Source organism: Rhinolophus hipposideros (assembly GCF_964194185.1).
Source record: "Rhinolophus hipposideros genome assembly, chromosome: 9".
Taxonomy (NCBI): domain Eukaryota; kingdom Metazoa; phylum Chordata; class Mammalia; order Chiroptera; family Rhinolophidae; genus Rhinolophus; species Rhinolophus hipposideros.
Genome location: NC_138055.1, coordinates 253344 through 525368, shown reverse-complemented (window position 1 = coordinate 525368; position 272025 = coordinate 253344). Strand labels below are relative to the sequence as shown.

General features: G+C 57.3%; 13 protein-coding genes, 2 long non-coding RNA genes and 1 pseudogene across 72 annotated transcripts; 8 read left to right on the top strand and 8 right to left on the bottom strand.

The window, feature by feature from the left end:
• The first annotated feature begins 16894 nt into the window (after positions 1-16894).
• PANX2 (pannexin 2) lies at positions 16895-24595 on the top strand. The gene is made up of 3 exons (XM_081061399.1): positions 16895-17312; positions 21408-22862; positions 23314-24595. The coding sequence occupies exons 1-3, from the start codon at positions 17087-17089 to the stop codon at positions 23655-23657; spliced, it is 2025 nt and encodes a 674-aa protein (XP_080917525.1). The 5' UTR covers positions 16895-17086; the 3' UTR covers positions 23658-24595.
• A 3844-nt stretch (positions 24596-28439) lies between these two features.
• Positions 28440-37838, top strand: TRABD (TraB domain containing). 2 transcript variants are annotated; one of them, XM_081058197.1, is made up of 10 exons: positions 28440-28551; positions 33630-33690; positions 34024-34102; positions 34522-34688; positions 34904-35044; positions 35516-35626; positions 35713-35852; positions 36118-36290; positions 36367-36478; positions 36599-37838. In XM_081058197.1, the coding sequence occupies exons 2-10, from the start codon at positions 33658-33660 to the stop codon at positions 36774-36776; spliced, it is 1134 nt and encodes a 377-aa protein (XP_080914323.1). In that variant the 5' UTR covers positions 28440-28551; positions 33630-33657; the 3' UTR covers positions 36777-37838. The 2 variants fall into 2 exon arrangements, with proteins under 2 accessions (XP_080914323.1, XP_080914324.1); XM_081058198.1 differs by having other exon boundaries at positions 28492-28551; positions 34024-34062.
• A 1651-nt stretch (positions 37839-39489) lies between these two features.
• LOC308501767 lies at positions 39490-42003 on the bottom strand. The gene is made up of 3 exons (XR_013993962.1): positions 41364-42003; positions 40090-40435; positions 39490-39862 (listed from the first exon to the last, which is right to left on the bottom strand). It is a non-coding gene; the product is annotated as an uncharacterized lncRNA (long non-coding RNA).
• A 167-nt stretch (positions 42004-42170) lies between these two features.
• On the top strand, positions 42171-59383 carry SELENOO (selenoprotein O; the record flags this gene model as incomplete). 3 transcript variants are annotated; one of them, XM_081058745.1, is made up of 10 exons in its annotated part: positions 42198-42807; positions 51104-51245; positions 51557-51720; positions 52488-52668; positions 53306-53436; positions 53825-54105; positions 57264-57414; positions 58385-58570; positions 58682-58838; positions 58923-59380. In XM_081058745.1, the coding sequence occupies exons 1-10, from the start codon at positions 42230-42232 to the stop codon at positions 59085-59087; spliced, it is 2136 nt and encodes a 711-aa protein (XP_080914871.1). In that variant the 5' UTR covers positions 42198-42229. The 3 variants fall into 3 exon arrangements, with proteins under 3 accessions (XP_080914872.1, XP_080914873.1, XP_080914871.1); XM_081058746.1 differs by lacking the exon at positions 51557-51720 and having other exon boundaries at positions 42171-42807; positions 51100-51303; positions 58923-59383; XM_081058747.1 differs by lacking the exon at positions 51557-51720 and having other exon boundaries at positions 42177-42807; positions 51100-51303; positions 58682-59087.
• TUBGCP6 (tubulin gamma complex component 6) lies at positions 57819-80378 on the bottom strand. 3 transcript variants are annotated; one of them, XM_081058744.1, is made up of 25 exons: positions 79488-80378; positions 78411-78574; positions 75435-75645; positions 69597-69770; positions 68274-68395; positions 67420-67483; positions 67173-67282; positions 66912-67003; positions 66679-66818; positions 65517-65666; positions 65112-65193; positions 64938-65026; positions 64732-64847; positions 63446-63584; positions 63083-63154; positions 61641-62898; positions 61420-61478; positions 61119-61260; positions 60852-61029; positions 60633-60774; positions 60349-60543; positions 60150-60282; positions 59854-60067; positions 59604-59785; positions 57819-59515 (listed from the first exon to the last, which is right to left on the bottom strand). In XM_081058744.1, exons 1-25 carry the CDS (start codon positions 80226-80228, stop codon positions 59424-59426), a joined length of 5061 nt encoding a protein of 1686 aa, XP_080914870.1. In that variant the 5' UTR covers positions 80229-80378; the 3' UTR covers positions 57819-59423. The 3 variants fall into 3 exon arrangements, 2 of the variants coding, with proteins under 2 accessions (XP_080914870.1, XP_080914869.1); XR_013993961.1 differs by having other exon boundaries at positions 59375-59515; positions 60356-60543; XM_081058743.1 differs by having other exon boundaries at positions 59375-59515; positions 60150-60543.
• Positions 80379-80914: 536 nt separating this feature from the next.
• Positions 80915-87040, bottom strand: HDAC10 (histone deacetylase 10). Of its 5 annotated transcripts, XM_081059209.1 has the most exons (21): positions 86429-87040; positions 85963-86146; positions 85759-85893; positions 85423-85519; positions 85073-85170; positions 84884-84988; positions 84670-84738; positions 84380-84506; positions 84122-84187; positions 83907-83966; positions 83738-83827; positions 83515-83621; positions 83374-83441; positions 83032-83296; positions 82830-82914; positions 82365-82456; positions 82165-82221; positions 81880-81958; positions 81512-81694; positions 81271-81430; positions 80915-81144 (listed from the first exon to the last, which is right to left on the bottom strand). In XM_081059209.1, the coding sequence occupies exons 2-21, from the start codon at positions 86019-86021 to the stop codon at positions 81125-81127; spliced, it is 2022 nt and encodes a 673-aa protein (XP_080915335.1). In that variant the 5' UTR covers positions 86022-86146; positions 86429-87040; the 3' UTR covers positions 80915-81124. The 5 variants fall into 5 exon arrangements, with proteins under 5 accessions (XP_080915335.1, XP_080915334.1, XP_080915336.1 ...); XM_081059208.1 differs by lacking the exon at positions 86429-87040 and having other exon boundaries at positions 85963-86287; XM_081059210.1 differs by lacking the exon at positions 83907-83966 and having other exon boundaries at positions 80916-81144; positions 85963-86348; positions 86429-86663.
• An 894-nt stretch (positions 87041-87934) lies between these two features.
• MAPK12 (mitogen-activated protein kinase 12) lies at positions 87935-97356 on the bottom strand. Of its 7 annotated transcripts, none has more exons than XM_081058602.1 (13): positions 96948-97356; positions 96129-96227; positions 95898-96027; positions 93327-93385; positions 92445-92556; positions 92329-92358; positions 92039-92086; positions 91392-91506; positions 91084-91155; positions 90888-90967; positions 90732-90810; positions 90492-90665; positions 87941-88493 (listed from the first exon to the last, which is right to left on the bottom strand). In XM_081058602.1, the coding sequence occupies exons 3-13, from the start codon at positions 95910-95912 to the stop codon at positions 88414-88416; spliced, it is 864 nt and encodes a 287-aa protein (XP_080914728.1). In that variant the 5' UTR covers positions 95913-96027; positions 96129-96227; positions 96948-97356; the 3' UTR covers positions 87941-88413. The 7 variants fall into 7 exon arrangements, with proteins under 7 accessions (XP_080914731.1, XP_080914732.1, XP_080914728.1 ...); XM_081058603.1 differs by lacking the exon at positions 96948-97356 and adding an exon at positions 96604-96771; XM_081058604.1 differs by lacking the exon at positions 96948-97356 and adding an exon at positions 96429-96458.
• A 951-nt stretch (positions 97357-98307) lies between these two features.
• Positions 98308-105306, bottom strand: MAPK11 (mitogen-activated protein kinase 11). Of its 12 annotated transcripts, none has more exons than XM_081058590.1 (12): positions 104370-104600; positions 102045-102174; positions 101913-101971; positions 101731-101842; positions 101631-101660; positions 101503-101550; positions 101324-101438; positions 100922-100996; positions 100623-100702; positions 100191-100269; positions 99923-100096; positions 98308-99607 (listed from the first exon to the last, which is right to left on the bottom strand). In XM_081058590.1, the coding sequence occupies exons 1-12, from the start codon at positions 104483-104485 to the stop codon at positions 99525-99527; spliced, it is 1101 nt and encodes a 366-aa protein (XP_080914716.1). In that variant the 5' UTR covers positions 104486-104600; the 3' UTR covers positions 98308-99524. The 12 variants fall into 12 exon arrangements, with proteins under 12 accessions (XP_080914716.1, XP_080914717.1, XP_080914715.1 ...); XM_081058591.1 differs by having other exon boundaries at positions 100922-100993; XM_081058589.1 differs by lacking the exon at positions 104370-104600 and adding an exon at positions 102557-102971 and having other exon boundaries at positions 100922-100993.
• Positions 105307-108965: 3659 nt separating this feature from the next.
• Positions 108966-137584, bottom strand: PLXNB2 (plexin B2). 18 transcript variants are annotated; one of them, XM_081059447.1, is made up of 41 exons: positions 130099-130159; positions 126670-126723; positions 126461-126582; positions 126210-126262; positions 125438-125512; positions 121556-122645; positions 121039-121221; positions 120805-120933; positions 120131-120231; positions 119917-120043; positions 119373-119526; positions 118449-118563; positions 118261-118369; positions 118079-118180; positions 117577-117669; positions 117193-117274; positions 116939-117099; positions 116673-116821; positions 116369-116477; positions 116031-116167; positions 115686-115856; positions 115180-115309; positions 114873-115100; positions 114603-114779; positions 114315-114454; positions 114063-114163; positions 113723-113952; positions 113457-113638; positions 113158-113224; positions 112882-113028; positions 112291-112447; positions 112074-112174; positions 111906-111990; positions 111619-111773; positions 111370-111530; positions 111146-111293; positions 110576-110640; positions 110345-110420; positions 109890-109964; positions 109678-109817; positions 108966-109597 (listed from the first exon to the last, which is right to left on the bottom strand). In XM_081059447.1, exons 5-40 carry the CDS (start codon positions 125473-125475, stop codon positions 109713-109715), a joined length of 5580 nt encoding a protein of 1859 aa, XP_080915573.1. In that variant the 5' UTR covers positions 125476-125512; positions 126210-126262; positions 126461-126582; positions 126670-126723; positions 130099-130159; the 3' UTR covers positions 108966-109597; positions 109678-109712. The 18 variants fall into 18 exon arrangements, with proteins under 18 accessions (XP_080915573.1, XP_080915567.1, XP_080915574.1 ...); XM_081059441.1 differs by lacking the exons at positions 125438-125512; positions 130099-130159 and adding an exon at positions 137491-137583; XM_081059448.1 differs by lacking the exons at positions 126461-126582; positions 130099-130159 and adding an exon at positions 137491-137582 and having other exon boundaries at positions 108966-109594; positions 126645-126723.
• A 1041-nt stretch (positions 137585-138625) lies between these two features.
• DENND6B (DENN domain containing 6B) lies at positions 138626-150188 on the bottom strand. 3 transcript variants are annotated; one of them, XM_081059516.1, is made up of 19 exons: positions 149474-149988; positions 145992-146030; positions 145875-145917; positions 145177-145289; positions 144717-144797; positions 144040-144145; positions 143870-143949; positions 143724-143786; positions 143401-143456; positions 142811-142933; positions 142634-142729; positions 142455-142549; positions 142262-142327; positions 141991-142145; positions 141872-141925; positions 141469-141578; positions 141249-141351; positions 141095-141169; positions 138626-141014 (listed from the first exon to the last, which is right to left on the bottom strand). In XM_081059516.1, the coding sequence occupies exons 1-19, from the start codon at positions 149879-149881 to the stop codon at positions 140892-140894; spliced, it is 1989 nt and encodes a 662-aa protein (XP_080915642.1). In that variant the 5' UTR covers positions 149882-149988; the 3' UTR covers positions 138626-140891. The 3 variants fall into 3 exon arrangements, with proteins under 3 accessions (XP_080915642.1, XP_080915643.1, XP_080915641.1); XM_081059517.1 differs by having other exon boundaries at positions 141872-141892; XM_081059515.1 differs by having other exon boundaries at positions 141872-141892; positions 145875-146030; positions 149474-150188.
• Positions 150189-159792: 9604 nt separating this feature from the next.
• On the top strand, positions 159793-225390 carry PPP6R2 (protein phosphatase 6 regulatory subunit 2). 2 transcript variants are annotated; one of them, XM_081058106.1, is made up of 24 exons: positions 159793-160025; positions 178912-179041; positions 192238-192480; positions 197158-197344; positions 205015-205152; positions 206470-206535; positions 208071-208183; positions 208523-208636; positions 210452-210578; positions 211466-211618; positions 216600-216803; positions 217340-217404; positions 218834-218949; positions 219812-219897; positions 220023-220103; positions 220396-220493; positions 221192-221249; positions 221388-221467; positions 221546-221688; positions 221991-222150; positions 222235-222323; positions 222772-222934; positions 224342-224599; positions 224684-225390. In XM_081058106.1, the coding sequence occupies exons 3-24, from the start codon at positions 192254-192256 to the stop codon at positions 224733-224735; spliced, it is 2778 nt and encodes a 925-aa protein (XP_080914232.1). In that variant the 5' UTR covers positions 159793-160025; positions 178912-179041; positions 192238-192253; the 3' UTR covers positions 224736-225390. The 2 variants fall into 2 exon arrangements, with proteins under 2 accessions (XP_080914232.1, XP_080914231.1); XM_081058105.1 differs by having other exon boundaries at positions 221343-221467.
• On the top strand, positions 177168-177816 carry LOC308501580 (nascent polypeptide-associated complex subunit alpha-like; annotated as a pseudogene). Its single transcript has one exon. The product of its transcript is annotated as a nascent polypeptide-associated complex subunit alpha-like (transcript).
• Positions 225385-252137, bottom strand: SBF1 (SET binding factor 1). 8 transcript variants are annotated; one of them, XM_081058098.1, is made up of 42 exons: positions 251919-252119; positions 245959-246044; positions 245564-245701; positions 245193-245351; positions 245001-245111; positions 244631-244654; positions 244274-244379; positions 244036-244168; positions 243844-243952; positions 243645-243758; positions 243477-243554; positions 243038-243151; positions 242821-242949; positions 242641-242739; positions 242357-242561; positions 242165-242277; positions 241205-241354; positions 240755-240823; positions 240523-240681; positions 240188-240453; positions 239912-240084; positions 239756-239829; positions 239474-239669; positions 239152-239279; positions 238347-238525; positions 238111-238247; positions 237805-238012; positions 237495-237691; positions 237233-237370; positions 234138-234215; positions 233699-233880; positions 233450-233626; positions 232947-233048; positions 232690-232875; positions 232486-232612; positions 232278-232408; positions 231978-232208; positions 228131-228238; positions 227836-228047; positions 227270-227357; positions 227064-227195; positions 225385-226980 (listed from the first exon to the last, which is right to left on the bottom strand). In XM_081058098.1, the coding sequence occupies exons 1-42, from the start codon at positions 251971-251973 to the stop codon at positions 226882-226884; spliced, it is 5700 nt and encodes a 1899-aa protein (XP_080914224.1). In that variant the 5' UTR covers positions 251974-252119; the 3' UTR covers positions 225385-226881. The 8 variants fall into 8 exon arrangements, with proteins under 8 accessions (XP_080914224.1, XP_080914225.1, XP_080914227.1 ...); XM_081058099.1 differs by having other exon boundaries at positions 240188-240450; XM_081058101.1 differs by lacking the exon at positions 244631-244654 and having other exon boundaries at positions 240188-240450; positions 251919-252137.
• A 205-nt stretch (positions 252138-252342) lies between these two features.
• Positions 252343-255132, top strand: LOC308502177. Its single transcript, XR_013994003.1, has 3 exons — positions 252343-252605; positions 254397-254543; positions 254915-255132. It is a non-coding gene; the product is annotated as an uncharacterized lncRNA (long non-coding RNA).
• Positions 255133-255141: 9 nt separating this feature from the next.
• Positions 255142-257450, top strand: ADM2 (adrenomedullin 2; the record flags this gene model as incomplete). The annotated part of the gene is made up of 2 exons (XM_081060500.1): positions 255142-255317; positions 257108-257450. 2 exons carry the CDS (start codon positions 255142-255144, stop codon positions 257424-257426), a joined length of 495 nt encoding a protein of 164 aa, XP_080916626.1. The 3' UTR covers positions 257427-257450.
• A 106-nt stretch (positions 257451-257556) lies between these two features.
• MIOX (myo-inositol oxygenase) lies at positions 257557-271797 on the top strand. 4 transcript variants are annotated; one of them, XM_081059572.1, is made up of 10 exons: positions 257557-257642; positions 269699-269779; positions 270051-270131; positions 270267-270429; positions 270630-270697; positions 270836-270945; positions 271019-271086; positions 271179-271228; positions 271313-271425; positions 271515-271794. In XM_081059572.1, exons 1-10 carry the CDS (start codon positions 257637-257639, stop codon positions 271621-271623), a joined length of 849 nt encoding a protein of 282 aa, XP_080915698.1. In that variant the 5' UTR covers positions 257557-257636; the 3' UTR covers positions 271624-271794. The 4 variants fall into 4 exon arrangements, with proteins under 4 accessions (XP_080915698.1, XP_080915697.1, XP_080915700.1 ...); XM_081059571.1 differs by lacking the exon at positions 257557-257642 and adding an exon at positions 269060-269222 and having other exon boundaries at positions 271515-271797; XM_081059574.1 differs by lacking the exon at positions 257557-257642 and adding an exon at positions 269060-269579.
• Positions 271798-272025: the final 228 nt, after the last annotated feature.

Sequence of the window (272025 nt, the reverse complement as noted above, 5' to 3'; positions counted from 1 at the left end):
CAATTCCCTCGTCCTGCATAGGGAGGGATCAATCAGTGGGTGACACTGGCCAAGTGAGACCTTGAGATTGACAAGTTCAGCCAGCGATTAAACAGCAAACTCACTGCCCACGGAAAGAGCCAGGCAGGTCCCGCACGGTCCCAAGCACCACGGAAGCAGGTGCCCCCACTGCCTCCAACGTGGGGCCTCCGGCTCACAGGGGTGGGAGACCCCAGGGTTCGCCTCCGCCCAGGGCTCATCCTAGCGCAACGTCGCTGCTCCCAGTCTCCTCCGGCATTACCGTGGGGCGATGCAGGGCACGGTGAGGGCGCCGGCCCCCGCAAGCCGGCACCATCTCCCAGTCCCCAGCTGAGAGCGTGAGTTACCAGGCAGAAGTAGGTGGAGGCAGCAGCCCCCAGTGGGAGCGCTGCCCAGTGCCCATCTAGACCGGCTCTCCCCGTTCTCACTCAGCCACATTGGAGAAACCAAGGCACAGAGCCCGAGGTCACACAGCTCCGCCCAGTGGAGTCAGGACTCCAGGCATCAGTTCCCAGCCCCATCCACGTCAAGGTGTCAGGAGCACACACGACCGTGTGAGCCCCATGTGGCCATGCTCCCGGCAGCCCCGCGCTGCTCGCCCCCCCCCCCACGTCCCTCTGAGTCTTTGCAGAGTTGGGGCGATGGGCCTGCCCTGGGGCCAACTATCTGGGCTGGCCTGTCAGGCCCCAGAGAAGACCTGGCCGGAGTGACTGCTGACAACCCCTTTGGCTCTAGAGTCGGACACTTCACGCATGTGTTTGTGGACGAAGCAGGGCAGGCCAGTGAGCCCGAGTGCCTCATCCCTCTGGGGCTGGTTTCGGACGTCAGTGGCCAGGTGAGGCCACTTGCTCTGCCTGCTGGCTCTTACCCTGCTTTCCTGCAGTGCTGGTGGGGGGAGGGGGTGGCTTCCGCTGTCACTCACTTACAACAGCCCACAGCCACACAGTGACTTTGGTGAGCTCGCCCTGGCTCCCGCCCACAGTCTGACCACTCTGCCCCCCACCCCAGGCTGAGTTCTTGGCTGCTTTCCTGCACCCACTGCTTTTGCTGGCCCACACGCTGTGATAGTAAGCTGGGGGTGCTCTTGAACTCCCCTCACACACTTGCTCAAGGAGGGACGTTGGGGTCCCACCTCTTGCCACCCTGATGGCCTTATCCAGAAGCAGAGTAGAGTAGGGGGCCAGGGAAAGGCTGATGGGAGGAGCTGAGGGCTGCAGGGAGGTGCTCGAGTCCAGGCCCATCGAGTCTTCTCCATTCCCGCTGGCCTTGTCCAAGCCATCTTCATGCAGGGCACCCCTAGCCTGTCCTGCCTGCCCGCAGCCTGCACCCACAGCCCGTGGCGGCCGTCCCGCCCACGCTGAGCTGAGTGCCCACTGGGAGCCGCTTTGTCCCAGATCATCCTGGCCGGAGACCCCATGCAGCTCGGCCCCGTCATCAAGTCCAGACTTGCCATGGCCTATGGGCTGAATGTGTCCATGCTGGAGAGACTGATGTCCCGGCCAGTGTACCTGAGAGACGAGGATGCCTTCGGCGCTTGTGGTGCCTACAACCCCTTGCTGGTGAGTTCAGACCCCCAGGCGGCAGGTGTGTCCACGCAGGGAGTGCCCAGGGTGCCCGAGCACAGACAGGGTTCACAGCCCACCCCGCACCACTGGAGGGATGGCCTTGGAACTGCACGTTAGGGCCCAGCGTGCTGGAGCCCAAACCTCGATCTGTGGGGTCCCTGGTCCAGGCGAGCCCAGTGGCTGTTGTCCTCTGAACCCCTGCAGGGCAGACACAGCGGAGCTTTACCATTAGACAGGAAACAAGGAGCAGTGACAGGCAGACCAGGCCTGGAGATCAGAGACGGCATGTCGGGGTGGGGGGCACTGCAAGAGAGGCGCCAGGTCAGAGGGGCTGCCCTGGGCTCTGGGAAGGAGGCCTTGTGCCAGGGGCCAGCCAACCAGCTGTGGGACGGGCAGGCTGGGCCTGAAGTTGCAGCGAGGCCCTGAGGTGAGTCCCCTGCAGGCCGCAGGCTGAGCGGGCCTGTGGCACTGAATTGGGTTTGGGGCTTTGATTAGCACCTTGGGGCTGGACACGTAGTTACTGAGTTGGAGTTGGTCACCGAGTCAGCAGGACAGGGCTGGGGCTCCCGCGTCCTTACCAAGGGACTGGGAGGCAGCTTGAGCCGCGTATGAACGTCCAGGGCCAGTGGCTGCTTCCCCTCCCTGGTGACGTCATCACCAGCAGTTCTCAGCAAGGTTCCAGCCAGGCCCTGGGGGCTGCGGGGCCAAGGTGGCCTGTGCCTTTGCTGTGCCCTTAGCCGTCCTGGCCGCAGGGCCAGCCCACGCCGCCAGCAACTGAGCTGCACCCAGGCTCCATGGGCGTCCTCTCAAGGCTGGGTCCCAAGACCGAGCCCAGAGCGCAGCCCGAAGCCAGACACGGCCAGCCCACCAGGGAGGCTCCACGAGGCAGCCTCTTTCTTTTCTTGGTGTTCACCTGTTCTGTCCAAATGGATCCTTTGTTCACAGAGTCGCCTGAGCTGCTGAGGTCACTTTCTGCTCAGGTGGCATGGGGGCTAAGACAGGGGGTCTCTCAGCATCGTCTCCCTTGACACAGACGCTGCTGCTGTCTGGCGTGGTGTGCTGTCCTTGGCCTCGCACCTGCTGCCTGCCCTCTCCCTGTAGGTCACGAAGCTCGTGAAGAACTACAGGTCCCACGCAGCCCTGCTGGCGCTGCCCTCCAGACTGTTCTACCACAGAGAGCTCGAGGTCTGTGCGGACCCCAAGGTCACCACCTCCTTGCTGGGCTGGGAGAAGCTGCCAAAGAAATCCTTCCCCCTCCTCTTCCACGGCATGAGGGTGAGTCGTGCCCGGTCACCCACTTCCATGGCTCAGCTCGGGCCACTGGCCACGGGTAGCTGACCCCTCGTGCTGGCTACAGTCCTGCGCTTGTTCAGTCATTGCCACAGCATAAGACCAGCCGTCAGGCACGCGGGCGATCACACAGAAAGCAGTCAGAGGTGCTGGCCCAGAGTGGGCGTTGGGGGCCTCCCAGATCCTCATGGGAAACACACTGAGGAGCTCCTGGGTTTGACCAGAAGGCTAGGGGGACAGACGGGCCCCACCGAGAGAGGCTGGGCAGTGGGAGCTCAGTGCCCCTGGAGAGGTGCCCGCCTCCATGGGTCAGGGTCACCTGAGAGCCGGCCTAGGGTCATGCCTCCCTGGTCGGCGTCCCCAGGGAGGGAGCGGTTAGGTGTTCGATAGCCAGAGACAGTCCAGCTGTTCATTAAAATCAGTGTTTGAACTGGGAATTTGGCTGTTGGAACCCAGAGTCTGGTTTGTCGTTAACACCCCCCAAGCTCTCATCCAGAATGAGGGCTGCTCCCCAACTCCAAGATGGGAGAAGCTGGTGCTGGGTGCCCCTGGAGTGGTGCTGGTCTTCTGGGTGCTGTTCCCGGCTGACCGTGCCCCTGGGGGTGCACCCTGTGTCGGGTGCTGTTGTGGATGTGGGCGTAGCTGTGGGGTGCTTCAGAGGTGGGCCCGACCCTGACAACATGGTCCCTGGAATAAGGCCTGCTCCCTCAGCCGCCTGCCCGTGTGTCAGAAGAAAGTCGAAAGGGTCACCATGGGGTGGGAGACGCCTCGAGTGTCCACAGAAGTCAGCTGAGGGAGGTGACGTGAGTGGGTGGCTGCAGAAAGAGCCCAGAGCTTCGCTGAAGAGCGTGAACCATGGGCACACGGAGAGACCCAGGCAGTCAGGAGGTCATGCCACCCAGAGGAGCCACACATTTCGTGTAGCTTGAGGGGGTCTCAGTGGGCTTTTCATGAGAAGTGGCAAGTGGGCAGAGGTTCTGTGAGGGGAAAAGGAGCTGCGGCCCCCATGCAGCGTGCTGGGGGCCCAGGAGCCCCGTCCAACCTCTGGGTCTTCGTCCAGGGCCTGGACTGCGCCAGGCTCCACTCTGGTCCCTGAGGACAAACTGTGGGGGTGGGGGGCCCTCCACGCTGGGACCACAGCTCGTGGCCACTCCGGCTGTTGGAGCAGAAAGGGTTTTATCACGGTTAACTGCCTACAGCATTGCAGTCCTGGCCTGGCCCTCACTATCCCCTGCATGCCCACCCTTGGCTCCTGGGTGCCACTCCAGTTCCCAGGATACGAAGGCAAATGCCCTGTCACCTCGCTGGCAGCCCTTGCCCCAGGAAGCTCCGAAGGCTCTCTGACTCACGGCTCTGCCTCCATGCCTAGCACGGGAAGGTGCTCCAGGACACCATGGGGCAGACCCGGCCCGAGGAGGCCCGACGTGGCAGTAGCCTGTCGTCCCGGAGAAGCAGCGGCGGGAGCCTGGCCAGGCCCAGCCCATGCATGCTTGTCTGGCTTCTTTCTGCTCCGTAGCTCGCTGGCTGGCATGGCCCTGTCAAAGCAGGAGGTAGGGGCTGTCTGGCCCTTTACAGGATGTAAAGCCAACCTCTGGGCTCGGTGGAAAACCAACTTTGGACTCATTCTTAGTTTCTTCTGTTAGCTTTCTGCTTCATTAATTCTAGCTTTGTCATCAGTCATTGCCCCATTCCAACTTACTTATTTTGTTTTCATTCTGTAAGATGGTCTCTTACTTGCTGTCCTCCTCTTACTTCCTGTTTTCTTCGTCGTCTTCACAGGGAGACACTGGTGACAGCAGCTTCCCTCAGGTGTCACCTCGCATTTCCACGTGTCTTCTGAGGGACCTTTCCTTCATGGCTTGCTAGACACTTGTGACTTATTTTTTTGATCCAAGGGGTCTAGAGACGTAGCTTCCTTAATTTCCAAGTGGCTAAGAATGTTCTGGTCACCTCTATTTTATTTGTTTTTTATGTTCTGATCAAGAACTATGACCTGTAAACTCTCAGCTTTTAAAAATGTGTGGCCCCATCAGTATCAATTTTGGTAAATGTTCTAAGAACATACCAAAAAAATTTATATTCTCTATTTGGAGCTTGTAAGTTCTGTATACATTTTTAAAGAAATTTATGGAATCTATCTTTTAGCTCTTCTGTTTTCTGACCCAGATTTTGCATAGTAGGTACTCTCACAAGTGGGAGAAGAGTGGTGAATTGTTAATTGCCTTTTTATCAAATTCTCTTTGAATTTCTAATAGTTCTTGCCTTATGTATTTAACTGCTGTGTTGTTTTGTGCATACAGGTTCACGGTTCTTTCATCCTCCTCATTATATGATGTCCTTGTCCACTGTTTCATGTTTTTTGCTTTAAATTCCACCTTGTAATAACAACTAATGTTGGCATACCCCTTTTGTCTTATTATCTGGTATGTCTTTGCCCTCTGTTTTTATTCATTCTTTATCATTTCACTTTAGGTGTATTTCTTAGAAGCAGTGAATTTTTATGTTTAATCTCATTTAAGAGTCTCTGCTTTTAATGAGATAAATGAATCAAATCTACAGTCACCTAACTTCATACCTTCTTCTTTCCCTCTATTACTTGTTTCTTCTTCCTTATTTTTTGTGGTGGTTTGGTTTATAATCTTCAGTATGGACATTCGGCTATAAGCTTCCATTGTGTTAATCTTCTTGTTAGTTATCTCAACCTTTTATTGTAAATCCAAGGGATAGTTACATATGGCTTAACAGCAAAAATGTGACCTGAAAATTAATGCGTTCTTATTGTTTTATCTGGTACGCACTTTTTAAATTATAGTGAAATACACGTAATATAAAATTTACTATGTTAGCTGTTTTAGGAATACAGTCAGTAGTGTTGAATATGTTCACATTGTTTTTCAACGAATCTTGAGAACTTTCCATCTTCCCAAACTGAGACTCTGTCTCCATTCAATGCTAACTCCCTTCCCCCAGCACCACTGTCCACTCTCTGTCTTTGTGACTCTGACGACTCCGGGGACCTCACTAAGGGGGCTCACCCAATGTTAGTCCTGTGACTGGCTTACCTCACTGGGCAGAACGTCCTCCAGGCCCGTCTGTGTTGCAGCGCATGTCAGAATTCCCTTCCTTTTAAGGCTGAATGACAGCCCATGCACAGACGGACCACGTTTCCTTATCCGCCTCCCATGCCTGGACACTTGGGGTGCCCCCACCCTTTAGTTATTGCAGACAACGCTGTTCTGCACCTGGCTGTGCATGTATTTGTCTGTGCCCCTGCATTCAGGCTTGTGGGTCTATAGCCAGAAGTCAGTTGCTGGGTAACGTGATTCTGCCTTTAATTTTTGGAGGAACCGTCATGCCGTTGTACAGTTTCTCCACGTCCTGGCCAACACTCGTTATTTCCTGGGGTTGCTGGTCGTAGCCCTCCTGATGGGTGGGAGGCAGGCTCCCAGGCTGGTCTGGACTTGCAGACCCCTGATGGTCAGTGATGCTGAGCCCTTGCCACGCGCTCACCGGTCGTCTGCATGTCTTCTCTGCTGATTGGACAGAGAGAAGGCCCACGCTGGCGTGTGGGGGAAGTGGGAGCCTGAGTGAGTGGCCGGACCACCAAGCCTCTGCTGCGGCCTCCTGGACTGACCACAGCTGGCCGGCCACCTCCCTTGGCCGTGTGGTCCGCTCTTGCATGCCCCCAGCCTCGGCCTTCTCTTTCTCCTAATAGCATGCGCTGACGCTTCTGCGTTGAGCCCTGCCCGTGTGTCAGTGGGCTCGGTCCCCGCTGCCCTCACACTCCATAGCAGCCCTTGCACCCTCAGCGCTTACCGCAGTGGTGATGGTTTCGAGTGCGGCCTGCCCTGCTACACTGGGCTGTGTGCACGCAGCTTTGCCCCACTCCGGCCGCGTCCCTAGCACCTCCTTCTGCTTGTCCATCAGCCCTAGACCAGTGTTGGCTGAATAAATGCAGGTTTGTGATGGACGTGCCATTCTTTTGTCTCCCAACTAACTCAGGGCAGCGAAGCTCGTGAAGGGAGAAGCCCATCGTGGTTCAACCCAGCTGAAGCCGTGCAGGTCATGCGTTACTGCTGCCTCCTGGCCAGGAGCGCCTCGAGCCAGGTGTCTGCCAGTGACATTGGCGTGATCACGCCCTACCGGAAGCAGGTGTGCCCTGCCCCAGCGAGTTCCCGGTGCTTCTGGTTCACGGGGCCACAGGAGGGGGACAGGTACCCACTGGTCATGTAGCACCAGGTCCCTCTGTCACTCCCTTATCTGCACCCACTGCTCCTACACCGCGTCCCCCACACCCGGGCCCTGGGCTGGGAGCTCCGTCTCCCCGTCTGTCCTGTCCTCGGCATGAGATGTCACCTCCCCTGGGTGTGAGGGCAGCGAGCGGGCTGTGTCCTCATCGTGGCTTGTATCCCTCTCCCCTGTGGTGGGCTGGCCAGTGTCGTCCCATCTCCTGTGTCTGCAGACACCTGCTCATGCCCACACCTGGCCGTGTCCTGTGACACGGGGGAGGGCATGCGAGTCCACACAGTTGTCAGGGACTTGAGAGATTTCATACGTTTACCGGCCATTTCTTCATGTTTTCCTTACAATTCCTATTCAGATCTAGTGTCCACCTTAAATTGATCCCAACTGTGTTTTTTCTCAGCAGTTTGTGCCTTTGCAGTTTACTCTCTGTATCCCAGGCCCTTGGTGGCTGAGTGTGTTTCAGACATTCTGTCACCTGGGTGACCGTCTGGTTTCCTTGACACGTGTGAGTCTCACCTCAGTATAGTTAGATACAGGTATAACACCGATCGTTTCCCTTAGGGTTCGTGCTTTTGTTTCTAAGGTATCTGTCCCCAGCTTGATGTCATGAACTGTTTCCCCACTTTTTCTGGAAGTTTCGAGTATCCACTTCTGACCATGAGATGTGACCCACCTGGTTTGCTCTCAATGTGGGTGGAGTGTGTGTAACCAGCTGTTACTGTCATCTGTGCTGTGTGTGCCCCGCCACACGCACATGCTCCAAGCACATGGGCTCCACACATGGGCTCCGCACACACGCGGTGCTAACCTCTATGCACATGCTCCACGCACACACTCCACACACACGGACTCCACACGTGCAGTGCTGGGCTCCATGCACACACTCCCAAGTACACGCTCCACGCACACGGGCTCCATGCACGCACGGTACTGGGCTCGGCTCTGCTCAGCTGCTTCCCCGCAGGACTCTGGCTGGCCAGTGCCGCTCGGGCTGAGGTGACACCTGGGATGAGTTGTCAGACCTGCCTCTGATTTTGACTTTGTGTTCGCTCTTGTGAATGTTAGGAATTCCACCTTTTACCCAAAAACATGTTTTTCTCCTTGGCAAGTTTCTCAATGTGTCCTAACTGTGGTTTTAGTTTTGGCTCTGCTTCCTGAGCTTCTGGGTTAGTTTCTCCTGAGATTTATCCCTTAGTATTTATTTCAGCAAAGACCTGTGAGTGGCAGATCAGATGCACTCATTTAACCACCTCGATCTTGAATTTACGTCTGAATTCCGTTTGCCCCTGGCACTTCCTCCCCTTCTGTGCTGAGAAACCTCCTCTCTGCCTGAGCAGCCTTGTTTTTTAAGTGATGCTCTCATAGTGTTAATGTCTCCCATTTACCATTCACCACAAAGCGTGGCTGTGACTTCTCTGCCCAGCTGGCACCTCCTGACGGGTCTGTATGGATGCCCCCATCCTGCCCGCCCGGAACTGCTGGCCGACGTGTTCCCGCTGTCCCTGGACCTCCGGTGTGTGGCAGTGTCTGGGCACCTCCACCAGCGTTCCCCCCCCTACACCCCAGGCCTTCTGCTGAGGAGTCCCCATGGCTCCAGTGCGGCCTGTTCCTTCCGACGCTGGGTGCTTTTTCCGAGACTTCACGTTGGTTCTTTTCTACCAGCATCTCCTGGAGACATTTGTGTGCACACAGCTGGGACACGCATCGTCTCGCGTCCTCCATGACTCAGTGGCCCCATTCCTTCTGGCTCCGTGGCCGTTTTTCACAAGTCCACACTCCTGGCTGCCTATTGTGACCGCCACTTGGGGTGCACGGCTGCTTCCAGGCCGCTTTTGTGTGAAGGCTCAGGCCCCTGGGGAGTGGGGTCCCCTGGAGTGGCCTGTGTCCCCCCACAAGGGAGGTGCCCTGGGGCCTGTCGTCTCACTTCTTTACACCGTGTGTGTCCCTCATCCTCACCCCTCTCCTCAGCTGATCTACCTGAAATCACGATTTGTGTTCTGATCAGCTGAGACTGATGAAGTGGGATTTGGAATTGAAAAGCGATATATTGCACATTGGTCAGTATTCACTTAAGCTGTAATATGAAAGAAACGATCAGATTTGTAAAGCTACCTTTCATCTTTTTATCTGCTTCAAGGTAGAGAAAATCAAAATTCTTCTGAGAAATGTGGATCTGATGGACATAAAGGTCGGGTCGGTGGAGGAATTCCAAGGACAAGAATACCTGGTCATCGTCATCTCCACCGTGGGTGTTTCCGGTGGGGCCACCGGAGCTTTAGTGGGTTCTGGGCACACTCAGGTAGAAGACGCCAGACTGGTGGTGACACAGAAAGCAGATGCAGGGTGGGGACCGGCCCGCACCCCAGGACTCACCTCAAGCAGTAACTAGGGAGCTCTTTTCAAAATCAGCCCCAGGTCAGCAGACAAAAAGGAAAGGAGAGGGACCCAGGAAGAAATGCGCTGGAGAAGGAAGGGCAGGATGTGGGGCCGGAGGCGCAGAGTGGGAGGCGGGGCCAGAAGGTGCCACATGGGAAACTAAGTTCCACCTCAAAACCCACTTCTCGTCTTTAAATTATCTTTATTGAGCAGAATGTTAATTGCAGATGAGTTTTGAAAATTCAGACAGGAAAAGAAAGTAAGAACCACCTCTAACCCTGCCTGCGCCCAGGGACAGCCGGGTGGGTGTGTGAAGAGCAGTGAGGCCTGCCCCCCAACCCCCACCCCAACCCCCTGCTGCTTTGGTTTTTAACTGACAGTGGGGTCCTGCTGATGCTTAATATGCTTTTATATATCGAGTTTCTTTCCGTGCCAAAAAAACGAAGTTTGAAGTCCCACATTTATTCGTCTTTGTGGTTTTTAGGTGCGGTCAAATGAAGACAGATTTGAAGATGACAGATACTTTTTGGGTTTCTTGTCCAACTCGAAAAGATTTAATGTGGCCATCACCAGGCCCAAAGCCCTGCTGATAGTGGTGGGGAACCCTCACGTTCTCGTCAGAGTGAGCTGCCCCCTGAGGAGGGCGGGGCCTGGGTACTGGCTCGCTGGCCGGCTGGTGGTGGCTTAAAGGCTCCTTGTGTTTCCACAGGACCCCTGCTTAGGTGCATTGCTGGAGCACAGCATCACGAATGGCGTGTACACCGGGTGTGACCTGCCACCCGAGCTGCAGGGCCTGCAGGGGTGAGCCCCACCCCCGCCTCCCCCGGGCTGCAGTGGCCACTCCATCCAGTCCTGGATGTGGTGGTGGCCAGTGTCACCCTTCCCTACACCACTTAAAAGGCACGCTGTGAAGAGGGCACACGCCCAGCCCTGCTGCAGTGCTCCTCGGGGACCCCGGGGGGACCCCAGCTCACTGTCCCCTCGCCCGTCCCCTTCTGCAGCTGTGGCTAGAACTGCGGTCTGCCCTCTCTGCCCAGCGGAGCTAGGATCCAAGGCACCAAGGCAGATCTTGTCTGGACCTCCATGTTGACAAGGGACAGCGGGAAGGCAGCACAGCAGACCCCCAGGAGCTGCCCTCAGCCCCGGCGGCTGCGCTGGTGGCACCTGCTCACCCTGCCACCAGCTCTGCACCCAGCGTGTTCCTGCCCTGTAGTTACAGCCCATCACCAAAATAAATGCAATTATGCTTCACGTGGCCTCTGACTCCTGCTGGCCCCACACCGTCCTCTCCGGGTCCTTGAGGTTGCATTCACTTTAGCACGGGCTGTGCAGACCCCAGGGACTCAGTCTGGGCTGGGTGGCTGGGCAGAGTGGGGGTTGGCCTGTGTCACAGCCCCACCTGTCCTCTCTGACCAAGAGCTGGCCCTTTTGTGCAGACCCTCAGGGACTGGTTTGTAGGAAAGGCTGGAAATTTTACATATTCACTGTGTGCTTTTATGAACAGCACCAACCTTGGGGACCACACCCCAGGCACCCAGGAAGGGTGTCTAGATGAAGCCTCCGGTCACGTCTCGGTGAGGCAGGGTGGCCACAGAGGGACTAGCATGGGCAGGGACAAACCGTGCAGTGCAGTCTCAGGAAAGGGCAGCAGTGGGGGCAGGGGCAGGGCCAAGTGCCAGGTTGGGAGACCAGCAGATGACACCCTTGCCGTCCATGTGACCAGAGACAGAGCCTGGGACAGTGATGTTCAGGACCCTCAGCCCCTCACAGCCGCAGCCACAGGTGGGCAGGCTCTGGGTCTCTGGCCTGGACCTTCCCCATGGTGGAGGGACCCCTGCTGCAGACAGGGCCCCCCCTGACTTCCTTCCGGGGTCGTCAGACTGCTCTCCATCTGGATGCAAGGGGCCGCCTGAGAAGCACAGGTGACTGTTGTCTGAATGACCGGGAACACCCAAAACCTCAGCTTCCCGCTGGAGACCTGTGAGGCGTTTCAAGCCCCTGTGGGCGCTTCCTCCAGGGAGGCCCCTGGGGTAGTGGGGTGAGCCGGGAGGCCCCAGCAGGCCCTGCAGCTGCTGAGGCCAAGCGCTCCTGTGAGGATTTGGACGTGGCCAGGGGGAAACACGAGAGCCTTCCAGAGACCGCAGGTGGCCCTGAGACCTTGCTGTGGGTCGTGAGAAGGGTGAGGGCGTGGCAGAGAGGGACAAGGCAGTACCCACACCGGGCCCCCAGGTGCCCTCACCCTCGTGCTGCTCTGACACAGGAGACCCTCCATCGACTGCTGTGACTAGAAATACCACCTTCCTGGTTTGCAGGAGGGGAACCTGAGGCCATGGTGGCCCAGCCCAGAGCCCACACTGGCCCTCACACCTCAGGATTGGGGAGCTCTGACTGCAGATACCCCACAAGTGGCTGTTGTGGGTCGGCTGACAGTGGAGGGGCAGTACCCAGAAACAGCTGGTGTTCTTCAGGACGTGCCATGTGCCCCTGGAAACGCTCACCCTTGGCCCCACATGGGCTGTCCCTGTCCCTGAATATGCCTAGTTGACAGGCCGTCTCAGTGCAATCAGGAGGGATGGTCACAGCACCAAGTGGCACAGCCTCCATGCGTGACTTGGGACCCCGGCCCAGAGCTGCTCCAGACAGAAGGGGCTGCTCCCCCATGGGCAGCTGCACAGGGCGGAGCTGCCTGGAGGTGCAATGGGACCTGGACGTGCTCTCCCAGAGTGGGGGCTCCTGGGCTCTCATGGGGAGCGCTTGGCCATCTGCGGGGCAGGAGATGGCATCAGGGCACCACTCCTGGGTGCTGCAGGAGTGGTCTGCAGGTCCAGAACCCCCGACGGCCCACAGCCAGCCTGCCTTGGGGACAGGCTCATGCCTCAGCATCCAGCGGGAGGCACAGCAAGGGGGGGCTGCTGTGAGGGTCCTGGGCCCTGGCAGGTTTCCAGAAACTTCTCCAAAGTCGTCCAAGGTGGCCTCCCAACCCAGCTGGTAGTGCAGGAAGAGCAGCCCCTCCCTGGACAAGTGGCCACGCTCTGTCCCCTCACCCTGCCTACCAGGTGTCACAGAGTTTCTCCTGACACCTTGGAATGGCTGCACGAGGATGGGGGTGCTGCACGGGGATGGGGGTGCTGCACAGGCCCAGCGAGCCCTGCCCTGGGCTGTGTCCCTGAATGTGGAGGAGGGGCAGCAGGTGTGGGGCCACACCTCAGAAAGCACATTGCCAATTCCAGGGCAATGGGCTGGGCTGCAGTCCATGGTGGGTGGCTGTCCCAGGACGGTGATCTGGAGGTGTGTTGGGGCAGTGGGACACCAGGTGGGTGGTTCTGTGAAGGACTCGGCACCTATGCTCTGGGGCAGGAGCAGGTGACACTGCAGCCCTTGGAGCTGCTGCATGACTGCAGCTGAGAGGGAGGGAGAGAAGGCCCCTGCTCACCCTGGGGGAGCCACACCCTCCAAGGTCTGCCATCAGCCAGAGGCCAAACCGCCCAGAGCTCCGACACCTGGGAAGCAGAGGTAAGAGGCCCTGCAGGCAGGTGTGGCCCACACAGGGGTAGCTTTTGTGCTTGGACATCCCCAAAATGAACCTTGGAAATGGTGTTCAAGTGAAAACCATCACTTGTTTGTAAGTTGTCTAAAATCTCCCGTCCTGTGTATAGCTTGGCTCATGCATAGACTGAAGTGTCTGTAAAGCAGATGGGAGCAGCCAGTGGACTCGCTGTGCCACCCCAGTGTGACCCTCACCCTGGCCCCCTTAGAGGAGCCAGCCAGCCACACACAGCTGGAAAGCTGGAAACCTCAGCACTCCCTCCTGCCCTCAGCCTCCCCCAGAATCGCAGCCCAGGGCAAGTGTGTCAGGTTGGAAGACGAGGTAGACAGTGGGTGTACGCGCCTCCCCTGCCTACAGCTGCGCCAGCTCTAAGAGCAGAGTGTGGCCACTGCTCAGTCCCTACACCAAAGTGATGGGATGCGGGGGGACAGAGCTCTCAGCCAACCCAGAATGGATGCGGGGTGGGGGGGTGTGAAATAATCCTTGACTGTTTTAAGTCATTGAAAAGGGGTGGCTGGTTCCTGTGGCGCCACCTGGGCTGTCTTCCCGCTCACTGCTCCAGACAAACATGCACAGCATTGAGGCATTGAGGTCACTCGTTCTAATCTGTGAAACCACGTGGTGGAATCTGGGGACCGTGCCATCACCTGGGGTGTTACTCTGACGTTCATTGTAAGTACTCAACCAAAATGATACACATAATTGCAGGTTTTCATGAAGAACTAAACGGGGAAGTGAATTTGAGTGGGAAATGTATCAATTAATGAGCTGTCCATCTTCGCGGGCAAGTATTATTTAGGGCTGGGATGAGACAGAGTTCCTCATTACTTTTTTTTCTATTTTTCAATTCCATAGATGTAAGAGCTGATAAAATGTGTTCATCTAAATAAAGAGATGGGAATAAAAGTTTTGCTGTAACGGTCACACTTTTGAAATCGTTCCCTTGTGTCAAAAGCCACCTGTTAATGTCAGATAAGCTGCTCCACCAGTGCGGCCTGCCCTCTGAGACAGAATTTGGGAAATGTCCCTCCAGTCTGAGGACACATTGTTCTCTGACCTCCCACCCCCATACATGATGATCTGAGGACACAGGACAAAGGGCTTGGCTCTGGGCTTTGCAGGATTCGGGCCTGTCCAAGGTGTCATCACCACTGTGCTCTGGTCCCCACCCATGTCCCTCCCCAGGAATGGGGACATTCAAGATGGCTGCTGCAATGGGGGTGGCAAGGCTGCAGGATACGGGGTCCAGTCCTCAGCTCTGCCAGGAGTCCCTTCTGTTAAGCTCTGCTGCCCCGTTAGGTGGGAGGACAACTGCCTTGCAGTCCCCAGAGCAAGTGGCACTGCATGCATCATCAGCTGGCACCTAGTGCCCAGCATGTTCCAGTGGCAGTTCCACACTTGCTGATGCCCACAGGCCAACTCTGAGTGACCACGTCAAGGCTACCAGTGTTCCTCTACCAGAATCACCAACTAAAACATGTCATAGAAATAGGCAGCCATTTACAGAGGAACGAAAACTGTGTATCTAGGAGATAGCCTCACAAACCGATGCAACAGGACTGTTACAAAGAGATCATTACAATTCCATTACAGGGTGTGAAGAAGACGGAAGTCTATGAAGAGGTATACTATACTCATGGATGGGGTGACAACAGTACATACTTCAACGTTCCCCAAGTTCATATACATTCAAGGCAATCGCAACATTCCAGCTAGATTTGTTTTTCAGAAACTTGACCAAGTCCTTCTAAAACGTATATGGAAAAGGAAAGGCCATGAATACCTAGGTCATTATTGAAAAGGAATATACATATTTTGTATACGGCAAAGCCACGATTTTGAAGAACTGGCAAAGGGACAGACCTATTGCAGAGGTGGTGAGGACACCTGGTGGTCTTGGAAGGGATGTGTCCTTAGTCTACAGTGAGGGAAGACCAACTCGCTTTATGGAGAAAAACAGCTGCATTCCTACCTCCCTCCACGCACGGTCTTGCTGAAAGTGAATGTGCTCAAAGAGAGAATTATCTACAGACCATTAAAAAAATGGTTTTTGACTACTCAAAACTAAAGATTTCTATTCAGCCCCCAAGGATGAACCTGAGAGTACTCACGAGGGCTCACAGCTGGTTGTCGAAGGGGCCATCTCAGAACTGCTGCAAACCAACCAGAGAAAGAGGTTCTTGAGTGGTGCAGGTCTGAGCCAGAGCCACCAGGCCCACAAAGCCCTGGGAGTCAGAAGGAGCACACGGAACTGGGAGGCCACACTACAACCTCAGGATGACAGACACTAGAGCACAGGTAATGCGGAGAGCTGGCAGTATTATGGGAACACACTTCTTTCATGGAGGGAGTGTAGCCTAGCCCTTCTGGAAAGCAAAGAAGCAGTCCCAGCAGCACCACTTGAGGGTTCTTGGGGGGCGTTAAGGATGTCTGTGCCAAGCTATCTGGGGAGAAGATGGGTTATCTGGAGGGTGTCTGGTTATCTCTGGGTGTCTGTTTATGGGGGGCCTGGTTATCTGAGGGTGTCTGGGTTAACGGGGATATCTGCTTGTCTGGGGGGTGGTGTCTGGGTATCTGGGTGTGTCTGGGTAATGTGGGATGGGGAAAGTCAGTAAATACAGACAAGTGAAATGTGGTAGCAGCCAGGGGTTGGCATCACTGGGAAACAAGCATGAATCCTAAAAGCATAGAGAACCTTAAGAACAGTAACAATACAGTTTGAAGCCTGCTCCCGCACAGGCCACCCCAATCCCAGCCCCCAGGGCACGAGTGGGGCTCAGTTGCCCCCAGCAGCGACCACTGCAAATATTGGTGATCAGACATATTTGTTGGATGAATTATTGAATGAAGTTAAAACTCTAACCGCACTCAATATTTTACAAACGAAGCATGTGCAAATCCTATTACAGTGGGAAGGGGACTAGCATGAAGGAGGAAAAACGAAAAAACTGAAACCACAGCGGCAGCCAGCAGAAGGCTGGCAGCTGCGCTCTGCTGAGACCTAACCCAGAAGTGTTGTCGCAATTGTTCTGAGGGCGACAGAGGGAATGGATGGGTATTGGGTGTGGGAATGGGGGAATGAAGGTCAGGGAGGCAGTCGGAAGCCGGGACCAGGAGCACCAGGCCCCCAGAGCCTCCGCCATGGGCTGGCACCGGCCTCACGACGGGGGTGCACGGCTGGGGTGATCAGCAGGTCAGGGCCGGAGACGGGCAGGTGATGTGGGGACCCGAGTGCGCGGCGGGCACCAGTGGGGTCAGTGAGGAAAGACGCCCCGCAGTGTCCGCGCGCCGCCGCCCGAGCGGGAGAGGGGGTGCCCAGTCCCCCGTCTGTGTCCCCAACGCCCCAGAGTGAGTGGGCGCCTCCGCGTCCACAGTGCGGCCAGGCTTTGGGTAGGGGAGTGGCGACACTGCCGGAGGCAGGACGAGGAACCCTCTTCCCAGGGCTGGGCGGGGGCCCGTGCGGCTGGTCCGACCCCAGCCCACCCCTGCCCCCACCTCCACCGCGTGTGCGCCCCCCGCGGGTAGCCCCCCTGCTCAGCCTCTCCCGCACTCCCCCGTCCTGAGGAAGAGGAGGGACCAGTCCTTGTTAATTCATTTTATTGAATTTAAATATTTTTTGCAAAGTCATCACGGGCGCCGCATCTGCGTGGCGGGGGTGGGGGGGCGGGGGGCGGAGCCACGCCGCGAGTTGCCGCAGGTAAACAGCCCCCTCCCCGCGGCGGGAGCGGGGCCGCGGCCCCAGCCAGGGACACCGCCGCCCCCGCCGGAAGGACGCGCCAGGCCGGGCCGCGCTGCAGCCGAGCGGGGGCGGCGGGGCCCGGCGGCCCGACCCCTGCCCGCCCGGGCGGCGGAGCGCCCCCCACGCGCACCCGGCCGCGGGCTCCGCGCCCCTCCCGCCCCGCGCCCCCCAATACCTCCCGCCTCCCTGCCCCCCCGAAACCCCCTCCCACCCCGCGCTGCCCGCCCCCGTCCGCCCCGCGCCCCTGCCCCTCCCTGCGCCCCCGCCCGCCCCGCGCCCCCCGGCCGTCCCCGCGCCCCGCCCCCCATGCACCACCTCCTGGAGCAGCCCGCGGACATGGCGACGGCGCTGCTGGCCGGCGAGAAGCTGCGCGAGCTCATCCTGCCCAGCGCGCAGGACGACAAGGCGGGCGCGTTGGCCGCGCTGCTGCTGCAGCTCAAGCTCGAGCTGCCGTTCGACCGCGTGGTCACGATCGGCACCGTGCTCGTCCCCATCCTGCTGGTCACCCTGGTCTTCACCAAGAACTTCGCAGGTGAGGCCGCCGGGCGCGGGCGGGAGGGGCGCGTCTGCAGGTGTCGCGCTGCTGCAAGCGCCGCTGGCCACACGCTGGGCCTGGCAGTGTTGGCAGCGCCCAGGGGTCTCCCAACACCCTCACCACCACCCATCCATGCAGTAGCACCAGCCTCAGGATGGCTCCAGACCCCTCTTCTCCATGTATTGTTTCTACTTTCCACCAGCGCGGGATGGACGGGTCCTGGACCTCGTGGTCCAGGCAGAAATGAGACACGCCAGGGGCTCTGGCATGAGAAGGGGACCCCAGGAGGGGGGTGGGCAGGGTCTGAGGGAAGGAGGAGCCTCCAGGTGAGGACCAGAAAAGGACTTACAGGTGGTGCGCAGGTTGAGGAGGATAGCAGAGGCAGCACTGCGTGAGGTACGAGCCTGGAAGCCCGTGAAGGTCCCCAGGAAGCAGGCAGGGTCCTTCAGCTCCAGGGTGAGGCCTCCCTGAGGTGGGCAGCCAGGGAGGAAAATGCCCCCCCAGGGTCTGGCCGGCAAGCGTTCTCAGGGCCCAGGTATCCAGGGAGGCCCCTGCCCAGTCCATCGGCGGCCACGCCTGAGCACCAGAGGTGGCAGTCCGTGTCAGGGGTCAGGGTTCCCGGAGGAGGGAGGAGGGACAAGCTGCTGTCCCAGGTGACACAGGCTTAGGTTCTGGCACAAAGTTCTTGTCTTTTAGGGTCCCCGTGACCTTGGGGACGTTAGACTGGAGGGTGGATGTTGTCCAGGCCGCCTAATCTCACCCCAGGGCTGGGGCGCCCCAGTGGCCAGATGTTCAGACAGCCTGGGATTAAGACACACACGCGCCAGGAGGCGCGGCCCAGCCCGGTGTGGGCACCACCCACGCATGTGCACCAGCTGCACAGTGGGGCCTCGGTGTCCCTCAGGGGGGTCCCTGGGGCTGCTGCAGCAAATCAGCACAGACCTGGTGCTCAAAGCCCGAGAACTTGGTTCTCAGCCCAGAATCCAAGCTCCACAGTGTGGGCAGGGTCCCCCCTGCCTCCAGCTTCTGGTGGTCCCAGGGTCCTTGGCTTCACTGGGGCTGTGTCACCCAGTTTGGGTCCCTGTCTTCTCACGGGCACCTACTCCCTGGGTATCTGTAGCAAAACTTCCCCGACACCAGTCACTGGATGGGGGCCCATCCACTGTGATCTCAGCTTAACTTGATTGCACCTGCAGACACCCTATTTCCAAGGAAGGTCACAGTCACAGATACCAGCTGGGGTTGGGTGTCGAACATCATTGGGGGACCCAACTCTACCCACTACAGCTGCACCCCGGGGGGGAAGCAGGCTCAGGACTGTTACCCTCAGATGACCTCCTGGCATGGGACCCCACTCTGATGTTCTATGTGAGTCCAGCTTTCCCAGGTGGGGCCTCAGCACCCTTCTGCATCCAGCCCAGCCTGGGCTGCTGGGGTCTCCCTGAGTGCGTCCTAATCCTGGCGGGCTGCCCCTTGATACCCACCTGCATTTGCACACGAACATGTGTGTGCCCACCTGGGCTCGGGGCCTCCCCAGTGTGGCCAGGGCAGGCCTCCTGAGCAGTGGCAGGTGGGTACTGCTGCCTGGTGTCTGGGACACAGGACCCGTCCCACGGTGGGTTCTCAAATCCCTTTTGAGTCTGGCACTGTGCTTGTCAGCGCCCCCTGCAGCTTGGGGATGTCAGTGGCCTCTCTTGCTCACCTGATCAGTCCCCGGCAGGACAGTGGCCCATCTCCTGTCCCACTCATGCTCCTTAGTCATGAGAACTTGGAAGCATGCCAGGGTCCCTTCCCCAGACACGAGGACAATAGGGGTGCAGGGGAAGGGGGCCTTGCAGGTGGAAACCCCATGTCACAGGGTGGGTTGATTAGATGGGGGGTGCAAGAGGAAGGCGAGGTCAGAAGCGGTCATTCCGCCCTACTCCCCCTGGACAGGAGCCCGCCTGGGGACGCCCTCCCCTCAGCGCTGTCTCAGGGTGCATCTGTGAGGATCTGAGCCCAGGGTGTGGGTGCAGGGTGCATTCTGCTGCTGCAGACGGATCCACGTCCCAGCTCCTGGGAGCCCCGCCTGAGCCAGGGCCCCAGCGCTCACCCCACTGACCCTGCCTGGTGGCTGCCCTGGAGCAGGGGACAGCGGCCTCTCTGCACCCTGGCTTACTCGTCAGGGACGTGAGGGGACCTCCTGCAGGTTCTGTCATGGTTGTGGTGAAAGGCCAACCAGCACTGCTGGCCCCCAGGCTCGGAGGGCGGCAAACGGCAGAAGACCCCCACTGCTCCTGGCCAGGGCTACTGTGAACACATGCCCCACTAGTGGGCAGAGGGATTGGACGGGCATGGGACCGAGACGGGGAGAGGCCAGAGGTGAAGGGTTACCAGGGTCCTTGGACATTATGTGGCTGGGGTGGGGGACCCACATACACTTTTTCCTGAAACAGCCAAATAATCAGGTCCCAGCGTAACCAGGTGCACCTCTCCAACCACAGTGGTGCAGGTGTCCCCGAGGCCACTCGTCCCAGCGCAGTCCTCTGCTTTCCTTTTCAAAAAGGAAAAGAGACAAGTGTTTTGCCCCCTGAGGACCAAGCAGCATGTGCCTGTGGGTTCCCAAGAGCCCCCACAGTCTCCAGGGCGGGCCTATGAGAGGTGAGACCCTCCAACCCAGCCAGCTCAAGGAGACCAGGGAGGCCCACTCCTGGGTCACTCTAGGGGTCCCACCCCCAGTGGCCCAGCACCCTGAGAGCATGGTCGCTGGGAAGGCTCGGGGTGGGAAGGGTCTTGGTGGAGGGAGGCAGCTGGCCAGTGGCCGCCACCACCTGTCCTGCTGCTGCTCCAACAAATGAGCACAAACTTAGTGGTTTAAGGACAGGAACTCGCTGTCTTACCACGGGTCTGCAGCTCAGGCGTCTGAACTGAGTCGAGTGGGGCCAAGTCACGGTGTCAGCAGGGCCACGTTCCTTCAGGAGGCTCCCGGAGAGCCCAGCTCCTGGGGGCACCCACATCCCGTGGCTCCTGGCCCTTCCTCCACCCTCAAGGCCAGCAGAGCCGTGTCTTCTCTTTTCTCCGACCTCCGTCTCCATCCTCACATCTCTCTCTGACTCTGACCGCCCTGCCTCCCTCTTACAAGAACCCCTGTGGTTACACCAGGCCCACCCAGATAATCGGGACTCATCGCCCCAACACGAGCCCTAACCTAATCCCACCTGCACAGTCTGTGCAAAGTAGCCTGGTCGCAGGGTCTGGGGAGCCCACTGCAGCACGCGACCTGGAGGTCTGTAAGGGCTGCGGATTCTGGGAAGGGTCTGGACCTCCCCTGGGGTGAGGGGAGCTGACAGAAGAGGGTGGGGGCCATGAACCAGATCTGGGGGTGGCTGGGGTAGGGTCCTGCCAGCCAGAAGAGCCACCTCCGTGGAGTAGGGGCCCAGGAGGGGCAGGAAGGTGCTGGCAGCAGGGAGCAATTCAGCTTCACCTCTGGAAGGGCACTCAGGGCTCTGCCCAGACAGGGACCCCAACTTGGAGGGGGTGGGAGTGTGTACATACGCGGGCGCCAACTGATTCCTCCCTGAAACTGCAGACAGAGCAGCCGGCTCTTCTGTGGCAAAACTTTTCTGAGAGCACAGTCGCTGGCCCTGGGAGCTCAGCGTGTGTACCAGGGGGTAAGGTGCCCCCTCAGGATAGCCAGGGACACCTAGGGCAGTGCAAGACCACGGGCTGGCCCAGCTGTGGCCCTGGAAGAGGGACCTTGGTTGAGTGGCATGGCCTGTGCTGCTCCCCTCTGGAACTCAGTTTCCCCCTGTGCACGCAGGCTCTACGGCATTTGGAGAGGGCCTCAGGTTGGAAGAGCAGGTTGGGCCCCTGGGACGGGGTGGGCGCGACTGTAACCCCCAGCTGTGCGGCAGCCCACCCCTGGGAGGGGGTACCTAGAGTGAGACGCCCCCACACCAGCACGGTTGGGACGTGGGGGAGGCGAAGCCAGCAGACTGGGTGGGTTGTTGGGGAACACACAGCGGTCCCCGCCGGCAGCAGTGTGGGAGGGGAGGAGGGGCGCGGCGTCCGGGGGTCTGAAGCCCCCAGCCCGCATCTCCTCTCTGCCCCCAGAGGAGCCCATTTACTGCTACACCCCTCACAACTTCACCCGCGACCAGGCGCTGTACGCCCGCGGCTACTGCTGGACGGAGCTGCGGGACGCGCTGCCCGGCGTGGACGCCAGCCTGTGGCCGTCGCTGTTTGAGCACAAGCTGCTGCCCTACTCGCTGCTGGCCTTCGCGGCCATCATGTACGTGCCGGCGCTGGGCTGGGAGTTCCTGGCCTCCACCCGCCTCACGTCGGAGCTCAACTTCCTGCTGCAGGAGATCGACAACTGCTACCACCGCGCGGCCGAGGGCCGCGCCCCCAAGATCGAGAAGCAGATCCAGTCCAAGGGGCCCGGCATCACGGAGCGCGAGAAGCGCGAGATCATCGAGAACGCCGAGAAGGAAAAGAGCCCGGAGCAGAACCTGTTCGAGAAGTACCTGGAGCGCCGCGGCCGCAGCAACTTCCTGGCCAAGCTGTACCTGGCGCGCCACCTGCTCATCCTGCTGCTCAGCGTGGCGCCCATCTCCTACCTGTGCACCTACTACGCCACGCAGAAGCAGAACGAGTTCACGTGCGCGCTGGGCGCGGCCCCGGACGGGCCCGCGGGCGGCGGGGGCGCGGCCGTGCGCGTGAGCTGCAAGCTGCCGTCGGTGCAGCTGCAGCGCCTGGTGGCGGGCGTGGACATCGTGCTGCTCTGCTCCATGAACCTCATCATCCTCGTCAATCTCATCCACCTCTTCATCTTCCGCAAGAGCAACTTCATCTTCGACAAGCTGCACAAGGTGGGCATCAAGACGCGGCGGCAGTGGCGCCGCTCCCAGTTCTGCGACATCAACATCCTCGCCATGTTCTGCAACGAGAACCGCGACCACATCAAGTCGCTCAACCGGCTGGACTTCATCACGAACGAGAGCGACCTCATGTATGACAACGTGGTGCGCCAGCTGCTGGCCGCGCTGGCGCAGTCCAACCACGACGCCACGCCCACCGTGCGCGACGCGGGGGTGCAGACCGTGGACCCCAGCGCCAACCCCGCCGAGCCCGAGGGCGCCGCCGAGCCGCCGGTCGTGAAGAGGCCCCGCAAGAAGATGAAGTGGATCCCCACCAGCAACCCGCTGCCCCAGCCTTTCAAGGAGCCGCTGGCCATCATGCGCGTGGAGAACAGCAAGGCCGACAAGCCCAAGCCCGTGCGCCGCAAGACGGCCACGGACACGCTGATCGCGCCGCTGCTGGACGCGGGCGCGCGGGCGGCGCACCACTACAAGGGCGGCGGCGACGCGGCGCCCGGCCCGCCCGCGGCCTCCGACAAGAAGCACACCCGCCACTTCTCCCTGGACGTGCACCCCTACATCCTGGGCACCAAGAAGGCCAAGCCCGAGGCCGTTCCCGCCGCCCTGCCCGCCTCCCGCAGCCAGGAAGGGGGCTTCCTGTCCCAGGCAGAGGAGTGCGGGCTGGGTCTGGCCGCAGCACCCACCAAAGGTAGGCCACTGGCAAGACCTTGGCGTCTGGGGTCCCAGGGAGGGGAGGGACCCGCCCACCACCCTCCCCAAATGGGGCACCCGGGTACCCCGTGAAAGAGACTCAGGAATGAACCCACAGAAGTGAGGGTGGGCTAATTGCGGGGGTGAGTGCCGGGGAGGTCCCTGGGATGGAACAGGAAGAACGATGGGCCGAGGATTAGAGGGCGTGTGGCAGTGAGGTTACTCAGGGCTTTGAGAAGGTTCTGGAAATGGCACTGCTGCTCTGGGGCTGCTGTGTGCAGATGGCCTTGCTGGCGCCTGCTTGGCTGAGGAGGCCGAGGGAGGGTCCACCCCACCCAGGACACTTCAGCACCACAAGCCCCAGCTGGCCCTCCGTGGCCAGCCTGCCCTGGTGGGGACTTTGGTGGTCTGCAGGGGTGTGACACGCCTCTGTTCTCGGTTGTTCGCAGACGCTCCACTCCCTGAGAAGGAAATCCTGTACCCAGCAGAGCCCACCCGGGCCACACTTCCCTCAGGAGGCCCATTTCATGTCTGCTCGCCCCCCGCTGGCCCTGCTACGGCCCCCCTGTCACCAGCCAGCCTGGGCAAGACTGAGCCCCTCAGCATCCTGAGCCGCAATGCCACCCACCCGCTGCTGCACATCAGCACGCTGTACGAGGCCCGGGAGGAGGAGGACGGGGGACCCCGGGCGCCCCCGGATGTGGGCAGCCTCATCACCATCCCCCCACCCCAGCAGATTCTCATTGCCACCTTCGACGAGCCCAGGACAGTGGTGAGCACTGTGGAGTTCTGAGGGGACGGCTGCCTGGGCCACCGCAGGCCCCTCTGCATGAGCGCAGGACACCAGCCCCCAGCCCTGTGTGGATGCGGCCTCTGCTTTGCCAGTACCGCCAGCCCCTCGCCTCCCACCCGCATGCCTTGGGCTCACGCCTCCCCCACATGCCCCATGGCGTCGTTGGGCGCTGATTGGGCCGGGGGCTGGCTGCGACCCCAGGGAGCCTCCTCCCCCCTGCGTCAGGCGCTTGGCTGTGAGATGAAGAGTTTATTTTTTTAGTCAATTTTCTCTTTGGCCCAGGATGCTGGCCTGTGAGGGAATGGATGGTCTGTGGGGTGACAGCGTGGGTCCCAGGCCTTGAAGGAAACTGGGGACGGTGACACGCTGGGCCTGGGTACGCCCAAGAGGGCATGCTCATGGCTCGCCCCAGGCAGGGGCCGGGGGCCACCTTGGGTCACAGATCTACACGCACTTTCTCCTTGTACCCCGACATACCTGTACTTTATTTTACTATGGTTACTGTAACTAGCGAGTATATTTATTATCAGGAGATTTAGGGTGCATTTAAAACAATGGATGGTGTGTGTGTGTGTGTGTGAGTGTGCGCGCACGCGTGCAAGTGGCACGAGGGGGAGGGCACCAGTGTGCGAGTGGATGTGTGTGTGAGCGTGCAAGCATGTGAGTGTGCACCCATGTGTGTGTGTGAGCAGGCCCAGGGGTGAGCGAGTGCGTGTGAGACTAGGCGTGGGCACTGGCGTGTGAGCGAGGAAGGAGTCCAACGCAATAACCACGTCCCCCACCCGGGCCACCAGCCCCCTGGCCCCAGGGCCCACGCTGCATCCCGTGGGAGCCCAGGGCCAGTGTCGGCGGGCCTGTCCCTATTACCTCAGCCACGGCGACAACGTGACAGTATTAACAAGGTAGCACCGAGCATATCAATAAATATTATTCTGATACCGCCTGAGTCCTGCGTGGTCCATCCTGCAGGAGGCCGTTGCTGTGGCCAAGGCTGCCTGGGTTCGGACGCCCCCACCCAGTGGCAGGCCCAGCCCTGACCTGCCATCATCTCAGGGGAGCTGGGGAAAGGTGGGGCCACGGGAGGCGCCCTGCTGCCCTCTAGGTCGCCCCAGGAGGCCTGCTGTGCCCACAGTGAGACAGGAGCACACGGTTGTCACTCCTGGTTGACGTGTTGTGGCCTCTGGCTAATGGAGAATTCCAGTGGGCCTTCCAGGGCTTCCGGGCTCAGCAGGGATGAAAATACAAGCCCCAGGAAGCTGTCCCCTCTATCAGGTGCTTGGGGACAGGGCTATCGGGTACACTCAGCAGAACACAGATTGCTGGCGGGACCTAGGAAGCCATCCCAGAAGAGGGGTTTCCTCGATGTGTTCTGGACGTACCCCTCTGTAGTATCATGGGGCTCCAAGTCAGGGGTCCCCAGCAGCAGGCCCAGGACTCGGGTGGGGATCAAGCCAGTCTTGTGGGTGCACCATGGAGACACATTCCCTGCAGGCCCCCACGGGTGACGCTGAAGGTCTGAATGGACGCTCTCCAGTCAGGTAGCTAGAGCAGCAAGCCGGAGACTCGGGGCTAAAGCGGGCAGGTACAGGCCTGGAATCGCAGGGGGGGCTCAGCTGAGATCAGAGGCCACTGCGGTGCTCTGTGGGGACCTGCCTGGCCTGGCTGGGAAGCCCTCTGCAGGCCCCTGCCGGAGCAGCCAGGAGCTGGGCAGGCTGACCTGGGAGTGGACAGTCGGATAGTCGTCCAGAGGACCGGGCAGGGGCTCCATCCCACGTGTTTGAAATGTAGGTTGTGCTGCTGTTCAGGTGTGGTGAGGCCAGCAGGTCAGGACACACCGGCCATTGAAAAGACAGCTTGTGAATCTCAGTCCTCAAGAAGAGGGGGCCACGCTGCGGGTCAGGAGGCTGCCAGGGAAAGCAGGAGCGGCAGCCTCTGCTGTGGTTTCTGCAGAAAGGAGCGTGAGGCAGGAGGGCAGCCTGAGGACCGAGGACGGGCTGTGTGAATGATGTCACGGGCTCCGGGCACAGGTGCTGTCCCTAGTTGTTGGGTACCTGGTGGCCCCACGTAGGGGCCTCACCAAGGGGACAGGCTCTGGACTGGCTGGTTTGCACTTGAACTTGTTTGCTCTCTCTAGGAACCGGCTAGCCTGGGAGAAGGGGTCTCTCCCATCAAGAGGCCCCAGGTGCCAGAACATGAGGAAATGAAAAGGCACCATTGTGCACCCTGCTCCCTCACGTGAGTCAGGACACTCACGGCCCAGCACCCCAGGCCACGCAGCCCACTGCCCCTTGGGGAATGGTGAACCATTTCCAGTGGTGAAGCATCCATGGGAGGGAACCCATGTGCCCACAGGACTTGAGCAGGCGGGTGCAGTCCTTCAGGGCGAGGTGAACTCCTGGCCCCTGGCAGCATCCTTCTTGGTCCCAGAGTGGCACCTGGTGCCATCGAGATGGTATAGGCCTACGTGACCCACCCAGGGAACCCAAGTCATGCCGGCCTCAAGTGGACACACTTGCCACGGGCCCCGCCACTCGCTGAGTGGGGCTGGAGTCACGCTTGGCCTGCCTGACCCTCCCACCCCCACCCATCTGTACGTTGAGCCCAGCTGGGCCCTGAATGGCCATCCCTGCCCCATTGTGGCCTCCAACTCATCCTGCGTACACTGGTGGCTCCACAGAGAATGGAGACGGCTCCAGAGTCCTGCGGGGTGTGTGCTGCCCCCGCACTGCGGACAGCCCCTCTCCTGCACGCTCCTCCCGTGCTGCGGGCTGCACTAGTTCACACAGATCCCGGCGGGATCTCCGGGATCTGCCGCTGAGTCTCCGGTCTGTCCAGTGGAATCACTGCCAGGCTGCCACCTGCCTGTCCCCAGGGCCAAGGCCTATCCAGAAGAAGTATGTGCCTTTGAGTAAACACAATGCCCTTGGTGTGAGCTGATCCTTGGTTTGCTGACGAAAAGGAGAGCCTGAGTCAGCCTCCGGCAGAAGCAAACACCTTGCTGTGAAGTGCCTGGGAATGCCACTTTGCCCCCGGCCAGTGCAGGGGGGCGCCCATGTGCGCTAATGCTCCTTTGAAACCCTCTACCCATCATTTCCTCACCCGTCTCTAGCCCCCAGCAGGGTGGATGGAGGGGGCGCTCCATCCCTCTCTCGGAACAGGAGAGGCTTGGAGAACACCTTGCACCATCCTCACAGCCAGGACTGGAGCCCAGGCTTCTTCCCAGCCCAGCGTGGGCCTCTCATCTTGCTCCAGACCCCGTGCAAGGGCCCCACCGTGGACCGTGACACACTACCTGGTGAATGCCACTGCTGTCCTGTGAAGGTGGCCAAGGTGGTCAGGAGGGCAGAAATGATGACACAAAAAGAGTGAACGGTGAGAGCCAGACAGAGGGCATGGACCAGAGGCCCACGCACCAGAAGTGCCCCTCCTTCGCCAAGGAGAACGGAGACCACCCTGAGGCCAGCCAGCCCCCTCGGGGACCAGGCTGCTGTATGAGGGAGGTGGTGGCCAGGAGGAATTATCTCCATCAGCCAGACCCCAGGTCCACCCTGACTCAGACCCTGGGAACCTGTGACCCCCAAAAGGCACCAGTGCCAGCCTGGCTCCTCAGAAACCCAGGCTGTCTTCCTGGAACCCGACTGCTGGTGGGCTGGGCTACCCCTTCACAGCCAGGCCTGGCAGGTGGTCCAGGCTCGGAGGAGGGCCTTGGAGAGCTGTCATTACTGAGGCCCCAGAGGGGCTCATCCGAGAGCACAGAAGTAGAGCCCCCCCCTCCTCCCTTTTCTAAGGGGAGCCCCTCCCGCTGCCAGGGACCAGTGACAGCGCAGGACACAGCAGCTTTTCTGCAGAGCCTGGAGTCCTGACCCCTGACCAGGAGTAGCCCAGACGGAAGTCAGAGGAGACCTGGGCCAGGGGCTGTGTCCAGGAAGTGGACAGGAGCTTCTGGGGAGCTGGCTGGAGGAAGCCATCACCACACTCACCGTCTGCCCAGCCCCCGAGCCGCCGCCGCTAGGTTGACCGGCCGTGACTTTCCACGGAGGTGGTGTGCATCCTCTCCCACGCACGCCCCCGCGCCCGCCCCGCGTCCCGAGGCCACCAGCCGTCGCCCGCTCGGCCCAATGGGGACGAGGATCAGCGTGGTGGGGTGGCCGCTCCAGCTCGAGCGCCGCGTGGGACGGGGCCCTTCCGCTGGCAGCGGGCGGAGGGCTCCAGCTCGCCGGGGTTCGCCCGTCCCGAGGCCCCGAAGCTTGCGGCCCCTGTGAGCCCGGCAGCCACGCCGAGGGCTGGCCGGGGCGCCGGCGTGCGGAAGTCCTGGCGCCCCCCTCACTGCGCAGCTGGCCGCGCGCCCCCAGGGAGGGTCGGTCCAGCCCACGTGGGCGCGCTCTACGACCCGAGGTCTGCCCCTCGCATCCCACTCTGGGCTGTCCCTTTCGTGCAGGATTGACAGTTCTGTATCGTTGGACGTAAAGCCACCCTGTGAACACCGTACTAACATCCTCCCCATTTTACCGACTGGGAGTTGTGGTTAAGAGAATAAAGAGCGCTTCGCAAGGACGCCCCTCGCAGGCAGCCGGCCGAGGACTCCAACTCGCTTTTCCGTAGCCACCGCCGGCGTCCTAGGATTGGAGTCTCTGGGGCGGGGCGGGGCTTCTCGCGCACGGCCCTCTGGGAAATGTAGTCCGCGGGTGCTCGCGCGCATCCCCCTGGGAAGTGTAGTCCGCGGGAGCGCCGCCAGGACCGGCTGACGGCACGCGGAACTGCGCTTCCCGGCATGCCGCGCGCTCCGGGCCCGGCCGCTGGCCCGTCCGGCTGCCCCGCCCCGCGGCTCCGGCCCGCCCCGTCCGGTGGGGCGACGAGCCGCATGGAGGCCGGTTGAGGATCGCCACCCGCCTCGGTACGCCGCGCGGCACGGGCCTGGGGCGGGGACGGTGCGCGGGGACGCAGGGTCGGGGGTCAGGGTCGGGGCCCTCCAGCCCCAGTGCGGGCCTGGGGCCGGAAGGGCGCGCGGGGCGGGGGCCGGTGGACAGGGTCGCCAGGGCCCAGGGGCCCAGGCCGCGGAGGGGGCGGGGTCCCCAGCCGGGGAGCGGCGGGACGGGGTCGCGCGGGGACCCGGCCCCTGTCGGCGGGCGGCGACCTCGCCCGCGGGCGGGCGGAGCGAGGCTGCCATATGGCGGAGGAGCCCCGAGGACTCGTGCCTGTCGCGGCCAACTTCAGAGGCCGGTGACAGCCTGGACTCACCTCGTTTCTAGAAAGCAGCCTGTCGAGATGTAACTCAGGGGCCGCACAGGGCCACCAAGTTCGCGTCTGCGTCTTGCTGGGAACCACCCCAAGAGAAGGAGTCGAGGCTGCGCTGGCCGGGGCGCTCCGAACTGCTCGGAAGTCGCCCAGCAGTGCTCGCTGGCTTTGGGGTGTCAGGACGGGCTCCGTGGGGAAGGGCTGGTTTCCAGGTGGTCCTCTTGGCTTCCGGGGTCCCCTGGACAGGGTGCTGTGCAGGCGCCCGGCTCACTGCGCCCCTGTGCTGCTCGGCTCTCCGGGCCTCTCTCCCTTTTGCTGCCGCCGCCCCCCTTGCGGGGTGACGGGGAGGGAGCCCTGACCCCGTGCCCGGGCAGCCTTGTAGGATGGCCGTAATGACGTGTGTCTGAGGTGGCTGGGCAGGGTGGGCAGCGGGCCCCTACACAGCGCCTGCGATGGTGGTCAGTGTGGGGACCAGCAATGGGCAGTGTCGGGGTTCCAGGAGGGTCAGCCAGGTGTGCTGGACACGGAGCCATTCAGGCCTCCAGCTCAGATGCGAGTTGGCATGTGTCCTCCACAGGGTCCCATACTTTGCCACACCTCCCTAAAGCAGGTCCTGGCAGAGCCAGGGGGGTCTCCAGGGGCCAACGGTGTGGGGGCCCAGGGTAGGGCAGGGCTTTGGGCAACACCTTGCTGCCTCCCAGCCAGTCTTTTCTGCAGCCCGCAGGTCTGTCCAGTTTGGGGCCCTTGGCTTTCTGACCAGGCCTAGTAGGTTGATTGGGAGATGAGGTTTTTCTGGAAGCCATTCAGTGCTGGTCAGCCCTTGGCCAGCACTGGGACGCCAGGCTGGCGTCTGGAAGGCAGTTTCTGGACTGCCAATTTGTAGAGGGGTGAGAGGGAGAGGATGGCTGTCTCAGTCTACTCTGGGGCCATAGCAGGTGGCAGCTTAAACTGTTTCTTGCGGTTCTGGAGGCTGGAAGTCCACGTTTGAGGTGCCAGCTTATTTAGTTGCTGGTAGACCTGCATCCTGCCTTGCAGGCGGAAGCCTTCTCACCGCGTCCTCACAGGGCCAGCTCACTGGTTTCTCCTCTCATAGGGGCACGTTCCCATCGTGGGCCTCACCCTCCTGACCTCACCTGAAGCTGATGACCTTCCCGAGGCCCCACCTCCTAACACCGGCACACTGGGGTCAGGTGTTCACACATGAATTTGGGGGACATGATTCAGTCCATAGCACTGGGACCCAGGAGAGGGGACAGCTGCCTGGGCTGGACACGTGGAAACCTAGGGCCTTCCACTCACACTAAACGGATGTCCTCAGGTTCTGTCCTGTAACAGACACTCAGCAAAGCATGTTCAAATGCTCATAACATCACTGACACAGGACAGCTTAATTCTGCTCTGTGTCCCAGAGCTACACACCTGGCCGGGGCAGGGGGAAGGGTGTCCCTAACGCAAGTGGGGTTCTTCCTGCCTTTTGAGCTGTGCCCTCTCTGGGTTATGTGATGAGACCGGTCCTCTCAGGCTATTGGGAAATCCTACAGACTTGGAGTTTCTTTTCCTGGAAGTACATGGGTGATTCTGCTGCTGTCATCTGTATGGAGGATTACAATTTCTGAAGCAGATAATGGTGTTGTCCCTGTAGAGACGAGGAGAACTCGTGTGTCAAGGTCTCCTGAAATGCGGCCGCTGGTTCTCGTGCCTGCAGGTTCTGCCCCTGCCTTCCCTCCTGGGGACAGGAGAGCATGTCTCAGCAGCCGAGCCCAGAGAGGTCTAGCGGTCATGGGCCCAAGTGCTATAAGTGAGGCATGCATTTTGCAGCCTGGAGAGGGCCTGCTGTGTGTGGCCAGGCGGATGGCTGGCTGCTTTAACCTGGGCCCTGGAGGCAGGAGCTAAGAGTCCTCGTAGGTGCAGGTGTCCTGCCAAGGCCACGTAGTGCTAAGTGGCTGGTAGGAGATCTGGCAACCCCGTGGCCGTCTCCCGCAGCATGGTTGCTGGCAGCTGGCAAGCAGCTGTCCTGTTTGCCAGACAGACTGGCTGCAGGTGGCCTTGCTCGGGAGGGATCACCCACAGCTGTACCAGCACCTACCCCAGGTCGTGCCCCGTGGACAGTGCTGCTTGGCAGTGAGAGCTGGTTGGAGGGGTGTGAGGACAGGGTTCTGGCAGAAGCGTTCTCCTGCTCTGTCCCGGGCTCCGCAGCCTCAGTTTAGGAGGGGCATGTTTATCCCGCCTGGAGGGTGCCAGCCAGGGCTCTCGGGGCACCACACTGCAGTGGTGTGAACTGCTGGGACGGTCAGTGCAGACATTTGTGTGGCAGGAAACTGGGAAGGACATGGACGCTCCACGGGCAGCGCCTGCTGGTGTGGAGGCCGGCCCAGCGGTCTGTGGGGTCAGGCCCTGGCTGCAGGTGGCCTTGCTCGGGAGGCATGGGACCCAGCCACAAATATTTGACAACGCGTACGTGTGAGCGGGGAGTGGAGATTAAGAACCCACTGAAGTGACATCCTACAAGGGTATCGCCAGGGCCCTGCCCACAGGTGAGGGAACCAGAGTATTAGAGGGCATTAGTGGATGTGATGACCTGGTCACATCAGAAAGAAAGCGGCCTTCCTGCGTGACCCCTCAGGCCAGTGCCTGCCTCGGGGAGGGGCTGCAGAGGGCTCAGGGCTCAGGGCCTGGCTGTGGGCAAGACAGTTTGTCTGCCCCACCCAGAGGAGCCAGGACCCGGAAAAGCAGGCACAGGCTCCCTCCTGGGTTTCAGAGGGTGGCCAGGCTCAGTGCCCCAAGGCCAAGGGAGGCAGGCCCAGCCCTGTGGCTAGCACCTCCCCGGTCAGCACGGCATGTTTCCTTCAGTTTTTCTTGCCCTTTGGCAGTCTGTGCTGCTCAGAAGTGGGAATCGTTTGCTTCCGTGTGAGGTGAACTAGGGTCCTCTCCAGCTGCACCTTCTGGGCCAGCACAGGAACCTGAGAGGTGGGCCAGTTCCCCAGCTGTGACCCCTGGGCCCCGCCCGCCCTGTGGCTCTGGGCACAGCTTCCTGTTTGTGTTTCCGGGGCTGCCTTGCATCACCTGTAACCGGAAGGAGCTGGGTATGAGGCTCAGGTGTGCTGGTCCAGCTTAGACCAGGTGCCAGTAGTGCTGCTGCTACTTCCTGGGCAGGGGACACCTGTCGGAGGACTGTAGCACCGCCCAGGCCAGGCCCAGACCCCAGGGCCACGCTGCCCTTCGGCTGGCTGACCTCCCACCCAGAGCCCAGTGCTTCCTGTGGCCCCAAGCCAGTTCCTCTTCCTGAGTCTCCCTCATTTCTTCCTGAAGTCCTGTCCGGCCTCGGGATGGAGGGCTGCCCCCTTCTCGGTCAGCTCCAGGGCTCGTCCGTGGCCCTGGATAGCAGGCCAGGCGTTTGGGCACACCAGAGGGAAAGCCTGCCCTAGACGGTTCCTCCCGGCTGCAGGCGAGGAAACCGCAGCTCAGACGGGCAGTGAGTTGGGTCGGTGGCCACGCCGGGCATGGAGGGGACAGTGCAGCCCTGTGACCACAGCGCAGAGAGGAGGAAGGGCCCTGTGATGGTATCAGGCTTATCACTTGTGTCCCTTGTTAGCGTGAAAGCTTTGGAGAATATGCAGCACTAGTGAGCCTGGGCATGCAGTGCGGCCCCTGTGGGGTCCAGTCTGAGTGTCCCCCACAGCGGCTGCTGCTCCCAGGGGTCGCATCAGTTCATCTGTCAGTTCATGTGTGACGGAGACAGACTCTGAAACAACCACCGCACCGCACGCAACTAAAACTAAGTGAGAACCATCCCTGTGTGACAACTTCCAGTCACTTGTCCAGTTTCTCTGGTGGGCACATGGTTCTGGAGCCAGGCCTTCCCCGCTGCCCGTTGTGTGGCAGCGGGACCCCGGTCCTCTGACTGAACTCAGACGTGGACCCAAGGCTCTGACAGACGCCGGCACTCCATGGCAGTGACGCGCCTCACACCAGGGTCTGGAATACCATGTCCTGACTTGTGAGCCTCGCCCGCTGGCCCTGGTGGCCTCGACGACACCGTGGTCTGTGGCGGTTTTCTTTCTTGGGGGAGAAGAGCTCCTTTCTGAGGGGAGAGTGTGAGAAGCTGGCCTTGTCACGGTGCCTACGCTTCACGTTCGCGTCTCTTCCCATAAGCTGGGCTTGGAATGGCGCGGGCAGCCGTCCCCCGCGCCTCCACGTCACCCACCCTGACTCCTGCAGGTCCAAAGACGCCCGGAATGATCCCGGGGTCCAGCGCCCACTTGATACACAGACTCACTTCTACCATTTGGTTCTCTTTTTAGGGAGTTTTGTAAGTTTTGTTTTGTTCCAGAATCAGAAAGGAACTGTGCTGGACTGCCTGGCCGCCCCCTTCCTCTGTTGGGTAACCGGGACGTGGGGGCGGCAAGTCCGACTTGCGGACGACCCGAGGCTCACGGCTACGGCCGAGCGGGTGCCCCAGCACTGCTCTGGACCTGTGTGGCAGAGCTGGCCTGTCACCCATGGCCAGAGTCGCACCCCTGCCACACCAGGCCCTGGGGACCCTGGACCTCAGCTGCCCACAGCTGGCAGGCGGCTCACGTAGGACCGTGGGAGCTGGTGATGTCGGGGGCAGGGAGGCTGTGGTCCCACCCAGGGGTCACTCAGGATGACCGAGCAAACTTTCTGACGGAGTCCCTCGCACCCTGGCCCTGTGCATGGCCTGGGGCTCCCGGTCAGGACAGACTTGTGTTTCCTTAGGCTTCACTCAGCGGTGCCGGGAGCCACCATGGAGGGAGAGGAGGAGCAGCCACCTCGGGAGGTGAGAGGCCCGGCCTGGGCTGGGGTGGGGGCCGAGGGGATGGGCCAGCTGCTCTGAGGCATGAGGGGGTGCAGACGATGTTCCCCTCAGGGTGGCTTCTGTGGGTCACTAGCTGATTCGCGTGGTTTTCCTGTGGTATTCCTGGGTTGGCGGAGGGTTCCCCGGGGTGGGGGGCCCCCTACAGATGATTATCACACAGAGGGTTGTAGTCCTGGGGGTGAGTGGCCCACAGGGCCTGCAAGTTCCTGGAGCAGCCGCAGGAACGGGGGGAGGGCCTGTGAGGACAAGAGGGTGCCCTGCACCCCAACTCAGACAGTCCCCTCCCCTCCACAGGCCGACACGGAACCTGTTGTGACATCGGGAGCTTCGGAGGTGGTGCCCAGGGTGCTTTCAGGAGAACCCCAGAGCCTGTGTTCGTCTCCCCAAGATTGCTTGGTGCTGGGCGGGAGGGCCGGGCTGCGGGGTCTCAGACTGGGTGACCTCCTGAGTTTGAAGGGGGCCCTGGCCACCCTGGGACATTGTGGGGGGCTGTTGAACACAGTGGGGTGAACAACACCCCTTGTCCCAGGTGCTCCCTCAGGGAAGGGTCTGGTCAGTCACGTCATAGTGACTGGAGACCCGTGGCTTTGAGTGTACGTGGCAGCGTGTCGAGGCTGGGAGGGACCCCCTGTGTGCAGTGCACTTGTTGGGGATCATGTGCCCCCGTGCACGTCCGGGTTCCACAGTGTGGCACGGCCCCCACCTGGCACCTAGAAGCCCGAGAACCTAGAGGCTCCACGTGCCCAGCTGCCAGCACAAGCGGCATCCCCAAGCTGGGCTTTGTCCTTGCAGCCGACGTGGATGCTTTCAACCTGCTTCTGGAGATGAAGCTGAAGAGGCGGCGAGAACGGCCCAACCTGCCACGCACAGTGACCGAGTTAGTGGCCGAGGACGGGAGCAGGGTATACGTGGTGGGCACAGCCCACTTCAGCGACGACAGCAAGAGGGACGTTGTGAAGGTGAGCTGTCACCCGAGCCCTGGTAGGACCACGGCCTCCGGACGCAGTGCCATGCGGGAGGGTTCCAGGTCCCTCCTGTGCACCCTGCCTCTTCAAGGACAGGCCAGCCTGTGCCAGACGTTCTCTGTCAGTCACTAAAGGAACTGTGTTGGTGCTGGGGTGGCCCCGGGGACTGGGCCAGGCACGGGCACAGGGTGACCGCGGGCCCATTGCAGACAATCCGGGCCGTGCAGCCCGACGTGGTGGTGGTGGAGCTCTGCCAGTACCGCGTGTCCATGCTGAAGATGGATGAGCGTACGCTGCTGCGTGAGGCCAAGGAGATCAGCTTGGAGAAGTTGCAGCAGGCTGTGAGGCAGGTGCGGCGCCCAAGCCCCGAGAGCGTCCAGCCCTTGTCACAGGCCTCTGGTCAGGGCAGCCATGCCCGGCACACCCTGGCCACGGGAGAGGGGAGGCCCTCATTTCTCAGCTCCCAGAGTAGGGAAATACGGATGGCGAAGGACCCCGGGTTTGCTGAGCAGGTCACTGGGGGTGGGGGTGGTCTCAGTGGCCGGCCTGCCAGCTTGGAGCGGTACCCCACTGTGTCAGGGCCCGAGCCCACCACACCAACAGGCGCCCCGATGAGACGTGAGCTAAAGAGTTGGGTCTGGGTGAAGGGGCGAGGGGAGGAAGGGCGTCCACAGGGGAGGGGCCAGGCAGCCGGTCCCCGACTGGGGCCCTGAAGAGGTCGGGGGTGTGCACAGGGCCAGGCGGGGCCTTGCAGTGTCTCTGGGTGTGGGGTCCCCGCAAGCCCTTGCTGGCAGCCGACTGAGTCAGGCCCCTCCCTGCAGAACGGGGTCATGTCTGGCCTCATGCAGATGCTCCTGCTGAAAGTGTCGGCGCACATCACCGAGCAGTTGGGCATGGCCCCCGGCGGCGAGTTCAGGGAGGCCTTCAAGGAGGTGGGCCTGCGGGGGGGGGGAGCTGCCCTGGGGGGGGGCTGCCCTGGGGGCGGTGGTGCCCCCAGCCAACCTTGCCTCTGCCATAGGCCAGCAAGGTGCCTTTCTGCAAGTTCCACCTGGGCGACCGGCCCATCCCCGTCACCTTCAAGAGGGCCATCGCAGCGCTCTCCTTTTGGCAGAAGGTCAAGCTGGCCTGGGGCTTGTGTTTCCTGTCGGACCCTATCAGGTAGGGCTCTGTTAGCCTCCTGGGAGGCAGCCCCAGCCCAGGAGTGGTGGCCAGTTGCCCCGGGCGGACCCGCAGAGTGCCGGCCCACACGTGGCTGAGGCCCACCGTGCGGCACGTCCCTCCTGTCCTTGGGCTGGGCCTTCCCATACCGTCCGTCCGCCATGATCCCACACAAGGGGTGCCAAGGCCCTGTCTGAGTCCGCAGCACCAGGCTGCTGCTGGCGGCCATCCCTGCGGGGCTGGCAGCATACCCTTGTGCCCCCAGCAAGGATGACGTGGAGCGCTGCAAGCAGAAGGATCTGCTGGAGCAGATGATGGCGGAGATGATCGGCGAGTTCCCCGACCTGCATCGCACCATCGTCTCGGAGCGCGACGTCTACCTGACCTACATGCTGCGGCAGGCCGCCCGGCGCCTGGAGCTGCCACGCTCCTCTGACGGTGACTGCCGGCTGGGTGGGGCTCCCTGGGAACCTGTGGCCGCTGGGTGGGTGCTGATGGGTTGCTCCCCCCACAGCCGAGCCCAGGAAGTGCGTCCCCTCCGTGGTGGTGGGCGTCGTGGGTATGGGCCACGTCCCTGGCATTGAGAAGAACTGGACCACCGACCTCAATATCCAGGAGATCATGACGTGAGTGCCGCCTGTCCCTCAAATCCCCCAAACACAGAGCTAGGCGCAGGGAGGGGGTGACCATGCCTGGCTGGGGGAGCACGTCCCCGAGCCAGGCCCAGCTCTCCCTCCCTTCCCCAGCGTCCCCCCGCCGTCCATCTCCGGCAGAGTGTCCCGGCTGGCCGTGAAGGTTGTCTTCTTGGGCCTGCTGGGTTATGGCCTCTACTGGATGGGGCGCCGCACCGCTAGCCTGGTCCTGTCGCTGCCTGCCGCCCAGTACTGCCTGCAGAGGGCGTCCTCCGCCAGGCCACACAAGTAGGAAGGACACGGAGCCACCGCATCTGAGGGCCACGTGTGGCTGCTCCCGCGTAGCAGCTGAGGGGCGCGGGGCGGCCCCCGTGGGGATCCAGGCCTGGTCTCGCCTGCCCTCCCCCAACCCACCCAAATAAAAAATTATTTAACTGCTCTGAGCTCAGGCTTCCCAGTCCCCACCAGCCCCAGGGGCTATTCCTGGAGTCCACAGGCAGCAGTGACTGGAGGTGTACGCTGCCCCTCCGGCCTCCAGCGGGGAGGCCCCTAGGAGGTGCAGAATGGTGGGCCACAGCCAGCCATCCTCTCCCTCTCTGTGCCTTCCGGCAGGAGCACCCAGCCACAGCCGCTCACGGCTTGGGAGGGCCGGAACGCCCCATGGCCAAGCTTGGGGCCCCGGATGTGTGCCAGCACCGCTCTGCCTGCAGAGATTGTGTTTTTGGCTTTTAAAAATATTTGAAATTTTTTACTCAGGTAATTTTAACTTTAGCAAACTGAAGCAAATGTCAGGAAATACTAGCCTTAAATCTGGTTGGATGTCTTTTCCTGGGGGTCACGGTCCCAAGAAGGTGAGCGTGTGGGCAGGTTTAGCCTTGGCAGTGGGACCCCCTCCAGCTGCTCCCTCAGTCTGCCTCCAGCCAGTAGAGGGTCAAACCTGCTTCCTGTGCGTCTGCGGGGGAGACCTGGGGCTCTCCCTGACCCTCGGTGGACAGAGGGCATGTGTCTGCCAAGGCCCGCCAGTTTGCACGTGTGCCAGCAGGCGCCTACCACCCTCCCGCGTGCCCACTTTGGGGTGGTAGACAGGCGCCCGAAGTCGGGCCAGCCCCACAGAGCACTTCCGCCTCAGTAGTGCCCTGTGCACAGTCAGCTGACCTGGTCGTCCGTTTACGACGCGTCCGTGCAGCCCGTCTGGGCCACATTTGCTTGTCTGTGTTGACTCGGTGTCTGATCAAATCAGGTGAAACCCATGGCCGTGAGCTGGGCCGCGGAGCCTCGGGCTGGACTGTGTCCTTCCTGTCATTCATGTACCTGTTCCTTAGAAACTGAAATAAAAGCTAATTTTGGAAACTCCTGTTTTGTGAAATATGTGAAAATGAAAGTCAAGTGACCAGGGAGGGGGTGCTCCCCTGGGCCACGGTGGGGAAGGGCAACTGGGGCCTGGGCTGGGGGTAGGATGCTGGTGGCAATGCCTTCAGTCCTGGGTGACTTACTGCCACCAGCTGCCTCTCAGGAGACGATACAGGTCGCTGGCACCAGCCCATCCCAGGTGTGGAACCCAGCCCAGTGATGGCACCAGCCAAAGGGAAGTGTGTTCCGGGGACACACCCCCTGGTCCACACCCTCGGGCTGCCTCGCCCCGCTCAGACTCTGCACCCTGCCATGTGGGAAGGGAGGAGGCGGGAGGAGCCCAGCTACCTAGACAAAAGGCTTGTGGGGGACCCGCAGCTCAGATTGGCCTAGAAAGACCACAGAGAGCACCAAGGGTGGCATAGCTATTCGCAGACAGGTATGGAGAAAGCTGAGGAGAGCTTGGCTGGTGGGGATATGGGGTGGCCTCTTCCCTCATGATGCCTGTCCCCAAGGAAGCATGGCTGCCCGCTCTGAGCTGGGTCTTGCGGCTCTCCTCTGCTCTCTGGGCCCTGGCCCAGCTGCCTGGTATAACTCTGAAAGCAGCTAATGGTGCCTGGCATGCCGATGGAGCTCATTAGCCCGAGGTGGGCTGGGGGCTCTCAAGGCTTCTGAGCCCACCCCTGACCAGGGTCTTCTATCCACAGGTCCCAGCGGTGCCATGGGAACCTTGAAGTCGGGCTGGACAGGGTGGGTGCAGGACGGGCAGCCCCGACTGGTCCCACAGGTCTGTACCCCACAGGCCTCACTTCCCATGAGGACCCATGAATGGGAGAGAGTAAGCACAAGGAAGCACCCACCTCTGGTCCTGTGAGGAGGGGCCCACCGGGCTTGGGACAGCCCCTGCACCACTCCCAGGTTTGGAGGAAGGCAGGGAAGGCAAGCCATGGGCGGTCGGTGAGGTCCACGTTGGACCCACGGAGGAGAGGTGGTGTTTCGGGCAGTGGGAAGAACTGAGGGTCTGGCTGTGGGCCAGGGCCCAGCAAACACGAGGAGTCCAAGAGGAAGGCCTGAGGCAGGTGTGTCCCAAGGTGATGGATGGTGGCTGCTCGTCTGCCAGCACCGTGGCTGTAAATGCTCTACTGGATTATCGCGGGACCCTGCAGGGCTCTGGTTCCCATCACCCAGAGAGACCTGCTGCGTCCCAGGCCCTGACCCCTCCTGACACACCTCTCATACAGGAAGGGACTGCTCTCTCATCCGCGGGCACAACCACAGAGCCCCTGGTGCCGTGTCCACTGCCCAGGGGAGCAGCCAGCAGAGTGAGGGGCGAGGATGTATTTTGTGTGTCACTTTGGTAAAAGCAAGAGGTTACCGCTCAGGGTTGGCAGGGAAGGGCCAGGCCTGGCACTCGCCTTGGAGAGCACAGCCTCAGACCTCACACCTGGGCACAGAGGTATTCACGGAGTGTTGTTCACGGTCAGGAGAGGCTGGCAGAAACCTAAACATCCATTCAGGCAATGAACAAACACAGGTGCCAGGATCCAATGTTAAGTGAGAAAAGGAGACCACAAAGTGGGGTGTAAAACAACATACACTGAACTGTGGGCGGCAGCCGTGGGCCTGGGGAATTACTGGGAGTGTTCACCCTATTTCTGAGAATTTGAATTTATTACAATGCAAATTTGTGTTACATTGACCAGCAGGAAAACAATAAGGTTTCGGTTTTTCTGCTCAATACAAAGTGCTTCAGGGACAGTAGCCCTGCTCTAGAACAGGAGGGGCAGGCCCGTGTGGACCGGTCCAGGCGCGGTGAGTGCGGGAGGTAGCTGGCGTGACGGCCGCTGCACGGCGATTCAGCAGAGATGGGGCAGGTGCAGTGAGGCGCACAGGCCTTGTCCTTGAGGCTGCAGCTTTGATCCCCTGCAGGGATGGGGGTGGGGGTGCCAGGGGGCGCCCCACCCCTGTAAGTGAGCACTGTCTGGGGCCTGAACCCCCAGCCCAGCCTTCACCAAACTGACGGTGGACCTGGGGGACAGACAACCCCACGCTGTGGACCCACTGTGACAGGTTCCACGAGGACAAGCAGCTGAGGCTTGGCCTGTACTCAGGGAACACAGGTGAGCACCTGGGGAGCTAGGGCTCTCCTGGCCACCTCCCTGCCCACCCTCCCCCCCACATCCTGCTTTGCTGATATGTCCAAGCTAGGAAGGGGGTAAGGTGGGTACCCGACACCTCGATTTCCTGGCCCATACCTGTCAGCCTCCACTCTCTGGGAAAGGCTGCTCCTCCCCAAGTGCCGTTCCTGGGAGTCCCAGATGTCGAGGCCCAGCGCAGCCTCCGTGGGGGCAAGGGGCTGTGGGGCATACCGCCCACACCCGTAGGGGACACGTCTGGCCTTGGGCTGCATGGATGACCAGGAGGGCTGTGGCTTCAGCACGCTGGACTGTGACCATGACGGCTGCAGGCCCTGCGAGGACGGTGCCCACACTTTCACCAGCTGTAGCCCAGATCGCTCAGGCACCAGTTGGTGGCACAGAGACTGCAGCCAGGCTGACTTCAGGCTGCCTAGAGCACACGGGCCCTCGGGTATGTGCTGGGCTGCGGAGAACCATGTGCAAGCCAGGTCACATCAGCGCCGTGAGCCCATTACATGTTCAAACCCAGCTGTCTGCGTCTCCTTATGGGTCAGGACAGGGGAAGGACCTAGCTCCTGCTCAGCCTGCCCGGACCCTGTGCCATCAAGGACAGGCACAAGGAAGCCCAGGAGGCCATGCAGCCCAACAGTGAGGCCAGAGGCAAGGTCACCAGGGCTGGGAGGCCCGGCTGACCTGCAGGAACCTTTGGCACCCACCAGGTATCCCCTCCGGCTATGAGCTCAGAGAGGGCAGCCAGCAGGACACAGAGCCTGGCACCCACCAGCCCTCCAGATTCAAAACGTGGGTAAGACAGTGGGGTGAGGGAGCAAAGAGATGGATCAGGAGGGCCAGGGACAGGTGACACCAGCCCCAAGCCGGGGCTCCTAGGCAGTTACGAAGGAGGCTGTGAACAGGGGCTCCGCCAGCAGGCCAGCTGGAAGCGAAGCTGTCAGGCTGCAGGGGTTCCAGGCTGCCAAAGGGACCTCACTACATTGTCCCCCTCATTTGGGTGACCCCCCCTTCCCACACAGAAGGTAGTGTCATTGTCCATCTCACAGATGAGGACCCTGAGCTGGAGAGGGGTGGAGGGGTTCCCTGAGGTCACACAGCTAGCAGGCGCGGAGCTCGTTCACAGGAAGTCGCCAAAGCCCACGCTGGGGCCCAAGAGGTGACTCCCTCAGGTTAAGTGTAGAATCCAGCCAGGAGGGACCTCACGTTTGCCTGGGGTCTCTGGCCCAGCGCCCAGTCTCTGGTTTTACTTTGGGGCCAGTGGCAGGGGAAGGACCCCAGGACGGACCATGTGCTCCAAGCACGCACCAGTGAGGTCAACTCATGGTGGCTCGTTTGGACCCAACCCGAGTCATCTGGCAACAGTGGCGCCAACTCCTCACCTGGAGGCGGGCCCTCCGAGGCCAGGCAAGGCAGCCACTCTGCGCCGGCCCCAGTCCCGGGCACCTGTGGGGAGGTCTCTGGGCAGGTGCTGGTCTCAGCACGGTAAGGAGAGGCACACAAGAAATAGGGGGGAGCGCCTTTCAGAGAGAAGTGCTGTGCCGGGAGACACAGGTGACACGGTACATGCGACAGGTGGGCACCGGCCCTCGCCCACAGAAGGAGCGGGAGGCCCTGGCTGGCTCTCCAGGGTGGCTTCGCCCGGGGGCTCTCCCCAGCTCAGAAACACCCCCACCGACCCTCCAGGGTCAGATCTAGACAAACGCTGTCCGCCTTCCCTCCTGACCTGAGGCACAACCACGGTCAGAGCCTCAGCACAGAGTGGGCCGTGGCTCACCGGCCTTGGCTTCACCCTGGAGCTGGGGGCAGCCCGGGTGGCCCACTGGGACGACACTCCACACAGCCACCCCACTCGGAGCGCTCAGCGTGCACTGCCAGGTGTCTCCCGGGTCGGACCTCCAGGACCTGCCGGCTGTTAGGCAGGCGGTCATTCTGGACAGCCCGAGCCCCCCCGCCCGCTCCAGCCCTCAGCCGCAGCCCCGCGGACCAGAGCTGGAGCTCACGGTGCTGCAGACCGGACCTGACGCAGGCGCCCAACTCTCCCCGCACCACCGCGGGGGCCAAACCGCAGAGGCGGACAGACGAGCGACACAGCCAATCGGAGCAAAGCTTTCGCGGGCTCGGCCCGCGCAGGCGCAGCGGCGGACACCGCCCCCTTACTCCCCGGCGATTGGGCAGCGAGGCACGTAGGGCGTAGGGCGGGGTGTCCGGTCGGGGCGGAGGGGTTTCCGTCGCAGCGGCCTCGCTTATGGCCTCTCTCAGGACCGGGCTCGGGACCTCGCTCGCGACTGCCCGTGCTCTGTCGTTTCTCGGTTGCCGCCCGCCGCCCGCCACCTGCTCCACCTCGGCGGCCGCCAGCGGCACCGCCATGGAGCCGGCGCCCCGCTGGCTGGCGGGGCTGCGCTTTGACAACCGCGCTCTGCGCGCGCTGCCGGTGGAGACCCCGCCGCCGGGCCCCGAGGGCGCGCCGTCCGAGCCGCGGCCTGTGCCCGGGGCCTGCTTCACCCGCGTGCGCCCCACGCCCCTGCAGCACCCGCGCCTCGTGGCGCTGTCGGAGCCCGCGCTGGCGCTGCTGGGCCTGGGCGCGCCGCCCGCCGACGACGCCTCCCGCGAAGCGCGCGAGGCCGAGGCCGCGCTCTTCTTCAGCGGCAACGCGCTGCTGCCCGGCGCGGAGCCCGCCGCGCACTGCTACTGCGGCCACCAGTTCGGCCAGTTCGCCGGGCAGCTGGGCGACGGCGCTGCCATGTACCTGGGCGAGGTGTGCACGGCGTCCGGCGAGCGCTGGGAGCTGCAGCTCAAGGGCACCGGCCCCACACCCTTCTCCAGGTGGGCGCCCTTCCGCAGGCGGGCGGGGCGGAGCTCCGGGCCGCGGTGTCTGACGCCGGGAGGCCCACCCCACTCTCCGGGTGTGTGTTGGGGGGGTGCGTGCGCTTGCCCACAGCTTTGCCCCCAGATGGGGGTGGGGGTAACTCCGGAAAGTTTGGTCTAGGGACGGAGGACAGGGTGGGTAGCAGCGTCCTGGCGGAGGGGACAGCTGGTGGGAAGGCCCGGAGGCCAGGAAAGGCCCCGGCCTCCTTCCCTGGGGGCCTGCTGCTCGCCTAGTGCCCCTGCCCCCTCTGGCCTCCGTAGCTCGGGGATCCTGCTGACTGTCGTGTCAGGCGGAGTCTGTGACGATCCCACGGCACTGGCAGCTGTCCGGTGCTCTGTTCTCACAAACCATAGAAGGACTTTGGACGTGTGACACACTCGTGTTTACCGCGTGTGCAGCCCAGCCACTACTGCTCAGGGGAGCCAGGGTGACTTGTCAGGCAGACTCACACACAGCACAAGGCTTCCTCAAATGCTACTTGGGCAGTCTGCTTCCCTCCACTGTTCTCAGCACGTGTGTGTCCACTCCCAGATGTCTGCTGAGCCTGGGTCCGGTGCCCTGGGTAGGGACAAGACCCCCTCTGATCTGCCCTCCCAGTGGACGCTCTCCCAGACACAGGCTCCCAGGCACTGCAGGCCAGCCCTGTTCTGACAAGCAGTGAGGTGGGCAGTGTCAGAAACCTGTGCAGGAGCCCGCGGTCATCCAGAGCCTGGGTCGACCCAGCAGGATGCTCTTCCCACAGCTGCCTTCCCCTCAGGCACAGACAGAGCCGACAGTCTGCTCTTTTCCATCAAGAAGTTCATATATTTAGTTCATATCGTTGAATGCTTATTGAATGGCTAAAAAAGTACCAACGTTGGCATTTTACACTTAACAAAATCCTTAGGGTGTGTCTGTAGTGCAGCCACTCCTCTGCTCTCACCTCCCCTCCTTCCAGGGACAGGACATGGCACCCCACCCCAACTCCAGCAGCTTTTTCTCAGCTCCTCAGGATAGCTGGTTCTTTCTCATCGCCCAGTCTGCACACTTCTGTCTATAAAGTTTCCTTGTTCCTCCTGGCACCCCCACCACCCACCTCAAACACCCTGCCCAGAGCAGTCTGCACCAGTGGTCAGAGAAGTTTCTGCCCCTTGGCATGATATGTAAATGCTTTTCCCCCTGGGGCCTGCTCATTCTGTGCACATCTTTAAACTTGATGTGTACATTTTGATAATTTATTTTTGCTAGTTAGAAAGACAAACATTTTTGTGAGAGGAAATCAGCTACTGGAAGTCACTTTCTATTTTGAACACTTGAGTTTTAAGTCAGTGTTTCCAGACCTGAGGTCTGTTAGAATATTTTTTTTTCCTTTAAAAGAAAGGAATCCTTTGGCCCTACTTAGCCACAGATGCTGGGGTCCCCAACCCCAGTAACACTTGGGCTGAAGTCCAGAGTGGCTGTGAGTGGCTTAAGGCCAGCTGCTGCTGGAATCCCCGGGTGTGGGTTTTGAGGGGTGGGCTGGTAGCTTTTTCTGCCTCCTGCCTGTAGCAGGTGCAGAGCTCATCCTCAGCCAGGTCCATCCCAACAGCTTGGCTGAAGACAGACATGGGCATGCAGGACAAGGGACTTGTCACGTGTCCCATCAGTCATGTGGGGCCGGGCACCCTCTGAGGCCCTTCACCCTTGCTCTGTGATCATAGTTCAGTTCTGGCTTCTGTTTGGGGAACCTCACTCTGGGTAAGAAGACAGGCTTGTTTTCAGGTCATTTTTATCAGATTCGAGATGAGTGGGCTGTGGTGGCTCCTGCCAGTCAACATGGGATCTAGTTGGGCTGAGACGTGACTCCCAGGCCAGGGAGGGGTGGAGTGACATTTGAGGATGGATTTTCCTGGCATAGTTCCTTGCACAGACCAGAAGGAGGTGAGTGGAATACAGCTGTGGACTAAGAGTCACACTGGCCAGGAGCAAGCAGTCACCCTGCAGAGAGTCCTGGGATGGCTTCCAGGCCCATTTCCAGAGGTGTTGCTCATACCTGGGATAGCTCCCAGGTAAGGGCAAGCCGGAGGCCTGCTCTGCGGGTTGCAGAGCGCTGGTCTGTGCATGATCTCTGCTTACCTCTGGCTTCTCTGACCCCACTCAGCAGGCCCAGACCCCAGCACCCCCAACCTCATGCTGGGCCCAGGTCTGGCTCCTTCCAGCAGAGGATATGGGCAGCAGGTACACCCCAGGTGCCCTCACTCAGCAGTAGTGCTCTGCCAGGTGAGACAGAAGTTGTGCTGCTTGTCTTCCCACATATCTCTGTTCTTAGAGAACTTTCTACATCATTGCAGATGCCTTCCTGCCGAGGACAGTGCTGGCATACTGTCCTGCGCCAGGCCTCACTCCCACGTGCAAAGATCCAAACTCACTTTGTTGGTGTGTGTTGCTAGATGGGGGCCCTCGGAGGTCAGAGTGTCCAGCCCCCTGATCTTCCATGGAGGGACATAGCTCATGACATGGCCCTGCAGGCCAGCCCTTCTCGTGTGCTGCTACCACTTTCCTTTTTTAGTTAAAAAAAGAATTTCCAACCTGGCATGTAAGAAGCTTGGAAGTCACCGGTCCATTCTAACAGGTAAAAAACTGAACAAACTGAAAAATGAGCACCTCTTCTTAGCTCTGTAAGAGAAGAAAGGTCACAAAGCAAACCTCTGTTCCCCAGATTGGAGGGACCGACGGGTAGACACAGAAAACCACAACTTCCCAGAGCAGGAATCTCCACTGTAAGTGACAAACTGCTGGAGGCTCAGTGTGGACAACTCAGAAACTCCAGGGGCCCCACTTCTGTGAGTTTTATCTCCTGGAGCTCTATTAGGTTTGTACGGTAAATAGTGGAGAAAACTCTGCTTGTACTTCTCAAAGGGAGAGAGGAAAAGGAAACCTTTGAAACACACCAGAGCACTGTGCTGTGCAGGCCTGACCTGCTGGGGCTTCATCAGCGCCTGACTCACCCTGCTGAGCCAGCTATGGCCATCCTGTCCCACCTAAAGGGGAATAGGGGACCGTGAAACATCCATGAAAGTCCACAGTCCAGAGCACAGGTTCAGTAAAAGATATAATTGTAGGACTGTGAACACTAACCCCTGACCTATGCTCATCACCACAACACTAATGTTCCTTTCATGCAGGATGTCAGGCCTGGTTAGCAACAGAAAATGACAAGGGACACCAAAAGGCGAGAACACAGTGGGAAGAGACAGGACAGCAGCAGAACCAGACTTATATGGCAGTGATACTGGAATTAGCAGACTGGGAATTCAAAGCAACTGACTAACGTGGTAGGGCCCTATGGACAAAGTAGACAGCATGCAAAACGGGTGGGAAGTGGATGCAGAGAGGTGAAGACTCAAAACAGAACCAGGAGAAATGCTAGAGATTTGTAGCAAAAACAAACACAAATGGAGAATGCTTCTGATGAGCATGTTAATGGACTGAACATGGAAGAGGAAGGAATCTCTGTGCTAGAGGATATCTCAATAGACACCTCCAAAGATGGAAAGCAAGGAGAAAAAAGACTGAAAACAGAACAGACTGTCCAAGTACTGTGGGGATCTACACATCAGTAACGTGTGACGGGAATGCCAGGACAGAAAGAATATCGGAAACAGTTATGACTGAGAGTTTTCGTAAATGAATGTCATACCAAATAGATCCGGGAAGCTCAGAGAACACCAGGCAGGATTAATGCCCCTGAAAACTATACCTTGGCTTATCATTCTCAAACTACAGAAAAGGAAAGATAAAAATAACAACAGCAAGAGGCAGAAGTCTGACCTGCAGAGCACCAGGAACGAGTCACAGCTGCGTCCTCAGACACCATGTGAGTGAGGAGAGCGGGGTGAAATAGACTCAGCAGCCTGTACTCTAACCTGTAAAATGAAGTGATGGGGTGGCCGGTTAGCTCAGTTGGTTAGAGCATGGTGCTGATAACACAAAGGTTGATGGGTCATTCGCCGCATGGGCCACTGTGAGCTGCGCCCTCCTTAAAAAAAAAAAAAAAAGTGAATGGGAAATAGACTTTCTCAGACACACAAAGACTGAGGGAATTTGTTGCCAGTAGACCTCCCTTGCAAGAAATATTCAGAGAAGTTCTTAGAAGGGAAATTATGTGGGTCAGAAACTCGGATCCACTTAAAGAACATCAGAGAAAAAAGTGAAGGAAAAATAAAAACGTGTTTTTGTTTTTCATCTAACAGATAATAGTTTGTTCCAAATACTACGCTGTATTTGAATGAATATATATATATGTTTACATATGCTTATGTGTAAGTGAAATTGATGACAGTAATAATATAGGGGTGGGAGGGAGATATTAGGATTATAAGGTACTCACACTACCCATGAGGTGGTATAGTGTTATTCGAAAGTAGACTTGGATTAGTTCTAAAATCTAGGGCAACCACTTAAAACAAGTAAAAAAGAAAAAGTATAACTAATATGCTAGCAGAGAACTAATGAAAGGGGAGAAAATAGAATCACAAAATGCTCAATTAACACTACAAAAGGCAGAAAAGGAGTGGAAGACAAAAATAAAAAACAATAAGGAACAAATAGAAAATAGTCACAAATATGGTAAAATCTAATGCAACTAAATCAACATCACTTTGAACATCAGTAATCTAAATGCACTAATTAAAAAAAAGAGACTGTTAAAGTGGATCAAAAAATACGACCTAACTGTGTGTTGTCTACAAGAAACCTACATTAAATATGAAGACATGGATTGAAAAGTAAAGGGATGGAGACAGACATGCCACACAAACAGTAATCAGAACAAGGGAAGTCGTCAGGGATAAAGAGGGCATCACGTAAAGATGAAGGGGTTGGTGCTCCAGGAAGAAATAACAACCCTTAATTTGTAGGTGCCTCACAACAGAGCAACGAAATACATGAGGCAAAAGCTGACAGAACTGTGAGAAGCAGATGAAGCCACTGCCACAGCTGGAGGCTTCAACAACCTTATCAGAAATGGTCAGATCCAGTGGACGGAGAACCAGAATGGACTTGGTTGAACTCAACAGCACCGTCAATCAACTGGATAGAATGGACATGTGTAGACGGCTTCATCCAGCCACAGCGGAACCCACATTCTTCACAAGGTCACGTGGTACATTCACCCAGACAGACCACATTCTGGGCCATAAACACTCCTAAGGCATTTAAAAGAATAGAAACCACGCAGTGCGTGTTCTCAGAACACAATGGAACCAAGCTAGAAGTCCACAAGAGAAAGATGGCTGAAAAACCCCAGACACTTGGAGATTAAAATACAAACTTCTAAGTAACATGTGGGTCAAAGAAGAAATATCAAGAGAAACTTTAAAATATCTTGAACTAAATGAAAGTGAAAACACATCTTAAAATGTGTGGGGTGCAAGGAAAGCAGTGATTAGAGAGGAATTTACAGCGTGAATACAAATGTTAGTAAATAAATACCAAAAACCGATCATCTAAGCTTCTAGAGTAGGAAACTAAGAAAAAAAAGAGCAAAGCAAATCCAAAGTAAGCAGAAGTAAATAAGAGAAATTAGAGCAGAAGTCAATGAAATAGGAAATAGAGAAAATCAATTAAACCAAAAGCTGATTCTTTGAAAAGATCAGTAAAATCAGTAATACTCTAGCCAGACTAAGAAAGAAATTACTAATACCAGAAATGAAAGAAGGGACGTCACTATAAACCTTATGGACATTAAAAGGATAATAAAGGAATATTATGAACAACTCTGTGCTTACATATTTGATAACAGATAAAATGGTCCAGTTCCTTGAAAGATGTAATCTGCCAAAGCACATAAGAAGAAATAGATATTCTGAGTAGGCCTGTTTCTATTAAAGATATTGAATCAACAGTTAATAACCTTCCAAAACAGAGCAGCAGGCCCAGATGGGCTCCCTGCTGAATTCTCCCATTTAAGGAAGATACTATTTTATTAATTCTCTACAACCTCTTTCAGAGGACAGAAGCAGAGGGAATACTTCCTAACTCATCCTCTGAGGCCATCAGTCCCCAAAACCAAAATCAGACAAATACAATACCAAAGGAAAAAAACATAGACTGGTATCTCTCACGAGCATAGATGCAAAAATGCTCAACAGAATATTAGCAAAGCAAATCCAACAATGTATGAGAAGAATTATACACCATGACCAAATGGGATTTATTCCAGGTAAGCAAGCCTGATTCAACATTAGAAAATCAATCAGTGCAATCCATCAGATCAACAGGCGATGGAAGAAACATCACAGATCATGTCAATAGATGCAGAAAAAGCATCTGATGAAACCCAGCACCCGCTCATGATAAAAACTCTACACTAGGAATGGAGGGGACTTCCTCAAATTGATAAAGAACACCTCCAGCTAACATCTACTTAAGGATGAGAACCTCAGTGCTTTCCCACTAAGATCAGAAACAAGGCAGGGTGTCCCGTCACCACTGCTTTTCAACATCACACTAGAAGGCCTAGCAGAAGCAATAAGACACAAAAGGAAATCAAAAGTGTAGAGATTGAGGGGCAGTTGGGTGGCTCAGTTGGTTAGAGCATGAGCTCTGGGGAACTGGGCTACCAATTTGATTCCCACATGGGCCAGTGATCTGCGCCCTCCGCAATCAGAATGAAATCTATGAGCTGCCGTTCAGCTCCCGGGTGGCCAGATGGCTCAGTTGGAACGCGGGCTCTCAGCCATAAGGTTGCTGGTTCGACTCCTAGACTCCCACAAGGGATGGTGGGCTCTGCCCCCCGCGACTAAGATTGAACATGTCACCTTGAGCTGAGCTGCCGCTGAGCTCCAGGATGGCTGTTGGTTGGAGCGTGTCCTCTCAACCACAAGGTTGCTGGTTCAACTCCCACAAAGGATGGTGGGCTGCGCCCCCTGCAACTAACAACGGCAACTGGACCTGGAGCTTAGCTGCGTCCTCCACAACTAAGACTGAAATGACAACAACTTACTTCACTTGGAAAAGTCCTGGAAGTACACACTGTTCCCCAATAAAGTCTGTTCCTCTTCCCCAATAAAAAATAATAATAAAAAAGTACAGAGATTGAGATGGACCATCCATGTAGAAAATCTCAAAGAACTGACAAAAAATGAGCTAATAAGCTATTATAGCAAGGTTGCAGGATACAAAGTTACCATAAAAGTCAGTTACTATATTCTAGCAATGAACAATTGAAATTTGAAATAAAAACAATAATACAGAAATAAAAGCTTGCACACAGGTGTTTACAGCAGCTTTATTCGTAATTGCCAAAACTTGGAAACAGCCAAGACACCCTTCAGTAGGTGATGGACAAAATGGTCCAGCCAGACAGTACAGTGTTATTCAGCACTAAAAAGAAATGAGCTAACAGCCACGAAATGCATGTTACTATGCATGTTAAATGCATGTCACTAAGTGAAAGAAGACAGTCTGAACAGGCCACACACTGTGTGATTCCAACATTCTGGAAAAGGCAGAACTATGGGGATGGCCAAGGGGTCAGGGGTTACAGGGGAGGGATGAGTAGGGGGAGCACAGAGCACTTAAAGGGGTGGAGTACTCTGCATGACACTAAATTGGTGGCTACACGTCATGCATTTTCCAAACCCGTAGAATGTCCACCAGTGTACACTATCGACTCTGGGTGACAATGTACGTGCAGGTTCATCAGCTGTAACAAATATCCCATCTGGTAGGGGTGCCGATACTGGGGGAGGCTGTGCATGTGCGGGGGGCAGGGGGATATGGGAACTCTGCGCCTTCCGATCAGTTTTGCTGTGAACCTGAAACTGCTCTGAAAAATAGTCCATTAAAAAATAATAATAATAGAAGCTTAGTGTGAAAACAAACAGTTGAAGTCATCTGAGCCTGTCAGGGTCCTTCCCCGCACTACAAACAATGCTATTGTGTGTGTGTTACTGTAAGTGCTTTTGTAAAATAAACTCATAACAACATAACTGCAGTGTGTGTGATACGAGGAGCGGGCTGGGTCCCGTCAGGAGGCCTGGCGTGGCCTTCGCCGTCCTGGGCATTCGTTTAGCCGTAGGCCAGGCCCTTAGACTGTGGCTCCAGACCCAGGACAACACGGGCTTGTCATTGTCTCATGGACAGTGAATTTTTGAGTGATGTCAGAGCTGCTTGTGAATCGTTTTTAAGCACCTTTGGCAGGCGTTCAGTTCCTTCCCTGAGCTGCCTGAGCCACGGTGCTGTGTGACAGCTGCCGGAGCGGCAGTGACCTCTGTGTTTGATTCCAGACAGGCTGACGGTCGCAAGGTGCTGCGGTCCAGCATCCGGGAGTTCCTGTGCAGCGAGGCCATGTTCCACCTTGGGGTCCCCACCACACGGGCCGGGGCCTGCATCACGTCGCAGTCCACAGTCGTGCGCGACATATTCTATGATGGTAATCCCAAGCGTGAACCCTGCGCGGTCGTGTTGCGTATAGCTCCCACCTTCCTCAGGTAATGCACCCACAGGCCTGTGCGCGCTCGGTTAGCAGTTTGAGGCCACGTGCTTACGCACCTGGAATGCCCCTTGATGACGCTTTCAGGACCCTGGCCCGTCCCTGGGGCAGCAGAAGCAGAGTGTCCAGGAAGGAGACGCTTTGCACCACGGGAGGGACTTAGGGGCCAGAGGCACTGGGCGTGTTCTGGGTTGGGAGTGCCGTCCTGTGTGTGCACAGCTGGGCTGAGCCCTTGCACGCTGCCTATCCAGGCCCTGGTCACCGTGAGAAGAGATGGCGTGGTGGCCAGAGGACAGCTGGCCCGGGCAGTCGGGCTTTCCAAATGTGGGGTTCTTGGAAGGGGCACGTACAGAGCTGTTTCCTTGGAGTTTATGACAACGAACTTCATCAAGCAAATGGCTCTGAGTCATGATGAGTAAGCGCTGTTCCACGCCTGCCATGCCGTCTTCTTGACCCGTTCATTAAACAGTCCTTTCTGCCCTCATCATCCATGGCACCCTCCTCTCTGGTATCGAACCCAGAGTTGTCAGGAGGGGGCTATGGCAACCTCGTGGCTATCCCGTCCTGTGGGGCCAAGCTGACCCTGTACATGTCAGGACACCCAAGACACCTCAGCTGTCAGCAGACCAGTCCTCTGGGGGATGGGAGGAGCCAGGGCAGACCCAGGGGCTCTCGCCACAGCAGCAGCACCAGCGTTCTGGCCAGCCCTTCTCAGCTGTGGGCCGTTCTGGAACAGGTGGGCTGGCGGGTAGCCTACTCCCACTAACTACTGGCTGTAACCCCAGTCATGACAAGCAAAAATGCCTCCAGACATTGCTTCGCATCCCCTAGGGGACAGGGGACTGAATGGAGAGCCACTGCTGACCACTCACAGGCAGTGTCCACAGTAGACAGTTGACCCTGCTTGTCACTGCGCTGCAGGACGCCCCTAGGTGTGGGAGCATGAGCACACAGCCCACTCGTGCTTGTGGAGGCAGGGGCCAGGCAGCCATGGTCCCTGGGCTGCGTGGAAAGGGACCCAAAGTGAAGTATGTCCGTACTCGCGTCATTGAAAGACTAGCCCTCTCTAGTTTTGTTTGCTCGCAGTGTTCTTTCCTCTGGAGGCTCCAGGCTCTGGCGGCCACACTTCTCCTTGTGGGGCGGGGTCACCGCTAACCGCTCAAAAACTTGGTCCCCCTCCAGGTTCGGGTCCTTTGAGATTTTTAAGTCCACAGACGAGCACACGGGGCGCGCAGGCCCCAGCGTGGGGAGGAATGACATTCGCATACAGATGCTGGACTATGTGATCGGCACTTTTTACCCTGAAATCCAGGCCGCTCACGTGGGCGACAGTGTGCAGAGGAACGCTGCCTTCTTCCGCGAGGTAGGCGGGCCGCGGCCTCCTGCAGGCGCGTAGGTGCTCAGTCTGTCTGGCTGGGGGTTGGGGGCGCTGGGTCAGCACCCTTGCCACCGGAAGTGGGCCCCTGTCACCCCCGAGTCCCCTGAGCTGGGCTCCCTTCCTGTCTGCTGAGGCGAGCGCCTGCACCAAGGGATGCTATCCAGTGGCACTCAGCTCCCACCTGCAGTGGGTAATCTGGGCGGGTCGCTCTGCCTCTCGCGACTCCATCTCTCCGTCAGCAGATGAGAGGAAGGTGCTGCCCGGTTCCTGGAGCGCCCTCAGCTTCACGATGCGTGGCACATGTGGGGCCAGTGTCTGGGTGCTGGGTGGGTAGGCCATATGAGCCCCTTGCTGCAGCCCAGAGGGTGAGGCCAGGCCCCGGGCCTGGACCTAGGGCAGGTTTTGCCTGACGTTGTGGTCTCTTCCTCCTTTGCACGTGGTCGTCCGCTGGGCCTCAGCCATGGGAATGTCAAGGTTTTATGGTTTTTCTGGTGCTCCTTCCTAAGCGCTCCCCTAAACGGTTGGGTGCTGGCCCAGATGCAGCGTGCTGGGATGGAACCGTCAGAAGGCACAGCTCGCTTAGGGGAGGGACAGGGGAGCAACCAGGTCCGTCCTGCCACAGGTGACCCGTCGTACGGCCCGGATGGTGGCTGAGTGGCAGTGTGTCGGCTTCTGCCATGGCGTGCTCAACACAGACAACATGAGCGTGATGGGGCTCACCATCGACTACGGGCCCTTTGGCTTCCTGGACAGGTGAGCGGCCGAGAAGGCCCACTCATGGCTGGGCAGGAGAGGACTGTGCCCACGTGTGCAGCTGATTTCCTTAACGCCTGTTAAGGTTGCTGTTCCCAGCAGCAAAGTCCCCTGGAGTGTTGGGTTTCAAGCAGAGAAGTGTTTTTAAAGGGTGGCTGTGCTCCCAGGGAGAGGTGAACCGAAGGGGCAGGGACAGGGGCAGGAAGAGAGTGCACTTGGCCAGGGGTGGTGTGCGGGTGCCACTTCCCTGCCCTTGAGGTGGGGCCGTCGGGGCTGCTGGCCAGTTGTGTGGGCAGGACAGGGTCCTTGACCTTGGCACTTTGGGTGCCCCCAAGGGCCTGCACTGTCCCCTCTGGGCAGCACCACAGTTCCCTCACCCGTGTGGCAGGTACGACCCCGACCACGTGTGCAATGCCTCTGACAATGCTGGACGCTACGCATACAACAAACAGCCTGAGGTGTGCAAATGGAACCTGCAGAAGCTGGCCGAGGCCCTGGAGCCTGAGCTGCCCCTGGCACTGGCCGAGGCCATCCTGGCTGAGGAGTACGACGCTGAGTTCCGCAGGCACTACCTGCACAAGATGCGCAGGAAGCTGGGCCTCGTGCGGGCTGCCTGCGAGGAGGACGCGGCCCTGGTGGCCCGGCTGCTGGAGACCATGCAGCAGACCGGTGAGTGCTGGCAGCCACGCCACGTGGGGCTGTCCCCACTGTTCCCTTTGAGCCACTTCTCAGCACACCGACTAGTGGCACTAGGTGCAGTCACACTGTTGTGCAGCCATCCCCACCATCATCTCCAGAAGTTTCCATCTTCTCCAATTGAAACTCCGTCCCCATTAAACACTAGCTCCCCATGTGCCCTCCAGACCTACATTTCTCCTCTGTCTCTGTAAATGTGACAACTGTAGGTCCCTCACAGAAGTGAAGTCAGTGTTTGCCCTGATTTCACTCCACATCATGTCCTAAGGTCCATCCATGTTAAGGCGGAATAATGTCCCTTCCACGCGTGGGCCATGCGTTGTTCATCCGTCACCATCAACGGACACTGGTTGTGTTCACCCGCTAGCTGCTGTGAACACAGATGAACAAATGTCAGTCCCTGTCCTTGGCTCTCCGTTACACCTGAGGTGTGTTTCATTCACCGAGTTGCTCTGGCAACGTGGGACAGCTGCTGCGCGGCACCCTGGTGGGTCCTGATCTCAGGGGAAGAGCTCGGTCCCTCACCTCTGAGGACGGCCTCTCCTGTGGGCCTTTTCATACGTGTCCTTTGTCAGGTTGAGGAAGTTTCCTTCTATTTCTAGTTTGAATTTTCACCATTTTGCCTCTGTTGAGATGATCACGTGGTTTTACTCCTTCAGTCATAATTGTCTTAGTTACTTTGACTAAGTGCTACAATAAAGGGCCACCAATCGGGCCGTAAACAATAGACATTTGTTCCTCTCAGTTCTGGAGGCTGCAAGTCCTAGGTCACGGTGCCAGCAGATTCTGTCCGGTGAGGCCTCTTCCTCGTTCACAGGGGGCCGTCTTCTTGCTGTGTCCCTTCCTACAAGGGCACGTGAGGCCCCACCCGCAGCACCTGACTGCCTCCCAAAGGCCCCACCTCCTCCAACATCACTGGGGGATGGGGCTTCCATGTGTCAATGTGGAGGGACCCCAACATTCAGTCCGTGGAATGTCCCCTGCATGCCTAGCGTGAATACTCCTTTGTCGTGGTGTCCTACCCTTTTAATAGACTGACTGCTTTGCTAACAGTCTGCTATTGAGGGTTTTTGCATCCCTGTTCCTCAGGGGTGTTGGTCTGTAGTTTTCTTATACTTCCTTTGGCTTTGTGTCAAGCCAGTGCCAGTCTCATAGAGCAAATTAGAAAGTGTTCCCTCCTTTTTGTTAGAGTTTGAGACAGGTTGATGTTAATTCTTCCTTAAACGTTTGCTAGAATTCCCCAGTGAAGCCATCAGGGCCAGAGCTGACTCAGTCAACTTACTGACTCAATCTCCTTACTGGTGATAAGACTACACAGGTTTCTACTTCTTCCTGAGGCAATTTTGGAAATTTGTGTTTCTAGGAATTTGTCTATGTCATCTAAGTAAACCAATTTATTGGTATACAATTGTTTGTCGTATTCTCTTGTAGTCTTGTTTCTGTATGGGCAATAGTTATGTTCTCACTTTGATTTCTGATTTTAGTTATTTGTGTCTAGTGTAGCTAAGTTTGTCGATTTTGGTGATCTTTTCAAAGAACCAACTCAGTTTCATTCATTTTTCTCTTATTGTTTTTCTGTTCACTATTCCATTTACCTCTGCTCTAATCTTTATTTCCTTTCTTTCTGCTAACTCTGGTCTTATTTTGTTGTCTAGTTCATTAGGTATAAGATGAAGTTATTGATTTGAGATCTTTTCTTAACTGATGTAATTGACATATAACATCATGTTCACTTCAGATGTACAACATGACTCAATATTCGCATATATCGCAAAACAGTTACCACACATTTGCAAACTATTTTTTCTTGTGATGAGACTTGCTCTTTTAACGTCGCATTTACACCTGTGCCACCCTCCCCACCCACCCCCACCTCTGAACACTGCTTCTTCAGTGTGTTGTCTCTGAGCGTTTCCTAATTTCCCTTGTGATTTCTTTTTTGGATCCATTGGTTGTGTTAGTTTTCACTTTATGTGTGAATTTTCATTTTTATTCTGTGATTTTAGTTTCATTCCATTGATTGGAGAAAATACCAGTCTTTTAAAACGTATGGAAACTTGTTCATGGCCTAACATGGTCTGTCGTGGAGCATGTGCTGCTCTAGTTGGACAGAATGTTTCATCTAGTTGGTTCACGGCACCGTTCAAGTTCTCTAGACCTTTCGGCTACATGTTCCATTTATTATTGGAAGTGGGGTGTTGACGTCTCATTATAGGATTTTTCTCTTTCTCCCCCTTCAATTCTACTGTTTGCTTTATATATTTTGGAACCCATTTGGTGCATGTAAGTCCTTAATAGTTATATCTTGATGAATTGACTCGTCAATAGACAATGCTTTCGTAAATTTTTTACTTAAAGCATACTTTGATAGTAGAGCCACCCAGCTCTCTTTAGGTTACTATTTGCTTGGGACACTTTTTTCATCTTTTCTACTTAGTTTAGTCTAAAGTGAGTATCCTAGAGACAGGATGTAGTTGGATCTGTCTGCTATTCATCTGTCCCGCCAATCTCTGCTTCTTGATTGGAGAAGAATCCATTTATTTTTTAAGTAATTACTGGTAAGGAAAGGCTTCTGCCATTTTGCTACTTGTTTTCTGTGCCTTATACCATTTTTGTCCCTCATTTTCTCCACTACTGCTTTCATGTTTGACTTTTTGGTAGCATGCTGTATTGACTCCCTTCTCATTTCCTTTTGTGTGTATTTTTTGGATGTTTTCTTTGGGGTTATGTGACTCTTTTAACAAGTCAGGCTGAGGATCGCATAGTATCTGTCATGTGTTGAGCCCTGTGTTGCACGTTTCTGTCAGTGGCTTCTCCTAGACACTACAGCTCCTGACGCAGGCACTGGTGATTGCAGTGACAGCGCTGAGGGCCAAAGGCCAGCCTCAGGGCCTTCACTACTGTACCCATTTTACAGATAAAAAACCGGGGCTGCAGGCCTTGAGAGATTGAAGGGACTTGCCAGGTTGAGTGGTGGCTGAACGGGGTAGGGCAGAGGGCTCAGGAGTCCTGGACCTGATGCCGAGTCAGGCTCCCCCATGTGCATGGACGTGGGGGTCAGTCTGTGAGTGGGCACTGCAGGCAGGAAGCGCAAGGTGCTGGGAGCAGCGCCCTGAGCAGCTCTGTTTCAGGTGCTGACTTCACCAACACCTTCTACCTGCTGAGCTCCTTCCCAGTGGAGCCGGGCTCCCTGGGCCTGGCCGACTTCCTGACGGCGCTGACCACACAGTGTGCCTCCCTAGAGGAGCTGAGGCTTGCCTTCCGGCCCCAGATGGATCCCCGGTGGGTAGTTGGGTCTTGCTTCCATGGAGTTTGCTTCCGGAAAGGAACATTCAGAACAGAGCATATGGGGGGGATGTGCCCTCGGGGAATGTTGGACAGTTAGCAGGGCACCTGGGGGCCCACACAGCCGCTCCACTCCCAAGACTGGTGGCTGGTCCTGTCCCTTCTCCGTGGCAGAGACCCACTGGTCAGAGGACAGCGATATGGCCACTGGTATAGGGAGGCCAGACGGCACAGGCAGGGAGCCCGCGGGCTGCTCTGGGGCAGCGTCCCAGACCAGCTCTCGGGCCTGCCCAGGAAAAGCCTGTGGGCCCTCAGGCTCCCACCAGGTTGTGCTTTCTGCACCATCGCCCAGTGGGAAAAGCACGCATGTCCCGAGGGTGCAGCCCACATTCAAGATAAGACCTGGGAGGTATGTTTTAATAAACAAGCCAACAGACTGGGTCCGAGAGGAATTTAGTGCAGCAGCGTGGGGAGCGGGCTGAGGCTCTCAGGACCTACCGAATGAAGCCAGTGTGAGGGGGCAGGGGTGTCAGTGGCTGCCCCTGACCCCCAGGTCCTTTTGGAAGTGGGGAAAGATCCAGCCCTGTGGTTATCGTGGGAGGTGACAGCAGTGACCTCCTCCCAAAGGAAGTTGGTGCTGGGTTGGGATGTAGACGAGTGCCAAGCAGCAGAGACGGAGCCCCACTGCTGGTCTTTCCTTTGGGGTCCGGGTAGTCCCCCACCCCCTCCCCCTCCCCTGGGGTCTGCCAGAGCAGCAGTAGCCTCTGCTTCTCGGGTACAGCTGTGTCCCGTCAAGTGAGGGGCTGCTGGTAGGCGCCTGTGTGCAACGAGGCAGCTGAGGCCATTGCCGCCGCCTCCTCCCTGCCGGGCCGTCGTCACTGCAGTGTCCACAGTCCCAGGCCACGGTCCACATCAGTGGTGGGACGCTGCAGCCTCACGGGCGCACTGACGCTGCCCCTCTGCGCAGGCAGCTTTCAATGATGCTGATGCTGGCCCAGTCGAACCCGCAGCTCTTGGCACTCATTGGCACCCAGGCCAACGTCACGAAGGAGCTGGAGCGCATGGAGCAGCAGTCACGGCTGGAGCAGCTGAGCCCGGCCGAGCTGCTGAGCAGAAACAGGGGCCAGTGGGCCGACTGGCTGCAGGGGTACAGGTGAGGCCAGCCTACCACCCGAGAGGGGGCTGCGGACCCCCATCCAGGGAACCCGTGGAGGCGGGGTGGGGGCTGCAGCTACTGGAGAGTGGGGCTTGGATGTGATTCCAGAGCCCGGCTGGAGAAGGACAGGGAGGGTGCCGGTGACGCTGCCGCCTGGCAGGCTGAGCGCGTGCGTGTCATGCACGCCAGCAACCCTAAGTACATCCTGCGGAACTACATCGCGCAGGACGCCATCGCGGCTGCAGAGAATGGAGACTTCTCAGAGGCAAGGACACTCTCCATCCTGTCCCTCAGCCCCGCCTACAGCAGGGGGCGGCCCCCCCAACCTGTCGTGCTCCTTCCTCTCCAGGTGCGCCGGGTGTTAAAGTTGCTGGAGGCCCCATACTGCATGGAGGGCGAGGCCACCGAGACCCTGGAGGCCACCGAGCCCGAGGGGACCAGTGGGGCAGCGGGCAGGCGGCGCTCCTACAGCAGCAAGCCCCCACTCTGGGCGGCGGAACTCTGTGTCACATGATCCTCGTAGTTGCCTTGGAGGCCTCCAGCCGGAGGCTCCCAAGGCCCCACGTCCAGCCGAGTCCAGGAGGCGGTGCCCAGCCAGGGCGCAACCCTGCAGCCCGACTCTCCATGACGGCAGAAACATCCAGTCAGGACCTGACCTGTCTCTGCCTGACGCTCACTCGGCAGCCCAGCGCCACGCTCAGCAGAAGGGGCCAGGCGGCAGCCACCGTGCCTGCCCAGGGGGGTGGCATTGCGTGGCTCCCGTTCCTGGGGTGAAGGCCCTGAATAAAATGAGCAGCAGCGTCCGTCCTGGCCCGAGTCTGTGTGGTCACTGGCCCGGCTTGGCGCCAGCTCAGGCGTCCTGGTAGTAGCTGTTGAAGTTGATACGCAGTAGGAAGTCCTCCAGGTGGGGCTGGTAGCCGCGGTTCACCAGCTTTGTCACCACTGGGGGGTGGGCAGAGGACAGGAGACCGGGTGAGCCAGCGGCTTGAAGGGCGTCCTGTGGGCCACCCAGCCCGTGGGGACAGCTCACCTTTGAAGAGGAAATGGGAGTAATACTTGAAGGTGCTGTAGGACTGCTGCATGAGGGCGAAGTTGGGGTGCTCGGCCGGGCCCCAGGGCTGGGAGATGAGCTGGCTGCGAAACTTGAGGATGAGGCTGAAGACACTGTGAATGATGTTCATGACCGGCGCCGCCTTCTCTGTCAGCAGGCCCCTGGGGAGCAAGGGCACTGGTGGGGGTGCCTGGCCACCCCCCAGCTCCCCACTGTGCCCAAACCTCACCTGAACACAGCCTTGTGCAGGTACTCGGCGTGGGCCCGTCGCAGCCCCTCCAGGTCGCCCACTGACGCCAGCCTGGCCCGGAACTCACACCAGCTGACGTGCAGGATCTGGTTGGCGATGTAGCCCTGGGTGACCTTCACGAAGTGCTGCATCTCATGCTTGAACAGCTGCAGCTGGCGGAGCTGCACGGAGCCGGCCGCGGGGCTCAGCAGGGCTGTGGGGTGAGGGGGAGGTGAGGCGGGGGAAGCCACTGCACGGGGGCAGGGCAGCTGCCAGAGCCAGGCCGCGGGCCTCACCTGTGCGCTTCAGGTGGAAGCAGATGTCCTTGAGCGTCCACATCATGAGCTTCAGCTGCAGCAGGAACGAGAAGATGCCGCCGTACCTGCTCAGGCAGCTCTCCGTGATGACGATGTTGAGAGGCCAGCCCACCTGTGGGGAAAGGCTCAGGCCGTGTGCCGACCAGCACCCACCAGCCCAGCCTCGGGCCCTGCTGACCTTGTACCTGAGCTCCAGGCAGCTCAGTACATCGGGGGCGTTGGGCGCAAAGGCCTCAGGCAGGAACTTGAGGGCGAAGGACAGGTTGGCTGCGTGCGGGGAGTCGCCGTGCAGGCTGTACTGCAGCGCCTTGCTCAGCACCGTGTTCAGCGCCAGGGGGCTCAGCAGCTCCCCGGGTGTCTGGCCGGCCCCGAGCTGAGGTGGAGAGGGCATGGGGTCCCAAGGCATCCAGCCACCCCACCCCGCGCAGCCCCGCGTAGCGCCCCCTCCACACCTGGGCTCACCTTCTCGAAGAGCAGGTCGCTGAGGGACTGGGCAAACTCGCCATCCTCCATGAGCAGGAAGTGGCGCAAAGCCTGGAAGTGGGACTCCAGGTGCAGCTCCACGAAGAAGTAGTCCACAGCGGCCTTGTTCACCAAAGAAACGCTGGTGGGAGGAGCCTAGAGTCAGGGGCCAGCCAGGCGGCGTGGCCGGGCGGGCCTGGCGGGGAGGCAGACACTCACTGGGCGGCCAGCGGGGCGGTAACCGAGTGCTTCATGAGAACGGGCAGCGGTAGCAGCTCACTCAGCTGCACGGCAGTGTCATCTGTGTCCGGGTGGTGGTGGGGGTCCTCGGGGAGGCTAGTGGGGGTCCTCAGGTAGGGCAGCCCATGGTGTAGGAGGCGAGCGACCGGAGGCTCTGCTGCGGGGACAGTGCAGCCCGTGGTCAGTCACACAGCGGGGACACGCCGGCCAAGCGCCCTCCCTCCCACCCGTGGCCAGCCCACTCACACATGGCCTCGTAGCTGTCCGGGTACTGCTCCAGGCGGTACCGCCTCACCAGGCCTGCCAGGTAGGCCTGCTCCCCATCCCCGCACGGCGCTGCTGCTGCCTCCTCCCTGAGGCCCACACTGCTCTCGGCGGCTGCACCTTCCTAAGATGACACAGCCTCAAGACCCCTGCCTCTTCCCCAGGGGCCAGAGAGGCAGGAAAGGGCGCAGGGCCCACGCGCTGCCCGACCCTGCAGGCACAGGCCCTGACTGCCCAGCAAGGCCAGGCGGGGCGGCCAGCACTGAGCTCCCCTGGCCCTGACCTGTGAGCTGGAAGGCCGACTTGAAGAGCAGTCGTCAGTGTCCCCACTCCTCCCTGGGCCTGAGTGGCACAAATGGGATAGGGGGGTCAGGGCCGAGGGCCTGCTGTGGGGCAGCACCTCCCACGTCCCCAGGACAACAGACTTCTCGCCCTTCCTCCCTCCCCGCCCCCTCCGGGCCCCAGGCACCACCAGTGACAGGACAGTTCTGGGGTCCCACTGACCTGGCTCCTCGGAAATGCTGTCTCCCAGATCACGAGGCGTGTCCATGGCAGCTGGTGAGGCCTGCAGGCCACTCTCTTCCCCGGAGTCAGAGCAGGAGCTGTGTGAGGCCAGCTCTGCAGGGGGCTGGGGCTCATGTTCCCAGGCCAGGCTCTGTGCTCCCAGGCTGATGCCAGACTGGGACACGTGGGCAGGGGGGCTTTGGTGGGGCCTGGGCATATCAGGCTGGGATTCCTCTGGGAGCACCCCCAGTATCACCTGGGACTGAGATACATGCCCGTGGACGTTCCACCGTGGCCGGGAAGGTGCCACGTCACACACATTCTCTCCCACCCTGATGCTGGCATCAGACACGTGCCCGTGGACGTTCCACCGTGGCCGGGAAGGTGCCACATCACACACGTTCTCCCCCACCCTGATGCTAGCATCAGATATGTGCCCGTGGACGTTCCATCGTGGCCGGGAGGGTGCCTCGTCACACATGTTCTGCCCTACCCTGATGCTGGCATCAGACACATGCCCGTGGACATTCCACCGTGGCCGGGAGGGTGCCACGTCACACACGTTCTGCCCTACCCTGATGCTGGCATCAGACACGTGCCCGTGGATGTTCCACTGTGGCCGGGAGGGCGCCATTCTGGAAGCATAACCCCCCGTGAGAACACCAGCCTCTGACACATGCCCAAAGAGCTGCCTGACGGCCGGGCTGCTCCCCTCCTGGCGGGGGCTGTTCCTGGGTGGGAGTGGGTGAGGCAGAGCCACCTGCCCCTCCGGGACACAAGTGTCCAGCTGCACATGAGCATTCCCACACAGCTGCAGCCCCTCACAGCCCAAGCCGCCTTCTACAGTCTGGAGGGACCCTGTTGGGGCTGAGGTGACCACAGCTGGCCTCAGGATGGTTCCGAAATCGTACTCCTGCAGCCCAGAGGGCCCTGTGCCCGCTGCTGCGGATGGAGCTGAGGCGGGCAGGGCTGAACCGATGATGTGTAATGCCTCCCCCAGGTCAGGGGCCACGCCAGAGAGTACAGGCTGCTCAGGTCCCTGCCCCATGGGCAGGACGTCTTGGATGCCGAGGCCTGCAGAGAACGGCTCCGACCCCTCCGCCTGCCCTGAGCTGCAGGCCCCCACTGGAGGCTCCAGGGGCTGTGGTGCCCACACGCCCGACCGGCTCAGGCCATCCCAGGAAGCCACCTGCTGCTCTGCACAGCCAGAATCACAGCTGCCGCCTCCATCGGGGCACTCGGGGCCTGGAGACAGGGCCTGAAACAGTGCACGTTGGTCCCTCAGTTACCTGACTGTGTCCCCAAGTTCAGTTCTACAACCAGCACGAAAACCCATTGAGCAGACAGGCCAGGGCTGGCGCCCGCAGTGCTCCCTAGGCAATACAGGCCTGGGCACCCACCTCAGCCCCACACTCATACCCTGGGTGCTGCCCCAGCCCCACCTGGGAACGTGCGCTCGGGAGGATGGCCAGCGGCTCCAAGGGCTTCCCCTGCGACACATCCTGCAGCATGGCCTGAAATGCAATGAGCAGAGCTCGCAGCCAGCCCGTGCAACCAGACCACAGCCTCCATGCCCCACCGCCCAACCACAGCGGTGAGGTGAGGCGAGGCGAGGCAAGGCTCACGCTTTGCCGGCAGCCCGGGCCTCCCAGCACTCAGCACTGTGGTCTGAGGGCGCCAGCCGCTTCCCAGCCAGGACACCTCGGAACAACTGCTGAGTTACCAACGGTCCCCTAGAGGGACGCACAGGTCTGCATGCAGTGTCTGGGGTTCTGAGTGCCCGCAGCCCAGAACCACAGCGGTACCTGAACGCGCTCCTGATCTTCTAAGAGAAAGCGGAGCCGTGCACCCGCCAGTCTGTGCCTCTGGATTTTCCACAGCGCCTTCTGCTCGCGACGAGCTGCCTCTGCAGACAACTTGCTATAACGGTCAACCAGCGCCTGCCTGAAGCCACACCCAGAGAACCAGTCACCAGGCACCCCCACACTGTCCAGCTGGCTCCCTACGGGCTGCGATGGCCCTCCATGGCAGAGGCCCCCACGGGCAGTCTGCACAGCCCAGCACTTTCCCCAGGCCATGAGCTGGTCCAGAGGGATCCCCACAGCCCCTGCAGGGGCCTCGCCAGGCAGGTCATTCTGCCCATCTGACTGGGATCCCCTGAGGAGCAGGTACCCAGCTGGACCTTAGCACACGTCTTCTGAATGACCGCCAGCGTAAGCCTCTACACAGCCTGAGGCAAAGGGCCTGGCAGGCGCCGGGAACCCAGGCTACATGGGAGGCACCTCCCTATCCTGAGGAAAGCTCAGAAAACTGAAGAGTCACACAAATGTTTTATTTGCTTAGTTCAAAGCCAGTCCAGCATGTTTCTCCCACTGACTTTGATCCACTCGCTAGCAGGGAACTGGGTTCAAACCTGCACTGGCCATTTCCAGTCTGGCCTCGACAGGGCAGGACACCGCCTCCATGTGGGAAATAAAAGCTACCCACACGCACGTGTGCTATACACATGCAGACATGTATGAAGGTAGCACGACGCTCACACAGACACACACAGACGTGCACACATCACTCTAGCTCCAGGTCACAGCTCCAGAAACAGCATCTGAAGGCGGGACAACTGAAACCCCAAGGCCATGAGCAGGAAGGGACAGCCCCTCCCACAAAGGCCCCTGAGACGCCAGCTCTGCTCCCAGCTTAAGGGAGACACGGGAGGGCGGCACAAGCTCGGCACCACAGGGAGACCAATGTCGGACGCTGTGTGGGACAAACGCCTGTCTCCGGCGGTAACGGGTTTAAAATTAAGTCAACAGGAGCTGTTTCACTTAAAGAACACACAGCGGTGGGACAGGCCGTGTGTGGACCTGCCTGGACTCCAGGCCACACCCCCCAAACACACGCAGACACTGAGGGCAGCTTAGGAGAGCTAAATGCGCCAATGTCCAGAAGCACTGAGGCCCGCAGGATGCTGGGAGCCAAGATGATGACTTGAAAATTTCCCAAGTAAAAAGTGCAGTGACGATCACTAAGGTCAACCCCTTTGGCCACCCTGAGGGGTCAGCCCGAGTGACCGCTCTGCCCACAGCTGCACTACCTCGCCTTCCGCTCCAGCTGCTCCTCCAGGGCTCTCAGCCTCTGCTCCCTGTCGCGAAGTTCACGGGCGTAGCTGAAGTCGTCGTCCAGCTCCTGCTGCCTGGCCGCCCGGCGTCGCTGCACAACACACCCCACACGCAGCCTGGCTGCTTAGACGGACCCCACGAGCGGCCGCGCCCCACCAGGACCCGCAGCCCCCCCACCCACCTCCTGGTGCTTCACAAACTGCTCCTTCAGCCTCTGAAACTGCTCTCGCTTCTGGGCATCCACGAGCATCCGCTCAGACATCTGCCGATCTGCACACAGGGACAAGGCACCGTGGGGAGGGGCCCACAGGTGGCCCCAGAGTCACAGTCACTGGGAGGGCTGAGCCCCACGCACCAGTCAGCGCACTCAGCACTCGGGACGCCGCTTCGCGGGCATGGACGATTAACTCTTGTTTCGCAATTTCCATTCGCAATTCCTGGAAAAGACCATCCGTCAGTTAGACCATTCTAACTGTCGCCTGGGGTTGGTGGGGGTGGCTGTTCAGACCCCAGCGAACTTCTCGGGACAAGCCATGCGGGCGCAGCACCTCGGCCTCAGCACTGACGGGGACTCGCCAGGCAGGAGCTTGGGCTCTGACGGACGTCCACGTGTGGAGCGCCAGGACAGGACAGGAGGACAGAGCCCCAGCCCTGGGCACTCCCACTAGATACTGCCCAGGGCAGGGGCTGCGCCGGGGCACACCCAGCACCCCTTGAGGGGCAGGGGTGCGAGGGAAGCCCTGGGCTGCGGGCTTCACACCTTCTCCTCCTTGCTGATGGAGCTGTGACGCGCCACCCTCTCCATGCGCCCCACGTAGATGGCACAGTCCTTCTCTATCTCCTTCAGCTCCTCGAGGGAGAAAATCACTGAGATCCGGGGCACGGGGATGTCGGACCAGCAGAGGTAATGCTGCCAAAGAGGGAGAGACCGCATGAGCCTGGGACACGCGGCCCTACATCCAAGCGGCTTCCATGCTTCTGGGGACCTGTGTGGACATCCTCCACGGCTCCACCGACACCAGGCAGGCTGCGTGGGGTCTCACCCAGGCCAAGGCTCCCTGCAGCAGGGACCAGGCCTGACTCCAGAAGGGTCTTCAGAAGAGGCTGCGAAGACCTGCTGAGCCTTTTGTCCCGAGGAGCGCCAGCCTCACTGAAGCCAACCCAGAGCAGACAGACTGGATACCTGCTCCACACTGCCCTGGGCACCTGGCCCCTGGCAATCCCTGTGCCCCAGCCAGTCTCCGGGCAGCTCTCACCTGCACAGGCCTATGCCTGTCCTGGCCACTCCAGGCTGTCCCCAGCACAGCACTGGAGGGACCGTTAGCTGCAAGCTGAGACTGGCCCCTTCTCAGCCCTGACTCGCTGGCCAGCTGGGCCCCTGCTCAGGCCTCCGCCCACTGTTCCTGCTGCTGGGAAACCCCAGGTCTACACAGCCATCCCACCGGCCTCTCTGCTCGGAATGAGACAGCACCTCCTTGCAGAGGCTGCCCATCTGTCCACACCCCACGGCTGCTGCCCGGGCATGGGCCACATGGACGCCAGTGCAGAGCTCTGCCTAGGCATCCACTCCAGAGCCCGGCAAGCCCTGAGGGCTGGGGACACCACCCCCTAAACCAGCCTGGGTCCACCTTCCTGCAGATGCAGCACAGGCCCATCCCCGTGGGGTGTTTCCCGCACAGAGGAGGCAGAAAGGGACCCACTGCTCCTCGGCCCCAGAAACACCTTTGAACGGGTGCCCAGAAACAGGAGCCTGTCATGAAACTCTCAGGTCACCATGATCCCTGTTCCAATGCGGCTGACCCAGAACTAAGGACAGAAGGCAGGCCTCGGGGACGGGGCATGACAGATCTGGACCTTGGCTCCCAGGGGCCAGCAGGGACAAGGGACAGCGCGCGGGGACTGCGGCAGTGGGGGCTGCTCACCCGGGGACAGCAGAGCTTCAGCAGGTTGACAGTTTTGCCGCAGACGTACACGTCCTGAGCGACATGCTTCAAGAAGGCAGGCACACAATCCTCCACCTCCTTGGAGAGGAGCACATAGCCATGGGTCCAGTACGCCTTATCTAATGGAGAACAGGGCACACGCTGGCTGTGTCCAGCAACCAGCCTGACCAGCCAGTGGCGCCCAGCCCAGCCCAGCAGCCAGCTGCACCTACCTCTGAAGCCCAGGTACTCTTGGTTCACCTGGATCATGAACTCGCCGTACACGTCTCGGAAGACCCCACTGTACACCCAGTCGTGGATGAACCTGCCAGGGTGGCGGGCCAGCAGTGAGGTGGGCATGGAGGGCACCAGGGTAGGCAGGTCTGTGCTGAGGGCCCACCATCCAAGCCCCCGTTTTGCCCCCCCCCATCTATGATTCCTGCTGGCTGCAGAGGTGCTCACACAGCCGTGGGACTGCGTGCAGCCCCCCCTACCTCATGTAGGGCTCGCAGCTGGTCTGCAGCAAAGACAGCAGCACAGGATAGTGTTCATTGCTGCAGTTGCCCAGGGCCTCCTGGTACAGGTAGGAGAGCAGCTTCACCCCCTGGAGACAGCCAGCAGAGGGCTCAAGTACGCACCAGTACGCACCACGCACGGCAGCCCCAACCCCGCAGCCACGCCCAGTGCTGCCCCTTTCCTGGAGCCTGCCAGGCCAGCACTCATCAAGGAAGCAGGACTCACAGTGGGGAATGCAGTCCTGGGCTCTCCTCCGCAGGTGCCCACACCACACAGCTCAGCCAGGTACCTAGACACAGAGGTCAGGTGCGAGCAGGTGAGCAGGTACTCAGAGCCCGCAGGCCAGGACGAGGGCAGGGGAGCAGAACATGTCCCAGGCCCTTCCCTACCTATCTGTGTGCTCCGGCTTTCAAACCACCTGCACCTCCAGGGTCTCAGACTTCATTCACCTTCCTGCTGGACCCCTCCCGGGGCGCCCCGTGCACCCCACCTTCCCAGGCTCAGCCAAGACTCCAGGTCGCTGGGAGTACATGACCCTTCCCCATACCGGCGGCTTTACCTTGAGACCCCTGCTGTACCCCCACCGTCTCACCCAGGTGGCCACCACCTCTGACCGGGATGACAGCCAAGCCTCCTCTTGGGGGCGTGCCCTCCCACCCTGCTGTGTGTCCCGCACAGCAGCCCAGCACCTGCCCCCGCACCATCTGGAGTTCCCCGAGATCCCCAGGCTCCACCTCCCTCACTGTGCCCCATCTGCAGCCCTTGGGGCCCCTCTGGCTGGATGGCCTCCTCTCCCACTGAACTCACCTCCCAGGGCCCCCAGCACCTCACTCTCCCTTCTCTAGAAGGCACCTGCGTATCAGGGGCCAGGTCTGTGGGGACCTTCAGGTGGGAGCCCCCGACCCTAGCCAGGGCCTGCTAAGGTAGGCCGCCCACAGACTCGGGCACAGCACCCAGCATCTGGTGAGCTCAGGTGGAGCAGAGGCCGTCCAGACACCTACCAGGAGTGCTGTTCTCACAGGCCCCCCATGCCGGCCCCCACACAACCCCCCACACTTGGCCACCATGCTGTGGCTCACCTGAGCTGCCGGCCCAGCTTCTTGAAGAGGAAACCAATGGTAAGGAGGCTTAGGGTGGACGGAGTGGCGAGGACGCAAGCCCGGTAATACTGTAGGTACCTCCTCAGGCCGCTGGTGAAGGCCTGTTGGGCAAGGGGGCTGAGAGGAGGGCGGCTGGGCACACAGACACGCTGCCAAGCTCAGGACCTGACAGGTGCTGTGGAAAAGGGCTTAGCTTCCACCCCCAACCCTGGGACTCCATTCTCCTGGGAATGGGCATCACAGACACCCCAGCCAACTGGAAGCAAGGAACCGGGCCCACAGCAAATCCTGTCCTGCAGCCAGGGCCAGAGGCTCCAGGAAACTGGCACCAGTGGGTCGCAGGTGGGCTTCTGGAAAGGGTGGCCAGGCACTGCACACGATCTTTCAGAGCAGGGCTCTGAAAGGGTCCCTGCTGCTCGGACCCTGGGGTCTGTGACACACGCATCCTGGACGGCGTCACAGCAGTGTGGCCGCAGCTCAACTCACATCTTTATAGGGCGTCTGCAGGAAAAGCCCCAGAACCAACGTCTGTCCACCCACCAGCAAGGACACGGCTGTCCTGCCCTCACGTCCCAGACAACCGACAGCACAGTCCTGCTGTCATCAGTTTTCTCGTGCCCTTCCCGGCCCACTCTGACCCAGCTCCACGGGCCCAGTCTACACCGTCTAAAACCTGCACGTCATCGGGTCCACTGGGCTACAGTGCCAAACCGTGCAGGGACCCACACAGCCCAACAGCCCCCACTGAGCCTGGCACCCTGCGTCCTCCACCCACCCCCCGACGCCCTTCTGTCAGCGCTCCCAGAACGTCCTGCTCAGCGTGGATGCCGTACCCCCCCATCGCCATGCGGCTGCACCTGAAGGGCACCCACGTCCAGGGGACTGTGCTGAGCATGGGGCCAGCTGTAACGCTTTCAAGGAAGATCTGCCTCAGCCCAGCTGCAGGAACTTCAACTCGCCAAACAAGGGAGACCCACTGTTGGTCGCCGCTGGGGACCCAGTGGGGAACCAGTGTGCACCCAGCCCACAGCACCGGGCCTTCCCCCAGGGGCCCACCTGTGGGCCACACCTGCCTCCCACTATCCCCCGGCCCCAGCGTGTCTGCCCAGGTTCCCAGGGAAGTGGCGATGAGGTAAAACATCCCGTCCCTGAAGAGCAGCCATCAGTTTGAGACGTTACAAGGCAACAAGGGTGTCAGTGCCAGGACCTGCGGGGGGGAGGGGGGGTCAAGGAAGCACCTCCCCAGATGTGTGTACAGTTCTCAGGAAGGTCTGCCAGCCTGCAAGAGGCTGTGGGCCCCACCTGGAACACGAGGCCCTTGCTGCACGAGGAGTCCAGCACCGGCTGCAGAGAGAAGTGACTCAGGCGTGTGTAGTACGTCCCGCATTCGGCCACGTCCGAAAGCAGGCTGCTGATGCTCTCGGGGGAAGTTCCCGACACGTGGACGCCCCGCTTCACCACAAAGGCCTGAGTCGCCTGGACAGGGCGGAGGAGAGGTCACGGAGGCTGGGTATCCTGAACCTCCCCCGCGCACCACCACCCCACCCCCCGCCCCATGGCACTGCCCAGAGTGCCCAACCCAAGACACAGAGACCAGAAGTTCCAAAAGCTAAAAGCAGATGGCCACAAAGCACACCCAGCTGTCCCACCCACCCCTAGTACTAAAAACATACAGAAACGAGGTGTGGTTTTTCACTGACCACACTGAAGAATCCATGCTTAAAATGTCAAGCCATCTGTGGAAAAGGATGCCGAAGCCAGGAAGCCTTCCGCTCTCCATGAGATGTGCACACGGAACAGCTTCTTGGGGGCAGAAGCTTTAAACAAGTGTCATCGGGTCTGATAACCCGAGGACCCAATGGAGGGTGCACACAGGTATCCGCCACGATACTGTTTACAACCACAGAGAACGAGGACAATCTGATGGCTGGCAGCAACCCAAACTTGGGGGACACAGAGAAAGCAGTGTTCACAGGAAAATTTATAGCTGTAAGTGCCAACATTAAGAAGAAGAAAGGTCTCCAATCGATATCTGCACTGCACACCCTAAGGAACTAGAAAAAGAAGTGAACTAAATCCAAAGAAGGAAAAAGGAAATAACAAAAATGAAAGCAGAGAGGAGCGGCTGGATGGCTCAGTTGGTTAGAGCACAAGTTCTGAACAACAGGGTTGCTGGTTCGATCCCCACATGGGCCAGTGAGCTGCGCCCTCCACAACTAGATTGAAGACAACAAGCTGCTGCTGAGCTGCCGGAGGGGCGGCCGGATGGCTCAGTTGGTTAAGAGCGCGAGCTCTCAACAACAAGGTTGCCCGTTCAAGTCCCGCATGGGATGGTGGGCTGTGCCCCCTGCAACTAAGATTGAAAATGGCGACTGGACTTGGAGCTGAGCTCCACAACTTGGACGACAACTTGGAGCTGATGAACCCTGGAAAAACACACTGTTCTCCAATATTCCCCAATAAAAATATTTTTAAAAATGAAGTAAAATCTCATTAATTTTTAAAAAATCAAAGCAGATATAAACAAAATAGAGACTAGAAATAAAGAGAATCATGAAACCAAAAGTTGGTTCTTTGACAAACCTTTAGCAGGACTAAGAAAAAATAAAAGCTAAAAACAACAACAACAACAAAAAAAAGAGAAGACTCAAAGTACTAAATCAGAAATAAATGTGGGCATCACTACCAGCTTTAGAGAAATAAAAAGGACTGTAAAAAAATACCAAGAACAATGGTTTACCAACCAATTAGATAACCTAGATGAAATGGACAAATTCCTGGGAACATACAAAGTCGCAAAACTGACTCAAGAAGAAACAGAAAATCTAAATAGACCTGTAACAGGACACCGACAGGGTAACCAAAGCCCTACTGGGGGGTAAGTGCCTGACAGTAAGCTTCTGATCGACATGCATCCACTTCAGAAACATCCATTCGAACATTCCAGCTGCACAACAAAACTGCTAGTAAAACACCAAGACGAGGAACCAGCTGCCCCACCCTGGACGTTCCCCTTTTAGGAACCCCAGGGTAACCTAGATAACTGACCCTTTAGGGACCCCAATTCTCCCTTCCTGTGCCCTAATTCCCACCCTTATGTTTTAAATCCACCAACAGCGAACCCATGAAACCCTAGGCACCCAAACCCTTGACCCCAATAAAGGCAGAGCCCCAGGTCTCCTCCCCAATCCCTCTCCCCAAGACCTCGCTGGGTGGTCCCGCTTGTGCTGTGTACCTTCCAACACCTGTGAGAAATGAATTTTGTTCTTCAAAGTTCCCTGATGGTTTCTTACTGAGGAGTGTCCTGCAATCACAAGTGCCGGTGGGGGGCATGTCTGGAGGCACTCACCACAAGTAAATATGGCTGAGTGACAGCCTCAGGCACTCCCAGCCAATAGGACCACTATCGAAGGCCGGGACCGACACAACACCTCCCAACAGGTTAACATGATACCGTGTTACCCCGAAAAGAAGCCCTAACCGGGAAATAAGCCCGAGCATGATTTTTCAGGATACCATCCTCTGAACATAAGCCCTAATGCGTCTTTTGGAGCACAACTTATTATAAGACCCAGTCTTATTTTCAGGGAAACACAGTAAATGTTGTGTATTTTGCCATGATTTAAAGAAAACGAAAGTAACAAAGGGCCCTCTCAACAAATAAAACCCCAGAATCAGATGGCTTCACTGGTGAATTCTACCAAACAATTAAAGAACTAACACTGATTGTTCTCAAACTCTTCCAAAAATTGAAAAGGAGGAGGACGCAATTCCTAATTCTAAGACACATGTATTGTTCTAATTCCAAAGAAGACAAATACATCACAGGAAAGAAAACTACAGGCCAGTATCCCTTATGAACATAGAAAATCCTCTATAAACTACTAACAAGCCAAATCCAGTAGCATATTAATATGATTACACACCACAACCAAGTAGGTTTAATCTCAGGAATGCAAGGCTGGTTCAACATATGAAAACCAATCAATGTAATAAACCACATTAATAGAATGAAGGAAAACGTCATTACCTCAAGTGATGCCCCAAACATGCACTTGACAAAATCCAACACCCTTGCAGGATAAGATGCTCCATAAACTTGGAATAGAAGGGAACCTCCTCAACATGATAAAGGCCACATATGAAACACCAGCAGCTAAGGTCAGTCAATGGTGACAGACTGAAAGCCCCTCCCCAGGATCAGGAACAAGACCAGGAAGTCTCTTTCACCACTTCTGTCCAAACAGTCCTGGAAGTCTCCGCCAGAGCAATGAGGCAAGAAAAAGAACTAAAAGGCACCCAATCTGGAAGGAAGAAGTAAACTTATATACAGAAAGCCCCAAAGAAGCCACAAAAACACTATCAGAATTAATAAGCAAATGCTGCAAAGTTGCAGGCTGCAAAATCAACACACAAAAATCAGTTGTATTCTTATACACTACCAATAAAAAATCTGAAAAGGAAATTAAGAAAACAATTCCCTTTACAACACCAACATAAGAATAAAATACTTAGAGATAAGTTTAACTAACAAGGCAAAAGGCTGCTAGAGTGAACACTATAAAACATTGCTGAAACAAATTAAAATCCTAAATAAATGGAAAGACATCCCATGTTTGTCAACTGGCAAAAATAACTCTCCAGAAAATCCACCAAAAGAGCAGTTTATTCGGGAAAAGAAAAAGAAACAAAAACCACCACCACAGTGCGGGAAGGCACACCTCCAACCCGGGGCTCCAGCCGGCTGTTCAGGTGAAGAAAAAGTTAGCAACCCTGGTTCCAAGATGTCTATTGTATATACCAGCACCCCTCCCCAGGTAGTTACCACATGTCCAACAGGAAGCCAGGAGCAGAGAGCCAACAAGGGGCCCGGCTCCATCCACAGTCCTCCCAGCTCTATGGTTAAGCATTTTAAGATGCCAGTTCATTGTTACCATGTTCATGGACTGAAATATTTACTATTCTTAAGATGACAATACTACCTAACACAAAGCGGTCCACAGATTCAGTGCATCCCCATCAATATCCCAGTAGTGTTTTCTGCAGAAATAAACCTATTCTAAAACTCATGTGGAAATGCAAGAGGCCTGAATAACCAAAACAATCTTGAAAAAGAAGAAAAAAGCTGGGGAATTCACACTTTCTGGTTTCAGAACTTACTATAAAGCTACAGTAATCAAAACTCTGTGGTACTGCATGAGGACAGACATACAGATCAATGGAACAAAATAAAAAACTGAGAACTGAGAAATAAACACTCACATACATGAACAATCCATTTCCAACAAGGGCACCAAGACCATTCAATGGGAAGTCTTTTCAACAAATGCTGCTGGGAAAACTGCATACCTAATGCAAAAGAATGAAGTTGAACCCTTTCCTTATACTATATACAAAAATTAACTCAAAATAGATCAAACACCTAAACTTAAGAGCTAAAATTATTAAAGTCTTAGAAGAAAACAGACAAATCATGACCTTGGAGTTGGCGATTTCTTAAACAGGACACCAAAGGCAAGGGCAACAAAAAATAAGACTTTTTGTGCTTTGAAGGAAACTATCAAGAGAGTGAAAAAACAACCTACAGAATCGGAGAAGATATTTGTGAATCCTAAATCAGACAAGAAATTAATATGCAAAATGTCTAAAGAACTCCCACAACTCAACAACCCAACTCCACACTGTGCAAAGGCCTAAGACACACATTTCTCCGAAGGAGATACTCAGCCAGCCAATGAGTCCATGACAGAACAGTCAGTACCATTAGTCATTAGGGAAATGCAAACCGAAGCTACAATGGGACAGCACTTCACCCCCACTGGGGTATTTGTTATTTACCCCAAACCCTGAAAACAACAAGTGTTAGTGAGGGTGTGGAACCCTGCTATGTTGCTGGAGAGAATGTAAAATGGTACAGCTGCTGTGAAACCAAGTTTCTTGGTTCCTCAAAAAGTTAAACACAGAGCTACCACAGGGCCCTGCAATCCACTCCTGGTTTTCACTCCAAGGAACTTAAAGCAGGACTCAAACAGCTTCTTGTCCACCCACATTCACAGAACACGGTTCACAGCAGCCGAAAGGTGACACGACCCAGTGCCCACCAACAGATGGATGGGTGGCCACACAAACTGTGGTCTCTACATATGTGGAGTATCTACCCTCAAATGCAGGAGGTGCTACACCTGCTACAACACGGTGGGCCTGGAGGATGTCATGCTCAGTGAGGTAAGCCGGTCACAGAAGGACAAATACTGTAGGTTCCACTGACAGCAGGTCCCTGGAGGAGTCACACGCATAGAGACAGGAAGTAGATGGTGGTGCCAGGGACTGGGGGAGGGGCAGGCGAGTGAGTGTTTCATGGGGACAGAGTTTGTTTGGGGACATGGAAAATTTTGGAAATAGACAGCAGTGACGGTTGCACACAGTGTGAATGTAATTAATGCCCCTGAACTGTGCACTTCACCTGGCTGAGGTGCACGTTTTGAGTTGTGTGACAACAAAACACTATAAGGCCATGAAATGGTGTTCTAGAACAAGCTTCAGAGGAGCAAGGCTGTGCTCCCAGCATACTCAGATACGAGAACAGCCCCTGCACAGGGTCACTTAAGACAGGGAGATAGGCTGGGCACACACGTGAAAGAAGGCAGCCGGAGATGTACCAAAGGCTTCATTTTGTGCACAGATCCTTTCAGGAGCGCCCAGAGAAATGCAAAGGCTGGATCAGCTGCAGCTCTGGCCACAATGAGCAGGCCCCCCCCCCCAGCTCACTGTCCAGGGGACATGTCCTCGGCAGTGAGAAAAGCCAGCAACAGTGAGGTAAGCCGGCCACAGAAGTACAGCGGCCCTTCCAGCGGCGGTGCTCCTGCAAGCGGTGTGCCCTGTCCTTGCACAGGACATGGCAGGGGAAGGGCACGGATAGGGTGGGCCTGTTTCTACTGTTCCGCTGATAGAAGCAAACATCTTACATTCGTTGAGTTTGTCAAAGGGCGTTAATAAATTAATAGTTTTTAGAGCCAAAATGAGACCATTGCTGTACTCCCCGGCGGGCCTCACACCGTCTGCACTGGGGCTCACAGCTAAGGCCACGCACTCCCTGCCCTGGGCCGTGCTTGCCTGTGCAGTGAGCACCCTTGTTCTTACCTGGCAGAGGGGAAACGTGGAGGACACGACCCCAATCAGCACGTTCAGGGCGTCCTTCACCAGCTCATGCTCCTTCACCAGGAGGGGCCGCGAGGCCTGTGGGAGGGCCCCGCCCATCACCTGCAGCTCCCCCAGGCGGAGCCTGTAGAACCTGTCGAAGGCCTCCCTTCCCGCCTCGGTGAGGTAGGGCTCCTCTCTGTGGCCGGGGGCGCTGTGTGGGGGACAAAGTCACAGGCATCTGAGCTACAGAACACCGGCAGGAGGAAATGACTCAACACAATAACGCCTCTGAAATGTGATCAGGCATGAATCTCAAGCAAGCAGAAAGTATCTGACAGGCTCTTGCTGACTACAGCCAGCCTTCAGGACAAGTCCCAGCAGAAGCTGACGTCCCCGGCACCCAGAATGCACACTGCGGGCCTCAGTAGGACCACTCCCCACAATGTGCCTTCATGTTAGAAACAAGTACAAGGTTTGCACGCCCACGAGCATAGCATATTCACAACTGCCTAAAGGTGGAGCACCCCAAGTGTGGGTTAGAAAGCCATGCTCCAACCCTGCATGAATGTCATTCAGCCTTCAAAGGAAGGACATTCGGACACATGCCACACACAGATGGACCTGGAGGACGTCACGCTCAGTGACATTAGCCAGTTGCAGAGGACAAATACTGTGAGATCACACTTATGTGAGGTCCCTACACTAATCAAATGCAGAGGCAGAAAGTAGGAGATGGTGCCCAGGGCCGGGGGGAGGGGTGGGGAGAGAGGGAGTGTTTGATGGGGATGGAGTCTCATTGGGGAAGATGAGCAAGTTCTGGAGATGGTGGTGGTGAGAGCTGCACAAGAGTGTGAATGCACTTAATGCCACTGAAACGGTGTACCTAAAAATGGATAAAATGGTAAATTTTATGTGAGTATATTTTACCCTGTGATTCAGAGCCAAGAAAGAAAAGCCCATGAAGGAAAATACCAAATTCACACCCACCGTGGGGACACTGAGGACATTAAGTGTCCCAACAGAGAACTCAGCCCTTCATGTAATGAAACTGCTTCCCCCAGAATGCGTGACAGACCTGGAGCAACAGCTGATGGCACCCTGTACCCCAGCGCTGGCTCTCGGGGGATGCACAGGGAAGGGGTCCTGCAGAGGTCTGAGCAAGGGAGGCCCGCCATCCTGGGAGTGGACCGACAGAGCTCTGCTTCTGGCAGGAAAGCAGCTTCCTTACCTGCCCGCTGGCCAGCACTCCCGGCAGGAACCTAGCAGGAGGCTGGGATCGAAACTGACCCAGTTCAAAAACTTCACCAAGTGAGCTTGAGCTTCAGAGGGCAAGGGCAGTGGGTGCGGCTGAGACCAGAACAGGTAGAGGAGGAGCCCCGGGGGTAAGCCTGCAGAAGCCGCCTATGCTTATGTTGCCAGGTACAGTCCTCACAGGAAACACCCACTGTGGGGACACTGAGGACATTAAGTGCCTTGAGAACAGAGGTGAAGAGAGACTGGGGAGCAGTCATGTCTTCTGAACAGTGGCCTGAAAAACTGAGCTTAGAAAAGTAATGTCAGCTAAAGATCGTCACTGACAGCTCAAAGCCAACAGGAGTCCCCAACTTGGGGTGCGGGTGGGAAGAGACTTAACAGTTCAATGGTTAAACAGCTGGGCTGTGGGCCATTGAGAGACAGTGGCCCAGCCCAGTGTTGCTTCTCCACTCCAGCCCACCAGACAGCTCAGCTCTGCTCCACTCTGTCCTGCCTGCCCCCACGCTGGCCGGGGTTTGGCCAGGTTTATAACATACTCTGTCTTTGGCAGAAAGGGAAAGTGTGCTCTCCCAGCCAGGGGGAGCTGACTCATATAGACGGAAGTCCCCGCCCCTGGTCCGACTGCTCCGTCCTCATGCAAATGAGACTCTAAACCCTGTTTGACTGGTGTAAAAAACACTGTCCTGACTGATCAAATAGAGTCGCTCTGATTGGTCAGTGAAGATACTAAGAGAAAGGGGTAACTTGTTGGGCCACATTTTAGACATGTGAGGGCTCAACAGAAAGCCAGATGGTTAGATTGGCTTTGTACACAGAAGACAGGACTGAGACCTCACAGGGTTACAGGGCACAGACAGCGCTCGAAGACAAGACAGCTGACCACACCGACAGTGCTTAGGGAGCTGCCGTGTGGGGAGGAGTGCACGTGGGGAGGGTGACCACGCCAGGAAAGCTACCCCAGCAGGCCAGTACACCCACACACACCTATGAAATGTCTGCCCCTGAGCAGGTGCTCAGGTGTGGGAAACCCTGCAAGAGCCCATGGCTGCATCAGGTGGCACTCAGCTCCCTGCTAATCCGAGTTCTTTTATTCAGTGTTCCCTATGTTGGTATTTCATGGACCTACCCGCAGATGACATGTGACAAGAGGGTGCCATGACCAAACATTGAAAATCTGTGTCCTCTATCCCCATTCTGGAAGTTTCAAGAGACAGAAGCACTGTACAGACTCTGAGAGGTCCTGAGTGGACAGGCCTCTGGCCCTGGATGAGCCCCAGGAGCGAGCTGCTAGCAGCAGTCAGGGAAACTCTGCTGACGTGGTCACCAGCCAGAGCGCTCCTAGCCCTTCTAGATGCAAGGAACGGTGGGCAGGAAGAAAACACCTCTGGCAGCACCCCATGCCTGGGACTGACCACACAGCCTGCCAGGCCGCCCCCATGGTAACAATGTTAACTCAGTTGCCAACTGACTGCTCTAACTGGAAAGTGTGATTTGTGGAAGTTGCTGGCACATTGGGAACCTCCATGAAGCCTGGGAGTCCTTTCTCCCAGGGCTTCCTCTCAAGTGCCAGAACAAAGACAACTCTGTGCACTAGTGTGACCAAGCTTCCAGGCTCCTAATCCCATCACAACTGCTTCTACAAAGAACTCCCTGGGCTCTCTGAGGAAAGCCACATTCACAGAGGGGAGGAGAGAAGTGATTTCAGGGCAAACGCTCACGTACCAGCCAACTTGCTCCCAGCACCTCCGCTTGCTGGCCTCGTAGGTGAGCACGGCCTCCCACAGGTCCATGTCGGGGGTCATGCCTGGTTCAGACTGGGAATCAGGAGTCAAGTTGGATGCTGACTGGAACCCTTCATCTTCGGACTGATCCACACTCTGAGGAACCTGGACACCAGAGGAAAGAAAGAAACACCACATGTATCTTTGGGTCCACCTTCACCCAAGTGTGATCAGAATTCCAGGATTCCCCACACATTTTCACTTACTCATATGGAAAAGACCTAGCAGAATGTTTCTATTTTTCTGGAACACATGTGTACTACATAGTGCTTTTGCCTCCATTAAACCACTAAAAGTAATTAAACAAATTAATTTACTAGCGTATCAATTCCAATTTCACATAATGCATAAGCCTCCATAGAACTTACAACGAAATTTTTCATGAGATGCCTCCAATCTGGAAATTCCACTTGGGGGTGCAGCATAAAAATCATACCAGAGACAGAAACATTTACATAGACCAAGATGTTCACTACAGCATCACCTTTGTCTGGGAATAACCTTAACACCCCATAAGGAAGTGACTGACGACAGCACATCCTTTCATCAGTACGTATAAAACCACCACATCCAAAGTCCAGTGATTTACGTGCCAATGTAGGAAAACCGCACGTTACAGGTGCAAAAGTATATAAAACTGCATGCAGAGTCTGAACAAATATTTTCTGCCACATGTGGCTACTGAACACTTGAAATGTGGCCTATGCAACTGAGGAACTAAATGTCTCATTTTAATTAAGTTTAGATGGCAATTCTAGAGGGCAGAGGAAGTGACGTAACAACACGTCGTGTCAAATGCAAGACGAAAAGCAGCATGTTGGTTTGCCTTACTGGTGGGCAGCAGTGTCCTCGCCCAGGAAGGTGGGTGCCAGCAAGCCCACTGCGGCTGCCTCGGCGCAGCTCAGCCACCAGGTGAGCTGGACTCTAGCGCTACCCTACCTTTACCGTGACAGAAGGAAGATCAAAAGAGGCATTTCCCAACGCCTGCACGGCTACAGGCAGGAGAGGGGCACTCTACCTTAATACACAGTCCAGACAGGTCCACACTGCCTGGCACCAGGGGCAAGTCCAGTCTGACATCCATGTCGTACGTGCGGCTGTGCACCAGGGCTCCGAAGAACGAGGCCCGGGTGTCTCTCTCAAACCTGTCACCACAAGGGTCACCGTACGAGAAGAGCCCGACAGAGGGCAGGCCGGTGCCCGGGGCGGCCTCCATCACCTGAAGCGCTTTCTGGACCGTGTCCTGACATAAATACTCCTCTCCGGAGATCAGAGACTGAACGTCCATCTCAAACACACTCAGATCATAGCAGTCGTAGCCGCTGTAGGGCACGTTTCTCCCAACGTGCTTGTTGTTGAAGAAGTAGTCCCGTTTGGGTGGCAGCACTTGCGGGGGCCCAGTCCCCGCCAGCTGGACCAGGAGGTCCAAAACGGCGCGCACCTCCACGAGCGGACAGCAGGGGGCGGCGTCGAGTCTGTCCACCAGCTCCTCCAAACGGTCAGCCTCGGGGCCCAGGCCACCGACTCTTAGGTCAAAGGACAGCATGAGCATCTTGTTTTTCACTGGGACTTTCCAGAGGTCAGGCTGCAGCTTATGAGTCTCATCTCGAAAAAGCTTCGTGAAAAGAGCGTTGTAGGCCACCCTCTTGAGGCTCTGCTTGGCCTCCTTTCGGCTCACGCTGCGCTGGCCCAGGTGAGCCTTCGCCGCGGGCAGAAGGGCCTCGCACAGGTCGTCGAACAGCTGGGTGATGCTGGCCATGCCCACCCCGTCTCAGCTCCGGGCCCTCAGCGCGCGGCACAGCGTCTCTCCCGGCTGCACGTCGGCCTCGGAGAGCCAGGCAGCGGACCGCACAGGGCCGGCTGGCAAGCGGCCTCCTTAACCGGCGTCTGGAGGCGCGGAGCTCGCGTCTTAACGGCGGTGTCGCGGTGGTCCTGCCCTCCCCGGCCCGGCCCAGGCCCACCGGCACCCCGCGGCCCGCCCCAGCCTGCAGAGCGCCAGCTGGGCACCTCTCCAATTCCGTGGCCCTCAACCTTCCGGGGTCACAGAACCGTGACAAACCCAAGGAGACGCGCGGGCAGTACGCAGTGGACGGACCCGGCTCTGCACGCCTGCGCGGGGCCGCCCGAGGAGCGAGCGGGGTGCCCGGCAGGGGGCGTGGGCTCAGGCCGGCTCAGCCGCCGCCTCACCAGGCCGGGTCCAAAAAGAGCGCGCCGCATCAGCTCCCGCCGCGGGGGCGTCACCGCCACGCGACCCGCAAAACCCCTGGCGCTGGCGCGCCGGAAGTGCGTCACCGGGGAGGCGGGCGGCCCGTGCGGAGGGAGCGGGGCGGGGCCTGGCGGCCGCCCCCCCCCCCCACAGCACTTCCGGCGTCCGCTTTGGGGCCGCGTTCCCGCAGGTGGGGAAACCGAGATCCGACGCCGCGGGCTCAGAGACGGAGGCGGAGTCAGACTTTCGCTTGACCCTTTACTGAAGGGAGCGGAGGGGACTGGGGGGCCTTCGGCGAAGAGGCGGGTGGGCGGCGCAGCTTCCGGTCCAGGGCCCTGGGCGGCGAGGCCTGGACGTCAGGAAGGCTCAACAACCGGCTGTCGGGGCACCGGTTGGCGGTGTCGCTCCCGGGTGTCAGTCCTGCCACCGAGCTGATTCCAGCACCCGGGTCACCGCGCTCCAACGGGAGCTGGGAAGGCGCCCACAGTCAGCCGGGCGCTGCTCCCCGAGACCTGTGCCCCGCTCGCCGCCGAGCCCCACGGCAGAACTGTCCCCCTCGGCCGCAGGCACTCGGCCTGACGTGCCCCAGCCTCACCGGCCACCTGCAGCATCTTCCAGTGTGGCTCCAGCTGCCCCCTCAGGTGCGTCAGGGCCTGCGTGTCCTCCGGGGAGGCCACGGAGAAGGGACCGAGGCTGGGGGGCGCCTCCCCGCACAGCGCCCGGGCCAGGCCCCCCGCCAGCGAAGCTGTGGACTCCTGGGGCGGGCAGACATGACAGGGAATCACCGGTCTGGCCCCACCTCCCACGCCGCAGCACGTCCGCCCTGCCTAACTCACCGCATCCGCGAGCGCCAAGACCCGGCCCCCTGCCGGCACCCGCAGCAGCGCGGCCAGCAGTGCAGCCTGGCGGTCCTGCAGGCCATGAGCCGGCCCCAGGGCCAGCAGCACCAGGTCAGGCTGGAAGCCATAGGCCAGGGGCAGCAGCAAGGCCAGGACACAGTTCAGGAGTCCACCAGTTGTCTGTGGGAGGGACAGAAGCACAGCCCAGCCCCTCACCCAGGGGTACCCCTCCTGCCAGTCTTGGGTGGGCAGCCACACCACCAGTCCCATCAGGAGGCCAAGAGGGCAGGTGAAGGCCAGGGGCCTGGCCCTCATGATGATGCCAGTGAGCAGCCACTGCCCGGCCCTGGGACACCATCACTCACCGCTGGCAGTGGCACTGACACGTGGTACGTGGACAGGGCAGCTGCCTCCTTGCCCCTGATGTTCAGCCACAGATTCCTCCTTCCGGGGCAGAGTGAGCACATGGACACGTGTCCACTCACCCGCCAGAGCCCACAGTAGAGGGAGCTCAGGGGTAGGGGTGCTGGGAGTGCTGACTGTGCCAGAGACCCTCCTGGCACTGCTCCCAACAACCCGTCAGCCCACCCACCCATCACCTCTGGGAACCCAGAGCAGAACTGGACATACACGTGACCCAAGAGTCATACCCATCATCAGCAAGGTCTGAGGGCCGGTCCAGCTGCCCCACGGCCACACACAGCAGCCTAGAGGAAGAGTCGGCCCCAGGACAGGCTGCATGCACCCCCCGCCGGAGTCCATTCGCAGAGCCCTCCCCACGTGGCCAGCCAGGGCAGCGGTGCCCATGGGCCATGCCCTCGGAGGCTCAGGCCGGCCAGCCTAAGCTTACCTCTGGGCTCCCTGGGACAGTCCGCGCCGAATGGCCACATCCAGGGTGGCAGCTGCAGCAGGGGCTGGAGTGGCTGCGATGCCACTGCTCACCTGAGGAGTGATAAGAGCAGTGGAGGGCAACGCCCAAACCAGGGAAACACCCATCAGTCCCTTCTTTTGGTCCCTGTCTCAGTGACTGTCATCCATACACTCTGAGGTCAAATTGCTCCACTTCTGAAAATAAGATGCTCACAGTTTCCCACTCTCTGCCAAAGAGCATTTAGTTGAGGGGCCTGATGGGTGCTCATGACCCTGTCCCTGGGGCTGTTGTGGAAAAGGTCTTGGGCACAAGGCAGCACTCATGTCCACAGGTTCTGTACCTCTCAGCATTCCCCTGGACAGGCCACCGGTCCTGGGCAGGTCCTGGGCCCTGGGCCCCGCCCCCAGCTCCACAGCCACCCCAGCCCCTCCCAGGTGTCCCTACCTGCCCATCCAGGATCCCATCCAAGAGGTACAGGACCTTCCCAAGTGCAGTGAGGGCCTCGTCTTTGGCCAAGGCCTCATGTAGCCTGTGGCAGGCAAACCAGAGGGACACATCACCACGGGGTGACACAGACCACAGGTGAGTCACACAAGGGTGCGTGGTGGACACAGTCCCATCCCATTCCCCAGCCCATTCTGCCCACCTGGCCCAGGCCTGGGTCTCCTCCTGCGGGGCTGACCTCTCCTCACAGAGGACATCAGGGGGCAGGACCAGGCCAGCACCCAGCGAAGTCAGGGCAACAGCCGTGCGGACAGGAGGCGTAGGCTGGAGGCACAGCTGGTCTAGGGGGGAGCTCAGTGCTGCCGTGGCCTGGGCTGCTGCAGTCTTGAATTCAGAACCCCCAGGCAGCAGAGTCGAGGGTCTCCCCTCTGGGGAGTGGTTACTGGGACTCTGGACGGGGACCGGGCCTAGGAGTGGTTCAGAGTCACAGCCACTGGGTAGAAGCCCAAGGTGCAACCCCCCCACCCGGCCCACCCACACCGACCTTCCTGCTGGAGGCTTGTCCAGTAAGGGGCCTGTGCTGCCCGGACACTCTGGATGGACTCCAAGGCGCTGCAGGGAGAACCAGGAATGGTGAGGCCTGGCCTGGCAGCCACAGCCCTTCCCACCCTCCTGCCCCTCGCACCTGTGATGTGGCACCATGGGCCCCGACAGGGGTGGGGCAGGGTCACCCAGCAGGGCCTGCACCATCATGCACACTGACTGGGAGAGCGACTCCAGGTGGTAGCCACCCTGGGAGGGGGAGGAGGGCAGAGGTGTGAATGGGGCAGGGGTATTATTGGGTGGCAGACCCTTCAGGCAGCACCTCAGCCTCTGGTCTGTGGGCCCTCCCTGCTGGCTATAGTCACCTCCAGCACAGCGCAGACCCGGCCACCAGCCAGCACCTGCAGCAGCTGTGTGAGGTGGGCGAAGCACTCTGGCGTGGCCTGCATCTGCCCCTGGAAGCAGAGCAGGTATGACGGAGCCTGGCTGCAGGACCCCAGAAGAGAAGCCCTCCCAGCCAGGCCGGGCCCTCACCTCGGGGTCCCCGATCGCTGAGTCAAATCCTGCTGCGATTAGCACCAGCTCAGGGTCAAACTGTGGGCAGGGCCAGGTGGGGTGGGGTGAAGCGGAGGCCCCTCCAAAAAGACCCTCCCCACCCCAGGACTCAGCTCTGCTCCAGTGGAGTGGGGGAGAACTCTGGGCATTGAGTCCCCCTCCCACCCTCCTGCCCCTGTCCCCCACACGGTCACCTCAAAGGCCACAGGGAGAAGCACATGCAGGAAGGCGGCCACGTAGTCAGCATTTCCCATTCCGACCTGCAGCCACAGGCGTCAGTGGTGGGCCCCGTCAGGTGGGCCCCCCTCCAGGGCCCACCCCTGGAGCCCGGGCTCTGGGGGTGACCCTGGCAGGATGCCCTGGACTACACTCAGGAGGCTTGGAGCCGTGGGGTGGGGGATGTGGGCTGGGTGGGGGATCTGGGGAGTAGGGTGGGTGGTGAAAGGTGGCACCTGGTTCCAAGGCAAGTTGACAGTGAAGCCTCGGCCCTGTCCCTGCCCGACAGTGTCTGCATCAGACTCTCGCAGGTAGGGCCAGAAGCGCCCATGCTCATAGCGGTGCCAGGAGAAGTAAAGGATGCTAGAGATAACCGGCCATGGTCAGAGGTCAGAGGTCAGGACCCTCAGCCCCATGGCTCCTCTCAGAACCCTGACCCTGGAGCAAACCACCATGTCTTCCCACTTGGATTTTCCCAGGCCAGGCTATATGCCCCGGAAGAGTGGGGTCCCCGCCCCCAGGTCACCTGGGGTCGTCCTCAAAGGTATACTGGATGCCCTGGCCATGGTGGACATCCCAGTCAACGATGAGGATCCTGGGGACAGAGAGCATGGAGCTCGCAAGGGGAGTGGCCATCCGCCTCCATGCCAGAGCCTAGTCCAGGATGCGAGGGGCTGGGTGGGGTGTCAGCAGCGGCCCTTCCATCTGGCCCCGCCCCCTGCAGCTGGCCCAGCACACACCTGTGCAGCCCATGCTTCTCCTGGGCATGTTTGGCCGCTAAGGCCACATTATTGAACACGCAGAATCCATTGGCGGCAGCCCTCTGGCTGTGGTGCCCAGGAGGCCTGCAGGTGAGAGCGGGGCATGGGGCATGGCAGGGTCACCCTGTGCCCACATGGGGGCAGCTGTGGTAAGGGGACAGCTCTCACCTCACCAGGGCAAGCCCGTTGTGCACAGCTCCTGTCAGTACTGCATCCACCAGCTGCAGCCCGGCCCCTGCAGCCAGCCGGGCACAGTGGAAGGTACTCTGTGGGGGGAGGGGTGAAGATGAGCCCCTCACCACTACACCTCAGACTCTGCCCAGGCCTGTGCCAGGCTGCAGGGCTCCAAGTGCTGAATGGAATGGGCCAGGATCGTCCCAGGTGTAAGCAGTGGCAGCCAGCAGGTGTGCAGGGTGTTGGCATGTCCACGAACTTGGGGACTTTGGCCAGGTCTGGCGGCCATGGCCGTGAACAAGCATGTGTGTCTGGATGGGTGGGTGTGTCCCCAGGGCACGCACCGGATGGAAGTAGATGGCATCATACTGTCTAGACAGTGCCTGGAGTTCCCTCGTGCCCAAGGCCTGGGTCCCCCGCAACAGGGCCACGTACTCTGGGCTGCAGAGGAGCAGGCAGGCAAGGCAGGGTCACTAACATGAACGGGGAGAAGAGGAAAAGACGGGCAAACCACAGATGGGACTGCCCACCTCATTGCTCCCTCCCCCACCCACCCGATGGTGAAACTGAGGCACATGGAGGAGAGGCACTGTTTGTGAGGTGCTGGCAGGCCCAGGGGGGCGCAGGTCCTCGGCTGCGACCTGTGTACTGCAGGGTATGTGGCCTGCCCAGGGTCTGACCTGTGCACCAGGCCCAGCTCTGCCTCTGAGGCCTCTCGGGCTGTCAAGTGCAGGCACCTCTGCTCCAGGCCGCGCTGCTGCAGGAGTTCCAGGGTGGTGGTCAGGCGCTCAGGAGACTCGATCTCACACTCGGGGCTGAGTGGACACAGAGCTCAGAGTCTAGAGCCCCCTCCCCTTCCCCCGCCTCTGCCAAGTCACACTTACTCCTCCCAGAGCAGCCTGGCCTCGGTCATGTCCTCGTGGTACACGAGTGCGGTTCCCATGGGCAGGCCGTGGTCACTTTGTGCCACCCGGTGGGAGGACCCAGACGCCCCCACTCGCCAGCGAGTGTACTGTCGTTCCCCTCCTTGCAGCCCCAGGGAGCAGTGCCACGCCTGGGCCACAGAGCCTAGGCAGGAACACACACAACCAGGGCAGGAAAGGGACCTCAGGCCGCAGCCAGCAGCCGAGTGAGTCCGGGGTGGTCAAGGTAGCACCCGGGGCCTCGCTTCCGGCTTCCTCGCACTCGGACCAGTACCGTCCCGCCCCCTTGCGGCTCCACCTCCCCCGAAGACGCAGCGGCAGCCAGGGCGGGTCGGCGGCCTCCTACCCTATAGAGGGGGGGTCATGCGTGTGAGCACGAGGCCGAGGGCTTGGACTCCGCGGGTGCCGGGGCGGCCCCCCCGCGTACCGTGAGCTGAGCCCCTTCCGCCCCACGTCCACCTTGACCGCGCAGCCGGGGCTCCGGGAAGAGCTGCGAAAGTAGAGCGGAGCCGGGGGTTGTGGCTTCGTCGGCCAGGGCTGCCCTCAGAGTTTAGGAAGGGAGTGACGGGGTCCGATGTCGGCTTCAGAACGGGCCCTGGCCGAAGAGCGGATGAGCGGGAAGGTCAGGATGCCAGCAGGGAAGGCGGACAGGAGTCGCTGCCGCGTGGGGCGAGGGACGGGAGGACGGAGAGGGAGGGTCTGGGCGAGGGATGAACGAAGCCAGCCAAGGGAGGCGCGGGCAGCCTCACAGCAAGATGGCCAGAGAGAGGAGGCGCCGGAGCCGCGGGCCTGAAACCCGTGGGCTTCCGGGACCGGGCGCTGGGAGGGGGGCGTGGACTGGTCCTGGGGTCTGGGCGGGTTGGACCCTGGGGGCGGGGCGTGGGTGGGGTTCTGGGGTCTGGGAGAGCCCTGGGGACACTGGTGCCCCTAGTCCGGTTCCTCGGTCGCCTCTACAGTGCCGGGGCGAGCCCCACGGTGAGAGAAATGTAGACCACGGCCCGGACAGGGCCCCGCCGCCTGCTGCCCCGTGTGAGTCTCCACAGGCCGAGAGCGGGCGGCCGGCGGGTACTCTGGGAAGACTCCAACTGGGTCATTTGGGGCCAAGTGCCCGCCAATCTGGGTGGCTGGGGGGGCGTGCTGATTGGCCATCCGTGGACACGTGACCGCGGCGGGCGGGGCCTGCGGCGGGCCGCCCCGTTTGAATCCCAGAGAACGGAGGGTCGCGGCAGGGGTGGGTCCCAGCGGCCCCGGAGAGCCTTTGTCCGCAGAGAAGACCGGTGTCCACTGTGCTAACTTGTCTGATTATTTGGCTGGACCGACTGTGCGCGTGTCCAGCCGAACTCCAGACCGAGAAAAGGGGGATGGCCTGGCCCAGCTTGGGGCGCACCTAGCCCGGGGACAGGTGGGAGGAGCCAGGGCGGCCACTGGCGCCCTAGAGTGGCTTAGGATCCGGCTGCCAGCTCTGGAAGGCGTCGAACGGCCGGCAGAGGGCCCTGCGGGCTTACCGATGGCGCTGGGGCGTGCCCGGCAGTCAGAACAGAGCCCTGCTTTCCGCTGTGCCACCGGCGCCCGCCGCGGCCTGAGGTGCCTGGACGCTGCAGCGGTGGCCCGTCCTCCCTAGGCATCCGGTCTTGAGGGTGCAGGGAACTCAGACAGCTGGGACTGAGCCCCGGGTTGGACCTTAACGCCCGCCCCCAGCAGGCCCTGCCCCGAAGTCTGGCTCCAGAGTCCAAGCCATTAGAGAGAGGAAGGTCACCCCACAAGGAGGGCGGGGCAAGCCCTAAGGTGGGGGCCCCAGAACCGGGAGGGAGAGTATGCCCCAGCCCAGGGGCTCAGGAGGGGCCGAGCTTCTAGGCCGGCCTCCCTCCTCCAGGTGAGGCTGCAGCTCACAGGCCTAAAGGCGGGATCCAGCCCAGGAACCAGGAAGCGCAGCCAGAGGGGAAGCTCTACGAAGGGTTTATTTCCTCCCAGCCACATGGGCAATTTTCATTCCCGGCTGTGGGCGCCAGTGGAGTCCACACCAGTGCTCTCCAGGAGAGATGTCCCCGAGTCGGCGCCCTGCGCCCTCCCTGTCCTTCCTCTCCGCCACATGAGCTGGCCGCAGCCTGGTCCAGAGCAGGCAGGGCCAGAAGCCAGGCCTTGATCCCGAGCCCCACCCACCCTAAGACCTGAGGCTTCTCAGGGGCTCAGAGACCAGCCCAGGTCAGGTGGGTGTCCTGTCCAGAAAGTCCAAATTCTCCTACAAGGTTAGGCTGACGTGGGGGCCTGAGGGCAGGGGCACAGGTTTGTAGGGGGTGGGGGGCCCATGCAATGAGGAGTCTCCTGGGAAGCGAACCCCAGCCAAGGTCACAGTGGTGTCAGGATCTCCCTTTCAGGCCGAGTCCCCTCCACTCCCTCAGGACCCAGGGGTCTTCACAGGGCCGTCTCCTTGGAGGCCCTGGCGCCCAGCTGCCGGGGAGGCTTGAAGCTGAGCACCTCTTTATACGTGACACCTGGAGTGGGGTGAGACAGAGTCACGGGAGAAGGGGCCGGTCACCCGTCAGAATCAGTTCCCAGTGTGCACCACTGCGGACCCCAGTGACCGGGAACAATTGCTGGGCCGTCCTCTGGTGGTCGCCCCAACCAGCAATGAGTCCTGTGTAAGTCCACTCAGGGAGGGAGGGGTGAGGAGAATTCCCAGGCCCAGAACACAGGCTGACAGCCACTGACTTAGGGGCCACCCCACCCCCAAAGTATCAGGTCAGAGGTCATTGCTGGGGCGTAGGCGTCAGGTGGGCTCCTTCTGTCCCATCATGCGACTTCGTCCCAGGCCACAGCCACTCTCAGCCCACCCGAGTCAGTCCACAGGGACTGTCCACCCTGATAAGGCTCCTGGAGCCCAAAAGCACTGCCCCTGAAGTGTCGGGCAGGCCTCAGCCTCACAGCCTGCTCTAGTGAACAGCGGACGTCCTAGGACTGTAATCCAACGTGCTCACATGCAGTCTCACCAGGATACACCCCAGCCTCTGGATCCAGGATATCCAGACTTAGCCGAGAGGAATTCCCACCAATTTCTGCGGTACCCACCTTCCTCACCCAGTGGTCATGCTCCCTGAACTGCCTGAAGGGAGCCACCCAGAGGCGGGGTGGGGGTGGGGGTTGGGTTGGGGGGCTGCTCTCTTCCCCTCTGAGTAGCCTGCAAATGGACAGGTTGGCTCAGCCTATCCCAGCCTTTGGGGTAGTGGGTAGTGGGGTGCCTGTTTGGGGGACACCAGCACTCCACAAGTCCGGTTCAGGAAACACTGTGCCTCGAGCAGGTGGTCTGTGTGGTTTGCCCCGCCCCGTGGGGTGCCTCCTAGGCTGTTCCTCTAACCCTCAGGCAGGGGCCGGGCCACACAGGGAAGGTCTCTGTGAGGACACTGCGGTAAAGCTGGCCTTTCCCAGGGAACGAGGTGATGAGAGTTTGCATCCTGACAGGCTCAGCCGCGAACAGGCCAGCAAAAGCTCTCAAAATGGTTTGCGTGGGAGGGACCACAGAGAGGATCCTGTGGCCTGTGGTTTTCAGGTTATCTTTTTTTAGCAACAGAAAACTTTCATCAAACCAAACTTAGAAGCACAAAAGACGGCACAGATAGGGACGGAGCCCCTGGTGGAGGCCCCAGAAACCCAGGGGCCCTAAGGAACATGGTTTGGGAACCACCGCCTGTCCAGCCCCGCTCTACCCCATGTGTAGGATCAAGGCCCTGGATCTGCGGCAGGACGGGGCCTAGGACCCAGCAGTGCTAACTGCTGCCCGCAGGCATCGCTACATCTTCAGGAAGGTCCTGCAGCCATGGAAACACACAAAGCCCTCCTGGCCTGCCATTCTGGAGTGGACATGGATAAGGCCAGTTCCAGTATGGAGCAGCAGAGCCAAGCAGAGGGAAACCTGGAGACCAGGCAGGCTTCCCTGAACCCAGCTTGAGGCTGACCAGATGTTGGTGAGCCCTCAGACGTGAGGGTGGTGCCCTTGGTATAAAGGGAGTGGGCAGTGCAAAGCCTTGAGGAGCAGAGCAGTTATAGGGAGTGTGAACGCTCAGGGGTGCTGTAGGGGCCAGGCCAGGCGTGGTCAGGAGGAGGAGGTGCTGTGAGCGGGCAGGACGTGAGTGGTGTGCAGCTGTCCAGGTGGGAGGGGTAACGAAAGGGGCACGGGGAGGCAAGGATGAGTTCAAGAGGAGTGAGCAGAGGCCTGGGGACAAGTGGGTGTGGAGGGGCTCCGGGATAGCCAGATCTCTGCCTCCCCATGGTTTCCAGAACGCATCTTGTGTGCCTGCGTGTGTGTGTGTGCCAAGCCCCTGCCGGAATGCCTTTCCTTTCATCCTTTAGCTCCAGCCAGAGGGCACCTTAGCCAGGAAGCCCCGCTGCCCTCTGACCTCCTGCTGTGTCCCTCACCTGGCGGACCCAGGACTCTGAGCCCAGGCCACAGGGGTTACAGGGTCCAGCCACAGGCCCTGCCCAAGCCCCCCACTCACGCTTCCACTCCTCCAGCGTACGGTCCACATCCTCACAGGACTCGTCGTACTTGTGGGCCTTGGGCTCATCCTCTGTGTCCTGCAGTGACTCGAAGTAGGGGTGTGTCAGTGCCTCGGCTGCTGTCACCCGCTGGTCTGCATCCAGCACCAGCATTTTCTCCAGGAGGTTCACAGCTAGGGGGAGGGCAGGTCAGGCTGAGCCAAGGAGAGGGCCCCACGCTCCCCCAAGGCCGGCCTTACCCAGAGGGCTCGCGTTGGTCAGGATGGAGGCAAAATCCTTCTTCTCCAATTCGGGCAGGCCCTTCATGTAGTTCTTCGCCTGTGTGAGAAGTAAGGGTAAAGGGCCGGCGCCAGGCAGGGCCCAGCCCCGCCAGCCCCTGCCCAGCTCCGACTGACATCGGCACTCTGCAGCCTCTGCACAAACTCATCAGGAGGCGTCCCTGTCACCTTCAAGATCTCCTTCAGCTGGTCCAGGTCTCCGCTGAGCTCAGGAGCACAGCATGGGCCAGAGAACAGGGCTCACCCAGCAGCCCCGTCCGGACAGTGCGCCCAGCCCCACCCCAGCCCGCCTGACCCCACAGGTGCAGGATACGGTCATTGCCCTTGAACAGCGTCTTCCCTGTGATCATCTCGGCCATGATGCAGCCCGCCGACCAGATGTCCACTGAGACACAAGCCCTCGAATCAGGGCTCTGTGGGCCGTGGGGGGGTGACTCCCAGGGGGAGGGGGGCCATGGACACAAGGGTCATCGAGCCTGCCACACCCTCACCTGGCTCCACCCCACCTCAGCAGCCTCCCGAGAAGCACCACCATGGGCTTCCCATAAGGAAACAGGAAGGGGCGTGTCCAGCGTGGGTCCAGGCGGGCCCAGGTGGAGACCCGACTGGGCAGTCTCTCACCTGTCTGTGTGTAGTGCATCCAATTCAAGATGACCTCAGGAGCCCGGTACCACCGGGTCATCACATATCCAGTCATCTCGCTGTCTGCCTGCCGGGCCAGGCCAAAGTCCAGGATCTGAAGCCAGAATGAGGAAGGTGGGGCAAAGGTGCCCCCGGGGAGTGGGTGGACCAGCCTGTGGTCCAGCAGACCCCAAGGGAACTGGGCACCCTGGGGCCCCTGCCAACCCCACAGGGCCTGAGGTCACAGCCACGGACCTGCAAGCCTCCCCATGGCCAGCGCACCTAGCCCAACAGGACCTGCCTCCGCCCACCAGCAGGGCAGACATCCCCGTGGGCTCCTGTGCCTGTCCTCCACTTCCTGCTGGCCTCCACCTTTGAGAAGGCCTTTTCGGCCCTGCCCTGGCTCAGGCATGAGGGACTGGGGGACGCCTCCCACCCCTCACCTCAAGGAGGGATGGGAGTGAGTATGCCCAAGGCCACCCCAGTCAAGCGCCTCCCCAGGGTGCCTGTGGCCATCAGCTGCTTGGCCACGCCTAGATGGCTGATCCTTCTGCCCGGGGCCTGGGCCAGCCCTCCACCAGGTCTGAGGACCGAGGCAGCAGCAGGCAGGTGGGGAGGGAGCCCCCAGCCCCGCCACCTACACACACCTTCAGCTCACAGTCCTCGTTCACAGCCAGGTTGCCAGGCTTTAGGTCCTGGGGGCAAAGGAAAGCTAGCTGTGTGGCCCCACCAGCAGGGGGCAAGGACAGGAGCCCAGGCAGCGGGGAGCAGCAGTCCCTGCAGCCTCCAGGAAGGGTGGAGGTGCCTGGGCCCCCAGGGCTGTGCGCAGATCCCACTGGACCCCATGGTGCCCGCTACCGGCGGGAAGCAGAAGCTCCTGGAAGCGGGGGTCCTGAACCATCCACACAGCTGTGGAGGCCCCACCACCGGGACTCACCCTATGGATGATGCCAGCAGCATGGATGTACTGTAGGGACACAGAAGGTCAGCAGTGTCAGCTCGCCTGGCCCTCAGCTGTCCCGCCCTTCCTGCCACCCCCCTGCACGGCCTCACCTTCAGCCCCTTCAGCATCTGGTAGACGAGGAACTGGATTCGGTCCTCACTCAGCTTCTCGTGCTTCATGAGCTTGCCCAGGTCGGTGCCCATGAAAGGCATGACCAGGTAGCTGTGGGAGCGGGCGGGCGGGGTGCCGTGGGGCCAGGCTCCGACCCCGAAGGCCCTCAGTGCCCACCTCCCAGTGCCTCACCAGGTCCATCCACCTCCAACCACCCACACCGCGGCTCCCCGGGCTGGGGACACCTAGGCTGAGGCTGGGGAGGGTGTGAGAGAAAGGAGGGATGTGCCTGCGGGCAGGCATGGGACAGCAGGACATTTGGGTGTGAGGGGCAGGCTGGGTAGGTGGAGGGAGAGAAACATTTAGCACGGCCTGGACACTGTCTGGGTCCTTGGCCTCTGCAAGGTCAGGCAGTGAGGAGCCGGTCCTCCCAGCCCCTCCCAGGCCAGGCCCCTGGGTCTTGGCCAACAACAGTGTGAGTCCAGGGTGGCCACCCAGCAGTCACAGGACAGGAACCCTGCCACCCTCCCCTGCCTGCCAGCAAAGGTCAGCAGCTCCAGTTACAGCCACACACGGTGCCGGGGTCCCAGAGCCCGGGACCTGCCAGCTAACAAATGCTCAAGTCCAAGCCTCCAGCATAGGAGAGGGCCTGGTGCCAGGCATGACGGGAGGAGCAGGCCCAAGTTCCACCTGGCTGTGCCAGTGCCGCGGGTCCCAGGGGCACATGGCAAGGGGCTGGACTGTGGTGTGGGGAGCAGGTGGGCGGTATGCACCCCGATCCTCATCCAGGCTGTATGGAGGGGCCCTGAGCAGGCCTCAAGACCCACCCAGAACCCCCCATGCCCTGCACCCTGCCCGGCCAGCCCCAGGCTAGTACTCACAAGTCTGTGAAATCATCCAGGGTCTCATCGGGAGTGAACACGTCCAGCAGCCCGATCACCTGGGGAGGAGGCCAAGCTCAGGTGGGATGGGGGCTCCGCAGGGCGCGTGGGGGCTTGGGCACAGCCCTGAGTCTGGCACAGTGCTCTGGGCAGAAAAGCCCCCTGCAGCTGTCCCATCGCTCCCCACTGTGCGCAGGGCCTGGCTCTACCTACTGGCAGCACTGACGTGACCCTGGCACACCTGCCAGGCTATTTTGGGATGGTGACAGCCGGGATCCTCGGGGGAGGGGCAGCCCCCTAGTCTGGGTCAGCTCCCAGCCGTCCAAGGAGCTCCAGTTCCTTGGCCCTACCTCCCCTTCTTTCTGTCCCCATTGAAGACCTAGGACCAGGATGGGGACAGCTTCCCAGGGGACAGTGAACATCCGGCAGGTACTTCCCAGGGCTGTGCCTCTGCTGGAGAGGCCCAGGCAGGCAGCACTATGACCAAACTAACAGTCAGACCTGGTCCTGCAGATCCCTGGTCAGGACTGAGGGACAGCAGACAGGTAATGTGACAACTGGAGCCCAGGGCTCAGGGTGACAGGGGGTCCAAAGACCCAGTGAGGCCTGCATATCTGAGTAGCCGAAGGAGCAGCCCGGTGAGCCATGGGTGGCAGGGACACCTGGCAGAGGCCATGTGAATGGTGGCGGAGGCAGGATGAAGAACACTTGGAGCATCTGAGAAACATGGTGAGGAAGGCCAGGTGGCCAAGGGCCAGGCCAGGGAGTCACCACGCAGAGATCAGAGGGAGCCTACGCAAGCCCTCACATGCCAGGTGAAGGTTTGGGTTTGGTCCTACAGCCGCCAACAAAGGGTTTAAACAGGCATTATGTTGAATGTGGAGACAGACTGGAGTGAGGCGAGAGTGGACATGAGGTGAAGGGACAGCTAGATGACCACCAGGGCCAGAGCCATGGGCAAGCGAGGAGGAGGGAGCAGAGCAGGACATCCAGAGAGGTGAGGCCTGGGACACTGGGAGAGTGTCTGAGCAAGAAGAGGACAGAGAACAGAGTCCCTGAGATTAAGGGGCCATCAGGTTAATGGAGACTTCTGTGCCTCTGAGGTAGGGATGGCAGCCAGAGTGGGGGGGAGGGGCAGGAGCGGGACATGTAAGTCCCCACCACCGCCGCAGTCAGCCTCTCAGAGCCTCAGTGTCCTCCAAGAAAAATGGGCTCATGATAGGCAGCGCCTCCCAGCTCGTGTGCAGGGTGCTCAGGACGTGGCAATGCCCAGCTTAGGCAGGTCAGGAGCTCCACGGGGATTGTAAGACCCTTGGCACAAGGGGGGGGCCCCAGCACAGATGACTGAACACAAAGCCCAGAGCCCTTGGGACGGGCAGGATGGGTGGTGGGAGTGTGTGTGCGGGGGGGCAAGGGGGAAAGCCAAATGAAGCCTGGTAGAGGAGTCTGCCTTCAGGGGTCAAGGCACAGGCGTGACCAGGATGTAATAAAGCCCAGGCTGCGCTGGTGTCCACCACGAGTGGATGTCACCTGGGAAGAGCCAAGGATGGAGATGGGAAGCCCGGGAGAATGAAGGACCTACCCAAGGGGCTAAGAGGGTAGGCATCAGCCAGAAACCCAGGGGACAAGTTTCCTGGGGACTCCTCCTCCCGAGGGGAGGCTGTGGGCTCCAATGACCCAGGAGGGGCCAGACCATATGTCAGGAGCATGATTAGCCAGGGCCTGGGTGCCCAGACCACAAGCCCTCAGACGGCGCAGACTGGGCATGAGGCACGAGTGGCTTGGGGGGGGGGGAAGGGCAGAGTTCTCAGCCCCTGGGGGAAGCAAAGAGAAATCCCATGGCAGAGGAAGGCTCTTAGCAGCCAGCAATGGCACCAGAGAAGCCTGTGGCAGCCATGTGTGGTGTCCCATGGACAGGTCTGGAAGCATGGGGGTGGGGGACTTTCCCAGGTGGGGCCCAGGTCCACCCCTCCACACTGCCCACAAATCCCAGCCAGAGCTGTGAAGGAAGCATCTGTGTGCTGGCCACTGGCCCAGTGTCCTCCACCACCGGAGACCCCAAGGCTGTGAAGTGACAGAGCCAGGATGCTGACTCCAATTCCATGCGTAGCTCTGCATTCCCAGGGACCCCAGGTCCTGGGGCTGCTGCTCAGGAGATGGACTGGAGCACAGCGAGTTCAGGAGAGCATCTGGGTGAGGCTGGGGGGTGTCCCTTCCAGGAAAATAGATCCACAGAATTTGGGGGTGAGACCTGGACAATGGCCTCAGCCTGGACAAGCGTCCGTCCCCTCACCAGGGCCTGGGCTGCGCGACCCCAGGAAGAAGCAGAGGCACCTTCCCAGAGACTGGCCTGGGATGAGAGGACTAGACCCTAGGGGAGTCTCGCTCTGGGAAACAGGTGGGCTCTGCCCTCACCACCTGCAGCCCCCACCCTTCTCCAGGGGCTGCTCTGACCCCCACCTACGCCGCACCACACAGGGGGTCCGGTTAGGTGGGACCTGGAGTTTGGGGGCGGGAAGACGAGCAGAGGCGATGGACGGGTGTCCAGAGCGGAGGCCCAGCGCGACTCACGTTCTCGTGGCGCATGTGCTTGAGGAGACGCAGCTCCCGATAGGCGCGCTTGGCGAACAGCTCGGATTGGAAGGGCCGGTACAGCTTCTTGATGGCCACTTTGGCGCCTGTGCGGCTGTCCACGGCCGAGCTGCGGGACGCACGGCTTAGCGGGAGGGCCGCGCCAACCCGCCCGGACACCCGCCAACTGGCCGGCCACCCGGCCGGCCACCCCGCCCGGCTTGCGCTCACCAGACGGCGCCGTAGGCGCCGGAGCCCACGGGCTGCAGGTCCTGGTACACCACGCGCACCTCCCAGGTGGTCTTGGTCACCTCCTGGCGGTAAAAGCCCCTGCGGGCGGGCGGCGGAGAGCTCATGGCCAGACCGGGCGCCGGCCCCGCCGCTGACCCCTCGGGCGCCGCGCGCGAGCACCGGGCCCGGGATCGGCGGACTCCCTGGGCGAGCGCCCGGGGCCACCGCGCGTTTACTCCGCTCCGGGTTCTTTCCTCCGGTTCGCGCGAGCCGCCGACCCCGGCCCGACCCCAGCCTTGCCTGGGTAGCGCCCGGTTCCTCCCCTGCCCGCGGACCAACCGGCCCCAGGGCCGCGCGCACGTGATACCCCCGCCCGCCCTCCAGCCTCTCCGGAAACCCGAGGCGGCGGCCGAAGGAAGGCGGGGGGGGGGGGGGGGGGCCGGGGGGGGCAGTGCCGCCCGCAGCTCAGCCCAACCTGGGACCCGACGCGGCGTCTGGGACCCGCCGCCTCCTCACTCGGGCTGAACGCCCCCGCCCGCGCGTGCGGTGTCTTCGCGGGGGCCCCGGTCTCACTGGCCGTGTCCCCAGAGCGCTGAGCCCACAGGACTTCTGACCCCAGCCAGGTCACTGCCCACGCCCCACCCGACCACCCCCTTAGCTGAGCGCTGTGTTCCCAAGTCCAGTCCCCACCCCAGAGGCCGCCTTCCCTGCGCTGACCCGCCCACCCCCCAGTGTGTGCGCCCCCCCCCAAGGTGGGTAGTTGGTTCTGCCTCCCGCGCTTAAGCAGCATCCCCAACACCCTGCCCAGTGATCACTGACCCCAGGCCTCCAAACCCGGAAGCTGGAGCGTGTGGACCTGCGCACAGCCAGGGAGTGCTCTTTGCTTCTCCTCCTTTGGCAGGTGGGAGCCTGCTCCAAGCACTTCCAAGTTCCTCGCCTGCTCCCCACACACACAGCTTACTGCCCTGTTTGTCCTTCAGAGCCCTGCTCCAGCCTCTGCACTCGCTGGGGAAGGTGTGCCTGACCCCAGGGGTGAAGCAGGGCCCTACCCCGGCTCTCAGCGCCTCGCTACTCCTCCGTGGGGCACCATCCTTTCAGGAGCCAGGACACTTCCCCATCCTGGACCAGCCGCTTTTGAAGGATAGAGCCCCCAGCCCCTTTCCACATCCTCTCCCAGCCCAGTGACCCAGGTCTGACACGGAGCGGCATTACAGGACCCCAGGGCCCCTGCCCCGCCCTCTGTGCCCAGCCAGCCACCATGAATCAGCAGCTCAAGCCCGGCCAGCCAGCCAGCTTTACACCTGGGCTGCCGGCTGGCTGGTGATTCTGAGCACTCAGGAGCTGGAGACTAGCCAGTGGGGACAGCCTGGGATTACTGGAGCCACAACCAACTGTACCCCATGCCCTCATGTCCTGGGCTGCCTGTGGCATTCCACCTGCCTCGGCCAGGAAGCTCCCAGCTGGCCCCCTTACTCTCTGCTGCGGCCCAGCAGGTTCCCATTCAGACCAGACCCCCAGGTGGGGCATCTCAGCCCTGCTGCCATCCCCCACCCCCCACACACAAGACTTGGCCCAGCTTGGTCTCCAGGTTCCCCAAGATCTGAAGCCCAGTGGCCACTCTGACCAGGCCCCTAGAGGTCCAACTCCCAGATGGTTTCCACCCCTAAAGCCTAGGGTAAGGACACAGAATGTCCCTGTCGTGGAGACACCCTGCCTGACGCCCATTGGGGCCCAGGCCCTCCCCCACCTGAGCTGCAGTGAGCAGTAGAGGCTAGTAGCTCAGTGTGCGTCTGGAAAGCTAAAATGATCCTCTTTCCCCTTAACTAGGAAGGAAGGCTATTTCCTCCACCCCACCCAGCTCCGGGCAGGGCAGGCCTTCGTGTCCGGCTGCCTCCCTGACCACTGAGTGAAGGGGCAGTCTGGATCTGGACCAGGTGCTGAGCCTGCCCAATGAACCCCCAGCAGGGCAGCAGGCTCGGGTGTAGAAAGCCATCACACTCTGCCCCTCAAGGCCCCTGCCTGGGTGAAGCAAGGAGGGTGCTGACGATCTGGGTACCCAAGTGATCTGGCCAGTGCCGGGCTCTGGGGAGGCCAGGCCAGGTAGGTGTGTGATGCAGAGACCCGGCCACCCCTTCTGGCAGTGGGGGCAGCAGGGCAGCTCCTGAAGCCTGGGACACAGCTGAGCGAGGGGGAACGTCCTTTATTGCAAGAGCCTGGTGCAGGCCCTTGACACTCAGACCTCCCTGGGTCCTGCGAGGTCACCACCTGACAGCACCATCTGACACAGAAGTCTTTCGAGGAAGGACCCACAGCCCCAATGCATTTGGAGCAGGATCCTGTCCCAGAGGTGACCAGGTCAGCTCCATTCTGGCAGGAAGGATGAGAGCTGACCCGCAGACCAGAGCACCCCAGCTCTGAGAACGGGCAGAGGCGTCTTCATCAGCTCTGGGCCAAGGTCCAGTGTCCGAGTCCAGGTCCACTTCGATGTGTGCCAGCCCCCTTAGCGTCCCCCCGGCCCCTCCCATGCTCGCCAGCTCCCCACCTGTCACCGTGCCCTCATGCCTCAGAAACTCAAGGAGAATGCTCCAGCTTTTGCTAGCATGGTTGCCCCTTGCTCACCCGAGCCCCTCACAGGGTACACAGCAGGCTCTCAGCAAATCCCCCATGACACCAGAAACTGGGGGGAGGCAAGTATAGCCACCCCAACTTGGGCCTCCAGCTGGTCATAGCCACTAGCCCTCAGACACCCACAGTCACACATGCCTGCACACACCCTGACATGTAAATACCAGGACACACATTCGTGCATTTGTACCACACAGCACAGGGAAACGCATGGCTCCAGGCGGATTTTCTGATTCGACACTTGGTGGCTATCCCTGCCCTTACACCCTCCAGGGAAGACCCTGCCCAGCTCCGAGAGCTTTGGATCTCAGCATTTCCCAGGCTGAGCAGCTCTGACAACTGAGACCCCCCTCTTTTGAGTCTCCAGAGTACCCTGACTCCAATGTACCACCCCCCAGAGATAGCCCACTGGGACTGAGGAGACCTGGACATAGACACACTCCCCAGGGGACCCCTAGGCATCCAGGTTCCCCACAGTGAGGTTCCAAGGGAGACCCTGGTTTCTGGGGGGGGGCAGGAGGACTGAGGAGGTCCGGGATGCTCGGCCCAGACTCCTGCACCCACAGCTGGCACACATGCAGCATTCCTACGTGTACACAGGCTCCCACATGGAGCATCGTGCTGATCAGGGGGCCCAGGCCCAGGGTCAAGGCTGCCAGCCACAGAGGTGCTGGGAGGCACCCATGTGGGAAGCCGGCAGGCTGAGGAAGGGGGGCAGGCAGGTGCAGTCCCCTCCTTGAGTTCCAGTGTGGCTGGCAGGCAGTGTTTCCGTCACTGCTCAATCTCCAGACTGCCAGATGGCTGCTGCGGTGGCTCTGGGGTCTTAAAGCTGAGGACTTCCTGGTAGGTGAGCTCTGGAGGGGAGTGAGGGGAAAGCAGAGCTCATGCTGCCCCCAGCTCAGCACTGCGCACCCGCTTGTCTGGTGCCAGTCACCCAGCCAGGTCCACCAACCTCAGTCTATGGGCCTTCCAGAGCCTGCCCCATGCTTCCCCGGCCTCTCTAACCATCCCACCCCAGAGCTGGGGGCCATGTTGTGCCCCCTCCCAGACCCTGAGGAGCTAAGGCATTTCCTGCAGGCCTCCATGGGAAGGCAGCCCTCAGGCCACTGGGTTTCCCGTACCCCTACCCCAGCCCAGCCTCCCATGACCCGCCGGCCTCCCCTGCCCACCCTTCCACTCCTCCACAGTGCGGTCCTTTGCTTCAATGCTTTCATCGTAGGGCTCGGCCTCTGGCTCATCATCCGGGTCGTGGTACTGGCTGAAGTAGGCATGGGCCAGGGCATCGGCTGCACTGACCCTCTGGTCACTGTCCAGCACCAGCATCCTTCCCAGGAGGTCCACAGCTGCAGAGTGGTCAGGGGAGGGCAAGGGCTGGAGGGCAGCTCTGCATCCAGGGCCAGACGTGAAGCCCAGCCCAGACCCAGGGCCCGTCCTCACCCAGGGGGTTGGCTCCACAGAAGATGCTCCTGAGGTCCTTCTGGGGCATGGGGGGCAGGGACTGGATGTATGTCCGGGCCTGTGGGCACATGGAAGGGCCTGAGTTTGCCGCTCACACCCTACTTCCCCTGGCCCCAAACTAGGCAGGAGCTCGTTGCGAGAAAGCCCCTCTCATGCAGCCCAACAGGCCGGGGCAGAGGCACGTATGGAGCAGAGACCACTCCATCGGCTCTGGTGGCTCCAGCATCTCACTCCAGCGCTTGGCCAGGGCACTGTTGTCAGTGCTGCAGTTTTGCCCTCACTGTCCCTCATGTCCACCTGCTCCCCCCTGAAGTGGCCAAGCTCCCGCTTTAGGCTCCATTCCACGGTGGCCCACGCTCCACACATGGTGTCTGGTGCAGCCCCCCACCGCCCTGCCTCCAGGGGACTCACGTGTTCGGAGGATATCTTTGCCAGAACCTCAGGGCTCGGTGTGCCCACCACTTCCATGATACGCTTCAGCTGGTCGATGTCTGCCTGGCTCAGGAAATGCCCACTGCCAGGCCGCCAGATTCCAGATCTTGGGGCACTGCCCAGAACCTGCTCTCCTACAGCTGGGGACCATGAGCCACGATGGCACGGCATGGGGCACAGGAAGCAAGACGGGCCAGAAAGAGCCCACCTCCCTTGTCCCCCATCCCGCAGGAAGGGACCCTGGCTCAGCCCTCCTCCCCAACCTGGGCCAAGGATACAGTCGTTTCCCGGGAAAAGGGCCTTTCCTTGGAGCAGCTCAGCCATGATGCAGCCCACAGACCAGATGTCCACTGCTGGGGAAGGGGTCTCCATCAGCCTGTCCACCCCAGGTCCCTCCTCAGAGGACTGGGGGGCCGCCTAGATGGCGCCAGTCCAGTTCCCAAATGGTACCCAGGTCCCTTCCTCCTTTAGACACAGCCCTGGGCAAGACCCACCGTACTCCGCTCCTCTGAAGGCCTGTTTCTGAACGGCCTGCTCCCAGACCTTGCAGTCAGTCCCCCACGACTGGAACTCCCCACGTCCTTGGCTCCGGGCTCCCCACCCCCGTCCCCAGGCCCTGGCATGAGCTCAGCCTGCCCAGCCTGGTCCCAAGCACAGGCAGCCCCGTGGGGTGACGCCACCTGTCTGGTTGTAGTGCATCCAGTTGAGCATGATCTCAGGTGCGCGGTACCAGCGCGTGGCCACGTAGCCGGTCATCTCCTCGTCAGCCTGGCGCGCCAGCCCGAAGTCCAGGATCTGGAGCAAGGCCGGGGGTCAGCGCCTCCCGAAGCCCCGCCCCCGCCCCGCCCCCAGGGCTCACCCTGAGCTCGCAGTCCTCGTTCACCGCCACGTTGCTGGGCTTCAGGTCCTGCAGGACGGCGGGCCGTGAGCGCAGGAGAGCGCAGCGCGGGTCCTGCGGGGGCCCGGCCCTCACCCCGCGGCACCTACCCGGTGGATGATCCCCGCTGAGTGGATGTACTGCGAGGGGGAGGACGAGCGTCAGGGTCCCGCCCCTGCTCCGCGCCCCGCCGGCCGGCGCCGCGCCCACCTTCAGCCCGCGCAGCAGCTGGTACACGAGGAACTGAACGTGCTCGTCGCTCAGCGCCTGGCACTTGACGATGTTGTTCAGGTCGGCTCCCATCAGGGTGGTCACCAGGTACCTGGGCGGGGGCAGCGCTCAGGACCGAGCCCTGCCCCCGCCCGCCCGGCCGCGTGTCCGGCTCCGCTTACACTTCGCTGAAGTCCTCGATGGAGGTGGCGGGAGTGAAGACGTCCAGCAACCCGACGACCTGGCGGGGAGGGCCGTCAGGAGGGGGGGGCCGGCCCGGGCCCCCGGCGCCCCCGCGGGGCGTCCCAGCTCACGTTCTCGTGCTTCAGGTGTTTGAGCAGCCGCAGCTCCCGGTACGTCCTTCGAGCGTGGATCAGTGACTGGAAAGGGCGCGACAGCTTCTTCACCGCCACCTTCTGGCGCAGCCGCGCGTCGTAGGCCGCGCTGCAAGGGCGGGGGTGAGGCGGCCGGCGGGGGCTCCGCGCTCAGACACCCCCGCCGCCACCCCTGCTCGCCCGCCGCCTTCCTCCCTCGGCCCGTGTGCTCCAAAGGATCTCTCGGGGCTGGACCGCCACCCGTGTGCCGCCGCACGGTCCCCGGGATGGTCCCCGGGATGAGAATGTGACCTGCTGGGCCTCTGAGCCTCCCTCCTCAAGAGGCAACTCCCCCTCCACCGCACCGTCCACGCAGGCCTGCGCAGCCTGCCCCACCAGAGAGCCCCAGAGCAGGACTGCATCTCTTGTCCCCTCACCCCCACGACTCTCACGCCCAATTCAGCGAGGCTGGGAGAGGAAAGTGTCCACTGACCAGGGTGGAAGTAACACACCAGAAAAACAGCCACTGGCTGTTCCCACAGCAAACGGTCCCCTCCCCCGTGGGCTGTGGGTCTGGAGGCTCCCTGAAGGTTCCCGAGCTGCCTCCAAAGCCTCTGGATACGCAAAATAGGGAGGAAAAACTGGCGTCATTACTTGCAACAGTGAGCAACCGGACAGTAGGAAATGTCCAGCAGAAGGTGGTATTTGCATCCACAGATCTTCCGTTGCTCAAACCCTGCTCAGAGGTCCAGACCCTCCACCTGCACAGCCATCTACTCTTCATGGGGAGACACAGGAGTCACCGGCATCACCCCCCCTTGACGCCCACTGTGCCCAGGACAGGGCCCTGCTGAAGGCGACTCGCTCCACAGGCTGCCCCCTCTAACTGGTGCACCTCCCTGACTCTTCATCTCCTGTCTCTGGGTCCAAGTCACTCCTGGGGTGGGAAGTACAGGTGGCCCCTCAGGTGGGGCAGCAGATCCTTTGGCCTCATTGCCTCTGCAGTGGAACCACAGGGAGTTGGCCTTGGGGGAACAGCTTCATCAGAGGAACAAGGGAGCTCAGGAAAGGGCTGTCACGGGCACTGGGCCTCATCAAGCTAAGTGCAGTGGAGAGAGAGACCTGGGCCTCCCTTGGGAAGCTTGACACTCAAGAGGAATTCCCAGAAGATGACTCTGGACCAGAGGCAATTCCAGCAAGGGCTCGGTCAGATTGCCCAGGGGCCATTCACACTTTGTCCCTGACCCTCTTCTTGCCCTTGCCATCTTAGAGATAAGACAGAGGCTGTGGCTGAAATGGCCTGCCTGAGGCTCCTGACAGCTTTGACAGCTGAGATCAGAGGCCATGGGGAACCCAAACCCCTCCTCCGAAGTCCCGCTCTGGGTCTCAGGATGGGGTTCACTGGAAATTCCATTCTTAACCTTCCAGATCCTGGAGTAGTGCCAGCCCCTCGAGGGCCCCTGCCTCCTCACCCCATGACCCCTGCAGTGGACAGCAGTCACCTGTTACTGGCATAGGTAAGGACCCCACTGAGTGCTGAGGGGGACACCTCTCAACATCCACACCCAGGATCAGCTTCACTTTCAACATTACAAGTGACACCGGGACTGCCTGCAACCACCTCACCCTAAGCCCCCTGAAGCTTCCCCACCCTCTACGGTAAGACCTCAGCCACTCGAATCCTCCGTCCCCCTTCCAGGCTCTGTCCTCTCTCTGGGCCCCAGAGCCTAACTGTGGGGCTGTGGTCTTGAGCTCTTTTGGTTGGGACAAAAACAGGGTGGGGTGTACCCCTAAGGATTGTAGGGGTAATGGCAGACGTCTCTGCTCAGGCCTAAGCCCCATCCAGACTCCTCTGCAAGACTGGGGAAGGCGCAGGACCCACGGGGAAGCCTGAGGCCATCCTAAGGGGAGGGGTCTTGCCCTCTCCCTAGGTGGGCTCTTTTACAAACCAAGTACCCGCCCTAGGGCGGGGGCATCTGCCAGACCTCCGGGCTGCCAGAGCCTAAACGGGGCAACCCAGAGGCGTGCTCGGACGTCTAGGGGCCAGGAGACCCGCCCTTTCGCCGGCTGTGACGCCGCAGGATTCTGGCCTGGTGGGGGTCACTCTGGCTCAGAAGGGGCGGGAGACGACCCCTCTCCCCGCCCCGGAGCCGCGTCTGGTAGGAAAGTTTCCTTCACGTCTCCCACCCCCCATTCATTGCACTGATCCGCGCAGGGCCTGGGGGCGCAGGGCGAGGCCCCTCCCCACTCCGGGAACCCCCGCCGGGCGGGGAGAGGGTGGCGGCGCGCGCTCAGTGCCGCCCCAGCCCCCCGCCCCGCCCCTACCAGACGGAACCGTAGGCGCCCGAGCCCACCGGGCGCAGCCCCTGCAGCCGCTGCGGCACCTCCCACACCGTCTTGTTCAGCTCCTGCCGGTAGAAGCCGGCGCGCGGGCCCGACATGTCCGCCCGCGCCCCCCGCCGCACCGGAGCGCGAGCGAACGCACGGAGGGCGGGGCGCGGGGCGGGGCCTCGAGGGGGTTCCCGGAGACCAGGCGGCTTCCTGCCCCTCCGGGGCCCTGCTGAGCGGAAGCCGGCACTCCTCCCGTCTCCCTGGGGCGGTCCCGGGATGGGCCTCCGCCGGGGGGGGGGGGAGGCCGCGGTCCGACTTACAGCCCCTCCCGCTCACATCTGCTGGGGTCCACGCACCTCTCCAAATACCCGCCCGCGCTGTCCTCGCCCGGGCGCCGCTGATCCAGGCCGCCACCGCCTCGCAGGGGCTCGGCTTCCCGCACCCTTCCAGCCCACGCCAGCGCCGGCACCTCCCTTCTCCCCAGCTCGGGTCCCGCACCCCGTCCCTCCCTGCTCCGGTGCGACACTTACGACCCCCTTCGCCTGCTCGGGTCCACGCATTCCCCCCCCCACACACACACACCTGCTACCGGGCCCTGCACCCCCGCCACCAGCTGCTTCCTCAGAAATGAAGTAGAACACTCAAAATCAAAGAAGCCAGGGCGAACCCTGCGAGACATTTCTCGTCCACATCGAAAACACCGCCTGATAACAGCGAGGCACTGGGTTGAACCCGCCCCTCTGCGGTGGGCAGATGGCGCCTCGGGTCCCGGGCCAGCCTGGCCCCTCCCCGTGGAGGCCATTCTGGCTTGGGCGGTGAGCCTTGCTCCTGGCAGACCTCCCTCTGACGGTGGCCGCCCAGCGCCTCTAGGGGAAGCTGCGAGCCCTGTCAGGACCAGGGACAGCGGCGGCGCCCGGGGGGCCTCCGGGTGTTGTCCCCATAAGAAGCTTTCCCTAAATGGGTCTTCTTTGGTGCCTGGTACCTTTCCTCCTTCTGAAACAGCCCCGTCAACTGTCACCTCTTCCAGGAAGCCCACTTTGACTTTGCCAGGTATCGGGGAGCCCAACTGCAGTTCCCAGGGGCTGCGAACTCCCGCAACGCACTGTGCTCGAACGGTTCAGTTCTCACAGGCTACGAGGGGGCTCCCCGGTGCCAGCAGGATAGTCCCGCTCTGCCCAGCGCTCCGGGCCGGCGCATCTGCTTGTACTTCCCCCGTCCAGTGACCAGGGCTCGAAGGAAAGGACTCCCCGTGGACAAACGCCTCCTGACCCCCGCCGGGGCAGTGGCTGGGTTGCCCTTCCCAGGAAAGCCGGAAATTAGGCTCCTGAGTTGGGCAACCTTCTGCTTTTTCGAAACAGACTAAAACCTGAGTTTTTCTGTTGTTGTTTTAGGGAGGGCGCAGCTCACACCGGCCCATGCGGGGATCGAACCTGCAACCTGGGTGTTATCAGCACCGCGCTCTAACCAACTGAGCTAACTGGCCACCCCAGTTATGGAACTCTCCTGATTTTTAAATATCGGCAACCAAATGAAAATAAAATATGTCAACGCAGAACCGGGCAAACAGACATGTCTGCTGGCGAATCCGGACTCCGGGGATTCGAGAAGCAAGGAAGGACACAGGGTTTGAGTCCCAGCCACGCCCGCCACCCGAGCCACCGGGCCTCACTCCGCCCCCCCCCCCAGGCGGTATCCGTCCCCTCGCCACCCGCTCCGGGCCTCCTCCAGGGCCCCGCCCTGGGCTCCTTTCTCCGGTGGCCGAGGTTCTGTGCGGAGTTAATGGGGCTTCAGCTAAAGCCGGGGGCTGGGCGGGAGCTGAGCCCGGCTGTGCGGCCGCGGGAAGGCCTGGCCTTTGTCTGCGCGGACCCGCGGGCTAGAGCGCATTCCCATGGCGACCGGCCCGTCGCTGCGCGGAGGCTGCGTGCTCTCCCCAGGGGTGGGGCAGTCCGCCTGCTCCAGGAAGCCCCGGCCTGACCTTGCGCACCGCTCCCCGGGAATCCCGGTGGTGAGTGGTCAGAGCTGACCAGAGAGGAGCGGCTTCCCTGCCGGGCTCAGCGGATCACGCAGAGTGGGGACACTCATTCAGCAGCCCCACCACGTTGTCTTCTGGGGAGAGTCCGGGTTGTGACACTGCAGGGGAACGGCTAGGGAGTTTCCGGTGGGGGTGACGGCAGGCAGAGTAGGGCAGGTCGGGAAGCCCCCCGGAGAGGGGACACCAGCAGAGCTGGGCCGGCATCAAGACAGCCCTGGCTCTCAAGGACTTAAGGAACAGAAAGGTGGGTGGCCTTGGTCAGAGGGCTGTGGCAGGCTGGTGGGGGAGGAGCACAGCCCGGAATTCAGACTTTTGACATCAGGGTGATGGGTGATCTGCTGCACATTTTCCTAGCATCCTCCAGGCCACCATGTCAAGGTTGCCACCTCTGGGTGAGAGCACTGGACCTAGAGCAGCAGGTGGTGTGGGGCTGGGACAGCAGCTGGGAATGTGGTAGGATGGGGTGTGTTCCCCTGGGGAACAGGGGGCTGAACAGAAGGGCCGCCTACCCAGGCCAGGCCTTGTCTCCACCCTGTGACTCATTGTCACCCCTAAATATGGAGAGCCCAGCTCTTCTCTCCATGTCCACTCCCCGCTCTCCTGGCCCAGGCCACCCCTTTTCAGCCCCTTGCTCGGCTAGCTGCACTTCTCCCAGAGGTCACAATAAACTTCCTAAAATGCCAATCTGGGGGGGTGGGTAGGGTTCCGGGTCTTAAGCAAGGGGGTGTTGCCTGCAACTTGGGAGGAAAAGTCCGGGGGTTCCAGCGGCCCCCTCCCCTCACTGTCTCTCCCCACTTCCTCTACCTTGGAGAAAATGTAAGTGGAAAGCAAGAGGCGGTCACCCCTTGGTCTGTCAGCATCCTGACCACTCAAGGCTGGCCTGCCCTTCCCATGCAACCCGACATCCGAGCCCAGTGTCTACCCTTCACTAGCCCCATGGAAGGCAGGCCCTGGAGCGTTCACACTCCTGTCCTCCGAGGGGGGCACCCCACCTGATGGACCTGAGGCCCTTCCCCTATCTCTACGCTTCAGAGTGGAAGAGGGTCTCACTGACTTCCCCATCTTCTTGCCTGGTTGTTGGGAGTGTGGAGGGTGGGAGGTCAGAAGTGGCCTACACAGGTCCAGTCCAAAAGCCAGGCCTCAATGCCCCCTGCCAGGCTCAGCACTTGCCCCTAACTGATTTAGCAGTAACTTGTTCAGATTTCCTGACTAGCTGTGACTCTGGGAAGCTGGGAGCCTAGTGTGGCCATAGCGGTGTCATTTCAGGGGTCCTTGGGCAGGGGATGTCAGTTGTTTGCCTAGTACCCCTTCCTTGTGGGAGATACCCACCCTTGTTCCGTGGGGCTTGAACGGGGCTGCCCCATGCATAGTGGCTCATGGTCAAGGCCTAGCCCAATGGGAGTCTCCAGACAGTGATGTGCCCAAAGAAGAAGAGTTACAGGCTGGGGCTGCCTGCCACCAGCATCTCTGCTGCCCAAGGATAAACCCACACGCATTGGGAAGCAGTTCAGATGGCTGGGACCCAAACGTGTGAGCGCCTGGATCCAGCCATACCTACAGCCGCACCACCTCCACTTCCTCATTCTGGAGCTGCCAAATCCCCTTTCTGTGTAGGCTGGTACTCTTGGGGCACAGGGGCTCCCCCAGAGCTGGCCCTGTCTGTCCCATTTACTGCTGTGTCCCTAGTGCCCAGGACGGTGCATGCAGCCTAAGGGATGGACGCACAGATGCTGTGCACTCAGGCGCACACGTGCCTGGTGGCTGCGGGTGGCAGAGCTCAGAGCCCCTGCCCTGTGCAGGACACGACTGGAAGCTCCCCCGACTCTGGCATCAGCAAAGGGACCATCTGCTCTCCCACACAGGGCCCTTGAGCCCTACTGATATCCTGAGTCATCCTGGGTGGTTCAGGGGCCAGAGGAGAAACCCACCCTAATGGACCCACTGCCTCGAACAGGGGGACACTGGGCTCTCTATCCCAGAGCCAGGCGTGTCTAGTAGGGTCTGCATACAGTAAGGTAAGGGCTTACTAAATGTGTACTGGGGGGACCCTCACCTCGGAAAGAAAGTCCCCGAGAACTCAAGGTCCAGACGCAGGCTGATACCATGCCCACCCCCAACCCCATGGCTCCTAGTGGCCCAGCCCAGTGGGGGTTGGGGGATGTCTTGGCCACCAGAAGGTGTCCAGCCAGCCCAATCCCCCGACTTCCTTGCCTGGTAGGGCTGCCTCCTTGTACCTCTCTGGAACCACAGTCCTTTCTGGGATCTCTTTTGGGCCTGAGCTGCCCCCAGCTCCTCCCATACCCAAAGCCTCATCTGCCAGCACTTGACCATCCTGGTCTCTGGGGCAGCAGAGCAGGGAGGGTGTGGACTCAGTCAGCTGGTGGGCATTAGCCTCTGCACACACACCCCAGGCTTGGCCCAGAATAGTCAGGGAGGTAGGGGGTGTGAAGCCCACAGGCTCACCTGAGGGTGGGATCCTAGAGCCAAACAGGGCCTGGGAGGGAGGCCATGAGCAGGACAGCACGTCGGACTGCCCCAAGAGGAACCCAGCCAACCAACCAAGTTAAAAACACAGCTGTATTTGATTTATAATTAACACGATTTACAAAAGGAGTGGGGATGGTCCTGGGTAGAGCTGCTCCTGGTCCCCGAGACTGGGGCAGGGCCCCCAGGACAGCCTGTCTGACAGGCCGAGGCCAGGATTCCCAGTCAGCTGGGTCCCCGCTGGCCGCCTGGGCCTCGACGTCTGACGTCCGGCTTGACCTTTGAGGTGGGGCCCTCAGCACGGTGTTTGGCAGGGCAGGCCAGGTGAGGTCAGGAAGGCATCGTACCGCTTTTCTCCTCCCGCCCACGCAGGGCGGGCAGACAGTCTGGGCATAAGGCCCTGGGCTGCAGGCACTCAGACCCCACCTGGAGAGGCCAGACCCAGGGATGAGGCGGTTGCTGGTGCTTGGGAAGGGGGAGCTGGAGGCCCGACTGCCCCTAGAGACACGGCGTGGCGCCGAGGGTGAAAGGCACGTTTGCGGACTGCTCAGAAGACTCCACTGGGAGACTCCGGGCGCTGGTTCTGTAGAGGGCTGGTGTTGGGGGTGCCCAACGCTGTTGCTCAGGAGAGCTGCTATGTGGCTACAGATGCTGACGTGGGGTCCTTGCGGCACCCACGCTCAGGCGCCTGGGGGCTCTTCCTCTGCTGGTGAGAGAGAAGGGCTGAGCCCACCACCTCAGCTTCATTCCCAAGGCTGCCCGACGCCGGCACCGGGCATCACACACCTGTGCCCCAAGACCGTGGTGGCAGAAACCCGCGGTCAGAGGTCTGTGACCTTGTTCTCAAGTGCAGCTGCGATCTGCTGGAGGCGAAAGGCCAGCTGCATCTTCTGGGCGGCAGGGTCCTCCTCCAGGGCACTGATGACCTACGAGGGTTCGCGTCAGGCCACAGGCCGGGGAGGGGCCGCCCAGTGCTGCCACCCCAGGAAGGCCCCTACCTGGTCATAGTACTTCTGTGTGTACTGGTAGAGCTGGTGCAGGGCCACAAGTGTGTTCAGAGAGTCCGTGTGTGCCTGGGGTGGGGGGTGGGGGTGCAGTGTGACCCAAGGCCAGGGAGGGGCTGCAACCCCGCAGGCAGGAAGCTCTCTCCCAGTGGAGCAAGCAGTGGGCCATGACATGTGGCACAGGTGGACACAAAGGGTCACAGTGTCACAACTCTCAGATGCGTGGGACAGCCATGGACCAGCCTCCCCACCCATGCAGGCGCATGGCCGACAACCCCCCCCCCCGCAGCACACACATGGTCAGACACAAATGCCAGCCCATCTGGCTTCCCCCTCGGCTTCTCTCCTGGGGGCACAACACAGCCCACCCTGCAGTGCAGTCTGCTGTTCCACTCAGAAGGGGCTTCAGGGGAGGGAAGCTGAATGGGTCAGTGCGTGTGTCCCCTTACCCGGGAAATCTCTGCCAAGTGTGTGTTCATATCCTGGTCACTGACTTGCACCATCTGTCTGATCCCCCTGTAGTAACTGTTGGAAGACGGGGCAGTGGGTTCCAAAGGCTGGACCAAGGCTGCCCACCAGGGTCCTCCTGTCAACAACAGCCTGAACCACCCCCAGGGACCCCTCCTGGGTGAGGGTCGAGGGTGGGCCCCAGGCCTGGCGGGGGGTGGGGCAGTACTCACTCCTCCACCATCTTCTTGTAGGTGGAGATCTCCTTGGCGTAGAGCAGCTTGTTGCTGGGAGAATCCTATGGGGATCAGAGTCCAGTGACATCCAGGCCAAGATGAGCTGGCCAGTGTTCCCTCCCTTGGGCCCCGACAGAGCCAGGCCCAGACCAGCTCAGGATACCCACAGACAGAGGAGGGGCCGCTACCCTGCTCAGCTGCAGACCTGAAGTCTCGTGATATCACCGTTTTGTAATTTGTAGTAAGTCACTTTCTCTGCTTATGTAGGAGAAGGGTCCCCACAGGAGGGGAAGGAGACGGAGGTCCTAGGCTGCCAGAGGCCAGTCACCACGGGACCTCCCAGGCTCTCCCCCACCACGGCCCGTTACCTTGCCCCTGCCTTTTTCCTGAGCTCCAGCCCCAGATGTGCAAATCCACACCCCAGACAAACCTCCTGGCACATCCCAAACTGATGTCCTCACCCCATCACAGCCCTGCTTCCCCTGGACACTGCCCAGTCCAGGCCCTCTGGGCCTCCCAGGGACAACCCAGCTCCCTGCCCACCAGGGCTGCCACTGGCCCACTCACACGGCTCAGCTTGTGCTCTGTGCGCGTGCAGGCATCCATGAAGGTCTGCGCAATGACCGACAGGGAGGCGTCCACCACCTCGTGGACATGTACGTCAAAGATGAAATGCGGGTTCTTCAAGATGTTCACCCAGAACCGGAGCGGTAAGCTAAAGCAGAGCGACCAGGGTGAGGGGCCGCGGAGACCCCGGGTCAGGGTGGGCAGCGGGACGGAGGGGCCCCCACCTGTTGGTTTTCCAGATATGAATGGTGTCCTCGTCCTTGATGTCGTGTTTCTCTGCTTGCTCATCCAGGAAGTCGAAGAAGTACTTGACTGCCGGCGGCACCGCCAGCCCCGGCGCCAGCACGCTCTGGAAGAAGTTGTCCACGAACTGCTGCAGTGTGCCCTGCAGGAGAGGAGGACTCAGTGCCTGCGGGGTTGGAGCAGGAGCCCCGCCAACCCCCGCCGCACGGGAGCTGGAGCCGTCCACCCACCTTGACAGATAGCAGGCGCGTCAGGTAGATCTCGGTGATGGCCTTCGTGCGCTCCTTCTCCTTCACGCTGCCCCGCTTGCACTTGCCGTCCTCTACCTCATCCGTTGGCCGCACCAGGTGCCACACGCGGTTCTCCTCCTCCAGGAGGGCGTGGCCTATGGGAGGAGCACGCTGAGGGATCAGGATGGGGCCTGGGTCCCCTGCTGTGCTCGGCAGCACCCCCACCTGGCAGCAAGAAGTGGACGCTGGTCCACGCTGACCTCCAGGGACAAGGGGAAGGGACTCACGTTCCCCAGGCAGGTCCTGTTGGCTGTCCTCGGGCTGCTGGGAGACCCCGACCTTGGACAGGATGAGAGTGGCTCCATCCCGGACCTGGGGAACATGGCCATGAGAGCAAGGCTCGCTCCCCAGTCCAGGCCCGTGGGACAGTTGCCTCCCTGCTGCCCCAAACTCACGTTGTAATGCATCAGGGTGTTGATGCGTTTCCACCGGCCCTCCCGCTGAGAGGTCAGGTCCAGGTCTGACAGGATCTGGGCTGTGGACCCAGGACGCCACTCTGTGGGAGGACACAGCCCATCTCCTAGAACTCAGCCACAGACCACCCCCTACCTGACCTGCCCAACCAGGGTCCTGAGGCCAGTGCCCCACCGCGCCCATGGGGACCGTGCTCACCGAGGACCACACTGTCAGCCTTGGGCCAGCGGGAACAAGGCTGCGTGCGGTACACCTGGTCAATGATTTTCTCCTTGACCTGAGAGATGGTGTCACAGTTGAGGACCTTGACAGGGATGGCGTCGACCCCTTCATCCTGGACAATCACGTTCACCGTCTGCCAGGGGACATGGGAAGAAAGGCCAGCGGGCCAGCTCTGAGTCTCTACCACACCCAAGGTGGCCAGCCTTGCTCTTCACGGCCAACCCTGGCTCAGCAGGGCAGAGCAGGGGACAGAGGACTGCTCACTCACAGCTCACACACCACGTACCGCCTCTCACATGTGTACACATGCTCACCACAGACACACTTGGTGTGTAGCAGGTGCGGGTAGGAGCCCCGGACGCAGCTGGCTTGGGGTCACTGCACTCAGTGACTCTCTCCAAGGCCAGCGACAGGACCTAATGTCCCCGGGCCCTGCCCTGAACGCTGGTGGGCCCGTACCGGGAGGTGAAGAGCACCCAGCCCAGGTCCTGACACTGGCCCAGAACCCAGCCTGACACTGAGCCTGGCCTCACAGGAACCCACAGCCCGCCCGGCCCTGGGGCTCACCAGGGGTGTGTACTCCACGTCGTCCCCCAGCAGCCCCGTGTCATTGAGAGTGTATTTGGCCTTCTTCTGCACGGCATCTACTGGCCCCTTCTCCACCTGGTGTTTGATGGCCTTGAAGAGCTTGTACAGAGGCTCGCCGGCACTGTCCTGGAGCAAGGTGGGCAGGCTCAGCCTCTAGTGGCACGGACCATGCCACCTGGAGGTGCTGCCCGGGCAGTGGACGTTTGGGGGCAGCACCCCGTCCCCTCCCCAGCCTGCCTGCCACGTGGCCCCCACCTTGAGGTACTGGTACAGGCAGATGGACATCCAGTTGGACAGCATCCTCTCCACCACTGTCTCAGACCTAGAGGTGCAGAAGGATCCTTAGCGCCCCTAGGCCCAGCTGGCTCTTCAAGTACCCTCTGCATCCAGGCTCTGGCTCCCCATCAGGACCAAGCTCTGGCCCCTATCCTACAGAGAGCTGACTGAGGGGAGCAGCTAAATGACCAGCAAAGACCACGTGCTGCCAGGACCCAGCCCTGCCGTCCCTCCTCCTGGCAAACCAGGAGCCCCCGGGTGGCCTGTGTCTCACACACCTGCGCAGCATCAGCTTGGGGTTCTTGGCCACCACGTACTGCTCCATGAGCTCCAGGAAGAGCGTGCGCATGATGTCAGTGTAGTACTCCAGCTTCCCGTGCAGTGCTACTGTCAGCAGTGAGGCGAAGTAGACCTTGGCGCGGGCGGAGAACTCCCGCTGGTTCTCCAGGGTGTGGATAAACTGTGGGGCGGGGCGGCGGTCAGAGCGCGGCCTATACCCGGCCTGTGCCCGCCCACCCCACCACCCTCAGCTCTGCCTGCTCACATTGATGAGGAACGACTTGCTATTGAGCAGGTTGGAGAACTGGTAGAGGGCCTGCTCTACCACGGGCCGCCGCGACTCGGGGATGTCCAGCTTGCCCGTGATCATCACATCCTTGTCGCCGTCCTTGGAGGGCAGGAAGAAGACGCGGTCGGTGTAGGTCTTGTAGTCCAGCACGGGAATCCCCGCCTCGTGCACGTCGTTCGTCTGGTCCTCCATCTCGATCATCAGGTCTGGCGGGAAGATGCACTGCTGGCCACACTGCCGTCTTCGGCCTCTCCTCCCGGCCTCCAGCCCTGAGGGGGCAGCCCCAGGCCCCGCCTGCCCTGCACGGCGGCCCTACCTGTGAACTCCTTTTTGCAGCGGTCTCGCACGCTCTCCTCCAAGCCCTCCAGCTGGGACTTGATCTTCTCGTACTCGCGCTCTGCCTGCTGGCTCTTCCTCCTGGGGCACAGGGAGGTTTTGGGGGCCTGGCCTGGGTCAGGCCACATGGTGGCTCTGGGCCTCTGCCTCGTGCTGCGCAGTGCATGTGGCCCGAGGGCTGAGGCAGGAGCTGGAGGGGGTGTGGGGACCGAGGCTGCGGGGAGGGTCTCACCAGTAGCAGTAGACAGACACAGCAATGACGATGACCATGGGCACCATGACCAGAGGCAGGATGAGGCTGAGTGGCACTTCACTCACACGTGTGTCATACTCCACGCGGCCCAGCACCCACTCCCGGGAGCCGAACTTCACCTGCGTGGAGGGGAGCACTCAGCACAGACAGGTGGGGCTCAGACGAGTTCCCAGCGCCGCCTGGCCCACTCTGGCGTGCTCCCCTCCTCGTGTTCATTGGACCCCTGCCCTCTTCCCCCTATGCCCCGTGGCCCTGCCCCACACGCACAATGAACTCAGGCAGGTTGTGTGCTGTGTCCCGCTTCTGCCGCCGCTTGGGGGGAGGCTGCACCTCCGGGGGCTCGCAGTACAGGTCGGTCTCAGTCAGTGTCTTCATGACGCAGCGCTCGGCGCCCACAAAGGCCTCGGCCTCGTGAAGCGTCATTGCCTTGTTCAGGTTGCTGCCCTGTGGGGTGGGGGCGGGGGTGTCAGTGACCAGGGACGCCTGGACCAGCTCAGCCCAGACCTTGGTGGCCCCCCACACGCGCCCGGTCCTCACCTGGGCGTGGATGAGCTTGTTGACCTGCTTCTTTATGCCCCCTGTGAAGTTCTTGAAGGTGGGGTCGGCCACATACTCAAAGGCCCCCGCCTCAGTCCTGAGCAGGGCGCGGTGCCCGTCCATCTGAATGAGGGCTGTGAGATTGTAGGCCTCGGGCTCCTCAGGGACGGCCGGGGACAAGAACACGACCAAAGAGTCGTTGTGGAACACGTACTCCGTGCCCACCACCTGCAGGTTGAGGCCAGACGTCAGGCCACTTGGCACGGGCCCCAAAGCTCCCCAAAGCTCCCCAGCCAGCAGCACTGACCGTTCTGGGCTGCAGGGGTCCGGCCTCCTGCCGCTGCTGCCAGGACTCCAGGGGCTCGGCTATGACCACCATGGCGAACGTCTGGATCAGGCTGAAGCCCTGCCCTGTGACATTGATGCTCCGGCCGCCACTGGGGGAGGGGGTGGGGGGCTGAGTGGGCTGTGCTCCCCCAACCCCCCAAGCTGGCAACAGGATGAGCTGGGCTGGGGTCCCCATCCCACTCTGCTTTTGGGTGCACATGCCTGCCATGGGTTGGGGGCATGCACAAAGCACATGTGATTATGAGTACTACAAAAGGGCTGTGGACTTCTACAAGGACACTGATCTGGGGGTGCAGTGGGGTTTTCCAGAAATTTCCTCTTGCCACCCAGACCAGCCCCACCACATCCTCACAAGCCCAGTGGGCAGAGGGCACCTGAGAAGTAGCTGGCGGGTGGGTGTGGCATGGGGAGCCCTGGCTGGCAGTGGGGGGGTGCCCTTCCAGGGAGGGGAGGGAGAGGCCATACCTGGCAAAGCTTCGCGGTGGCTGGAAGGTGAACAGCACTGGGTTTTCACGGTAGGTGAAGGTGACGCCGGGGCTTGGCACTCGGGAGCCCCCATAGTAGATTGCAAGGGGCAGCTCCCCCAGAGCTGTCTGGGGGCCGGTAACACACTGGAGCTGTGCCCCAAACTGCGTCCTGGAGGTGAGAGTTGCCAGTCAGTGTCAACCCCACCCTGGGGCTAACCCCTGCCCCGGGCTAGAAGGTCACTGGGTCATGTTGAGTCTTCAGGACAGTCTCAGGGTCATGGCCAGAAATAACACCAAGGACCAGGGCACACCAGAGATTTGCTGGCCTGCAGGTGACACCCACACTTTGCAAGGGACGTCATTGAGGGTCACCCGCACATCTTCTTCAGAGCCTGTGTCCAGATTGGTGCCATTGATGGTCAGTGTGGTGCCACCTGCCTGTGGCCCCTGCTTTGGCTCCACACTGAGGGGATGGGGCTCCTAGAAGAGAGACGTTTGTATTCAGGTCAGGGCTGCGGTGGCGGGGTGCAGCCCTCCTCAAGCCCCTGGGCCTTGACTATTGTCAGAAGGTGACAGGGGCACAGCCCCCAACAGTCCAGGAATCAGCAGCAATGACCAGATACCACCCACATCTGTCCTTACCTGGAAGACACACTGGGTCCTGGGAGGTCAGGCACTTACCTGGTAGGTGAACTGGACATGGGGTGGCGAATGGCCCAGCTTCCCATTGACGTCCACCTCAACGCCCCCTGTGAAGGGTACCTCTGCGGCCTGGATGGCACACACGATCCTGGGTGGGCAACAGGAAGGTGGGGACATGCTCAAGGCCCCCCCAGGCCCTGCCTGACTAGCAAATCTGTCGGGGTGTGAGTCCTGGGCACCCACACAGGCCTGCATCGTGTCCTTCCTCCATCCGCCCAGTCACCCGGCCCCCGGGGGGGACTGACCCGGCCAATGGAACCCAGGCCATGGGCTGTCCACTCACCGGGTGGACACGGAGTACCGTTCTGGCTCAAAGGCGCAGTCCTGGCCAGCCACAGTGACCCTCTTGACGTCATCCGCTTTGACCCCCAAATTTGACCCGAGGATGGTGATGCGAATGCCCCCACCCAGGGGGCCCGTCTCAGGCTGGATCTGAAATTGGCAGAGCCCGGTGACCTGGCAGCTTGGTCAGGCAGGGGCCATGCGGGTGGGCCAAGTCCAGGCTGGAGACCCTTCCCTCCCCACCGGGGAGGCCCGAGGGGGGCTCACCCTGGTGATGACGGGTGGCGGGCACTCAGAAGTGACGTTGTTGCACAGGGCCTCGTACACACACCTGCTCTGCCCGCTGCACCACACACACTTGTAGGCAGGGTCAGCAGCCAGGCACAGGCTGCAGTCACTGCGACCAAAGGAGCAGTTGTAGAGGGTCACTGTGGAGGAAGGGAGGAGCCAGCAGTCAGCAGGGCCACCTCGCACCCACCCCCACTGGTGTCCGCCGCCCACCCCCATCCCCATTCCCCCACCTTGGAGCTTGCTGTCGATGTTCTTGCCAAAAGACTTGACGTACAGGTGCAGGGGCAGTGTCTCGTTGCCATCCTGGGACAGCTGGGGGCACACACAGGGACATGCTGCACTCCCTGCTCCCACCCAAGCCCGGGGGTGACCACTGTGTCCCTGTGCACCCTATAGCTGAGGGGCAGCAGGAGAAGGCTAGAATCTCAGAGGCGCTAAAGATCACTTTGACTCCAGAAGACAGGAGGAAACACCTGTTCTGAGCCACCCCTGCCTGGCCGGCCTCCTCAGCTTCCTCAGCAGAGCAGAGAGGGGGGCCTCCTTCTGCTGGGCCCCTCAAGCTCTGCAGGTAACCTGGGGCCAGCAGCCTGGCCTGCCCTCCCTAGGAGCTGTACCTTTGGGGTCCGAAAGGAGAAGATTCCTGGCTCCAGCATGTTCACCTGCTCCTCGAACTTGAGTAGATCACTGCCCACCTGCAGGGAGGAGCCCTGCAAGGCCGGCCAGTCAGGACACCTGGACAGCCCAGCCCTTCCCATCCTACTGTCCGCGAGCCCCACACCCCACCACAATCCAAACCTGAGCAAAGCACCCAGCTGCCTCCTCACTAAATAGCACCCCAGTGTCCAGCTCCCCAATACCCCAAATTCGCCTGCCGCCCTTTCTCAGCCTGTGTTCTCAGGGCCTGTGGGAATGCCCCCAGACCCTCGACCTTCCCCGATCCCTATCCGCTGAGCCCTGCGCTGGGGTGGCCGACGTGGGCCCAGGCACTTTGACTTTGACTTGGCAGGAGCTCGCTCTGAGCAGGCGCATGGACGCTCCGACACCCCTCAGGCCTTCCTGGGCCCAGCCCATCTGCACTGGTCAGCCCGTACCCGGGCAGCACCCACCAGCCCTCACCTTCACTGTGTCCAGGTTCTTGCCCTGGAAGGTCACATCCGTCTCATGGTTCATGGGGATGACCAGTGGGCTGGGGTCCAGGAACTGGGGGCAAGTGTCCTCCTGGAGACAGTAAGGCTGGTCAGTGCCACCTGGCTGGAGCCCACAGCCCCCCACACCCTGCAGCCCTCATGGTCCCTCACCATGTGAGCTGGGACAATGCCCTCTTCAGGGTTGGGCGAGGCCTCTCGACACTCATGATATCGCAGGTCCCATTGGCAGGTCCAGCGGTTGCTGGCGCAGGAGATGCACCTGGGGGGGGGGGATACTGGGTCTGCGGTGGGAGCGTGGGGGGGCATGGACCTGGGGGCCAGGCAGGTGTGACACTCACGGCAGGTTCTCCGCCAGGCTCATGGCCTCCCGGCAGTCATAGAAGGGGTACACGTGGGAGGTGAGGAAGACGCTGTTTCGTTTGAAGAGAAGCTGGATGCTCATGGCCACGTGGTCTGCAGACAGCAGATGGGGACAGTGTCAGATGGGCACCATGGAGCACAGGGCAGGGTGGGCACAGCAGGCGTGGGGGACAGAAAGGCCCGGAATCGGGCCTCCACCGTCCCCACGTCCTCCTCCCATCACAGCTCCCAATTGGCCATCGAGCACAGAACCAGAGGCGACTGTGGAAAGCACTGGTCTATGGGTGGGGCCCTGAGGGGCCTCTGGCTCAGCACACCTGCCTCCCACTATCAGATCCCAGCTCAGGTGTCTGCCCCCAGGGCTCTGTAGAGCTCTCAGTCCCTGCGAGGGACTCAGTGTCTGAGGCACAGTGCCTGCCAGGTCCTGCACGTCACAACGTGGCTCCTACCCGTACAGGCGAGCCGCCCTCCACAGGCCCTGAACGCTCAGGGGACAGAGGCTTGGCGCCTGACCTGGCCCACATTCGGGACCCAGCCTCTGGGGACAGCTCCACCTGTGGCAAGCTGGACAGGGTGGGGGGAGGGGCTTCTGCCTAGACACCAGAGCCCAGGGCCTGACAAACAGGTGGTGCTGAATAAATGTGACAAAGCAGCAAGACGGAAGGTCTCAGTAGTCTTGCTAACAAGTGTGGGGTGGAGGTGGGGGCTGACTACACAGCACACACGGCTTAGGGCACCCAGAAGTGGCACTACCCGTGGGCCTCTGCCCAGCTCCACACTCTCTCCTCAGCAAGCATCCTGGGACAGTGTCACACGAGGGGCAAGATGGGTGGGGCGAGTGACCCCAAGGTCCACAGGAAGGGGGACAAGTGCCAGCTGGTGGCTGGAGGATGGGGCCTCACCCTGGCCAGGTGGCGTGCTGGGAATGCTACTTGGGGAGTTGCAGACGACGGTGTCCCCCTCCATGCGGGCAGTGTGTGGAGCAGAGTCACCGAAGACGCACTGCAGCTCATCCCCCTGGCACAGGGCCGGGAGGGGGCTGATGGTCAGCTGCACCTGGGGAAGGCCACGCGGCTCACACTGGACCCCTCTGCCCAGTTCTGAGGGTGGAGGGACCAGGGCTGGGCTGTCAGGGAGGAAAAGCCCCCCAACCAGAGCACCTATCCTGTGGCTCCTGCTCATGTACAGGCTGACCCCGTAGAGAAGTCTCTAAAACCTGACTCCATTTTATCTATAACAGGCCCCTATGTGGTCACCCCCACAATCCTGGAAGGGTCTGCCCTGCATACACGAGGTCAGAGGAGCCGGGGGAACCCCACAAAGGCCGGGTTCCTGGTCCTCAGGGTCAGTGCCCAGGCCGAGAGGGACACACTGTGAGGGTCTCCCAGCTGCCCCAGCGGCCCTGCCTCCGCTCTCCACCCCCGCCCACCCACCCTCGCCACACACCTCCCCCTGGGCCCTCCGGCTCATGTTCTGGGGCTGGGCCCCGGTGACGGCCACACAGGACTCCTTGCGGCTCCATAGCCAGTGGCTGTGCTCCTCGGCCCGTGGACACTCGGCCTTCCTGGTGCACCTGCAGGGGCAGGAGGCAGCTTCAGCCCTGGACCCTGTCAGCCCCCGGGCGGCTGCTGGGCCGAGACCCCCAGACCCAGGCACTCACCGTCCATCAGCGACACACCAGCCACAGTACGGGTCCTGGGAGCCGAGGCACTGGGCACAGGTTGGGTAGCTCAGACAGTTCTGCACGGGAAGCCGGAACACCTGGGGGCAACAGGCCGGTGACAGGCCACGTGGACCTCCCTTCGACCCTGGACTTTCCTGGGACCACTGGCCTGACCCCCCCTGTCTCTCTGAGCCTTAAAAGCCTCAGCGGCCAACTGAAGGCTTGCCAACAAAGGCTCCAGTAGTGGCCGGGCGCCAGGCTCCCTGTGGCCTTGGTGTCCTGGGGTGGCGCCTCCCATGCCAGCCCAGGCCCTCTGACCTGTGGTGCCTGTGACAGCCCATGGATGTCCCTGGTGTGCCCGAAGCTGGCTTGAGGGGCTCTCACACGAGTCCCCATCAGCCGGGGAACCTGGCCTATGCCCCCGCCTAGCTTGCAGAGGCCGCACAGCGCCTCTTCCTACCCTGTCCACCCTTGGGGGGAGGCCCTTAGGGCACAAGGTCTGTGTCTCCTATCAGGACAGGCCTGAGGCGGGACGAGAGCTGCAGAGATGGATGGAGACGATGCCAAGAGCCCAAGAGGAGGGTTGGCTCCTCCCTGCCCTCCGCTGTCCCTCTAGGCCTATGATAATGGCCTGGCCATAGGCTCCCCCTGCACGGCCGCCCCAGGACTACCTTGTCTTGCGTCATGGCGTACAGACTGGCCAGGTCTGCAGAGAGCACCAGGTCCTGCTTGATCCTCTTGTTGATGTCCACAGGGACAGAGCCGTACTGCACAGAGCTGCCGTCCGGGGCCAGGTACACCTATGGGCACGAGGGCACGTGTGTGAATGTGCGTGGGCCGGGGTTGGTGGTCATGCACAGGGCCCCTCCAGGAAGCGGCCCCTGCAGCCCCAGCCCCAGCCTCACCTTGAGGACCTGGCCATCCGAGGTACCCAAGAAGGCGATGGTGTGGCCGTTCTCGGTGGTCACCGTCACAGCAGTCAAGTTCAGGCCCCCACGCTGGAGCACGGCCCTGGCTGTGAGCCCGTCTCGGCTGCCCAGAGGGTAGGGCAGGTGCTCCGAGCCACACGGGAAGTTCTCGCTGGCACCCTGCAGACCCCGGGGTCAGCAGTGGGTACTCACAGCCTGCCGCAGAGGCCTCTCCCCACAAGGGCTCCAGCACGCTGTGGCCCTACCCCCGTCCCCAAGAACAAGGGCCATGCAGACAGGGACCTGCTCACTGTTGGATGCATGGGCCTGGTACGAGGGAGCGAACGAGGTGGCACCCCTGTGTGTGCAGATGCTCACACAGACCCAGCCACGGACACGTGCCCATGCCCTCACAAGCAGGCAAGGACCTGGACAGGCCAGCGGGCAGCCACAGCATGAGCAGCCACGCACACGTGTGGGGTCCAAGCCCGGGGATCCCGTGAAGGCCACGTACCAGCGTATGGCCGCCACACTGGATCTCGCCATGGAAGGGCTTGTAGAAGGTGTCCCGGCCGTCGTCCCGGGAACTTGTGTAGCAAGCATTGCGGTTGGCCTGCATCTTGGCGTGGACTGTGTCCAGCGGGAAGAGGCAGAGCCCTGCGCGAGGTCCCCCACCTCTCCGGCCATCCCTGCTGAAGACGGTATACAGCACCCTCTGGCCACTGCTGGACGTGGTCACAGAGGCTGCCAGGCAGGTGCTGAAGGCGGGAGCCTGGGGGTCGCTGGGGTCCAGGCAACGCAGGTCCATCTCCAGGTAGGAGTAGTAGAAGCCGTCCTGCTTGCACATGCGCGCCAGCAGCGTGCGGTTCTGGGGCGGGTGCTTGTCCTGCTGGTTAAACAGGAAGAAGACGTACAGGCCATCCTCAAAAGCGGCCACAAACTGCTGCGTGCTGGTGGACAGGTAGCCGGCCTTGTAGGTGGTGTGGTCTGTGTAGGCCTCGAAGGCTTCCCTGCCCTCAGTCCGGTCCAGCAGGCGGGTGCTCACAATGATGCCGTTGTCATGTGGCCCGTTGCCCTTGCCCACAAACAGCACGCGCTCGCCGTCGGGGCCGGTGGCGCTCACCAGCCCCACCGTGGCCACGCTCTCGTCATTGCTGGCCACGAAGGACTTCTCACCGCTGCCGTCCTCATAGAAGAGGCGTGTGGAGATGTTGCTCAGGGCACGCAGGGCACAGATGCCCTTAAAAAGGCTGCCACACTCGACGAGGCGCTTCCCCGGAGGATCGAGCAGCAGTAGCTGGTTGACGTTGTCCGTCAGCACGGCCTCATGGCACTGACTGGCCTCAATGGGTGGGGTGCATTTCTTATTGTCCAGGGCCGGGCCCGTGGCCACTTGCTGCTCCAGCTGCAGGTCAGCGCTCAGCTGGTAGAGGGCGTTCACCGCCCCCAGGTACACCACGCCCGACGTGTTGTCCACCACCAGGTGGTTCAGCTCCGTCTCACTGCGGAAGATGTCCAGCTGTCGAGGCCGCAGGCCCACACCTGTGCCCACCAGGCCCAGGAGGGTGAGGACCCAGAGCTGCAGTGCCATCACCCCTGGCGCCCTGTGGGAAGATAGAAGGCTCAGGGGAGCCCCAGCCTGGAGGACCTGCCCATGTACGGGAAGCCCCGCTTCGAAGGCCTCTCCAGGGCCCCCATTCCAGACCCTGCGCAAATGACCAGAACATGACAGGGAAGGGGTGTGGTTGCCCAGCGTGCCCTGAGTGCCCGGTCCCTCCCCTGCCTTTCCATGTGTGTGGCCAGGCACATCCACTGTCATCTCCAAGGAGACTATTTCCCAGCCTTCTCAGGAAGTTCACCCCGTAGTCTAACCTATGACCGGGGCCAGGCCACCACAGCTGCATGCTACAGGCATGAGTGTGGCTGCCCAGGAAGACTGTGCCCTGGCCCCCACCTCCAGGTTCTCAAAGCACCTGCAGGTCCACCTCCAGAGAGGCTCCCCGACTCACGCGTGTGCCCACCCCACATCCCACAACCCCGAGAGCTCCAGGTGACCTGAGAGGCACTGTCCCCAGAGCACGAGCCCCATCATAGGCTCAGGACATGCAAACAGGTGGACCACACTCCTTCCTACACCTGGCTCTCAGCACACAGTACAACCTGACGGGAACACACAGACCACAGCTGCAGCTGGAAGGGTGCTGGGGCCAGCAGTGTGGACCAGCAAAGGCACGGACTTTCTGCCTGCCCACTGGAGCTGCTCGGACCGCAGCCAGCCGGCCTCCACACCCACATCCCAAACCTCCCTGGCCCTCTCCACGCCCCTCTCCCTGGTGACCCAGCAGAGGAACGAGCACGGATCCAGAGTGAGCACCCAAATCTACCTGGAGGCTGTGCGGGGGTGCCACCTGCATGGCTGGGCAGGCGTGTCTGTGCAGGTGTCCACCTGAGCACACGTCCCTGCATGTATTCAGGTCCACATGTGTCATGTGTATCAGGGATCAGCTGTTAAGGCTGAGCCTAGGCTGAGGGTCCCAAATTGGAGGAGGGGCCCAAGGCCCAACAGGTAGACCCAGAACATACACGGTTCTCTCTCCCCAACTCAGGCAGGGCCATTCTGTCTCTAGGGCTCTGCCACCTTGGGGTAGCCTCACACTCCCACCCTCGGGACCCCACTCTGCCCTGATCAGAACCACTCCCAGCAGCCTCCAATGCCACCCCCACAGGCTTCCCTCTCCCATCTCTGGCCCGGCTATAACCTGCCCCAAGGGTGCCTGTGCCTGGCATGACATCCAGGGTAGCCCTGCCCATGCCACGTGCCCGAGTAGGGCTAGACCCAATGGATGGCACAGGGTAATGAAGGACCCGGACCTGGTCCCCCAGACTCTCGACAAGACCTACCCTCCTCCGCCAGAGTAGTGGGTACACCCTCTGCGGTGACCTCAGACATTTCCTCCCTGGATTTGCTCATTCCCTTGAGAAACAATTACTTTTCTCTTCTCCTTCAATGCCCCCTGCCCTGCATCCGTCTCCTCCAGGAAAGCAGCAAGGGGTCTGCTCTACTTTCTCTGGGGCCCTGGCTTTGGGCAAAGCTGCGTGTACTGGAACGTGCTGGCTTTTTCTCAGGGACCCTGTGATTCTCACATCAAGCCAGCTTCCATCTTTGCATGAACAACTGGGAAGCCCCCTCAGCTGGGCAGCTCCTGCCTCTGCAGAGAACCCTCACCTGCACTGGGGTGCTCAGTTCTTACCCAGACGCCGGAAGAGGCTACATGGAGGGTGTCCAGGCGACGAGGCAGCAGGGAATTGGGAAGGAGGCCCTTGTTGCCTGAGGGCAGAAGGCTGGGCAGTGCCAGGGGTAGGTGAAGGGGGCCCAAGAGAAGTGACCCCAGGCCTCACCAAGATGAGAGTCACCAGCTTGGGGAGAAGATGGTGGCTTGGTCAGGGTCAGGAAGATTTCACAAGCCCCTCAGGACTGTGTGGGCAGGATGGAAAATCCTCTGGTGTGGGGGCCCCTACCATCGCAGACTCCTCTCTGGGCTTGGTTGCTTGTCTAAGAGAGAGGACTCCTCAGTTGGGAGACCCCCAGAAGTGGAGCTGGGGAGCCCACGACATGCAGACACTGCACAGAGCGGCGCGCGCCGCAGCACAGGACGCTGGCGCACCAGCTGGTAGGCCTTTGCGCGCCCTCGCAAGCAGAAGACCTGGGCCGCGCTCACAGCCTCACAGCGGCTCCTGTCTGGGGGCGGGTCCTACAGCCCCGCCTCCTGGGATCGTCTGGGCCCAAAGTCCACATGCGGCGCCAACGCGACCGGGGGAGAGGGGGAAGGCACATTCAGGCCCCTAGGCCTCGAGCCCAGTCTGGTCTTCCCATCGGCCCAGCTCACTTGGTCGGTTGCGCCTCTGCCTCTTGGCTGTGGCTGCGGCCAGAGCTGGGAATGAATGGAATGTTCCCCGGCCAGGAGGGAGCTCCAGGGCGGGGCGGGGCGGGGCGGAGCAGGGCGGGGGTGGAGCCAGAGCCGCTCCGGAAGCCAGGCCACCACGGAGCAGCCCCCATTCACCTAGGTAAGACTCTGGGTGACCAGGCCCCTCTGCTTGTCTGAAGCATGAGGTCAGGATTTGAACCCAGAGCCGACCAAGTGAGCTGAAAGAGCGCCCAAGGTCAAAGCTGAGCTTTTTCGGCTTTTTCCCAGAGCTGAAAAAGCTCAGCTTTGACCTTGGGCGCTCTCTCAACCAGCTAGCTCACAGCTCTGTGGTCACTGCACATGAAAAGAATGCTCTGGGCTTCCTCTGGGTTAACAGTCCACTGAACCGAGTCCCCTAGGGTGAAAGCCCAGCCCTGTCCTCTGCCCTAGGGGCCCCCAGGGCTGGTACACCACAAGTGCTCAATGAATACCGTGTGTGTAGTCGAGGAGCTGGCCCAGACACCTCCATGCTGCTCCCTGTCCCGCTGCTCCCTGCCCCGAGGCCACTGTGGGTGGTGGACAGGTGGACAGAGTGAGGCTCAGACCCCCAGTGCTGAGCCCAGGCTGTCCAGGCTGGCAGGAGGGACTCGAGCCACACTCCACAGGCAGCTCCCCTCCACTTCCTGAACAAACAAAGCCTCAGGTGACCCGTCTGACCAGGCCCAGGAGCAAAGGGTGACCCACCTGACCAGAGGCATAGCTCAGGCCACCCGCTATTCATGAGGTGCCAGGCACAACCAGCAAAGCTTCCTGCCTCTGGTGTTCCTGGAATGGGCCCTTCCTGTTTTGAACACAGGCCTGGGACCACTGCTTACCAGGCAGCGGGGATTTCCTCAGGGGCACCGGACCGCCTTCTTCCTGGCTGAAGTCCAGAGGTGCACTTCCAAGAAGTCATACACGTTCCCAGCCGTAATGTTCCAGAACCCAGCGCTCCAATGCCCAAACATCACCCCAGTCTAATTGCAGAGCCCTCCCTGTGCGCCCCCCCCCCCACCAAGAAAAGCCTGGTCTCAGAGAACTGGGGGCCTGGCAGGAGCCCTCACGGCCAAGGCACTTGGCTTTGAACAGATGTGTACAAGCTGGCCCCGGCTGGAAGGACCAGAGCCTCAACACTATAAGCAGTAAGTGGGAGGCACCTCCAGCCTCACTGCCTGGCTGTAGCCCCTTACTGCCTTCCTCAGGTGGGGCCCAGCCCCCACTCACCGAGGTTCCAGTAGTCCAACTCAGTTTCTGCTCCGGGCTGGCATCAAAATTCTCTAGGAAGCAAAGGAGAGATTTGTGGTCTTATCTCAAGCTTGGCCTGCTTTCACCTGTCTCCTCTGCTCCATGTCTGGGGGGCGGGAAGCAGCTCATGGGACCCCATTTGGCCTCTGCCATCCTGGAGCAGGAGACCCCCAACCTCCTCTGCCTCCTCCATACCCCTAGCCCAGCACCGCATTGGGGTGCATACATACCCACTCGGTTTTTCCAGAATGCAAGCCGGATATGCCTCTCTCCTCTGCTCAAAAAAGGCAGAAGAAAAAAGGGGAAGGAACCATTTCTTCTCATTTTAAGTCTACTGGTATTGTCTGCCTTTCTAAATTAGGAACATATATGACTGTGATTAAAACAAAGATTGCTTTCAAAAAATGTGCATACCTCTGACCCCTGCAATTCCACTTACTGGCTGTGTGATCTTGGGCAAGTTACTTAACTTCTCTGTGCCTCATTTCTCCATCTGTGAAATGGAGACAGTCATAGTGAACAGCCCCCAGGGGTTTGTAAGGACTGAATGATTCATTCATGAAAAGCCTCAGGAGAGCTTGTTACACTGTAGCATTCAGCAGTTTGCTATTGTATCCTCTACTGGATAAACACCCAAGTATACCCACAGGGAGGACCTGTCTCAGGGAACTGTCCTTCTCAGCAAGGCTTATTATAGTGAAAATGTGGCAACCACCCAGCATCAGCGGACCCTGAAAAACCATGGAACCAACGCAGATGGGTGATCTGTGCAGACCCCCATGGGGCCCAGGATTCCAGGTATGTCCATGGGTGTCCATGTGAGCACACAGGGTTTAACTGCTAAAAAGTTCTAGAAAGAAGCCTTCATCCAAATTGAAAAGTGTGGTGAAGTCTGGGGGAAGGGAAGAGGGCGCTAGGACAGCAAAGTAACATCATCTGTCACTTTTTGAACAATTTTATACAAATATGTTCATGTATTACTTGACTAACTGACAAGAGGTGTACATAATAACAGTTGTGTCCCCCCCACCCCAGCTCCACTCAGCCTCAGAATGTAGCTTTCCAGGCCCTCAGTGCCTCCCCCCAATCTCTCCTGGCCTGTCCCAGCCCCGCCCCACTCTCCCATCCAGGCTCAGACACTGACCCCAGCTCGCATCTCAAACACCCCTTCACCAGGATAAGGCCCTGCGCCCCAGGGTGCTCCACATGCCCTATGTAACACGCTCCCCAACCTGCTCACCTCCCCCCATCCCTGGAGAGCAGGACCCAGGGGATGGACATGTGGTGGGTCCAAGGGGGACAGGGGCCTTGTGCACACAGGCACTTCCCTGCAGCAGGACATTCCTCTGGCATCCTCTGCCCCTGGCTGAGCAGGAAAGGGTTAACCTGGAGCCCTGGGAGTGGGGGTGGGGGGTGTCCTTTTGCCCTGGGCACTCAAGGCAGCCTTTGTGAAAGGCAATCAGGGGCCAAGCACCCGAATGGCAGGGCATGCCGACCTGCCACCTCAAAGGGACATCATGCAGTCTCCATGTGCCCATGCCAGCAGCCTCCTCCAGCCCCTCAACTTCTCCCGATGGCATGCCCCGGGGTCCCCAGCCCCCACCTTCCACTGGCCCAGGGCCCTGGTGGTGCGTGCGCCTGCTGCAGGCAAGACCATGGGGGAGGGCCTCTTCCAAGGGACATCTTCCTGAGCCCACACGTCCCCATCCCCCACAGCCACCCCACCAGGGACCTGCCCTGAGTGACCCACTGACCAGGCTGGGCCCACTTCTTAGACCCTTCCAAGAGGCAGCCTGTGGATTTCTCCTCCCAACACCAGGCTCCTCCAGCAAACATTTCCAGCAGAATGAAACCTGGACTGTCTCCTCCTCGGCCACCCCAATCCTAGGGCCTTTCCTAACCCCAGGGTGCCTCTGCTCTCAGCCACTCAGTCCTGGCCCCCAGCTTCTCCCACCTTGTCCTCCCGCCCCAATAGCCAGCCTTTACCTCCAGCTCTCAGGAGGGCCCAGTGGCCCGAGGCCACAGCTAGCCCCCACCCCACAGCCACACAGCTGCTCGGAGGGGCCTCAAAGAGCAGCACTCTGGAGCCAGATCATTGGGTTCAAACCCCAGCTCTGTCACTTTCTACCTGAGTTATGTGGGCTTTTTACAAAGCCACACTGCCTCAGTTTCTCCATGTGTAATATGGGGGTGATAAGAGCACAGATCTCAATGGGTGGCCATTCAGTGTGAGTGAACCTATGTGTGGAAATCCTTACAAGCTGTGCCTGCAGTGGAAGAGGCACTCATATGGTCAGCACGTCTCTGCTTTTGCTGTTTCTCCTAGAAAACTCCTACCCATCCCGAGAACCCCACCCTGACCCAGCCCTGCAGGACTATCACTCATCCTCTGTGCTAGTCTCTGATGGGCCCTCCATGAGCAAGGTCTAAACACAGGATCTGGCCAGCTGGGCACCTGTGGGTCTGAGCCCAGTGAGCCAGGAAGGGGCTGACACATAATGGGGGGAGCAGAAAGCCCACATGACCCCTGCAGTGGCCCCCAAATCTCACACACACAGTGGTGTCTGCCCCTCCCCCGCCACCCCCAGCCAGAGCACTGATGAGTGACAGGGGACTGCCCCAAAAGCCCAGGGCTGTCCCCCACACCCCATACTGTGTGGGAAGCAGTATGAGCCCCTTGCCACCTGCGTCACCTGGGTCACCTACTCAGGGTCCATCTTCCTCTAACCAGTAGCTGCCAGGCCCCTTGCACTGGAGGGTTCTGCCCCACCCCAACAGGAAAAGGTAAACAGGAGGTGCCTGAAGAGGAAGGGCATAATCCTGGCTCCAGACCAGGCCCCAGGGCTGTGATTGTCCCATTCCTCAGGCCTCTGCCCCACCTGGAGGTGGGCTCTGGGGTGTGGGCTAGAGTCAGGGTTCTTTCCATGTCTCTATTTTCAAGCAAACACAGACTGAGCAATTTCTGGTGGCTGAGAAAAACTTGAGACCATAGTTTCAAACCAAAACAAGGGAAAGCAGGCAGGCTCAATGGACGAGGCATCCAGCCTGGGGGCTGCGCTAGGCCAGGCCAGCCAGCCTATGGGCTCAGGAAGGGAACCCAGACCAGGCTGGGACCGACAGGACCGGTGCGTGGAAGAGGGGCCCACAGACCAAGATGGGGACACAGGCACCGACAGACAGGCGAGGGCTCAGCCAGGTAGGACAGGTCCAGATGGGTACAGCTACCGCCCCCCACCCCAAGCCAGACGGTGTGTGTCTGGAGGGTCCTAGCACTATGTGGAGGGCACTAGGGACCCCCAATGAGGTGAGGGAGCTAATGCCTGACAGAGAGGGTAGGGGCCGTGCCCCCACCAGTACAGGAAAAGGGGCACCGGAGGGTGAGCGGCTGTCCTCCCCTCGGCTGCCAAAGAGCGAGGAGGCGGTAGGAGCCGCCCCTCCCCCGCCGGGCCTCAGCTCTCGCCACTAAAATGCAAATCTGCAATTAGCCGGGAGCGTTAAACAAAACAGGAGACAAAACAGGAGACAAAACAGCCGACAGCTCGCACCTCCGCCTCCGTTTTCCAAACGAGCGCGAAGGGGGTACCTGCCGGGGTGGGGTCGTGGCCCGGGTCAGAGTTCGGCTCCCCGCCGGTGCGGACTGTCCGGCGCGCCCCTCCGGGCCAGGCCGGGTGGCAGAGCCCCTCCCGCGGCGCCGGCGCCGCCAGGCTCCCCGGGGAGCGACCGGGGCCGCGGCAGCTCCTGGGCGCCTCCCCGCCCCCCGCCACTCGGAGGGGAACTCGTGCGCACAGCGCGGGCCTCACCGGGGACCTCCAGCGACGACGACGGCGGCGGACACGGGGCAAGGGGAGGGTCCCCGCGGAGCGCTCACCTGGAGTCTGGCACCGCCGGGGGCACCGCCGGCCATTACCTGTCTTAGTTCTCTCGGCTCCGCCCCCAGCCCCAAGGGTCAGTCCCCTCACTCCGCTACCGCCCAATCACGCAAGACTGGTTCCAGCGGTAGCCAGAAAGGGGCTGGGCGTGCGCGACATGACTCACCCTGGGGGAAAGGCCAAACCCTCAGAGCACGGCTACCTGGAAGCAGGGTGGAGGCTGGGCGGGGCTCTGGGGAAAGACTGACGTCCTAGCCTGAGCCTCGGGTCAGCGCCACCAGAGCCTCCCACAGGACCCCTCCCAGGTATAGGATGTCACCACCCCCCTCCCAACAGCCCTGGCTTCTGGGGCCGCGTCCCTCCCTCTACCAACCACCCTAGACTGTGGGCCAGATTGCCCATCCCCAGCCCCGGCTCTGGGTCCCAGCATAAAAAGTCACTTATGTGACAGGTGGCAATGAGGTCACAGACCCAAAACCCAAGGTCAAAGGGAGTGTGCCCAGAGAGACCCCACCTCCTGATGCCATGGCCACCCCAGCCTGGGTCAGACAGCCCCACCCCTGCAGCCTCTGACGCTGCTTCCCCGGGTGTATGTCAGGCCCCTTTGAGGCCTTAGGTCGCTGTCACCAGGGTATCTGCATCTAGCCCTTGTCCTCAGGGTCTCCAGAGCTCAACTGGCCAAGCCCAAGGGCCCCCCTCCCATTGTGACAGCTGCAGCCTCTGGTTGTGACAGCCCACCTAGACTGAGAGCCCCTGCGGCCAGCCGGTAATCTCGGGTCTCTCTCCCGGCTGTCACTGCCTAGCACACTGCTGCCTAACATGGCAAGGTGGCTGAGAAAAACTTGAGACCACAGTTTTAATAAATTCCTCTGTTACTCCAGAAGAATCACGTGGGCCCTGCCTGTAGCCTCAGCCTCCTGGGTCTTCCTGGCCTTCAGGGCAGGAGGAAGGTGGGATTTGGCAGGATCTGAAGCTGTCCCGCACACCCCCAGGCAGCCCCTCCCGAGTCCCCTGCACCCTTGTGGGCCTCTCCCTGGCCTCCCCCTGCAGCCTCTCCATGGCGCCCTCCTCCAGAGCGGAACACATTCTCCATTGACTTCCCTCTGCTTGTGGGGAACACCCAAATTGGGGCCCGATGATCTACCCCATCTGCTCAGCCCAAAGCCCCTGAGAACTTCTTGTGTGCTGGAGACATGGGAACAAGTCCACACCCTCTGTGTGCTGGGACATGGGGCCCCACAAGTTGGGCCCCAGCAGCTTGACTGGCCCTGGTACACAGCGAATGGCCTCAGTCCATACTTGTTGAATAGATGAAAAGGATGGGACTGGCACTTAAGCAGGTGTGCACATTCTCCCCAGATAACCTCTCCAGTAGACAGCTGTAGTCGCACTGAGAGAGAGGAAGAGGGGCTGGGGCTGGTAACAGGAGGGATGGATGCTACAGGGCGTCCAAAGCACAAATGAGGCCTCCTGCCCTGGCTGCAGCAAGAAGAGCGGAGCCCAGCCACAGAAGGGGTTGCCCTGTGCATAGCTGAGTGCCCTACCCCCACATCCAAGCTGGGAGAGCCTGTGGGCCATCCTGTGGGCATCTGGGGCTGTGTCTGCCCACCTGCCCCACCGATGAGCTGCCCCCACTCATCTCCCCTTTTGCAGGCTCACCTCCCACAGCTGGCTGGATGCTGCTGGCCTGGGCAGCCTGAGGCTCATGGCAGCTGCAGCTGGCCCAGCACCAGCCCCCACCCAGAGCCCCATTCCCAGGCCGTGTGCAGAAGGTGGGGGTGGGCGTGGGGGGCTGACGGGTGAGGGCGTGAGCAAGTGAGGAGCAGGCAAGGCCTGTAATCTCCCCGTCAGTCTGTCAGCGCCTCAGCGGTCACCCCAGGCCCGGCTCCTCCATCACAGCTGAACCCCACAATTAGCCTGGGGCACTGTGCCAAGTGAGCACGCCAGCCACCACTCACATACACGTGATCACACATGTGCAGACGCCCAAATGTGTGATGTAGATGGGGACCCTGCCAACTGGGTCCTGCCCCAATACTCAGACTGTCCCAAAGACAGAGCCCACAGAGGTACCCCAGTCCCAGGCACTTGGGCTGTGAGGGGCTAGGGGTGGGAGGGGTCTCGGCAGTCCCAGCACTGGGTCAGCCCAGAATGCCCAGAGAGGCTGACAGGACCGGCAGAGCTAGGCAGGCCTGCAGCAGGCCTGGAGAAAGGGCTGTGTGTGGGAATTGTGGGGGCAGGCCCACCTGTGCAGAGGAAAAGCACAGGACAGTGCAAGTGTCCCGTGCAAGCGAGGTCAGGGTCCTAGCAAGGTGCCCAATGCTTGGGGTGCTGGGCAGGGCCTGGAGGCCAGGCTGGAGTGGGGCAGTGGGCAGGGACCCACAGGAGAAAATGCTAGGACTTTGGGAGGACAGAGTCCAGGAACTACCAGTGAGGAGATGCCCAGCTCAGAGTGAGGCAGGGCTGTCAGTGGGTCGTGATGGGGGGCAAGGTGGCCAGCACGGCACTAGGAGGGAGCCCCCAGCTCCCTGGGGCCAGGCCCAGCCCCTTCCCACCCAGGTGCTCACTCAGTTGAGCGAGGAGCTGCCATACACAGGAGAGGGGTGGGACAGGGGCCACCTCCAGGAAGCACTACTGGGTCTGGGGGACAGACCTGCCTGGGCCTCCCCCTCGTCTTTCTCTTTGGGCTCCCATCTCCCATCCTGATGTCCCTTCCTGGTCCTGAGGTACCTCAGGGTGGTCCCCCAAATCAGGCCTGGTGCCAGATGGTGGTGGGGAAACCAAGCCCCTCAAGTCCCCTGGCCGGTCTGGGGGGCAGATCCAAGGTGAGAGGGGGCAGATGGGCCACGCTGGAGACCCTCCCTCCCACAACCCACCCTCAGCCCTGCCAACATGCACAGCTTAACCTAACATGGCGTTTCCCACGTCTGGGAGGGAGAGAAACAGCTCGAGAGAAGGTCCCTCCTTCCCTCCCTCCAAAGCAGGCCCCCAGTTCTGAAAACACATGGGGTGGGGGTGGGGGTCTAGAACCCCACGTGGGCCCAGAGCCGCAACCTCTAATTGGTCCTCAAGCCCACCTCTCCATAGCTGGGCCTCCACGCTGCCCAGATCACCCCATGGCCAAGCTACCACCCCACGGCCATAGCCTCCCTTGCACTCCCAAGACAGATCCACACTCAGGGCTATTCCCAGGCTCCTACCCAGCACCCTTCCCCCAGCACTCGAAGACCCAGGTAAGGACAGCACCAGCCCCAGGTGGGCACCAAGCCAATCACCCTCTTCCCACTGTCACCCACACTGCCCACAGCACATCCTGCTGTGGCCTCAGCAGCCAGCAGGGTGCCTGGAGGGGAGCCAGTGGCGCCCCCAGCAAGCCCCCAATCCACCCCATGGGCCACGCACAGATGGCTCAGGGGCCCTAGACAGGAGCGGAAGGCCAGCTGGGGAGACCGCCCGGGCCCTACACAGGGCCAGCCAGCTGGAAGCATCCCGGCCGGAACCTTCCAGGTCGGGAGCAGGCGCCCCTGCCTGGCTGCTCTGTTGACACAGGTGTCTCCTCAAAGGCTGACATCACACTTTTTCCCTCTTTCTTGCTTTTCCTGAGGGGGCCCAGCGAGGGCAGCATAAGGCACTGAGCTCTGAGTGCACAGGCCACTGTGCCTCTCAGCCTAGAGCCCCCCGTGGGAACTGCTGGCCAGAGGGGGGCCCAGGCGTCTGGGCTCCATACCTGGAAGTGACATGTCCAGCGCAGGGCTGAAGGCAGGGCTGGGGTCAGAACCCAGGCTACATCCAAAAGGCCTCCCTCCCCTCCCCTGCCCTCCTATGGTGGCCCCCACACCCACTCAGGCCAGGGCTGCCACCTAGATGGGGAACTGCCCACTTTCAGAAGTCACACAATCTCAGGGGATAAGGAGAGGGTGTGGGCACCAAGCTAAGCAGCAGTGCACAGCTGAGACACCAGGCACTCCAGTGGGCAGAAGCGACAGGGGGAGGGGGGCAGCAGTGGGTGGGCCAGTGTGGGCCAGTCTGTGTGTGTGGAGGGGCTCCTGACAGGGCAACAAGCGTGGGAAATAGAAACCCCAGCTTCAGGTCCAGGCCAGCCCTGCTCCTCCCCATGACACAGACATTGCAGTGGGGTCCCAGGGGGCAGGGTAGGCATGAGCAGCCTGGCCACCATCCCTGGCTACTCAGGCTCCATCTGGGGGACTGGGTCCAGTCACCATGACAGGTTCCTGAGAATCAGAACACAATAATGAAGACCCCACGCTGGTAGGCCCTGGCAGTCAGCTGGGAGTCGAGCCCTCATACCCCTGGAGAGAGGGGCAGGGGCAGCAGGATGTGAAACCCCTGAGGGGAAGAAGTAGAGGAACCACAGGCCTTCGAAGGGACAGAAAAGGGAACACAGATACTGCTCCCCTTTCAGCCCCCACCCCACAGTCAATTCCAGACCACTTGTCCCACTTCCCTCAGCCTGTAATTTGAGAGCAAAGACAATTAGTGAGAAGCCCCACCCCAAACACAGGTAGCCATTAGCCTCTGGGGGAGGGACTCTACCCAGCCCCCACCCCCAACTAGTGAGTGAACCTGCCTCCAGCTCAGAAGGAGTGCAGGCGGGGGACCTCTCCCCCTTCCACTGGCCAGCCAGGATAGCTCACCTCCTTCTCTCCACCGCTGGCCCCCAGCTTTACTGGGCTCCTCAACAGGGAACACAAGCTTATTCCCCACCCAAGAGGCTAAGGCGGGGGTGGGGGGGGCGGCTATTGTTGCTGCAGCAAGAAGGACTGTGGCATGACAGGAATAAGGACTTCCTGCTCACAGATGGCAGAGGGCCTGGCGCCTCAGTGGGGCCTTGCCCAAATCAGACAAACGGCCACCTGGGGACACTGGGACCCACAGCCTCTCCCCACCAGGTATCCCCTGCCACACCCAATGTCCCAGGAGGGCATCGGTCTGGCCCCAGGATGTGGGCACAAGTTAGGGAACAGGATACCATGATGTCCCCAGAATGGCCTCGGTCCTGGGATGGCGCAAGTACCTGCAACCTAGCCCTCCTGAGGAGAGAGGCCCTATGTGCCATCTGGACCCCTCCCCAGGCTGCCAGCCCACCCCAGTGCCTTCCAATCCAATCTCTTCCCCTCACTCGCCTGGGCTGGGGCCAGGCTCCTGGGCTTCCTGCACTCCATCCCAGTCCCAGCTGCCAGCTCAAACTCTTCAGTGGCGTCCCCACAGGGGTGCCAGGTGCATGGCTACAAGCACACACAGCAAGGACCCAGGGAGCCCACCTGGCAGAGGCAGTGCCTCCCATGGTCCTTCCCAGGGACCAGCTAAGGGCCCCAGCCCCTCAACTGTGGGACCAGCTAAAAGGGCTGTATGGAGAGGGGGCGAGAGCAGGGTGAGATCTGGGCTATCAGAGGAACTTAGAGGGAGGCTGTGTGTCAGCTGCTGGTCAGTGGGCCAGTCAGGGGGCAAGCGTGTGGCCTGAGCTTCAGCCCAGAGCTTCAGCCCAGTGCCCCACCCTAAGCAGCTTCAGTCTCACCCCACCCACTCTGCACACCTTATCAGGTTTGCGTAAGGCGCCCAAGGTGTGTCCCTGAGCCTGGCTCTGGAGGGTGGCCTCCAGCTGGACCCCATGGGCAGGCCCAGGGCCCTTCCTACCCCACAGCCTCAGCCTCCCCCAGACTCGCTCAGCAGGCCCTGCTGGGGCCCTATTGCAACCCAGGGTGAGGCATCCCCTCCAACCCCGCCCCCAACCGGTCTTGGGGGGAGGAGAGTAGGGCTGCCCGGACTTGCCCAACCCTCCCTTCTGGGAGGCTCTCAACCCACGGCTCCGGAAGTGGATCCCTCTCCCAGGCTGCAGCCTCCCCTCTTGGGTGGCTGGACACGGCTGGATAATCCAAAATAATTCCTTCTTGGCAGGCGGCCGGCGGGGGAGGGGGACTACATTCCAAGCCCTGTTTTTCTCAGTGACTTCCCTCCCTTCCTGGGGCAAGGAACTCCTGGCCAGGCCTCAGGCCTCCCCTCAGACTGAGGGGGCCCCCAGAAGGTATGGCGAGAGGAGGGAGGAGGTACAAGCCCACCTGCTTCTGCTCAGTCTTCTCTGGGAATTCCTGGAAGCTGACAGGCCACAGAAAACCCCCAGCAGGCCCGGCGGGGTCCATGCGGCCCTCCACCTCAGAGCAGAAGGGGGTGGCCCCTCCTACCAGCTGCCCAACTCAGACTATCCACTGGCTCTGCCCTCCATGCCAGGCTCACAGTCTTCCCTTCTGGGCTGCCTTGCTCTCTCACTGCACAGGGTGCCGTCCCAGGTGGGCAGGTAGCAGGGGTTGAAGTTAGACATGAAACAGGGAGCACCCCAGGGCAGGCACGGGTCCAGAGAGCCCCTCAGACCCCAGAACATCCCACCAGCTTTGGGGCCTAGCCCACCCCCAGTCATGACCCCCACCACAGGCCGTGGTGAGCACAGGGGGACAGACCCCTTCCTTTTCCAAGTTGCTGGGGAGAGAAGCTCAACGACATAGCAGGAAGCTCTGGGGCTGGTGAGCTCAGAGACCCCCCAACCCCCAGCCAATCAGCCAAGTAGCCTGAGCAGAGGGGCTGGAAAGGCCCATCCAAGAAGGCTTCCTGCAGGAGGAGGCATGCCAGGGTGCAAGGCCAGAGGGTGAGGGGCAGGGCCCAAGGTGTTCACCCAAACACCACACAACAAACTACAACAGCACCTGTCCCAGCGGCCCTGGGAACAAGCAGACCCCAGGACACCAGGATTTTCCGGGAACTGGTGCTGGGCTCTCCTAGTCCCAAGCCAGAGCCCTGCACTACCTTCCAGCCCCCCAGGAGCAGCCCAGGCCCTCCTCACAAGGAACCCCAGGCGGTGTGGGGGCTGCCCAGGCCTGACGAAGACCCAGCCCCCTGAGGAGAGCCGGGCTTGGCCACCCTAACACCAAGGCTGGGTGGATGGGCGGGGTGGGTGCCGGCAGCTCTTGCACAACAGGGACTATCTTGGCCCTGGGACGGATCTCGGTGGCTGGAGAGATGGGGAGCATGGGCGCGGAGGGAGGGTCGGGAACCAGAAGGGCAGTGAGAGGCTCCAGAGGGACCCGGGCGGCGGGAGAGGGCGCCGCGCGCTGCGGGGGACCCTCGGCTGGGCTAGGCCCGCTCAGCCCCCGCCCCCGGCGCCGCAGTCCTCGAGGATCACCAGAAAGGGCGTGGGGCAGGAGCGGCCCGGCCCTGCCGAATGGACAAACGGCTGCCGCGGCCCGAGTCACCCTCCGCGGAGCGGCAGCTACCCGAGTCCCCGCGCCCCGAGTGCGGAAGGCAGGGGCAGAGTGGAGCTAACGGCGAAGCCCCCCGACCAGCGTGGCCACTCCGCGGGCCCTGTACCCCGATTTCGGTACCTGCAAGTCAGCCGCCAAGATTCGATGGCGCCGGAGCCTCGATCGGCGCTGCGCTGCGGCCCGTGCGGCTGCCATGGAGACGGGCCTTTGTGTGGCCGAGGAGGGGCCGGAGCGCGGGAGCAGAGAGAGGCCCCGCCCCCGAAGGGGAAGGGGAGGGCGGAGGGGGAGGGGCGGGAGGAGGGGGAGGGAGGGCGGGGCCGACTGGGCGCTCCCCGCGGGCCCCCGCGCCCCCGCCCGCAGTGGGTGCGCCGCAGCGCGGAGGAGTTGCAGTCCGGCTCGGACCCAGATCTGCGCCAGGCAGCGAGCGCCCCTCGGCCTCGTCACCATCCCGGGAGCGCCCCGGGCCACAGGGGAGCTCAGGCCTTAGCACCAGGGGATTGCGCAGCTCCAGACCGAGGACCCCGGCGCCGTCGCGGTTCCCTGCGAGGCGGGTCGGGCACCGGTACCCCCACCCTCAGACTGGGAACAGGCCGGCCACACCCCTGCCTTTTCCGGGGGTGGGGGCTGCTGGGCCTTGCCCCCTTCCCTTAAGCCTCAGCACGCCTAACCTCCTAGGGGAAAGACACCTGCGAGTGTCCTAACAACTCATCCGTGGTCCCCCAGCTGTGCTGCTTTTCCCCTTTTCCTCCCCCACCCGTGGGCCTCTGGGGACCCGCACCCAGGATCCTCCAGCCCTGGAGGTAGGGTGCCAGCTCTGGACGTGAGCTTGTTCCACTTCTGCCACTCCAATCCCCAGTTTGCACTGGGGCCTTCTGGACTTAAGAGGTGGGGACGCCACGTGCTCCCACTGGCCCTTAGTCTCCAACCACAGGACCAGGTGTGGTGAGCAGCACAGCGGTTGGAGACCCCAACCCCCAACCTGCACCCACACATTGGGACTTCTCCCTCCTTGCACTCGGCTCCCCTGACCCTGAGACCTACCCCCAATGCTCAAGAACCCGGTCACTTACTTATGTCAGCGTCTCAGCAGTCCTCCCACTCCAACCAGCCAGGCCAGACCTTCACCCCTTCAGCCCTGAACCACATACACATGACCCACCCAGTCCCCACCGCAGGGGATCCAAAAATTACCAGTGTCTGACAGGGATGCCAACTTTTCATCAAAAAGGAAGTTAAAACACAAGCATTGTGTTTTATAGGGCATTTTAATACCAAAATGTGGGAAGGCCACTATCCCCCACTAGAAGGGAATCTTTAAATAGAGTGCACGCAGGAAGCTTGGGGGTGAACTGTCCTTCCTGTTCCCTGGCACAGCGACTGCCACCTCCACCCTAGCCCCAGCCCCACCCCCACCCGGGCCACTCAACCAGGCTTTGACACAGCCCCTCCAATCTCTGGCGGCCCCAGGGGCCTGAGCACAGCACCCTCTTGGACCAACTGGTTCTGCCTCTCCAGGCCCCCTGCCTGCGGGGCTCTGTTGGGGGCAGATCTGCTTCCTTTAATCCATCTGCCCGTTTTCCTCCAACCCTGTGTTGGGGGGGTCAGAGCTCAGCCACGCCAGAGCTGACCTGATCCTGGGAGAGAATAAGCGGCCTCTGGGCAGAGAGGACGGAGTAGCCCCCAGGCGCATCGTCTGCACAGGGGGTCAGGCACGAGGAAGACAACTCCACGGTTCCAGGCACTCCAGGGGACAGGCTTCCTCCTACCTCTACACTTCAGCCTGGGATCCTACCCTGGGCAGCGGTGCCCACCCTGCCCGGTGTCCCTCCCCCAAACCCCTGTCCCCATTGGACCTTGGGGCAGGAAGCCAGGACCAGGGGAATCTGGTTGTACCTTTCTGTACTGATGGTGGCTTTGTGGAGGCCACCTTGCAGCCCCTGCCCTGAATCCTGTGGCCGCCACCCCAGCCCTCCTTCATGCACAGGAGCCCTTAGAAAGGCAATGAGATGACCAGTATGGCAAGCACAAGCTGGAGTGAGGTTTGGGGCATACCCCTCATGGGTGGGGTTGTAATGCTGAGGGGGGCCCATGCCCGGTGCTGTGTCTGGCCAGCGGAGTTAGGGTTAGGGGTTAGGGTAAGAAGGTCTCCACTGTCTGTCCTCTCAGCCCCTTCTTGTGGAGGTCAGAGAGCCTGCCAGTCACAAGGAAGGTGCTGGTGTTGTCACAGACCCCCTTGGAGATGATACCCTGGGGGGGGGGCACCCCTCGACAGACAGCTAGGGGCAGGCCACCCAGTGGCATTGGGGGCCAATGTGGAGCCTTTCTCACTTCCGGGCCTCCCGCTTGTTCTTTCTCCAAAAACGGACCCACTACCTCTGCCTGCCTGTGCTGTGTTCTGTTTAGTTGCGCTCACGTCCTGGGACCCTGCACCAGGCTGGGCTCAGCTGTCCTTAGAAGGGGGACAGTGACAGGCTGTCCTAGGCCGTGGTCAGCCCAGACAACCTGCACCAGCTGCCAGCCAGCAGGGGAGGAGTGCAGGCGACATGAGCACTGCATCCAGGGCATGGGCTGAGTGGGGAATAGAAGGACAACCCCCCACCCACGCCCACCCCGTCAGGACCCTGTGCAGGCCTCACGGGTCACACAGCTACAGCATACAGCACCCCTCCGATGAGGGGTCTGGAGGCTGCAGGCTGGGAGACTCACTGCCGGCCCGCAGCTCGGGGTCACACCTCACACCCACCCTTCCCCTGGCTGGCACTGCTGTCACCCTGGGCTGTCCTTGACAGAGTACATCACCTCTGAGATTGGGGGTTGGGGGGTGGGGCTAGAGTCCAAAGTTGCTCAGGCTGCACGTGGGGGTAGATGCACATAACGCGGTAACTCGGGTGCCTATCAGCTGAGAAGCAAGGTGGGGCGGTAGGAGCAGACATGGTGCCCAGTGGGCTGCACGGGACAATGCTCGGAGGGTTGGGGCGCCGCCAAGCCGTCACACTGCCCTCTAGCGGCCGCCGTAGGTGGGGCAGCCCCAACCCAGGGCAAGCGGGTAGATGGACTGGGTGAGGAGAGGCGTCTGCGTGTCAGCTGCCTCCTCCAGTCCCGGCCTGGGCAGCCTGGTGGGACTAAAGAACATCAAATGCACCGCCCGGGGCCCCGGGGAGTTGGGGCAGATGGGTGCCTGGAGGGGGCGGTGGCCCCCGGCCCAGATCGGCAAGGGCTCACAGCCAGCCCCGCCCCTGAGCCTGCCGCCCTGTGGAGGGCAGGTGGGGCCCAGGGGGAGGTGAGACTCCAGCCAACACAGGACCTGCCAGCAGTCAGGAGCTAGGCTGTGGTTCCAAATGCCACTTTTACTGCAGCACAGTAGTGGTGCTGGGAAGTGGGCAAGGCCAGGAAGCAGCAGGGAGCTTGCGTTGGGGAACTCATGCTTGGCTGGGGCTGCCCCTCACTGGGGAGAAGGAAGCTTGGCCAGACCCAGGCCCCCAGGGACACACACGCTCCTGGAACCTGCCGCTCGGCCTGTCCTAGCGGGGGCACAGGACGGCCTGCAGGTCCTTGGGCAGGGAGCCGATGACCATGTCGATGTTCAGCTGGGCCCGATGCAGTATCTCCTCCTTCACAGGGAGCTGGTGGCCCTGTGCCCGCACCTGCGGGGGCAGTGGTGATCAGGGGCAGGCCACCTCCATGTCCTCCGGCCCGGGCTGGGCAGGGCCAGGAGGCGTCTCACCAGCTTCTCTCGAAGTTTCAGGACCAGGTCGACAACCTCCACCTCGGACTTGTCCTTCATCCAGGTCTCAATGTCCTGTCATGAAAAGACGTGGTCACCCATCACCTAGGCCCTGGCCCAGCGCTGGGCCTGTGACCACGCCCCAGCCCCTTACCGCCTCACAGATGGCCTCCAGGTGCAGCGCCTCCAGTTTATGCGCCATCTCTTTGCGCCTCTGCCGGTACCAGCCGTCAAAATGGGGGGACTTGAAAAACCGCCTGTGGGTGACGAGAGGCAGCGGCTGTGGGGCTGATCCCATGAGCCAAGGGGTGGGCACAGGCTTCCTGCATCCACCAGCAGCAAGAGCCTCGGGGCCCTGCCTGCTGTCCACCCACCTGTAGAGGCCCAGCCAGTCACCCTTGAGGATGCAGGTGAGCTGGGGCCCCGCATGATCCAGGCTGCGCAGGAAGTCGTCCTGGTGGAAGGGGCGGATCTGGGGAGGGGCCTGAGACAGAGGCGGAGTGAGGGGCGGGCACAGCCTCACTAGCCCCGCCTCGCCAGCCAGGACCCTCCAGTCATACTCCTCGGCCCCCACCCTGCCTGGGACAGATTCCAGAGAGAACTTCGAGTCCCCACTTCTCTAGCCTGGAAAGGACGTCCGGAACGGGTGGGGAAACCTGGTGCTCTGGGTGCACCTGCACACCCACGACCTCCCTCCTCTGGAATCAGCACAGGAACCCCTCCACTCCCCGCCTGCGTCCAGCCCCTGCCCGACGGCCACGTGGACCCGGAGCCCACCTTCCAGGGCGTGACGCTCTTCTGCAGGGGCATGAGACTGGCCATGTAGTGCTCCTGCGGGGGGAGGGCAGTGAGCGGGGGCCGCAGCCCTGCCCCACCCTGCCTGCCCTGGGCCTCACCAGCGGGATGACGAAGCTCTGCGTGAGCTCCAGCAGGTGCGTCCGCAGCAGCGCGGCCAGTGCACCTGGCGCCCGCTTCTTGGGCAGGCCCCCCAGCAGCCGTTTGAGCAGCGCCTTGTCGCGGTGCAGGTGGGCCGTATACGCGGTGTAGAGGCCTGGCGGGAGGCAGAGCTGCGGACCTGTCCCAGGGGCCTCCCTCCCTCGCCGCCCCCGCCCCCGCCCCACCTGGGTCCTGGAAGGAGAGGAGGGGTTCAGCCCGAGGGGCACACACCTGGTTTGGTATCGAGGGTCTTCAGCCTCGAGGGCTTTTTCAGCTTGACCTGTTTAGGAAGACCCCCTACGACACAGCCGGGGCCGGCCGGGTCAGTGCCCGCAGGCTCAGATCCAAGACCCTCTGAGTAGGCCACCGACTGTCCCGCCCCAGGCCCCTGGGACGCGATGGGCAGAGGCGGGGCCAGCCTCACCTGACAGCTTGGGCTCCCCGATGCGGAGGATGTGGGGCCAGTGCTGGAGTGTTTTGATAAAGAAAGGGTTTGTGACTCCCAGGACCACGTTTGGTCTAGAGAGAGAGGAGAGAGAGAGGGAGAAGAGGCAGAGGCAGGCTCAGGGGCGGACGTGGTCGGGCAGACGGCGTGGCACTTACGGGGCTTGCGTGCGAGTGGTGAACTCCTTGAACTCGCTGTCGTGGACGGTGAAGTAAGGGCGGTAGTCGCAGCAGAACTTGAGGGGCTGCACGCAGCTGCGGGACGCACAGCTGGGCGGTGAGCACAGCAGGGCGTGTCCAGCGCCCTGGCACCCCTCCCATCAATGCCTGGCTCACCTGGTCAAGGCCAGCACCATCTCCGAGGACACCGCGGGCGAGGGCGCCAGGACCACCAGGGGCTCCCCGAGGAGCATAAGCTCCCACAGCATTTGCACATGGGTCAGCACGGGCTGGAAGCACCTGCCAGCGGCGTGAGAATCCGGCAGACTGGGCGCAGCGCAGGCTCCTCAGGCCCCCACCTCCCAGGCGGGCCCAGCGTGAAGAGGCGGAAGGTGTGCTCCGACAGTCCACCCGTGTTGGCCTGGCCCTGCGCCCCTTTCGAGCTGGCAGCCCTGGCTCCTGCAGGGCCCAGCTCCCTTGCAGGCTCACCCTGAGCAGGGCAGCCTCAGGCAGCGAATGTCTCCCAACACAGCTCTCCCCTCCCTTCTCTTCCCCTCCCTGCCTTCCTTCCGGAACCTTCCCACCCACCGTGCCTACTTCCCCTGGGTGCAGACATTGGGCACTGGCTTCCTCTTTGGTACCACTCTCCCTGGGAACTGGCCGAGGGTTAATTCCTGGTGGGCAGTCCCCAGAGCCCTGCCCAGGCCTGAACCTCATGGGCTGGCTCACCGCCTGGCAGGCAGTGAGCGGTGGCCTGTGGGGCTCACCTGAACAGGTCCAGCTCATGGACACTGCTAAGGACCAGCGGGGTCAGCAGCAGGTTCTGAGAGGAGGGATGGGTGGTATCAGAGTGAGGGCGAGGCTGCCACCGAGCAAGTCCTAAGCAGCACAGGGACTCCCGAAGAGCCCTGGGGACTGCAGCCCCTGCCCGCACACCTCCCCATGCCCACTCCCCCCAGCACTGGAGAGGGCGAGGGCACCCAGGCCTGCAGGGAGACGCAGGGCTCTGGCTCTGCCCAGGTCTGGACACCCCACAGCACTCCCGGCAGGTGGGGTGTAGAAGGGGTAAGGGGAGGGCTGCTGACCCCACCTCATGGCCACACTGCTTCAGAGAACTGCAGTCAGGCTTGTCCACCCTGGACGGGACGCGCACCTATGGGGCAAAGGGAGCAGCTGCCAGCAGGAGTGGGGACATCCATGGCCCTGGGGCCTCCCCACCCATGGGCCGACCCTCACCTGAAGGACGACGCCAACAACAGGCAGGTTCAGGGTCTGCCCAGGCTCGGGGGCTGGCCACTGGTCAATCTCATTGCACACTGTGGACACAGGCAGCCCGCGTCAGGAGCCTGCCCACTGGAGCTACGGCCAGACGATGCAATCTCTGGCCTCGCCTGAGGGCCACTCACCTGCCTCCAGGCAGGGCACTAGCTTGTCGAAGTACTCAGGGGCGATCAGGCTCAGCAGTGCCTGGAACAGCCGGACAAAGGGCAGGCGAGACACCAGCACGAGAGACTGCAGGGCCCATGCGGCCGGTCAGAGGTCACCCCAGCCACTCAGGAGACTGCAGGGACCCCTGAGGCCAGCCTCCTCCACAGCACACCAGGGTCTGCGTGTCCCACCAACTCCATAGGACAACTGTTCCCAGGAATGGCCCAACCCAGGCCCCAGGCTTATTAGATGAGAAAACCCACAGCCTGCCCCCCACCCCACATCAAGGCAGGGCTGGACCCCAGGCCTTCAGAGGGCAAGGCGTGTGGGTGATTCCTGGGACCACCTCCCAGGGGTCAAGCAGTTCCACACTGAACTTATCTTACTCCCGAGAGTGTGATGAGGCGCCTCCAGCCAGCAGTGAGGGGCAGGGACAGACAGGCTGCAGGTGCTGTGCTGGGCGCAGTCGTGCCCCCACCCCTGTCCACTGCCTGGTGGGGCGGCCACAGGGCCCAGGGCAGTGGGCTCCACCTCGTGCCAAGCGACTGCAGGTCTCCGGAGTGGGAGCGCCTGGAGGCCCAGGACTCCTAGCCCATCAGTCCCTCCCGATGGCAGCCAGCCCCGCCCCTCAACAGTGCCACCCCAGGTGGCTCACCTTCTGGAAGTAGCCCCTCTTCATGGAGCTGTCCTTCACTTGCCTGAAGTACACGTAGCCAAAGTAGTGTGATGACTCTTTCTGGAAGGAACAGTCAGCCAGGCTGTGCCCACTGCCCCCGGCCCACTCTGCGGAGGCTGCTCCATGCTCTCCCCAGCCATGGAGGTCAGTCTGGGGCTCCTCGGCTCAGAGGCTGGGCGACACCTCCAGAGGGGACATGGCAGCCCATGACACCTCCACACACAAGCCATGCCCTCTGCACGCACAGTGCACAGGAAGAGCTCCAGGGACCTTGGGGGTCCACAAAAGAGCTGCCCCACCCCCATCAAGGCTGGGGTGCAGGCCCACAGGCCTTGTGGGAGGTGGACACCCTACTGGCCTGGGCTGGCCAGTGCCTCTCCTGCCACAGGACACAGGCATCTTGAAGGCCCTGGGCACAACACCCGCCTCCTACTCTCACCTGCAATGACACGGGGGCCCCACTGTCATAATGCCTGTCGTCGGTGGACCAGGGGCTCCTCTGTCCTCCACACTGACGGATTCGGAAGCTGAATTGCGTGTCCCCGAGGCAGCCTAGGAAGGGAGGCAGCCCCCGCCACGCTGCTGCGTCAGGGCTGGAGCGTCTCCTGCCACCATTCGGGGTGGGGACAGCAGGGACGGTTGACGGCCCTTGAGGCTGGCCTCTGCCAGGCCCCACCCACCCGCTGGGTCTGAGTCTCCCTACAGAAGTCCCTGTGTCCTAACTCTTGCACCTGAGAGTTTCAAAGTAAAGCCTGAACACACAGAAGCACCAATGGCAGCCCACAGGTGGGCAGCTGGGAGACTAGGGTGAGAGCGGGCTCAGCTTGTCCAGACACCTGGGCCCCGGGAGGAGCAGAACCCGGGACCCAGCTCCTGGGGTCACTGTTGTGGGGTGAAGGAGACTAGACCCTGCTGGTCCCTCTGCACAGAAAAACCTCTTTCCACACAAAGAAGGGGAACCTGGCCGCCAGGTGTCGTGTTGTGGGGCTCTGGGTGTCTCCACGGAGGCAGGAAGGGCTGGCGTTTACAGGCCGTGATGCCCCTGGCCTGGGCCATAGGGGCTCCTGGACAGCTTCACCTCCCCACTTTCTTCCTCTCACCCACCAGCCAGAGCCGGGGAGAGGTGGGGTCGCCTACCTGAGTGGGAGTCAGGAAAGGACAGGTAGCAGATGCTGCTTTTCTGAAACACACGAAACCCAGTAAGGGCTGGGTCGCTCCTGGGCGACGTCTGCTCCCCAGAGGGCCGGGACCCACCTCCTTGTCCGTGAGCCGGAAGTCGCTGGGGTATACCAGCTGTGGGGGACAGAGCACTCAGTGACCACTGGGCACATGCAGTGCTGGGTCTCTCCCATATTTGCGGGCTCAGACGCCTGCCCTCGTCCACCGTTGGCTCTCTGCAGACCCTCCTCTTCTCCCCTGGGATCTCCCAACCTCCCCAGCCCTCTCTCAGCATGAGGCCACCCCATCCTTGCCTTGCCTAGGCCAGCACACACCTGGGCGAGCTCTCCAACTCCCTGCCTACACCCCTTGCCCCTGAGGCCACTCGCCCAGACTGGTTGGGCCTCCCTACTCCACCGTCCTGACGGTCGGTCCATCCCCACAGCTTCAGGTGGTGGCCTCCTTTCTTGGCTGGAGCAGCCACAGGGCCCTGCCACCTCCGGCACCCCACCCCATGCAGCTGGAGGGTCTTAGTCTGTGCCAGTCCCCCCGGATGCTCTCCCAGACTGGGCCTGGCCAGCGCCTCATCTTGTGTGTACTCAGATGTCACCTGACACAGTTGTATCCCTGACTCTCCACAGCACCTTGACTGTCTTCACCCCCACTCCTGCTAGTCAGGGGTCCGAGAGCTTCTGGCCTGTACCTCACCTGGAGTGTGAACCCCAGGAAAGTGCCCTGGGCCCTGGCAGTGTCCAGTGAATGTGACCAGCTAGACAAGCCATATGCCCTGGGAGCAGACGTTCAGTGAAAGCACGCACAGTGAGCAACAGGCGGCACTCCAGAGGAGGCAGCAGGCCGAGGCTGGGGCCTCAGGCAGAGCAGTGTGCACAAGCACATAGCCAGAATGGATTTCCTTGTGGGGTACCAAAAGGCAGGGAGCCGCAAGGCCCCCACTCCTACCAGGCCCTGAGGTGTCCCCTGGGGAGCTGGTGTGCCTTGGGCTCACTGCGGCCGTGGCCTGTGCGTGGACGCACCAGGCCAGCTCTCCTGGGAAGCGGCTGTGCCAAGCCTGCAGGGCCAGGGGCCCAGGGCCTGCACGCACGAGGGCCCCCCTCACTCAACCTGCCTGAATCCTGGGCGAGGGCAGAGCTGGGCTTCGGCTGCAACGAGGCTGCCTCTGGGTGTGCCCCAGGCCCCAGATAGGGTGAGGTGCTCTGCCCTGAAACTCGCACTGTGGGAACGACACAGCACCCTGTTCGCATTCACTCTCGGCTTGCTGCTGTGGCCCCATTCTGTCTCCTGGGCGGCACACAAGATGTCCTGAGGACGGGGACTGCATCCCAGACCCCGGCAGGGAGCAGACATCCCAGAATATGGATTTGTACAGGGTGACAGCACATCTATGAGGTATAACAGAATAGGGCATCATGTGGAAGCCTCCAGGAGATGTCAGCTAAGGAGGCACCAAGAAGGAAGGGCCAAGAGGGAGGAGAGCCGAGGGTATCTGTCTGTGGGCTGGACCCCCACAGGCACTTTCGGATGGTTCCAAGAGTGGCAGGGGCCATAGGACCATTCAGGACATGGCCTCGTATGTCTGTGTCGAGCAGAGCCGAGAGGTGGGTGGCTGGTGGCCCGCGCAGGGCCACAATGGGCCCTCCGCCCTGAAGTCAGTGGTCTGAATCTGGTCTGACAGCCACAGGACTCTTGTAGCATCTGAGCTGGCCATCTCGGCCTGCCAGCTCCATGCCCATGTCCAGGGACCCCATGAGGACACCTGACTGGCAACCCACGTTCAGGGGCTGGTGAGTCCTCCTGGGATCGGAAGCTAGAGGTCAGGCTGGGCCATGCCTCGACAAGGGGAGACATGTAGTGGACCCTCAGAGAGAGGCTGAGTGTGTGGACTTGTGCTGTATGATGATCCCCATCTTCCCCAGGCCCATGAAGGTCCGTCCTTTCCTCCTGAGCCAGCCAGCATGTTTGCTGCTGCTGTGATCCAGTTGTCCCTGAGGATGACACGTGCAGTCAAGTTTGCTATGAGAAGACCCTCCAGGACTGCACTTCCTAAGGTGCTGGGTGCTCTAGGGTTCCATGAGGTCCAGGCTGCCTCCCTCACTCTCAGGTACAGTGCCGTTTCCAGAGGCCACGGCTCAGACCGGCATGGGATGCTGACTATAGAAGCTGATGTAAGAATCCAGCTGCTTTGTATTTGGCCAGATGTTAAAAAGGTATGTAAAAGTGTCAAATGATGTCACTCTTGTCACCAAACTTTTTTTTGGAAAATGTAGTTGTTTTCATGAAAACGTTAATACTTATATTAATACATAGGACATTTGTTTCGTATAATGGATTACTAAATATTTTTAAATTTTAGTTTCCAGTAAACATTGGTAGACATGACCCACTCAATAAGCTCTTTGGGGTCCTCAGTGATTTTGAAGACTGAAAAGGGTCCTGAGACTGCGCAGCCCAGGAGCTGCAGCCTGGGAGGGTATGGACAGCATGGTGGACAAGGGGCTGATTGGGAAGCCTGGCTGCAGGCCACTCCATGGCCTCCAGAGTTAGCTGAGATACTGCCTGGTGAGTTTCCAAGAGCGGGCGTGGTGTAGCCAGGCGCTCTTCTGAGCTGACCTGCACTGTAGTGTCCCTGCCACTCCTGACCCACAGGCTTTAGTGCACCCGTAGGTATGGGACCCCCACACTTAAGTGTGCAGTGGGGGGTCCTGAACCATTTATTCTCTGTGTCTCAGGCACAAAGTATGAACTCCTAGGGAGCAGGGCCTTGTCTTCTCGTTTAACTCTGTCCCCCATGTCCTGCTCTAGCACCACAGGGACTGGCTGGTGGCGAATGCTCACCCCGATTTACTGACTGAACGAACGGCAGCTCCTTGACTTTGCTTTCGATGGCTTTCTGTGGGGGGTTACCCAATGGCTGCGCTGGCAGAAGAGAAGCTGCCCTGTGTGTGGGGTGGGAAGGAGGCCTGCAGGCAGTGGGAGCACCCCAGGCTAGAGAGCTGGGTGCAGCTGACCAGAGTGGCTGGGATGTGACCCACAGGGGTCTGCACCTGAAGGATTTAAGGTGCTGAAGTAAGATTTAAGCCTGAGAACCACAAGGTCAGACTTTAGGAGAAAGGAGGGGGTCACAGCAGCAGAGGGGATGGATCTGAGATCCTTGTTGCAGGTGAAACTTCACTCAGCCTTGTCCACGGATGGGATGTGGGCAGGAGTCAAGGGGGACCCCTGGGATTCTGGCTGAAGTGACGGAAGGGAGAAGGTGCCACAGCCAGTGTGGGGAAAGCGGGGAGACAGTTTTATGGAGACAAGTCCAGAGCATCGCTTTGGCTATAAAAAGTGCAGGGCTCCCATCTCCTGCATCCCAGTGGGAAGTCTTGCCTTTCGTTCCTTTACTGGAGAGCGCACCTTTCAGGAGATGACAGGCGCAGGTTTCGGAGGAGGGACAGGCCACCCGCGGTGTCCGCCTGACTCTACCCCACGCGCAGAGGGCTCGCGGCTGCCTGACGACCCCCCTACCCGCGCCTGCCCAGCGCCCCGCCCGGCAAACCCCGCCGGGCCCCGCTCACCTCCAGCGCCTGGCCCAGCTCCAGGTCGAAGGTGACCACGCACACGCACTCCAGCCAGGCCGAGAAGCGCGTCCAGGGAGCCTCCGGAGCCTGTGTCCCGGAGGACGCGCCTAGGCGGCCGCGAGCCGGGCGAGGGCCGGCGTGGGACAGAGCGTCCATGGCAGGGGCTGGAACGGCCGGCCGCGCGTTGCCGGGGAAACGGCCCGGAGGCGTTGCCGGGGAAACGGCCCGGAGGCGGAGGCCTCGGAGCTCCTCGAGACCGCGCCGCGGAGCAGTCGAGCGGCGGTCGCGGGCCAGCGGGGCCCTTCTGTGGCCTCGCCCTCCCCTGGCGGCCGGAGGAGCGCAGTGCAGCCGAGAGGCCCCGAGCCCACCAGCGAGAAGGGCCCGCGCGGGCCAGAGCGGCCCCATGTCCGGAGGCGGGACTTCCGGCGGAGCCTTGTGTGACCGGGGAAGTTGGGTCAGGCGGGGGTCGGGGTCCACGGGCGCCGCGGGGACTGGCTGGAGGGCGTGCAGTAACGCGGCTTGTCGGCGCCGAGTGCGGTGCGCAGGCTGGCGGGCGCCTTGCCCGGCCCGATTTCATAACCGAGTTTCTTCGTTACTGAGCTCGCATTCCACCCACCAGCCAACTAATTCCAGCGGCTCCGGGTCTCCCCCGCGTCTGCTCCCTGGGGTCGTCCCTATAGGTGTGGGTCCTGCAGAGGTGTCAAGGCCTGGGTTCGTGTCGGCGCGCCGGGCGATCCTCGTCTCCCACGGCCTGGTCGTCGGTGCGTGCGGCATTCAGCAAATACAACGAGAGCCACCTCTGCCGTTTCCACCGCGGTATGACCTAACTGACGTGCCACATAATCTAGTTTTCGCGCGCCGGCCGGCGCGAGAGACTGCCTCACTGGCTGTACCCCCGGAGCGCATGGTCTCGGAGATCACTGGCCGTGGGAAAGAGATTGACGAGGCCTACTAGCTGTTAATCGCCTACAAGTGACATATACATCACTTGTACTAAGCCCATGGACCCAAATAGTCATATGGTCCCAATCTAAGTGCAAGGGAGCATGGGAAATGAGGCACGTGGATATTTGGGGAGCCAAAAAATTATCATCCATATGTCACGGAACTTAAGATACCGTTATTTTATAAATCACCAAAGAAAAACTGCAACCAATTACACAGTGATGAGTAGTCAAATGTTTTCAAAATTTCTATTATGAAATGTTCTAACATACAGGAAAGATAAATGAACTGTACAATGACCATTTACCAACTACCTAGAATCTCCATCAATAATTAGTATTTTCTTAAATGTTTTATGCCTTACCTCTACATCTGCCCTTTCCTCTCCATCCATCAGAACATCTTATTTTTAGATTCATTTCAGAGACAGTTGCAGACATCAATGCGCTCACCCCTAAATACTTAAGTATGTGTATGGTTAACTAGTGCTTGTTTTAGTTTTAGTTTTTTTCTTTTTTTGGGGGAATATATATATATATAGTGAAATTCAGGAATCTTAAATGGACACGACTAGCTTTGCACAGTGGCAGTATCGAAGCCAATGAGGTTTATCCGAGGTGCGATTATTGCTAATTAAATGGACACAACCGTTAACCCTAAGCACTAGCAAGATATGGGCCATCAATCATCATCGCCCCGGAAAGTCCCCTTATGTCTCTTTCCAGTCACTTTCCACACACACACAGCCCACTGTTCTGATTCTCTACACCAAAGATGACCCTGTTTTAGAACATAAAAATGGAACCACATAATATGTAGTCCTTTGTGTCCGGCTTCTCTCACACACATAGTGTTTTTGAGGTTCCTCTTGTGGCGTGTTGCGTGAGCTCTTCCCTTCTTAACTGCTGTGTGCTCGTCCACCTTGGGAATATGCCGCCATTTGTTTAGTCACCCTGTTGACAAGATAGCTGGGCTCTTTCGAGTTTTCGGTTACGGTAAATAAAACGGCTATGAAGATTCCTGCACAAGACTCTTGGTGGAGGTACATTTTTCTTTTTCTTGGGTGAATACCTAGGAACTGAATTACTGAGTCATAGCAATAGCCCTAAGATATATATTTAACTTTTTAAAGAACCTGCCAGACTTTTCCTTAAAGCAACCATACATCCCCACCAACAACAATGTATTTCTGTTTGCTGCACTTCTTTGTCAACATTTGGTGCTGCCAATCTTCTTTATTTTAGCCAGTCCAATGGGCAGGTAGTGATATCTAATGGTGGTTTCCATTTGAATTTCCCTGATAACGGTGCTGAGCACTTTTTCATGTGCTTTTTGCATGCCATCAAGTCTAAGATGTATTGTGATTTCAGGTATTAAATTGTGAAAAAAGTGTGCATCTTAAAAATCAATGAGGGGTGGCTGGACGCCTCCGTTGGTTAGAGTGCGAGCTCTGAACAACAGGGTTGCCAGTTCGATTCCCACATAGGCCAGCGACTCCACAACTAGATTGAAGGACAACGTCTTGGAACTGATGGGCCTGGAGAAACACAGTGTTCCCCAATATTCCCCAATACATTTTATTTAAAAAAAAAAATCAATGAGCTCCTCTATGCCTCCTTACGGTCAATCCCTGCTCACACCCTACTCCAAACATCTACTGACCTGCATCGTGTCTCTGAAGTTTTGCCTTTTCTCAGAAATTCTATACAAATGGAATGGACAATGTAGTAGGCTGAATAATTACCCCCAAAGATGTTCACATCCTAATCCCTGGAACCTGTGAATGTGTCACCCTACATGAGGTAAAAGGCACTTTGCGCATGTGATTCAATCGAGGTAGGGAGATTATCCTGGATTATCCCAGTGGGCCCAATGTAAGCATCTATTCAAGAGGGAGGCAGAGGATTAGTCAGAGAAAGCAATGAGATGACGGAATCAGAGAGAGAAATTGGAAGATGCCACACTGCTGGCTTGGAAGATAGAGGAAGAGACCACAAGCCAAGGAATACAGGCACCTCCAGAAGCTGGAACAGGCCAGGAAACAGATGGTCCCTTGGAAGCTGCAGCAGGAATGCAGCTCTCCTACCACCTTGATTTCAGCCACATGTGAGACTCCTTACAGACTCCTGACTTATACAAGTGTAAGATAGTAACTGTGTGTTGTTTTAAGCCCCAAAGTCTGTGATAATTTGTTACAACAACAGTAGGAAACATACCAACAATATATGATTTTTTTCTGTCTGGTTTCTTGCACTAAGCATAGTACGGTGGAGGTATATCCATATTTTTGCCTATATAAGTAGTTTAGTTTGTTCTTTTGATGAACAGATTCCATTGTCCGGGTCGCTTTCTTTATCCATTCACCAATTGACAGGTGTTTGGATTGTGTCCAGTTTTTGCCCCTTATGAAAAAGGCAGCTCCATATATTCGTATACAAGTCTTTGTGGGGACACTTTTAATTTCTCTTGGGTAAATACCAAGAGTGAAAGTGTTGGGCTGTACGGTAAGCTTATGTTTAACTTTTTAAGAAACTGTCAAACTGTCAACAGTGGCTGCACCATTTTGCATTCCCACCAGCAGTGATGAACTTTCCAGTTTCTCCACATCCTCACCAGCACTTGGTGTTGGCAGGCTTCTGTTTTTATCGCCATCCAAGGGGGTATAGTGGTATCTCATGATTAATTTAGCATTTCCCTGATAATTAATGGTGTTGCGCTTCCTTCATGTGCTAATAAGTCATTTATATTATCTTCTTTGGCGAAATGCTTATTTTAATCATTTGCCCTTTTTAAATTTTTTTTTTAAATTGGGGAATATTGGGGAATAGTGTGTTTCTCCAGGGCTCATCAGCTCCAAGCCGTTGTCCTTCAATCTAGTTGTGGAGGGCGCAGCTCAGCTCCAAGTCCAGTCGCCATTTTCAATCTTTAGTTGCAGGGTGAATTGAACCAGCAACCTTGTTGAGAGCTCGTGCTTTAACCAACTGAGCCATCTGGCCACCCCTCTTTTGCCCATTTTAAAATTGGGTTGTTTGTTTTCTTATCACACAGTTGTAAAAGTTTTTAAAACCATTTTTTCTAGAATCAACTGTTTCGTCATATACATGATTTGAAATTATTTTTCCAGTCTGTCGCTTGTCTTTTATTTTTCTTAATGGCATCTTTTGAAGAGTAGAAGTTTTCAATTTTGATGAAATCTAATTTATCAATTTTTTTTCTTTTATGTTTTAAGCGTTTGGTGTCATATCTAAGAAATCGTTTCCTAACCCAAGGCCCCAACCCAAATAATTTCTCCTATGTTTCTTCTAGAAATGTTTCAGCTCTCACATTTAGGTCTACGATTCATTTTGAATAAATTTTTGTGTCTGGTGTTAGGGTTTAAATTCTTTTTTTTTTTTTTGCACAAAGATAACCAATTTTTCCAGTATCATTTGTTTAAAAGGTATTGATTTCCTATTGAATTGACTTAGCACCTTTATAAAGAATCAATTGATAATGTTTGTGAGGGTTTATTTTCTCTGTTCTGTCCCACTGACCTACTCTATACTATCCTACTCTATACTATATGGCCTGTCCTCATGCCAACTCTATACTATCTTGATGATCACTCTAGCTTTATATAGTACATTTTGAGATCAAATAATATAAGTCCTACAGCTTTGTACGTTTTCAAAATTGTTTTGGCTATCTTGATCCTTTGCATCTCTATATACGAGTATCATAAATTTGAGTATTAGCTTGTCAATTTCTACCAAAATAAAACACGACCACCTGCTGAAAATTTCCCAGGAATTACAGTGAATCTCGTTTGGGGAGAATTGTCATCTTAACAATATTGAGTCTTCTAATTCCTGAACATAGTATGTCTCTCCATGTTTTTAGGTTTTCTCTAATTTTTCTCAGCAATTTTTTTGTAGTTTTTATTGCATGGGAATTGCAAGACCACCCTCAGGTTTGACGATTTGCTAGGAGGGCTCATAGGACTATGCATACAGTCAAATTCTCATGGCCATGATTTATTATAGTAAAAGGATACAAAGTAAAATTAGCAAAGGGAAAAGGCTCATGGGGCAAAGTTTAGGGAGATCAAACATCAGCTTCCAGGGTCCTCTCTCAGTGGAGTCACATAGGAGGCGCTTAATTTTCCTAGTGGGTTGTGACAAGGCTGTGTGACATGTTGCCAAACAGGGAACTCATTAGAAACTCAGCACCCATGGTTTTATCAGGAGTTTATATTTCTTTCCTAAGGCTGCTGTAACAAACTGATACAAAGTAGGTGGCTTCAAACAACAGACATTTCATTCTCTCACCATCCTGGAGGCCAGAAGTCAGAAATCACAGTGTCAGCGGGGTTGGTTCCTCCCCAAAGCTCTGAGGGAGAGTGTGTCCCAGGCCTCTCTGCTAACTTGGGGTTGCTGCTGGTCATCCTTGGCATTCCGAGGCTGGTGGACATACTAGTCCACTCTCTGCCTGTCTGTACATAACCTTCTCCTCTGGGTCTCCTCTCTTTTCTCCAGACATTCCTGATCCCCCTGGTAATTAAGACTCCCTAATCCAGGATATTCTAGCTCAAGATCCTTAATTTACCTGCTAACACCCTTTTTCCAAAGAAAGTCACATCCACAGGTTTTGGGTGGATCTATATTTTGAGAGGGGCCATCGTTCAACCCACTATAGGACTGGTTGGATGGGCTGTCTCTGCCTGGTACCTGCCAAAATTCCAGACATCTAGGAGGAAAACAGATGTTGAGCATAAATTGTATTGTTTGTACAAACAGTGTAGGCATAATGAGCCATTCTGGTCACTTCTGGAAATGGTGGCAACCCTCTTGAAGTCAGATTCCCAGATGCCAGCCAAGGGCTGACCTTGTGGGCAGGGTTTTTTTTTAAATGTGCAATATTAGCCTGCTGCATCAACTCTTTTGTACACACTTCTCTGTTATATTTATTCCTAAGTATTTTATTCACTTTGATGCAATCATGATTGGAATTTTTAAAATTCAATTTTCAGATTGTTTGTTGCTGGAAATGTAACTTGTTTGTATATTGACTTTGTATCCTGTGACCTTGTGAAACTAGCTTACTATTTCTAGTAGATTTTTTTGGTGAATTCCTCAGGATTTTCTAAATATATAATCATGTCATCTGTGAATAAAGACAATTCTAATCTGTGCGGCTTTAATTTTTTTTTCTTGACTATTGCATGGGCTAGATAGAACCTTTAGTACAATGTAGAATCATTTCAAATATTTCTTCTTTTCCTTTCTTCTCCTCCTGGTGTTCCCATGACGTGTATGTCACACTTTTTGCAGTTCTCCCCCAGTCCTTGGATATTCTCTCTGTTTTATGCAATATTTGTTTTCTTTGCTTTTCAGTTTTCGAGGAGTCTATTGATATACCCCCAGCTCAGAGATTCTTTCCTCAGCCTTGTCCAGTCCATGAACCCATCAGAGGTGTTCTCCATTTCCATTTCAGAGTATTTGATCCCTCGCTTCTCTTTTGGTTCTTTCTTAGAATTTCCGTCCCTCTGATGGCGTTGCTCATGTGTCCTAGTGTGCCACCTGCTTCGTCCATTAGAGCCCTAGCACGAGAGTCACAGTTGCTTTAAATTCCCAAGGGATACTTCCAGCACCCCTGCCGTGTCTCGTTCTGATGCTGCTCTGTCTCCCCCAACGGCGTTTTTGCCTTTGAGTGTGCCTTGTCATTTACTGTTAAAAGGCGGACATGTCCTTGGTAACAGGGAGTACAGTAAATGGGCCTTCGTGACATGGTATCAGGTGTGGGGGGGCAGTGTTCTGTGGTTCCACGATTCGGGTCAGTCTATAGTGAGCCTGCGCCCTGCACTGTGCTCCCCGTGTGTGTCTCTGTTTTCTCCTCCCCCCTTAGCTGGACCAATGGATGGAGGGGCTAGAGTTGGGTATTTCCCGTCTGCAGTCAGTGGGCTCTGATGATCCCCAGCTGGCCGGGCCCGGTTAGTTTCTCCTGAGGGCAGGCCTTGAGAACAGGGTGCCTGGTGTGTTTAAAATGGTTGCTTTCCTCCTTTGCTGGAAGCATGAGGGGATCTTTCTCTGATACTGGGAACCTGGTGGAGCTCCTGGAGATGAATCTCACGATACCGTGCGGCCCCCTTATGACTGGGTCCCTGGAGTTTCTCACTCTGACTTGTTCACTCTGAGCCTCCAGAAATGCATCGCTTACAGTTCAGGGGACCCCCATACAGATTCCCTGGTGGTTTCTGCCCGTGAATCTCTGCTCTGGGAAGCCGTGATGACTTGTGTTCACCTGTCTCCAGTTTTGGGAGCAGTGGTTTGCCCTGTGTCTTCCCTTCTGTTGCAGATCCAAGAAGGGCTGTTGCTTTTTCAGTTTCTTCTGCTTGTCACTTGTTAGGATTGAGTGATGACTTTCAAACTCCTTACATGAGGAACCCTACATTGTAGAACTGAAGTGGTGAAAGCAGACATTCTTGCCTCAGTTCTAATTTTAGAGGAAAAGCCTTTAATCTTTCATCATTAGATTTGCTTTTAGTCATAGATCTTTCCTAGATACCTTTTATGAAGTTGGGGAAATTCCCATCTATTTCTAGTTTGTTGAGAGTGTTTATGATGCAGAGGGATTGTTGACTTTGGTTCTTCATTAATTCCTGTTGACTTTAGTCAACATATGAGTCATTTCCTTTCAACTTGAAGCACTTCCTTTCATATTTCTGGTAAGGCATATCTGCTAGCAATGGCTTTTCTGTTTTGTTTATCTGGGAATGTCTTTATCTCACCTTAATTTGTTTCACCTTCATTTTTGAAGGATAATATTGCTGGGTATAGAGTTTTTTTCAATGACAGATTTAATTTTTTTCTTCAGCACTTTTTGCTATTTTACTGTCTTATAGCTTCTATTATCTATGACAAGAATTAATTGTATCATTGTTCCCCTTTATGTGATGGGTCATTTTTCTGTTGCTGCTTTCAGGGTTTTCTTTCTGCCTCTGACACACAGGAATTTGGTTAGAGTGTACATAGTATAGGTATGGCTGTCCGTTTGTGTGTCCTACTTGGGTTTACAGAGCAGTGGTCTTCTGATGCCCTGGTGTGTGTGTGTCCTTGGCACTGTGGGGGCTTTTTTTAATATTAAAAAAAAATTTATTGGGGAATATTGGGGAACAGTGTCTTTTTCCGGGGCCCATCAGCTCCAAGTCATAGTTCTTTCAACCTACGTTGTTGTGGAGGGCACAGCTCAGCTCCAAGTCCAGTTTGCCGTTTTCAATCTTAGTTCCAGGGGGCGCAGCTCACCATCCCATGCGGGAATTTAACCGGCAATCTTGTTGAGAGCTCGCGCTCTAACCAACTGAGCCATCTGGCCACCCCTGTGGGGGCTTTTGAAGGGAAGAACGGGACAGTTCCTTCTGCTCTGATGGAACTCCAGAGGCAGCACATGTCTTACAGTTATTGGTGAATAAATTTGCACTTGATATTCCTAGTAATAGAATTAATTTTATTTGGTCCTTCTGTGTCAGCTTGGATTGATTTTAGCTGTTTTATGTCCACTACAAGTCACTTTAGAAAGTAAATCTGTTAAAGGGCCCACATCTTATGACCAGTTACAGGAACAAGGGTTGTAGTAGCTTTGCACGTTACAATGTGTTTATTTGTGTGTGTGTGTATATATATATATATATATATATATATATATATATATATATATATATAATTTTCTTTTCTTTCCTTTCCATTTTTTAAAATATGCAAGTTGTCACAGGTTAACTTTACTAGTTAGTTTAAAGAGAAGAACATAAGAGACTATTCAGTGGGACAGTGACAGAATTTGAGGAATAAGAATGTAGCCAATGATAGATACAATGACTGTTGGGAGTTCATATGCTCATTTTGAAAGAGTGAGAATTTCTTCACTTGCAGTAAGGATGGACATATCTTGTGTTAGGTGAAAATATAAGTTGTTTTGTTTTTGTATGGAAGTTCAAATATATTTGAAAGGATGCATGCAGATGCTGACTATCCAGAGGGTTGGACTCCGACCATTTCCCACTTACTGACTCCTCTCTGAATCCACTTCTCGTTGCCTGTTCTGTGATCATGGAACTGGACCCCCAAGCGTTTCTTTTGCAGTTGGCACAATGTTTAGCTTTGTCAGTAGAGTGCTGGAGGGTCACTGCCAGAGGAAGAGACCTCCTGGTCTGAGGCCCCATTCTGCAGCTCAGTCCACAGCGCCCCAGTCTCTGCAGGGAGGGACCTCCGCCTGCGTTTCTCCTCTCGGTTGCAAATCTGATGCTTTTTTACTCCCGCTTCCTTACAAAATCTGTCAGAGATCTGCCATGCAGGATGCTGGGGAAAGGCGTTCAGGGGAAAACATTCTGCTATCAAGCCTCCCCAGGGGGTGCTGGGGAAACTGCAGGCCACAGGAATTGGACGCAGGGAAATCAGGTAACTGGAAGGCTGTGGCTCCAGCCGCCAGAGCGAGCCCCAGAACAAACCCTCGCGCGCCCTCTCGTGACGAAGCTCCGCATCTGCAAGCCCAGGTAGTCATTCGCAGAGAGGACCACGGTACCATGCTTTTGCAGCTGAGGCAGGAAGTTGGTAACTGGCGCAGGTTGTAGACATTCTTTAAGTGTCCAGTTTCATTTTCCAACATTTTCCCACGGTTCATGCTGACACCTGAAATTATAACTCTCATTTTAGAGATTAGTTGGTTTAATTGAATTATACGATTTCAACAAATGTTAAACGGGTACATATTTTAATGTGCAAAACACAGTACACCAGTGGGGCACCCGGGAAAAACACTAAATGTGGTGGCTTCTGCTCAGGCGCTCCCAGTCCAGTTACTAGGAAACAAGACCTAGAGGGGAGCTCTGCATGACACATGGGCGGTTGACCACGGTTCACTCTTGCTCTGGCCGTGTCCACGCCACGTGCCCAAGGACACCCAGATGCGCCAGAGGACACCCAGCTGCCCCAGTGGGAGAGGCCTAAAGCCTGGGCGGAAGGGCCCCCAGAGAGCAGGAGACCCCTGCCCTAGGTGTGTGACCCTCCAATCCTTTCAGGCCTCTGGAGAGGTTGCTCTGTTGCTGACGTTGCATTGGAAAACTTATTACCGTAAATGCATTATCCCATAACAAGTTAATTATGCTTGTACAGAAATTTAGGAATACCTCAGAGGGAAAAGTACAAGGAGAAACCGCCGCTCACCCACCCGGCTCTCAAGCTGCCTGCCCCTTCGCATTGCCGCCCTTGTAGCACCGATCGCGGCCCGGCGTCCCAGCGCGTCCAGGTGACCATGAGAGCCCCGCCCACACCTCAGCTCCGCCCCCGCGCGGGCACGCGCGCTGCAAGCAAGGCCCCGCCCCCAAAGTGCGCGCCCCGCCCCCCGCCTCAGCCGCCATTTTGGAGAGACCTGAGCGCCGCTAGCGGCCCGAACCGGTCCCGAGCCGCCGGCGGGCCCGCGCCGTGTCGGTGGGCGCCGTATACGTAGGCGCCGCACCTGGCCGGGCCCATGTGCGTGCGGTCCGCACCAGGCCGCTCGGGCTTTGCCTCCGCCAGCGCCGTGGCCTTCACCCGGGCCTCCGAGGAGCCGCCGCGACGCCCGGCCCGCCGGGCAGGTGAGTGCGGCCGCCCTCAGACTCCTGAGCCCGCTCCTGTCGGTGCCCCGGTAGTGTCCACCTGTCAGTGCCCACCCTCGTCAGTGACCACCTCCGGTCAGTGACCTCCCGTCAGTGACCTCCCGTTAGCGACCACCTGCCCTGTCAGTCACCTCCCGTCAGTGACCACCCCCGTCAGTGACCTCCTGTCAGTGACCACCCCCGTCAGTGACCTCCCGTTAGCGACCACCTCCCGTCAGTCACCTCCCGTCTGTGACCACCCCCGTCAGTGACCTCCCGTCAGCGACCACCTCCCCTGTCAGTCACCTCCCGTCAGTGACCACTTCCCCTGTCAGTGACCTCCCGTTAGCGACCACCTGCCCTGTCAGTCACCTCCCGTCAGTGACCACCCCCGTCAGTGACCTCCTGTCAGTGACCACCCCCGTCAGTGACCTCCCGTTAGCAACCACCTCCCCTGTCAGTCACCTCCCGTCAGTGACCACTTCCCCTGTCAGTGACCTCCCGTTAACGACCACCTCCCCTGTCAGTCACCTCCCGTCTGTGACCACCCCCGTCAGTGACCTCCCGTCAGCGACCACCTCCCCTGTCAGTCACCTCCCGTCAGTGACCACTTCCCCTGTCAGTGACCTCCCGTTAACGACCACCTCCCCTGTCAGTCACCTCCCGTCTGTGACCACCCCCGTCAGTGACCTCCCGTCAGCGACCACCTCCCCTGTCAGTCACCTCCCGTCAGTGACCACTTCCCCTGTCAGTGACCTCCCGTTAGCGACCACCTCCCCTGTCAGTCACCTCCCGTCAGTGACCACTTCCCCTGTCAGTGACCTCCCGTTAACGACCACCTCCCCTGTCAGTCACCTCCCGTCTGTGACCACCCCCGTCAGTGACCTCCCGTCAGCGACCACCTCCCCTGTCAGTCACCTCCCGTCAGTGACCACTTCCCCTGTCAGTGACCTCCCGTTAGCGACCACCTCCCCCGTCAGTCACCTCCCGTTAGCGACCACCTCCCCTGTCAGTGACCTCCCGTCAGCGACCACCTCCCCCGTCAGTGACCTCCTGTTAGCGACCACCTGCCCTGTCAGTCACCTCCCATCAGTGACCACTTCCCCTGTCAGTGACCTCCCGTTAGCGACCACCTCCCCTGTCAGTCACCTCCCGTCAGCGACCACCTCCCCTGTCAGTCACCTCCCGTCAGTGACCACCCCCGTCAGTGACCTCCTGTCAGTGACCACCCCCGTCAGTGACCTCCCGTTAGCGACCACCTCCCCTGTCAGTCACCTCCCGTCTGTGACCACCCCCGTCAGTGACCTCCCGTTAGCGACCACCTCCCCTGTCAGTGACATCCCGTTAGTGACCACCGCCCGTCAGTGACCTCCCGTCAGTGACCACCCCCGTCAGTGACCTCCCGTCAGTGACCTCCCCCGTCAGTGACCTCCCGTTAGCGACCACCTCCCCTGTCAGTCACCTCCCGTTAGCGACCACCTCCCCTGTCAGTCACCTCCCGTCAGTGACCACCTCCCCTGTCAGTCGCCTCCCGTCAGTGACCACCCCCGTCAGTGACCTCCCGTTAGCGACCACCTCCCCTGTCAGTCACCTCCCGTCAGTGACCACCCCCGTCAGTGACCTCCCGTTAGCGACCACCTCCCCTGTCAGTCACCTCCCGTCAGTGACCACCCCTGTCAGTGACCTCCCGTTAGCGACCACCTCCCCTGTCAGTCACCTCCCGTTAGCGACCACCTGCCCTGTCAGTCACCTCCCGTCAGTGACCACCCCCGTCAGTGACCTCCTGTCAGTGACCACCCCGTCAGTGACCTCCCGTTAGCAACCACCTCCCCTGTCAGTCACCTCCCGTTAGGGACCACCTCCCCTGTCAGTCACCTCCCGTCAGCGACCACCTCCCCTGTCAGTCACCTCCCGTCTGTGACCACCCCCGTCAGTGACCTCCCGTTAGCGACCACCTGCCCTGTCAGTCACCTCCCGTTAGCGACCACCGCCCGTCAGTGACCTCCCGTCAGTGACCACCCCCGTCAGTGACCTCCCGTCAGTGACCACCCCCGTCAGTGACCTCCCGTCAGTGACCACCCCTGTCAGTGACCTCCCGTTAGCGACCACCTCCCCTGTCAGTCACCTCCCGTTAGCGACCACCTCCCCTGTCAGTCACCTCCCGTCAGCGACCACCTCCCCTGTCAGTCACCTCCCGTCTGTGACCACCCCTGTCAGTGACCTCCCGTTAGCGACCACCTCCCCTGTCAGTCACCTCCCATCTGTGACCACCCCCGTCAGTGACCTCCCGTTAGCGACCACCTCCCCTGTCAGTCACCTCCCGTTAGCGACCACCTCCCCTGTCAGTGACATCCCGTTAGCGACCACCGCCCGTCAGTGACCTCCCGTCAGTGACCACCCCCGTCAGTGACCTCCCGTCAGTGACCACCCCCGTCAGTGACCTCCCGTCAGTGACCACCCCTGTCAGTGACCTCCCGTTAGCGACCACCTGCCCTGTCAGTCACCTCCCGTCAGTGACCACCCCCGTCAGTGACCTCCTGTCAGTGACCAACCCCGTCAGTGACCTCCCGTTAGCAACCACCTCCCCTGTCAGTCACCTCCGGTCAGCGACCACCTCCCCTGTCAGTGACATCCCGTTAGCGACCACCGCCCGTCAGTGACCTCCCGTCAGTGACCACCCCCGTCAGGGACCTCCCGTCAGCGACCACCTCCCCTGTCAGTCACCTCCCGTTAGCAACCACCTGCCCTGTCAGTCACCTCCCGTCAGTGACCACCCCTGTCAGTGACCTCCTGTCAGTGACCACCCCCATCAGTCACCTCCCGTTAGCGACCACCTCCTCTGTCAGTGACCTCCCGTCAGCGACCACCTCCCCTGTCAGTCACCTCCCGTTAGCGACCACCTCCCCTGTCAGTGACCTCCCGTCAGCGACCACTTCCGTCAGTGACCTCCCGTCAGCGACCACCTCCCCTGTCAGTCACCTCCCGTTAGCGACCACCTCTCCCGTCAGTGACCTCCCATTAGCGACCACTTCCGTCAGTGACCTCCCGTCAGCGACCACCTCCCCTGTCAGTCACCTCCCGTTAGCGACCACCTCCCCTGTCAGTGACCTCCCGTCAGCGACCACCTCCCCTGTCAGTCACCTCCCGTTAGCGACCACCTCCCCTGTCAGTGACCTCCCGTCAGCGACCACCTCCTTTGTCAGTCACCTCCCGTCAGCGACCACCTCCCCTGTCAGTGACCTCCCGTCAGCGACCACCTCCCCTGTCAGTCACCTCCCGTTAGCGACCACCTCCCCCGTCAGTGACCTCCCGTTAGCGACCACCTGCCCTGTCAGTCACCTCCCATCAGTGACCACCTCCCCTGTCAGTCACCTCCCGTTAGCGACCACCTCCCCTGTCAGTGACCTCCCGTCAGCGACCACCTCCCCTGTCAGTCACCTCCCGTTAGCGACCACCTCCCCCGTCAGTGACCTCCCGTTAGCGACCACCTGCCCTGTCAGTCACCTCCCATCAGTGACCACTTCCCCTGTCAGTGACCTCCCGTTAGCGACCACCTCCCCTGTCAGTCACCTCCCGTCAGCGACCACCTCCCCTGTCAGTCACCTCCCGTCAGTGACCACCCCCATCAGTGACCTCCCGTTAGCGACCACCTCCCCTGTCAGTCACCTCCCGTCAGTGACCACCCCCGTCAGTGACCTCCCGTCAGTGACTTCCCGTTAGTGACCACCTCCCCTGTCAGTGACCATCTGTCAGTGACCTCACTTCAATGACCTCGGTCAGTGACCTCCCAGCAGTGATCTCCCGTCAGTGACCAGCCCTGCAGTGACCTCCTGTCATTGACCTCTCGTCAGTTACCACCTCCCCTGTAAGTGACCGTCTGTCAGTGACCTCCCGTCATTGACCTCTTAGCAGTGACCTCCCATCAGTGACCACCTCCCCGTCAGTGACCGTGTATCAGTGATATCCCATGTGTTCACCCCATTATGTCCACGTTGTCAGTGTCCACTCCATAGTACCTACTCTCATCAGTGTCTCCCCCACCCTCTCTCTGTCCCCCCTCAGTTTCTCCACCTTCCCCTTGGTGCCCTCCCAGTCACTGTCCCCCATGTTACTGACCCTCCAAGTGCCCTCCTAGCCATTCTGTCACGTGTGTCAGTGCCCCTCCTCCCTCAGTGCCCTTAACGGTTATGTTCCCCCTCCCGCATGCGGCCAGTGTGCCCATGTCTGTGCCCCTCAAGGCAGTGTCCACATGTCAGTGTCCCCCCAGCAGTACCCCCCTTGCCATCAAGTGCCCCTGTCAGTCCTCAGCCTGTCGGTGTTCACATCCTTGTCCTCACTGCTCCCTCCACCCCATTCTTAGGGGCCCTTCTTATCAGTGCCCTGACCCACTCGTCAGTGCCCCCACTGCCCATCTCCTGCCTCTCTGTGTAGGACACTCCCCTCCCCAGTGCCCACTGCCATCACTCACCATACCCATTCAGTGACCTCTCTTTCCATCACCATTACGGCTCCCAGTGTTTCACCTCCCCCCATTCTGTCACTTTCCGACCCCTTTACTCCTCACTGCCCCATTTCTTCCATCCTCATCATCTCGTCCTTCACACCTGTCGCCTTCACTCATGTACCTTACTGGCCCCCTTGAATGTCCTCCCCACGTATCACTGTGCCGTTTTCCACACACCCCACCTGCCACTTTGTGTCCTGGAGCCTAACTACCTGCATTGTTCACCCACTTGTTTCTGACCACCCTCAGTTTGCTCCTGAGCCCCTGCCCTGTCACTGCCACCTCACCCAGCTTGTCACTCTCTGCCTGTCACTGCACCCCTCCCCTATTGTGTCACTGTACCCACCTGTCTTGTCCCTATGGTCTTCTCCAGCCAGTTACTCTTTCACCCCACCTATCACCTCCCTCCATGGCCTCTTGCTGCTGTACCCTTTGGCCTCAGTTCCTGGGCCATCACTGACTGTTAGCTGTTCACCGCTTCTCCATGTCCCTTCCTTTTTGGTTTCTTTTCCCTTTTGGCATCTCTTAACTCTCGTACCAGCTATGCTCTGGAAGGCGAGAAGCAGCTAGCTGTGAGAAGAGTGGGGGACAGAGCCTTCCAGGCTGAGGCATAGCACATGCAAAGGCCCAGAGGTGAACCTCCTGCAGGAACCTAGATAAGACTGATGTATGGCCAGTGAAGGGGAGTCTGGGTTAGAGCTCTGGCCTTCCAACTGCGCTGTTCCTTGCAGGCCCTGAGTGCCATCGTCATGACATGGGGCAGGTGAGGTGTTGGCAGTGGGTGTAGTCGTTGTGGTTTAGACCTTGGTGGTCGACCTGAGGAGAATTTGGAGGCAGAGCTGCTGGGACTAGCTGATAGATTAGAAGAGGGATATGAGGGAAAGAGAGAGGACTCAGGGTGATTTTCTAGGCTTGATGGAACAGTTAGGTAGATTGAGGCACTGTTTACTGAAATGGGGAAGCTAGTTGGGGGGTGGCAGGTGTGGGGAAGTTAGAGGTTGGAGGTGGAAAGTAAGACTTTCTTTTGGCTGAAAGTAGTGGCGAAGTCTGACAAGCCCAAGGACCGTTAGCAAGAAGGTGTCTCGCAGAAGAATCCGGAGCCCAGAGGACGGGTCAACTGCAGGCATAACTTCAGCGCAGGGACGCTGTTCCAAGTCTTCTGATTGGGTGTTTATTCACACACGCACACACACACGCACACACCACCAACACCAACGTATTGACCATTGTGTGCTACTATATTACATGCTCTATGTGAATTGTTTCACTTAGTCCTCACAAGACCCTAGGTATAGGGACTGTTCCCTGTTTAACAGGTGAAGAAATGAACGATACAGCAAATAGCCAGGATTTGTACCCTACGCAGATTGACTAAAGCCTTCCCTCCCCACCCTTATTTTGGTTAAGGAAAAGGCTAACTTTTACAATACTGTTTTAAAATTTTATAATGATAGTTTATTATGTACCAGGCACTTTGTGTGTGCACACATCTGTCCCAATAAAGATTTATTTAGAAAAGCAAGCCCAGGCACTTTTTAAAGATAGTACCTATACAATCTCACTTAATTGTTCTTTTAAAAAGTGCGTTACTTTTTATTATCCTTGTCTTCTTGTTAGATACAGCATTTTGACATAAAACAGGTATGTGACTCGTGTGGAATTTACTATAAACCAGAGAGTGAAAACCAGTGCTAAAGTTTACATTTTGACATCTAACCCAGTAATCATTAATTCTTAAAACAACTTAATGATATAGTTACTCTTAATATTTCTGTTAATATTTGTATGAGAACACTGAGACACAAATTAAGTAATATACTCAAGGTCACAGTAAATAAAAGGGACAGCCACGACTCAACTCAGGTGGACAGACTCTAGAACCTATGCTTTTCACTGTGGCCCCTGCTGGGCGGCTCATGCACATAGCAGTCTGAACTCAGAATTAAAAAGATACCAAAGCTTATATCGTGAAGTCAGTTTTCGTTCTCATCCCGTCCCTCAGCCATTCTCTTCCTCTTGGAAATCACGTCACATCCATATGTAGCAAGCAGCCCTCTTCTTTTTAACACAGAATGTACAATTGCACAATCTTTTATTACTTTAAAAATATTCCACCATTTACAAATTACTAAATATTTTGCACTCAATATAATGTACAGATCTTAAGTATTTAATTAAGTTTGATGAATTTTAACAAATGTATGCACCTTTGTGTCCATCACTCATGTCCAGGTACAGAACATTTCTATCGCCCCCTGAAAGTTTCCTTGTGTCCCTTTTCAGTTATTACACCCCCCCCAAAAAATCCCAAGGCAATCATTGTCCTGATGTCTGTAGGTATAGATTAATTTTTCAGATTCTTGAACTCCATATAAATGGAATCATAATATATATCCTCTTTTGTGTCTGTTGTCTTTTGCTCAGTTTAATGATTTTGATGCCTATATCTGTAGTTTCTGCTGTTCATTTGAGTAATATTCCTTTGTATGAAAATATAATTTATTTCTTTTCCTATTGATGGACATTTGGGTTGCTTTTACTTTTTGGCTATTATGACTAAAGTCGCTGAAGATTCTTATACTCGTCTTTTGTGGACATGTTATTTCTTTTGGGCAAATTTCTAGGAGTGGGATTGCTGGGTCATAGTATGGATGTATGTTTAACTTTTTTAGAAGCTGTCTGTTTACCAAACTGGTACCATTTTGCACTCCCACCAGTAATGTATGAGAGTTCCAGTTTCTCAACACCCATGATAGCACTTGGTATTGTTTAATTTTAGCCATTCAGGTGGTACTGGCATCTTACTGTGGTTTTAATTTGCATTTCTTTGATGAATAACGATGGTGAGCAACTTTTCATATGCTTATTGGCCACTTGTATATCTCTTGTGAAGTATCAGGTCTTTTGCCCATTTTTTATTGGATTGTCTGTTTATTCATTTTTAGGAGTTTTGAAACTATATTCTGGTTATAGAGTCCTTTATGGTGTGTGTGTGTGTGTGTATGTGTGTGTGTGTGTATGTATGTGTGTGTGTACACATACATATATAGAGAGGGAGTGGGAGGAGAGGAAGTGAGGGGTGAATATTTTTTCCTATTTATAGTTTGCCTCTCTCTCTCTCAGATATTTTTATTATATTTAACCACAAAGCATTTGACCCAGAGCCGGAGGGAAAGCTAAGTCTGGTGGTGGCTTCCATTATTGGGCTTGACAAAGCTTCCCTTCCTGGAACCTCAGTTTTCCCAGGTGTAGAATGGGCTGCCTTTTTTTTTTTAATGGTAAATTTTATTTATTTTTTTAAATTTTTTATCGGGGAATATTGGAGAACAGTGTGTTTCTCCAGGGCCCATCAGCTCCAAGTCATTGTCCTTCAATCTATCTAGTTGTGGAGGGCTGAGCTCAGCTCCAAGTCCAGTCCCCGTTTTCAATCTTAGTTGCAGGGGGCATAGCCCACCATCCATGTGGGAATTGAACTGACAACCTTGTTGAGAGCTCATGCTCTAACCAACTGAGCGATCCAGCCGCCCCTTCAGAAGCTCAGCAGCAGCTCATCTTCAATCTACTTATGGAGGGGCGCAGCTCACTTGCCTATGTGGGAATCGAACCGGCAATCCTGTTGTTCAGGGCTCATGCTCTAACCAACTGAGACACCTGGCAGCCCCTGCCTATTTGTTTTTTTTTTCTTTAAATATTTTTTTTTCACTGTGGAAGGGGAACAGGACTTTATTAGGGAACAGTGTGTATTTCCAGGATATTTTCTTTTTTAAGTGCCTATTTGTTTCTTAATGGTGTCTTTTTTTTTCTTTTTTTTTTTTTTTAAGATTTTATTGGGGAAGGGGAACAGGACTTTATTGGGGAACAATGTGTACTTCCAGGATTTTTTTCCAAGTCAAGTTGTTGTCCTTTCAATCTTAGTTGTGGAGGGTGCCATTCAGCTTCAAGTTGTTGTCCTTTCAGTCTTAGTTGTGGAGGGCGCAGCTCAGCTCCAGGTCCAGTTGCCATTGCTAGTTGCAGGGGGTGCAGCCCACCATCCCTTGCGGGACTCGAGGAATCAAACTGGCAACCGTGTGGTTGAGAACCCACTGGCCCATGTGGGAATCGAACCAGCAGCCTTCGGAGTTAGGAACATGGAGCTCCAACCGCCTGAGTGACCGGGCCGGCCCTTAATGGTATCTTTTGATGAACAGAAAATTTTAATTTGGGTGAAGTAAAAATTTCTCAATATTTTTCTTTTTTTGGTAGAAGCTTTATAGTGGTAGCGTTTGTATTTAGGTTTATGTTTTGTCTTTTTAATAGCTTTGTTGAGATAGAATTAATGTACAATAAACTACACATGTTTAAAGTGTAAAATTTAATAAGTTATATATGTATACGCATATGAAATCATCCCCAGATAGTGTACATACCCATCACCCCCCCAAATTTCCTCGTGCCCCTTTGTAATCTCTCTCTCCCACTCTTTCCTACCCCTCCATCTCCAAGCAAATACTGATCTCCTTTCTGAATGATCCATCTTGCATTATTTTTTTGGGTGGGGTGGAATCAGGGTACTTTTTCTCTCCATATTGGTTATGTAATCATTGTAGTATCATTAGTTGCAAAGACTCTCTTTTCTCCATTAAATTGCATTGGAGCCTTTGTTATACATTAATTGAAGATGTATGTGCAGGCTTCTTTCTGGACCTTCTGTTATGTTCCATTGTTCTATTTTTCTATTCTGTGTCAACACCACACTATCTTAATTCCTGTAACTTAATGCTAAATCTTGAAATCAGGTAGTGTAAGACCTTCACCTTTACTCCTCTACAAAATTTTCTGCCAGTTTTAGAATAACCTCTTAAATTTGTACAGAAATTTTTGCTGGGAATTTGGTTGGGATTACACTGAATCTATAGATCAGTTTTAGAATTGAATTAACATTAAGTCTTCTGATCTATGCTCATGGTATGATGGTCTGACAATTAAATTCATCCTAGAAAAAGTGCTACATACCTTATCGCTGAGTATCAGTACATCACCTTGTAAGTACTCCCCTTGGGAAGCTATGCACTGATGCTAGCACCTAGTCCACTCTTCAAAGCAGTTTTGGAACTCTTTCTGGAATGGCCATCAGAGCTCTCGTTGTATTACCCTTCGTGTCCTGAATGTCATCCAAATATCATCCTTTCAATATTTCCTTTCTCTTCAGGTAAAGAAAGAAGTCACTGGGGGCCAGATTAGGTGAGTAGGGAGGGTGTTCCAATACAGTTATTTGTTTACTGGCTAAAAACTCCCTCACAGACAGTGCCGTGTGAGCTGGTGCATTGTCATGATGCAAGAGCCATGAATTGTTGGTGAAAAGTTCAGGTCGTCTAACTTTTTCACGCAGCCTTTTCAACACTTCTAAATAGTAAACTTTGTTAACTTTATCCAGTTGGTACAAATTCGTAATGACTAATCCCTCTGCTATCAAAACAGATTAGTAACATCGTTAGAACAAGTTTGTGAACTTCATTGTCAGATCTCTGTACATTGTGGGTGTCCTGGGGTTTCTTCAGCGTTTGTTTGTCTGAAAAGTTCTTTATATCCTCTTCAGTGCTGAAGGATATTTTTGTTGAATATAGAATTCTAGGTTGACAGCTTTTTCTTTTGGCACTTTAAATAAGTTACTCCATTGCCTTTTAGCTTCTGTTGTTTCTGATGAGAAGTCAGCTATCATTCTTGTTCACCTGATATCTTTTTTCCTGCCGTTTTTAAGATATTTATTTATTTTTGCTAAATAAATAAACTATTTCAATTAACCTTTTTTTTTTTTTTTGGTGTGAGGGTAGTTTTCTAAGTTGGTGTTTTTGTATTTATCCTTTTTGGGATTTACTTAGTTCCTTGGTTCTCTGCGTTGATGTATCTAATCAACTTTGGAAACTTTTTGGCTGCTGCCTCTTAAATATTTCCTCTGCCTCATGTTCTTTCTACTTTCCTCTTGGCACTGCAGTGACATCTGTTTAGATTGTTTGCTATTGTCCCACATTCTGAACAGGGTGGTATTTTAAAAAATATTTTTCTCTCTGTGTTTCCATGTGTATATTTTCTAAATTCATTGCCTTCTTTGAGTTTATTATGTTATTATTTTCATCCCGTGACATTTTAATTTCAGATACTGTATTTTTAAAAAAGTTCTAGCATGTCTCTGCCAATTTTTCTCCTGTTCATTCCTTCTGTTCTCTTGTCCCAGAATCCTTTAACATATTTATACTTGTTGTTTTGAAGTTCTCATCTGCCAGTTGTTTTTTCTCTTGATCAAGGGTCACATTTTTCTGCTTTGCATGTCCAATAACTTTTTATTGTATAATGGACATTATGGGTGCTACATTCTAGAGATTCTGTTTTAGGTTGTCTTTTTTTTTAAAAAAAGGTGTTAAGTTTTGTTAGAGCAGCCTGTCAAAGTGTCTCAATCCTGTGGAAACTTTTCTAGTGTGGATCTGTTTTGGATTTGCCCTAAATTTTAGAATCTAGCCCTTAGTTCTGGAACATGGTTTTTACTCTTCAAGTATGGCCATTCTGCAGTTTTAATAAAAAACCCTTCTGATTTGGCAGAATTCAAACTCCAAATTCTGTCTCCCCAGTGCTGAACAACTGCTGAAATCTTTGCTTAGTTCTTTCACCCCATAGCAGCTGCTTTATGCTTGGATCCTTTCTTTCTCCTTTCTGTCTCTCTCTCTCTCAGCCTCATTGAGGTACAATTGAGCAATGAAATTGTAAGATATTTAAAGTACATCATAATTTTATTTCTGTATACATTGTGAAAAGATTCTGCCCATCTAGTTAATTATCACATCCATCACCTCATGCAGTTCTTTTTGTGTGTTGGTGAGAACATTTAAGGCACACTCAGCACATTTCAGTTACTATATAGTAGCGTCATCAGCTGCAGTCCCCATGTTTTGCATTCGATCCTTAGAGCTTATTCTTCTGGTAGTTGAGTGTTTGCGCCCTTTTACCAACCTCTTTCTATTTCCCCACCGCCCCCAGCCCCTGGCAGCCACTTTCCTACTCTTTATGAGTTTGACTTTTTTTTTTCTTGTTGGTTTCTTGGCATCTCATCCCACCATGTACAGTTTAAGAGTCAGCCAAGGATTTGGGAGAAATTGTTGCAGATTTGGGGGATTTTCCCTTCTTTGTTGGATTTTCTCCTTCAGTTTTCAGCCATTATGTAGTCCTGAACTCTGACCCTGTTTTCCTCCTGTCATGAGACAGCACAGCACTGTTTCCCCTTCAGCACTGTCACCCCACTCTCTGTGACAACCAGGAAGTGCCCTCAGATCAGAAACCATTTCAGTGTAGCGCTCATACAGTTGGCTCTCCTCCTGCCAGTGGTTGTGTCCCTTCCGGTTTCTGCATGTTTTCAGTTGGTCTCCAATACCTTCAAATAGCTGGGTTTTTTTGTACTTTGTCCAGAGTTTATAATTATTATCAGCAGGATTAGTATGACACAAGCTGCTCTTCCATGTTTGGAAGCAGGACTCTCTGACTTGCGTTATATGTGCCTGACAGAGGGACAGAGGAGAGATTGGGACTGAATGCGGGGAAGCCCACATGTAGCTTCTAGCAGAGGAAGTATTAGGTTGGTGCAAAAGTCATTGTGGTTTTTGCAATTATTTTTAACCTTTTAAACCACAGTGACTTTTGCACCAACTTAATAGCAGCTGACAAGGAGTAGCTGTGGGGCTGGCGGACTGTGGCACATTTAATGGAGGGAAGATGGAAGGTACCACTTGAGACCTTTTGCTTTTTCTGTGAATTCAGGGCGTAAGGTTGGTGTAGGGTTGAGGAAAGAGTAGAAGGGATAAAATGGTTGTTATATTAGTGATCTGTTCCTTTGTAACAAACCACCCAGTGATTAGTGACTTAGAACAACAGTCTTGGGTTTTGGCCACGAGTCTGAGTTGGGCTCAGCTGGGATGATGCCTCTCCGCTCCTCAGGTCATCAGCCTGGCTTCCTCAGATGGCTGGGGTCTTGGCTGGACATTTAGGCCTCTCTCCAGGGTTTGGCTATCCTCGAGGCTGGACAGGGCTTCACACGCTGGTCACAGGATTCCAGGAGGGTACGAATGGGCGCTGTGGAATGTCCTGGAGCTGAGGCTCAGAACTGCACCTGTCGCTCTGCCACCTTCTGCTGGTGACAGCAGGTCATAGGAGGGAGTCGTGGATGAGCAAATACACCTCATTTCTTGGTGTATGGAGCTGCACGGAACCTGTGCTCATCTAAAATTTGTCAAGTTGTCTTCAGAGAGGGAAGCTGGCTTCCTAGAGAGAGTAGGCTCACTAGGTTCTGTGTAATGTGCACTTGAGGTTTGTGGTCAGTAATTTAAAACGAGTGAAACTGAAGCCTTGTGTCGTTGTGGAAGCCTCCTCGGCCCTCAGCCCCTGCTCCCTAACGACTGTGCTCGCCGACCATTGCTGGGCACCTGCTATTTGCCAGGCTTGTGTCCAGCACCTCCTACAAGTCACCTTGTTTTGAGGTCATGGTGCTTTGAGATGTAGACTGTGTCATCAGGTGTGCCTTCCGGCTGGGGAGACTGAGGCACAGAGTTTGAGGCACCTGGGTCAGGAGGCGGCAGGGCTGAGCTTTGGGCCCTGCTGCTGCGTCTGCAGTGGAGGCCTCAGCCACCGGCCACACCACCCTTGTGGAAGTCACGTCTTCCCCTGTGTGCCCATTGTGACAGCTGCCTTCCCCCAGGCGCTCACTCGGGGGCAGGCCGGCTCCAAGCACTGAGCTGTGCCCCAGTCAGCCCTTCCACCTGCCCTGCGAGCTCAGTACTTCCATCCCTGTCTCCAGGCACTCCCCAGAGCACAGCGAACTGAGTGGTTCCGGCCTCAGGGCTCCAAGGAAGGATGCCCTGGGCTTGGGCGCCTGCGTGGCCACGTCCCTCACAGTAGGCACTGGGCAGTTCTTTGGGCTCTGCCTTCTCTGCTGGATGTCATGCTCCTTGGGCTGGGGCTCTTTGTCTCCTCTTTTCATTTATTGCTGAATAGACGATACCTGGCGACCTCTATCTGGGCTGCTGTCGACACCGAAAGCTTGTGGAGCTCCTCTTCAAGAATTTGACTCCCACCTCTCAGCCAACTGACTGCTCCATTTTTTTCTCATTAAGATGTAATTCACATACCAGAAAATCCACCGTTTTAAAGTGTATGATTCAGTGACCTTTAGTATATTCACCAGTTTGTACACCCATCACCTTTAACTCCAGAACACTTGACACCCCACAAATAAGACACTGCCCCATTTTGAAGACTGGCACCTCTGCCTTGGGACCTCATTCCCCTCAAGACTACAGGACCTTCTCTGTCTCTTCTTGGCTCTGTTGGGTGGCCCTTCCTGCTGCAGTCCTGGTAGTGCCTTCATGTTTTCGTCTTCCATCTTTGTCATTCCTGCTGCATCTCCTTTGACACCTTTTTTCCTTTATTGACTGGGCCAGAATCTGGTGTCACGTGGAGACTGAGGACAGTGATTTTGTTGTCAGCAGCCTGGGTTCAATGTCTAGAAGTGACATTGACAACTGTGTGGCCTTGGGCTAGTCCTGTGCTGCTCGCTTGTGAACGAACTGCCGCCCCGAGCTGCACTGGGCCCGTGCACAGCCTCCCACGGGAGCGTGCTCCCCATGCAGGCAACTAAGAGCTGGGAAGCACTCACTGTGCAATAGGAGGAACGCCCAGAGCATCCATGCCACCTTGTTCGTGACAGTGACAAATCAGAGACAACCTGAAAGGACCTCAGTGGGGAAGTAGGCAAAAAGGACCATTTTATACAGAGGGGTAATGTTGACCACATTTAAAATAAAGGAATAAAAAGTATCTGTGTCAGTATAGATCATTTTCTAAACTACCAAGTTGAACTTAAAACAACTGGAGAGTGCATGTATGTTGTAATAGTATTTAACTATATTCTTAAAGCAGTGCATTACTTATAGATACGTGAGTAGTTAAAGAATGACATTGTGGGTACTGATTGCAAGGTAATGATTATTTTTGAGGAAGAAGGGAGTCGAATGTGTTGTGGGGTCCTCAATGTAGTATTAGAAATGATTTCTTCTTTTTTTTTTTAAGGTTTTATTTAGGGAAGGGGAAAAGGACTTTATTGGGGAACAGTGTGTACTTCCAGGACTTTTTCCAAGTCAAGTTGTTGTCCTTTCAATCTTAGTTGTGGAGGGCGCAGTTCAGCTCCAGGTCCAGTTGCCGCTGTTAGTTGCAGGGGGCGCAGCCCACCACACAGGAGTCAAGCTGGCAACCTTGTGTTTGAGAGCCTGCGCTCCAACCAACTGAGCCATCTGGCACTGGCCCATGTGGGAATTGAACCAGTAGCCTTCCGCGTTAGGAGCACAGAGCTCCAACCTCCTGAGCCACCGGGCCTGCCCGGTTTCTTCTTTTAAAAGAAGGAGACATGCGAACAAATGTTAACATTTATTCAATCTCAATACATGGATATTTGTTACACTCTTCTCTGGATCTCTTTATAGTTTTTAAAGATTTTCATAATTTAAAATAAATAAAAATATTTGAAACCAGATCATTATGATGCAACTCTCTGGAAGAGGTGTCGCCAGACTTGGGAGAGTGCTGAGGAAGGACTCAGGAAGGCTGGACGCAGCGGCTATGGTTGAAGTTGGGGCTCGGAGAGCAGGCAGGAGTTTGCCAAGGAGGGAAGGTGGGAAAAGGGGTGGTGCGGGGGGGGGGGGGCTCAGCTGTGTGGGTGAGAGAGGAGAGCTGGGGCAGGGCGGGGGAGGACGCAGAACCTGCTCAACGTGCCCTGGCGTGGGGCCTTCCAGGAAAAGGACAGTGTGCTCTGTGTTACCTTTTTCTCTTTGCCTTTTTTTGGATAGAGTATTTTTATGGTTCTGTTTGGGTCTTTGTGTAAGTTTCATGGCTCCATTTAAAATGTCTAATCTTTCCTCGAGGTTTTTGAAGATATGAAAAGTGTTTATAACAACTGTTTAAATGTCCCTGTCTAATAATTCTATCATCTGTGTCATTTCTGGGTTGGTTTTGATTGATTTTTCTCTTCATTATAGTTTGTGTTTTCCTGCTTCCTTGCATGCCTGGTAATTTCTTATTGGATGCCAAGATACTATGAATTTATCTTGTTGGATGCTGGATATTTTGTTTTTCTATAAACGTTCTTGACCTTTGCTTTGGGATGTGGCTAAATTCCTTGGAAATAGTTTGATTCTGGTGGGTCTTGCTTTTAAACTTGTGGGTGGGACCTGAGTTATGCTTAGTCTAGGGCTAATTTTCCTCGAACCCAAGGCGGGAGTCTTCTGAGTACTTGTCCATGCGAGAATTAGGGCATTTCCCACTGTGGGCAGGCGGGAAGGCGGGGCAGGGGGGAGAAGTGCCTTTACCCAGCTCCCTGTGGCCTCCAGGTGGCCCAGTTACCCTTGGGTAGCCCTTACCCTTCATGTCTACCTCACTCATGCGCCGAGGCTGCAGACCCCTGTGCAGCTGTCCCCTCCAGTGTCCCCTTGGCTCTGGTCGCCAGTGCCGTGGCCCCCTTGCGCCACCAGTTGTTTCTTCAGCTCAGGAGGCTGCTGGACTCTGCCTGCTCCTCTGCTCTGGCCCTGAGCATCTTCTTAGGCAGAAAGCTCGGCAGTTAATGGGCCCGTCCTGCCTTCCTTCTGTCACGGATCACTGTTCTTCATTGCCTGGTACCCAGGGTCTTGAAAACCATTGCACATAGCTTCTCCTTTTATTCATTTATTTAGTTGCAGGTGGGAAGGTAAATCTGCTCCCTGTTATTTTGTCTTGGCCAGGAGCAAAAGTATCAACAACAGAGGTTTTAGAATAAAGGCATAGGCTGGCCTCTCACGCAGCCCTGGGACCTGTGAGAATGCCACCCCCTTTCTGGCTGGGATGTCTGGGAGGGAGAGCAGACATGGCCTGTTCCTGGGTATCCTGGGACATGAAGGGGTTTCATGTGTTTTGGGAAGGAGGTGGGGATGGGGCTTGGGAAAAGGGTCCCCAGGAAAACCCAGGGCCGCAGAAGGAGTTCCTGAGGGCATGGGAAGCAGACAGACCTGCCGTTAGTGACCACAGTGTCTGCATTGCAGGACACAGCTGACAGAAGGCTTGGGTCCTGCAGTGGAAAGGTGTGGGAGAGGGTGACGTTGCCAGGGAATTGGGGGCGGGGTCAGGACATGTGCCAGTTCCGGATGTATCACTCATTCCCTGGCTGCATGTCCCTCCTAATGTCTCCGCTGTTTGGGCTACAGGTGCCATGCCTCTAGCTCACACCCGGTGTGACTTGTCAAGAAGATGCATGTTAGAAAAGCATTGGTTCAAAGTTAGGATAAACATGCCTAAGGTCAACCTTATAGAAACACTTCCTTCTTCTGAAAACTGTATAAAGTGCTGGAAAGCCAGTTTTGAATTATTTAGCTTAATAATTTGAATTATGAAATGCTAGATGTAAAAAGATTTACATATTTTAGAAAAGGATAATGTTGACTTATTTATTCCTGGCTTGCCAACACAACTTTGATTGCCTTGGTCTGTTTCATTTTTTTAAATGAAATTTAAAAATACACAAATGTAGAACAGGCGTGGGTCACCCTCTCGCTCGGTCTCTCTCTGCCGCCATCATGGTTTCGTGTTTCCCGCACAAAATGCCCGGTGAAGCCACAGAAACCGTTCCTGCTACAGAGCAGGAGTTGCCACAGCCATAGGCTGAGACAGGGTCTGAAACAGAATCTGAGAGTGATGAATCAGTACCAGAGTGTGAGGAACAAGATTCCACACAGGCTACCACACAACAAGTCCAGTTGGCAGCAGCAGCAGCTGAGATCGATGAAGAACGCATCAGTAAAGCAAAATAGAGCCGGAGTGAAAAGAAGGCACGGAAGGCTTTGTCCAAACTGGGTCTTCGACAGATTACAGGGGTTACTAGAGTCACTATCCAGAAATCTAAGAATATCCTCTTTGTCATCACAAAACCAGATGTCTACAAGAGCCCAGCTTCAGATACCTACATAGTTTTCGGGGAAGCAAAGATCGAGGATTTATCTCAGCAAGCACAGCTAGCAGCTGCTGAGAAATTCAAAGTTCAAGGTAAAGCTGTCTTAAACATTCAAGAAAACATGCAGACTCCAACTGTACAAGAGGAGAGCGAAGAGGAAGAGGTTGATGAAACAGGTGTGAAAGTTAAGGACATCGAATTGGTCATGTCACAAGCAGATGTGTCGAACAAAGGCAGTCCGAGCCCTAAAGAACAACAGTAATAATACTGTAAATGCTATTATGGAATTAATGATGTAACTATCTATACAAGACAAGGACCTTTTTTTGGTGTTTCAAAAGAGGAACTGCAGCTTGGTTTGAAATTTGTACTGTTTCTATCATTAATAAAGTTATGGCTTCTTGTGGGATGAAAAAATATACACAAATGTAGAGAAAACATTATAATAGACACCCAGCTTCTAAAGTGATCAAATTTTGCCAATTTTTTTTTAGTCTGTCCCTTTCCCTCTTACACTTTTAAAATTTGTTTGGTTCTTGTTTTTTGGTGGAATATTTCAAAAGCAGATCCCAGAAATAATGTCATTTCACCATGAATACTTCACTTTTCTGATAATAGGAAGCTTTTATTTTTAAAAACATAGCCACCATATCAGTATGACAACTAAGAATTCCTGGTTAACTCCTTAGTATCATCTAATACCAGTCTATATTTCAGATTTCCCCAATAGCTTCAAAAATATCTTTTTCTAGTTGATTGTTCTAATTGGAGCCAAACAGGATCTAAATATCACTTTGGATGATTACGTGTCTCAAGTCTATTTATAATATATAGTGCCCCCGTCTATTGCTAAATGTAATTTTCAAAAGGTAAACTCGCGACTTTCTTGCACACAGTGTGACCAGTTTTAGGCTCCACTTATCCACTGTTTTGCTGTAGACCTTGGAGTCAGTCATTTCACCAAGGAATACTGGTCTCTTTATTTGGAAATGGTATTTAGAGATCACAGTTGGAGCACTTTTAGGTGATTTTCTTCTAGAAATTGTGATGTGTTATCAGTCACCTTGTACCAGGGGTATGTCTCTTCTGAGGTGATAGATAGTGTGTAGTTATGAAACTGGGCAACTTCACAGGTATCCTTCTCACGTCCCTGAGTCTTTAGTGTGACAGTCCAGCCACTGAGCTGGTTAACCAGACACAGGATGGGTGCATATCATCAGTACCAATCTCTAGAATGAGCAAAGAAAAGGGAATTTCTAGCTTTTCAATGGTGAAATATTCTGATAACTTGAATACTAAGGTAGTGATTTTTGTTTTCCTTTTCCCTGTCATTGTAGTAAGTTAACTTTACAAAGGCAGAGCTCAAAATAAGTTTTTTCCCTTTTATATTTCAGGTGAGGAGATTATAAATCGTCTTCTGAATGAAAAGATTTTTCTTAAAGTTGCATATGCTCCAAGGAAACACTGCAAATGTTTTTATGTTTTGCCTGAGTACAAAATTTAAACAAGACGTTTCCACAGAAGGTAAGATAGTTTTCCTTTTTGGTTCTGCTTTAATGTGTAATTTATGTAAATATACTGTGTAAGTGGAAGGTCAAAGATGGATGACAGAAAAGTTTAGATTTGAAGGGTGCATATAGTCTGTTGTCTTTTGGTTGTTTTTGATATTCTTGAGTCTGGTTTTGAGATTCTGTGTTGTGGAAGTTACTTGGTCTCGCCAAGCCAAAGTGTAATCCAAATAAAATGGGGACAGTTGTGCATATGTCGTGAGGTACACACAAGATGGGGCATTTACACTGTCATGGTTGCCATCCAGAATACACACTCCATGTAGAAGTTGGAAAAGGGAGGGAAGGATTTGTGCTTCCAGAAGTATTAGATGCTCCTAATGATTCTGGAAAACAGGTCCTTGATGTTCGTCGCAGGAAAGAATTTAAGGACACACCACGTAAGCCAAGCAAGCAGAGGATTTATTAGAGGACAGTCACTCTCAAGATGGTGAGAAGTGGACAGCTCGGAGAAGAGCAGCTGCTGGGAAGAGAAGTGGGGTCTGGGATGTATTACCCTTGATAAAAGTGAACTGACATCTTGGGATGCTTAATCGTGGAGCTGGGAGGACTGTGGGGGGAGCTGGGCCCCCTGTTCAACTTTGTGGTAATTTCAGGGGGAGGGATGCTAATAAATAGAATAGCCATCTTGGAACTGGGCCATTATTTTTCCTTCTTCACGTGGGAGCCTGTTGGAGCCCCGGGTTAGAGGTGTGCGTTCCCTCACTGTGGGTGGTGGTTTTTGTTTCTTTTCCCTTTTTTCCTCCCTCGAATAAACCGCTTTTTCTTGTGGATTTATCTGGAGAGTTATTTTTGCCAGTCGACACCCTTAAAAATGAAAGAGTGGGGTATTCAGGACTTGGGGGTGTGTCCTAGGCGGTCCTGGGCGGGTTGTTGCTAACCACTCCTTCCCATCAGGAAGAGGCGTTTTTGTCCTTATTTGCCTCTTGGAACTGTCATGGCGACCCAGGGTGGAGATTTTCTTGGCTGCCATGCTGATAGCATTAGGATCTATTATAATCAGCGAAAAGTTCACTGTAAGGGGCAACATGGTGTCCTGGATCCACTCTAGGCCACCGACATCCAGTTCTGGCTGGATTGTAGTGGGCCTTTTCCTGAGCTGCTGACCTTGCCTCCTCCCTTTTCTCCCCTCTTCCTCCTGGTCCTCTTCTTCCTGTCTTCTGTAACCCTGAAAAACTCTCCCATTGCAATCCAGTTAGATTAGATGCTGGATAAATTACAATAAATCAAATTTCTTGTGATCATTTTGGTGCAAAAAATTTAAGATAACTCTCTAAAGGCCAAAAGAGAAAAAAGAAAAAGGAACAGTGGGCCTGATGCTAGCATTCTGTCGCATCCAGCGCAACATAGGCAGTGGGAGAATGAGAAGGGGCGACGAAAGGTTAAGAAAGAAACAGAAATCAAGAAAGTTTTGAAACAAGGGCCAAGGGTCTCATCCTCAAAGGACTGAGAGCCCAGAATCGGGCCCCTTCTGGCTTTCATTGATGCACATAGAAGGAAGTAATATTGTTTTTACTACGGTCTGTGAGTCCCATACACCATATGAGAAAACTGGTTCAAACCAATCACCATTGCCTGTCGAAAGTCTCATGATGTATAAATAATTATTGTTTGTACCTCCCCAGGGGACAAAACCTTTATGTTGAAAACTTACTGAGATGGAGAACTGATCTTATCACATCCTAAGCAGGTTGTGGGAAGGAATACAGCCACAGAGGCAGAAGCTCCCCTTAGACGGGGGAAGATGGGGGGCTGCGCCCACCTCTGTCAACCCCATGAGTTCTTCTGGTGGTCCCCACGTGACTGTGCCTGTCTTAGATTGTTCCTTTCTTGAGGAATCTTACCCATCATTGGCTATCCAGCCATCCTTTGGGGCCAAACAAGGAGATGGCATAAAGGTGAAGCAATGTCCCTGAAAGGAATAGTCTCACAGACTCTTTTTTTCTTTTTAGGGGTAGGTACAAGGGGACAGACAGGCATGCTGCTGTGTGACAACAGCACTTTTTTGCTTTGTACTGAAGCAGACATACATCCTCTTCAGAGGAAAGCATATGCACAGTGTAGGCCCTTGGGATTTCTATAGATTAAATTTAAGCAAACCAATCATGAGGAACAATTAGCATAATTAGATGCTCCAAGGCCTGCAGATATTGAATAATCAGATGCAGTACGTACAATAAAACATGAAATGTTTGAAGAAATACAAAACTGAATACAAATTATGAAAAGCAAAGTGTCAAAATGATCCTAGTAGAACTTTCAGAAATGAAAAACAAAATGTTTTTATGAATTTAAATGAATTTAAAATGAATTTAAAAACTCTCTATATGTGGATTAAACATAAACCTGGCTGAAGATAGAATTAGTGAACTGGAATATATATCTGAAGAACTTACCCAGTGTGCTATACTGAGAGATGGAAGATGGAAAATGAGATTAAGAGAAAACGGAGGATAGAATAAAAATGTGTAGTTGGAATCCCAGAATGGAAAAATAGGGAAAGTTGAGGAAGGGCGCTATTCAAAGTATTAATAGCTTTCAGTTTTCAGAAATGAATAAAAGATAATAAATCCATAGATTTAAGAAGCACACTATGTCCCAACCAGTATAAATAAAAAGAAACACATACCCCTACACTGAAACTGTATAGCAGCAGAGACAAAAAGATCTTAAGCCACTGGTGAAAAATAGATTACCTACAAAGGAACATCTATTAGGTTGACAACAGGTGTCTCATTAGCGTGAATAGAAGTCCATAGAGAGTGGAATAATTTTTCAAAGTGATGAGAGAATATAAATTTCAGTGTATAGAATTGTGTATCAGGTATATTTTGCAAGAAAAACAGCAATGTCTTATGTTTTTGATAAATGTCAGGCTAGGTTTTTTGGACCACCCTCTATCCTCCCCCACCCCACCCCACCCATAGAAAGCAACTAAAATTGTTAGATTAAGAAAAAAAAGAACTGACAATACAGCAAGGAAGTTCTAGACCAAAATATAACAAAAAAAATAAGAACCTGGAAAGGTAATTTAAGCACCATAGGATGGAACCTGCCTTTGCCCTGAGGGCACTCGATCATCTGGACAAAATGGGACTTTGATTTCCGAGGCCTTGTGGGTAAGAGGGTTGTTAAGATCTACAGCGCTCTCAAGGCGGAGGGTCTCAAGGAGACCATCCCTGTGCTAAATGGGGCACGGAATGGTTCTCTCCATGCCCTCAGTATGGGTGAGCTAGAAGCATGCCTGCCTCACTCCATCCCTGCCCCCATCTGGTTGTGCTCTCACTAAATGTAGCAGGAAAAGGTGGGGAAACCTTGTGGCTATGGGTTAACCTTTGTGAGGGTTAGTAGCCCAGGTTCACACTACCTGGTAGTTTAGGGAGGTCAAGCATGAATTTAGTGTAAGCTTTTCTAGTTTGGTAATGCCTTCAGGCATCCCATAAACAAAACCTCTCTGGAGGAAGTCACCTTCATCCTAAGGTACAAAAAAACTCTTATAGATCTTTTAAGGATATCGAATAGTACACAGACAAAACTGATCAAGCATAGAAGGAAATAAGGCACCATGGGTGAAAACCAATAGAAACAGAGCCTTCAAGACTTCAGATTTTGGAATTATCAGAAACAGACTATAAAACAGGCATGCTCTTTTTTATTGGAGAAATATTTAGAGGCATATTATCTATAGTAAACCATATAGGAAACCAGGTGATCCATCATATTTGAAAAAGAACCAAATAGAATGTCTAGAAATAAAGAATACAACCTACGGGGGTGGTCGGATGGCTCAGTTGGTTAGAGCGCAAGCTCTGAACAACAGGGTTGCTGGCTCGATTCCCACATGGGCCAGTGAGCTGCACCCTCCACAACTAGTTTGAAGACAACAAGCTGCCACTGAGTTTCTGGAGGGGCGACCAGATGCTCAGTTAGAGTGCAAGCTCTCAACAACAAGGTTGCCAGTTCAATTCCCACATGGGATGGTGGGCTGCACTCCCTGCAACTAAAGATTGAAAACGGTGACTGGACTTGGAGCTGAGCTTCGCCCTCCACAACTAGACTGAAGGACAATGACTTGGAGCTGATGGGTCATGGAAGAAACACACTGTTCCCCAATATTCCCCAATAAAATTTATTTAAAAAAAGAATACAACATATGGATTTAATATTGAATCATTTACAGTAAAGAGGAAGTCAGTGAACCGTAAAGCAGGACAGGAGAGAACGCCAGGAGAAGCATAGAAGCATGTTCAATTGGTGTTTTCTAAGGTGAAGAGAGGACGGGCAGATTTATTATTTGAAAAGATGAAGGCTAAAGATTTTCTAGAAGTGGTGAAAAAAGTCTACAGATTCAGAGTGAAAAATGAATCATAAGCAGGATATACAGAAAGATAATTTACGGCTCGTCAGAAAGAGTAAACCTGCGGAGCACCAAAGGCAAAGGTAAATCTGAAAATAAACCAGAGAAGTAGGATTAGTGTCATCTGCCAGCACAGTGGTGAGACTGATGACCAATTCCTCAAGTGCAGCCTGTGGAACCGTGTCTTCACTGCCCGGAGAGGAAACATTGCTGACTTTGAGCTCTAGGTCAGGCCAAAATGTGTTTCGAGAAAGAGGAGGAAATAAAGACTTTTTAGGAAAAGAAAAACTGAAGAGTTTCTCATTGGCAGTCCTTCACCAAAGGTGCTTCTAAAGACTGCAGAAAAAAGTGATTCCAAATGGAAGAGTTGGGATCCAAGAATGAGAAGCCAATATAAACGGACATTAACTGTTTATAACCCTGATAACAGTAAGGATAGAGTCATGTAAAACACAATAGCACTAGCATGGAGTTCGGAAGGAGGGAAGCGGAAGTCAAGCACTCCATGGTCTTTGGAGCAGCTGGGCTTGGAAGAGGGTGTGGACGCCCTGCAGGTTTTAGTGAGCGTACAAGCTCCACGTGCTGAGGAGCCGCAGTAAGAACAGAAACAGGAGACGGCTTCTAAAGGACTGGGGAAGGCAATGAGACTTCCTTTATTTTGACAGAAGACTCTTCTACAACCCTTAACTGGTAACATGTTGAGAGCTCTCCCGGCAGGAGTGGGAGGGGCAGGGCTGTTTGCTCTGACCGTTCCTGTTGCTGATCGTGATGGATGTTTTAGCCAGACTAACCAGTACATCAGAAAAATGGGGAAAAAAGATAAAAGTTTGGATGGAAGAAGCAAAGCTGTTGTTATTCATTGATGATGTGATTGTATATGTAGAAAGCTCAAACCAATCTACAGATAACTTAATCAAATCAATAATCATTTAGCAAGTTGCTGGATATAGAATCAACTTATAAAAATATTGTCATGGTCTGGTGGCTCAGGCGGTTGGAGCTCCGTGCTCCTTACTCCGAAGGCTGCAGGTTTGATTCCCACATGGGCCAGTGGGCTCTCAACCACAAGATTGCCAGTTCGAGTCCTCAACTCCCACAAGGGATGGTGGGCAGCGCCCCCTGCAACTAAGATTGAACACAGTACCTTGAGCTGAGCTGCCTCCCGGATGGCTCAGTGGTTGGTGTGCGTCCTCTCAACCACAAGGTTGCCAGTTCGACTCCTGCAAGGGATGGTGGGCTGCGCCCCCTGCAACTAGCAACGGCAACTGGACCTGGAGCTGAGCTGCGCCCTCCACAACTAAGACTGAAAGGACAACAACTTGAAGCTGAACGGCACCCTCCACAACTAAGACTGAAAGGACAACAACTTGACTTGGAAAAAAGTCCTGGAAGTACACACTGTTCCCCAATAAAGTCCTGTTCCCCTTCCCCCATAAAATCTTAAAAAAAAAAAAAGACAAAAACATATTGTCACATACCATTAACAGACACTTTGCAGTTAAAGTCTTGTACGTAGTAGCATTATGAATAAAAAGTACCTAGGAATAAAGCTAATGACAGTTGTGTAAAACCTCTATGGAGAGCATTGTAAATTTTGAGAAATTAAGGAAGACTTGAGTAAATGGACAGATATACTCTCATTTGGATTGGAAAACTGCATGTTGTACATATGCCAGCCCTCCCGAAACTGGTCTAGAAATTCATCATCTCAGTCAGAAAACCCAAGAGGTATGGGGGTGGGGGCAGGGAGTATGGAATTGACACGCTAACTTTAAAACTATATGAAAATGAAAGGGCCCGTGAAGTGCAAGACATTTTTGAAAAATTCCAATTCGTTCTCTGTGTGAAATCTTGTTGAGACATCATTTTGAAAGCCTGGAAGGCTGGTGCGCTTGGTTTTGGTTGGGTGACCATCAGCCCCGGTTTGCCCAGGGCAGTCCCAGGTTTTGCCTGTAGTCCTGGTGTCATTATTAATAGCATGCCCTTTCATCATGAGTCCCTTTGGAAGCCTCATTCTGCTGTTTCTGGAAAGGATCAACTATATTCTTGTTTAGTTTTTGTGTGTTGTGTTGTCGTTTGAGTTGCTTGCATTTTCCCAGTGCACAGCTCCTAACCAAGTAGTGGGATATGATGACGGCAGAGAAAGTTGCTCCTCTTTGGTAAGTGAATGGTGGTCAGGGAGGAGCGCCAGGCAGCATGGAGCCGAGACCCGCCTGGGGAAGGGCCTAGCTGCCTGCTCTCTGTGGGCTCCCAGTGCCTCCTGCTTCCCCTTTCTCACCATGCTTAAGACCAGCAGCCACGAGGGCCATGTTCCAGCACCAGCAGGTGAGACAGTAGGTGTTAACACTAGTTTTAAAAGGGGAGGGAATGAGCACTCATTGAGCTTATAATACACGTCAGTGACATCACGGCTCTTGTTTCGTTTGGTAAGTTCTAGTGTTGGTCGAGTAACTACTGTCTGCCAGGTGTAATACTTAACTCTTCTGGAACCTTTTGAAGAAAATGTGGTCATTTTACAGGAGGAAAGCTAAAGCTCAAGGAGGTTAAGAAATGTGCTCAAGTTCAGCTAAGACCTAGACTGAGCTGCTGCAACAAGGGCCCCAAAGAGCAGTGGTTGAATGTGGTGGACCTGCGTTTCCCTCCCACCGAATGGTCGGGCCTGGCCCACTGTGCACGCAGAAGGGTTGCTCTGGTCTTGCTGCCTCACAGTGGACAGACAGGCTCACACTTAGTGAGACCTTGATGTTCCTGCGTCGCTTCCACTCCCATCCCTTGGCCCAGCGCATAGTCACATGACTAATTGGCGGCAAGGGGCGGCTGGGAAAGTTAGGCTTAAGGAGAGTGGCCAAGTGCCCAGCTGAAATTCTTGCTGTTGAGGAGGGGAGCATAAAAACTGGGGACCACTGGAGCATCTCCCACAGCCATCGAGCCACCCCGGTTGGACGTGTGGACCCAGGCCCTGCCGTCCCCACCCCCACCCCCCGTTTTCTCTGCCACTGCACCCACTGCCGTCTCGGGAAGAGTCAGCCTGTAAGAACCGTCAACTTCTGTGCTGTTTGGTTTGCTGAACCCACAGAGGATGCCAGCTGCATGTCATGCTGGAGCTGTGACCCAGGGGTACGAGGGGCTGTGTGCTGCGGACAGACACACATGCTGGTCGTGCAGGCAGAGCCTGGCCTTGTTCTGGAAGGCTACTCTGCGTCTGCACAGGGCGAGGCAGGGGCTTTCCAGCTGTCGGGCAGTTCACACCTGCTTCCAGTGTATGAGCATAGGCTCCTGTCAATTATTATCTTATAATCATTTTAACTTACCTCTATGTGAGTGGTTATTTCTTCTTTTCACTTCTGATTTTGGATTTTTATTCATCTGTTCCTCCCACCATGACCACCCCCTTTTTAAAATTAGGCTTCTTGTTTTCCCCCTGGTCATTTCCCCCAGTGGACTGTGCCCAGTTTAGGCATGGTTTCTGGGGTTTTTTTTGTTTGTTTTTTTTTAAAGATTTTATTGGGGAAGGGGTAACAGGACTTTATTGGGGAACAGTGTGTACTTGCAGGACTTTTTTCCAAGTTTCTTTCAATCTTAGTTGTGGAGGGCGCAGCTCAGCTCCATGTCCAGTTGCTGTTGCAAGTTGCAGGGGGCACAGCCCAACATCCCTTGCGGGAGTTGAACCGGTAACCTTGTGGTTGAGAGGACGCACTCCAACCAACTGAACCATCCCTGAGCTCAGTGGCAGCTCAGCTCAAGGTGCCGTGTTCAATCTTAGTTGCAGGGGGTGCTGCCCACCATCCCTTGCGGGACTCGAGCCGTTGAACTGGCAACCTTGTGGTTGAGAGCCCACTGGCCCATGTAGGAATCGAACCGGCAGCCTTCGATTTAGGAGCATGGTGCTCTAACCGCCTGAGCCACCGGGCCAGCCCGGGTCTCTTTTGTTGATCAGTTGATTTTACAGATATTCAGTGTTCTCCGTGGACTTACATTGCCATTTTTTCTAGGCCAAATAGAAAAAATGGTCTGTTGGTGTGTTGGTAAATGTTTAACCGCTGGCTCTTGGGGAGAGTAAGAAAACCTCCTGATTTGTAGCATTTGTCAGTTTCCACAGTGCATATACTTCTGTCATATTCGATTTAAGCTCCCGGCATGATGCCACTGGAGGGGCTGTGGGAGAGGCGCCCAGTCAGCTCTGGTGAGCAGTGCACGCCACGTGGCCACACTGAACCCATTCTGGCAACAAGGTGACCTTGTCTCTGCCTCCTTGTCTCCAAAGACAGTCAAGATCTTTGAGGATAAACTGTGCCAGCCACTGTCTTAGGCTCTTTATGGGGTAACTCCGTCCTCACAGCAGCTCTGCAAGACAGGGATGCTCACAGTTCCCAGTTTACAGGCGAGGTCACGTGACCGGCCACAGGTCACACAGCAGAGCCAGGACTTTGATCAGGAACCTTAAAAAAACAACCCAACTGATTTGTGGCCAGGCTGGTACTAGGGAGCATTTCAGATTCTAACTTCTCTTAGCAACCGTCTCTACCTCAGAATGTCCTTTTGTGAAGGACTCTGTTCATTGGACTGCATGATCGTACAGTAACATCGTATCTGATCATATGGGCGACATTTCTCTTTGGAATCTACCTTCTGTCTGATGGTTACAATCCCCGGAAAAAGTAAAGAAAGAAGCAGAACTTGAAGTTCCTTGGCTGTTGGATAAACGTCTGGAATACGTTGGTGGTACTTTGCTTGGTGTCCAGGTAGACTGTGGAGGGTGGAGGGCATTGTCCGCGTGTGGCAGGAACCCGGGTGTGACGCCTCCAGTCAATAGGGCCGGCCGAGCAGTGATTTGCTGTAAGGGTGTCTTTGTGTCACGTAGGGGAGCAGGACACGAGCTTTCTGTGTGGGCGAGGCCAGCCAGGATGATGCTATCTCCCTGTGGGGGCAGCATGACTTTCCTGAGACACAAGGAATATTTGGAAACGAAGTCTGCAGGGACGGCTGGATGGCTCAGTTGGTTAGAGTGTGAGCTCTGACCAACAAGGTTGCCGGTTCAATTCCCACATGAGATGGTGGGCTGCACCCCCTGCAACTAAAGACTGAAAATGGCCACTGGACTTGGAGCTGAGCTGCGCCCTCCACAACTAGACTGAAGGACAACGACTTGGAACTGATGGGCCCTGGAGAAACACACTGTTCCCAATAAAATTTATAAAAATAAAAAAAAAGAAGTCTGCAGTGTTAGCTGAATAAAGCTCTAGAACCAGTTTATACCAGTCCCTTTGCCAGTGAAATTAGCTACAGCTAAACCAGTGCCATTGCAATGGAACTTTTTAAAGAATGCCACTGATGCGGTCATTTTTAAGTGTTTCTTAAAATGCATAGGTAGCTGATGGAAACACGGAAATGTTGTTATACAGACATTTTTTATTTAATGGCAGAGCAGAGTGTACTGATAGGATCTAGTGAGGCAGATGGCCTAAATTACGGTTGTAAGAGTAATCTAATTTCACGTCAGGTGTCAGTGGTAATGTACATAGAGGTTCTCAACTGCTGGTCTATAATACAGGTGAGAGGAACAAAGTAAGTGTAACGAAGCGACTTTTTCTTAAAACTGTATTTTTTCAAAGTGAGTCATTATTTTCAATCCTGAGATGATGGCTTTCCTTTTTTTGATATTTAAAGAGTCATTGTTTTCTGAAATTAAGATAATTGTAGTGGATAGTTTATCCTTGCCTTTCTTTTCTTTTTCTCCTTTGTGTTTCTATTTTTCCCCTCTCTTTCCCTCCCTCCCTCCTCCTTGCTTTGTAAAGTTAAAAAGTGGGCAACCCTCTGTTAGTTTTCTAAATTAAAAGAAAAAAAATGAATGGCCTGCAAAATCCCAGTGTTGTGGAGCTAGTGGGCTGGCCGGCTTTCACGGACCGTTCCCCCGGCACTTGATTCCGTGAGCAGATGAGTTGGTCTGCTGGAGTCTGCAGATGGGATGGTTCTCAGAAACCCTTGAATGTCTCATTGTCTTTTGCAGGGTGGATATCCTAACTGAACTTTCTGTTTCATAATTTAGGGGCAAATAAGTAGGTGTTAAGTTGGTGTCTTGTTTTAAATCACAGAAGCTACGAGTAAGCAAGTAATATGGTGATTAGTATTTGGGTTTAATTTTGGTTCTATTTGTTGTACAAGACTTATTTTGTGTTTAGGTGTGTGATGGAGTGCATAGAACGTGTGACCTCTTCCTGCTGTGGAGGAGCCTGTGGCCCGTGGACCCAGGCCTCACCGAGTGAAATCATGGGTGTCATCCACTGGCCCAGCCCCCCGCCCCACACCTCCCTAGACATCCCAAAGACACAGGAGGATCGTGCAGGAAGCAAACGGTGGGGGCTGCCATACAGTTAGAGGCAGCAAACTGGATGGACACACAGCAACATGGAGGGAGAACCCTAACAGGGTGGGGCTGAGGGAACAAAGGGGAAGAGGAGGAATCAGGTCCAGGACACATCCATCTATTTAATTTAAAATACACATACAACAAAGAATAGCATGTGTGTACAGGAACACAGACGCACGGCAGGACACACATGAAGCACAGCAGTGGCTGTCCATAGGGAAGGGATGGATTCTCGAGGAAAGGAAACAAACAAGCGGGCTCCAGGGCCCAGGAAGGACTGAGAAGGCCGGGACTCCGGCAGAATTTCATGGCTGCAGGGCCTGCTTGGCTGGGATGCGGTCATTGGGCGTCCAGCATGCTCCCTAGCAACGAGGAGCCAAAAGGCCCAGTTCGAATGTTCACCTCAGCACTGTCCTAGCCTGGGGCTTTTGTGTGTTTTGACTTTTTAAATTTTCTTGTATTTTTAACTATTTGGATAAATTCACACATGCGTAACAGTAGAGGGAACAGAACAGTGAGTCACGCATGCCCCTCCCTCAGCCCAAACACCATCCAGTCATGGCCCATCCTCTCCCACTCGGACCACTCGGAAGTACCCCAGACGTCACTCTGTTCTTCTGCCCAGGCTGACTCGAATCCCTGTCCAGTTCATTACTTTGTCAGAAGTCTGTTCAGACACCTGAGCTGTCCTCCACGGAGTACTTGGGTTTGCCCCACGCGGGCAGCGTGGGCAGCGTCCTGTGACAGGAGCGCTCAGCCGCACGAGGTGGCCACCGCACTGTCCTGCACGGATTCAGTGTGATGCCACACGGTCTCCTGTCGGGAGCGTGAGGTGCCTCCTTCACCTGTGTGTAGACACGCCGGAGGGTCTGGCCAGCCCTACGGGTGTGACGGAAGAACACATACTTCAGTTTCCTCACAGAAGCCTCGGTTTCAGTTTAGTTAACCTCACGTTAGCACGTTGCTGCTCTACTGATTCAGGTTATTACGTTTACCCTTTCTGTTCCTTTTGGTCTGTTTCAATGATCTTTTCTACCTTTTTAAGTTAATTGCTTAGTTTGTTTAGTTTTAACCATTCTGATTCCCTGGTAAATGTATTTAAAACTATGGATTATTTTCTAAAGTACTGCATATAGCTGTGTCTCACCATTTTTGACATACAGTATTTTCATTATTCAATTATAAATATTTTTAATCACTTTTTTAACTTAAGGGTTTTTTTAGGGTTGTTATTTAGTTTCAGACACATAAGATTTCTTTTAACAACTTTGAGGTACAATTCACACACACCATAAAGTCCACCATTGAAAGTGTGCAATTTGGTGGATTTTAGTGTGTTCGTTCACAGAGTCATGCGAGCATCACCACCACAGTCAATTTTAGAACATTTTCATCTCCCCCAAAGAAACCCCGCATTCTTAATCAGTTAGTTCCCACCCCCCTGGCCTCCCATTCCCCTGTTCTGGGCAGCCACTGATGTGTGTTCTGTCCCTAGATGTGCCTGCTCCAGACGTTTCATGGATCATGGAGATGGCACCACGTACCTGCCATCTTTGTGAATGACTTTTCTCACTTTGGTGTCATGTTTTCTGGGTCCATCCGGCCTTCAGACCCACCAGCACTTCATTCCTTTATATTATGAGTAATAAATAGCCCATTGTAAGGACAGACCACGGTTTTTTTTTTTTTTTTTTGGTTGTTGAGAGCCCACTGGCCCATGTGGGAATCGAACCGGCAGCCTTCGGAGTTAGGAGCACAGAGCTCTAACCGCCTGCGCCACCGGGCCAGCCCCAGACCACGGTTTTTAATCGGTTCATCCCTTAATAGACACCTGGGTTGTTTCCAGTTTTTGGCTTTGATGAATAATGCTGCAGTGAACATTAGTGTACAAGTTTCTGCGTGAGCAGGTGTTTTGCTGTCTCTGGGGTCTGTGCCTAGGAGTGGAATTGCTGGGTCACATGGTAAATGAAAAAAAACATTTGAGGAATTGCCAGACTCTTTCAAAGCAGCTGCGCCATTTTGCATTCCCGCCAGCCATGCAAGAGACTTCCAACGGCCCCATGTCCTCTCCAACACTTGTTGTTGTCAGTCTTTTTGTACCCGTCCTAGTGGGTGTGGAGGGGCGCCCTGGTCCGACACATGGGAGGGAGACACGTCTTCTAAGGGAGCCAAGGAGTGTGTGAGCACCAGGGGCAGGTCGAGTGTCGGGGTGGGAAGGGCAAGTAAGGAAGGCGGGTCAGCCCGAGGGGAGCCCAGAGAAGGCAGCGGGGTCCTGAGCTGCGTTGGGGCGGGGCTGTCCCTGCTGGTTGGGAGAAGTGCCCTCTGCAGCCCAGGCCCACATCCGTGAGGCACTTCTTGGACTTGGGTGTAGTTGTCGAGGGCGGGTACGCACTGGTGGGGAGAAGTGACCCTCTTGTCTTTCTTGCAGCTCTGTGGCCGTCACCATGTTCTGGAAGTTTGACTTGAACACCACGTCCCATGTCGACAAGCTGCTGGATAAGGAGGACGTGACCCTGCGTGAGTTAATGGACGAAGATGACATCTTGCAGGAGTGCAAGGCTCAGAACCGGAAGTTGCTGGATTTCCTGTGCAGGCAGCAGTGTATGGAGGAGCTGGTGAGCCTCATCACACAGGACCCGCCCCTGGACATGGAAGAGAAGGTCCGCTTCAAGTATGTACTGAGGCCATGACCGGGCCCGGCAATGGGCGGTGCTGCAGGGAGGCAGCGGGCAGTGTTGGAGGACCGCCAGACTAGGGCTTTCTGACTGTCTTAGGCAGTCACCTCCTGAGAAGTGAGGAGGCCAGCCTGCGGGCTTGCTTTTCGCCGTGTTTACGCCTTTGGAAGCTCTGTGTGTGCTCTTTCGTTCTGAGTTATTGGAAGTTATGCTGTGTGTGGAGTCTTTTGAGTGAAAATGTGCTGAAAGCCGAGGGCAGGTCCCACGACCAGACTGCCAGTGGGGCCTGACTGGCCAGCTGCACCAGCAGCAGGAGGCAGCCCCCACCTGAGAGGCAGGAAGTGCTTCTCTCTGGGGAGTCATGGCAGCATTCGTGACCATTCTGAAAGGTTTTCCTAAAATGTCCCATTCAGCAGCTGGCCAGGATGTTAGGAGCTCACAGAAGGGAAGGGAGGGGTGGTGTGGCAAGGGTTTGGGGTGAGGACAGAGCAGTGGGAATGAACAGGGGACCTTGGGTGGCAGTAGGGACTGAGCAGACCCAGCCGCCGGCTCTGAGGGTGCCCTCTAGGACCTGAGCAGCTGTCAGGACAGACAGGCACCCTCAGGGAGCCCGGCAGGTGTGGTGGCAACTCATTGGCACATTGTGGCCCGCAGGCCAAATCCTGTTTCTGTGTGGCCTGCAAGCTAAGAACGGGTGTGTGTTTTTGAATGGTTGAAAAAAAATCCAAAGGATACTCTTTCATTACACATGAAAATGATCTCAAGTTCACATTTCATGGCCCACAGTCTTGCTGGAGCACAGATACTTTCACAGGCAAGCTGCACCTCCTGCGACCACCTGGCTGGACAGTGTCACTGTGTCGCCGCAGCCCTCACGCCTCCCAGCTGGCCTCTGGGAACTCTTCTCGAGCCAGGCCGCTGGAGGGAAGCTGCCCCGGGTGGGTCGAGGTCCGGCAGCAGCCGCTGTTCTGCTCAAAGCCAGGGGCTGCTCCAGGCACCGAGGCCGCTGGATGGCTGTGCGCCGAGGGGCCAGTCACCAGTGCAGCCTGAGAACCCTGAGGACGCTCGCTGCTGGCCTTTTTCTTGAGGTTCCTGCCTAGTTTGCCTGCCAAGTTCTGGACCACTTGAGAAACATGAGAAAAGAGCTAGCAGCTGGACCCCAAGATATCACTTTTGTTGCCCTGAAGTGGTGTGGGAGGGTGTCCTTATAGCTCCCAGCAGGAGTCTCAGCCACAACTGCTCAGCCAGTGGGAAGGGGTGCTGAGTGGGGGGGGGGGCCCAGGAGTCCCCACCCCACACCCAGCAAAGCAGGCCTTGCTGTCTGCGGGCCAGAGCAGAAAGGAGGAGGGCTGAGCGCAGTTGCCCAGGTGGCCCCTGGAGGCAGCATGGCAGGGACAGAGGAAGACGGGCTGTTGCCCGCACACCCCTCAGCCTCTGTCCTGGTTCCCGACACTCCGTCCAGTACCGCCTCCTGGGTCCAGGACTTTGTTGTTGTCTGCCTGGCCTCTTGCCTGTGGGGAACCTCTTTCCTTGCAGCTTCTGAGCAGGAGCCCGCAAGGGTGGCTGGGGATCAGGCCTGTTGGAGTGTGTTCTCCTCTCGTGCTTGGGCCCTGCTCCCGCAGCTTGAGGATTCCAGGCTGGAATTCTTTTGTCATCGTGAAGACTTGAATTGTCTCATAGTTCCCGCCTTGCTGTTGACCAGTCTGATGTACAAGCCTCTTGGGCCTTTGTGTGGGGACTGTTTACTATCTTCCATGGGGGCATTTAGGTCCTTTTCTAACCCTGTAGTTCCAGAATTCCCCCGTGATGTGCAGTTATTCCCGGGTCAGCCAGGGGAGGTCCAGAGCGGCATTGATAATCAGGAGAGTTTCATAGTCAGAGCTGGGAGACGTTAGTGAGACAGAAATACAACAGGAAGCAAACAAAAACGAGGAGCAAGCTGTGAGCTCCAGGGGGGACACGTACGTGAGCAAGTGTGCTCCTCTGTGACAGTTCAGGTGTGCGTGCTGAGGCAAGCGCCGGGGCTGGGGTTCACGCCTGTGCCTCGGGACCCTGGCCTTCAGCACCGAGAAACTTCTGTTATTTCTGTGGTACTTCTCTCCCCTCCAGTGTTCCCTCTGTTCTCTTTCTGGGACTGCTCTTTGGGGTTAGACCACCCAAATTAGTTCTTCCTTCTTGTTTTTCTTCTTAATACCTTGTCCTGGCCTCTTTGTTCTGCATCTGAGAGGTTGCTTCACATTTTCTCTTCCTGTCCTTTTGTTGATTTTAAATACTCCTCCCGTCATATTTGTAACTCCTGAGAGGTCTTATGCTCACATTTTAAATACCGGCATTCTTGTCCGTGGGCGCCCTGTTGTAGTGTACGTGTACTTTGAGAGTTCCCGTCTGCTCTCTGCGCTCTCGGTCCTGCGTGCCTCGTTTTCTGGCTGTTTGTTTCATCAGCACTTGTGTTGCTTTCAAGGGAGAGGCACTAAAGCCTGTGCAGAGTCTGGGGTCTGAGTGGGGCTTGCTCATCCCGCTTCACTGTGGGCGACGGGTGCCGACCGCTTGGTTGGATGCCAGCTACTTGATTTTTCTCTCTGTCCCAGCAGTTTCTCCAGAGAAGTATCCTTTCAGGTCCTACCTGTGGGACCTCGACCTGTCAGTACCCTGAGTCAGGCAGAGGGGCGGGGGCACCCCAGTGTTGTTTTTACCAGGACCCCTATTTCTGGGCAGTGTCCCCCTAATCCCTCAGCTGTGCCTGACATCCCTGAGTCGGAAACTGCTCTGGTTCAGTTTTTCCAGAGAGTAAACCTCCTCATGTTGTGCAAGGGACGCAAGGGAGGGGCTGCGAGTGTCACCGCTCTCGAAAGTGTCCAGCCCGCCAGTCCCTGCACCTGCCCGCCGGGCCTGCCTCACGTTCTAGTTGGCGCCCCCTGGTGACTGGCTGAGGCTCAGACTCCCCTGGGCGCCAGGCTGTCCTCACCACGCCACCACTTTCCATCCTCCAGCTCTCGCCCAGCGTCATTTCCACTTGTCTCGTCTTCTGTTTTTCACATTATTTGTGTAGGTTTGAGAGGGATTCGTGACAAACCCATATGTTTGATTTGCATGTTTCACTGAATTCCTATTCTTTGTGTAAACTTTATAATCTACTAACACAGTCCCTTTTTTTAAGAATCATGTAACATCCTGATGAAAGCACCCCCCCCCCCCCCCCCCCGCCTAGACAGAACCTCACAGCCGCAGAGCCTTGGAGCTCGCTCGCCTGGTGCCGCACACGTGGGGCTGTGCCGCTGGCTCTGGAAGGCTTCCTGGAGGGGGCAGTTGGCGCGCTTCTCTGGGGCTTGATTCTCTCCTGCCGCTCAGTGTGAATCCTCTTGTTTGCAGTCCACTGGGCATGTCTCTGCCTGTGTGACTGACTGCGGGGCTTGGCCCTGGCCTGCACTCCAGACAGGCCCCTTCTGGCCCGCTCCTGGCGGCCGTACGATGTCCATCGTGCTGGTTATCACAGTGCACGACCATGGTGCTGAGCCATCTCGTCAGACCCTTGTAAGAGGCCCCGATGTGGGCACTGGCCACCCCTCCCGGGACTAGCTACGCCCGTGTCAGGGCCCCTTTCGTGGCCGGAGGTGCTTGTAGCACTGCCTGCGGCTGGGCCTCCTTGTGACCTGCCGGTCTCTCAGGCCCTGCCTGCACGCAATGCTGTCTCCTTAACTCTAGAAGGCGCCCTCTTCTGTGGTCTGATGAGGACGCCACTCCAGAGACAGACTGAGACCCCGTGGCCTCCCTTCCACACCCCACCAACCCCAGGCCCCTTGCGCCAATCCACAGTGACCACCTAGGTTAGGCCCATGCTGGGGCCCATGGTGGTGGCTACCAGGAGCAGGAGGGGCACAGAGGCTGACCTTGGCCCAGGCTGCCTGTGTGCCAGGCACTGCTCTGCTGTCACAGCCCTGTGAGGAGGGTGGGCACTCACAGCTCCACAGTCAGCTGAGGAAGCCCAGACACAGAGAGTTTAGGTCATGTGCCTGAGGCGTCACTGCTTGTCCCCTCTAGTGCCAGGTGAGCTCCAGTCAGCCCCACGGGATGCTCCCATCTGGTTCCTCCTTCTCCGGGCCTGGCACCCTCACTGGCGTCCCCAGACATGCACCCAGATGTGGCACTGGGCACTGTCACTGGCACTGTGGTCGTGGGCTCTGTCCTGGATGCGGCAGGTTGCTGGGAGGCGTGCCTGTCGCAGGGCATGTCTGTCAGGGGGAAGCCGGGGGCACGGTGACGTCATGGGATGAGGAGTCTTCTGTAGCCGGTCATTTGTATCAGATTAGTAATGTACGTCATTTACATGCATGGATGCTGCTTTATAATTTGCCTGCACACCCCATAACTGGCACGCGCTGCACGGTAAGCTGCTGGTGCAGCATTTCTTCAGTCTAGGGACAAGCTGGCTCTGTGCTCGTTGGTATGAAGGGACAGGAAGGGCTTGGAGGGGAGAGGACAGGCCGGGCATGCCGTGACGGTGCAGGAGGCAAGAAGTCGGTGAGCCGGGAGGGCACAGGTGTGAGGGGCCAGGCAAAGGCCCTTTTCATTCTGTTCCAAGGTCTGGCATGGTTTTTCTTAGCCGTGGACCTGCTTCCTGAGAGGGTCGGAGGAGTCTGATTGCACCTCCAGTTGCTTGCATTGTACCCTTGCAGGTATCCAAACACGGCCTGTGAGCTGCTGACGTGTGACGTGCCGCAGGTCAACGACAGACTGGGAGGGGACGAGACTTTGCTGAACCTTCTTTACGACTTCTTGGACTGTGAGCCGCCCCTCAATCCTCTGCTCGCCAGTTTCTTCAGCAAGACCATTGGCAACCTCATTGCCAGAAAGACTGAGCAGGTAAAACTGCCGCGGCCTGTAGTTGGGGATGGCTGGCATGGCTGGTGCTACCACATCGTTGGGTGGTGGGAAGCAGCGTTCCTGGCTGTTCCTCACAGGTGGGCTGCTGGTGTGCGAGCTGGCTCCCCGAGAGTGATGTCTGCTGGCTGGCTCTGGACCACCCCGGGAACTAGGCCAGCTCGTCCTATCACCGACCAGTCACAGACATGAGGTCCAGGGACATGCCTGAGTCATGGCAGGATTATAGGACGCCCACCTCCTAAGGCCTGTTGCTCCATCTGTGGAGGTGGCGGGTGACCATGTGTCAGGGGCACATTCTGTTTCAAAACAAATGAAATTTGCAGGAGTGGGCTTCTGTCAGAGTCGTGAGTGTCTGTGTTCCACCTGCTGGAACGTGATCTTGCTGGAGTCTGCACCTAAGCCTGCCTCACGCTCTGCCTGATGCTCTGTGGACACGGAGTGGGCAGGGCTCCAGCAATTGGTCCCTCCAGCCTCCTCCCACCTCCGTCCCCTCTCCTCCACCCAAGTGGATTTGTTCTGAACAGATCCCAGAGGCCATAGCATTCTTTCTGTCAGTATTTCAGTCTGTACCTCTAAAGTAGAAGGACTTCCTTTCTTCTCAGAGTAACTATGCTCCAGGAGGGGACAGGACATTGCTGAGCAGGTTGCATCATCACACCCCGAAATATTAGCCATACCTGCTTAATATCAGATGTGCAGTCAGGGAGGACGCCAATATGTCACGTGTGTCTCTGCAGCTCTGAGAAGCTGGTGCCAGCCTGATGCGCAGGTTCGTTAATTACAAGAGCGAGGCGTGCTGCATGGCACTGTAATGATTTGAAAACAAAGTCAGAAACAGTAAAAAACTAATAGGTTGTTAATTTCATGCTACGTATCACTCGGTTTACGCCTGGTAAGGGCAGGCTGGCCGCTCACGGGCTACGTGATGGGTACTTAGGCGACAGTGGTGACGACACTGGTCCAGTTCCAGATTTTCACACACGAAGACGCTCACCACACAGTGGGAGAGTCTGTTCCCTGAGTGCCCCAAGGGGCACTGACTGCTTGCTAAGTGGAAACTGGTCACAGAAAGTCCTCACCCTCATGCTGAGCGGGGGAGGGGGAGGGTTGAGGGCGGGCTGAGGGGGCGCAGAGGCAGGCACCTTTGGTGTGACTTTCTGGACTACGTTCTGCTTTTTCATTTCTCTAAAAATGTGTCTGTGCGGTCCCACTTCTTCCAACCGTTTGCTGTAGTTTCAGTGCCCGTGTCGTAAAAGAAGTCAGAGGCAGTCCTGAGTAATCGGCTCCCTCCTGCCGACTGTCTAATGTCAGTTGTTCTCTGGCACTGCTGTTTCTCCGTCGTCTTCTCGTCGCCTGGTCCTGGTTCGGAAGCGCTTGTTGCCACCAAGTTGTCTTCTGTTAATTCCTCTGGTGTGGTGGCTGTTAGCTCTTGAATTTCTCCAAGATCCATATCTTGGGACCCCCCACCTTTTTGCCACATCTATAGTCTCTCCCGTGATTTCCTCGATGGGCTCTGTCGTGAATCCTGTGAGGTCATGCAGCATCTGGACTCGGTTTTCTCCAGCAGGAATTAATATTGTTCCGGACTTCATGGCTTTCACAGCTTTTTCTGTAACAACGATGCATCTTCAGTGGTGTAGTCCTTCCAGACTTCCATGATGTTCTCTCTGTCAGGTTCTCTTCCCTGGTGTTGACAGTCCTTTCCATAGAGACCGTGTGTGATGAGCCCTAACGTCCTATGACCCCCTGAGCTAGAGCCTGAATTAGAGACACCATGTTTGGGGCAAGGAGGTCTCTTCAGTGCCTTTGTGTTGAAGTCATGGTGTTCTGGGCGGCCAGGGGTGCTGTCCAGCATCAAGAGGATTTAAAAGCAGTCCCCTTGACATGTGGATTATATCTCAATAAAGCTGTTTTAAAAAAGAAAAAAAAAAGCAGTCCCTTGCTGGCCAGGTACTTCCAGCCCTCAGGGACAAAGCGTCGATGGAACCAATCCAGGAAAAGGGTTCTCGTTGTCCAGGCCTTCCTTGTACAACCACGGCCGGCAGCTGGGTATCCTTTCCCTTCAGGGGAGGCTCTAGGGGAGCAGCTTACAGATCAGGGCAGTTCTAAGCATTAACCCGACTGCGTTGGCACATAACAGTGTAGTTAGCCCGGCCCTTCCTGCCTTAAATCTTGTGCTCACTTCTCTTCCTTACTAAGGAATGTCCTTTGTGGCTTATTTTTCCAGAATAGGGTACTTTCGTGTGCATTAAAAAGCTGTTCAGGCAAATACTTTCTCCTCATCGATTTTCTTAATGAGTATGGGAACTCATCTGCCGCCTCTTCATTGGCAGAAGCTGCTTCTCCTGTTATCTTGACATTTTCTAAGCCAAACCTCTTTCTAAAATTATCAAACCATCCTTTGCTGGCATTAGATTCTCCAGCTTTAGATCCTTCCCCTTCCTTTTCTTTTGTCACATGATGACTTTGCTTTTTCTCGAATCATATTAATCTGTAGGTGTGCCTGCCTTATCGTAATCCTGCACCCACATAAAAGCTGCATTTTCAAATGAGATAAAGGTATTTCGCAAGAAGTGCAAGGTTTCTGATCTCGCTGGTGTAGTCGCAGTGATGGCTTCACGGATTTCCTTTTCTTTTTTTTACAATAATCCTTACGTTGGATTCATTCATCTTGAAATGGCAGGCAACCCTCACTGCAGACTTCATCCTACAGTACGTGTCAAGCAATTCAGCTTTTTCATCTAACGCCATGACTTTTCTTGGGAGCACTTCCAGCATCAGTGGCACTTCATATGGGTCCCTTGGTGTTATTCAAGGTTTACGGTATTGCACTAAACATAATGAAAGATACATGAGAACCGTGAGAGATTGCTTTTCACTGCGACACGCAACTTACTGGAGAGACAAAGTCACGTGGAGGTGATTAACATCACATGGCATTGTAAGTGGATCCTCGAAACACTTGAGCATGTGGCAATAGCAACAGGAGGTGGCTACCAAATTATTACAGTTGTACAGTATGTGCTACAGTCAGTCATTACCATAGTATGTGCGGCCACCTGTCATTGCCGTAGTATGTGGTACAGCCGGTCCTTACCATACGTGCATTCTGGTCGATCTTTACTGGAGTATGCACTGCACTTAACTTTATATGTTATGATTGAATACTGCACCTCTATGTTTATTTGCATTTCTCTCTATTGTGAATGGCCCTATGTATGGTCTTGTTTGTGTAGGTTTTGATAAATTTTAACTTTGTATAATAGATTTGTGTATACGAGTATTTTACTGTAATAAATGACAAAATAGCCTAGTGTCTATATATATTTTATGCATTTGTGACATACCTTTTTCTTAATTTTTTTTGGTATTTCTAGGCAATGCTGTTCTTCTGTGAGTTTTTTAAATTGTCACAAATCTCCAAAAATATCTCCAATGTATTTATTGAAAGATACCCACGTTTAAGTGGACCCACGCAGTTCAAACCCATGTGGCTCAAGAGTCAGCTGCACTTTTATTTTCGCATAATGACATTATACCCTGAATATGGCAAAATGCTTTTTTCACTTAGAAGTAGATCTCATACGTTTTTTCCTATAGAACTGCCATGTTCTTTCTAGTAAATGGCATCCATGTTTGCTGCACCAGCATTTGTACCCGTAACCGAGGAGTTGGCTTGTTTTCACAGTGTACTCTCATAGGGCTGCTAAAAGTGGCTCCTGTACACCATTCCAATGTGTGTGTGGAGGCTTCCCTGCAAACAATTCTCAGATTCCAGCAGGGTGTCTGAGTTTTCAGCTCAATTCTGACACTGTCTACCTAGAGATAGAAGCAGATTCCACCGGTGCAAGGCTCAGTCCTACGAGACCACCCTCCACTTCAGAGGCCAGTCCCAAGGCCAGCTGTCACCTGTGCTTCTCACCAACTGGCTCCAAATCAGAGGTCCTCACAACCCCCTCTTTGGGTTCGGTTAATTTGCTAGAACATCTCACAGAACTCAGGAAAACCCATTAACTCACTAGATTACAGATTGATTACAAAGGATACGAATCAGGAGCCGAATGCAGAGATCCATAGTGCCAGGTCCTGAACGAAGGCCCTCTGTCTCATGGAACTTGGGATCCCTCACAGCTGCACACGGAAGCTCTCTGAGTGAGGGGCTGCCATGTCTTTTTGGGTTTCCATGGGGGCTTCATGTGTAGTTGTGGTTGACTAAGTCATTGGCCATTGGTGACTGAGTCAACCTCAGACCCTGTCCCCTCCCTGGAAATCAAGGGTGGGACTGAAAGTTTCAGACCTCCAACCACAAGGTTGGCTCCAGCAGGCAACCAGCCCCCCCACTCTTGGGTGGGGTCCAAAAGTCACCTCATTACATAACAAAAGACTTACCAATCAACACTTAGGACATTCCAAGGTTTTTAGGACCTGTGAGCCAGAAATGGGAAGGGGGGCAAATATGTATTCTACCAAATCATAATATCACTGCTACAGTGCGTGTTCCTGCCATGTTTCCACAGAGAGGACTTACGGCGTATTCTTATCTCCTCATTATAGATGATTTCAAACATTGATAGGTTAGAGAATATAGTTTATGAACTCCTATGCCTCTGTCACACAGCTTAACAATTATCTGTTTGTGAGCAATCGTATTTCTTCTACACCGCTTATTTCCAACCCCCATCCCAGATTATTTCAAATCAAATCCCAGATATCATATCATTTTATATGTAACTACTTCAGTATGTATATCTATAAGACTATAAGATAAGGGCTCTTTTCACAGGTATAATTACACTTCCTTTTTAATACTGTATAGTACTGCATAGTCTGGATGGACCACAGTTTGTTTAGCCACTTACCCATTGAAGGACATTTTAGTTGTTTATACTTTTTTTGACTAATTAACAAATGAAGCTGCTGTGAACATTTGTATACAGGTTTTTGTGTGGATTGTTGAAGTGAATTTCTTGCAGAAAACACATAGTTAGTTTGGTCATGTGTTTTTTTTTCTACTTTTTTGGCCTGTCTTTAATTGGCATATTTAGGCCTTTTAATTTTATATAATTATGGAGATGTTAGAGCTTATGACTGCCATTTTACTTGTAGTTTTCTGTTTGGGTTCCCACTGTTTCATTTCTCGGGTTTTTCTTTTTTTCCCCTTCCTCCAGTGGGTTACTTGACAGTTTAAAGTTTTTCAGTTTGATTGACATGTAGTGTTTGTTAGAATAGGTTTTTAGTGGTTGCTGTGGTGTTACATAATACATTCATAACTGAGACATGTGTGGGGTCAGCTTGAGTGGATATAAAAGTGGCTGAGCCACAGTTGGTTGGAGTGCACCCTCTCAACCACAAGGTTGCCAGTTCGATTCCTCGACTCCCGCAAGGGATGGTGGGCAGCGCTCTCTGCAACTAAGATTGAACACGGCACCTTGAGCTGAGCTGCCGCTGAGCTCAGGGATGTCTCAGTTGGTTGGAGCGCGTCCTCTCAACCACAAGGTTGCCGGTTCGACTCCTGCAAGGGATGGTGGCTGTGTCCCCTACAACTAGTAATGGCAACTGGACCTGGAGCTGAGCTGCACCCTCCACAACTAAGACTGAAAGGACAACAACTTGAAGCTGAACGGCACCCTCCACGACTAAGATTGAAAGGACAACAACTTGACTTGGAAAAAGTCCTGGAAGTACACACCGTTCCCCAATAAAGTCCTGTTCCCCTTCCCCAATAAAATCTTTAGAAAAAAGAAAGTGGCTGAGCCAGTTTGCAGCCGCTGCCCGCCCGTGTCCCCCACCCCCCCCACCCCCCCGCCCCCAGCAGAGCCGAGCTGCCCCTCCCCCGCACTCACCTGTGATACCATCAGCCTTTCTGTGAGCCATTGGCGGTGGCTGCGTGATACAGTAGAGCGTCGTGCTTTTGATTTGTACCTCCCTGGTAACTGAAAAGGGTGAATGCTTTGGGTATTTTCTTTTGTGCGGTTTCTTGCCCATTTTCTATTAGGCTGTCTCTTCTTTTGGAATTTGTAGGAATTTTCCATATTTCGTGGACACAAATGCTTTGTTGATTTTTTTCTACTCTGGCTTGCCTGTTTTACTTTTCCTTACTCTGCAATGAGCAAGACTCTGATCCTCATGTAGTCCAGTTCATAACTTTTTATTTGCGGTTGGTGTTTTCTTTATTCTGTTAAACCTTTGTCTGCTTCATAGTCATGAAAACATTTTTCTGTATTATCTTTTAGAAGCTATGTTGTTTTACCTTCTGTATTTCTATCCACAATCCACCTGGAATTAATTCTTGTAAGTAGTATAAAGTTGAAGTAATTTTTAAAAACATGTATATCCAGTTGACCCAGCACCATTTATTGATAGGGTCATTCTTTCTCAGTTGCTTTACAATGCCCCCTTGTCACGAACCAAGTGACGTGTGTATGTGTCTGTTCTGCACTTCATCCTGTTCTCTTTGTAATTGCACCGACGCACACTATCTTAATTACTGTAGCCTTGATAGTCCAGAGTTGGTCCTCTCACTTTGTTTTTCTCCAAGATTGTTTTTACTCTTTTTTGCCTTTTGCATTATTTTAGGATGAGTTTGTTTCCACCTTCTCCACTGCCCATCCCCCAAAAAGCCCTGGTGAATTTTGATTAGGCTTGTATTGGCTACATAGATCAAGGTTCCCAGTCGAACCCTGGGTCCATCTCAGCACAGTGGCCTGGAATGCTGGCACTTCATCTCTGTGGCAAACCTGAGCTGAGCTTGCAGACACGTAGCCAAGGTGGTCTCCTCCCAGGCCCCCTTACCTTCACTTCCACACCCACCTACAGCTCCCTCCTGGGCACCCGCTAATCAGTGCCGTGTGCTGTGCCCCCCACCCCCCCACAGTGGCTTCATACTTAGGCTGTTCACACTTGGTTGGCATTGGTCGCCAGCCAGCCACACATCACACATCACTGCTGCTGCTTTTCTTTTTTTTCATTTTTTTTTAAATTGGGGAATGCTGGGGAATAGTGTGTTTTTCCAGGACCCGTCAGCTCCAAGTCAAGTCGTTGTTTTTCTTTGTTTTTTTTTTTTTTCAATCCAGTTGTGGAGGGCGCAGCTCAGGACCCAGTCTAGTTGCCATTTTCAGTCTTTAGTTGCAGGGGCACAGCTCACTGCCCCATGTGGGAATCGAACTGGCAACCTGGGTGTTATGAGCGCTGTGCTCTAACCAACTGAGCCAAGCAGCGGCCCCAGCTGCTGCTTTTCTAAAACCTCAGTCCTTCCAACCACTCATGGGGCTTGTTAGCAGCCGGGCTGTCTTGTGCGAGTTGGCACCCCGTGTCCCGGGGCTGTGCACTGACCACTGCCTCTTGGCTCAGCTGTCTACCCTGGTTACTCGGGGGAAGCTTGAGCTCAAGTGTGCTGAGTGGCTAGTGTGCACTGCAGCCAGTGTAGCTCTCTCGGGGTGTTCATGTCATGTTGGATAAAGGGTTGGCTGCATGCAGACCTCCATCATCTAGGCCCCTTGTGTTCCCTGGGAACTTGCCTGTGTTCTTGCAGAGGCCTTTCTCCGATCTCTGCTCAGTCTAACTGAAAGTTCATCGTTTTCATGAGGGCCCATGGGGCTGTCCAGCGGCGGCAGGCCCTCGCTGCCCGCTGACCAGATGCTGGCTTGCAGGTGACCGTGTTCCTGCGGAAGAAGGACGGGTTCGTCAGCCTGGTGCTGCGGCACCTTGGCACCTCGGCTCTCATGGACCTACTGCTGCGCCTGGTCAGCTGCGTGGAGCCAGCCAGGCTCCGGCAGGAAGTCCTGCACGTGAGTGGGGCTCCCCTTGGTGCCGTCTCCTGTGCGGTGGGTATGCGGTGGGTGCTGGCACGGGAGGCTGGCCGCAGTGGAGGGGCGCAGGGCCCCGTGCCCCTGCTTTCCATCCCATGGTTCTCTCCCTTGGGATCATCAGGTCCTTGTCCAGGCGGGTCTGGACCCAGCACTTACTGCCCTGTCCTGAGCGCTTCCTTCTCCCCCACACTCGGCTTCTGCTCTGTGAAGAGCAGAAATGAGCATTCCTCACCACCACCTGCCAGCGCCCCCATGGCCTCAGAGCAGCTCAGTCAGGGGCTGGCTCTGCAGCCACTCACCATGAGGAAAGCACCAGCCGACAAGGGTTCCATGCAGAGAAATGGCAAAGACCGAGGTGGCCTGTTATCCTGGAGCAACAGGATGTGCGCTGTCTGGTCTGCCCGGCGTTCACAGCCAGAGGATCTGCCCGTAGCTCCCGAGGGCTGTCCCAGGAGAGGGGTGGGTTCTCAGCCCAGAAGAGAGCCTAGGAAACCAGTGCTGGGCACCCTGTTCACTGGTGTTGGTGGATTTTGTTTGCCATGCAAGTAAAGCAAAGCAAACTGTTGGTCCTTGCTGCCATTTTCCAGCTCCTGGAACAAGGGGATGGTTGTGCTCAGTTATAGGTTATAACTGGTTTTGCTGTGGAGAACCCCCACTAAGCACTCATCCTAAAAGCCAGTGGTTCACAGCACGTGCAGCGTATACTTCAGCTGCTCTTTAGAGTGAGTGGGAAGCCAGCACAGACTGCACTGAGCCATCCTAGGGCGCAGGGTGCCCCGCTGTTCGTGAGGAGGTGTGCTGGAGGAGCCAGTTGTGCCCCCGTCTAATCGGCCTGGGCCCCCATCGCCTGTGGGCCTTGGGCAGCACCAGGCACTTCACTTCTCACAGTCTCCTGTGGCCTCACCAGCGTGTTCTGCTGCTGGTCTTGGAAAGGCCTGGGTGCCACAGGCCGAGGCTGAGCAGCCCCGCGGCCCACTAGGCCGCATGCACTGGGAGAGCCCATCCCTTGGTGCTGGGGTGGCTCTGGGCTCCAGCTCCAGCTCATGCCGTCTTCCTAGACATCCTGAAGTCAGAGCTTGCGGATGTTTAAGAGTCTGCACCATTAGGCTGTGTGCACAGTGGTTCCCTCCTTTATAAACTTGGGAGTCCCCCCAGAATTTTGTCACTGCTTGTTCTGTTGGGTCTGGGTAGACACACGTGTCAGGCAGAAAACGTGTGTCGTGGAGCCAGGCACCCCTGGACTTTTTCCACATGAAGGTGCACAGCGTCCCGGAATGGCCTCCTTCTCCCTTTCAGTGGCTCAATGAAGAGAAGACCATCCAGAGACTCGTAGACTTGATCCACCCGAGTCAGGATGAAGATGTGAGTATGGCGCTCACGCAGCCCGCTTCGTGCAGGAGGGGCCCCTCGCTCGGGCTGTTGGGGAGCCCTCTGCTGCTCTCCGAGGGGCAGGTACCCCTGTCCTCAGACGAGGACCAGTTACATATTTTCTTTCTTTAATCCAGCATGACTTTTAGACTTTTTTTTTTACTAAAAAATACTACATACTTATTATAAAAAACAATTTAAACAGAATTGTATTAGTTATCTATGGTTGAATAGCAAATTACTCCAAACTTAATTGCTTATGACAATAAGTGTTTTTCATCTCAGCTTCTGTGGGTCAGTGATCTGGGCACGGCTTCGCGGGTCGTCTGCCCAGGGTCACTCATAGGGCATCTCAGGGCTCAGCTGGGGGAGGGTCACTCAATTCCTTGAGGTTGGCTCCAGGTTGGCTGATGCCACCCTGAGCTCCATGCCACGGGGCCTCCACAGGGCAGCTCGCAGCGTGGCTGCTGGCTTCCCTGGGGGAGAGCAAGATGGAAGTCATTCTGCCAAGTCCTCTTAGGGGTGAAGTCCCTACAAATGAGTGGCTACTGGTAGCCCGTGCTTGAGGAGATGGGGTCGACAAGGGTGTGAGCTCTGGGAGGAAGCCCCATTGCCGATGCAGAAACACGTAGGGTTGCAGTGGGTCTTCCTCCCCTGGCCCCTCCCCACTCCCTGTGTAGCCACTGCTGAGAATTTGGAGTGTATCTTGATAGGCCTTTTTCTCCCCATGACAAAGTGAAACATGCCGTCCTCAGCAATTCTGAGGACGGTGGTGCCAACTGGCACCTGAGCCGTAGCTGCTTCCAGGCCACTCCCACTCTGTTCTTTGTTCCTGTCAGCCCACGGCTGTCCCGAGCGTGAGAGCGTTGGGGCTGACTGGCCGTGCCCAGGCCCACGGGCAGGTGGGAGGCCACACACCTACCTGCTGCTTTCATTTTCCCCTAAAATAGCTGTTCAGGCACGACCTTGAGCCCAGTGTGCCTCAGCGTGCGTGTCAGAGCTGCGTGTACGGCTGCTCCCGCCAAGAGCCAGGAGCTGAGTTTTTCGTTGTGTTCACCTGCCCTGCGGGCTGCCCCTACTCTGGGCAAGGGCACTGAGGCAGACATTCTAGATGGTCATGGATGAGCGTGACCTCGGGAGGGAGAGCTGCATCCCCTTTCCTCTGTATGACGTGTGTTTGCAGGCACTCACAGGGCTCATTCTGAATACCACATTGGTAATTTATTTCAAATACCACGTTGGTAATGTGGTCACTTGTGCAGCAGCTCCACACAGGTCCAACGGATGGAGCAGTCCCTGCACGGCACACTTGACTGTGGAGAGCCCTGTGAGCTCCTGGGGATGGTTCAGTAGAGCTAAAAGCCTGAGCAGACCCGCATCCTGACAGTGGGAAAGCAGAGCAGGCATCTCTGAAGTGAATGGGATCAGAGGGAGTCCAGCACCTTTCAGAGAACGAGGCAGCGGGGCCGCCCCGACTGTGCAGCAGGCTGGCTCTGCCGACGCTTGTCCTGGCTTCCTTGTCTTTCCAGAGGCAGTCCAATGCTTCCCAGACCCTCTGTGACATCATCCGGCTGGGCAGAGAGCAGGGCAGCCAGCTGCAAGAGGCTGCAGAGCCCGACCCCCTCCTCGCAGTGCTGGAGTCGTGAGTGTGGCTGCCATGCTGCTGGGCCTGGTGGGGTGGGTGCTGGGTCCTCTACAGCCATGAGGACGTCCCCAAGCCCTGCTCTGAAGTCCGGCAACACGGCACCTGCCTGGATTCGGGCTCTGATGAGCTAGCCCTGAGATGCTCGCCTTGCTCCCGAGTTCAGTTGGAGGGTCTCCAGGGGACAGGAGTGGCGTGAACGCCTAGGGGCCTAGCCTGGAGCCCGAGCCAAGCCCGACAGCTTGCAGGGTATCTCTCATCCACGGGGAGGAGAGACCGTCCATGGGCCTTCGGTCTGAGCGTCTGCCCTGCCAGGGGTGACCCGTGTGTGTGTGACAGGCAGGACTGTGTGGAGCAGCTTCTGAGGAACATGTTCGATGGGGACCAGACTGAGAGCTGCCTCGTCAGTGGGACACAGGTGTTACTCACCTTGTTGGAAGTCAGGCGGGCTGGGTGAGTGCCTAGAGGGGGAGACTGCGTGACGGCAAAATGTGGCACTCCGTGACATGAGTGCCCTGTTGTGCTGTGCTTCTAACTAAGTTTCAGTTATGCAGCAATCATGTGACTAGACCTCCTTGCTGACAAGGGAAACTTCATGGCTCTGGCCCGTCCCCTTCAACCTTCTCCATCAGTCACATTCCCACCTCAGCCTGAAGGTTGTCACAGTGTGCAGAGTTTGTGTAGATATGTCTGCGGAGTAGGGTTGGCTGGTGGGTTTCCCCAGGGACTGTCCCGACGTGGCCCCATAGCACTTGTGTGTGGAGTGGTGTGGTGTGTGTGTGCATATATGTGTGCATATGTGCGCACTCGTGTGGTGGGGGGCACAAGGTGTGTGTGGGGTGGCTGTACTTGTATGTGTGTGCATATATGTGCACACGTGTGAGGGTCCAGTGTGTGGGTGGGTGTGCTCACGTGTCTGCATATATGTGCACACATGTGTGAGGGCCCAGTGTATGGGAGTGGGTGTGCTCACATGTCTGTGCATATGGGTACACGTGTGTGTGAGGGCCCGGTGTGTGGGGTGGGTGTGCGCACGTGTGTGCCTATGTGTGCACATGTGTGTGTGGGCCCGGTGTGTGGGGGTGAGTGTGCTCACATGTCTGCATATATGTGCACACGTGTGTGGGGGTGGGTGTGCTCACGTGTCTGTGCATATGTGTACACATGGGGGGGCCTGGTGTGGGGGTGGGTGCGCTCACATGTCTGCATATGTGTACACACGTGTGTGGGCACTGTGTGGGGTGGGTGTGCTCACGTGTCTGCATATATGTGCACACGTGTGAGGGCCCAGTGTATGGGGGTGGGTGTGCTCACATGTCTGTGCATATGTGTACACATGTGGGGGGGCCCAGTGTGTGGGGGTGGGTGTGCTCACGTGTCTGCATATATGTGCACACGTGTGTAAGGGCCCAGTGTGTGAGGTGGGTGTGCACACTTGTGTCCACTGTGTCCCATCCGTGCCTGGCAGTGGTCTGACCTGAGGTACCTGTAGGACCCGTTTCCTTGCGCTGGAGGCAGTGCCATTGTAGCCCCAGCACTGACAGCCTGTGCTTTTTTAAACAGGAAAGGGAACACGGAAATGACAAGAAATTGGCTTAATCTCGGTCATGACATTATTAGCAGTTTTTCTTTCTCACTCTCTCTGGTACCCAATACATATTTATTAGTTTATTATCTAAAAACAGAATTAGGATGTTACCGTCATTTTTTCCACATATGCAACCAGAACACAGACTCTTTCGTCCCCGTGAACCAGGTCTAGCCCCTCTCTGCCGGGAGTGGGGACCCTTCTCAGGACCCTGCCCAACCTCACATTGATGAAGGGACCACAGAAAAACGAGGGAAACAGATGAGCCAGATGATTTGTGTGCTTTTTAATCTTTTTATGTATTAAAATTTTTTTTTTCTCTAATGGTCATATATTTCTTTTATAATTGGAAAAAGTGTTTTAGTAAAGATCTCAGAGAAATTAGCTTGAAAAATCCCAAGGGACGTTGTGGACCTGTCCTGTCTCCTGTTTCTCAAAATGGGGTACAGCTGTGAATGTTTTCCTTGCAGCAGGTGGGGGCAGAGTGGTTGCAGTGAGTGGGCCGGGGGCAGGGCCAAGGTGGCACTCTGGGCTGTCACCAGGGAATAGCTTCTAAAGGCCTGGGGTCCCTGCCACTCCCTGTACTCACTGTCAAACCAGCCTTGACATGATGAGTGACGGGATGTTGGATGGGAGTGAGGTGGACGCAGGACTGGGGCATGTCCCCCTCTCATCCACAGGACAGAGGGCTTGGTGGAGTCCTTTTCTCAGGGGCTGGAGAGGTGGTGCTCTGTCAGCGGCAGCATTCTGCATGCCATCGAGCCGCGGCTGAAGGACTTCCACCAGCTTCTGCTCAGCCCGCCAAAGGTAGACGAGCTCGGCAGCGGCAGCGCTGCAGACATGGGAGGCAAGGCTGATTTGCAAAGGGCCCCCGTGGTTTATCCAGGACGAGGGAACACACCCCAGCATTGCTATTGTCAGGCCCCCAGCTGCTGAATGTCCGTCTATTAAGGGGAGCCTGGGAGTCGAGTGTTTTGCCGCCCCTAGATGGCTCTTGTGTTCTGAAATAGGGGGTCACCTGAGAGCCCAAGTCCATTGCTGGCCTGGCCTCTGAGTCCTGGGCACCCAGCCAAGGGTCGAGGTCCCAGAGGAGGCCGTTTGCTCAGCTCAGCAGCTCTGGGCAGTGCTTGGGTCACATAGGGGAGGGCTGACTCCCCACTGCAGGCCCAGCTCAACTTAGCACACTCCGCTCCCCCCCCACCCCCCGTCACAGCCCCGCCCCTTTCCTGGTGCTGGCCCTCAGCACCCACCACAATCTCTGAACAATTTGTCATAGTCATCAACTTGCTTATTGTCTGCCTCCCCCGCTAGAAAGTAATATCACAAAGGCAGGGACTTTGGAACCTTCTGTGAATGAAAAGGTGGATGTATTATACTATATGTGCGGGATCAGGAGCTACCCGCATGCAGGCTCTGTCATCAATCTCCTCTGTGCGTGTTCCCGGGCATCTCATAGCCAAGGTGCACATCCCTTTGGCTGGCAGGCTGAGACCCACAGACCAGCCTCACTCCCTCCTTTGTGAGGCCCTACGCGGAGCAGTGGGGTTCTGAGCACTCCTGACCCCCACACCCTTCCTCTCAGCCCGGCCACGTCATGGAGCTGCAGCCCTGGCCCTTTGAGCAGCTGGCACCTGAGCTGAGAGCAGTGGCCATGCTGGGTTGCACGGTTCCAGCTGGCGATGCTTCGTTTGCAGAAAAAAGCGATCCTGACCACCATTGGCGTGCTGGAGGAGCCCCTGGGGAACGCCCGTCTGCATGGTGCCCGCCTCATGGCCGCACTGCTGCACACAAACACGCCCAGCATCAACCAGGAGCTCTGCCGGCTCAACACCATGGGCTTACTGCTGGTGAGTGGGCACGGTGGTAGGCAGACAGGCCACGGTCCAGCGGGCGGGCCACAGGGCTTCCTCTCCCACATGGCGTTCTGCTTTGGCGTTCTGTCCTGGAATAGCACAGTCTGCAGAGAACCCTGTCCTGGAGCCAGCCCGGGCGTGGCCGCATCCTGAGTGACAGGGGGATGTGCTTGATGTGAGCATGAGTGATGGAGTCACATGGCTGTGGCCTCTCCAACTAGCTGCTTTAAGCTAGAACTTTCACTATAGCTCTTCAACATAAACATCCCAGAGGAGCAGTGGCCCCTTGTCCTCCACAGCGAGGCTGCCCTAGTGGTTCCTGTCCCAGCCGGTGGGGAGTGCTCCTCCATTCAGCACACCCTCCCAGTTGCCTGCAGAAGGAGGGTGCTGAGAGGAGTGGGCCTCGCTGAAGCATGCCCCTGGGCATCGGCCCCCACCCCAGCTTCTCTTCCGCCTTGCCCCTGGGCCTCTGTTCCCAGGAAGCTGAAATCTCTTTGAATTTAAATCTTAATCCCAGAAGACCCAGCCTTGGAACTGGGCCTGAAGTCCTGACTGCCTCAGAAGTCCTTCCAGCATTTGGAGGTCAGTCGGACACTGCTGTGCTGGAAAATCCCAGCTGTGGGTCAGAGGGGCAGTTACAAAAGACCTCCTTTCCTTTTCCTCTCTTCAAAAAAATTCTCTTTCTCTCACCCCACTTCTTTTACTTTTATTGTGGTGAAAATATACATAACATAGAATTTACTGTTTTAATAATTTTCAGGTGTACAATTCAGTGGCATTACTAAGTGTGTTCACAATTTCTATAACCACCACCACCATCTATTTGCAGAACTTTTTTATCTTCTCAAACAAACATTAAGCAGTTGATCCCCATTTTCCCTGTCCCCGCCCCAGCACCCACATCTTACTTTCTGTCTGGATTTGGCTACTCTGGGGACCTCAGAGGATGGACTCAGATACTGCTTGGCCTTTTGGGTCTGGACGATCTCACTCATTGTGATGTCCTCAGTGCATCCCTGTTGTAGCCGGGGTCTGAGTGCCCTTCCTGTTTGTGGCTGAACAGTGTCCCACTGCATCCACAGGCCACACTGGGTTTATCCGTTTAACCGTTCAATAGGTGCATGGGTTACTTCCACCTTTTGGTTGTTTTGAATAATGCTGCTATAAATGGGATGTACAAATATCTGTTCAAGTCCCTGCTTTCACTTCTTTTGAATAAATACCCAGAAGTGGAACTGAAGGGTCATATAGTAATTCTCTGTTCAACTTTCTTGAGGAAGCAACAAACTGTTTTCCACAGCGGCTACACCATTTTACATTCCCGCTAGAAATGTGTGAAGGTTCCAGTTTCTCCACCCTTGCCAACACTTGTTTTCCATTTCTTTAAATAACAACCAGCACAATGGTTGTGAGAAGAATTTCATGGTTTGATTTATATTCCGTAATGATTAGTGACATTGAGCATCTTCTCATGTGCCTGTGTGTCTTTGGACAACTGTCCAAGACCTTTGCCCATTTTTTTCCCCTCCTCCCGCCTACACTGTCCCCCCACACTCTGGTGCAAGCCATTGTTTCTCGGTCTAGTTGTGTGAGACACAGCTCCCTGGCCCATGCTGATGTTATGAGCTTTGCCCTTCCCCTGGCTGAGGCAGTCGGTCACTGGTCAGCCACTCACAGGAGCTCACGGCAGCTCTCGCTAGCTACCGGCCACTCACGCTGGCCACCGGCTGCTCACGGCAGCACACGGAAGCACACAGTAGCTCATGCCAACCTCAGGCTGCTCACGGCAGCCCAGCTCCAGGGAGAGCCGTTGTTCACAATCTTAGCTGTAGAGGGCACAGCTCACTGGCCCATGTGGGAATCACCAGCGACCTCGGGGTTAGGAGATTGGCACTGTTAACCACCTGAGCCACTGGGCCAGCCCCCTTTGCCCATTTTTAAATTGGATTGTTTGTTTTTTCGGTGGTTGTTGAGTTGTAGGAGTTCTTTATATATTGTGGATATTAAACTTTTACCAGATAGATGAATTTCTCCCATCCTGTGGGTTATCTTTTCACTCTTTTGATAGTATCCTTTGACACAAGTTTTTCATTTTAGTGAAGTCCAGTTTATCTATTGCTCTCATAGCCAAGAAATCATTGCCAAATCCACTGTCATGAAACTCCTCCTATTTTTTCTTCTAAGAATTTTATAGTTTTAGCTCTATCAAGTCTTCAATCCATTTTGAATTAATTTTTTATATGTAGCATAAGGTAAATGTCCAGCTTCATTCTTTCGCATGTGGGTATTCAGTTTTCCCAGCACCATTTGTTCAAAACACTGTCCTCTCCCCTGGAATGATCTTGGCACCTTTGTTGGAAATCAACTGATCATAAATGTGAGAGTTTATTTTTTGACTCTCAACTCTCTTCCATGGAGCTATATGTTCATCTTCATGCCAGTACCAGTCTGCTGATTGCTGCAGCTTTGTAGTAAGTTTAGAACAAGGGAAGCGTGAGTCCAACTTTGTTCTTTTCCAAGATTATTTTCTCTATTTGGTTCCCTTGTAATTCCATATGAATTTTAGGACGGATTTTCTCTTTCTACAAAAAACAGCACTGGGATGTTGAGAAAGTTTGCACTGAATCTGTAGCTCACTTAGGACAGCCTTGACAGCTTAACAATATCCAGTCTTCCGGTCCGTGAACACGGAGGCCTTTCCACTCATTTGTGTCTTCTTTAATTTCAGCAATGTTTCTTTTTTTTTTTTTTTTTTTAATGAATCATACCTTTATTTATTCATTTTAAAGATTTTATTGGGGAAAGGGAACAGGACTTTATTGGGGAACAGTGTGTACTTCCAGGACTTTTTCCAAGTCAAGTTGTTGTCCTTTCAGTCTTAGTTGTGGAGGGGGCCATTCAGCTTCAAGTTGTTGTCCTTTCAGTCTTAGTTGTAGAGGGCGCAGCTCAGCTCCAGGTCTAGTTGCCGTTGTTAGTTGGAGGGGGCGCAGCCCACCATCCCTTGCAGGAGTCAAGGAGAGGAACCAGCAACCTTGTGGTTGAGAGCCCACTGGCCCATGTGGGAATCGAACCAACAACCTTCGGTGTTAGGAGCATGGAGCTCCAACTGCCTGCGCCACCGGGCCAGCCCTCAGCAATGTTTTGTAGTTTTCAGTGTACAGGTCTTCCACCTACCTTCTGACTTTAATTTATTCCTAAGTATTTTCTTCTTTTGGATGCTATTATAAATAAAATTATTTCCTTAAAGTTTTTTTTAATTGTTCATTGTTAGTGTACAGAAATGCAACTGATTTTTGTGTGTTGATTTTGTATCTTAGAACTTTGCTGAATTTGTTTATTAGCTCTAACAGTTTATGTGAGATTTGTAGAATTTTCTTCATATAAGATTATGTCATCTGTGAAAAGAGATAATTTTACTTTCCTTCCTTTCCAATTTGGATGTTTTCTATTTCTTTTCCTTGCCTAACTGCTCTGGCTAGAGCCTCCAGTACTGTGTTGAATAGAAGTGGCAGAAGCAGGCATCCTAGTCTTGTTTCTGGTCGTAGAGGAAAAGCTTTCTGTCCTTCACCACTGAGTAGATGTTTGCTGTGGGCTTGGACTCCCTTCATCATGTTGAGGAAGTTTCCTAGTTTATTAAGTGTTTTTATTAAAAAAAAAATATGTTGAATTTTCTCAAATGCTTTCTCAGTCTCAGTTGAGATAATTGTGTGGTTTTTGTCCTTCATTCTTTTAATACAGTGCATCACATTGATTGATTTTCATGTTGAACCATCCTTGCGTTCCGGGAACAAATTCACCTGGTCATGGGGTGTAATCTGTTTAATACGCTGCTGAATTCTGTTTACTGTTATCTTGTTGAGGATTTTTGCATCACTGTTCGTAAGGGACATTAGTTGTTTTTTTTTCCCTTGTGATGTCTTCATCTGGCTTTGGAATCAGGGCAATGCTGACTGGCCTTACAGAATGAATTTAGGAAGTGTTCCCTCTTCAATTCTTTTGGAAGAGTTTTAGATAGATTGGCGATAATTCTTCTTTAAATATTTGGTAGAATTCACCAGTGAAGCCATATGGTCTGGGCTTTTCTTTATTGGGAGGTGGGTCTGACACTGTTGAAGATGAGGTAACATGGTGAAGCCACCTGCGAGGTCTTCCACGGTCACCCAGGCAAAGAAAGTGAAGCCAAGGCTTGGGACTGTGTTTCTGTGGAGGAGAACTGTGCCATGCAGGTTGCCTCCCCGCCCTTCTCCTGCCCCTAAGCCTGTGGTGTGATGGCAGAGCCCGGATGTCTGTCCCGGTGGAGTCTGCCCGTCTCCTCACCCTGCGCCCCCTCTGACCATGTAGACAGCAGAGGGTCTGGGATGCTGGCTGCTGTGGCCTCTGTTCTGTGCCTTTGCCCCCACCCTCGGTCTGAGAGAATTTGGTGATGGGGGCTGTCCTCATGCAGCGTCCTCTGGGCCTCGGCCTGTGCAGCCTGGGTTGGGGCCCCCTGGCTTTCCTTGGGGAGGTGTCCACATGTGCACCTCCTAATTTCACGTCCCCTCCTGGGTAGAATCCCAAGGTATCTGAGAATTTAACATAAGTCCAGTGACTCATGGGTCAAATCATAAAGGAAGAATAATAAAAGTCCTACGTAGTAAAATGTGCAGAATATAGCTAAAGTGGATTTACTAGGGAACATACAGCCTTTTAAAGTCATACTGGAAAAGAAAAGAGGCTACAAGTGAGTTAAGCTTCTAACAGAGACGGAAGGACAAGTCCTTAGGAAGTGTCCAGAGGAGAGCAGAGATGAAGGGGACAGATGTGGCAGGCTGCAGGTAGAAGGGCAGGTGCCTTCAAGCCCGAGGAGATGGCCGTCCGGATGGCAGGGGACACTGGGGGATGGTGTGCTGCTACCTGCCTCGGCGTCCGCTGGCCTCAGTGTTCTTTCGGGAGGGGACCAGTCTGAGGCCTGGCCTGTGCCCTCTGTTTGCCTCAGGACCTATTCTTCAAATACACCTGGAATAACTTCCTGCACTTCCAAGTGGAGCTGTGCGTAGCCGCTATTCTCTCCCATGCCGTCTGCGAGGACAGGCCCGAAGGCAGCGGATCCGAGAGCGGGATGGAGCCTCCGCCTGGGGACGGGGCCGCAGAGACCCCCCAGCCTGCTGCCGGCCACCCCGAGAATACAATGGTGACGCACGTAAGTCCAGCCAGTGTCCGGCGTGTTGCTGCGTGTCGTGGCATGCTGAGCCCCACCCAGACCAACATGTGACAGTCATGCCGACGGGGGCTGTCGTAGCCAGCATTGCCCCATCCCTCGTGTGTTTTTCACTTCTAATCCTCATTTGACTTGGGAGTATTCTCCTTTTACCCACGAGAGGAAATCATAAAGAAAGGGCCACCGAGCTGGTGGGGCAGAGGGCATGGGGGGAGGGCGTTTGCCCATGTCGGGCTCGCGCGTTGTGGCTGTTGCCCGAGCCAGCCCCGTCCAACCTGGCATGTCTGCTGGTCACGTAACGAGGCCGTGGAGGGCAGTGCAGGTGCTGGGATGCGTCCGAGTCTCACGAGAACACTGGGATTGTGCACCTGGTGAAGTCACGTGCATGAGTCCTCGACATGATGCGCCTCTCCATTCCTGGGCCTTCATGTTTGCTCCGAGCGCTCCGCTTACCTGCATGCACCTGCGCGATGCCTGCTAAGCCCCTCAGAGCCTGACCAGAGCCTCCTGTCCCCCAGCTGTTCCAGAAGTGCTGCCTGGTCCAGAGGATCCTGGAAGCCTGGGAAGCCAACGACCACACACAGTGAGGACCACGGGGCACTCGGGCTTGGGTTTCAAGAGAGGGGTCCTGCTACTGGGGAAACAGCCACTGGGGCTGCTGGGAAAGGCCAGGGCACAGGGAGCTGACCAGGAGAGACAGGCAGAGCCACCAGGGCCTGCACTGGGGCTCCGTTCCTGCCATCTCCCCATCCCAGCACCAGCCACTTACTGAGCCTTCAAACCCTCAAAAGCGCGTCCAGGCCACTTCCTACTCACCCCATCCAGCCTCCCGTCACATGAGCAGCTGGGCTCTTTCTGAAACACACAGATGGTGTCACCCTTGCCTGAAAGTCTTGGCCAGCCAGGTCACCAGTGTGGCCGGCAGGGTCCAGTGTGGCAGCCCCTCCCCACCACCACCTCACTGCCTGAGTGCTGCTCCTGGGGGGCTCTCACCAACCCGGTCCATTCCCCCCATCCTGCTGTGACTGAACCCACTGGTGTCCGTTCTCCAACAGCAGTGTGCAGGACGGGCAGCCGGTCCTGCCCCGGGCCCAGTGCACGTGTCACCCGTATGACCCTGCTCCGAGCCTTTCTGTGCACACCTGCCCTTGAAGGCTCACAGCTGTCCTCAGGCTCCAGGCTTGGCCCTGGCTGGCTGGCGGCTCACAGGCCCTTCCCAGTGTCACCTGTGGCAGTCCCACCTGGCCGCCCTGACCCCTTCCTCTGCTGGGCTGGGCTCTTCAACTCAGGTGCTCACCTCGGCTTCCTTTTTGGGGCGTCGTCTGGCTGTTAGAGAGAATGTGGTCGAGAGCAGACTGTCCACTCTGATCCGAGTGGTGCGTTTCTAGACACATGAGCACATTGAACGCAAAGGTCTCCTGTTGGGTCGTGGGCATAGCAGAAGAAAGGCTGGACGCAAAGCCACGTGTTCATGGCAGCGTGGATGGAGAGGTGGACAGGAGGCAGGAAGTGTGCTTCTTGTGTGTAGAACTCAGTGAGGGGGTGGTGACTTGTGCAGCCAGAGAGCCCGTCACAGGCCCCGCTCACTCTGGGGCCCGTTGGAGTTTTCTGGAGCCTACAGCTCCCTTGGTGGGCACTGTAGCAGGGGGCGTTTGTAGTCACCTGTCATGCCTTCTGCTGCTGCGCTGGGTTTCCCCTTAGGCAGTGGCTCTGCAAGTGGGTGAGGGGACAGCCCTGGAAAGGCCACAGGGCCGGTGCAGAGGGCTCATGGTGCATGTGGGGTATATGAGCTGGAGCCCCACGGACGCCCCAGTTTTCTGGTCCGTACAGTGGAGGTAGGGGCAGCATCTGCCTCCTTAGCACCTGGGAGTGAGAGTGAGTGAGTGGCTGGCACGGAGCAGGCGCTCTCCAAAAACCAGTGTCCCGCGGGCAGGCGAGGCTGTGAGGGGACCCTCGGGGTGTGGTCGGACAAGGCCCGGCCAGCAGCGCCCTGTCGCTGTGTTCACTTTCAGGGCCGCCGGAGGCATGAGGCGTGGGAACATGGGCCACCTTACGCGGATCGCCAACGCGGTGGTACGGAACCTGGAGCGGGGCCCCGCGCACACTCCCATCGGCGAGGTCATCCGAGGTGAGGACATGAGCCTGCCTTCCCACGGGGAATCTCCCCGCAGGGTGCCTGGGCATGTGTCTGTTCCGTGAGGCAGACATCTGTTCGGTCTCCAGGCAGTTCACGGCTCAGGCTGGCTCACAGAAGACCGGTCAGCGTGCTGCTCACGCCCGCCGGGTCCCGGCAGAAACCCACGCTTCTGCCCACAGTCTGGCTGCTCCTTGAACTCAGGCGGCTTTGGGGACCTTCCTAGCACAAGTCTGGGAGCCGAGAGGGGGCCTCTGTACCCTGGACGTGGCCCCTCCCCTGCCCTCTCACATCCTGGACAGTCTGCAGCTCCTGGGCCCCAAACTTCATGGACTGAGCCCCGGGGTGGGGTCTCGGTTCAGACGGGAAGGCTGGCAGTTCAGAAGGGCCCATGTGGCCTCGCTGGGGAGGGGATGCCCAGATCAGTGTGAGCAGTGTGTTCCCAGGGTGCCAAGGGGCACAGGAGCCCAGGGATGGCCAGGAGATAGGGCAGGTCCGAGGGGTCAAGGAGGGCCTTATGGGGACGGACAGTGAGGACCCACAAGGCCAGGCCCCCGAGGGTACTAGTGACTTGGTCACGCCAGCTTCCTGGCAAGGACATGTGGGCTTTGGGACAGTTGGGCAGGAGTAAGATGGCCATATGCTCGTGGACAGTGTTTGCACAGAGGATAGTGTGTGAGGAGATGGTCATGCCATGTGGGGGCCACAGGCACTTGGAGCCCGGGGTGGGCCTAAGGCAGGGGCCTCGGCCTCCCTTCCCCCCACAGCCACCCCAGATGTCACCTCAGGGCCCTCCTGGACCTCTGTCTTGGCACTTGTCCTGCCCTCTTTGGTGACCTACTCCCATTCCCTGCAGGGCTCCCTGCGGACTGCCGCGGGCGCTGGGAGAGCTTCGTGGAAGAGACGCTGACGGAGACCAACCGCAGGAACGCCGTGGACCTGGTGAGCGCCAGGCCGTGCAGCGCGTGGCTGGGTGTCCAGGCTTCAGAGCCCTGAGGCCCTCAGTCCCGCCCGGCTCGTCAGGAGCCCTCAGGTGTGGGGCTCATGTCCACCCACTGCTGTTTCAGGTAAGCACCCACCACCTCCATCCCTCGAGTGACGATGAGGACATGGAGGGCGCTTTCCCTAACGAGCTGTCCCTGCAGCAGGTGCGTGTGGCCAGCTCAGCGCCCACCAGGGCCTTCCCTGCACTCTGGGCGGCTCTTAGTCCTCCAGGCATCCTATGCCCGGGGCGTCACCATGCTGCCTGGGAACTAGGCCCCGCCCATGCACCCTTTCGTGAGGGGCAGACCCCCAGGGCCACTTACACTGAGGGGACCCCTGGACACAGTGGGTGGGGCTGTTGGGACATGACCAACAGCACATGAACACACATCCCGAGTGGGCAAGATTGGGGGGCTCCAGGAGGCTGAGCCTGCCCTGTGCCGCCGTCTCCCGCAGGCTTTCTCCGAGTACCAGGTGCAGCAGATGACGGCCACCTTCGTGGACCAGTTTGGCTTCAATGACGAGGAGTTTGCAGAGCAGGACGACAGCGTCAAGTGAGCCCCCAGCACACGTGGGTCGCGCCACCTTCTGTGCGACCTTGCTGTCTGCCCCTGGCCCTTCTCCAGCAGGCACCCAGCGTCCCTTGGGGCTGCCTCCCACCCACGCCACAACCCCGACTGGAACCTTCACCACTGCACACTCCCCCGTTGGCCGTCCCTTTGGGAAGGAGTTGCGTCCGTTCAGTGTGACAGGATCCTGGCCCTAGAGGCCATCACACCATTTCCTCAGCTGAAAGCCAAGTGTGACCCCGCCCCACAGAGCCGCTGTGGGCGAGTGGGCAGAGCACGGCCTCAAGGCTCCTCCTGAGATGTCCTCAGGGGAGTAGGCTGTCACCGCACAGACCAGACAGAGCAGCTGGGTGGGGCCAGCCCTGGGTTCTCCATCCACAGGTGCAGAGAACAAGTGAGCATGAGTGGGGCCGGGCGTGGGGGCCGCCACTGCCATCCCAGCCCCCCCCACGCCCTGGCTGCCCATTGCTGCCAGGTGACATCCCATTCTGCACTGACCACAAGCCGTCACCTCAGGGCTGCAGACCCCCAGGTCCCCATGTGGCGTCATCTCCCCCTTCCCTCCCCAGGACCCCCAGCCCAGCCCCTCTTGGTGTGTCAGGGACACCGTGTCCCTGGTGAGGTGGTGTCCCCTAAGGGGACAAGCCCCAGGGCCAGGTGTTGAGCGTCGGCTGTCATTTCAGTGCCCCGTTTGACAGGATCACAGAGATAAACTTCAACATTGACGCCGATGAGGACAGTGTGAGTCCTTGCTCGGTGCTCGGTGGACGGGGCGGGGCGGGGGCAGCGGGGGTTCTCCGTGGGGCAGTGAGGGACAGGCGGGCGCTGGCACAGCCCAGCGCGGCTCTGTTTGAGGCCTGCTGTGGGGACCACATCCAGCCCTTTGACGACGACGAGGACGATGACATCTGGGAGGACAAGGAGACGCGCTGTGCCGCCCGGGTGACGGCCAGAGCCAGGTGTGTGGCCTGCCCGTCCTCCCAGGGAGGGGTTCCCCCAGGGGCTGTGACGCCCCTGCTCTGACTGCCTCTCCCCAGGTTTGGGGGCCCTCATGCCTCAGAGAATGGCCTGGCGCGTGGAGGCCGCGACGGGAAGGAAGCAGACGCAGGTGCCACTCGGGTGGGGGCCTCTCCAGCTGCTGCCCAGAAGGAAGTTCCCCTCACGGACAGTGGCTCAGAAGGTAGATGCTTGGGGGGCAGTTTCCAGCCTGTTCAGGGGACACGGGTGATGGGGCATTTGGTGACCTGGCCCTTGAGTGGCAGGGGCTCCCATAGGCCTGATGCCCACTGACCTGTCTGCACACTTTTGAGCACATGGCCCTGAAGGCGATGGCTTTCCTGTGACCCCAAATGCAAGGACACGGGGTTGATGGCAGGTGCTTTGGCTCAGTCCTGACAGCCCCACAGCCACACCGTCCACCGGCGCCTGTACTGCCTCTGTGGGGCCTCGGTGTCAGCTGGGCCTGGCGTCTCCCCCTGGCAGGCACGTGGACAGTGTTTGATGAGCCGGCGAGCCCTACAGCTTCGGCCCCCGGAGTGGCGATGGATGTGGGTTCCAGTGTGTGGGCGGCCAGCGCCCCCAGCACCTCGGCTCTGGAGGAGAAGGGCTGGGCCAAATTTACCGACTTCCAGCCTTTCTGCTGGTAAGGGGCTAGCTGGGCGGCGACCCCGTCTGCCGTGGGCCATGTGTCTCCTGGGCAGAGGCTCAGGCTCATGTTTGTCCGCAGCTCTGAGTCGGGGCCCAGGTGCAGCTCCCCAGTGGACACAGGCCTCAGTGGTGCCCAGGACGGCCTGAACCAGGGCCCAGAGAAAACCCGTGAGTAGGCGCAGCTCTGAGGGCAGGGCTGAGCCCCTGGGTGGCCCTTGGAGTGGGGTCTGACAGTCCTGCAGAACCCCAGCGCCCTGGCAGGCAGTGAGGGCCTTCCCGACCCAGCGGTGTCCTGGCCCTTGGTTGGTGCGGTCACGCGTGTGTGCTGTGCTCCCTCCGGGGCCTTGTGCGTCTGTTCAGAGCCTTTGGCCCGGAGCCCCACTGCACAGACTTGGAAGCTGCCAGGGCGTCAGGTCCACAAGGAGGGTTGGGACTTAGAAGCCACCAGGCTGAGTGGGGGCCCTCCCTGCAGGGGGAGAACAGTCCCTTCACGTGGACAGCCCCAGACGGTACGTGGGATAGGTTCTGTCCCAGTTATGCAAGTTGACATTCTCGCATGCCACACGAATTTGGCGGCCCCACCGCCTTCACCTGTCACTGGGTCCCTGTCTTGCAGTTGGCCCTGCCTCCCCGTGTGCCTGGAACGTGTGTGTGTCCAGGAACGCCTCTCTGGTGGCTTCCGACAGTGACGAGGACAAGCAGAAGGTGGCTGTCACGTCAGAGGCTGTCAGTATGGGTCCCGGCCGGGAGACCCCCCCACTGCCCACATCTGTCCCCAGGTGCACAGGGGTCCCCAGTACTGCACTTGCCTGGGAACAGGCGGACACTGCTGCCCCGTGACCCCAGAGGCAGGCTCTGTGGAGGGGATGCCCTCACTGGGATGGTTGTTGAGACAGCACAGAGCCTGAGGGTCCCGCCGCCCGATCCACAGGCCTCCGTGGACAGGATGCCAGGCCTGCCAGTTGTCCCTGGTGGTGGTGGTGGTGGTGGTGGTGGCGGCGGCTTGGCCTCTGTCCTGTCTGGTGTGTGCTGAGTCCCAGCCACGTGTCCACCTAAAGCAGACACCTTGGGAGGCCCATCCCACTCGGACAGTAGGATGGGGTGTGTTAGGACTTCGCTGGGGGCATCTGAACTCTGACTGGGGGTGTCCCTCCCCACACTCCCCGCCAGGAAGGTCCAGGCCTTTGGAATCCTGGCTGGCTGGCGGTGGGGGGGGAGGACTAGGGAACGGGTGGCAGGTGGGCTGGAGCTGAGGCTCTAAGGTGTGAGGAGGGAGGTCCCAGGCGGGACCCCCACCAGGAGGGCACAGGGAGCACGTGAGGCAGGTCTTTTCCCACAGGTGGGGCAGGCTGGCACCTGGCAAGGTCCTGCCCACTCCCATCCCTGAAGGCTTTGGAGCTCCATGCATCCTATTGGTGGGGGGCCAGCTCTGGCCCACCAGGACCCCAGACAATATGGCGCTGGGGTTTGCAGCAAGGGCACTGCCTGGAGGTGGGGCACGTAGCCAGAATGAAAAGAAAAGCCTGGGCCAGCCGAGAGGGCATCAGGGCACCTGGGGTTCCCAAGGCAGCTTCCTTCCTCAAGTTTAGAATCACTAAAATTTTCCAAACCTTGTCCTAACGCCCACCCTCCACACCCCCCATGGCCAGAAAGCCTGCTGTGAAAGCAGCCGTCTGTCTGCACAGCCCTGGCCCTGCCCACTCTGGCTGACACGGGCCTTGCGCCTTTGCGAGTCGGTCATCTCCAGGCTCTCATGTGGCCTGTTTCTCAGTTGCACTGACCCCCACACGGCCACGCAGGACCCTTCCTCCTGACCTTGCCTTTGCAGGCTCCCAGGGGTCCTTGTAAGGCTGGAGTTGACATCACCCAGTGGAAGCAGGTGTGGACCAGGCCAGGAGCTGTGGGTGCGCCCTCCTGGGCTGCAGCGAGAGGGGCAGTGTCTCGAGGCCACTGCCATCCTGTCTTGGCCCTTTCTGGCTGTGGGAGGGGGTACCTGGGCAGACAGGGCCTGTGGGCTGTAGCGAGGGCTGCAGACAGCCCCGGAGGGAGTGCCTTCTAGGACGGGGGCTGCACTCATGGCGCAGCGGGCTCCGGATGACAGGCAGCTTGTCTCCGGCATGTTTAGAAGTTGGGGTGAAGTTGCCCTGGAGGTGGCCCAGGTAACCAAGCCCATACCTGCCACACAGGGCCCCACACGCTGCCAGCGCACCACCAGACCCCACCTCTCCTGCACCTGCAGAAGCCACCTCCGCCCTGCCCATGGCTGTCCCCCCCGAGGCAGCCACCACAGCACTGAGCAAGGCCAGTCCTGCTCCAGCCACTCCAGCAGTGTCTGTGTTGGTGGTGTCAGTGACCTCAACGCCCGTGGTGGCCGTCACCACCACAGCCCCAGCCAGCCCAGCCGTCTCTACAGTGGCTGCCCTGGGGACAGGGACAAAGGACAGGTGAGCAGGGCGGGCTGGGGAAAGGGGACCGAATGGGCACCTGGGCCCTGAGCGGCTCCAACCTTCCCAGCCCTCTCCCTGCAGAACCGTGGACGAGCCACCGCCTGCAGGAACCGCCTCCAATGGCCCCGTGTGAAGCTGCTGGCGCCCAGCCATGGCGTGCCCTTAATGGAAAAACTACCTGGTGATGCAATTTGTCTTTTTAATTTAATTTAATTTTAAAATAAATGCTGCATTGGCAAAGCTGGCTATTGGAACCAGTCAGCCGGCCCAGCTCGCATCGCTCCTGCCCGACCCCACGCATAGCAGTAAGGCCTCAGAGGTGCGTGCGGCCTGCCAGAGCGGGGCCGTGACCCCGAGATGCCACGTCGACTGAGGGCATGATGGGCGCAGACGCCACAGGCTCCCAGCCTCAGTTTTTAGCAATTTTTTTAAACAAACGCAGAAAGAGCTGCGTGTTTGCACTTTGGGTCTGCTGGCTCTGGGGACAAACGTGTCTGGAGCTGGGCTGGCTAGACGGGGTCTTAGCTGCCCAGTGGCCCTCGGAGCTGGCCGTGAGCCTGGCTGCACAGTGTGACTGCCTTAAATGAGCCCTCGCACCCGGGAGTTTGAGGCGCCTGGCAGGGGCTGGCGTGGGCGTGCAGGATGGGGTGCTGGGAGGGTGGGGACTGCGCCTGGGGGCCTGGCACCCTTGTCGAGGGCCCGCAGGCTTGTGTGATGTCGACTCCATTTCTAATGTTCTGATGATCTGACAGGGCACCCCAACTCATAATAAAGTTATTCTTACTGACAAGCCTGCGTATTGTGACGCTCAGCCATGGGGGTGTCTGCTGTCCCAGGCCCGTCCCGGGTCGCAGCTGATGCTACACAAAACAAGTTCTTACCTGGAACTTGTGAGTCAAAACCGGGAGCCAGCTGTCCCCAGAGCGCCACCCATCCTTGCTGGCCAGACACGATGGGCAGCTGGAGGGCACTGAGGTGGGAGAAGGGTCTCCCCACAGTGACTCTCTCCCCCAGGCAGCCCTGGGCCTGCACCGAGCACCCTGTGACCCTCGCTTTGGTGACTACTGATCTCCCCATGTCCCCTCCATGGGAACAGCCCCATGGCCACCCCACATGACATCACAGGCCCGGGACCCCCAGCCTATGGGTTTCCTGGGTGTTGGAAACCTCGGTCTGACTGCCGTCCATGTGGCCTAGGCGGGACCTGGGTACTTTCCTCATGGCCCAGCCAAGGCCACCCGTGGGTCCTCCCCACACCTGTACCTGTGTCCACCTACTGCTCACCTCCCACCTCATGGGCCACTGCTGGCTGGGCTCCCCACACCACCAGCCCCGCTGACCAGGAACCAGTGGCCACCATGGTCTCAGCCTATTTGATACCCATCCCCATCCCCCACACCTCACCTGCTACCAGCCCCACAGCTGAGGCCGTGGGCCTGGCAGGACTCATGTTTGAATGGGAAAGGAGCAGCAAGGAACCAGTGACACCGGAGACACCAGGGAGGAGGATGGGAAGTGTTCAGAGCCAAGTTCCCAGAACCAAGGCCGTCAGGTAGCAGCCCTCGCCAGCCACAGGGCCGTGCCCCACCCTCCACACGTGACCCCTCTGCTCCAGTCTTCACGGCACCCTCGCTCCCCAGGCAGCCCTTCCCACTCCACCCACTGCTGACCAGGTGCCCAACCACTCCCACTCAGTCTGTCCTCGGCCAGCCTCCAGGGACCCACTCCACCCACCCTTAGGGAAACGACTCCCGGGTCACCAGGGGTGCTTGAGCAGGAAGGGGAGGGTCCTCCTCTCAGGCTGCGCCAGCCCCAAGGCTCAGGCCCCAAGCAGCAGCATGGTGAAGCCGCCCGGGGCTGTGGACAGTCTGGCACCCGCCCCCGGCCCCCCACGCGGTGGACCCAGGGCCTGGACAGGGCGGTCAGGGGGCTGAGGAGACGCAGGCGGGTGGCACATAGTTAGTTCTCTCTTTATAGACTCTGGTTCTAGGAACAGGGAGCCTCGGCCGGCCGGGGCCGCAGGTGGACGGGCCGGCAGGGCGGGAGTGGCTATTTACAGGCCCGCCGTGAGGGCTGTACCATGGCCGCCTGGCGTCCGGCCGGCCGGCGCTCAGCCTCCGGTAAGTCACAGCGGCTGCCGGCCGGGGGCGGGGGCTGTACACACAAGCGGGGGGCTGGGCCTCAATACTGTCAAGGGCAGGGGCTGTAAACATGGCCGGGGGGCCCTGCCCACCCCTAGTGGTCTGGAACGAGCGGACGCAGGCCGAGCAGGGCCGGGCTCAGGCGTCGGACAGGCAGCCCTGGATCTGGTCCACCCACTGCTGGGCCGACAGCACGTCCTGGGCACAGAAGTTGTAAACACGGCGCGTCGTCTTCACCTGGGGAGGGTGGGAGGCTCAGTCCTCGGCCCCGCCGGCCCATGGGCCCCGCCCACCCCCACACTCCCGGCGCCGCAGCTCACGTCGAAGAAGGCCTTCTCATCCACGGTCTTGGGGGCGCCCATGGTGGGGGTGCCGGGCGACACGGCCTCCACCTCCGCCAGGTCGATGGTGCCCTTGCACTCTGTATCCACACGGTGGTCATAGTAGCGCAGCTGAGGGGTGAGGGGGAGGAGTCAGGGCGGGGTCCCCAGCCCCGCCCCCCCAGGTGACCCAGGTGACCACTCACCTGGTGCTTGGTCTTGTCCAGCACAAACCAGCGGGCCTTCCAGGGTTTCATGAAGGCCCCCTTCTTGTAGAGGGTGCCCTCGTGGGACCTACATTTGCCAGAAGCAGGCTGGCTGTCAGGACCCAGCAAGCCCGGATCCCAGCAGCTACCCCGCCTTGTACCAGCCCAGTCCTGACAGCGGGAGCTAACAGACCCACAGCTGGAACACTGGACGGGCCACCAAGAAGCCCTGGGGTTCCCAGAAAGGGTTCCCCTCACAAGACAGAAACTGGACGCGGTCCCACACCACAGCCAGAGAGCGGGGCAGCAGCCCACATGCAGGGCAAGGGCCCTGGACCAGCAGGAACATGCAGCCTGCCTCACCTATAACCTGCTTCAACCTCACCTTGCCTGCCCTCACAGGTACCCCCGAACCCGTCCCTCTGTTCCTCTGCAACCACCTGCTCTCCCAGCCACTGTCAGCTTATGCTCAGGCCACTACCGTGTCCTCACCACACATCCTCCCACCCACAAAGGGACCAGATGCTCCCAAAGGCGCTGGAGCCCCAGCTCAGAAGCACCCACACCTGTTCTCACTCTCAGCCGTCTGGAACTGGCTATACAGCGTGCTGGTGCTGCGGCGGGCGGCCTGGCGCGAGCCGGATGTGGTTGACCCACTGCTCTGGTCACTGTCCAGGCTGAGGCTCAGGGTGGAGCCAACAGGCCCCTCCTGCAGGTACACACCCAGCGAACGGCGGTGGTGGGGCATGCTGGACACCAGCAGGGAGCTGGGGGTGCCCTGGTGGCAGAGATGGGGCCGTGTGGGTGCCAGGCGGCCTCCTCAGGCAGCAAGCCCACCCAGCCCACCCCGCGCCCGCTCACACGTCCATCTGGCCGGCCTTCGAGGCGCTGTGCGGCCTTCACTCGATCCCAGGTGTCCTTCCAGCGCTCAGGGGGTCGGCCCAGCTCTGTCTCCAGCCGCTGCAGCTCCTAGGGGAGAATTAGCGAACATTTAAAAGATCATTCAGAAGAAAATACCCAGCCAGAACATGCAAAGACGAAAGGAAGGAAAATGCAGGAAAGTGAGGCAGTAAGAAAAGGTCTACTGTGCACACAACTGGAGGATGGAAGGAGAAGGCAAGATGGGAGAATGCACAAAATCACTTTGGAGACACTAACAGGAATCAAACGACACACTCAAGGAGCACTACAAACCCCAACGGGTATCACAGAAACACTGCTGACATACAAAGGGAAACCCCAAAACCAACCAGAGAGAAGACATGCTCTCCTCCAAAGAGCAACAACATAACTGCCCGCCAGCTCTGACCTAGGGACAGCAGACTTCCGCTTCCAGACACAACGGTGTGAATGAGCCCGACTAGCCCACCCACCGTAGCAACGGTGGAAATGGACAGCAACAGGAAGCAGTTGTTTTCAGATGCTGGACAGCAGGGCAGCACTGACGCCGAGACAGGGCATTGCCAGGGGCACGGCCACAGTGTGGGAAGTGAAACCCTAGCAGAACACAGGGTTTGGCCGAGCTTGAGGCAGACGTGGAAAGCTCGTGGACGCTAAAGCACATGGATTGCAGGGTGGCGTACACAAGGGGTGGGAATGGCACACGTAATCCTCCTTGAGTCTTTGGTCAAATTAAACTGCCATGTGCCAGGCAAGACATCACAAGGCCTGAGCAGTTGCTGAGAAGCTATGAGCTAAATCCAAACTCTGGAGATTACTCACTGCAGGAAGATAAAGAACTGACAAACAACTAGAGTGGCGACATCTCGCTGAAGAACCAAACCTTCAACTGAAACCTGGGATGGCCACGTCTTTGGAGTACGGCTCTGCTAAGCCTAGCATAAAGGCATCTGGGAGCTGCCCTAACAACGCTTAAAACATCCCTTGAAAAGACCCACAGTTCAGTAACTGCCTGCAAGAATAAACTCTTTAAAAGCAGACAACACAATCCTGATGCTCAACAATGTAGAATCTACAATGTCCAGCTTATAAAAAGTTATTAAACAAGCAAAATGGCAGGAAAAAGAGATTTGTACTTAAGGAAAAACTTAAAAGAAAACAAACACCCAAAAATGAAATTGGTATTGGAATTACCCCTACAAAAAAATTCAACTTATTATAAACATGTTTAAGATATAAAGAAAAAGATGGACATAATGGTGGAACAGATGGGGACTCTACAGACAATGAAACTATTAAAAAAGAATCAAATGGAAATTCTAGAGTTGAAAAATACAATATCTAAAATGAAAAATTCATTAGGTAGGCTTAAGAGCGCATATACATAAGAAAGAAAAGAGTAGTGACCTTGAAGACAGGATAATAGAAATCACCCAAAATGAATTGCAGAGAGGAAAGATTGGAGAAAAAAAAGTCTCATGACCTATGAGACTATGAAGTCCCACAAGAAAGGAGGGAGAGATGTGCAGAAAAAAACTTTTTAAAGAAATAATGGCTTAAATATTAAATTTGTTGATGAAAAGTCATCTCATAGATCTAAGAAGCTTAAGGAGTTCCAAGCAGTATGAACACAAAGAAAAATCACATGACGGTCAAATTGCTGAAACCAAAAATGAAGAAAAAAATCATAAAGGTACTCAGAGAGAAGAAAGGCTGACATTATATGCAGTTTACAAGAATAAGAATGAGCACCAACTTTTAATCAGAAACAATGCAAACCAGAAAACATCTGGAATGATATAAACCACTCAGTGTAAAAGAGCTGACAATCTATTCTTCATCCAAAACAAAAAACACTCTTAAAAAATAAAGGCTCAATAAAGACATTTTGAAATAAACACAAGCTGAGGAATTTGTCACTGGCAGACTTGCATTAAAAGAAACATTAAAAGTCCTTCAAGCTGAAGGGAAATGATACTAGATCTGAGCTACACGGGAAGAGCAAAAAATACTAGAAATGGCAAATACAGAAGTTGACTACTTAAAAAAACATGGGCCGGCCTGGTGGCTCAGGCGGTTGGAGCTCCGTGCTAATAACTCCGAAGGCTGCCGGTTCGATTCCCACATGGCCAGTGGGCTCTCAGCCACAAGGTTGCCAGTTCAATTCCTCGACTCCCACAAGGGATGGTGGGCTCCGCCCCCTGCAACTAAAGATTGAACAGGCACCTTGAGCTGAGCTGCCACTGAGCTCCCAGATGGCTCAGTTGGTTGGAGCGCGTCCTCTCAACCACAAGGTTGCCAGTTTGATTCCTTGACTCCCACAAGGGATGGTGGGCTGCGCCCCCTGCAACTAGCAATGGCAACTGGACCTGGAGCTGAGCTGCGCCCTCCACAACTAATACTGAAAGAACAACAACTTGACTTGGAAAAAAGGCCTGGAAGTACACACAGTTCCCCAATAAAGTCCTGCTCCCCTTCCCCACTAAAATCTTTAAAAAAAAAAAAAAGCATAATACATACTGTGTTTATATCACAAGTAAAAGTAAGCTATGATGACAATAGCGCAAAGGAGAAAGCAAAGGAGAAAGGGGTATACTGTTGTGTGGTTCCTGTATGTAAGGTGGTACAACAAAATTCAAGATAGACTGTGATTGTATAGTCATCCCCCTTATTCGTGGAGGACACGTTCCAAGACCCCCAGTGGATGCCTGAGACCATCCACCATCATACATACCTGTGATAAAGTTAATTTATAAATTAGGGACAGTAAGAGATTAACAATAATAACTAATAATAAAATAGAACAATTATAACAATACACTGTAATAAAAGTTATGTGAACAGCTCTGGGGCCATTATCTAGTGAAGTAAGGGCCACTTCAACAAAAGCACCATAATGACCAGACAGTCGATCTGATCACCAAGATGGCTCAGTGACTGTGGGGTGGGAAGTGTCTACAGAGGGTACAAGTCACATCCTGGGCCGGAGGGAGCAGAACGGTGCGGATCTCATTACACCACTCAGAATAGCACACAATTTAAAACTTAGGAATCATTTATTTCCAGAACTTTTCACTTAATATTTTCAGACTGCAGTTGACCATAGGTACTCAAAGCACAGATGTGTAAGGGAGATGACTGTAGTCGCTGACAACCACTAAAAATACCACAGTGTATGTCTAGTTCAAAGGCCTAGTAAAGTAGATAACACGGCATCCTAAAAGATACTCAGTTGTGGGGGGGGGGGGGGGCAGAACAGAAAAGGAAGAAAGGAGCAAAAAATTGAAGTCTAGCAAGAAGCTAGACTTCAACCCAAACATCAATAAGTGTAAATGGACTAAAAATTCCAATAAAAGAAACTGTCAAAATAGATGAAAAGCAGACCGCACCACATGCTGAGTACAAGAAACTCGTCTTAAATATAGACGGAGACCTGTTGAAGTCGAAGCACAGACAGTGACAGGCCACGTGGGTGCGGGTGCTAAGGAAATGGCACAAGTCCCACCACTTAAGGCTCCAAAACTATGAGTATTTTCAGAGACAAAAAGGCACTCTTCGGCTCTCTGGGCTTGGGGGGCGAGGGGGGGCCTTCACCACAAACCCACGGCCCAGTGCTCCCCAGGCCCCTGGGTGACACGTGCCTTCAGGCCAGGCCCAGTGCTGGGCTGTCGCGCTGTTCCTCACCACCTACCCGCCCGAGGGAATTAGCGCTTCCACGTTCCCCACAAGGAAACAAGCTCTGAGATGCTTAGCAGCCCATAAAAGGGACTCGGTCAGCGGTCAGCGGTGGGGAGGCGGCTGCACGCACCTCCAGCAGACGTGAGATGGCGTCGGGCTGGGCCCGGGGACGGCTGTCGTAGCAGGGCCACACCACACGCCGCCTGCTCTGGGGAGCGCCCCCGTCGAGCCGCTCCTCCTCCGGGGGCTCGGGCGGCCCCTGGGCCAGCTCCCAGTCGTAGGGGGGGCCTTCGGCCAGCGACTCCTCGGTGTAGAAGTCCCACACCTTCAGGTTGGACACGTTGCTGTAGGGCCGCAGGACCTGGGGGCGGGGCTGGCGTGAGCAGCTGGGCCGGCAGCAGCCCACCCGCCCGGCCAGGCGCCGGCTCACCTCCGCGTCCTCAGGAGCGTACATGTAGTTGTAGAACACCGGAGTCCTCTTGCTCAGCCGGTCCACGTACTCCCACACCGACCTGCAGGCCTGCTGGCCCCGGCGCTCGCCCTTCTCCTCGTACAGCAGCCCTACACGGGCAGCGCTGAGCCGGCTGCCCCCGGCCCGCCCGGCCCGGCCCCGCCCCGGCCCCTCCACCCGGCCTTACCCAGCTCAATGCGCTCATAGTCCGAGTCCAGCAGGAAGGTCCGGAAGCGGCGGGACACGTGGTGATAGCCAAGAAACTTGAGGTAGAAGGGGCTGAACTCAAACTCCATGGGGAACTGCAGGTGGACCTGTGTGGGGGTCAGGGGTCAGGGGCCAGGGGCCAGGACCCAGCAGGCACAGCCTTCTGCCACCACCACCGGCTCACCTGGTGCACACAGTCCAGGAACTGCAGGAAGACGGGTGTGAAGCCGCTGCTCTGCCCAGCCAGGGTGTGGGCCCCGCGGTGGCTGAAGCGATGGCCGAAGGACAGCCACTCCTTCTCCACCAGCAGGCGGAAGCCCTCCAACGTGCGGTAGAAGGGGTCCGAGAGCAGCTGCACCAGCGACACCACCTGCCAGCACACCAGCACTCAGGAGGGCGCCCAGGCTTCCTGGGCGCCCCTCGCCGCGGCCCGCTGCGCACCTGGGTGGTGATGTCCCAGCCGTCCTCCAGGCTCACCAGGACGGAGGAGCCCGAGGCCAGGAGCTCCACCACCAGCACCGACACCTGCAGCAGCTTGTGGATCTGCAGGGACCAGCAGCCCTTCAGCCCCACAAGTCCACAGGCACGCCCGCCAGCGAGCTGGGCAGTCTGCCCTGGCGAGCTGACCACTGCTTCCTCCTGCCCTCCCAAGCCCCCCAGGGCTGAACAGGCAGACCATGGCTTTGAGAGGCCCAGCCCAACCCCAAAGGACGGCAGTGGACACAGGCAGGCCCAGCCTCTCTCCAACGCCCAGGTGCCACCACCCAGATGGGAAGTGGCTGTCATCAAGCTCTGCCAGGGCTGGCATGTTGGACAAAGGAGCCAAGACCCCGTCCTCCCTCAGCAACAGCTGAGTGGGGAGCCCAGCATCTAGGGGCAGCCCTGACAGCCTCTCCCTGTCTCCTCACTCTCAGGCCGCAGTGGGACAGGGGCAGTGCAGAGACCTGAGTCAGCCACTCTGAGTCCTCAAGCGAGCGCAGGAAGGCTGGGCTGGGCTCGAGAGCAGGACAGCCAGGGACACACGCCTTCAGCAGCTTCTTGAAGCTGGTCTTCACCTGCCGCGACTCGAACACCTCAATGGGCACCAGCTCCCACTGCTGCAGGGGGTCTGGCCGCACACCCTGGAGACCAGCATGGTGAGACATGCCCAGGCCCCATGCTCCTGCCTGGCCCAATGTTCCCACCCCAGTCACCTTGAGCTGGGCCTTGTCCCCGATGATGTAGAGAGCTGCACGCTGAGGCCGCAGAAAGCCAGGGTCGGGGGGGGCCCCATTGGCCTGGGGGGGGGCCAGCATGTCTCTGCCTGCTAGCCGAGAGCCCACATCGCCACCGAGCACACCACTGCGCCCACTGGCCCGGACACTGCCCCATTTACCTGCACAGAGAAACCAGTTGAGCACCAGACCTGGGCCAGGGCACCACTTACCTGGGGTTGAGCTCCCAAAGGGGTTGGGGGGCCCGATAGGACCCCAGCGGGACCTGTGCCTGCATTAGTGTCGGGGGCTAGGGCAGGACTCGGGGTGTCAGGCTGTTAGTGCCCAGGGCTGTGGGGAGGGCAGGGTTATGCTGGTCTGTCACACGGGGCTGTTAGTGGCAGGTGTGGGGAGCCAGCCTGCGTGGCTGGTACGGTACCTCGGGGTGTGGTCCGTCTGGAGGCCGAGGCCGCCATGGGATTAGACAGCGTGGTGACCCTGGCTCTGGGGCTGGGCACTGAGGGCACAGCAGAGAGAAGGCTCAGGCCTGGCCCCAGGCCCGGGTGTGTGCCCACTGTAGGGGGCCTGTGGCCCAAACAGGCCAGGTGCAGGGCTGGGTTCTGACCAAGCCCCTCGGGAGCCCTGGAGACAGCAGGAGTCAGAGCCAAAGCACCTCTGGGCACCAGGGGCAGGCGAGGGAGCAGAGGGCTGGGGGCAGGTAGGAAGGGTCACAGGAGAGAGAGACGGGAACCCTAGGCTCCTCTCCATGGCCTGTCCAAGGACCCTCAGACCCCACGGCACATGCCACCAAGCGGCCTCTGCCCAGCACACAGCTGGATGGGAGGCCAAGATCCCAGCCCACAACCAGGGAGAGCAGTTCAGTTGAGGACACGGGCCGGCCCAGCCCCAGCACCAAGCTGAGGGAGCCACCTGCCAGGGAGGGTAAGGCCTGAGATTCATGGGCTGGGTCAGCATGGAGCTGCGTGTTAGCTGCACAGTGGTTTGCAGGGCCCCCAGCCTGCGCCCGGCCCTGCCGCAGGCTCACGTGCCTCTGCAGAGAGGGCAACAGGACCATTGCCCCACCTGCCACAGCAGTCTCCACAGACAGGCGCACCACCAGCCCCCACACACTGGGCACAAGGCACGGTCACCCACATCAAGGACACATGTCCTTGTGATGTGGACAAAGCCTGGACTGGAACCCGCGTACAGCTGAGATGAGGCCTGAACTCAGGGGCTACCAGGAGGTAGCACCAGTGGGCTTAGGGGACAGAGATGCCCAAGCGGCAGCAGGGGGAGACACAGACACTGGGGACAAAAGAGGCCATGGAGAGGGTGCTGCTGGCAGGCGCAACTCAGAACCTCAGGGGGAAGCAGAAGGCAGAGACAGTGCAACTGCAAGTCATACTTAAAAATGGACTTTGGTGTTCGGAAAGCCAAAGCCACTTCAACTAGAGAGCACAGTATTTCTGGAAGAGGAGACGGAGGGCGTAAGGTCTGTGCCCCCTGAGAACAGAGGACAGCAACGCTGGCCGTCCTGGGAGGGCATGCACAGGTGACCACAGGGCAGCCTAGCTGCTCATTCCCAGCCCCCTTGGCACCACTGATAAAGGTGCAGCATGGGCTGGGGACTATAGGTCAGGTAGGGACAGAGGCTGGTGTGCTCAGCTGGCAGAGAAGCACCGTGGGGGGCAGGAGTGGGTGTGCAGGACCCTCCAGTCTCACTAGGGAGGACGAGCCCCTCCTGCCACACAAAGAGGTGGTGTGCCACTGGCGGCCCTGTGGCACAGGCAGGAATGGCCTGGGCCAGTGGCAGAGCGTGCGACAGCAAGCAGCACAGCAGACTTGGGCCGTCAACTCACAGGACTCAGGGTGGACAGAGTGGGAAGAGTCAAGGACAACACCTGAGCTTCTGGAGGGTTGGCCCATGGGCGGTGCCACCAGCCCCCAAAACCCACCTGTGTATCCCAGTGTGTCAACAGCAGAGAAATGCACATGGGCATGAAGGCAGGGATGGAGGGAACCAGGAAGGCCTGACCAACCAGTGCCCCCCCCATGTGACACCGCACCAGCCAGGAGAGGGGTGGGGGACTCACAGAGAAGTGGCCTCTCATGTGACACCTACCAACTCTGAGCCGTAACAGCCAAGACAGCTCCAGGCATGGTATACCAGGTATGGTACCCACCACACCTCCCAGGTGGACACTGTCACCAGGTCTATGAGGTACAGGTCAAGGGGCAGCATCTGGGCCATGCTCAGGCCAATGTGGGCACCCTCCCAGACCCCTCGCCTCCAGTGTGCAGACGAGCTCACCCAGCACAGACAGACACCCACCGGACACCAGGTCCCAGGGCCCAAGGACCGATGTGGGCTGGATTGCGGCTGGAGTCCTAAGTGTGAGGAGCAACCCTAGAGGAGCCCAGCATCTATCAGACCAAGAGGAAGAGCTAGGTGGGGTCTGAGCATCAGCGAGCACCCAGGAGCAGAGACATGGCAACGCGGTGGGGTAAGCGGAGGCAGAAGATGGGGTCAGACAAGGGAAACAGGCAAATGGGGAGACAGGGTCCATGGGTCATCTGGGGGAGATGGTTAAGATGGGGGAAGACGGGAGCAGATGGGGAGACGGGCAGATGAGGGGGCAGGGAAACAAAGTGGGAGAAGATGAGGAAGGCAGGATCAGACGGAAGCAGATGGGATCAGGTGGGAATAAGTGGGATGCAGAAGTGAATGCCTTGGAGTGACGCCCCTAAAGAGGACCCTCCTCCCTGCCTCACAGAATGAGGCCTCAGGGGCGCCCCTCCTGCCTGAGAGCCTCTGCAGAGCCAGCACCCACATGGCTCACCTCCCCAACAGGTTCTCCGCCTGTGGCCCCAGGAGGCCAAACCACCCTCTGGAGGGGCCATGCTCCCCTTGTGGACAGCAGCACAAGCTCTCACATCACCGAGCACGCCTGGGAGCCACCCGGCACCAGTGTCCTGTGGCAAGGGGCAGGTCCACTGATGGCCTCTGGGGACTGGTGCAGCCTCTGCAAACTAGGGTGATGGGACCCCACCATTCAGAACAGAGGGCCACCACGAGGTTCAGCCTCGTGGGCAGGGCCAGGTATGGGCAGGGGCAGACAGCCCCACGGGCATGGATCTACCTGGGGACAGCAGGTCCAGAATGCTTTCAGAAGGCTCATGACGGGGACAGGGAGACCAGTCAGACAAAACCCAAGGGGCCAGGACAGACGAGGACAAAGACCAAGCAGTACGAGGGACTGGATGGGGTGGGCCATGGCGACACGGGGGGGACGTTGTGGGGGGTGGGAGGAGACAAAGGAGGAACAGGGACCAGATGGGGGTTTGGAGGAAGGCCGTGTCCAGGGAAGACCAGGGGGCCAGGGAACTCAACCGGGTGTAAGCGAGCAGTCAGAGCCGGGCCTCAGCGCACTTACCTGGTCCCACCCCAAACACTCTGCCCCCTCGCTGGCCAGCGTTCTGGAAATATCATGACAACCCCCAAAAGTCCTCCCGCCCTCGAGTGCCCCTCACCGTGGCCGCCCATGTGCACGGAGGAGAAGCCGCTGAGGGTGTTGCGCCCAGAGGCGTCGGCAAAGCGGGGCATGGAGCTGACCACCGCCTGTAGGTACTTCTCCTGCTCCAGGCTGCTGGAATCTGCCTGGGACTGGCCTGGGGGAGGGGGCGGAGCTGCAGTGGAAGGGGTGGGGCAGGGGGCGGGGCGGGCAGGGGACGGGGCGGGGGCCGAGCCCGGGACAGGCGGGAGAACCAGGTGTGTGTGTGTGGGGTGGGGTACCTGGGGAAGGCGCGTTCTGGGCCTTGAAGAGGCCCACGACACCCTTGCCGTGCAGGCCGCCAGAGCGCAGCAGCACGGCCTTGGACCGCCCACTGCGCCAGCAGACCACGGGGAAGCGGTTCTGGCGGTAGCAGCGGGACACGCGCTGCAGGGCGTTGTCCTGGACGCTCTGGGGGACAATCAGCAGCCCCGGGTAGCTACGAAGAGAGAGACACAGCTCCAGGGCGACCGGCTCCGCAGGGGCTCTCTCTAGCGCCCAAGGGTCAAGTGCAGCAGCAGCCCTGCGGCCTCCTGCAGCCCAGCCGCTCACCTGCGGCAGATGGCGTACATGCGGTTGACCGGGGAGATGCGGAAGGGCTCGGACTTGGCGCGGCTCAGGCTGCTGCTCAGCGTGCCCAGACCCAGGCGCTGGTAGTCCCGGCAGCACGCCCGCTCCACCAGGCTGCTCATGGTCATGCGGTCAGAGGGCTTCAGGGCCGAGGACGGGGTCAGGGTGCTGGGTTCCAGTTCCTCCGACACTGGGGCGGGCCAAACACACAGCGTCACCCACGAGCGCCAGGCCCCGCCCTGCATGCCGCTCTTCAACCTGGCCACCCAGGGCTGCCCGCACCCCCACCTGAGATGGCGTCTTCCTGGTCCTCGGGCGGCGGCTGGCCCCGGTGTTCCCAGCTGGGGGGGTGGTACTTCTTCCGAGTGACGTGCTGCCGCCCTATGGTCTTCTTGGCATTCTTCACGAGGTTCCGGGACAGGGTCCTGGGGCACGCAGGGTCAGCAGTGAGCAGAAAAGACGGGACACGCACACAGCGGTTCTGGGAGAGGCGGGTTCCCTGGCCTTCGGGCCCAGCTCCACACCTGAGGGAAGGACCCTTATCCTTGGTGGCTCGGGGTGGCTGGCCAGGGGTGTGGGCAGAGCCCAGGGTGAACGCGAAGGTGTCCCTGACATCCAGTGGGTACCGCAGTTTGTGCAGCTGCTTGCGGAAGAGCTCAGCGCTGTCGGACCCCACCTCCTCGTCGAAGGCCATTTTCAGCAGCTGTACAGACACAAGGCCTCAGAGGTCGGGCGGCCCTCGGCCCTGGCCATGACCAGGGAGGCCAGTGAGTCTACAGGAGGCCCCTGTGGCTGGCGAATAAGACAAGCGAAGACCTTGCGGCCAGACAGCCCCGGGGGGTGGCGGGCCGGCCCACAGCAAGGCTGTGAAGGGCAACCTTGCCTCTCTGCAGAGCTGTGGGTATCCCCGGGCCTGGCAGGGTGCGTCCTCCTGAGGGAGGGCAGTCGGGAGCCACTTGCCACCCTGCCAGTGTGGCCGTAAGGCTGAGGACCACGGTCTTTAACCGCGTTTCCTCCTAACCTGTGTACATTCTGCTTGTGCTGGGCTTGCCCAACATGCTCCAGACACGGTCTCAAAGGTCAGGGCCCGCAAAGGGAACAGGAGAGCCCTGAAGGCCAGCAGGTCTCACGGGAAGATGGTGTCAAACTAAAACACAGGGACCCTGTAATCTCAGAAATGACAAGTGCCACGCTGACACCAGCTGGCACCGGCTCAAGAGAACCTGACACTCAGAAGCCTGTGTATGGCAGGGGGCCCCACCCTAAGCCCCGCCCCTCTCCATCACACCCAGCCCCCTGCGCCCACCCTGTACCGCACTGCCAGCGGACCTGGAATGTGCAGGAGCGCAGCTGCAACCCGTCCTGCAGGATCTGGTCCACAGGGGTCTGGACACTGATGCGCTTCTCCTTGGTCAGCGCGGCCACCGGGAAGGAGCGGACCACCACCTGTTCGCCCACTTGTAACAGGCCGGGCAGAGAGTCAGGGGGACTGAACAGGATAGGGTAGCAGTCTCGGTCCCAGAGGTAAGGGGGCCCGGGCAGGTGAAGAAGCAAACAGTGACCTACATCCCAGAGCCTGCACCCGAGAGGGGGAGAGGCAGGGTAAGTCCCGCTCACCCCAGAGATGGGGGGGGAGGGTCCAAAGGCTTACCAAGGGGGTCGGTGGGCATCCCCGTGAAGATGACCCGGTAGGTGGTAAGGAAGACGGCGCCCTCAGCCGGGAGCAGTGCGGGGCCCCCCGCGCTGCCTCCTACGCCTTCCTCACGCCCGTCAGGGAGCAGGTAGACGCGCAGGCCATCCAACACACACTCCTCGCCAGGCAGCAGGTGGGGCCGCAGAAGTTTGGGCTGCTCAGACACAGGAGTGGCACCTCAGGACACAACTGGGGACCTGGTGCCCACAACCCCACCCGCCCCATTCCCCCAACACTCACCTTCTGGATGGGAGGCAGCCGCTTGCTCTCCCGGTGCACAGCCTCCAGGGTCTCAATGTGCATTTGGACGATGTCTGCGGGACAGCAGCTCTCACCCCCGGGCCCCCATACCCACCTCCCGAGGAGAGTGCTTACATACCCGGACCCCCCCCATACCTGGCACCATGACATGCAGCCCCTTGAGGTGGTCGCTGGTGACCCCACTCTCTGTGCAGACCTTGTCCACAAAGCGGTTGATGAAGCGGACCACGGCCCCGGCCACGTCGCAAGTCTCTGCATCCTCAAAGCCGCTTTCCGTGTCATAGCTCTCCGCCACACTGCCCGCCATGCTGGGCCAGGAGGGGCACGGTGGGCACAGGCCCCGCCCACCGCCGGCCCCGCCCCTTAGCCCCGTCCCTCCCTCCCGAGCCCCGCCCCTTGGCCCCGCCCCACCTGCTGGTGAGCAAGCTGTTGCTGGCGCTCTCGGGGTCGCCCAGCCCTGCGCGCTCACGCAGCAGCCGGCTCTTGCTGGTATCCAGGGGCAGCAGCAGGTAACTCATGCGGTTGGCATAGTGGATGGCCTGGCTGAACACCGTGCTCTCCTCTTTCTGCACCAGCTCCTGCTGCTTCTCGCGGCTCAGCGTGGGCCACAGGCGCCGCTGCTCCGACGCCACGTCCAGGGCAGAGCGCTCGTCCTCTGCAGGTGCCTCCCCTACCTGCTGCAGCGCTGAGGATGAGCCAGGGCCTGGCCCGTGCCCACTGCCCGGGTCCCGGGAGTCCCCGCACACCTGGGCGGGGTCTCGGTCCTCGGCAGGCTCCAGGTAGAGGGCCCGGATGTGGGTCTGCACGTCTCCGTAGAACATGGCCTCCCAGAACTGGGGGGTGCTCCACACCACGTGCTCCTGTACACAGCTGTACGCAAACTGCGTCACCCCGGGGCTCAGTTTCTGCAGAGACCAGGGAGGCATCAGCGGATGCCGCGGGAAGGGGCCGGGGCACCCTGGGCAGCCCAGTACTCACCCGGCAGAAGGCTGTGACCAGGGGCAGCAGAGCGGCTGCGATGCCGTGCTCGTCCAGGGAGGTGCAGTCCTGCAGTAGAGGCAACCGTGGGGACCTTCGCTCCACGCCCCTCACGTCCCAGTGGGCACCCCTTTGCACTGGCTGCCCAGGGCTGCTCGGGGGTTCAGGGCAGGAGACCCCACGCCCACCCCCAATGAGGGCTGTCCCCCGCTACCCCCCACCCACGACCCACTGGCTGCCCAGGGCTGCTCAGGGGTTCAGGGCAGGAGACCCCACGCCCACCCCCAATGAGGGCTGTCCCCCACTACCCCCCATCCACGACCCACTGGCTGCCCAGGGCTGCTCGGGGGTTCAGGGCAGGAGACCCCACGCCCACCCCCAATGAGGGCTGTCCCCCGCTACCCCCCACCCACGACCCAGGTCCTGGTATACACGGAGTGGCTGCCGCACCTGTAGACAGCAGTTCATCATGCGCACGACGAAGTCGAACTGCTGGTGGTCAAGCACGGCCCGGTTCTGCTGCACGTGAAGGTGCAGCTCCTGGGCCAGGCAACGGCGGGCTGCTCGCCCCTTCAGGGCCCTCAGCACCGCAGGGAGTAGCTGGGGGTGAGAACACAGGGTTGAGGGGCGGGCGTGAGCCTGCCCTGGAGGGGCAGAGGGAGGCACAGACCGGGCCACCGGAGCCCAGGCTGTGAGCACAGAGCAGACCCAACGCTGCCGACTCAGGGGCTTCAGTGGACCTGGCCCCAAACCCGAAAGCTCGGGTGTGCTCTGCGCAGGCGTGCTCTGTGGTGGGGCCCACGGCCCAGCATCAGCACCCACCAGCTGGAGGACTCAGGGCCCAAGTCCAGCCGGGCGCGTTTCCCAGCAGAAGGTTGACTCAGAGCTGGCTGACTTGGCATTGGTGGGACAGAGCCAGGGCTGCGTACCTGCCCTGTGTTTACTGTCAAACAACTGGGGACCCTGCAGACCCCCAAAAAGGGCTGCCGCAGAGTGGGTGCCACAGGGGACCCATAGCTGTGACATAAGCAGGCGCACACTGGAGCTAGTGAACACCAAAAAGGGCAGAGCAGCATGCAACTGGCTTCCGTGTTCCATCCACTTTTTAAAAAATGACATGTGTGGGTGGACACATTCGTGGAAGATGAAGAAACTTAACAGTGAAAACCCTTAGGGGTTCTGAAGGCTAACAACAGTTGAAGTAAATCCGTCTCACTGAGCTTCTGGAGCAGGCCTTGTCCGGCCACGCTAAGATAGATGGGATCAGAGACTTGCCGTCCACTGCCCTTCCTGCCAGCCCAGAGCCCCACAGTCGCCCGCAGGCGAACAGGAGTCCCCAGGTTGGAGCCCTCACCCCAGCACAAGGGCCCCCTCACCAGAGCCCCAGTGCTTTGGCACCGGTGCCCTCACCTTCTTAGCCTCGAGCATCTTCCCCTCAAACACGTAGGAAATGCAGTTTCGGACCACCTCCAGCCGTCGAGCACTGTTGCCATGGAGCCCGCTGCTGCGCTCGAGGATGGCAGCTGGGGAGCAGACAAGGCACTCACCTCTGACCTCCCTCCCAACTGGGGTCCTCCTCAGACCCCTCTCCCCATTACGCACTCATGGGGGGCCCTGAGGGCACGGTGGTCCTCCTCTCAGCCTTCACGGCCGGGGGTGCACCCTGCATCTTGGCCGTGGCCTGGTCCACGATCCACTGCACTGTGCCCTCGTCCAGCCGGGGGAACGGCCGGGGTGCCCGCCGTAGGTGGCTGGCCTCCCCTGGCCTCTGCACCTTGTGCATGGCCACAGCCGGGTACGGGTTCTCCTGCGGGACACAGGCAGGCATGGGTGAGCAGCCCAGGCCAGCACAGTGACCTCTGGGCCACCCACCCTGTGCCACTTACATTCTTATAGAGCTGCTCTGCCAGCTCCTTGACATGACTCAGGACACGCTGGGGGTGGTTCTCATCGGCCCGCATCCGTGCCACCTCGTGGGCCACCAGCTGGGGGAGGAGGCAGGATCAGGCATCTGGCCAGGAAGGGGAGGGGGGCAGGGGCTCCTCCCAGCAGGGGTGGGGGCGCACCTCATCAAACAGGTCCGTAGGGCGGTAGGGAACCCCACGCTCCGACACGAAGCCTGCAAAGGCCATGCCCTCCAGCACCTTCATCAGGAAATCATCCTCCACCAGCCCTCGCTGGCCGAGGAAGGCTGCCTAGGGTCCAGGAGGAGGTCAGCCCTCGGGCACTGGCTCCTGCCGGGCTCCCCCCACCCCACCTTGCCCCGCCTCACCCGGCCCCTACCTTGTGAAAGCGGATGACCGGCTCCGGGTGGATGCGGACCATGTGCAGGCACCAGCGGTAGCCCTGCAGGAGCTGAGCAAAGAGCCGCAGGAAAACGGCACGCAGCTCCTTGTCCTGGGGCGCAGGTGTGTGCTGGTGAGTGCCAGGCCCCGGCAGGACCCCGTGCACCCTCTGCCCACCCAGACCGCCCGTCACACCCTACCCTGGCCTCCCAGGCCCCTCTGCCCTCCTCCACACAGCACAGCGATTCCCCTGAGACTCAGTGCCAACAGCCACTCCTGCACAGGACCCTGAGCTCACACGCCCCCACGCGGGTGTGACAGCCGAGGGGGTGCCCGCACAGTGTGCTGAGCACTGCCAGCCGACCCCCAGCGGCAGCAGACCTAAGGAGAGGCACAGGGTGGGCGTAAACCCCTGCACGGAGCTGCAGTGGCCCCACCTGCATCTTCAGGGAGGACGTGGACACCGTGGGTGGTGGGAAGGCGAGGTCCGCCAACTCCAGCTCTGGGTCCAGGACCTGCAGTGGCAGAGAGGAGGTGGTCAGCTGCAAACCAGCCCTGCCAGGTGTCCCCAACTCAGCCTCTCCAAGGACCCTGGCCCTGTTCACCATGCTGAGAACACTGTGTGTCTGACTGTGCAGTGGCTCCGGCAGGGCTGGAATGTGCACACACTCGGGGACAGTCACTGTCCCTCCATCAAGATCAGCGACAATCACATCCAGCTGTGGACCAAAGGCAGCAAGTGGTCAGGGACCCGCAGGCAGTCAGCAGGGCCTGCAGCAGAGGGGGAAGCGATGCGGCCCTCACCAGCTCCTGGGTCTCTGCCTGGAAGGCGGCGTTGACCCCGATGATGAAGGGCGTGGGCGTGCTGAGCACCTCCAGGAGCTGCGCCGGTAGGATGGGCACGTAGGTGAAGCTGCAACAGGCCAGGGCTCAGTGGCAGAGCCTCAGAGGGCGTGGAGGGCAGAGGGGAGTGGCGGGGGGGGCGGGATGGGGCACCTGTATCTAAGCGGGAACAGTAGTGCCAGGAGTCCCCGGCAGGCGTCCGAGAGGCGCTGGTAGCTGCGGGACAGGAAGAGCACCTTGTGCTCCGTGAGCGCAGCGCAGAACAAAGACAGCACGTTGGCGATGCCTGAGGGAGAGCACGCCCCACGCACAGTGACCACCTCGACCTCTGTGCGCCAGCCCCAAGGGAGAGGAAAGGGAGGCCCGTGCTGGGTGGGGATGCTGGGCTCACCCAGTTGGCGGAAGAGCAGGGCCACGCTGCAGCGGCTGATGGGCAGGGAGTCGGTCAGTGGGGTCTGGATGACCTGCCGGTCACCAGCCCCCAAAGAGATGGTTCTCTGCGGAAACAGACAGGCCGGTACTCAGTGGCTCTGACCAGACCCATGTCAGCCCAGAGCTCCGTGGCCTCCAGCGGGCCGGGAGGACTGACAGGCCCTGAGGTGGGACTGGCTGGGACGGGTGGCATGGCCCCAGGGCAAGGCCACGCCCAGCCTCTGTGGGCCTGAGCAGTGCTGCAGAGAAAACCCAGGGCCTCTGACCTGGGGTGGGGATGGGGCCTGGGTGGGCAGGAGAAACAAAGAATCCGTACCACTCCGTCCTCAACAGAGTCCAGCTGCACAGGACAGACGGGCAGAGACACAGTTAGACACACCCACACGCAGGGGCGTGCACGAAGGAGCAGACACCGACATCCAGAGAAGGTACACCCAAGGAGCGAGAGGACAGAGGAACTGAAAGGTGCCAGGTAGAGAGCCAGGCGAGACACGGGACACGCAGGCCAGCAGGCAGGGCCAAGGAAAGGTGACAGGTGACGGCAGCACTAAGACGCAGCAGTGTCCAAAGCCTGGGGCCATGCTCAGCCCCGGCTGCAGTCCAAGTGCCCACCAGGCCACACCCCCACGGCCATAGGCCCGGAGGGCCCATGGCTGCGGGTGGACAGCGGCTGCCCCCAGACCCACCTGCGAGCCCCCAGCCAGGGGAATGATGCAGGTGAGCAGGTTGCCGACCACGTTCTCCAAGCCCACATTCAGGCCCTCCACGTGGATGGTGTAGATGAGCCCCAGGCTGTTCTGCAAGGACCACAGACGGCAATGGCAGCCCAGCTGGCGGGGGCCCCACAGCCTGCCTGCAGTCCCGGCTGCCCGCCTCACCCTGAACACTTCCGCGTGGTCCAGCCGAGACACAAGCACCAGCGTCTTTGGAGCAAACAGCTGGCCAGGTGGGACGGCCGCTGCAGGTGGCAGTCGAACTGGGCCTCCCTCATCTGCCTCCTCCTCCCTCCCAGCAGCGTCCTCGGTGCACACGGCTTCCTGTGAACAGAAGCCCCGTTCGTTCGCCTGGCTCTCAGGCACGTCCCACAAGCCCAGCGGGACTGGCCCTCCGGGAACTGCAGCCTCCATGGGGTTGGGGCACCAGGACCAGCCACAGATAGGGAGACACAGCCAGGGACAAAGGCAGAGGGAGTCAGCCATGGCCAGAGGCTCAGCCCCATTTGGGCGGCACCCAGAGGCCCCCAGCTAACCTGTGTGGGCTCCACCGGCTCCCAGAAGGTCAGGCAGGCACAGTAGTGCCGCTCGGAGTTGATGTCGGTGAGGACAGCAACAAAGAAGGTTGGGGGGCTCCTCTCAGGACACAGCTGCCACCCGCTGGGCTGGCAGAACTGGGGGGGAGGGAGAGAGGACTGGTCAGTGAGCTCCCTCTGCCCCCCGCGTGGAGCACTGCCCAGTCAGGGCGTGGACACTGGGCCCTCACTCTGCAGGCCGGGTGCACCTCACCTCCTGGACCTCAGTCCGCCCCCCATAAAAGGGAGTAATAGCCTCTGGGGTGAGGACCCTGTAACGCAGGACATACAGGAGGGAGAGATGACATGATGTGGGCACCAAGTCCCGTGCCAGCCCCCCATTGCCCCCCACTCACCAGCTCGATGCCCTGGGGGAATGGGTTGTCCTCCCAATCCTTCTCCGGGAAGCGCTGCAGGATTTGGCCCTGGCCTTCCCCGCTCCCTGAGGACAGGAGCAGGTGGTCAGGGCACTCCACCTGCCCCCTCCCACCCCTCAGAAGGCAACCTCGAGGCCCCAGGGTGGACACATCCCCCTCCCCTGCCCTCATCTGGCACCAGATCAGCCTCAGCTCCAGACCCATAATTTCCCTCAGAATAGTCCTGTGAGGAGAGGCCACTAGGCAGCCACAGACCCCAGGGCCATCAGAGGGCACAGAGAGCAGCTCCTGCTGTGGGGCTGGGCTCCCTGCGAGCCTGTGAGGCCAGGCACCAAGAGCAGGGAAGCCCAGCCCGGGGGCACTCCCAGCTCCCACCCCCACGCGGCCGCACACCAGCCGCCAGCCTGCTGGCACAGCACATGCACTTCCAGCAAGGGGAGCGTAGTTCCAGACTGTTCCACAGCCAACCCCCAGCATGCTCTGGCTGGCCAGGCAGTGAGCACCTTGACATTGCACCGGGCGGCTCAGCTAGCTCCACTCCCTGCCTCGGCCTCATCTGTCAGCCCTGGCTCATATGAGGGGCGCAGAGGTCTCACCCATGTTGTCCACGCCCAGGAAAAGACCACTGTGCCCATGGCCCCAAAGGCTGCTAGTCCCCACTGCCACAGAGACAGGCAGGCCTAGCACAGGTCCCAGAGAGGGTGTCAGCTGGCAGGAAGGTAGGACCTGGTCTCAGGGCACCTACCGAAGGAGGGTCCTCCTGAGAGCTGGGGGTCCAGCAGCTTTGGGGTGGGGGTGGGGGCATACATGCCCGCCCTAACCTGCCTGCCCGCAGGGGGGCAAGAGGCCCATGTCGCTGCTCATGCCCCTGGACACGCTGCCTCCCAGCCTGCTAGCTCCCCACGTATCCAAAGACCCCTTGCCGCTCCTTGGGGCCCCAGGGCCCACTAAGCCCCCTCTAGTCTGCCTGCCCCACTCCATGCCCAGGGCATTGCTCCCAGGTGCAGGCACCCCAGCCAGGCCAGCTGGAGGCCCGGCCTCCTGTTCACCCCCTACAGAGCCACACCCGGAGGCATCGCAGGACTCCTAGAGAAACGACACCAGTCTGTTCTTCTAGCTCCCACCCAGTATGGCAGCACAGTGAAGCGGGAAACGCAAAAGCCTCCCCACCTTTACCTCCCACACAACACACAGGACACGCAGGTCCCTGCCCTCCACCTGGCCCATGGCAGCAGAAGGGGCCTACAGTAAGGGGTGGGCGCTCTGCAGGAAACCTCTACACAGACCCCGCAGGGCCCAGACAGAGCACTCTCAGGACACCCCCCACCCAATGTCAAGGTCAGGAGCAGGCAGGGTGCTTGCTGCCTGGCTGGAGGTGGCGGCTGAGGGACCATGACTGTGACTCACAAAACCTCAGCTTCCTGCTCCCCTCCCCCTCCCATCACGACACCCTGAGATAAAGTGGCAGACAAGACAAGGTGGGGGAGAGGAACAGGTGTCTGTTGGTGCCACCCCTACCTACACACATGCCTGCAGCCCACCAAGACAAAGCCCCTAGGGTCCCTGCAGGCCACCCCCAAGGCCACCCTTCACAGGCCCAGGCTGATGCTCCCCGAGCCATGGTTCCTCCCCCCGCCCTCGCCCCTGAGGGCTGGGACTTGTATGCAGCCCCAAACCACCATCTGGGCCCTGGCCTGGCTGGCACCCAGGGCTCACCCAGTTCTTGCCACGAGGCAGCAGACGGCGGAAGGAAGGGGGGGGTGTGCAAACAGGGACAGTAGCCTCTGCCCCAAAGCCCCCCTCTCAAGGCCAGCCAGACAGGCAGAGTGGACGAGTAGCTGGCCACTGTCCGCCACCCTCCCTCCCCCCCATTCGACCCCCCACCCGTCAACTACCACTTGCAGGGCTCCACCCTCAGAAAACCAAGGAGACTTTCCTTGAGCTGTCTCTGGCCTGTGGGGGCAGGTGGCTGGACAGGGTGAGTGAGAGACCCCTACCAGCACCTCCTCTGGGCCATCATGGCCCCAAACTTACCTACAGGTCTCAGCCCAAAGAGTGTGTAGTCCTCTAGGCAGTTCTGAGCACCCTGCCTGAGCCTGAGGCCTGCAGGGGAACCCCAGGACCAACCACCCTCAGCTACACCCGTCATGCTGGTGCACCTGTTGGCCAGCTGGGCCAGACCAGAGCTCCGTGAGCAAGAAGTTACATCTGTGTGTCCATCACACACCAGCAGGCACAGACAACGGCTTTATGGGGGCCTGCTGAACGCACACAGCCAGCCCCGCTCACCCCTCAAGCGAGCAGCTCGCCAGCCAGAGGGCACAGCAGCCTCCAGAGCCCCAGGGCACCCCGGGACGTGGCAGGCCCTCCCGGGAGGGCACACGATACAGAGGCCCTGACTCCTGGTCTCTCCCCGACCCTTCTCAGAGACCCCAGCCCACCCCTCAGCTCTGTGCTAGCAGGGGCCAGGCTGCAGCTTAGCTGCCGGCCTGCATCCTGGGGTAGGGGGTGGGTTGTGCCACATCCCCCAGTATCCCCTACCCCCGAGAGCCCTTTTGGCCATGAAGGTGACCTGTGGCTGCTCCTTGCCCCACCAGAGCTGCCCCCACCTCAGGGTTGACAGGAGGGAGGGTGCCCCCACCCCACAGTGACAGGACCAATTCAACCAGCACAGCCATGCGTCACAGGGCGGGACTCTTTGGAGGGGCCTAAGAGGAAAGGCACCAAGATTCCCTGAGACACAGACAGGGACTAGAGCTTCCTTTCGAAGCCACATCCCCGCAGCCAGCCGTGTGTGGGCTGCAGGCCTAAACGAGGAGCAGGAGAACACAGAGCACGCGTTCTGTCATCTGCTGGCAGCGCCTGTCACCAGCGCCAGGCTCCAGTGCCTGAAGGTCCAGCATGCACTGTGGGCAGAGGCAAAGGAGGGTGCAGTCTCTTCTGCCTGCCCCTGTACACACCCTGGGACTAGCCCAGCAAAGGAAAGACGCACCTTCCTGCTGCCCCTCCCACCAAACACACAGGCCACCCCAGCCAGTGACCACAGCAGGACATATGTAGAGGGGCTGCAGGCTGTCCAGCGGTACTCCCCAAACTCCCCCCAGTAAGACCAGACCAGCTCTGACCCAAGGCCTTGGACACTTTGGCTCCCAGGATGGGGGATGGGAGCCAACTTAGGCCATCCCAAACAGCCCCGACCTGCTCCAGAGAGCGGGTGGGAACATGGGTGGGGAGAGCAGATGGAGCCCAGGAATGCGGCCAGCTCAGCACGGTCAGGACTGAAAGAGGCCAGGTCATGGCATGAAAGGTCGGCCTTCTTCTCAGATGCTCGAGGGGGGTTTGCCCCTAGCACCAGAAGGGGTCCAGCCCCTCTTCCCTGGCAGACACTGCTCTGCCAACTGTTCAGGTCAAGTGTATCTCCTGCTCCAAAAGACACCCCCCAGCATTGGCCACGCTGTGGTTAAGTCAGCTGACCACTGTCAGGGCCCTACCAGGGCAGGAGCTGGACAGGTAGTCTGTCTGGCCCCAAAGATATTCCCAGACTGGGCCCAGGATGCAGAAGGTACGAGCCCACTCATCATGGAGGGGCCTGTTCCCTATGGGATACGAGGAGGGGTCCCGCCCAGCTCCCTCTCTCTGTCCCTCCTGCCTGCGAGGTCTGCCAGGTGAGCAGGAAGCCAGCATGCTCCCTCAGGAGGGACTCCAGGACTCAGCTCTCAGACCCTGCATCCAGCAGCTCTGGGCCAAGGACAAGACGCCCACCACTCTGCCCTCCTCCAAACACAAGGAGCCCTGTGCCGTGCCGATGCCCGAGGCCGCCAGCATGCAGGGGTCCTCCACCTCCTGCAGAGGTGCCCATTCCATCTGTGCCTGGGGCGTCCACTCGCTGATGGCCATTAATAAGCCTCCCGTGTGCACAGCTTCACGTGTGTGCGTACATCTCATGCTCATGGCAGCCTTGGAGGTCTATGCGGCTCATCCCATCTCCAGATGACAAAACTGAGGCGCAGAGAGCCCAAAGACTGGCCCAAGGTGGTAAGGCTGGTCCCTCTGACCCCACGTGGTGCTCTTCTGCTTCAGGCTTCTCCCCACCGGCTGGTTCTGCCCTCGGCCCCACAGCCAGGGTCCCAGCCTGTGGGCTTGGTCCTCGCAGGTAGGCCCTGAGACTGGGCAGCTGGCCAGCAGCTGAAAGCAATGGTGATGGGGCTCCAGAGCCCAGCAGCCCTGAGGCAGTGGGCAGCTTGGGAATCACTCAGCCAGCAGGGCGCACACGTCACAGTTAGCCTGCCATGGAGCCCCGCCATGCTTCTTCTTGCCTCGTTTACATTCACCCTCAACTCCTCAGTCCTACTGCCACCACCATCAGCATGGCCCCTCACCTGGCTTCTGCCTGTGGTCTCTGCATCCTCAGGCCCTCCCCACACCACCCTCAGCAGCAGCATGCCCGCGGTGGCAGCTGTGCTCACGCACCCCCTGCCCCAGCCATCCCAGGGCCCCTCATGCTGGGGCAGCCCCTGGCAAGGCCTGTCTCCTGGATCCTGGGCACCCCTCTGCTCCAGGCAGCACGGCCTCCTCGCTGCCCCCACATGTGGTGTGGAGCAAATGCTCTCCCTCTGTGGGCCTGCACAGCACTGACAGAGAGCCTGCCACGTGTGGACTGGTCCTTGCCTGCAAAACTCCCTCTCTGGAGGGAAAGACACGCTCATGATGAGGGTGTCAGTGAACGCATTCTCAGACAGACAGGAGCAGGAGCAAGGACTGATGGGAGGGCACTGAGGAGGGTCTGGAGGACGCAGGGTCCAGCAGGTGGGGATTCAGCAAGAAGAGAGGCAAAGAAGAGAGTCCGAGTCCTAGATGGTGGCAGTGACACCTGGGCTGACAAGAAGCAGGGCAGATTGGGAGACCCCACCTACAGGCTCATGATGCAACCCAGCCTGACCACAGCCATCCCACCCCCCCACCCCCCGTGACACGCACTACCCACAGCTGGGCTCTGGGTGGGCCTGCATGCAAGACCCGGCCGTTGTGGGGGTTCAGACCAGGCGCTTGTGCTGTCTGCCCTGACTCTGCACTGCGGATGGGGGCAATAGCTGGGAAAGCCTGGTGGGCTGCTGGGAGAAAACAGTGAGATCAGGCACACAAAGGGCTGGAGGGCCTGGCACACGGGGCACGCTCGCCGGCCGCTGTCTCCACGGCTGCTGCTGATGCCATCGTCAGGCTCTGTTTTCTCCTCCCCGGGGCTGAAGGGCTCTCAGACGCGCGCGCTGACCCCAGACACGGCCTCCTGGACCGGGCACCAGTCAGCGCACTGATCCGCCACCCAGGGCTTGGACTGCAGGCAGGAGGACGGCAGGCCCTCGGCCGGGACGCGCTCCTCCCCCCCACCTCCTCCTGCAGCCCCAGCTCACACCGCGCCCCTTCGGGAAGGGGTCCCCAGGCCGCACCCACTCTTCTGCACCCCAACCTCCTGGACCCGAGGCGCTTCAGACCCGAGGCACCGGGGCTCCGAGGACGGGCTCGCACGCCGACCATCGTGTCCCCGCAGGCAGAGCCACCCGGCAGCCGGCCGAGGCGTCGCCCGCCCAGTCCCCCGCCCCTCGGGCGACGCCAGGCGCCGCGTGCCCGGTTCTGCGCCGAGTGTGGCGGGCAGGCTGCAGCCGCCCTGTCGCACCGCCTCGCTCACCTCGGAGGTCAGGCCGGCCGTCCCCGACCCCAGACGCGCGGCCCGGCGCCGCAGGTGCCCGCGACGACGCTCGCGCTGGCCGGTGGCCTCCGCCTGCCCGCCCGGCACGTCCCTGCGGCGGCCCCGGCGCGTCGGGCACGGCTGACCGCCCCGGCCCCCGGCCCCCGGCCCCCGGCCCCCGGCCCGCAGCGCTCAGCGCTCAGCGCTCGTCCCTCATCGCTCGTCGCTCAGCGCTCGGCCGCGGGCCGGCACTCACCGCGCGGGTGCGGCCCGAATGCCACCAGCACGAAGTAGTCCGCGAGCCGCGCCATAGCGAGGGGCGCGGGCGGGGTCCGCGGCTCGGGGACGCGAGGGCGGCGCGCTCATGGCCCGGCTCCGGCCCTGGCCCGCGCACCCCGGACGCCCCGGGCCCGCTTCGCGGCGGCCGCCAGGGATCCCGCCGCCATCTTCCCAGCCAGCCGGCCCGCCCGGCCACGCCGTGCGCCTGCGCAGCTTCGCCCCGCCCCGTGGGCGTGGCCTGGAGCGACGCGCCCCCCATTGGTCCCAACGGCGCGGGCTCGGTTCCCGGGGGCGGGGCCCCGCCCTTCAGCTCCAGCTCTGGGCCTGGGTACCGCCCCCCGGGCGGTGACAGCTACGGCGGCTCTGGCGGGTCAGCGACAGGCGCGGCCCGGGTCGGAGCTGGCCTCGCACTAGGGGCTCCACGCGAGCTCGGGACGAGGCTGGGGGTCCCGAGGCTCTCGCACCTCCGGCACTGTCAGTCTGGAGGAAGGGAGGAGGACCTGGCCCTGCCCCCGGATCTGCCGAATGGGGGACGGAGGAGGGATCTGCGGGCATCCCTTCAGGGGCTGCCAGCCTGGCGATGTGGGGAGTACCCGGACCCTGCCCTTGGGAGTTCCCAGCCTGAAAAGGGCTCAGGCCCCATTTGGAAGCCCATCTAGGAGGGGTGAGCCATTCAACATACGTCCTTTAAAAAGGCTCGCTGCATGTCCAGCTGTAAAGAGCAGTGTTTAAGCTGAGAGGCAACTGGAGGTCCAGCTGCGGTGCTTGGGAGAAGGCTGCACCATCCAGGACCCCTGACCGTGCCCACCATCCTCAAGACAGGGGCCGGACAGGGCCTCCCGCGCGGTGGCACAGGGATGGGCAAGGAGACATAGAGTCTAGGACAGGACACCCTGGGAGAGGAGCTGGGAAGGTGGGGGGAGCCTCTGGGCTGCCGCACTGACGCGGTGGGAGGGGAAGCAGGGCTGCCTTTGCTTTTAGATGAGTTTGGCTGCTCCAAGAACCTAAGAAGGAACAAACTTCCGACATCCAGGTTCCAACCACTTGCAGGAGTCAGCAGAGACAATCAATGAAACCAAACCCAGAGACCCCACCAGACTCCCCTCCCTGCCCCCGGAGCACAGGCCCAGCTTCAGCACGCCTGTCTTCTGTTGGGTACTGGGTACATAGGCTGAAAATCCTTCCTTTTTCACCCCTACCCCCCAAGCCCAGCTTTATTTGGTTTCTGTCACTTAGACCCAAAAGTGTCCTCAGCACATTACCACCATTGAGCTTGTGCATGGGTGGGTAGTGTTCTCGGAAGTCCTCTAGCTTGGCATCTGAGCCCAGGACTGGCTCTCCCCCACCCTCATGCCCTAATGAGCCCATTCCTGCAGCCCTCCCAGAGTCGCCTTTGGGTCAAGGGGAAGTTTGGGTTCTCTTCCAGACCATGATCCATCACCCAAATTTCTGGCCATCGAGTTTCCTGTCCACTGACTGCCCAGGTGCTTGCTCCTGACTGCCTCCTTCCCCTCCAAGGGGCCATGTTCCCAGCACCCACTCTCCCCGAGGCCTTCTTACAAGGAGTGACCCTCCCCGGTCCCATGGCCCCTTGGCTTCCTCCTTCTGTCCTTTTACCCTACCTGGTGTGGCTGCCATGCCTGTCATTTTGTCAATGTCATTGGTCCCCACCTCTCTAACTTGGTTTTCACTGTCCCCATCTGGCAAACAGTCCTGCCTTGCACCATATAGTGTGAAGAGGCCACGGTGACGTAATGGCCCCAGCCATGGATGGATGTCCCCCACTGCCCAGACTTCTGATGTCTGGGCAGTTCTCTTCTGTTCTGCAGTCCCGTCAACCCTCTGCCCCATCTCCTGTGTCACAGAGATGATCCCCCTGCCCCTCCTTCAGAGAAGACAGAAGCCATCTGATGGGAAGCCTGTGTCACATCACCAAAGCCCAGACCCACCTCCCTCACACCCACCTCTTCTTTCCACAGTCACCACTGGAGACTCTGCCCCTCCCACCCTCCTCCCTGCCTTCTGCTGTTCGTCTCCCACCCTCTCTTTCTGTAGGGATCTTTGCCATAAAGATTCAACTCAACCTCCCCCACCTTACAACACTACCAAGCTCTTTGCCCAGCCAGTTGCCACCCTAGCTTTTCTTGGCCCACAAGAGTTTCTGGAAAGCATTCCTCCAGCATCACAAGCATTACTCGCCTCCTGTGACCCAGTCCCAGCTCTGCAGGGGACCCTGGGCAGCCCTTCTAGCGCATGTGCATAGGTGAGCCGCTCCCAGCTGTCCACCCCCCACTCCCCAGAAGCAGCTCCTCTAACTGAGGGTGAATGGAGGGTCCCGGGGGCCTTGAAGGGCACGTGGACAGTTATAGACAAGTGCCATGCTGTGTGCCGTGCAGGGGCCGTGGGCTCACAGGGGGCCTCTAATCCACTGACCCGAAGTCTGTGGGTTTCCTAGGAGGTGGACCTTCAGCCCCTGGTGGCAGCAAGTGTTCTGACAGGAAGAATGAAGGGAACCATGGGCCACAAAGCTCCCGGAGGCTCACCTGCACCTGTCCCAGATTAGACCCCAGGGAACAGTGATGCAGTTTTTCTTTCCTGCTGGGTGAGTACCGTGATCACACTTGTGTCTGGGAAGGATGGTAGTGGCAGCATTACGGAAGACAGATTGATGTGAGGCATGGGGAGGCTGGTGACAGGAGAAGCAGCTGCAGAATCGGGTTACCTCAGCGGTCCTCTGCCCTCCACCCTCCACACTTGTTCCTGCAGAGCTGGCACAGGGGTTCTGTCCTCTCTGTCACTCTCCACAGGCAGTGCTCACACAGCCCTCACCTCCCAGAGACTTGCCATCTCTCAAATTCCCAAACTGTGTTCCTAGTGGGCCCTCTCATGAGCCCCAGGCCCATGAGGCTGGAGGCCAGCCAGACGTCTCTGCCAGGAGGTCCCCCAGGCAGCTAACTTCTCCATTCTCTCCAGGGACTGCCTGCAACAGCAAACAGAAGGGCTGACCCTCTTCACCTGCCTCCCTGCTGGGCTCCGTTCCTCTCTAACCCATCCACTCTGTTCCCACAGCCCCCTCCTGCCAGACCCCCAGCAACCCCCTCCCTGCTCAATTGCACTTTGCTCATATAAATGTGATCACGTCACTCTCCTTCTTCCCCACACTGGTCAAAATAAACACATGCAACCAGGAATGCGTGCTGATGCTTCTCCCTTTTGAGGGCATACACCAACTCATCCATGTGCACGTGTTCAACACTTGTGCATTTATTCATCCAGCAAATGTTGATGGAGCTCCCGTGGTGTGTGCAGCAGGAGAGACCGAGAGTGACCAGGTCATCCATGATGAACCCGACAGAGGGAGCAGGACCGGGGCCGGGTAAGCAGAAAAGGAAATACACGTGGACGCAGAGATGCTCAGATAATCCAAGACAGGGGGCGATGGGATCATCGTCCTCTCTCTGAGGGGCAAAGAAGCAAAGAACCGCTAACGCCAAGTCTGTGATCGGTTGACAGTGGATTGGCACAAGCTTAGTGGGGAGCAATTTGGTACTGACTGTTTACAGAAACACAGGCTCACCTTCAACCAGAATTTCCATTTCTAGGAAAATATTCTATAGAGACACATCTGTGAGGGCACAACAGAAGCATTCTTCTGGAAATTGCCTAATTGCTCGTTAATAAAGGATCAGTTAAGTAAGCCACAGAACACCTACACATTAGAGCAAGGCCAACCATAAGAAAGTTAGGAAGTCTCTATGTTCACATATATTTTTAGCTATATGTGCATATGTGTGTATGTAATACACACACCTAGGTCCCCCCCCAAACAAAACGCACTAGTGTACAGGAGAAAATCAGGGATAGGGTAGAAGGATCACAGTGAGTGGCAATGTGGAGGTCTCTTTAGTTGTTAGATTTCCTACAAAAACCATTTAATATGTTGGTAATGGGGAGGAAAGTGTAGAGATTTTTAGGACTATAGCTGCTGGCAGATCTTCGAGGGTCGTGAAATGGCCTCGTGAGAGACTTAAGAGCCAGCAGAGATGCCGGCCAGGGCCCCAGGGTCACTCATCCGCCCGCCGTGGACGCCACTGGGAGCGAGAGGCACCCCCAGCACTCAGTCCTTGTGCCCAGGAGCTTGAGTGCCCCCCGGCTCCGTGACGGTCGCCCGCCAGAAGGCGCTGGAGGCAAGGGTGGTAGCACCCAGCTCTTCCCAGAGCGATGGGGGGTCCCTCCGTCACGCTGTCAGGCTCGGCCCGTCAGGACTCCCCGGTCCTGTGCCCACAGTGCTACCCCGCGGGCAGGCAGGGCTGGGGAGCGTGCGGCCTGGGCTGCAGCCCGGCAGGGCTGAGTGGGGGGCCTGGGGAAGGGCGCCCCGCCTCCTCCTGGGAAGACTGTTTAGCTCGGGAGGTGCCGAGGCTCAGGGGAGCAGCAGTCGGGACAGTCGGACGCCAGGCGGCCCTCCCGGGACGCAGAAGGCTCCCCACGGGGCGGCGGCAGGGCGGCTCCAGGCCAGGGCCGCCCCCGCACCTGTCTGCGCCCCGGGTCCAGCCTGTCGCTGCATCCTCCTCCTCTACCTGTCGCTCCCGGCACAATGTCCCGCCGCCAAGGCCGAAGCCGGCCGCTTGCCCTGCCCCGGTGAGTGGGGCTCAGACCAGCCCGTCCCCTGGCCGAAGCCTCGGGAAACCAGAATGCCTGGGGAGGACCCCTCCGCCCCAGACCCTCCCCAGTCTCCCCACCCCCGCTGGGGAAGACGCTCCACCTGCTGCTGGGCTTACAGCCTGAATGGAGGGCCAGCCCCCTGCCTTCCGCAAACCCTGAGCAGTGAAAGAGGCCTCTAATTCTTTGCCTCCCTTCCTAGGCACTCCTCCCCCACCCCATTGGCAGAGTGCCCGCCCCCCCAGCAGTGGTCCCCAGGCCTGCCCCAGCCAAGGGAAGAGCAGAGGGCATAGTGACCCGCAGGGGCCAGGTGTTCTTTGCTCAGGAAGGCACAGGTGAATGGGACATGTAACCTGGGCTACTGAGATGGCTGAGTAGCCAAGACCTAAGCCCTGAGCTCCAAAGGGACCTGGGGCTTCCCCTGACGGTGCTCCAGGCAGAAAGTGGGTGGGTTTGGGGGTCCCTTTCAGGGACCATCACGTTTACTTTCTCCATCTCCCTCTGCAGGGAGCCCCCAGTCAGGACCCCTTCTGGTGGCCTGCAGCCCCAGCTCCCTACACCCCGGCCTGTGGTCTGGAAGCCACGCCATGCTCTCCAGCCACAGTGGAACTCGAACCTGGCCACCGCTATGGGTCAGCCTGTCCGGAATGGCCGCCGCCGACACTTGGGCCCCCGCAGGCCCAGAGCTCAGTTCCTGCGGGCTGGCTGTGTGCTCGGCACCTGCCAGGTACAGAACCTCAGCCCCCGCCGATGGCAGCTTGTTGCATCGGCCGGCCCACGGGACTCACCCCCCATGAACTCCAGCAGCCCCCACAGCTATGGCTAAGGTGGGACAGGCTATGGCCCTGCCTGTCCCAGCCAGGTTCCACACGCCAACTGCACAGCTGCAGCTGAGCCCCCGGCCCAGCTCCCCAGAACTCCTGTAGGCAGCAGCAACTCCAACAGTGGCACGGTCCCTGAGGAGACCCCACCCCACCCAACACCCACCAGTTCCTGCAGCAACCAACTTTGAACAGCTTTGGACACATAAACCCATATGCAGGTATAGTCCTGGGCTGGTCTGCAGGCAGGGTCCATGTGTCCAAGGGGTTGGGACACATTGGGAGTGTGCAAACTTGGGACAGGGTGAAGTAGAGGTGGCCAGCAGCACTAGATGCCAAAAAGGGCTTCAGAGGGAAGGGGTCTGGTGGGGCCGAAGTCAGGGTCCTGAACACCCAGGGCCACCTCTGGGCAAGCAGGACAGAGGAGCTGAGTTGGCCCAAGCCAGCCCCTCCCTGCTCGTCCCAACATCAGCACAGATTAAGTCTTGGCTCTGGGCATGCACGTTGGCCTGCCCCCATCCTCCTCCACCCGTGCCCCTGAGACTGGGAGGGCAGTAGGGAGGAGGACCTCACTATGGTTCCCGGAGCCAGGTGAGGGAGGACAGGCCATGCTGGGAACTGCGCTGCTCCAGCTGCCACCTCTGGAGTCTGGGCCCCTGGTCATAAACGGAGACTCCTGCCCCATCCCTGTGGGCGGCTGGGGAGGAGGGGGAGGGTTTCAAGAGCCACACAGGGCAGTTGGAGCACAGCAGGGTACCCCTTCCCATTGCCCAGAGCCAGGCAGGGCTGGCCTGGGAACCAGATCTCCCTGCCCAAATGGCTCAATTAAATCAGAATCACCATCACCTGGGGGGAGTGGCCAAATGAGGGTGGGGGTCCCACAGGCGACACAAACTCCCTGACCCCCATCCTGCCCAGTGGGACCAGGTGTGGGGACAGTTGGAGGCTGGAGCAGGCTTGCCGGTAACCTGGGGTGGGGGCACTGGCCTAAAAAGATCAGAACAAGGCACAGCTTGCCTGATTTCCTTGGTGTGTGTCCCTCCAGGTGGGGCCTGTTGTTAGTTCCCCAAGTACTGACACTCCACGCGTCACAGGTATGACTCTGGGTTCAGGAAGGTGGTTTCTTTTGTTTAGCAAACACTCATACAGCACTTACTTTGTCAGTTATTTTCCCTCATCACCCTCTCAGCCAACCTGTAAGGGGGCACTATCATTATCCCAACTCTAGGGGCAGAAACTGCAGCTACAGAGGCCAGGGATGAGCCCATGGTCACTGCAGCCAGCTCTGGGTCACTGCAGGCCTGCCCCTCAGACCCCCGAACTCCCCCAAGGAAAGGAGGCTCCTGGAAGTGACTCCAGGGCTCCCATCCCTGTGCTTGTTCTTCCAGCTCAGGGCTCACCTGGCCAGGTAAGTCACCTTTCTTCTACTAGGCCCTGTGGGAACAGTTCAGGCTGGTCCACGCTCTGCTGGGGACGTCCGTACACAGGGAGATGAACTGAGGACGACAGGGTCCCCGGGGAAAGAAGCTGCGAGTCCAGGCTCCAAGCCCACAGGAGGTGTTGGGGTGGTTGGGGGAGGCAGCTCGAAAGCAGCGAAGTGTGGCTGGAACCCGTGGGCCGGGCCTCACAGCTGTGTGCTGTGGTCACTGAAGGGTGTCAGCAGAGCAGGCAGGGAGGGCATGTAGTGCGGACAGGGTGACGGGACTGGGGAATGAGGAAGAGAAAGGGGCCGCGTTGGCGGAGTCAGGAGCTCAGCTCTGCCAAGACCCTCCCAGGCTCCTGGCCCTGGGGCAAAGTCTTGGGCTTGCGTGTGGTCTGGGCGGCCAGAGGATGTCCTGTCTGCCAGGAACACTGCCCCCAATGCACTCTCCTCGTGGTAACAGGCTGCCAGGCCCCCAGCACCGCCTCTCATGTCCTCGCCAAGGCCTTGGGCTGCTTTTCCTTCAGGTGGATTGACTATTGACTTTACCACCTCGCATCACTGTGTCGTAGCGTCAGGTCAGCGGCCAGGGTCCAACCATCACCCCTCATGTCCACTAGCCCCTGAGCTTCAGGCCCTGTCCCGGCCACCTACCTGACGCCCCGTTGGAGGTTTGAGGGCAGCACGCCAGCTCCTGAAGCCCCCACAGCCTCCATTGCTTCCCCACTGCTCCTGCTTTGGCCAAAATCTCCTGTTCACCTAAAAGTAAAAGTCCTTTCAAAGTGAGAGGAAACAAACATTTATTTGAGCTCAATAAGAATATCTGTTCGGGAAGCACTGATTCAGGCAGAAACCCCAGTGGTGTTCCCATGAGGAGACAAAGGCGGATATTTATGAGAAGGGGAAGGGACAGTGACATCACAGAAGGAAGGTGTTGCTATTGGTGCAGATAACATAACATAGTGATGCTAATTCTAAACAAGGTTTGTAATTTTCAGCCTGGTAGCCATCGGTCTGGTAGTCACGACACCTGCTTTCTAGTTATCCTTGCGAACAGTTCTCTGGGACACTGTGTTGCTTTTGGCCCCGTCCTAAGGTTATTTTGCCTTCTTCTAACATTCCAAGTTGAGGCCTAAGACATGCCAGGCAGCTCCTCTGGCATGGCAGCTTTGGCTCCATTATAAAGTGTCTCTGTTTATATTATTTTTACATTTTCCTCCTCTTGACCAAGCTGTTTCCTTGAAAGCATGGCTGATCAATCATTAGCAGCTGCACTAATCAGTTATTAAAAGCATAGTTGGTCCTCCATTGTCAGGTGGCTCATTTTGGGTCTGTCGTCCCATTGGGGGTCTCTTGTCACCAGGAAGACTCGTTCCGGTTGTGACATGTCCCACGTAGGAGGGACAGTAGTTTCCTAGGGGTTTTAGGCCACATTAGAGCAGCAGGAGCCCCAGCACAGAGGAAGGCTTTGCCGACGTGTCTCCTTCAGGGCAGACACCTTCTGTAGTTTCTGGAGTTTCTCCCGTGGAGTCTCCTGGGCCTCACTGATCATCTCAAAGCACTGAGCAACCATTGTCAGAGCGGCGTCTTTATAACACTGAGCTGTGCAAAACAAAGGTTTATAACGGCCAAAAATTTACAATAACAAACAAAATGCTAAGTCCAGAGTGAACAACAGATGTGAAGCAGTCGGCAGTGCCTGAAGCCGGCAGCTGGAGACAGCAGAGAGCCACAAGATGTCAGTGGGCAGGCACTGAGTGCCGTCTTTTGGCGGGTGCCCTGAGTTCATGTAGCACCATCTGCGTTTTACCAGAGCTGTTTTATCCAAGTGCAACGGGAGGTGATAATAGAACAAAGCAGGCCTGCTCGACTGGGATGTGGTCCAGAGCAATGCTTCTGATGTAACTCATGCACAAAACGTCAAGAGTGTTCCTGGTTCGCTCTTGCTGTGGCGTCATTGTAACACCTGCCCAAGGAAAAGTATACTTTCAAAGCTGCTCCCTTCACTGGGGCTGACGTCACCGGCACTAAACTTCCTTGACTGTGTGTGTAACCAGTTGTCCATTTTTACCTGTGAGGCAGGTTTAAAGATGATGCCCAATGTTGAATATCTTTCCAAACAGAAATTAGGGGAAATAGAAAACAATAGCTATGATAGCGAGTGCTTGGCTCCTCACATTTATTTATTTATTTATTTTTTGCAAGATGGGTAGGAACTAAAATAAGGGGGGGAAAGGACAAAAGGGAATATGAAGGTGTAGGTTACACAGGACTGATCCGGAATTTGGGTTAGCTGTCCACAGAAGATGTCATCTGCTTCACTTCCTAGGAATTTTATCTTCTGTTGGTTTAATTTCATATCCTCTGTTGAGCAGTCCCATTAGGTATAAGAGCTTTCTTTAAATTGGGAATCATGAATCCAAGAGTTAACACCTTTAAACTTGGTCACACATGGATTAGTTCAAGAACCTGAAATGCTGGAGAGATCAGGTAGGTGGGAAAGAAAAGATACATATTTTACGTTTTTTCACAAAGGTATAAATTACCAAATTGCTGTAGGTCATAGGTAGCTTAGGAGGAAAAAAATCTTATATCTGGAAAATAAGGGTCAGAAACCAATAATATTTCATATAAAAAGTCACAAAAATTATAATCATCCTTGTCCGTTTATTTAGTCCCGTTGTTAATTCTCATTGATCTTGATTTTGTTAAGTTTTATAAATGTAGTTTTTCCTTAGAGTTCTGCAAAGCTTTACTCAGTTCAGTGTTATGTTTCTAAAGTTATCAGAAACCTGTATTTTAGAGTACATGTTAGCGTTTTTGTTTTGTTTTGTTTTTTAAGGAGGGCACAGCTCACAATAGTCCATGCAGGGATCGAACCAGCAACATTGGTGTTATCAGCACCGCACTCTAATCAACTAAGCTAACCAGCCACCCCTAGGGTTTGTCTTTTTATGAATCTTTGAAGATGAAACACACTGGTAGGTACATTTTTTTGTCAAAGCATCAGGGTGAAACAATAATTGTGTGCAAATGACAAGACTTAAAAACGGCTGTGGTTAAGGATCTGGTGAGAGTTCACACATGTGCACATGTAAGTGATGTATTTGACTTAGGTCTCCATTCCACTCTTAGTCTGACCATATATAAAATGATTTTCTCAAGATCCCTTCTCCATGAACCTGTATTTCCATAAACCTTCTGCAACATACATATACCTTTCAGTTTTTGTCCTATTTTCTTTATTTTAGGACAAAATTATTTCCCCTTCTTTCCTTCCTTCCTTCCTTCCTTTCTTTCTCCTTAACCCAAAACTCCCATGTCCTTTATATCGTTCCTTATCCCAAAAACATTCTATTGTTTTTCTCAACAAAAATGCATCTCTATGCTTCATATTTTCTTCTACTGGAAACATACATCTTATTTTTTACATACTGTCATTTTGTTTCATCCTTATTATTTTTTAGTAAGGTTTAGTAAACCTTAGCTCTTTTACAAATTAATTTTGGTGAACTTATAGACCCGTCTGCATTTTTAAAAATTCTCTCTCTCTTTTTCGTCTTTGTGGGCAGTGTTTTGGTTTGTTCTTGGGTGTTTACATTTCAAAGACATAAGAATCACATCTTTTAGAGACAAAGATTACATTTTTTAAGTATTATACCAGAACATGTTAGAATTTTAGGAATTTTATATAATTTTTAGAATTTTTATATTAATAACATCAACATAAATATAACCAAAGGTTTAGTATTGTTTATTTGACAATGTTTCCCATGTAATTTAACATAACAAATAAACCTAATGAGTTTAATATTTCTCTTTTATAAAGAGAACAAGTCTTTTGAGGTGTTTTAGGGGCCCTCTAAAATACCCCAAAGTTATTCTTAGCTGAATGAGACTTAATTTAGAATCTGGTTTGGGGAAGTTTGTTAAACATATCAAAAGTTTTTAAAACATTTGGTCCAATAGAATCATAGGTCATTGTGGAACAATACTTAATGAAATAATATTTAATTATCCATTTAACCAAAGTGAGAATAAGAGATTTCAAAGACAAATACAGAAGGTTACATAGTAGTAAGCAAAATTTTAGCTCTTTTAATATTAAGAACACTCAGTTTACTTAAGTAATTAAAGACCTGATGATAAAGAACACAGGAAATAATTTTAATAAAACACAAAATCGTTGCTTTCCCTTTATAATTTCTTAGTAAGAGCATACCAATAGTACAGGAAATTTTTGTTCTTTTAGTAAAGAAATAACATTAAGTTTTATCTTTACATAAGCATAAGCTTGATGTTAAAGTGTAATTTTTTTTAAATAAAGACTTTATTGGGGAAGGGGAACAGGACTTTATTGGGGAACAGTGTGTACTTCCAGGACTCTTTTTTCCCAAGTCAAGTTGTTGTCCTTTCAGTCTTAGTTGTGGAGGGTGCAGCTCAGCTCCAGGTCCAGTTGCAGGGGGCGCAGCCCACCATCCCTTGCGGGAGTCGAACCCAGCAATTGTGGTTGAAAGGATGCATTCCAACCAACTGAGCCATTCGGGAGCTCAGCGGCAGCTCAGCTCAAGGTGCCGTGTTCAATCTTAGTTGCAGGGGGCGCTGCCCACCACCCCTTGTGGGACTCGAGGAATTGAACTGGCAACCTTGTGGTTGAGAGCCCACTGTTCCATGTAGGCATCGAACCAGCAGCCTTCGCAGTTAGGAGCACAGAGCTCTAACTGCCTGAGCCACTGGCCCGGCCCTAAAGCTTAATTTTTTTAACCATTACAATAACAATATAATTTTAGGCAGCTTAGTTATAAGAGGTAAAATTCTGAGATAACCAGGACAAAATTATTTTCATTTCCCTTGATGAAAATATATCTTCTTACATTATCTTTTATTAAAAACTTGTTCATTCCTCCCATATTTAGACTTCTTAATCCTTAAGAAATCTTACTTTTTAGTGACAACTAAAAGTAAGCAATTAGTATTCTTTAGATTGGCAAATTTATGAATGCATTTTATAACCTCTAGAAATATAGGCTCTTTGGCAAATATATTTCATAATTTTTAGAAATATGTGTTTCCTCAACATAAAGACTTTTTAGTAACAGATCCAAATCTTTAGTTTTTCTGTATTAAAAAGCCAAACCTAGGTAAACTTAGCTTTATTTAGTAACTAATGTTTCAGTATTGTATCTTATTTGGAGATGACCTAGATTCATTTCATTCAATCCTTTTTATTTATTTATTTATTATTTTTTATTTGGGGAAAAGGAACAGGACTTTATTGGGGAACAGTGTGTACTTCCAGGACTTTTCCCAAGTCAAGTTGTTGTCCTTTCAGTCTTAGTTGTGGAGGGCGCAGCTCAGCTCCAGGTCCAGTTGCCGTTGTTAGTTGCAGGGGGCACAGCCCACCATCCCTTGTTGGAGTTGAACCAGCAACCTTGTGGTTGAGAGGACACGCTCCAACCAAGTGAGCCATTTGGCACTGGCCCATGTGGGAGTCGAACCAGCAGCCTTTGCAGTTAGGAACACAGAGCTCCAACTGCCTGAGCCGCCAGGCCGGCCCCATTTTTATTTTTTAATTTAACTTAGTGAAATTCTAAGGTTTCAAGTTACCAAAAGATTTTGGGAAACTATTTTTAAGTACATATACCATAAAACAATTATTGCTGAAAGTTTCATTAAAAAAACCTCTTATTTACATATATTTAATGTATTAATTCTCAATAATTATATTTAGATTACTCATGAAAATTTCATGAGACATTAGACAAAGTCAATTATAATCCTAAACTATATTTTCTGTTGACAAACTGCAACAGAGATAACATAAACTTTTTTTCCCCCCTTCTTACACCTCCTCCTCCCCAACTCGGGTTCAAGCCGTTGTTTCTCGGTCTAGTTGTGTAGGACATAGCTCCCTGGCCCATGCTGGTATTATGAGCCTTGCGCTCCCCGCCCCACCGGCTGAAGCAGTCAGTAGCTGGTCAGCCACTCACAGCAGCTCACGCCGGCCACCGACTGCTCCTGGAAGCACACAGCAGCCCACAGCAGCCCACGCCAACCTCCGGCTGCTCACCCCAGCCCAGATCCAGGGAGAACCATTGTTCACAATCTTAGCTGTAGAGGGCACAGCTCACTGGCCCATGTGGGAATCGAACTGGCGACCTCAGCATTAGGAGCACAACGCTCCAACCAACTGAGCCACTGGGTCGGACAAACTTTTTTTTTTTTTTTTTTTTAATTAATTTTATTGGGGTGACAATTGTTAGTAAATTTACATAGATTTCAGGTGTACAATTCTGTATTACATCGTCTATAAATCCCATTGTGTGTTCACCACCCAGAATCAGTTCTCCTTCCATCACCATATATTTGATCCCCTTTACCCTCATCACCCACCCCCCACCCCCCCGGACAAACTTTTTATAAAAATATTATATTAAATGTTAACATCTCTAAAGACATGTGTTTAAACCAAATTTAAATCAGTTTAGTTTTAATATTAAATACATTCCCAGATCATGTGATCCTGAAAAGCATTTGGGTTAGTTTCTGTTATATTCCTTAATTCATATAAGAATTTAATTCCTTTAAGCCAATTAGACAGAGCTCTTTACAAACCAATTTTGTTAATTCTCGAGAGGTAGACATACATGCATATAAATAGAGACAGAACCAGAGACATAATAGTTTTATTTGCTTTTTAAATTTTAGCCATGAGAGAGATAAAATAAGGCAAAAGCCCATTAATTTATAACAGTTAAGTTTATTCATTCCGATGGCTAAGGCTTAAAAAGTTTTATTTGCCCACGATAAACAATTTTTTAAGGAGACTACGGAGCTGCTTAGGCAAGGGAACCTTTTCAGCTGCTGCTGTTTTTTAAAAAGTATTCTTTCCCCATATTTTTCCTTTTTTTTCTTTTCCTTTTTTTTTTTTTTTTTTTTGGTCTCAGACAGTTGTGGGCTGTGCTTACATTTCTGTTTATCTGTAGGAAGACCTTGGAAGTTACCGGAGACTTTAAAAAATCCTATTAGACTTCTAATTTTGCCGAATTTCTGATTATAGAGTTATTAAATTCTTTGAAATGTCTTCTCAGGTTTCAGACAGGAATAACAATAAAAAATTTTAAAGCACCTGCTCAGGCAGCCAAAGTTTCATTTAAGAAGTTATTTTGTCTTTTAGAAGCTGCTTATCAAAGAATGTATCCCATTGTCCCTGAGAGATTGGGATTCCTCTCCTTACAAACCTCTTTCTACGACAAACAGCATAACAGACAGAGACAAGAAAGGGAAATGAGAGAGCCTGTAGTCAAATGACTCCTCACCCACCAGGGAAACCCCTGGAGAACTTCTCATCCCCTGTGGCACTTCTTACAAGCATGAGAGCTGTGAAAAGTCCCTCCTGAGAAAAAAAAGATTCTTTCCCACAGGGGTAGCAAGCTCCTGTGGTACCCTGCTGCATGCCAGGATCTGGACAATGATGCCCAGGGAAATCGCCCCCCTTGAAAGAAAAACCCCTCCCTTGAGGGAAAAAATCCCTGGTGATGTCAAATAAAGGCATTTGAACTCAACCAAAAAAGCAGGGAGGTCCAAACTTAACAGGACTTCACAGTCAAAAAGAGAGCAGGCCATAGAAGCAGTAAACACAATAGAGGCTCTATAGATATAAAATCTGGTTTCAGGGGACACCAATCCATGAAGTTGAGGCCACTTTAGATCCCACTCCTGACACTAGATGTTAACCTAAAAGTAAAAGGGCATTGAAAGTGAGAGAAAACAAGCATTTATTTGAGATTGAAAGAATAGCTATTTGAGAAGCACTGACTCAGGCAGAAGCCCAAATAATATTCCAATTAGGAGACAAAAGCAAGGGGTATTTATGAGAAGGGAAGGGGGACAGTTACATCAATAAAAAGAAGGCATTTCTATTGGTGCAGATAAGTTAACATAGTGACACTAATTCTAAACAATGTTTTAAATTTTCATCTTGTAGCCACCAGTGTAGCAGTCATAATTGCTTTCTTGTTATCCTTGCTCAGTAACTTGGGAAACAAGGTTGTTTTGCCGGTTTAACATTCCAGAGGTTTGAAGCATAAGAGGTGCCAAGCAATTCCTCTGGGATGGCAGCGCCACCTCCATTTTAAAGGGACTGTTTCTACTATTGTTTACACTTCTCCCATCTCCCTCATCCAAATCCTGTAGACCAGCCATTTTTGCTCCTCCTCTGGGTCCAAGCCACCACCTATTTTGGGGTGATCCAGCTTCCTCTCTGGATCCCTCCTCCATCTCGCTCGGAAATGTGGGAACATTAGGGAATAAAACATATTCCTCCAGCCTCTGCAGCTCTGACATTCTAGTGGGAGGAGTCAGAAGGAAATAAACCTCAAAGGTAAAGTATGCAAATGACACGTGGGAAGTTCAAGGTGCTACCGGGACAGGACAGGAGCTGAGAGCCCTGAAGGCAAGTTGCACTTTGCATTTTAAATGGGGGGTTAGGGGGAAAGCAACACCTCTGTTTATTTCCAGTGTGGGCAGGAGGAGTCCCTGGTGGTAAAAGTAACCTCCCATAGGGTTCTTTTTTTTCTTTTTTTCTTTAAGATTTTTTATTGGGGAAGGGGAAAAGGACTTTATTGGGGAATAGCATGTACTTCCAGGTCTTTTTCCAAGTCAAGTTGTCCTTTCAATCTTAGTTGTGGAGGGCGCAGATCAGCTCCAGGTCCAGTTGCCGTTGTTAGTTGGAGGGGGTGCAACCCACTATCCCTTGTGGGAGTGGAGAAGTTGAACCGGCAACCTTGCGATTGAGAGCCCACTGGCCCATGTGGGAACCGAGCCGGCAGCCTTCGTCATTGGGAGCAGGGAGCTCCAATCGCCTGAGCCACTGGGCCGGCCCTCCCACAGGGTTCTTGCCTCATAGTGAAGCCCAGAGTGGCTTCTGACCCACATGCCCACCAGCCCATGAGGTGCAGCCCCACTAGCACCGTCTCTTCCAATATAGAGACTTGTGCTGCTCTGTGTCTGCCCCTTCCTTAGAGAATGGCAGTCTCAGGAAGGCATGCTTGTCAGTTTGGACCCCGCTGTGTCCTCACTACCTAGACCCGGCCCACACATGACGAGTGATTTTTGAAAGCACCTCTGCCCAGACTCTAAATGGGAGCCCCTCCCATTTAGGAGCCCCTCACTCCTAGAGTCTGACAGAGACCCCCCACCTTGACCAGACTTCAGTTAGGCTTCTCAGAGCCCTTGGCTTTACATAGCCTCACCCAAGTTAGCAGAGGCCCCACCCTTGAGATCTCATCATCCTGCCCTGCCTTCAGCAAGAATGCCTCCACCTTGGATGTCTTTTCTTAGCAACCTTCCATCTACTGACAACTCCACCCCCCCACCCCACCCAGGAGAGACTTCCAAGATAGGACGCTTTGGGACGTGAGCTGGACTAGGGCCGAGGGGGAGAGTGCTTACTGCACACCCCACGTAGAGGCTGTCTGATCATCCCTAATGTTCATTCTGACATAAATCAGCAGCCCTCCCTTGCCTCCTGCTATGCTCTGGTTCCTGGAACAGGCCATTGTCTTCATCTGGTCAACACGTCAAGCACTTTCCGTACCTGGTAGCATTCCTGTAATAGTGCCATGACTCTGCCCCCTACACAGTTCTTCAGCTCAAGCTGAGTAGAGTGGGGGTGGGGGATCTGCTTCATCGTGCAGGTGCCTACGACATGGCTGGAGGGTCAGCTTCCCTTAATGAACTCTATTAATTACCAGACTGGAGTGGCAGCCTCTTTCTTTGGTCTTTCCCTGCCCTCCATGTACAGAGGTAGCTTTTCAGTCTCAGGGCTTTCCCTGGGTCTGGTGTACTTACACCCTGTCCCCTTACTCTGATTAGTGGCTATAAATCCCCAGCTGTCTTTGCTGTATTCAGAGCAGAGCCCAATTGCTCCTGCCTGCTGCAATATAGCCTTGAGTAAAGTCTTCCTATTTTAACAAGTGTCAGAATATCTTGTTCTGAAACCAGCCCTGCCCAGTGGAATCCCAGGTGCCTGAGGTGACAGGGAAGTCGACCGGGGTCTGTATCACCCGTTGGGAGAGGCCTACTGTGGGTACAGCAGTGGTCAAAGCCTGTGGGCAAAGCGGCAGGACATCCTGAGCCATCCAGTTGCTCCGGGAGTCTGGTCTTAGGTAGAAGGGGGCTGGGGCTGCTCCCGTGCTGACACATTAACTTCTGAGGCCAGCAGGAGGGTGGATGGTCACTCATTACCAAGGGCCGAGGTCAAGGGGCTGGGTGGTGTCCGGTCACTTATGTAACCTGTGGGCATATATAGGGGCACACAGTCCTGTGGGCCTCTTAACCCACCTGCCAGCTCTGCTCCCTCAGGATGAAGGTGGCTGTGGTGAGTTCCCCAGACCCCACGCAGAGTGGCCCTACTGCCTGCTCACTGCTGGCTGCCTGTCCTTCATGCAAGGCTCAGCAGCAGCAGCTCCCCTCTCACCTGGTTCCCACCAGTCTGCTCCTCCAGCCAAAGGGCTTCCTCTTTCCTGTTGTGCTACAGCTGGGGCAGGGTCAGCCCTGAGCTCCCAGTAGACCCAGGTCTTGAGAAGGCGATGTCACGTGGGGGTGCTGTGCTCCCACACAGCGTCACCTCAGGAGGCAGGCGTCCACTGACATCCGCCCTGCAGACAAGGACCCCCGGCGGGCGCGACAAAGCACCTCCAGCCTGCCAAGGCCACTAGCTGTGCAGGGGCCGGAGGTGGTTGTGCTTGGGAGGGCCTGTGCTCTGGGGCAGCCGCCGGCCTGGGCTGCTGAGCCCCGGCATCGCTCGCGCCCTGGGGGTGGCCACACTTTCTGATGTAGCATCCATCCACTCAGGGCCCAGACCCTTCCCTGGTCTACCGGCCTGAGCTGGAGCCGGAGGCGGCCAGAGACAAGGGCAGCTTCCGGAACTACACCGTGAGGACCCCACCCCGCGTCCCAGGCCCCTAATCCCGCCGGGCCCCACCCTCACCCCCGCCCCGGCCCCTGCCACGCCCCCTCTCCTCCCCAGCCCTACCCTTCCCTGGGGAGGGCAGCGCGAACCGTTTGCTCAGCTCCAGGGCCCGCCCTTGGGGAAGCCCGGGTTCACACCAGTGGGGCCAGGCCTGGGAGAGGGAGCCAGAGGGAGAGGCCCCCGGGGTGGGAAGCGAAGGGGCTGGGAGCGTCTGGCCGACCCTCTGGCTTGCAGTCCGGCCCGCTCCTGGACCGCGTCTTCGCCACCTACAAGCTCATGCACTCGCAGCAGACGGTGGACTTCGTCAAGAAGAAGGTACCCGGCTGACTCCTCTGCAGCGACCCCGAGGGTGGCACCGCCTCCCCCACCCCCAGTGCCTAGCGGATGGAGCGGGACGGGCCCTGGTCCTGCCGGCCCCTGGTCGTGCTGACCTCTCCTTTCCTGGCCCAGCACGCCCAGTTCGGGGGCTTCTCCTACAAGAAAATGACTGTGTTGGAGGCTGTGGACATGCTGGACGGGCTGATAGACGAGTCGGACCCAGACGTGGACTTCCCCAACTCCTTCCACGCCTTCCAGACCGCGGAGGGCATCAGGAGGGCCCACCCTGACAAGGGTGCGACCCCGCCCTGCTCCTTCCGGCTAGAGGGTGCAGCCTCCAAGGGCTGCGGGGGTAGGGGGCAGACGGAGAGGGGGTGCCCCTTCCCAAGGGGGGTGCCCCTTCCCAGCAGGCCCTGCCCTCCCAGCAGGAGCTTGTACCTCCTGTGGCCTGGCCCCAGCTCCCCCACTAGCCCACCCTGTTCCTCTCCCTCCCAGACTGGTTCCACCTCGTGGGCCTCCTGCACGACCTGGGGAAGGTCCTGGCTCTGGCGGGGGAGCCCCAGGTGAGGGCAGGGAATGGGGGGTGGCAGGGCAGGGCCGGGACAGCCTCAGCTCTGGGCTCAGCCTCAGCGATGGGCCCAGGGCATCCACTTGGTGGGCAGGCCGGTTACGCCCACCCATGGCTGCCTGTTCATCCCCAGTGGGCAGTCGTTGGAGACACCTTCCCAGTGGGCTGTCGTCCCCAGGCCTCTGTGGTTTTCTGTGACTCCACCTTCCAGGACAACCCTGATCTCCAGGATCCTCGATACAGGTACCCTCCACCACTGCTGGTCTCCCCTTCCCAGGGTTCTCCTGAGCCCCCTCACCCCGCTCTCTCCCTGCAGCACAGAGCTCGGCATGTACCAGCCCCACTGCGGGCTGGAGAACGTCCTCATGTCCTGGGGCCATGACGGTGAGGCCCATTAGAGGATGGCAGCGGGGATGGTCAACCTGTGGTGGGGGCCATGCCTCTGGGTGCCTGGTGGTGACACCTTTCTCCCACAGAGTACATGTACCAGATGATGAAGTTCAACAAATTCTCCCTCCCCCCGGAGGTAGGCAGGGGGCGGGGGCCAAACTAAAAGTCCAGCCCAGCCCAGTCCAGCCTGGAGCACCTGGGTGGCTTCTTCTGTCCCCAGGCCTTCTACATGATCCGATTCCACTCCTTCTACCCGTGGCACACGGGTGGCGACTACCGGCAGCTGTGTGGTGAGCAGGACCTGGCCATGCTGCCTTGGGTGCAAGAGTTCAAGTACGGCCATCCTGGGGGACTGGGAGGAAGGAGGGTAGCAGGGGATGTGGGGTGCTTCTGCACAAGGCACTGTCCCTCCCTTAATGCAGTAAGTTTGACCTGTACACCAAGTGTCCTGACCTGCCAGACGTGGACAAGCTGCGGCCCTACTACCAGGGGCTTATTGACAAGTACTGCCCCGGTGTCCTGAGCTGGTGACCAGCCTGCCCACCCTGCTGAGACCTGGTACAGTGCCCCAGGGTGACAGCCACTGTCAGGCACAATGACAGCTCACCCCAGCTTCTCTGGAGGACTCCACACACCCACCTATGGTCTGTGCTCCCCACCTTAGTCCACTCTCCCTGGTGGCAATAAAGACCTTGAAGCAGCTTGAGTGTGACTATCACTGAGGCCGGCATGTTGTGGCAGCAGGGTAGGCAAGTCTGGCTTCTTGGACATGTGTGTCCTGCTGTGCCTGTCACCATAAACATCTTGCTCGTCCTCCCAGCTCCAGTGTCAGAACCTAGGGTCGCTCTACTCACCCCCACATTCTCAAAACTGTCACCAAGTTCTCTGGGCTCAGTGTTCTTTTTTTTTTTAATTTTTCATTGGGGAATATTG

What these genes read in the sequence shown, in the direction of transcription:
- PANX2 (XM_081061399.1), top strand. Translation starts at nt 17,087, where the DNA reads ATGCACCACCTCCTGGAGCAGCCCGCGGACATGGCGACGGCGCTGCTG. An exon ending in CTTCACCAAGAACTTCGCAG is followed by an intron (nt 17,313 to 21,407) that starts GTGAGGCCGCCG and finishes CTCTGCCCCCAG; the next exon opens with AGGAGCCCATTTACTGCTAC. An exon ending in GGCCGCAGCACCCACCAAAG is followed by an intron (nt 22,863 to 23,313) that starts GTAGGCCACTGG and finishes GGTTGTTCGCAG; the next exon opens with ACGCTCCACTCCCTGAGAAG.
- HDAC10 (XM_081059211.1), bottom strand. Translation starts at nt 86,021, where the DNA reads ATGGGAACCGCACTCGTGTACCACGAGGACATGACCGAGGCCAGGCTG. An exon ending in CAGCGATCGGGGACCCCGAG is followed by an intron (nt 83,828 to 83,906) that starts GTGAGGGCCCGG and finishes CTCTGCTTCCAG; the next exon opens with GGGCAGATGCAGGCCACGCC. An exon ending in TCTTGGCGCTCGCGGATGCG is followed by an intron (nt 81,431 to 81,511) that starts GTGAGTTAGGCA and finishes TGCCCGCCCCAG; the next exon opens with GAGTCCACAGCTTCGCTGGC.
- DENND6B (XM_081059515.1), bottom strand. Translation starts at nt 150,053, where the DNA reads ATGAAATCGGGCCGGGCAAGGCGCCCGCCAGCCTGCGCACCGCACTCG. An exon ending in GGGCCCCCGTGTCATTGCAG is followed by an intron (nt 144,798 to 145,176) that starts GTGAGAGTAGGA and finishes TGTTCCTTCCAG; the next exon opens with AAAGAGTCATCACACTACTT. An exon ending in CGGGGAGCCCAAGCTGTCAG is followed by an intron (nt 142,328 to 142,454) that starts GTGAGGCTGGCC and finishes GCTGTGTCGTAG; the next exon opens with GGGGTCTTCCTAAACAGGTC.
- TRABD (XM_081058197.1), top strand. Translation starts at nt 33,658, where the DNA reads ATGGAGGGAGAGGAGGAGCAGCCACCTCGGGAG. An exon ending in AGGAGAACCCCAGAGCCTGT is followed by an intron (nt 34,103 to 34,521) that starts GTTCGTCTCCCC and finishes TTGTCCTTGCAG; the next exon opens with CCGACGTGGATGCTTTCAAC. An exon ending in TTCCTGTCGGACCCTATCAG is followed by an intron (nt 35,853 to 36,117) that starts GTAGGGCTCTGT and finishes TTGTGCCCCCAG; the next exon opens with CAAGGATGACGTGGAGCGCT.
- PLXNB2 (XM_081059437.1), bottom strand. Translation starts at nt 125,475, where the DNA reads ATGGAGGTGTCTGGGCCAGCTCCTCGACTACACACACG. An exon ending in GCCTGTACCAGTACCTCAAG is followed by an intron (nt 113,029 to 113,157) that starts GTGGGGGCCACG and finishes ACCTTGCTCCAG; the next exon opens with GACAGTGCCGGCGAGCCTCT. An exon ending in TACAAGAAGATGGTGGAGGA is followed by an intron (nt 110,421 to 110,575) that starts GTGAGTACTGCC and finishes GTCTTCCAACAG; the next exon opens with TTACTACAGGGGGATCAGAC.
- MAPK11 (XM_081058588.1), bottom strand. Translation starts at nt 102,828, where the DNA reads ATGAAGAGTAGATGGCTGTGCAGGTGGAGGGTCTGGACCTCTGAGCAG. An exon ending in GATGCACTACAACCAGACAG is followed by an intron (nt 100,997 to 101,323) that starts GTGGCGTCACCC and finishes CCCCTTCCCCAG; the next exon opens with CAGTGGACATCTGGTCTGTG. An exon ending in CACTGTGGAGGAGTGGAAGG is followed by an intron (nt 99,608 to 99,922) that starts GTGGGCAGGGGA and finishes ACTCCCCTCCAG; the next exon opens with AGCTCACCTACCAGGAAGTC.
- SBF1 (XM_081058096.1), bottom strand. Translation starts at nt 251,973, where the DNA reads ATGGCGCGGCTCGCGGACTACTTCGTGCTGGTGGCATTCGGGCCGCAC. An exon ending in ATTCGGGCCGCACCCGCGCG is followed by an intron (nt 246,045 to 251,918) that starts GTGAGTGCCGGC and finishes TCCTGTCCTCAG; the next exon opens with GGAGCGGGGAAGGCCAGGGC. An exon ending in ACGGCTGAGAGTGAGAACAG is followed by an intron (nt 227,358 to 227,835) that starts GTGTGGGTGCTT and finishes TGGCAAATGTAG; the next exon opens with GTCCCACGAGGGCACCCTCT.
- PPP6R2 (XM_081058105.1), top strand. Translation starts at nt 192,254, where the DNA reads ATGTTCTGGAAGTTTGACTTGAACACCACGTCCCATGTCGACAAGCTG. An exon ending in GAAGCCAACGACCACACACA is followed by an intron (nt 217,405 to 218,833) that starts GTGAGGACCACG and finishes GTTCACTTTCAG; the next exon opens with GGCCGCCGGAGGCATGAGGC. An exon ending in CATCGGCGAGGTCATCCGAG is followed by an intron (nt 218,950 to 219,811) that starts GTGAGGACATGA and finishes CATTCCCTGCAG; the next exon opens with GGCTCCCTGCGGACTGCCGC.
- MIOX (XM_081059571.1), top strand. An exon ending in CTCTGGCGGGGGAGCCCCAG is followed by an intron (nt 270,698 to 270,835) that starts GTGAGGGCAGGG and finishes GTTCATCCCCAG; the next exon opens with TGGGCAGTCGTTGGAGACAC. An exon ending in CCTTGGGTGCAAGAGTTCAA is followed by an intron (nt 271,426 to 271,514) that starts GTACGGCCATCC and finishes CCCTTAATGCAG; the next exon opens with TAAGTTTGACCTGTACACCA.
- MAPK12 (XM_081058600.1), bottom strand. Translation starts at nt 96,253, where the DNA reads ATGAGCTCTCCGCCGCCCGCCCGCAGGGGCTTTTACCGCCAGGAGGTG. An exon ending in GGCGCCTACGGCGCCGTCTG is followed by an intron (nt 96,028 to 96,128) that starts GTGAGCGCAAGC and finishes TGCGTCCCGCAG; the next exon opens with CTCGGCCGTGGACAGCCGCA. An exon ending in GCTGTTCAAGGGCAATGACC is followed by an intron (nt 90,968 to 91,083) that starts GTATCCTGCACC and finishes AGCTCAGCGGAG; the next exon opens with ACCTGGACCAGCTGAAGGAG.
- TUBGCP6 (XM_081058743.1), bottom strand. Translation starts at nt 80,228, where the DNA reads ATGGCCAGCATCACCCAGCTGTTCGACGACCTGTGCGAGGCCCTTCTG. An exon ending in AGTGCTGAGTGCGCTGACTG is followed by an intron (nt 65,027 to 65,111) that starts GTGCGTGGGGCT and finishes CCCTGTGTGCAG; the next exon opens with ATCGGCAGATGTCTGAGCGG. An exon ending in GCGACCTGCTCTTCGAGAAG is followed by an intron (nt 60,544 to 60,632) that starts GTGAGCCCAGGT and finishes TCTCCACCTCAG; the next exon opens with CTCGGGGCCGGCCAGACACC.